The sequence below is a fragment of the Sciurus carolinensis genome, chromosome 14 (genome assembly GCF_902686445.1).
Source record: "Sciurus carolinensis chromosome 14, mSciCar1.2, whole genome shotgun sequence".
Classification (NCBI taxonomy): Eukaryota; Metazoa; Chordata; class Mammalia; order Rodentia; family Sciuridae; genus Sciurus; species Sciurus carolinensis.
Genome location: NC_062226.1, coordinates 75530391 through 75792958, shown reverse-complemented (window position 1 = coordinate 75792958; position 262568 = coordinate 75530391). Strand labels below are relative to the sequence as shown.

Here is a 262568-nt window from a genome sequence, read left to right as displayed (position 1 = left end):
CAACCACTGTCCAAATGCTATTCAATGGAATGAAGGTGCCTACAGGAACACAGGCCAAGAAATGTAATGTGTACATCAGATGCTATAGAATAGCTGCCAAGAGACAAAGGTGGGAGTACCTGGTAGCAGAGGCAACTGTCCATGGAGACAGTGAGCATTGGTGATGGGGAGGAAATTTGATTGTCATCACATCATTTTTCTCCATTGACTCTGTCCCCAGGAGGTTCAATGCCTGAGCACTCCTCCTACTTCCCTCCTTTCTATCTCCAGCATCCAATAAGTGTCCAGCACCAGGAACCCTTGATTTCTGTCCATGCACACATGGGTGATCTGCATTACAGTTTTCCAGCTTGGCCATCCTGGCCCCCAAAGCCTCATCATTACCAGCCGAGTTGGGCTATGGCAGGAGCCAGGCGTTTGGTTTTGAGTGGCCACCAAATTAAGTTCTGTCTTCAGATAACCGAGTGTTCTGTGTCAAATAGCAAAATACTCATTGCTGAAAGCATTGATTTCAGCTTAGGAACTCTCTGCTTCAGCAGCCACAGCCACACTATTATTCAGTTGGGGCCACCAAGCCTTGTTACTCTATCGTAAACATCCCATCATCTTCCTCCTTGGAAGAGAATGAACAACAATCAAGATAGTCATGCACTGCATAACAAATTTTCATTCTACAAAGGACTACATAGAGAATGATAGTGGTCTATAAGATCATGTCACCTAGTGACATTGTAGCTGTCTTTGTGTAAGTATTAAGGCAGTATGATGTTATTAGCATTACAAAACACCTAATGATGCATTTCTCATAACATCCCTGTCGTTAATTGATGGATGACTTTACTATTTCACATTTTAAACTCTAGCTGCTCAGCATCATTAACAGGAAGGAAGCAGGAACTCTTTCCCAGCCTCATGTATCAGTGAATACAAGAGTGTTCACTACTGAAATCCTAGGTAATCATTCTTGAACTGTTGTGCAGAGCTTGTCCTTCCTAATCCAGAAAGCCACATCCCGCAATCTGTTCTTGTCAATGAAATTGTTGTCTGACACTTGATTTTACCCTATTTACAAGCTAACTTTTTTGTTACTGGGGATTGAACCCAGGGACATTTAACCACTGAGCACATCCACAGCCCCTTTTTTGTTTTTCATTTTGAGATGGTCTAAGTTGCTGAGACTGGCTTTGAACTTGTAATCCTCCTGCCTCGGTCTCTGGAGTTCCTGGGATTACAGGCATGTGCCACGGTACTTGGCTACAAACTAACTTAGTAGCTTGTTTCACAGATGCTAGAGTCCCTGTGTACCCAACCCTACCTTCCCTGGAGACAGCATTTTAAAATAATTATATTAACTGAACTCAAAATTGACACTGGCACAGTACTATTACTAAACTATTTGGAGTTTACCAGTATTTGCATGTACTCTCCCCACATTCTTTTAGTTTTTGCATTTTGGGGAGTGGTTCTGGGGACTGAACCCAGGGCCTCGCACAAGCTAGGCATATGCTCTACCACTGAGCTACATCCACAGCACTTCCATTAAAATTTTACTTTGATACAGGGTCTCACTAAATTGCCATGGTGACCTCAAACTCATGATCCTCCTGCTTCGACCTCCTGAGTAGCTGGGGATTATGGGCATGCGTCACCTCACCCAGCTTCATTCTTTTACTTTTAACCTGTTTTCTTCAAAAAGTGGGGTTTTCTTGAGTGGTTTAGGCTCAACAGAATTTACTGTATATTTCCCATTTTATTTTTTTTTCAGAGGAACAGGTGTTTAATGACATACTGCTCTTCACCAAGGTGACTACAGAGACTTTTTAAAACTATAATTCAGGAATATACAACCATGCATCACAGATCTGAAATAAACCAGTTTTTTACCACAACTACCTTGTAAACACTGCAGCCTTTCTTCTCTCCAAATCAACCCTAGTATCACAAGAAAACAGTTTTCAATGGGGGAACTAGAAACCTAGCTTTATGGTCAAACTAGAAACCAAAGGAAAAATAATAATTCAGTGGTTTGGTAAAAGTAGAGAATTCAGCGCCCTTCACTATGCTGCTTTGCTCTTTGTACTCTTGCTCTTTTTGTCTGTCTGTCTTCAGCCCATCCATGTTACCTCTTAATAGGTTTGAATAAGCCATCTGACACTTTTTTGGAGCTCACCACTGTGCTGCTCTTCTTCCCATCTGTTGCTGTCAATAGACACTCCAGAGAACCCTTCTTTGGTGTGGGTTTGGTTCAACCATCATACTTCTTCAAGGTGATGTACATGCTGCCTACAATGATACTTCTGGAAGAGACTGGTCAGCTCCGTCAGGAACTGCTCTCTGTCCAGCAGCACCTTTGCAGTGCTGTGGAACCCTCCCCATCGGTACATATTTTCCATTTTATGTATTTGATTTGAAGGCATAGGATGGCCTGTATTGCCTTTCTACAATACTGTTTTACATTTATCCAGTAAAGATTCAGCCCAACTTCTAAACAGCTCCAGAAATGATAATATCTCCACAAGAGAAAGCAATTCAGCAGGTCCTGGTGTTAAAGCATTTTACTAGAGTAGTCAGATATTCAGTGGCATTAAAAGGTAGTTTTCAAATAAGTTACACAAAATTTCCTCACAAATACCTGCTTTACTCAAATGCAACCAATTCACTGCCAACGGGGCAGGGACTTTTTGTTAAGGTTTATGGTTTTACTTCATTAAAGTGTACCAAGCAGCAAAAGTTGCATGACTTCTCTGGTAGAGATGTCAATTATGAAATCACAAAAGGTTCAATTAAATGATAAATAATGAAGAAACAAATGGCCTAATTACAGATGGACAGAAACTGATCATGTTTGTAATTAATGGAAACTAATGTAAATATATTCAAAATAAAGTTGGAGATTATAATTGGTATTTAAAATCAAATTTGATGACTTTGTTGATGAAATGTAAGCTTGTTTTGAAACTGGAAGTAAACCAGGCATGGTGGAGCATCCCTGTAGTCCCAGTTGACTTGGGAAGCAAGAGGATCACAAGTTTGAGGCCAACCTGGACAAAACTTGGTAAGACCTTATCTCAAAAAAATTTACAAAGGGGTGGGGATGTAACCCAGTGGTCGAATAACCCTGGGTTCTATCCCCAGAACCAAAAAAGGAGTGGGGGTGGAGGGGAGAAGGAAGGAGAAAGGAAGAAATTCAAAATGAAACTATCAGATGATTGAAAACTAGGCATTTATTAATCTATTTCCCACAGACAAGGAGATAACTGACAGTCTCTTGTGCTGAAGTTACGTATTTTAACAGTCTTAAATGTAATATGTATAAAACTTAGGTGCTTCTTTCCAATTTAAAAATCTAAACCATTCAAAAATAAGGTTTACAATATTTAAAAGTATAGACTTACAGGTTACAAAATGATGTGTATACATGATCATGATACACCAGTATTATATACTTGGAAAAACTACAAACAGGATATATTATAAATTCATGCAGTAATTTACAAAACACAAGCAAACTAAAGGAATTTTTTTTCTCAGAATCCTTATAACCTGTAGCACTTAAAATTTGTTAGCCATTCTACAAAGATGCAATTATATACAACTATGATAAAAACATTAAAAGACCAGTTGTCTACCATGGTAGAGTCCAGCTTTATTAAACTATGGCTGAAACTTCTCATATTGTTTTCTTGATAAAGATGTGCTGCCTGGCTACTGACTGGGCTGTTTGGATTGATTCATCCAGAGACCAAATTGATATTAAGACAGGAGACACATCGTATGTTGGACTCCATCAATTCTGCAAGATGTCTAAACACATCAGCATACACAGTCGGATAAAATATTCTAGATAAAAACCAAATAGTGGTTTATTTGGATAGTCTTCAGAAAATTCTATTATTTTAAAAAGCATCTTCAAAGTCTGCCTCTTCCAGTCCAAATATAATATGCATTATGTTGCATAATGTCATCTTCAGATGTCCAGAGGGGGTCCTCTGCAGTGCTCTCAGAACACCTAGCAAAGATGAGAAAGTGGGAGCCCAAGCTAAGACTAATACTGATCTGTCCATCCTGCTGGGTCCACAGCTAGCCCTCTTAGGGTAATGAGAGGAAACAGCCCTGACGTTTTGTGGAGGAGCTGTCATCTGGGCAAAGGTGAAGGACTTCACCCCTTGAATTCCTACATGAGCCTATTCTAGGTTGGGGCTAATGTTTTCCCACACTGTCAAACGGTCATAAAGCAGTGTGGAGATTCCTCAGAAAGCTTGGAATGGAACCACCATTTGACCCAGCTATCCCACTCCTTGGCCTACACCCAAAGGACTTACAATCAGCATACTACAGAGATACAGCCACATCAATGTTCATAGCTGCTCAATTCACCATAGCCAGATTGTGGAACCAACCTAGATGCCCTTCAGTTGATGAATGGATAAAGAAACTGTGGCATATATACACAATGGAATATTACTCCACCATGAAGAATGGCATTTGCAGGCAAATGGATGAAATTGGAGAAAATCATGCTAAGTGAGATAAGCCAATCTCAAAAAACTAAAGGACGAATGATCTCACTGATTAGCCGATGAGGACATATAATGGGGGATGGGAGGGGTTAGTGTCAGGGTTAGGGTTAGGTTTAGGGTTAGGGATAAGGAGGGTGGTAAGAATGGAGGAAGGAAGGACTGTATAGAGGGAAAAGTGGGGTGGGAGGGGTGGGGGGAAGGGAAAAAAATAACAATGAATCAAACAACATTACCCTATGTAAATTTATGATTACACAAATGGTAAGCCTTGACTCCATGTACAAATAGAGAAACAACATGTATCCCATTTGTTTACAATAAAAAAAAATTATAAATAGCTTAAAAAAAAGTGGGTTTCTTATTAACAGTATATACCTGAGTCTTGCTTTTTTATCCAACTGGCTGTCTTTCAATTATATATTTAAACTACTTACATTTTCATGTAATTATTGATATGGTTAAATTCAAACCCACCATTTGCTCCTTTTCTGCTTGTCCCATTTTTTCTGGTACCTTTTGAATTCAGTATTTTCCTGATTTCATCTCCACTATAGCTTATTAGTTAGAGCAGTTAGAGATCTTTATACAAAACAACAAAATACAAGTATCACTGATTTAGGAAGGATTTACACATGTTTAACTTCTTAGTCTGCCCTCAAATAGTATTATACCACTTCATGTATAGTTATAGAAACCTCACAATATAATTCCCCTTCCATCTTTCATTTTACTTACATGCATAGAGTAAAACCCAGAACACATTGGTAATATTTCTGCTTCAGAATAAATTCTTTTAAAGTAATAAAAGTGACAAAAATGTCTCATGTTTATCATTTTTAATAATTTCTGGTATGGTGTTTTAAAAATATGTCCACAAATTCTGTTAATCTCCCCTTCCCTTGAGTGTGGGCTGTAGCACTTGACTTCTAGTAAATAGAATATGGTGGAAAAGATGTGATTTCTACATAAAGGACACTGTGGCCTCCACTTTCTCTAAGACCACCTGTACTGGGAGAAGCCCACATGGAGAACTTAGGCCTCTTCCAACGATCACATGAACTAAATGAAATTGGAGGTGGATCATTGGCCCATGTTTAGTTTACACATGACGACAGTCACACCAACATCTTGACTGTAACTACAGGGGCATCCCTGTGCCACTAAGCTGATGGTGAATTCCTAGCCCCTAGACTGAGAAAATGTTTTAAGTCACTATCAAGTTTGAGCATAATTTGTTACAAAACACTCATTTCCTTATGGGCATCCAAGTTTCTATCTGGCATCATACTGCCGCCTGAAGAACCTCCTTTGTATCACAGGTCTTCTAGCAATGAATTCTCTCAGCTTTTGCTTGTCTGAAGTGTCTAGGGGTATGTGGTTTTGTTTGTTTTCGATACTCTGGGGTTCTTTGAGCTTGCTGGATCTGTGGTTTGGTGTTGTGTCATTTCTCAAAAGTTTTTTATCCATTTAACTCTTCAAATATTCTTTCCCATTCTCTCTTCTGGGACTTTTTAATATGTATTTTAGATTATTTTTTATTGTCCCATGATCTTTATTGTTCTAGCCTGGCTCTGTCTTAGGCAGGCTGTGTGCCTTACTTGCAGAACTGGATTTTTCTCATCAGTCCTATTCTTCTTCCCCATGTATCTGTGGTTGGTCTTCAGCAGGAATTTCTTACTACACCAGCAGTACTATTAAATTATTTTCTACCTTTCTACACAAAATGAAGGTATTTGCTTCTGCTTTTTCCCAGAAATAAAGGATCCATTGCCTTTGTCCTAGAAAGGGACAGTTTTCACCCCTCACTCTGAGTTTTGCTTCTATTCCAAAAGCAGTGTCTGTGTCCTGGGAAAATGATTGTTGATCCTCCATCAGTGGCTTAAATCTTTTGCTTACAGCAGAGAATGGTCCAGGGAAACAGGTGGAGTTTTGTGCCTACCTCCAGCTCAGCAATAGCTATTCTATATATTCATGCCTTCCAGGGTGGAGATGGTTCTTCCTAGTCTTCAACAAAGACTGCTGTGCCCCCAAGTCTCTCCCTTGAGGACCCAATGGAAGGTCATGAAAAATGCTTATGAGTGAGTATAAACATAACTTATGATTGGGACTCCCAGTTACTATAAACTGAGATGCAAACCCCCAATCTACAGGAATATACAATTTTTGTAGATTCTTCTTCACAGCTTATAAGGCAGTACACCTCTCATGCTCTGCCAAACATGAAATAGCTCATATGTCCCATTCTCCTTGGAGATTTGTCCCTCTTCAGAGTTACTTAATTACCCTGCAATGTCAGTTCTGATAGATGTAAGAAAAATATTTATAGATTACAAAGAAGTAGCATAAGAGAACAGGGCAGGGCTGGGGAGATAGCTCAGTTGGTAAAGTGCTTGCCTTACAAGCACAGGGCCCTGGGTTCAATCCCCAGCGCGCGCGCGCGCACACACACACACACACACACACACACACACACACAAAGGAACAGAGCAAATACAAAACTATTTGTTAAAAGACAGCTTTGTAAAGAGACATAGTACTGATATATATGGGGACATCTCTGGAGAGGCTGGAAACACCCAAAGAACAGTCAATAGTCCAGCAGAAAAAGAATTTATCTACTAGGTACAGCTTGCTCACAAGGAGATAACTCCCCAGGCTTCAAAATTGTGCCCTCTGACCCACAGGCTGCTGATGAGACCAGATCTCATGCCCTTTCATGTGGCAATTTATCTGAGAATGAAGGTGTCAGTTAGAAAGGGTTCAAGATTTTACCCTACTTTCAAGTTAGGAAATTAGCCTGGGAAGCTTAATCTTATAATGAGCAAGCAGTTTGCATGTCTGACTTTCCCCAGTGGAAGACATTATTATAGTTTCATGAATGAAGACAGAAGACTCCTATGTCAAAGACAAAGGACTGTTTACTGCACACTGTAATAGCAGTAGCCAGAATATTATTAATTCTATACCAGTTCTTCAGTCCTAAATCTCACAGAACACCTCAAGAGTACCAGGTGATGCCTGCACATGCATTTGGGTTACATTACAGGAGAGAACCCCAAGCTTTGGGCATATTAATCATTTATAATGAGTTTTGGAAAGCTTAATCTTATAATGAGCAAGCAGTTTGCATGTCTGACTTTCCCCAGTGGAAGACATTATTATACTGAACAATAAACAAAGCTGCCCTGTGCTTCTGAAGAGTGTGTATTATCTCTCTCTTCCAATTCTGTACTGTACAAAACAACCCTAAAAACCTAATGTTGAATAAAGTCAGCCAGTGCCTCTGCTTGCAAAGTATGAAGAAATGCAAGAAACTCATGGAAAATTGTCTTCCCAAAGTAGAAGCCTGAAACAGAGTATTAACCTCTAATGAAAAAACTTGTAACCCACAGGACACCAGTGATACCAAGATAATTTGAGGTAGCCCAAACGTGTTCCATATGCCTTTCATCCTTGTCCCCCAATATCCCCCCACATAGGCAACTACTGATGATAGTATCCTCCTAGAAACATACTGCAATGCTTGTTTCCATACCCAGACTGGAAAATGTCACAATTTCTAGGGCACTGCATGTGATACAGAGAAAAGCCTTGCCTCATGCATGTTACAGTTTAGATAAGAGTCTTTCAAAGGCCCATGCTCTGGCTTAGTCCCCAGCATGTGGTGTTATTGGAAGGTGGTGAAACCTTTGGGAGGTGTAACCTAATAGGAGAAAGTGTTAATTGGGGATTTGCCCTAAAATGGAATATGGGACCCCCGCCCCTTCCCCTCTCTCCCTCTTTGATTCCCAGTCACCATGAGATGAATATTACCTCATCTGCCACACACTCCTGCCGTGATGGGCCATCACAGGCCCAAAGCAATAGGTAAGCAACTTACCTCCTGTGAGTTGTTTATCTCAATTATTTTGTCATAGTGACCAATACCTCAGAAGCAGGGGCTAGTTAGGCAGAGACTCAATAATGCTCAGGTCCCACCTGACAAAAAGCAAGATCCAAAAGGATCAAGCTGTTTGTATGTACCTTAACAGCATCCTAGAATAAAGCCCAGGAATATTTTTAGGAATATAAAAATATTTAGCACCCAACAAACAAAATTCATATCTGGTATTTAGTAAAAAATTATCATATGTGTTCAAAAATACAAACCATAAAGAGGAGAAAAATCAGACCACTAAAACCAATCTACAACTGACAATGATTTTAAGATTAGTAGAGAACATTATAACAGTCTACCTCTATTCCATATGTTCAAAAACATTATCTAGAGAAATGAAAGACAAGAGACCCAAACTGAAATTCTAGAGATGAAAAGTACATTGTGCAGGATGAAAAATACAGTGTATGATATCAAGAGCAGATTAGACATGAGAGAAGAAAAGATGAGTGAATTTTTTTAAATGCTATTCATTTTGGTTTTATTTGTTCTTTATACATGACGCAGAGTGTATTTTGACATAGACATACATGGAGTATAACTTACTCTAATTAGGATCCCAGTTTGTGGTTTTACACGATCTGGAGTTTCACTGGTTGTGTATTCATATATGAACATAGGAAAGTTATGTCCAATTCATTCTGTTGTCTTTCCTATTCCCAATCCCCTTCCCTTCCCTTCATTCCCCTTTGTCTAATCCAATGAATTTCTATTCTTCCCCAACCTTTATTGTGTTCAACATCTCTAGCGATTATAGAGAAATGCAAATCAAAACCACCCTGAGATTCCTGAGATTCCATCTCATTCCAGTCAGAATGGCAATTATCAAGAATACAAGTAACAATAAATGCTGGGCAAGGATGTGGGGAAAAAAATATGAATACACTCATACATTGCTGGTGGGAATGCAAAGTGTGCAACCACTCTGGAAAGCAGTATGAAGATTCCTCAGGAAACTTGGAATGGAACCACCATTTGACCTAGTTATCCCACTCCTCGGTTTATACCCAAAGTACTTAAAATCAGCATACTATGGTGACACAGCCACATCAGTGTTTAATAGCAGCTCAATTCACAAAGCTTAGCTGTGGAACCAACCTAGGTGCCCTTCGATAGATGAATGGATAAAGAAAATGTGGTATAAATACACAATAGAATATTAACCATAAAGAAGAATGAAATTATGGCATTTGCCAGTAAATAGATGGAACTGGAGATGATCATGCTAAGTGAAATAAGCCAATCCCCCAAAAAACCAAAGGCCAAACATTCTCTCTGATATGTGGATGCTGACACACAATAAGGTGGGTAGGGAAGAATAGGTGGTCACTGAATTAGACAAAGGGAAATGAAGGGAAGGGAGTGGGGTTGGAAAAAGAAAAGGCAGTATAATGAATTGGACATAACTTTCCTGTGTTCATATGTGAATACACCATCAATGAAACTCCATATCATGTATAATCACAAGAATGGGATTCTAATTAGAGTTTTATTCCATATATGAATAATATATCAAAATACACTCTAATGTCATGTATATCTAAAAAGAACAAATTTTAAAAAGTTAAAAAAAAAAATAATATAGGTGCTAGGGATGTAGGCGAGTGGCAGAGCACCTGCCTAGCATGCATAAGGCCCAGGACTCCATCTCCGGCAATTCCAAAAAAAAAAAAAAGTTCATGCAGATTGGAGGGGTAAGAAAGTAAATGTGCTTTATTCGACATGGAATGGTATAATGTTAACTTTAAGCAGACTGTGAAAAGTTAAAAATATATATCAAAATCTTTAGAGCAACCACTACAGATTAATTCATTGAAAAAACTGCATATTAATTCCTTGAATAAGCAGATCTGGTGCTATTTACAACTTAGGGTAAACTAACTTAAAATTCTACTTTCAGGGTCTTTTTAGAGCCCAGAGCAGCAACAATAACTTAGAAAATGTCACTGGGTGGGGGGAGGGGGAGTACTATCTAAAAAACTTATTAAAAAGTGCCTAGGAATAAAAAAATGTGTAAGCTTTTTATGGTGAGAATTATAAAACCCTGCTAAAGACACTTAGAAATCTACATGATTAGAGCTATGTAATGTTCCTGAATAGGGAATGGGCATGGTATTATAAAGAAAATACTCCCCAAATTTTTCTAAAATTTCAGTGCAATTATAATCAAAATTCTAAAAGGGAGTATTAATTCTAAAAGGGAATACAATTACAGAAAGTAAATGTGTTGTTACCAAGAGGGCAGAGGTTGGTGGGGGAAGGAGGAAGAGATTACAAAAAGGCAAGAGGAAGCTTTTTAGAGTGATATGTATATTATATTGATTGTTTATGGTTTCACAGGCATATGCATATGTCAAGTGGTACACTTTAAATATATGCAACTTGCTGTAAGACTTCAAAAAGCTGTTTTTTTTTAAAGTCAACAAAAACCAAAAAAGGGTTTTTAGAAACATATATACAGATGTATATCTGTATTATAAATTACAAATAAAAAGTAAAAGAATGATAACTCAAAATTAAAAATAGAATTACTTGGAGTGAGAGAAAGGGTACCAATGTGAGAGATGTACTACAAGCAGCTTGTCATGTTCTGGTATTGGTATAACTCTATTTCAGAAACTGGGTCCTGGGTGTTAGCACAAAAAGACCAAGCAGGATGCAAGCTTCATGCCTCAACTCAGCTCTTTAGTCAGGGGTATGAAACAGTGCCCGTGGACCCCTCTCCTGGTGGAAAATGAGCCACTAAACAAAGAGGGACTGGGTTTATATAGGTTATTTCATGAGACAGTCAGGAATGTGGGCCCTTTCGGTCAAGGTTTGTGGACAATGCCAAAAAGGATCTTGCTTTGGAGGAAATGACACCTCCTAGAAACTGTTTCTTTTGAAGATGATAAAACATTTCCTCTTTGCCTGCAACCAGCATCTGGAAAACATTCATCTTGGGAAATGAAAACTGTCAATGCATGGCCTTCACTTTTAATCCCTTTTCTTTTTCTTAGGCCTCATTATTTTGGGAATTTCTTATTCTCCATATCCATTACTGGGTATCTTACTATCATTCTTTAAATTACATGCACATTTTATACAAACTTTTGCATAATATAATAAATTTCACGATTTCAAAAAAGAGGGCCAGGGGATAGGAACACAAAAGAATAGATAATTAACTATATTCTGTTGTTCCTGGGGCTGAGTTCCTTTCAAAACTTTTAAACAAACTGCAGCTAGGATTAAGCTCTTTCATTTGATCTGGGCCATTAGTTTGAAAATGGTACACTCTTCATCTGTTAGAAACAAATGTGTTATCAATATCAAATAAGAGCCAAGAAAATCAAACAGAAAAGCTATCGTTTACTATCCTATTTCTGCTAATAAGTAAACAATTACTCTAACCACTCACAACCCCCTGGAGTGGTAGGCACAAAGAGCAATATTTAGTCCGTGTGTACCACCTGGCAAAGAATTATCTTTGCGCACATTCCCCCCCCCGCCCCCGCAAGATTACATCTTCTGGGAACAGTGGCCCATGCCGGTAATCCCTGCTACACTGGGAGAGTGAGGCAGGAGGATCTCACGTTCGAGGTCAGTATAGCAATTTAAGAAAAACCCTAAAGAAAAATGGTTGAGGATGAAGCTCACTGATAGAGAATCCCTGGGTTCAATTCCACTTATGGGGATTATAAATTTCTTCCTTCAAAGCACTGATAATAGCTTTATGTTTCTTCCATTTTTTTGCTTACTTGTACTGTCTTTATCAAACTATAGAAATTAAAGTACTAAGGCAAACATATTGAGGTTGTTTCCATGTCACCTCACCCGACTATACAAAATTTTGCTGCTAATGGTTTTGCAATCCCAGTCTGACCACCGGTTTCCAACAAAATAAGAAGACTTAGGTTTCGGCTGGAAGAGAGGAGCCGAGCTATGCTCCTGGCTTGGTTCTTGCCAATTACTCAGCTCTTATGGATGAATTGCACATCTTGTCTGCAACTTCAAGTTTTTAATCAAGAGATCTTTGAGGAATGGTTCCGACTTCACTTTCCACAGCAGGCATTTTAAAGCACTGTTGTTGATTCTTTGCACGTTGGTTTTTAATACTTCCCTGGACCCGGACGCCGTGTAAAACCTCTGTTTAACACTAGAATATTAGGCATCTGCATAACCTGTGTCCTAATCGGAGACACAGTCCGCGGTCACTGACGCGAGGAAGGGAATATTACTAACGCATACATTTAGAAGGTCTTAAATTTCCTGTAAAGGGTGCAGAATGTAAGGCGCAGCCCGGAATCTCACAACTGCTACCGGACTCCTGAGTAAAGGTCACGCCCCCTGCGGGAGACTGTACTGGGACTTTAATCCGCCCGCCACCGCCTTCCCGCCTCCCTCCGGGACGCGCACTTCCGGCCGCGAGGGCGTTCGGGAGCGCGCGCAGCGAGCCTCCACCAACCAGCGACCGCGTCTAGCCGGCGCGAGTGCGCGCGCGCACATTCGTGCGCAGGTTCGAATCTCCGCCGCTTCGCGGTTGCTGCTCAACGTCCGGGCCGCACCTCCGCGGCGGCTAAGGCCGAGTAAGAGGGCGACGCTCCACTCGACCCGGGCCGCCCCGCCCCCTTCCCCTCGCCACCTTCCAGACGCTGCCTTGCTCCATTCGGCCTCGCCCCGCCTCGCCCTCCCTCGCGCTCCACCCCACGGCTATCAGCGCTCGGTCCCCGCGCCCCGCCGTCTCCGCCCGAGCCCTTAGGCCCATGGCCAAGCGGCGTGCGGCCGAGCCGCTGACGTTCCACGTGCCTTGGAAGCGGCTCCTGCTCTGCGACTTCACGGAGGAGCCGCCGCCGCCGCCGCCGCCGCTCTGGATCCCGCCGTCGGGGGCCTCGCATCCCGGGCTACCGCGAAAGCGCAAAATCGACGCAGGGGCCATGTCAGAGCCTTCGGCTTCGCCCAGCAAGCGCCGCGACAGCGGGGACAGCAGCGCCCCGAGCGGCGGGGAGCATGAGGGCCGCGGCCTGGAAACGGGCGAACCCCCGCTGTCGCAGCTGCCCGGAGGATCCCGGGGGCCGGGGGAGGAGCCCCGGGATGCCCAGCCCCCAAGGGGCGGTGGCGACGACGGGGCGGGGCGCACAGGGCCCCCGCGGGAAGACTGGGGGGCCGCATCGCGCCAGGTAGGGGCTGGGGGCTGGTGGGCAGAGGGCGGAGGGCTCGCCTTTTGCACCTGGGAAGGAACGGATTATCCACCCTCGACTTGTGTCCGTTAAGACACCCCCCAAAAGGCGAAAAGCCGGGTTCCGGCTGTGGGAATGGACGCCGACCCCTACCCCGGGCAGCACGCGGCGCCCAAAACCCGCCCTTGGCAGTATTTGGAGCGAGTTTGAGGGAAAGCACAGGTAGACCAGGTGGAGGTGGAGGTGGCCCTGTAGCATCAGCCCGGGCGCTGTGTAGCGCGGGCCTTGCAGACTGTAGGACCTGGTCCAGATGTTGACTCTGAGGTGCAGCTCAACGACGAACGTCGGGGAAAGGGATAGCGTGGCCCTCCTAGGTTTAACGATGATTAGTCCAGAAATCGGGACAGAGTAAGGAGAGAGTTATCAATCTGGTAGCCATCAGTTAATTGGGCATACCGAAGGCCTGATACAACCTTTTTGGCAGAGAGGAAGCCCTTTTGCATCTTTGGAAAGCCCTTTTTTTAACTCTTCACTGTTAAATCCCATCATATGAAGACGGATTGTTGGCATTTGTGCACTTAAAGCCCTTATGAGAATCACGGGGCTCCTCTTTTTTTCATCCCTATGTTTCTTAAGAATCCTTAAAAGATCTGATTTGTCCAGATATCCCAGCCTCTAGTTGTGTGATCCTACTAAATACTAGAAATCTGATTAGTCCAAATCAAGATGTGCTGCTCTAAGTGCAACACACAAGATTTTGAAGATTGAGTAAGAAAAAAGGTAAACTATATGTTGATTACTCAAGCTGTATTAATTTGAACATAGCTTATTAAATAAAATATATTAATTTCATCAAATTTACTTTTTCAGTATAACTACTAGAAAATGTTTAGTTATTTTATTGCTTATATTATGTATTGGCACCTTTGGTCTAGATTTAGGAATTCAAGCTATTTTTCCCCCAGTCCTGGGTTGACTTACTAGGGAAGTTGTCCGGGTGGAAAAACCAAATGTAGAGGCTCAGAATTCACCAAACTTTTTGACCACTGTAGTATAGTATCCACTCAACATATTGTCTAAAGTATTTTGTGACAGAGGTGATTAACTACCTTGCAGGGGGGGGGGGAAAGACAGTTCCTTTGTTCATGAAAAAAAAATTGAGAATTTTATAGTTAGGAAAAAAAGATTTTTCCTGTGAGAGAAATTATCTTCTAGACTTAATCATTGTAATCACCATTTCTGGATGAAATTAGAAATTGTAAGTACTTCTACTTCCAGTTTTTTGAATTTAGAATAAACATCAGCCTTACTTGGGATTTTTTTCTTCAAATTGCTCTTAGATGTTCAAAATCAATAACAAAGATAGTCATCCATGTTAGTGATAGTCATCATCCATGTTGATTATGAAGATAGGTCCTTTGTAGTTAGAAACTATCCTCTTCAGACAGTTTTTGGGACTTCATCCATTGGTAGGTTTGTCTTTCCTACCACAATGTGGTATGTATCATATGCCATAGAACTGATAAGAGGGAAATAAGAAAATAACAGGCAAAGAGAGTGTGTGATAAATTTAGTCAAAGACACTTGGCTTAGAGTCTGTGAGAAACAACTATACCTTAAAAAGTGACTAAATCTGGCAGTGCTGTATTTCCATTAGTTGCTGCAAGCATATGGCAGGGAAGAAGTTTGACTCTTGAAGTTTCTTTACTGAGACTGGTCTCCTGTTCCTTTTTCTTTGGGGAAAACCTGGAACACTCAAAATTCCTTCTTTTTGTTAAGTCTCTTCCTCCAAATCAGAGATAGATATGCTTTCTTCTGCCTCCCTCTTGACTTTGCTTGCCAAGACACAGACTTGCTGTTTTAAGATTATTATAGCTAAATTACAAATGGAAAACAGGATATAACAAAACTGTGGCAATGGAAAAATCTTGTTTAGTTCAATGTAATATTTGTATGATTTTTGTTGTGCTGAGAATAGAGCTTAAATACCTGTCCTCACCCCTGAGATCTTATTTAGGAAATACTACTTCAAATACCTTCTTTCTAAATCAAAGATGCAATCTATGCAGAATATGGTACTTCTTTAAGGGGAGGAGGAGGGTACTGGGGATTGAACCCAGTGACACTTTGCCTCCAAACTATATCCTCAGAGCTTTTAAATTTTGAGACAGGGTCTCACTGATTTGCTTAGGTCCTAATTAAGTTTCTGGGGCTGGCCTCAAACCTATCCTCCTGCCTTGGCTTCACAAGTTGCTGGGATTACAGTCGTGGGCCACTGTGTACAGCAAGATCCTTCTTTTCTGTCCTGAAACCTCAGTATATTTCCTACGTTGGTTTCAGATTTTTTTTTTACTGAGAACTTAAAAAGTGAGATATTAAGTATATACATCTTTTTCGTGTTAGTGTCATTTTATGCATGTTCATTCCTCTACCAGTGTTCTCTTTTAGCTGCTTTTAACAGTAAGCAAATGTTTCACTAAGGAGAAGGTAATTGATGTTTCATATTCATTTTGGAATGTAATACCTTGCAATATTGAGCAATTACTGGGTTAACTCTAAATTCCCACAATAGTCCTACTCCATGATACCAGTGAGATCAAGATCAGAGTTATGCAAACCTAGGTCTGCCGGGTGGCAAAGTTTGTGCTTTTATCCATTAGGTTATACTGATATCAATAGCACACCCCATCTTTTTTTAATCTTTGCTTATAAGTAGATAATTTTAATAATGAACTTTCCAAAAGAAAACTAGGACTTTGTTTATTTATTAAAGGGAAATTTTTCTTTTATAAATTTTTGACTTATTACATTTTTATCCCAGTATTAAGACATCTCCAAAAGACTTGATTCTTTAAGTCTTAAATTTTAAGACACAGAATGAACTTCCTACTGAGACCTAATTATAGACTTGTGCTCTCCAGTACAATAACCCGTAAATACCTGTGGCAAACGAGCTTTGAAGTATGACTGGTCTGAATAATGTTAGAAGTATAAAATGCCAGGATTTGAAAACCTAGAAAGGATGTATTATATTAATTTTTAAAATATTGACTATGTTAATGTTTAGGATATATTAGGTCAAATAAGATGTTAAGGTAGCTGGGCATGGTAGTGTATGCCTGTAATCCCAGCAGTTTGGGAAGTTGAGTCAGAAGGATGGCAAGTTTGAGGCCAGCCTCAGCAACTTAGTTCTTTCTTGTCTCAAAAAATAAAAAGGACTGGGGATGTAGCTCAGTAGTAAAGCACCCTTGAGTTTAAGTCCCAGTACCAAAAAAATTATAAGAAGATATTTACATTATTTCACCTGGTTCTTTTTTGACTGTGATTACTAGAAAATTTTAAATTATATATGTAGTTCCCATGATATTTATATTAGACAGTGCTGCTGTAGCAAATATAAACTTAAAGTAAGGGCATAACAAAGTAGAATATATTTGGATATTGATCTGGGAATGGTGTTAATTTTCAGAATCATGACCTTATGAGCCTGCATGTAATTCCAGTACCACTTTTTTACACAGAGTATTTGGGGGATGCTTAAAATTCTGTGCCAATTTTTAACTTCATTACTTGAAATAATTTTTTTAGTCATTTTAGAGTAAGCTGCTAAATTTTTAAGGGACCAGCAGTCATTCGAATTGATAAATTTTGATATATTGATTTAAAAGTTAAGCCTTGTATCTTTAATTGAATGATCAATTTAACATTTTCTTTCTATGTTTATATCCTACACCTTTTTAAAACACCCAATGTCAAGTAAAAGACCAAAAATAAGTTATGAGGGTATGTGTATGTATGTAAATTCTTATTTTTCTCATTAAAAATAAAATTGAAAGTCATATTCAGACATTATCCTTTTTCCTTTTTTTTTTTTTAGTACCAGGGTTAGGGTTAGGGTTATTTTATTTAGCGACAGGTTTTCACTAGGTTGCTGAGGCTGGCTTTGAACTTGCTATCCTTCTGCCTCAGCCTCTTTGCCACTGGGATTACAGGGGTGAGCCACTGCACCTAGCCAGATGTTTTCTTTGGGTGAAAAATTAGAAAATTCTGGAAAGATGTTCATGGATAAAGTTCTTTTAAATGTACACTATAAGCAAATATTTTCAAGATTCCATAAATATTTAAATGTGCAGATTTAATTGAGTATGTGAAGTATTTTGATTAGACAAAATTAAAACTATATATTTAAAATGCTAAATAAGACTGCAAAGTCTATTGAGTTTGCTTTTTTAAAACAAGGAAATTTGTTTCCTGGTGGGGTAAATCTTCTGAGTTACTGGTGTATTTTTGTTTCTTTTTCTTAAAGCACAATGAAGAATTTTGGCAGTACAATACTTTCCAGTACTGGAGAAATCCTTTACCACATATTGATCTGTCAGACATTGAAGATGTGAGTGAAAATAACCAGACAGAAGCAACACTGGAGGGCAAGAATGAAGTGGTTGAGATTGACATGGAGTCCTGACATAAGGAGCTGAAGAAATGGGATTCCCTGAATTTGAAGAGACATCTTTAAGTGAATTCATGTATTTTTTAGGAAAAAGTTGTTTTCCATACTTGATGTGGTATCATTTCCAAACCTGAAAAATGAGGAAAGGTTGTATTGAAGATAAATGCCTGTAGTTACTACTGAACCTACCAATAGGGATTTGGCAACAACATAGCAGTTGTAGACGAAATATTTATGTATGTATTTTAAAAGAAAAGTTTTTGTTTGGGTTCTGACTTTTAAGAAACTGATCTTATGAGAAGGGATTCTAGAAGTTTTAGGAATGCATGGGAAGTACTCAAATCTTTCTCCCATCTACACCAAAAAGTTTGTTGGCACGTGAATATCATTTTATAATAACTTATTAATAAAATAAAATTTCTAATACATCTTACTGAGTCGTCTTAGTTGAACAAATAACTGACTTGAACATCTATGCAAACTTAAAATGTGGGGGATTCTTTCTGAAAGTTAGTATTGTTTTTAAAAGGCTTTGTAAAAATAAGTAGAGAAAATTTCAATTTGGATAGCATATTTAAATGTCTTCCAATATTTGATGTTTGTTAAACTGTACTATGGGTAATGAAAAATGGATAAAGAAAAGTGAGAAAAAGTCAGTGCCTGCCCACTCCCTCCCTTTCCAATATAAAAGGAAAGAAATTTATCATGACCAGTTTCTTGGTTTTGAATTGATTTGAGGGCATGTTTTTTATTGCTTATTAATTTACACCTATAGTTCTCAACACTGACAGCACTTTAAAAATCTTTGCCTGAGACCCATTTTAGAGATGCTGAAGTATTCTGAGGTGGGCCATAGATATTACTATTTTTTTAAACATCAGTCTTCCTTTCCTCCATTTCTTTAATGTGCAGACAGGGTTGAGAACCACTAGATCAATGGTAGTTTTCCTGTTTAAAGGAAATAACTAATTTGAATTGAAGCAATGCCTGTTAATTAGCTTTGTTTTATTTTGCTCCATTGATGACTTTGTCACAAATAAGTTATTGTGCTGCTGTTACTTTTCATTGTTAAAAAAAAAAAAAAAAATTGTGTTGGAGTTAAATATCAATGACTGAGTTAATTAACATTTGTACTGCATCCAGAATGTTGACTTTGTAATTTAGTAACTTGTCCCTACTTGTGTTATGGCAAGATTGCAATAAATCACCAAGTTGATCTTAAAGCAGGAAATAGAACCATTTTCATTCACCATCCAATGGGCCCCCAGCTAATGGGACAAGGCAGGCTGCAAGTCAGCACTCCTTGACCCTCTCCAGGGGTTAGAGCACACCTTTTAAAGCATGTCAGTACATTAATTATAAGTGACTGTTGCTGTGATTCAAAACCATAAACAAGTATCATGAGATCTAAAATAATAAGTGAAAGGGGAACCAGGTCAAAACGACCCTAGTTGAGTACAATTTAAAGAATGGTTACTAACGTCTAGACAAACATTAACATTCTACGTGGTAGGGTGCATTGCACAAGTACTGTGTAAAAGAATAGAAGGAACAGTTTTTGTCATTTTGCGTTGCCAATATGCTATGCTAAGCAATTGTTGGTAGGTACAGAGGTGGGGTGTTCCTATGGAGAAGCATTTCTTACATGGCCTGGAGTCTCAGGGTAAAATGTGATCTGTTTAGTCATTGCTCATGTAGCCTGGCCCTTAATGCTTGTTTATTTTTTTGTTGGTGATGACATTACATCCAAAGTTAGGAAAAGGTAGTAAATACTATGAGAGGGAAATTTTTGACATTTTGTGTGTAGTGCAAGATTTAAGTATGTGTTGACAATAAGGAGAACAGAAGACAGACTGCAGAGCATTGTGGTCAGATACAGTTCAAAGACTATACTGCCACTTTCTACCTATGTAACATTAAACAGGTTATTTTCCATCTCTAAACCGTAGATTTCTAACCTGTAAAATGAAATAATAAATAGTATCTACCTCAGACTGTCAAGCAATGTTCTAAGTACTTTATATGCATAATCTTGTTTGATTCTCAAACTTATCCTAAAGTAGGTTGAAAAGATCATTAGAGTAAACATACTTCTATAGTTTTTTCATTCCACTTTAACTGTTACTCAAAGTTTGGTAAGAAGTGAAGTTGTGAAAAAAATAAATGGTAAGCTTTTTTCCTTTCATTTAACTCTGAGGATAGGAAAATATATCTGTTTTGTCATCAGTTGTATTCCTAATGCCCCAAAGAGTGCCAGGCACATAGTAGACAATGTACTCTATTAGCAAATGGGCATTCTTATCTGTTGATATACAGTGTTGTCAATAATTTTGCTTCTTTGAATATATCTTACAAATCTTATTTGCCCAAAGATGTGTGTACAAAAGGTTGGTTGTCAAGAGAGATCAAATAGTAAAGTATTAAAAATAATCTAAATTTCTGTGTGATGGTAGGATTGACTGGAAAGAGCTTCAAGGAATATTTTGTAGATGATAAGAGCAAATTTCAGAGTATTGCATAATGAATCCATTAAAATATGTACACATACGGAAGGAATAAGACAAAAGAAGGAGCTTACCAAATTATGGATAGTCAACTCTAGAAAAAGCTGATATTTCTAAGAAAGATAATGGGATAAGGAGTACTTTCACATATTTCTATAAACTTGTGTACCATTTTAGCAGCTTTACTGATATATGATTAATATGCAGTTCACCCATTTGAAGTGATAACCCAATGACTTTTCGTATATTCACACGTATGTAACCATCACGGTCAATTCTAGAGCATTTTCATCACGTAAACTTCATAACCATTGGTACCCATTCCACATACCTCCCAGCTCCACCTGTTGGCCTGAGGCAATTACCTGTTTTCTATATTTGACCCTTCTGGACACATTTTTAAATTGTTTTTATGGCTAAATAGAATCCCATTACATTTATGTGATTGATTCTATATCTTCATTATTATAAATAGTGCTACAATAAACACAGGACTGTGGATATCATTAACATACTGATTTTATTTCCTTTGAATATATAACCAGTAGTGGAATTGCTGGAACATATGCTAGTTCAATTTTTTTCTATATTTTTTATTGGTGCATTATAGTTATACATAATGGTGGGATTTATTGTTGCATATTTGTACATCCACAATATAACAATATAATTTGGCCAATATCATTCCCCCAGTATTTCCTCTTTCCCTCCGATTCTCCCTCCCTCTGGTCTCTATTGTAATCTCCCTTTTTGGGGGAGCATACTGGGGATTGAATTTAGGGGCATGACACTGAGCCACATCTCCAGTCCTATTTTGTATTTTATTTAGAGACAGGGTCCCACTGAGTTGCTTAGTGCTTCACTATTGCTGAGCCTGGCTATGAACCTTGGATCCTCCTGCCTCTGCCTCCCAAATTGCTGGGATTATAGGCATGCACCACCGCTCCTGGTTTGTAATCTCCCATTTTTATGAAATTTCTACCACACCATACTTCTTTTTCCTCTCTATGAGAGAAAACAAACAACCCTTGACCTGAGTTTGGCCTATTTTGCCTACTGTTCTAAAGTTCATCCATTTTCCTGCAAAAGCCATAATTTCATTCATTACAGCTGAATAAAACTCCATTGCATATATATGCCACATTTTCTTCACCCATTCATCCATTTATGAACACCTAGGCAGGTTCAATAGTTTGTTATGAATTGTGCTACTGTAAATATAGGTGTGCATATATCACTGTAATATGATGATTTCATGTGATTGATACAGTTGGGTCATATGGTAGTTCCATTCCTAATCTTTTGAGGAACCTCCATACTGACTTCCAAAGTGCTTGTCCTAATTTACAGTCTCACCAGAAATGTAAAATGTCGCTTTATCTCCATATCCTCTTCAGCATTTACTATTGTTTGTATTCTTGATGACTGCCATTCTGAGTGGAGTGAGATGAAATCTCAGAGTAGATTTGATTTGCATTTCCATAATTACTAATGATGTTGAGTTTTTTTCATATATTTGTTGGTCATTTGTATTTCCTCTTTTGAGAAGTGTTTGTTTCATTCGTTTGCTCATTTATTATTTGGATTCCTTTTTTGGTGTAAAGTTTTTTGAGTTCTTTATAATACTCTGTCAGAAGAGTAGCTAGGAACAATTTTCTCCCATTTCGTAGGGTTTCTCTTCACATTAGTAATTGTTTCCTTTGCTCTGCAGAAGCTGTTGATACCTTCTCATTTATTAACGCTTAGCTAATTATTTCCTGGGTTTTAGGGGTCCTATTGAGAAAGTCATTGCCTTTACCTGTATGTTGGGATGTTAACCCAGTTCATCAGATATTATTGGTTTGTAGTTTTTTTATGTCTTCATATCTGGTTTTGATATGAGTGTGATACTGGCTTCATAGAATGAATTTGAAAGTATTACATCCCTTTCTATTTTAGGTAATAATTTGAGGAGCATTGGCTGCCGGGGTCCAGCCCTAGCAGGGGTCGGGGGTCCTTGGTGGATGGGAGGCATTGATGCGATGGAGAAACAACACAGAGAGACACCAAGTGTTCTGAGGCGGAATCTGTCTTTATTTTTCTGCCAGCCTTTTTATAGATATTTTTCTTTAGTAATGATTATATCATTTTATGGTTAGTTTAAAATAAGAAAAATCTTCAAAAGTACAATCTATGCTCCTTCTCAAAGCACACATTCTCTCTGTATGACAGCCCAGACCAAAACAACCTTATTTCCCAGGTAGATTAAAACAACCTTGTCTCCCAGTTAAATTAAAACAGCTGTGTCTCCCAGCTAAACTGAGGGCACCATGATCTGCCAGCCTTTAACCTTCAGAACAAACATGTCACTAGATTTTCTGAGAAACCACCCCCACCATGAACTCCAGTGTTTAACAGTGAAAAGTTTTTACTATTATTAAAGGGCAAAGAAATCAACTAATAGTTAATATTTATTCTATTTCATATAATGGCGGACTACAATCTTATTCTGATTCTCAAAGAATTAGACTAAACATAGGAAAATCACAATTATATTTATGACTAACCTAAATGTTTTTATTAAGTAAAGTATCTAGAATCAACTATTAAAACTAGGAAAGCAAGAAAGGCTAAACACCACATCCAAGCTCAGAGGAATGTCTCTTTATCCATCTATTATTATACTAAAGCAATCACAGGCTCCTTTTAACTGGAGCACAGCTACAATTGTTCATTTTCATATATTTATGTATTACTGCTAAATTTTGATTGTGCACTATTTTGTGTCCCAATACAGTAAAACCTTCCCAATGTTTTTCCAATAAGTTTCTAATGATATATTGATTATTAATATTAAAAGGCAACTACACATGGAGACATGCCATGCCCATGGCCCCCAAGAGGGAGGACAATCAACAGAACCGTGTCAAGTGTTCAGTCCTCTATTCCAACAGAACCGTGTCAAGTGTCAGATCTTCTACTCCACAGAACCTTGTCAAATGTCGGAGTGGCAGGAAATAGATGTGGCAATTGACATTCTTCTTTAAAGGTTTGATAGAATTCAACTGAAAATCCATCTGGGTTTTTCTTTGTTGGAATATTTTTTTAATACTACATTTATCTCATTGCTGATTATTAGTCTATTTAGGTTTCCTATGTCCTCTTGATTCAATTTTGGCAGGTTGTATGTGTCTTGAGATGTATTCATTTGTTCCAGATTTTCAAACTTATTGGAGTACAAGCAAACCTTTAAAATAGTCCCTAATGATTCTTTGGATTTTTATGATGTCTATCTGTGGTGATTTGTCCTCTTTTAATCTCTAAATTTATTAATTTGGGCCTTCTCCCTTTTTCTTTTGGATAGTTTGGCTAAGGGCTTATCAATCTTGTTTATCTTTTCAAAGATTATATTTTTTTATCCCCAGTTGCATTGATTTTAGCTATGATCTAATTATATCTTTTCTTCTCCTTGTTTGGGAAGGTTTGTTCATCTTTTTCAAGGGCTTTGAGATGCATAATTAGATTGATTATTTGGGATCTTTCTAGTATTCTTATGTGGGCCCTCATAATTACAAATGTTCCTTTTTTTTTTTTTTTTTTTTTTTTTTTTTGCAGTGCTGGAGATTGAACCCAGGGCCTGTGTTTGCGAGGCAAGCACTCTACCAACTGAGCTATCTTCCCAGCCCAGATGTTCCTCTTAGAACTGCCTTTATGGTGTCCCACAGGTTTTGGTATGTTGAATCACTATGCTTCTTTGATTCTTAGAATTTTAAAGTTTCTCCCCAATTTTTATTACCCATTCATCATTTAAAAGTATAATGTTTAATCTCCATATGTTTATATAATTTCTGTAGGGTTTTGGGTGTTGATCTCTAATTTTATTCCATTGTGATCTAATAAAACGCAAGGAATTACATAAATTTTTTTGTATTCGCTTTGAGTTGCTTTGGGGCCTAAAATTTGGTCTCTCTTGGAGAAGATTCTATAAACTACTGAGAAGAAAGTGCATTTGGCTGTGGTTGAATGAAATATTCTATAGGTGTCTGTTAAGTCCATTTAATTTGTAATTCCTTTTTTATATCCAAAAAATCTTTACTGAGTTTATGTTTGGATGACTTTTCTATTTGTGAGAGAGACATTGAAATCATTCTGTATTATCGTACTGGGGTCTATGCGAGTTTTTAATTCAAGTACTATCTCTTTCGTCTGCTTAGGTGTATTAACATTTGGGACATGACTATTTACTATTATTATATCTTCTTTTTGGATTGTTTCCTTTACCAGTATGAAGTAAGCTTTGTCTCTTCGATTAATTTTGGCTTGAATTCTGCTTTGTTGGATATGAGAGTATCTACTTCTCATTTTCAGACTCCACTTGCCTGGTATATCAATTTCCAGTTTTTTACTTTCAGCCTGTGACTCTCTTTGCCTGTAAGCTGAGTCTCTTGCAAACAACATGTAGTTAGATCTTATTTTTTAATCCATTCTTCTAGTCTGTGTTCTTCAATTGGAGAGTTGAAACCATTTACATTAAAAGTTATTATAGAGAGATGATTAATACCTGCCATTTTGATTTATTTCTAATTTTTAATTTAATCCTGTTCGTATTCTTCAAATGAGTTTTGTTTATTTGTGAGCTCTGGGGTTTTGTTTTGATTTCCTCTGTGTGAACTATTTAAGTAAATTCTGTAGTGCCAGATTAGTAGTAGTAAGAAATTCTTTCAGTTTCTGCTTATCTTGGAATGTATTTTTTTGTTTGTTTTTGTTTTGTTTTGTTTTGTAGCAGGAATAGAATCCAGGGGTACATAACCACTGAGTCATATCCCCATCCCTTTTCTATATTTTATTTAAGGACAGGGTCTCACTGAGTTACTCGCTAAGTTGCTGAGACTGGCTTTGAACTCACGACCCTCCCGCCTCAGCCTCCAGAGCTGCTGGGATTACAGGCATGTGCCAGAGGGTTTTGATTTTGATTTTTAAGGATAGTTTTGCTGGATATAGCAATCTCGATTGACAGTTATTTTCTTTCAGGACTTGGAACACATCATTCCAAGTCCTCCTGGATTTTAGAGTAGAGTTTGTGCTGAGAAATCAGACATAATTCTGGTTGACTTGCCTCTAAATGTGACCTGATGAATTTCTATAGTCCTTTAAGATTCAATCCTTGTTCTTTATATTAGTCATTTTAATTATGTGTTGTGGAGAGGCTACTTTTTATCTTGTCTACTTGGAGTTCTGAATACCTCCTGTATCTTGATGTTCATCTCATTCCCAAGGTTTGGAAATTTTTCTGTTATTATTTCCCTGAACAGATGATCCATTCCATCTCACAACTCTCTTCAATTCCAATGATTCTTAAATTTGGTCTCTTAATGTTGTTCCATAGCTCTTTCATATTCTGATCATGGTTATTTGTTTTCTTTACTATAATACTGTCTGAGTGCTCAATTCTGGCCAATTTGTCTTTCAGCTGAGGTTCTGTCTGTAGCACAGTATACTCCATTAGCAAGACTTTCAACTGAATATTTTATTTGATTTATTGTGTCTTCTATTTCCAGGATTTCTGTTTGGTTCTTTTCTACATTCATATCCTGTACTGTCTTCCTTAATTCATTCAGTTTTTCTGTATTTCTTGGAATTTATTGATCACTTTTACAATTATTCTTTTGAATTTTTTATCTGATATTTCACCCACTTTAATATCTTTGGAATCAATTGTTGATGAATTATGAACTTTAGAAAGCATCATGTTTTTTCATATTCTTGTATACCTGCATAGGATTTTATGTATCTATTCAGAAGGATTTCTCTTTGACTCTGTGTGTGTCTTTGACCCTCTTTTTAGTGCACTGTTTACTCTTGTCAAAGTATTGTAGAGAGCTCTACATTGTGACACTAGGGGTGGTATCTCCAACTTTTGTGTTAATACTGTTTTTTCTGTAGGGGTGGATGGATGTCTTTGTGTGGGATCTGAGGTCCTACCCTAGGTGTTTCTACTTTTGGCCTGGTCATTAGTTAGGTTTTTGTCTCTTCAATTCTTTGTATTAAAATGTAACAGAAGTTTTGAGTGTTTCTAATTTTTGTGTTGAGCCATGTGCACTGTCTTCTGGCTGAGTTTAGTTCAGCAGCAAAGTCTGTACCCTGTGAACTTGTAGTATTCTTGTAGATTCCCATCACCTCATGGGAAAGGGGGAAACAAATAATAGCACCTTAATCAAGCAATATATAGTCTTAAAATAAATACTCAATGCCCCATATGACATCTATATCACTAGTTGCCATAAAAACACGTATGGAGTGATCAGCAATAACATACAGCAAAACCAGTAAATAGCTATGAACTAGATCTGGTCTTACAGTAAATAGCAGGAGTCAACTGTGTCATTCACAGCAGTAATAATTTCACAAACATGAATGGTGGGAACTGGAGTTATACAAACTACATTGTTCTAAAAGATGATAAAAATACAGTTCATTAAGAGAATATGATAAGAAGGTAAAAGAAACAAGAAGGTTCAAAATGGGAACAGAGAATGCAGAAGAGATGTAGCAATGATAGTTATAATGGAGAAAAATAGGAAAAACAAAGTAAAGGGAGAGAGAGAACAAGAGAATTTGACTGTTAAGAAGAAAGGAGAAATAGAAACAAAACCAAAATAAATGAACTTAAAATCCTAACCTTCAAAAGACAACATAAGTGAACATAACTACACTTTTTTTAAAATGCTAAAAATGAGGGAACAAGAAAAGCAAGTCCACTCTCACCACTCCTTTTCAACATAGACCTTTAAACTCTAACCAAAACAATCAGGCAAGAGAGGGAAATTAAAGGGAAACAAAGAGCAAAAAGAGAACAGAGAAGTTATCTGTTTGCTGATGACATTAGAAGACCCAAAAAAACTTCACTAGAAGACTTCTAGAACTGATTTTAAAAAACTAACAAAGTAGCGGGATATAGGATCAACACATATAAGCCAATCACTTTTACTCACTCCAATAATGAATCTGTTGAGAAGGAAATGAGGAACACTCCCATTCACAATAATCTCAAAAAAGTCAGGAATAAATATAACCAAGGATGTGAAAGACCTTTACAGTGAAAGCTACAGAACACTGACATGTGTTTTTGTTTTACAAAGATATCCATTCCTCACCACTAAGGGGAAGAACAGGAAACTGCTGTCAGAGCAGCTGCAGGTGTGAGTCCTGTGGAGATGTCAGAGATGGAAGGTGTCCAAAAGCTGCCCCCTTTGACTAACCTGACAATTTCTTACTTTTTATTTGGGCACACTTTGCTTTATAAAACTGTGTTAATAGAATTCAAAGATAAGAGCAATTCTACGTTGGTGCACCCTGCTTTTGTGTAAATTGCATCCTTAAGATTGACATCTCTGCACCTGAAATCCTGTGTAGTCCTTCTCCTCTACCTTTACAAATAGTCATGAGATTATTGGGGTGCGGAGACTGCATGGTAGATGGTGAGGCACCCAACCACTGCTGCAGAAAAGCTCGCCCCTGCCCACTGGCCCATCTCTTCCTTCCCTGTACACACTATCATGAAGATGATGCCATAGAACAATCTGAGGTGTCCTATGCCTTCTCAGGGGTGATTTATCCAACAGTTGCCACCCATTCTATCTATATACCTCAGGGAGCTATTCCTTCTGGCTAAGGTCACCAGTTAAAAGTAAGTCATGTCTATACTGGCTCAAGGGGAGAATGTCCCTCCACACTGAATCAAGGGGAGTGAGTTTGTCTGCACTAGGCCAAAGCAAGTGAATGCTCTACACTGATTCATGGTGAGTGACCTTCTACCCTGGCTTAAGACTAGTGAATCCCCATCTATTCTAAAAAGTGAATGAGTCTCTATTTACACTGAAGAAGTATGCATAGTGGTCCAGGCCTTGGAATGGAGGGCTGGTGGGCTTCTGCTCTCACCCTGAGGCCCTTCCTTTTTACAGCTTATTTTTTAATCTTTGGAACAATGATTTTATTACGTAAATTGTGTAAAACAAATGTATTAAGAAACATCTCAGAAGAATGGGGAAAAGAACACAGGAGCATGGCACGGGGGCAGTGTCCCAGGGAGAACAGTCTCTGATGTCTTCTGAAGATGGGAACAGAGGATACTCCTGATGACCCAGTGGATCCAGAAGTGCTCCTGACTGGAACCTTTGCAGAGAAACCTGAGGTAGTTCACACATCTTGCTCCGCAGCTGTTCAGGGTCCACATGACCACACCAAGATGCCAGGATGCACCTAGCACAGTGTCCTCTGGCTGCCCACTGGTTTTTGTCTGTCTCAGCTCTCCACTTCATTGGAGTCACATGTTTATGAATCTAGCATGCTTCTGCCCTCTTTCATTGGAGCCAATTATTGCTGGCACATGGCATGCAATAGCCCAGTTGTCAGACACAGCTATCCTCCTAGTCACCCGCTTCCAGCTCTTTTTGTTGCCATGAAGTTGCCCTGTGGATGTATCGTGGGAGGATTGCTACTGTCTGCTGTTCTGGCCCACCTAATGAGAACGATCCAGGGTTTGGGCATATGGGACACAGTGTCAGGTTGGGAGGCTGTGCTGGGAGCAGGTGTCCTTACAGGCAGGAAGCAGAGATGAATTTTAGGCAGGCTGGTCCTTCAGATGCCCTTCTGCCATGACTATTTAGCCTCCTCACACAGTTGATGCTCACAGGGCAAGGGGAAGGTATGAAGGGCAGGCTTACTGGCACTCCTCCTTGGGAAGACAGGAAAATTGGACAGATCCATGGGACATGGGTGAGGCATAACCCTCCAGGGCAAAGGCTTCCCCTGGAACACATAGCCTGCCCCCTGGCTTATCTGGTGCTGGAGTAGGCAGGTACATGGCCACATTGAACTTTCTCTTGGCCAGATGTACCCAGGTCTTGTATAGATCAAAACCCATATCAAACAGCATGATTACTGCAGGGTCTGTGTGTTTGTGGAATGCCTCACCACAATGATAGAGTAAATACTGCTTAGCCTGCCTCAGCCATGGGTGCTGAAAGATTTGCTTGACAGTCACCACTTCCTGGGATTCAAGGTCAGTATTTTGTCTATAAGCCTTCATGTCTTGACAGGAACATAGCATTTTGGATAAGCCTGTGTGCCTTCACAGGAACATAGTGAAGGATGTGGTAACTTGCAAGCATGCTCTGCCTCAGCAGCTCCTTAGCAGTGGTCCCCATAAATGGGCGGTTCCCTGTCAATGTAAAATACAGAATGACACTCAGGTTCCAGATGTCCACTGGGGGACCCTCATATGCTTGCATCAGGACAATTTTGGGGTCAAGACATGAGAGAGTACACCAGAACCTGTTCAGCTTTTGCCCAGCTGTGAATCTGGTGCTGAGGTCAAAGTCCAGGGGTTTGATGTTGCCGCTTGCATTCACCATGATGTTCTGTGGCTTCAGGTCTCAGTGCATGATGCCCTTGTTATGTCAGTATCCCACAGCACACATTATTTGCCTGAAAATTCTCTAGGCTTCTTCCTTCTGTGTGCCACCCAGTGGGAAGTGGAGAAATAGATGTCCCCCACCTGCATACTCCTTCACAATGTAGATATTTCTGTGGGTCTCAATAACCTGAAATAGTTGAATTATATTGGTATATTCCAGGGTCCTCATCATATGTGGTTCAGAGAGGACAGGGAGGCTCGGCACTAACTTTGTCAGGACATGTACTGCTACCTCTGCCTCAGTGAGGCAATGGTGGGTTAGTTTCACCTAGTCAAATCTGCCCTGCCAAATGCCCCTCAGGTCCTCATAATGGTTCATGAAAACTGACTCATTCCAAGAACTGAGCCCCTGCAACACTACACTAGTCTGACTAGTCTGACCATACATCCTAAGAAGGAACACCAACTAAGGTTACCAGGGAAAACAAACAAACAAACAACAAGTCAAAAACAAGACCAAAACAACAACAACAAAAACCAAAACAAGACAAAACAAAAACCAAAAAACAGTATCCAGAGACCACAACAACCAACCACTAAATGTGCTATCTGTGAGTCTGACAGGTCACCACCAAGAAATTCCTGTACTTGTGGACAAAAATTCAGCAGTAGACAACCTTTAATATACTTGCTGTTTGAATTTTTCTTATCATGGCTACTTGTGAGATGAGAACAAGAAATCACCTAGTCATGCCTGGGCATGAACCTCGTGGTCAGCTTCCTATGGTCAGCTTCCTGTGGTCAACTTCCTTGTGGGCCTCCAGAACTTTTTCCATTTTAAGAATAGGAGGACTCCAGACATTTTTTTTTTTTTTGCTTAAGTGGGTTATGGAGACTGATATTTGCTTTTTAGAAATTAAAATTTGTCCAGTAATTCAATGAACTTGTCATTTCAAATCCTAAAATCTCTAATAACTTTGGACTTTGGAAGACCTTATCACATCTACCATTAAGGTATTCGGTTCCTTTTACTTCCAAGTAATTGGAATCAAAAGTATGGTAGCATCTCATTCAAATTATGATAGAACAAAATGCTGTGCTCCCTAAGACACTGTAGAGCACAGTCTTCACACCTATGGGGTTGAGAGGGAGGAAAGGTTCATCATTATTTTCCCATATGGTCCTCATTAGATTTCTCATTAGAAGCCCTGGAATGCAAAAGACAGTGGGTTGATAGATTTAAAGCAATAAAGAACAAATGGAAAAACATTTGAACAATGGAAACCAAGAATCCTAGAACCAGCAAAAGTGTCCTTCCCAAAGGGGGAAGAAACGGAGGCATTTCCAGATGACTGTGCTGCTGTAACAAAATACATTAGACTGGGTAATTTATTAGCAAAACATAACTTCTCCCAGTTTTGTAGACTGACAAGTTCAAGGTCAAAGCACTTTATTGCTGTATCCTCACATGATGGAAGAGGCAGGAGAGTAGAACTCATTCCCTCAAGCACCCCACTCTCCCTCTCCACCATCCCCTGCCCCAAGGTACTGGTGATTGAACCCAGTGCCTTGCCCAATTTAGGTAAATATTCTACCACTGAAGTACATCCACAGCCTTTTTAAGACAAGTTCTTGTGAAGTTGTTCAGCCTGGGCTTTGACCCCATGATCCTTGTGCCTCAGTGTCCTAAGTAGACAGGATTACAGCCTGTTATGGTTTGGATATGAGGTGCCCCACCTCAAGGCTCCTATGTTAATATAGGATATTCCTTAAAATGATTGGATTGTGAGAGCTGTAACCTGATCCAACCCTACTGGATTCTACCCACTAACTGGGTGGCAACTATAGGCAGGTAGGGCACAATTGGAAGAGGTCTTTAGGGTCATGACCTGGAAGTGCACTTCTTCCCTTCAACACCTTGCCCTCTCTGCTTCCTTGCTGCCATAAGGGGAGCAGCTTTCCTAAGCTGGGCCCTGTCCCATGATGTGCTGCCTCACCTTGGGCCAAGAGCAATGGAGTTGGTCATCTCTATGCAATGAGACCTCTCAAATCATGATCCCTGGAAAAACTTGTTACCCTCTAAGTTGTTCTTACAGGGGAGTGGTTGTTTATAGCAACAAAAAAGCTAACAGAAACAGAAATTTGTACTAAAAACTTGATTACATTTTGCCCATGTCCCACAACTCTGTGTGAGGCTGAATTTAAAAGCAATGAACTACTTACTCTGGTGGAGGAAAATTTTAAGATGGCACAGCATTCAGTCCCTGGCATGCATATTGCTGACAGCATTTAGCCTGATTTACTGTGAGAAGGTGGGGGAGGGCAGAATTTAGAGCTAAACACATTTTTAAAACTTGCAGTTGGGTCAGAAAAGCACATGTAAAACTGAGGATAAGGGAGATGTACTTGTTGAAGAGATTATAGCCACTAAAGAGATGCTAAGTGGTTTGCACAAACACAGTAAGTAAGAAGCATTGAGAACATCTCAGAAATTTGCAAGAACATACCCACTAAGGGCTCCAGGTTCAGAAAAGAATATTTCTTTTAAAAGAGATCGAGACACTCTGCTGACCCAGGTGATGTCTCAAAAGTTGTTTCACTTTGTTGAGGTACATAGGCCCTCAGATGCCACTTGAGCCTTTATTCCACATACAAGACATACACATGTAACAAGGGAATTGGGGGTGGAAATGAACAGGGGCAGCATTCTCTGTGTAACTGAAGTCACACTGCTCTAGGTTCATATCGGACTCGTTTCTGTTTTTCATATTAAATGGAATGACCATGGGAACCACAAAGAAATACCTGTAGCACATACCCAAAGTGAAAGGGATGGGAATTCAAATATCTCACTACAAAAAATCAACTAGATAGGAGAAAAGATAATCACATAAGGATGCAAGACACAGTGAATCAAGAGCTTGCCCTGCTCTCCCCGTAAGAAAGCAAGTCCTATTGAACCAGTAGCCCCCTGATTCCTCACTCTCCTTATGAGGTCACTCTGAATTAACAGCACACCCTACTCCCATATGAGCCCATTTAAGGTAATTTCCTCAGATAATACTATTTCTTTAAAAAAGGCCTTATCCTTAGGTATGTGGTTAGAACCTGAACATATGATTTAGGAAATACAAATTTAACCTGCAACACTCTCTATTCCTATTTTTTCATTTTTTTAATCCATAGGAGTTGAATTTTGTCATAGGATATTTCTATATTAATTAATCCAATCACATGACTTCAATGCATTATTTAGGGACTTCCACGTCTGTATTAATGATGGATGTTGGCCTGTCAATTTGGGGTTTCTTTCATTGTTTTATTTTGGTACCATCTTTTCCAGGTTAATGATCTGTTATTATTAACTTCATAAAATAAACAGAATTGTTCCCTGTTCTACTTCCTGGAAATAACTGCATAGAGGTAATATTATTTCTTCTTTAGATGTGTGGTAGAATTCTCCATGATGTTATCTATACCTGAAGACCCTGTTGGAGATTTTCAAATTAGAAATTTAATTTCCATAATGATCATTCCACCACCCAATATTATTCTTCTTGTGGTAGTTCATGCTTTTCCACAGATTGAACTATTTCATCTCAATTTTTGCGTGTTTTCAATTGTTTGGTTGTATTAATGCATATTTTTTTATTCTCATGAAACACCAGAGAGTAGATACTACGTAAAGAAAGAGGCTTATTTATCTTGCAGTAGTAGATGCTGGAAGTCCTAGATCCAGCAGTCCCATTTGCTTGCTCTCCAGTGAGGGCCAAATGGTAGATGGCATCACAATGGAGAGAGCATTTCCAACACACAAAGGAAAGATTCTAGGAGATGACAGGAAGGCAGAGAGCGTGTAGAAGCAAGGCTCATTCTTTTGTATTAACTAACTCTTAAGGAATTAGCTGGGTTCCCACAAAAATATCCTAATCCCCTTCGAAATATGATGCCCATTGGCCCAATATCCTTTTACTTGGTGTACTTCTGAAATGTTCCACACTATCTACCAATATCACCACACTGAGGACCACACTTCCAACACCTGAACCTTTGGGTGTCACACTGTGCCCACAGCATACCCACAAAGCAGTATTTCCTCATTACACTTTGATGTCTTCAGGGTCTATAGTAATTAATATTCCATTTAACACTTGATACTGAAAAATTGTCTATTATTTCCTTCACTATGTTATTATAATTTTGTGAATTTTATTAATTATTTTAAACAACCAGCTCTTTGTCTCATTGATTTCTTTGTTTTCATTTTTAATTTAATTAAGCTCTGCTTTTATCTTTATTAAATCCTTTCTTCTGCTTGTTTTTCATTTATTTTTCTCTCTAATCACCCCCCCACACACTGCCTATGATTTCTCATGCAGTAGCAATGATTATTGATTTGAGCCTATTCCTCAAGTCTAATGTTTTCAATGCTATAAATTTACTTCTATGTATGGCTTTAGCTCTATTCTACAAATTTTTGAAGGTTTTATTTTCACTTAGTTCAGTATCTATTTTATTTTTCTTCAAACTTTCTTGACCCATAGATTATTTAGCAGTGTGCTTATTTTACAAATTTTTGAAGATTTTCTTTTATCTTACTGTCTTCTAGAACACACGGAGTATAATTTCAGTCGTTTTAAACTTGATAACTTTTCTTTCTATCATGAGAGATGGCTTATAGTTATTTATATGGTTTGGGCACATTATAAGAATAGTATTCTATTACTGGGTTAAAGTATCTTTTATATCCTTTTTCTAGAAGGTGTTGAGTACTCATATCTTTGCTGATTTTTTGTCTAGTGTACTATCAATTGCTAACAAACTTGTTCATTCTCAAAATTTAACACTTTAATTCCTCTCTTCTTCCCTCTCATCTAATCCACCAAAAATAAACAAATAAATACATAAATTAAACACAACAATGACAAAATCATCCATAACCAATAGAAGATTAAAATAGGAGCAGAGTCAATAATGTGATATTAGCCTCATGTCCTACAATGTTTTGGAGCATCTCTTTTGATTGCCAGACACTTTGAAGAACTTATATGGATTCCCTCAGAGTTAATGTGTTGCTTTTTTCTTTGAATGATTTACTAGGATAGATTCTGACTTCTTAGTAGAACTTCCAGCATTCTCTTACTCCTCAGACTAGCTTTAGATAAGAGGACTTCTTTTATAAACATATACATACTATATGCCCCCTGCCGTGCTATTATATTATAGTGTCTAAGTAGGTATTATGTCTAAAATGAATCAGATCTAGGCATAAGACCAGAATCGATACAGCAGACTTTTCAAATTTATTTCCTCCGAGTAACTTGCCACTAGAGGGTGCTAGAAATTGCCCTAAGTAACTTAAACACTGACACTTTTTGGTGACAGGATGGGAAAAAACTTTTGCTGAGTTATGCAGAAGACTGTTTTAAATAGTATGATGACTCAGTGATCATTTGTCATTTTAGTCTTTGGTTTGGAAAGTATTCCTATTTTAAAAAATATGTTTAAAAGCATGTGTTCATTAAACTGTCAAAATTGTCATTCAGAAAATCTACAATTTCACATCTGTATATACCCACTCTACCTTGTGCTTCAACGTAGACCTATATGTTTATTAGTTAAATACATGTGGTGTTTATGCCATAATCAAAAAATGATTCCAGAGGGAGATCCAAGATGGTGGACTAGAGGGAGGCTGCATTCCTTGTCGCTCCATAACTCCGGTTTCAAGCAGAGGATATCTGTTTCTTGGTGAGGCAGTTTTTGCTGCTTATCGATCCCCTACTGTTTACCCCATTTGTCTACTACAATCACCTGCAATCTGCCAGCATATTGACGCCTTTTTGGGTGCAGATTGCTCACTGTCAGGTGCCTATCATCCACCATTTGCCTGCCTCTTGCCTGTCCATCGCCTGCCTTTCACCTATCAGGCATCCACCACCCTAGGTTCACCTCCCAATGGTCCAACAGCTGCCAGCAGACTGACCACAGACCGCCAGTGGAGCGCCAGCTGCCTACTTTTGCCTGGAAGTTCACTGTCACAGTACCTGCAGGTTTGGTTACATGTGGCTGCCGCCATTTTGAGACAACAGCCAGGCCCTGTAGGACCCCTGGCTGTACTGACTGAGCCCCGTCTCCAGTTTACCTCAGCCCGACTGATCACTCCCTGCCTCCGGGGCTCTCACATAGACTGCTCCCTGCCACCAGGACCCCCAGACTGATTGACTGCACCCTATCACCAGAACACCTCAGAATGACTGATTGCACCCTGCCTCGAGGATCCCACAACCAGACCAACCACACCCCATCTCCATGACCCCTGTCTGACCAACAGCACCCTGCATCCAGGACCTACAGCAGACCACGCCCACACCCCAAGCTCAGGCTCCCCATTTGCCAACACATTTAGAAGCCAGAGTGGCCATCTTGGATAATCCTGGAAGCCTTAGCTCCGATCTTTTGGTGGGGCAAATCTCATCTGGAAGATGCCTGCTGGAGACTTGAAGCTCATTGTCAGGTACCTCTCATGTATCAGGCTACTGAAGACTGGGAGGATTCATTACTATATGACTTTTATACTGTAGATTTTCTTTCTTCTCCTTATTGAAAAAATTTGTTTTTATTTCTTTACGTTTCTTGCTCTCTTTTCCTTTTGTTTACCTGTTTCCTCAGAGTCTCTTTCTCCCTTTTGGCATGCTAACAACCAACTTCTTTTGATTAAACTCTCACTCTTTCTATTATCTAGAACTTCTATATATTCTTTTCTTATCCCATTAACAGCTACATCTTACACCCCTCCGCATCCTATTTGTCCTCCATTAGAGACTGCAGACCTTATTGCAAATCTTTTTGTTATACTGAAGATAATAATTGAACTCATTCTGTTTATTATGACAATATTGTTAATGGCCTCATAGGGGTTATTTGGTCTAGGATTGCTTACTTTCTGAACTGGGCACTGCTAATATTGATCTCCCCCTTAATGAAAAGGTTTTGGAAACCTATAGGATCACTATAAGCCTGTAGGGGAGAAACTGCAATACCCCAGATCTGCAGTGCTAGAGGGGAAGATACATGAACAACATGAAAAAGCAAGGGAAGAAAATGATCCAAACAAATCTAGATTCTATATCAATAGAATCAAATGAGAGTATGGTAGAAGAAATGTCAGAAAAAGACATCAGATTATACATGATTAAGATGATTCCCAAAGCAAAGGATGAGATAAGAGAGCAAATGCAGGCAATAAATGATAATACCAATAAGTTGAAAGAGCAACTTCAGGAAGCAAAAGATCATTTCAATGAAGAGATAGAGATTCTCAGAAAAAACCAAATGGAAATCCTTGAAATGAAGGAAACCGTAAACCAAATGAAAAACTCAATGGAAAGCATCACCAAAAGACTAGACCACATGGAAGACAGAACCTCAGACAATGAAGACAAAATATTTAATCTTGAAAATAAAGTTGCCCAAACAGAGAAGATGGTAAGAAATCATGAACAGAATCTCCAAGAACTATGGGACATCATGAGAAGACCAAATTTAAGAATTATTGGGATTGAGGAAGGCACAGAGATACAAACCAAAGGAATGAACAGCCTATTCAATGAAATAATATCAGAAAATTTCCCAAACCTGAAGAATGAAATGGAAAATCAAATACAAGAGGCTTACAGAACACCAAATGCACAAAATCACAACAGATCCACACCAAGGCACATTATAATGAAAATGCCTAACATTCAAAATAAAGATAGGATTTTGAAGGCCACGAGAGAAAAGCATCAAATTACATATAGGAGGAGACCAATACGGATAGCAGCCGACTTCTCAACCCAGACTCTAAAAGCTAGAAGGGCCTGGAACAACGTATTTCAAGCTCTGAAGGAACATGGTTGCCAACCAAGAATCCTATACCCAGCAAAATTAACCTTCAGATTTGAAGATGAAATAAAATCCTTCCATGATAAACAAAAGTTAAAAGAATTTACAAATAGAAAACCTATGCTACAGAATGTTCTCAACAAAATATTCCATGAGGAGGAAATGAAAAGCAACAATGTAGGTCAGCAAAGGGAGAAACGACCTTAGAGAAAAACCACTCAAAGGAGAAACCAAGCCAATTTAATAACCAAAAATAAGCCAAATGACTGGGAGCACAAATAACATCTCAATAATAACCCTGAACGTTAATGGCCTAAACTCATCAATCAAAAGACATAGACTAGCAGAATGGATTAAAAAGAAAGACCCAACAATCTGCTGCCTTCAAGAGACTCATCTCATAGAAAAAGACATCCACACACTAAAGGTGAAAGGATGGGAAAAAACCTACCACGCACATGAACTCAGTAAAAAAGCAGGGGTTTCCATCCTTATAACAGATAAAGTGGACTTCAAGCCAAAGTTAGTCAGAAGGGATAAAGAAGGACAGTTCATACTGCTTAAGGGAACTATAAATCAGGAAGACATAACCATAGTAAATATTTATGCCCCAAACAATGGTGCATCCATGTATATCAAACAAATCCTTCTCAATTCCAGGAATCAAATAGAACACAGCACAATAATTCTGGGTGACTTTAACACACCACTGTCACCACTGGATAGGTCTTCCAAACAAAAACCAACCAAAGAAACCATAGAACTCAATAACACAATCAATAACCTAGACTTAACAGACATATATAGAATATTCCATCCATCAATGAGTGAATTCACTTTCTTCTCAGCAGCACATGGAACCTTCTCAAAAATAGACCATATGTTATGCCACAAAGTAGCCTTTAAGAAATGCAAAAAAATAGAGATACTACCTTGTGTTCTATCAGATCATAATGGAATGAAATTAGAAATCAATGACAAAATAAAAAAACAGGAATTACTCCAACACCTGGAGACTAAATAATATGCTATTGAATGAAACATGGATAACAGAAAACATCAGGCAGGAGGTAAAAAAATTCTTAGAGGTCAATAAGAACAATGATACAACATATCAAAATCTCTGGGACACTTTGAAAGTGGTACTAAGAGGAAAATTCATTGCATGGAGCACATTCAAGGAACGAACAAAAAGTCAACAACTAAATGACCTAACATTACAGCTCAAAGCCCTAGAAAAAGAAGAACAGAATAACAGCAAAAGTAGTAGAAGACAGGAAATAATTAAAATCAGAGCTGAAATCAATGAAATTGAAACAAAAGAAACAATTCAAAAAATTGACAAAACAAAAAGTTGGTTCTTTGGAAAAGTAAACAAAATAGACAAACCCTTAGCCACACTAACAAAGAGAAGGAGAGAGGAAACTCTAATTACTAAATTTCGTGATGAAAAAGGAAATATCATGACAGACACCACTGAGATACAGAACATAATGAGAAGTTACTTTGAAAATCTGTATTCCAACAAAATAGAAAATACCAAAAACATCGACAAATTTCTAGAGACATACGCTCCTCCCAAACTGAACCAGGAGGACATACACAATTTAAACAGATCAACATCAAGCAATGAAACAGAAGAAGACATCAAAAGCCTACCATCCAAGAAAAGCCCAGGACCAGATGGATTCTCAGCTGAGTTCTACAAGGCCTTCAAAGAAGAACTCATTCCAATACTTCTCAAAGTATTCCAGGAAATAAAAAAAAAAAAAGGAGGGTACCCTACCAAACTCATTCTATTAAGCTAATATCACCCTCATACCCAAACCAGGAAAAGACACATCAAGGAAAGAAAATTTTAGACCAATATCCTTGATGAATATAGATGCAAAGAACCTTGGCAAAACACTGGCAAACCATATCCAAAAACATATTAAGAAAATCATGTACCACGATCAAGTGGGGTTCATCCCTGGAATGCAAGGATGGTTTAACATCTGTAAATCAATAAACAATCCATTCCATCAATAGACTTAAGGATAAGAATCATATGGTTATTTCAATTGACACAGAAAAAGCATTTGATAAAATACAACATCCCTTCATGTTCAAAACACTAGAAAAAATAGGTATAGTAGGAACATACCTGAACATTGTAAAGGCTATTTATTCTAAGCCCATGGCCAATATCATTTTTTTTTTTTTTTGCAGCAAAGAATTGTTTTTTTTTTAAATTTTCATTTTAATTTATTTTATTGTAAACAAATGGGATATATGTTGTTTCTGTTTGTACAGGGAATAAAGGCATACCATTTGTGTAATCATACATTTACATAGGGTAATGATGTTTGATTCATTGTTATTTTTTCCACCCCCACCCCTCCCACCCCTCTTTTCCCTCTATACAGTCCCTCCTTCCGCCATTCTTGCTCCCCTCCAACCCCTCATTGTGTGTCATCATCCGCTTATCAGCAAGATCATTCGTCCTTTGGTTTTTTGAGATTGGCTCATCTCACTTAGCATGATAGTCTCCAATTTCATCCATTTGCCTGCAAATGACATAATTTTATTATTCTTTATAGCTGAGTAATATTCCATTGTGTGTGTGTATATATATATATATATATATATATATATATATATATATATCACAATTTCCTTATCCATTTATCAATTGAAGGACATCTAGGTTGGTCCACAGTCTGGCTATTGTGAATTGAGCAGCTATGAACATTGATGTGGCTGTATCTCTGTAGTATGCTGATTTTAAGTCCTTTGGGTATAGGCCGAGGAGTGGTATAGCTGGGTCAAATGGTGGGTCCATTCCAAGGTTTCTAAGGAATCTACACACCGCTTTTCAGAGTGGCTGCACTAATTTGCACCCCCCACCAGCAATGTATGAGTGTATCTTTTTCCCCACATCCTCTCCAACAGCTATTGTTGCTTGTATTCTTGATAATCGCCATTCTAATTGGGGTGAGATGGAATCTTAGGGTAGTTTTGATTTGCATTTCTCTTATTACTAAATATGGTGAACATTTTTTCATGTTTGTTGATTGCTTGTAGATCTTCTTCTGTGAAGCGTCTCTTCATATCCTTAGCCCATTTTTTGATTGGGTTATTTGTATTCTTTGTGTAGAGTTTTTTGAGTTCTTTATATATTCTGGAAATCAGTGCTCTATCTGAAGTATGAGTGGCAAGGATTTTCTCCCACTCTGTAGGCTCTCTCTTTGCATTGCTGATAGTTTCCTTTGCTGAGAGAAAGCTATTTAGTTTGAATGTATCCCATTTATTGATTCTTGCTTTTATTTCTTGTGCTATGGGAGTCCTGTTAAGGAAGTCTGATCCTAAACATGTTGAATATTTGGACCTACTTTTTCTTCTATAAGATGCAGGGTCTCTGTTCTGATTTCAAGGTTCTTGATCCATTGTGAGTTGATTTTTGTGCAGGGTGAGCGATAGGGGTTTAGTTTCATTCTGTTGCATATGGATTTCCAGTTTTCCCAGCACCATTTGTTGAAGAGGCTATCTTTTCTCCATTGCATATTTCTGGCACCTTTGTCTAGTATGATAAAATTGTATTTATTTGGGTTTGTGTCCGTGTCCTCTATTCTGTACCATTGATCTTCCTGTCTATTTTGGTGCCAATACCATATCGTTTTTGTTACTATTGCTTTGTAGTGTAGTTGAAGTTCTGGTATTGCGATACCCCCTGTTTCATTCTTCCTGCTAAGGATTGCTTTAGCTATTCTGGGTTTCTTATTCTTCCAGATGAATTTCATGACTGCTTGCTCTATTTATGTAAGGTACATCATTGGGATTTTAATTGGAATTGCATTGAATCTGTATAGTACTTTTTGTAGTATGGCCATTTTGACAATATTAATTCTTCCTATCCAAGAACATGGGAGATCTTCCCATCTTCTAAGGTCTTCCTCAATTTCTTTCTTCAATGTTTTGAAGTTTTCATTGTAGAGATCTTTTACCTCTCTGGTTAAATTGATTCCCAAGTATTTTATTTTTTTTTGAGGCTATTGCAAATGGAGTTGTTTTCCTCATTTCCCTTTCAGTTGTTTCGTCGCTTGTGTATAAAAATGCTTTAGATTTATATGTGTTGATTTTACAGCCTGCTATTTTGCTGAATTCATTGATGAGGTCTAGAAGTTTTCTGGAGGAGTTTTTTCATGATTCTAAATATAGGATCATGTCATCAGCAAACAGTGAGAGCTTATGTTCCTCTTTTCCTATTCATATCCCTTTAATTTCTTTAGTCTGCCTAAATGCTCTGGCTAGAGTTTCGAGGACAATGTTGAATAGAAGTGGTGAAAGAGGTCATCCCTGTCTTGTTCCTGTTTTTAAAGGGAATGCTTTCAGTTTTTCTCCATTAAGAATGATGTTGGCCCTGGGCTTAGCATAAATAACCTTTACAATGTTCAGGTATGTTCCTACTATCCCTATTTTTTCTAGTGTTTTGAGCATGAAGGGGTGTTGTATTTTGTCAAATGCTTTTTCTGCATCAATTAATATAACCATATGATTCTTATCCTTAAGTCTATTGACATGATGGATTATGTTTATTGATTTATGAATGTTAAACCATCCTTGCATTCCAGGGATGAACCCCACTTGATCGTGGTGCACGATTTTCTTAATATGTTTTTGGATATGGTTTGCCAGTGTTTTGCCAAGGTTCTTTGCATCTATATTCATCAAGGATATTGGTCTAAAATTTTCTTTCCTTGATGTGTCTTTTCCTGGTTTGGGTATGAGGGTGATATTAGCTTAATAGAATGAGTTTGGTAGGGTTCCCTCCTTTTGTATTTCCTGGAATACTTTGAGAAGTATTGGAATGAGTTCTTCTTTGAAGGCCTTGTAGAACTCAGCTGAGAATCTGTCTGGTCCTGGGTTTTTCTTGGATGGTAGGTTTTTAATGGCTTCTTCTGTTTCATTGCTTGATGTTGATCTGTTTAAATTGTGTATGTCCTCCTGGTTCAGTTTGGGAGGAGCATATGTCTCTAGAAATTTGTCAATGTCTTCGGTATTTTCTATTATGTTGGAATACAGATTTTCAAAGTAACTTCTCATTATGTTCTGTATCTCAGTGGTGTCTGTCATCATACTTCCTTTTTCATCACGAATTTTAGTAATTAGAGTTTCCTCTCTCCTTCTCTTTGTTAGTGTGGCTAAGGGTTTGTCTATTTTGTTTACTTTTCCAAAGAACCAACTTTTTGTTTTGTCAATTTTTTGAATTGTTTCTTTTGTTTCAATTTCATTGATTTCAGCTCTGATTTTAATTATTTCCTGTCTTCTACTACTTTTGCTGTTATTCTGTTCTTCTTTTTCTAGGGCTTTGAGCTGTAATGTTAGGTCATTTAGTTGTTGACTTTTTGTTCGTTCCTTGAATGTGCTCCATGCAATGAATTTTCCTCTTAGTACCACTTTCAAAGTGTCCCAGAGATTTTGATATGTTGTATCATTGTTCTTATTGACCTCTAAGAATTTTTTTACCTCCTGCCTGATGTTTTCTGTTATCCATGTTTCATTCAATAGCATATTATTTAGTCTCCAGGTGTTGGAGTAATTCCTGTTTTTTTATTTTGTCATTGATTTCTAATTTCATTCCATTATGATCTGATAGAACACAAGGTAGTATCTCTATTTTTTTGCATTTCCTAAAGGCTACTTTGTGGCATAACATATGGTCTATTTTTGAGAAGGTTCCATGTGCTGCTGAGAAGAAAGTGAATTCACTCATTGATGGATGGAATATTCTATATATGTCTGTTAAGTCTAGGTTATTGATTGTGTTATTGAGTTCTATGGTTTCTTTGGTTGGTTTTTGTTTGGAAGACCTATCCAGTGGTGACAGTGGTGTGTTAAAGTCACCCAGAATTATTGTGCTGTGTTCTATTTGATTCCTGGAATTGAGAAGGATTTGTTTGATATACATGGATGCACCATTGTTTGGGGCATAAATATTTACTATGGTTATGTCTTCCTGATTTATAGTTCCCTTAAGCAGTATGAACTGTCCTTCTTTATCCCTTCTGACTAACTTTGGCTTGAAGTCCACTTTATCTGTTATAAGGATGGAAACCCCTGCTTTTTTACTGAGTTCATGTGCGTGGTAGGTTTTTTCCCATCCTTTCACCTTTAGTGTGTGGATGTCTTTTTCTATGAGATGAGTCTCTTGAAGGCAGCAGATTGTTGGGTCTTTCTTTTTAATCCATTCTGCTAGTCTATGTCTTTTGATTGATGAGTTTAGGCCATTAACGTTCAGGGTTATTATTGAGATGTTATTTGTGCTCCCAGTCATTTGGCTTATTTTTGGTTATTAAATTGGCTTGGTTTCTCCTTTGAGTGGTTTTTCTCTAAGGTCGTTTCTCCCTTTGCTGACCTACATTGTTGCTTTTCATTTCCTCCTCATGGAATATTTTGTTGAGAACATTCTGTAGCATAGGTTTTCTATTTGTAAATTCTTTTAACTTTTGTTTATCATGGAAGGATTTTATTTCATCTTCAAATCTGAAGGTTAATTTTGCTGGGTATAGGATTCTTGGTTGGCAACCATGTTCCTTCAGAGCTTGAAATACGTTGTTCCAGGCCCTTCTAGCTTTTAGAGTCTGGGTTGAGAAGTCGGCTGCTATCCGTATTGGTCTCCTCCTATATGTAATTTGATGCTTTTCTCTCGTGGCCTTCAAAATCCTATCTTTATTTTGAATGTTAGGCATTTTCATTATAATGTGCCTTGGTGTGGATCTGTTGTGATTTTGTGCATTTGGTGTTCTGTAAGCCTCTTGTATTTGATTTTCCATTTCATTCTTCAGGTTTGGGAAATTTTCTGATATTATTTCATTGAATAGGCTGTTCATTCCTTTGGTTTGTATCTCTGTGCCTTCCTCAATCCCAATAATTCTTAAATTTGGTCTTCTCATGATGTCCCATAGTTCTTGGAGATTCTGTTCATGATTTCTTACCATCTTCTCTGTTTGGGCAACTTTATTTTCAAGATTAAATATTTTGTCTTCATTGTCTGAGGTTCTGTCTTCCATGTGGTCTAGTCTTTTGGTGATGCTTTCCATTGAGTTTTTCATTTGGTTTACGGTTTCCTTCATTTCAAGGATTTCCATTTGGTTTTTTCTGAGAATCTCTATCTCTTCATTGAAATGATCTTTTGCTTCCTGAAGTTGCTCTTTCAACTTATTGGTATTATCATTTATTGCCTGCATTTGCTCTCTTATCTCATCCTTTGCTTTGGGAATCATCTTAATCATGTATAATCTGATGTCCTTTTCTGACATTTCTTCTACCATACTCTCATTTGATTCTATTGATATAGAATCTAGATTTGTTTGGATCATTTTCTTCCCTTGCTTTTTCATGTTGTTCATGTATCTTCCCCTCTAGCAGTGCAGATGTTGGGTATTGCAGATTTCCCCTTATAGGCTTATAGTGGCCCTATAGGTTTCTAAAACGCTTTTCTTTAAGGGGAGATCAATATTAGCAGTGCCCAAATCAGACACTATGCAATCCTAAACCAAATAGCCCCTATGAGGACAAGAACAAAATTGTCATAATAAACAAAATGAGTTTAAATATTGTCTTCAGTAAAACAAACAGATTTGTAAGACCATCTGCAGTTTCAAATGGAGGACAAAGAGGATGCAGAGGGATGTAGAATGTGGCTGTTAATGGGTTAAGAAAAGAATATACAGAAGTTCTAGATAATAGAAAGGGTGAGAGTGTAATCAAAAGAAATTGGATGTTAGCATGCGAAAAGGGAGAGACTCTGAGGGAACAGATAAACAAAAGGAAAAGAGCTAGGAAAGTAAAGAAATAAAAACTTAAATTTTTTCAATAAGGAGAAAAAAGAATATATAGTATAACAGTCACTTAGTAATGAAACCTCCCAGTGTTCAGTAGCCTGATGCATGAGAGGTTCCTGACAATGAGCTTCAAGCCTCCAGCAGGCGTCTCAGGATGGGATTTGCCCCACCGAAAGATCGGAGCTAAGGCTTCCAGGATTATCCAAGATGGTCACTCTGGCTTTGAAATGTGTTGGCAAGTGGGGAGCTGCAGCTCAGGGTGTGGCTGTGGTTAGTTGGAGGTCCTGGAGGCAGGATGCAGTTGGTCAGGCAGGGGTCATGGAGGTCGGGTGTGTTTGGTGTGGTTGTGGGATCCTGGAGGCCGGTTGCAGTCAGTTGGTCTGGGGTCCCGTTGATAGAGCGCAGTTTGTCTGGGAGTCCTGGTGGCAGGGAGCAGTCAGTCCATGTGAGGGCCCCGGAGGCAGGGAGTGATCGGTCGGTCTGAGGAATCCTGGAGACGGGGCTCAGTTAGTCCAGTCAGGGGTCCTACAGGGCCTGGCTGTTGTCTCAAAATGGAGGCAGCCACGTGTAATCAAACCTGCAGGTACTTTGACAGTGAACTTCCAGGCAACAGCAGACAGCTGGTGCTCTACTGGCAATTGGCGATCAGTTTGCTGACTGTTGTAGGACAATCGAGAGGTGAACCTCGTGTGTTGGGTGACGGATAATTGAAAGGCAGACGATGGACAGCCGAGAGGCAGGCAAATGGCGGATGATAGGCACCTGACAGTGAACAATCTGCACTCAAAAAAGGCGTTGATATGCTGGCAGACTGAAGGTGATCACAGCAGACAAATGGGGTAAACAGCAGGAGATCGATAAGCAGCAAAAACTGCCTCACCAAGAAACAGATATCCTCTGCTTGAAACCGGAGTTATGGAGCGACAAGGAACGCAGCCTCCCTCTAGTCCGCCATCTTGGATCTCAACAACATCATTCTTAATGGAGAAAAACTGAAAGCATTCCCTTTAAAAATGGGAACAAAACAGGGATAACCTCTTTCACCACTTCTATTCAACATTGTCTTTGAAACTCTAGCCAGAGCAATTAGACAGACTAAAGAAATTAAAGGGATACAAATAGGAAAAGAGGAACTTAAGCTCTCACTATTTGCTGATGACATGATTCTCTATTTAGAAATTCCAAAAAACTCCTCCAGAAAACTTCTAGACCTCATAAATAAATTCAGCAAAAAAATATATATTTATAAAATCAACACGCACAAATCTAAAGCATTTTTATACATAACAGATGAAACAGTTGAAAGGGAAATGAGGAAAACAACTCCATTTGCAATAGCCTCAAAAAAAAAAAAAAAACAAAACTTGGGAAACAATCTAACCAAAGAGGTAAAAGATCTGTACAATGAAAACTACAAAACACTGAAGAAAGAAATTGAGAAAGACCTTAGAAGATGGAAAGATCTTCCATGTTCTTGGATAGGCAGAATTAATATTATCAAAATGGCCATACTTCCAAAGGCTCTATACAGATTGAACGCAATTCCAATTAAAATCCCTGTGACATTTCTCATAGAAACAGAAAAAGCAACCATGAAATTCATCTGGAAGAACAAATGATCCAGAACAGTCAAAGCAATCCTGGGAAGGAAGAGTGGTGCAGGAGGTATCACTATACTAGACCTTAAACTCTACCTTAGGTCAATAGTAACAAAAACAGCATGGTACTGGCACCAAAATAGACAAGTAGATAAATGGTGCAGAATAGAAGACACAGAGACATACCCACATAAGTACAGTAGCCTCATACTAGACAATGGAGAAAAGAAAGCCTCTTCAACAAATGGTGCTGGCAAAACTGGAAATCCATATGTAGTAAAATGAAATTAAGCCCCTATCTCTCACCCTGTACAAAGCTCAACTCAAAATGGATCAAGGATCTAGGAATTAGACCTGAGACCCTTCACCAAATAGAAGAAAAAGTAGGCCCAAATCTCCATCACGTTGACTTAGGACCAGACTTCCTTAACAAGACTCCCATAGCACAAGAAATAAAAGCAAGAATCAATAAATGGGATACATTCAAACTAAAAAGTTTTTCTCAGCATAGGAAACAAACAACAATGTAAAAAGAGCCTACAGAGTGGGAAAAAATCTTTTCCACGCACACTTCAGACAGAGCACTCATCTGCAAAGTTTATAAAGAACTTAAAAAACTTTACAACCAAAATACAAAGAACCCAATCAATAAATGGGCTAAGGAAATGGGCAAACACTTCACAGAAGAAGATTTGCAGGTGATCAACAAATATATGAAAAGGTGCTCATCATCCCTAGTAATTAGAGAAATGCAAATTAAAAACACCCTAAGATTTCATCTAACTCCAATTAGAATGGCTATTATCAAGAACACAAGCAATAATAAGTGTTGGCGTGGATGTGGGGAAAAAGGCACACTCATACATTGCTGGTGGAGTTGCAAATTGGTACAGCCACTCTGGAAAGCAGTATTGAGATTCCTTAGAAAGCTTAGAATGGACCCACCATTTGACCCAGCTATCCCACTCCTCGGTTTATACCCAAAGGACTTAAAATCAGCATACTACAGTGATGCAGCCACATCAATGTTCATAGCAGCTCAATTCATAATAGCTAGATTGTGGAACCAACCTAGATGCCCTTCAATTGACGAATGGACAAAGAAACTGTGGTATATATACACAGTGGAATATTACTCAGCCATAAAGAATAAAATTATGGCATTTGCTGGTAAATGGATGAAGTTGGAAAATATCATGTTAAGTGAAATAGCCCAAGCCCCAAAACCAAAGGCCAAATGTTTTCTCTGATAAGTGCATGACAATATATAACAATGAGGGGTGGCGGGGGTGGGGGGAAGAGAAGAATGAAGGAAGTTTGGATGGTGTAGAGAAAAAAGGGGTGGGGGGTGGGGATGGAAAAACAGTAGAATGAAACAGTATTACCCTATATATATGAATGGTGTGAATATACATTGTATACAACCACAGAAATGAAAAGTACCCCATTTGTGTACAATGAATCAAAATGTGTCTGTAAAAATAAAAAATATTTTAATTAAAAAACAAAAGAAAAATGTCAGGGACCAAGAAGAAGTTCTCATTCTGAGAACGTTCTGACCTTTACGATAAGCAGCAGCGCCCCTCCCCACTCCTGGCTGATAGTTCTGACAATATGGCGCCTATGGCGCCATCCCTGCTTCTCTTCCGGGATTTCACCTTCCCGCCGGCGCGAACTTGCACCCTATCAGGAGCCCAGTAGAAGAACACAGCCAACCAACCTGCACCTCGTCATACCCCTCATTCCCTCAGCATAAATACCCGTGAGAACAATAAAAATTTGCAGCTTGATCAGAATTCCTTTCTTGCTGTCACTCCCTGTGTCTCTTGTCCCTTTCATTCCTTCTCTCTTAGGTTCGTCGTCCTCGTTGATGTCCTGAGGGTCGGGACAGAAAAAGAAAAAGAAATCCAGTCCTGGCTAGGCGTCTGATAATCCCAGCTACTCAGGAGGCTGAGGCAGGAGGATTGTAAGTTGAAAGCCAGCCTCAGCAACTTAGCAAGGCCCTAAGTAACTTAGTAGAACTGCTCTCAAACTAAAAACACAAGGGCTGGGGATGTGGATCAGTGGTTAAGCATCCCTCACAGGGGAATGATTCCATATGAAGATATTGATATTGTCTCCCAAATACACATAAAATTTTTATGTTTTATTGTTGTATGAGGTCATGTTAGCTAGAAGCAGAGGCAGGGATTTGAGTACATGTAATTTATTGCAGGAGTGCTGCAGGAGAATGAGAGTGAGGGAAGCAGAGTAGGCAGGGGAAAGCCTAGGCGAGCACCTGGTCTGAGCTGGATCTAGGTTCAGCCTACCCATGCAAGTCTGGGGCAAGAGCAGGGCTTTTGTGTCCACGTTAGTCACTGGCTATGGGCTGCTTGAATGGAGGTGAGGTAGGGAACCGCAGCATCTAACCTCCCAGGGGAAGAGGCTCCTGTCTATGTGAGGCCTTTCTCCAGAGAAGGGAGCAGCCATAGGCCATTGGCCCCCTGGCTGCTGGGGTATAGGTGCACCAACCTGTAGAGAGGATCAGGCAAGGTACTTCCAGCATCCCCTACAGATGGTCATTGACTACTGCAGTTAAGACCTATTTGTTAGGCATATAATATGTTTGTTAGGATGAATACAGAGAATGATTTATGACTATGCTTTTTAGTCTTCCTTAATTCTTTGTTTTTCCTGTGTTTTTCTTTTAATAAGCTCCTCTGGTAATCAAATCCGTGGATAATTATCTTAGTCCTCACAGTAAGACATGATTTCTTCTTCTCAGCCGAATCAGAGTTGTTTGGTTTTCAAGTCACTTGGGACCAGGGGTAAGAAACAGCCTAAGAATCATACAGGTTATCCATGTGGAGGCAGTTAGGAGTTGGCCCCAGCAACCTACATACATGTAACCACAAGCTGGTTTCATATATGTAGTCTCAGTTTCCTTTGAAACTTAAAAAAATATTAGAAGAAAGATTATTGTACAATTTGTCTTTAATTATTCAAGCTAATGCAGTATGTATAAATGGAATCTATGGGGAGTCAGTTCCCTAACTGTTTTCGTTTTCATCTTCTTCCATGTTAAGTCTTTTTTTCAGAAACTGTCCCATCCATAAAAAAATGTACTCATTTGGGTTCCTGATTCTGCTTTATAATTGTTTTTGACCACTAAAATGGTTAAGCAAGTGAGTCAGTTGTTCTGGTTAATTTAAAAACCAAAATTGAATTAAATCTAGAATAATGGCACTTTTATTATACATCTCTTATCTAAAGAGGATATAAATGTCATGCCTAAAACAAATGGACTACCTCAGTCCCTTTCAGAAAACTTATCACCTGTAATTTCCTGTGCTTTTATTGCGTCTCTACTTTTGGCACCAGTGTATTTAACCAAATATCTTTTGGGTTCATGGTTTTTAATTTTTCTTGCTGTCTTTTTTTTTTTTGGTACCAGGGATTGAACCCAGAGGCACTTAACCACTGAGTCACATCCCTAGCCCTTTTCAATATTTTATTTAGAGACAGGGGCTTGCTGAGTTGCTTAGGCCCTCACTAAGTTGCTGAGATTGGCTTTGAGCTCACAATCCTCCTGCCTCAGCCTCCTGAACTGTTGAGATTGCAGGTATGCTCCTCCACAGATGGCTCGTAGTTTTTCTTGATGTTAGAAGAATTTATCTTTAATCACTTTTTTACTTATTTATCTTGTAATGTTTATATATTTATGTATCAATATATTTTATGTTGTCTATGTTTATCTAGAAACATACATTTATTTATATTTGCATGTATGCATTTATGTAAACTGTATTTGTTGCCTTATTTCCATGAGATATGATGAATCACTCTAGACTGACAGTGTGTGCGTACATATAATACATATATTTGTATGTGTGTATATGTATGTGTGTTTGAATAAATTACTGTACTATATGTGCACACACACACATTTGTTTACTTGTATTTAGAGATCATATAAATAGATATGTTTGTACATGTGTACTTAATATTAATATTTATCAAATAAGGCTCTTTCTTTTTAAGAGGCTGCAAAGGCCTTAGTTTATCAGTGATGAGCAAAAAGACATCTCCAAAGCTTGCAAGGATTGAGTATTCTTTTTTAAACTTAGAAATTTTGTTTTTATTTTACAAATCTGACAATTAACTTTAAAAATTATATTAAATTGTGTAAATTATTCATTTTTATTTTAAAATTATTGAAATAAGGTTGGAAATCGCTTTTTTCATAGTTACAGATTTTTAACATTTGAAATCTAGGGTGTAATTGAAGGATTTTTTTTTATTGTAAACAAATGGGATACATGTTGTTTCTCTGTTTGTACATGGTGTAAAGGCATACCATTTGTGTAATCATAAATTTACATAGGGTAATGCTGTTTGATTCATTCTGTTATTTTTTCCCTTCCCCCCCAACCCTCCCACCCCCCGGATTTTTATTTTTTGGTAGTGGTATAGGGATCAATCTAATCATGCAGGCTAGGCAAATGCTCTATCACTGAGCTATATCTCCAGCCCTAGGGTGTAAGTGGGATATCTATTTTATAAGGTATTTAGGAACCACTGCCTCTGGTTTATAAATATGTAAAACCAAGTGCATTTTATTTTTAATGTGTTTTGAAGTTGACATATTTCAAAAAGAGATTAAGGAAAATTTCAAAGACAGCAAAAAAAAAAAAAAGAGAGAGAGAGAATTGGAAGATAGGGATGGAGGGAAAGGAAAGGGAAAGAGGGAGAGAAAGAATGAAGGAAGGAAGAAACCCCGATCAAAGGGAGGTGAAATAGATCTTACAGACATCTGGGATGAGGTAGACATCGTAACTGAGTCTTAAATTTAACTCTAGGTTACTAAGAGTTTAAGCAAAAGAGAAAATTATTTGTGTAATATAATATAAAGCTGCTCCCCTGCCCTTTACGCTGCAGTCATTTCCCTGCCTCCCAACTTCTTGTCAGTCTGTGAACATCCTAGCTAGCTATTGGTTCATCAGTCAGCTTGCAAGTATCCTTCTCCATTATTTGCCCGCCAAATTTGACTGCTTAAGGATAGCTCCCCGCCATTCTCTTTCTCTCTTCTCCTCACTTTCTTTCTATCTCTCTCCTCCTCGATTTTCACACTTCTCTTGCGTGTGCTCTCTCTCTTTTCCTCTCATTTTCTCTCTTACCCTGCAGGGAGACCCTCTGTTTGCTTCATAAACCCTCTTATGTGAGTTCCCATGTCCGGAGTGGTTTCTGGGTTCTTACAATTTGGCCTGTATAATTTGTTGGGGTGGGGTATGTAATTTTATCTAGAACAGTGGCTTTCAAGCATTTTTGACTATTACCCATAGCAAGAATTAGGTTTTTATATCACAATTCAATATGTGTACATTCATACATTTATAAACACAAATACACACAATTTTTTAAAACTAATACTAAAGTAGTGTTTCTTATTGGCCAGTTCCTATTCTAGATGCCTGTGATAACTTACTTATTTCCCAGACCATATGGTGTAGAAACTATTATGATCCCAAATGAGAAAGTTTAGATGTAGATATAGTAAATATTTTGCCCAAGGTCACACAATTAGTAAATAACATACCTAGGATTTAAACCTATGCAATCTGACACCACGACCATCCTCCCTCCCTCCCTCCCTCCCTCCCTCCCTCCCTCCCTTCCTTCCTTCCTTCCTTCCTTCCTTTCCATAGTATTGGGGATTGGGCTCAGGACCTCATGTGTGCTAGGCAAAGCTCTACCACTGAGCTACACTCCCAGACCTCTGTTTTTCATCATTACCTGTACTGGCTCCCTTTCTTCTCTCTCATGTGCTGAGATATGTTCACACATTCACACACACACATACACGGATGTGTATAGAAAGAGGAAACAGAAGTTTCATGAAAACTTTTAGTATATTCAGTTCTATTTCGGCTTTTGAAAATGCTTGTTGGACTCACTAAAATGATATTATCATCTGCTAATGGACCTCGGTCAATAGTTAAAAAAAAACATGGGATATATAGACTTTTTTTTTATGTAGACTTTTAATAAGCATGGAAGTTATCAAATAGCTGCTGTGTCATGGCATTAAATAATATCATCAGGACAGTATCTTTAACCAAAACACACCATTTTCTTTTTTATGTACTTTCTTTAAATGACACACAAAAGATTAAACTTTACTAAAATCTTTCTGAGTACAGCTTTACTGCAATTGTCCAAGTGAGGTGTTTTCAGTTGATCTACCTTAAAAGAGGGTAAATTTAAGTGATCACATTTAAGTGTTCTTTTCGATTATGAGGTCTAATCAGATGCTTCACATGAGTCTTCAGATGTATAATATTATGGTGAGTTTCACATGGAATTCTGTGTGTTTGTTTCTTTGTACAGACTATGCTGCAGTAATGCTGAAATGAAGCAACTTCTCTAAAAATCCTTTTCAGTGGTGGTTTTACTGGGCATTTATATGTACAAATCTAGTATCACTTCCCATGTATGTGAGGCAGACACGAAGCGATCCAACAAGGATTCTGATTGCAATGGCATAGCAAGTGAAATGTAGAGTTCCCAGAATATATTTCTTGTTTGGTTCCATTTCTGGCATTTCCACTGTGGAGTTAATGAGGTTCTGTAGGGCAGACAGGTTGATTATCAGCTGGGAGTTAGGGCCCTTCACCTGTGGGGAAGATGGACATCTTTCCCCAAGTAAAATTATATGTGAGGAAGGGATGTGGCCAAGCATTGTAATTAATTCTTACACTTGTGGTAGATTGCAAAGAAGTGACTATATATTTATGTCACTATGTTAAGATATTTTCCTGTTCTAAAATGGTGGTAGCTAGGTTTCCTGAGTTTACTTTCACCAGGGAATACAGTCAGGATAGATTAAATACAAAAATTAGAAGGGATTTTTTTTTTTTTTCCATGCTAGTCCATCTTTCCTTCCTAAAAGGGAAAGAACCACCTTTGGCTCTGCACTGTGGATCTGAATTGCTAGATTCTTTTACTAAAGACCAGCTTTAGCCTTAGGTCAAAATTATCAACTGAAAGGAGGGGATTAGATAGCACTCCATACAGTTCTTTCTCTAATCTTTGCTTGTTTGTTTGCTTGCTTATTTTTTTTTTTTTTTGTCTTCAACGTTGAGTTTTTATGAAGCACCAGCTTTAAAGTTACTTGTTAATGATACCATGTGACTAAAATCAGACATAGTCCATGATTTTGTGAAATTCATAGCCTAGTGAAAGTTAGAAGATAAAGCAATCACATGAATAAACATAAAATTACATTCCTGATTATTTCTATGATAGAGGAGTACATGGGGTTATGAGAGCCTAACACAGGAAAAATTATCCTAGTTGGGAAGTCAGGAAAAGATGGATAGATGAACTCCATGAGTTCTCAGTACCATAGCACTCTGGACACTGGGAATCTGGGAGGACAGGGAGTTTTTGTGGTATCCTGTACCTATCCTATAGAGCACAAAAGCTCTGTAGCTGCTTAAAGAACTTTGCTTTTTCTCCAGATGATTTAATGGTTTCCTTTGTTGGAAGGTGTGTTATACTTCATTAGAGTATTTTCCAGCTTTCTTTCTTTGCTTGTGGACAGATACACCTTTTTTCACTTTCATTCTTTAGGTTGATTTGTTAGGTTCTGAAACTTCTCATTTCCCATTTTGTTCACGTCTGCCTTTCTGAAATCTCGGTTTACAATTATATATCTATATCTATATCTATATCTATATTTACAATGAGAAAAAACATAAACCTTTGTCAATTTTTCCCCAAATGTGTTCAGTATGTTAACAAATATGTATAGGTATATATGTCCATGAACCAATCAGCACATCAAGAACAACCACCACAAAGATTCTTACTGAAACATGAAAGTATTGTCTTGTCTGCACTAAGGTGGTCAAAACAGTCATTGAGAATTGATGGTCACTGCCTATGTCCTATTTTCCTTTCCATTTCTTCTTTGGCAGTGGAAAGGGGTAGGGGGCAGTGGATTGTTATGGGATCCTTAACTTCTTCCTCTTTTTGTGTTGCTCACTGAGTTGCCAGTTGGAGTAGCCTAAAGCTGAAACTGGTTGAAATACCTCTCAGCTTTCCCTCTCACCAATTTCTGGTAGGATAGAATGGGAAGTACTGTTGATTGGAATTTTGCCTACACAGATAAGATCAATGTACTTCCAGGGTGGGACTGCTGCAAGTTCTATGAAAGGAGTTCTGGCATTTGGGGCTTAGGTCTAATCAGTCCTTAGGGGCTTTGTTGGGTGGTGTCTTCTCTGTTGAAATGGAATCAACATACCCTTAGGGCTGGAAGATGCAGATCTTTACTGGGGAGTCTGAATCTCAGGAGCCTCCCAAGAATTCTACTCTTGCACAGCAGGGGAGCCAATCCTCCACCCACTCTTCTGCCCACAGACACAGTCTTCCCAAGCTCAGTACTTGAGTGTATTCACATTTACCTGTTCAGATTCCAGACCCTATTTAGCTGGTTACATGAGCTGCCAGCCTCAAAGGGAAAATGAGTTGTACTGGCCTCCGTGTTTCTGACTCGAACCCCCCTGGGTACAGGCTTCTTTGTGTTGGTTTCACTCACTTTCTGCTACGTACACAGTAGGCCACATACTGCTTGCTGGGGCATATAACAGTGTTTGCTGTGATCTCCTGCGACCTTCTCAAGATGGCTCCCACCTCAGCTCTCTGCCAGTTGAAAACTCCACAGCACTTTTCAAAAACCAGTTCACTGTGCAGCTTCTGGATTAATCAAATCCAGGCTGCTTTTCTCATCTTCAGGTTTTTCCACGTCAAATCTGCTTGTTGTGTTTTTCTCTGTGTTTGTCCTTTCTCTCTGTGGCTAACCAGTGCTGCTGCCACAACATGTTTGGCTTCAATGTACTTTTTATCGTTCTTTCTTCTGAGTCTCTTAGATACTCCGATTGTCCAGTATTAAAATTTTCATGAAATCCCTCTTTCACCCACTTTGCTGTGAACAATGCTCTTGTTTCTTGAATCCTGAGCACAGAGCAATTGAGAACGCAGTCTTCCTCTAATCTGCCATCTTCAGTCTCCTCAATTTTTAATACTCTGAGGATACTTCAGAGTACACATATACTATATATGTGTGAATTATGTCTGGGCTCTCTATTATCTTCTATTGGTCTGCGTAAGAGTTTTTATTCTAGTACCATACCATTTTGTTTACTATAGCTTCATAGTATATTCACATAGTGTAATTCTTCCAACTTTATTCTATTTTTCTCAAGATTACTTTGGAGAAGTCCAAAATGTTCCTTTCTTCTTTCTTTCTCTGCTGAGTTATTTGAGTACTTTGTAAATTTTGAATATTAGCTCTATCAGATGTATAGCCCTTTGCTTCTGTAAGCTGTTGTTAGATCAGATGCCATAGCCAAAAGAGAGTCAGACCAAAAGCGGCTGAACAAAGCTTTACTGGGATCAGTGGCCCGCCAGAGTGAAGGGACCAGAAAGCATTGGATCTGATGGGCCGGTCTTTTTGTAGTCCAGGATAGGTGGGGGAAGGCTTGAGGGTTTAGTGTCCCCCTGGGGTGGGCTGGGGACTCTGTTGATTGACAGGCAGTTTCAAAAGGCCACCAGGGTGTATCTGTCAGAGTTTGATTGGTTGTTCTTTGGCATGCGTGGGCTGCCTGATGTGCTGCCCCATCCAGTCACAGACCACCCTAACAGCTCTCACTTCACTTGGTCAACTGTTTCTTTTGTTTTACCTAAAATGTTTGACTTTGTTAATATTTGGTTTTGTTGCATTTTCGTTTGAGGTCAGATCCAAAATAATCATTGCTTAGACCCATGCTGGAAAAAATTTCTACTATGTTTTCTTCTAGTAGTTTTATAGTTTTAGATCTTAAATTTTAAGTATTTAATCAATTTTTTGAGTTGATGTTTGTATGAAAAACAAGCATCTAAAATTTTATGCTTCTACACAGGGATGTCCAATTTTTGCATTACCGTTCAGTGAAAAGATTGTGCTAGGCATATAGTTCAGTGATAAAGCATGTACCTAGCATGTATAAGGACTTGGGTTTCCTCCCCAGCACTACACACACACACACACACACACACATGCTCAATGCATATTAAATATGTGCTCTTGATAGGAATTTTTTAAAAACTCAATTGGCTATATATGTGTGAATTATGTCTGGGTTCTCTATTATCTTCTATTGGTCTGCGTAAGAGTTTTTATTCTAGTATCATACCATTTTGTTTACTATAGCTTCATAGTATATTCATATAGTGTAATTCCTCCAACTTTATTCTATTTTTCTCAAGATTACTTTGGCTATTTGCAATTTTCTAAGGTTCCATTCAAATTTTAGATTTTTTTAAAATTTAGTGAAAGAATGTCATGGATATTTTGATAGAGATTGCCTTGAATTTGTAGATCACTTTTGGTAGTATGGACACTAATAATTCTTCCAACCCTTAAACATGAAATTCTTTTCTTTCTTTCATTTTTTCTTGTGTGTGTCCTTTTTAATTTCTTTCATCAGTGTTGTGTAGAGATTTTCATTATAGAGATTTTCACTTCCTGGTTAAATTTATTCCTAGAAATTTTAATATTTTTCCTTCTTTGATGCTCTTGCAAAGGGAATTATTTTTTCTTTTTCAGATGTTTCACTATGAGTGTTAAGAAATGCTACTGATTTTTGTGTCCTGTAACTTTACTGAATTCCTTATTAGTTTTAACAGTTTTTTGATAGAGTCTTTAGGGTTTTATATATTTAAAATCAAATCATCTGCAAACAAGGACAATTTAACTTCCTCCTTTCCAGCTGGATGCCTTTTATTTCTTTCACTTAATTGCTCTGGCTTGGACTTCCAGTACTATGTTGAATAGAAGCAGTGGAAATGTGTATGATATTTTGTTCTGGAATGTAGAAGAAAATCTTTCAACTTTTCTCCATTCAGTTTGTTAGCTGTGGGTTTATAACATATGACCTTTATTGTGTTAAGATACGTTTATTTTAGATCCAATTTGTTGAGTTTTTATCATGAAGTGATGTTGAGTTTTGTCAAATGCCTTTTCTGCAATTATTGGAATAATGATATGGTTTTTGTCTCTCATTTTATTAATGCAGTGTATCATATTTATTGATTTGTGTATGTTGAACCATCCTTGCATCTCTGACATGAATCCCATTTGATCATATGAATGATCATTTTAATGTTGTTATGGTTTAGACATAAAGTGTCCCCCAAAGCTCATGTGTGAGACAATGCAAAAAAAGTTTAGGGGTGAAAGGATTGGATTATGAGGACCTTTACCTAATCAGTCCATTAATCTACTGATATGGATTAACTGGGTGGTAACTATAAGCAGATAGGATGTGACTAGAGGAAATAGGTCACTGGAGGCATGCGTGTGGGGTGCCTGGTGAGTGGAACTCTCTGTTCTTCCTGAGTCACTTTACCATTCCATGCCCTTCCACCATGATGGTCTGCCTCACCTTGGCCTAAAGCTATGAAGTTAGCCTTCTATTGACTGAGACCTCTGAAACTATGAGGCAAATAAACTTTTCCTCCTTTTATTGTTCTTCTCAGGTTTTTTTTTTTTATCACAGTGATAAAAAAATTGATTAAAACAGATATTGGTGCCAATAACTGAGATTGTTCCCGTGACTAACCTGACCATGTTGTTCAGAATCCTTTGGAACTGGTTTATAAGAAGAGGAGTTTTGAAAAGTTTAGCTATACAAGCTGGAAAAGTTTGACAATATTGTAAGTAGACCTTAATTAAAGATTCTGGTGAAAGCTCAGAAGACCCGAATGCTGATAGAATTGTGGACAGTAAAGATTGGCTTCTGAGGTTTCAGAGGAGGAAGACTATTGGAAATAAAATCCTCCCCTAAAGAAAATGCCAAGGACCTGATGGCTTCACTGCTGAATCCTACCAAATGTTTAAAAAAGAACTAATACCAGTTTTTCACAAACTATTGCAAAAAATGGAAAAGGAGGGAATTCTTCTAATCTCATTCTATGAATCCAGCATTTTCCTGACACCAAACCAGACAAAGAAACAACAATGACAGCAAAACTATATAATTTTATTTCTAAATCAATCTCATTGCTTGTTACTGGCCTTTTTGGATTTCTTGTTTTTTCATAACTCAATCCTGGAAGTTTGTATATATTCAGCAACTTATCAATGTCTTCTAAAATTTTGGTGTTCATAATAGTCTTTTATGATCCTGTGCATTTTTGTGATATTGGTTTTAATGTTGCCTTTTTCTCCTCTAATTTTATGTTTGTGTCTTCTTTCTGTTTTTTTCTTGTCTAGATAACAGTTTGACAATTTGGTTTATCTTTTCAAAAAAAAACAACCCTTCATTTCATTGACCTTTGGTAATTTTTTTGTGTGTGTATTTTGTTTATTTTTGCTCTTATCTGTATTGTTTCTTTCCTTCTACTAATTTTAGATCTAATTGTTTTTGTTTTCCTAGTTTCTTGAGATGAAATGTTGAATCGTTTGCTTGAGATCTTTCTTCTTTTTTAAGACTTTTATTGCTACAAGCCTGCCTTTGTGAACTACTTTTGCTGTGTCCCATAGATTTTGGTATGTTTTCATTTTCATGTTTCAAGACATTTCAAACTTTATTTATTGACCCATTGGTTCTTCTAGGGCATATTGTTTAATTTTCATGTATTGGACTGGGGATATAGCTCAGTTCCCACTACTGGGGAATGCTTGCGTAGTATGAGCAAGTCCTGGATTTAATTCCCAGTACAGAAAAAAAATTATGTATTTGTGAAGTTGGTCTTGTTACTGATTTCTTCTTTTATACCATCATGATCTGAAAGGATGCTTAATTTGATTTCAGTATTTTTAAACTTAAGACTTGGTTTGCAGCCTAACATATGATCTATATTGAAGAATGTCCCATGTGCAATTGAGAACATGTATGCTGTAGCCTTTGGATGGCATGTTCCATAAGGTATGTGAAATTAAACATACATAAAAGTTCTTATAAGATTTCCAGTTTCCAATCTGGCAGGTATGAAACTTGGAAATTATCATTCTGTCCTGAAACAAGTGAAACAACAAACAATCAACCTTCTTAGATCTGTCAAATAAGTAAGGTTATAGAGCAACGTGCTGTCCTCAAAACTGGAGATGACACAGGAGAATTCAGCAAATTGCAGTTTGCGAGAGGGAAACCCTCATGTAGGAATGCCACCATGGGAAAGAATACTGGGATAGGAAAACCTAAACTTCTTTGACAAAGTGCTGGAGGTTCAGTGTGGTAAAGGTTGAGAATTAAAAACTCTAGATAGATGAATGGAAGATGTGAAAAGTAGCTAGACAACTTTTTTTAAAGCATTTTCAAGCATTTAGTAAATAAACACATAGATTTCCAGAGGAAATATTAGCTTTCAAGATATTAAACATTTAATATTTTATATGTGTATATATATACATGTATTTTCTAAAATAAACATCTATACATATGTTAATATTATATCACATGTATAAATATAACATACATGTAGGGTGATTTTTTTTTTTTTTGTACTGAGGATTGAACCCACGGATACTTAACCACAAGCCACATCCCTGTTCCTTTTTTGTATTTTATTTAGAGACAGAGTCTCACTGAGTTGCTTAGGGCCTCATGCCCAACCACATGAAGGGATTTATGTATATGAAGATATAGGTCCATGGTGCTATAGATCCATCTATATCTATCTAACATACACACACAAAGGTTCAAAAAATATCTTTAAAGAAGTTATTAATTTACAAAGTAGGCTTTTTAAAAAAATGTAGCTGGGAACAATGGCATATGCCTGTAATCCCAGCAATTCAGGAGGCTAAGGAAGGAGGATGGCAAGTTTGAGGTTGGCCTCAGCAACTTAGTTTGACCCTGTCTCATAAAAATAAATTAGAAAAAAAGGAATAGCACCCCTGGGTTTAATCCCTAGTCCTGCCCCCCAATCCTAAAACAAGCTACAAAATTCATATACTTTATTTAACTTTCACCATTGTCCTACTAACATCCTTGTTTCTGGTCCAGGATCCAACCCAGGGTCACATGTTACATTTAGTTGTAGTGTCATCTTAGTCTCTAACCAAAAATGTTCCTTAGCATTTTTTGCCTTCCATGACCTTGAAACTTTTTTATTGGTATATTATAATTATACACAATAGTGGGATTCCTTATGCCATATTCACACATAATGTAATATGAGATCATTCTCATTCCCTAGTAACTTTCCTTTCCTTCTCACTCCCCAATCCAATTGTATACTGATCTCCCTTCTATTACTGTTATTTCAATTAGTGCATTATAATCATATGTAATTATGTTTCATTGTGATATATTTATACATAGACATAGCATAATTTGGTAGATTTCATTTCCCACCTTGCAACATTTTTGAAGAGTACTAGACAAGTGTTTCATAGGCAGTACCTCAGTTCTAGTTTGTCTATTTCTCATAATTATGTATTCTTGTTTGTCTATTTCTCATAATTATATACTCCACAGAATTGAAATTGGGTCTTCAATGGCTCATACCAATATGCATAAAATGTCTACCTTTCTCATTATTGGTAGTCATAACTTTGATTTACTTGGTTAGGGTGATTCTAATAAGTTTCTCAGTAATAAAATTACTATTACCCCAAATACATTTTTGTTCTTTTTGTGCTGGGAATCTAATGTAGGGCTTTCTGCATGCATGCTAAGTATTCACTCTACCAATAAGTTATATGGTCAGCTCCTATTTTTCTCCTTTACTACTAATAATTATCTTCTAGAAACACATCATGAGACTAAGTAAATCACCCATTTATTACCATAGTTTGCCCACAAATTTTAGGATCTAAAGCATGCCTAAAATACTATTGCTCTGGAATATGTCAAATTACAATTAATTTCTATCTTGCCTTCTACATTTATTTTTTCAAATTCTACTATAAAGGAAGAGTTTCCTTTCACCCCATTTATTCAATTATTATGTATATCCATATAGACATAAATATTATGGGCATCTGTTTTATTCTATGAGCAACCCACTACTGTTATTTTTGTATTACACAAATTATCCCACATTCAGCCATTGGAAGGCAATGTGAGTTGGCTTTTATGCCCCTTCTTTTCTAAATGCGTTTTACTATTTATTGTTATTTACCCTGTATTTTGTCATTTATTAACATTGGTGTGCACTTCAGGGTTCCCTTGGTTCATGAGTAGAAACGACTGCCAGCTGTGTGACACTGCAGTCTGAATCTACCCTAAGGGTCTGATTCTCGGCATCCTCCTCAGAAACGGAGAACACTCAGTCACCACAAAGGAGTAGAGTGGGGACACAGTGCCAGGATGGCTATGGGAAACTCAGAGTGGTTACTACATACATATGATCTCAAGTCCCTCTCTTCTCTTTACAGTACCTCAGTGTCTGTTTTCACCATTTTTTTTTGATAAATAAAAGTTGAATAGCTATTAGTATTCTCTGGCAATACCTGAAGTTCAGACAAACACTCTGATCAAAGTCACTTTTAAAGAATTCTAATTAATTGGATTCTCTGGAGTCCACAGACCTAAAGAATACTTTTCTAAACATTTATATGAATTGATTGTTGTGCCCTTTGGATAGGATGGCCCCCAAAATTCCTGATCCCTGATCTAGCATCCAATTACTTGTTCAAACATTCATTTAGGTACAGCTGTGATAAACTTTGCAGATGGAAAGTCTCAAACCAGTTGACCTAAAGATAGGGATACTGTCCAGGGGAATATGACCTAATCACATGAACCCTTCAAAGATGAGTGGAGAATCAAACATAGAGGAAGTCAGAGAGATAGAGAGTGAGGGAGGGATTCCATGTGAGAGTAACTCCCCTGAGGGCTTCATAGAGGGACGACTATGTGACAAAAACCTGAGAGCACCTTCTAGGAACTGAGAAATGAGTTCTGGAAGCAAACTGCAAGAAAAACTACAGCTTCTAGGATGTGGACTTGGCCAGCAACCTGAATGAACTTGGAAATGGATTCTTCCTAGAGTCTCCAGAAGGGAACACAGTCTGACAGATAGCTGGACTTCAACTTCATGATGCTCTGAGTAGGAGTGTGAATCATGCTGGACTTCTGACCTACAGAGCCAGGAGCTAGTAAATTGGCATGTTTCTTAAGCTTCTAAATTTGTGGTATTTGTTGTGTAGCAATAAAAAATGAATAGATCTTATCATTTTTATTCTTTCCCTACCTTCTCACACAAGACATTCCAGCACAACATCCAGCATAGATACTTCTCTTATAGTCTCTTCACCTAGGTCCTAGAATTATCTCTTCGAAAGCCCTGATTCTTTTCCTGGACAATGGTATTTAGAAATAAAGATCTGGCCAGGCATAGTGGTGCACAACAGCAATTCAGGAGGCAGGAGGATCACAGGTTGGAGACCAGCCTAGGCAACTTACCCTGTTTCAAAATAAAAAATAAAAAGGACTGGGGATGTAGCTCAGTGGTAAAGTGCCCCTTGGTTCAATCTCCAATACCACCAAAAACCTCCTAAAAACAAAAATAAAAAACAAGCAAAACTGATGAATGTCAAGACTATAGGTACTCTCAACTGACAAAACTGTAAAATGTATTTCACATGGTCTTATTAAAAAAACATGATTTTAGGTGGGTAATGGATAGGAATAAAAATTTTCAAAAGAAAAAATACATATGAACATGAAAAATGAAGCTTCTGTATTTTGAACCTGAAATTAAAATAAGATACTATATTCATTTATTAAATTGGCAAGTTTCAGGTGGTACTTGTTTTTTTCATTCAGTAAAGGTTTGATGGAAAGCAACTTGGCAACTTGTTTTAACTGACTTATAATCTTTGAAATTGTAATTTTGAGTCAAAAAAAATCTATCTTAAAGACATAATCAGAAAAACCTGTGGGAAAGTAGTAAAATGCATAACACCTGTGGCTTTGGAGACCCAGATATTACAACTTTATTCTTATAAGACTAAGAACTTAGATCAAATGTACGAATTTCTATTCAGATATAAAGTGCTAAGGCACATTCTAAAAAAAATAACCGGAACAATCCCATAGCTATTAAAGAAACTGAATTCATAGCATAAAATCTTCCAAGAATAAAACTCTAGCATAATAAAATTTCACTGAAGAATTCTATCAAACACTTAAAGAAGAAATAATTTCATTCAGGAAATGAAATAGGAAGAAACACTTTCTGATTAATTTTATTAGTCTAGAATCCTCTGTCACCAAAATAGATAAATATTATTACAAGAAAAAAGCCACATATGGTGGGCAGGACTGTAATCCCAGCTACTCAGAAGGCTGAAGCAGGAGGATCGAAAATCTGAGGCTAGCCTGAGCAATTTAGTGAGATCCTGTCAAAATAAAAAATAAAAATGTCTGGGTTCAATCTATAGATAAGACCGCTCATGAATATAAACCCAAAAATACTCTAGACATCTGTTGGCAAATATACAAAATGTAGTATATGATATTTTAATTTACAATATAAAAAGATTATCTATATTCTTCTCTGACTTACTAGAGTAAATTGAATAAACCTAATTCTTTTGTCAGTCCATCTCTTGTTTACCTATTTCATTTTTGGTTTTCAATGGAAGATAGAGTGACGTTGCAGTCATCATTACTCCTGAACATTTTATGTGACTATTTTTTATGGTTTAATGAATCCTTGGAACACTCGGAATTTTTAAAATAGTATTGCTCTTCATATGAATAGCTTAATATTTGTAATCAACTCTTTAAAATATGTTGGCTTGCCCTTTAGATGACAGGTGGTAGTTATCAGAATTACAGAGGTCATTGTTACATTATTCTGCAATGCTTATTAAAATTTAAAGACAATATGTTTACTTTTATTAAGCTGCAGGTGTGAAAGTGTGGGAGTGTTCAAAATCATCTGATAGCATTCCAACCCTAAGATTTACAAGCATCATTTGATTACTGTACTCCATTGTTAGACCAGCAACTGTAAAGTCTATCAAAGTTGTGAACCTAGTATGTAACTCTTTATGCATAACTAAATTATTAATTAATTTTAAAAATAACTTGTACTGCTTTTTTGAATATATATATACACACACACACACACACACACACACACACACATATTTTGGAATTTAAATCACAAAAAGAAAAAAATTAAACACCATTTCCCAGAGATAACCACAGTTAATACTCAGATTTTTGTTTTGTATCTATAATGACATACATATATACATAGACATATTTGACTCCATCATTGTTTCTTTATTTAGTGAAGGAACATATGATCATGGTAAACATATATTTCATTTTTTTCCAAATATATATTATTTTTAGGGAATACTCTTGTATTGTTTTAACATACTTGTGTGAACTTTCTGTGAGTTTGAAATCCACAAATAGTTTAGTATAGAATGGCTGAATTTATTAAAAAGAAGCATACTTAAAAATTTAAGCAATACAGTAAATACAAACAGATAATTAACATGAAACCACTATAGCTTTATAACAGTGTTTAACAACCCTAGATGAATAGCCCATCTTTCACCTCTTGGTGGGTAGGGAGATGTATGGATGGAAATATATATAGATGGACAGAGGAGAGGAAAGACTGAAATATAATAGTTTTATAAAATATCATTTTACAACTTTTTATTGCAACTTACAATAAAAAGTATTACACACAATTTTACTTGGATTTAGTTGAAGAAAAGAAATTGAAGTAAAATAGAAGAAATTGGGGCTGGAGTTGTGACTCAGTGGTAGAGCGCTTGCCTAGCATGTGTGAGGCACTGGGTTTGATTCTCAGCACCACATATAAATAAATTAATAAAATAAAGATCATCAACAATCCAAAAAAAAAAACAAAAACAAAAAAATTAGAAGAAATTGCTAACCCTCAGGTAAATATTTATTTAATTAAAAAGACTACTTTTTAGTGTACTTTTAGACTCAAAGCATAATTGAGGTTAAGAACATATACCCCTTAACCACCACCCACTGCACCTGTACACGCACAGCCTCCTCCATTATCGACATCTCCCATCAGAGACAGATGATTCTTCATCAGTAGAGATTTTGCTTAATGAAGGATTAGTTGAAAGTCAAAACAGAAGAATCATGAAGAATCCTACATGACCTAGCCGTTTTTTGTTTTTTTTTTTTTTTGTACTAGGGATTGAACCCAGAGGTTCTTAACCACTGAGCAACATCCCCAGTCCTATTTTGAATTTTATTTAGAGACAGGGTCTTACTGAGTCGCTTAGGGCCTGGCTGAGGCTGACTTTGAACTCAACAATCCTCTTACCTCAGCCTCTCCAGTCACTGGGATTACAGGCGTGTGCCACTGTGCCCGGCTTCCCTTTATCTTTTTTGTTACTTATATTATTTTACTTTGTCAACTTTAAAATGTTTACATTCCCTCTATAATCATAATTCTCATACTTATATAGTCTTAATGGATTAAATGCTTGTTAGCATATTTTTGCTATTTCTCATCTATTCTAGAGCATTTTTAAAAAATGAATTTCCTGGTTGACTGATTTCATTGTCAGTGTAGTTCTGTTAAAATTTACTTTTACATACCTTGCTTTGTGTATTTGGGAGGACCTATACCCTAATTTTATACTCATGTTAATCTTAGTATAAAATACTTCAGTTTCACTGTCTTTCCCTCAGAACATTGTAAACATTGCACTATGGTGTCATTTATTGCTGCCATTGTTCTTTACCACCAGTTTCTCCATTTTTTTTTTCTTTTGGTACTGGGGATTGAACTCAGGGGCACTCGACCACTGAGCCACATCTCCAGCCCTATTTTGTATTTTATTTAGAGACAGGATCTCACTGAGTTGCTTAGGGCCTCACTAAGTTGCTGAGGCTGGCTTTGAACTTGCACCCTCCTGCCTCAGCCTTCCCAGCTGCTGGGATTACAGGTGTGTGCCACTGTGTCCAGCTTCTCCATTTATTTTTGATGTTTTAAATTCATTATTGGTTAAATTTTTTTTCAAGAATAACTCCCAATTACCACATGCCTTCAGTTCTTGCATGGTGAAAATGGTGATCCAATTACCTTACATTTGAACAAAGCTTTACTGGGTGTAAAATTCTTAGGTCATACTCTTTTCATCTTAGAACACTTTAGATATTATTCTTAGTAAAATGTAAGGAAAAAGAAACTGTTTAAAAGCATGCTGTTTAAATATCACATCAAATTATAAATTATTAAACCTTATTTTCATAAAATCATGAACAATACAAAAAGGTACATTATTACCATTCTTATTCAACACTGTTTTGGCATTGCTACGTATATGATAAGAAAATGAAATAAAAATATTTGTTTAGTATTTAATGAATTTCTAATAAAATTAAAAGCAGTACAGAGATGTTCATTATCACTATTTTATTTCAAAAATTTCCTGGAACAGCCGGCATGGTGGTGCATGCCTGTAATCCCAGTGATTTAGAAGTTGAGGAAGGAGGATTGCAAGTTCAAGCACAGTCTCAGTAATTTATAGAGACCCTTACAATTTAGCAAGACCCTCTCTCTCTCTTTCTCTCTCTCTCTCTTGTACTGGGATTGAACCCAGAGGCACTTAATTACTGGGCCACATCCCCAGACTCTTTTATTTGGGGCCTCACTAAATTGTTGAGGTGGGCCTTGAACTTGTGATCCTCCTGCCTCAGTCTCCTGAACTGCTGAGGTAACAGGTGTGTGCCAGCACAACTGGTGTAAGACCCTGTCTTAATATTTAAAAAGTACTGGGAATGTAGCCCATGAGTTCAAACCCCAATCAAAAAAAAAAAAAATTCCTGAAAGAGGACTGCTCTTAAATATTAATCTCAGTTAGTTAGTTAACATCATCATGTTCATCTTGTGTAGTTGGGAAGTAGTCATCATGTAACCAAGACAAATGTCACATGTTAAATGGGGCAGAGCAGAGTGAAGGAGCACGGGGTTCCTTTATATGGTGCAAAGTTGTACTCGACTTGGAGTCCAATTATCACGTGTCTTCCTGTTTTCTTTCTTTCTTTCTTTCTTTCTTTTTTTTTTTTTGAGAGGGGGGTGGATCTCAAGCTGACCTTGAACTGAAGAGCTCACGCGACTCTCGCCTCACTGCCTCTGCTTCCTGAATAGTTGGAATGATAGGTGTGAACCACTGCACCTGGCCACACTTCTTTTTATATGGGTCATAAATTCTTTCCTTACTTAAGCTGCTATTAAATTTTCCATTACTTATAGTAAATCCAGTCCCATTAGACACAGACCTTTTCTATTCCATCCACCTGTATTTCCAGAGCCTGGAAGACTACCAACACAGACTACAGTTGATAAGTACATGCTAAGTAAATAAATATTTTTTTTTAGGAACTGGGGATTGATCCCAGGGGTGCTCTACCACTGAACTACATCCCCAGACCTTTTTATTTTTTATTTTGAGACAGTCTTATTAAGTTGCCCAGGCTGACCTTGAACTTATCATCCTCCTACCTTAGTCTGCGGAGTTGCTGGTATTACAGGTGTTCACCACCATGCCTGGGCAAATGAATTTCTTTTTAATGAACCTAAGACGGGACTAGTTAGACCTTGCTATCCACATTAAAGTTGTATACAATTTTATTTTATTATTTTTGTAGTGCTAGGAATTGAACCAAGGACCCAGTGCATGCTAGGTAAGCGCTCTACCACTGAATTACATCCCCAGCCCCATAAATGAACTTTTAAATTCATCTTGCCTGGGTGCAATCAAACTTTTCACTATCAGACTCAAGTTTTTCATCAACTCAAATGTGGAAACATATACATATTTTAAACATTTTTATTTGTTTAATTTTTTTATAACTTTATCTCCTCCATTTTCACCTCCTGGAAAAATTTTTGTTTCCAAGCAAGGGCTTGGATCTGTCTTCTAAATCACTTATCTTTATTTTATTTATTATTATTATTATTATTATTATTATTAGTAGTAGTAGTAGTAGTAGTAGTAATAGCAGTACTGGGGATTTAACCCAGGGTTGCTTAACCACTGGCCACATCCCTAGCCCTTTATTTTTTATTTAGAAATGGGTTCTCACTAAGTTGCTTAGGGCCTGGTTAAGTTGCTGGGACTGGCTTTGAATTTTGCAATCCTCCTGCCTCAGCCTCCTAAGCTGCTGGGATTATAGGCATGTGCCACTGTGCCTGGCTAAATCACTTATCTTTTCCTTCATGATTTCCATTTCTGTTTGTCTACATTGTGAGATATTTCTTCTAAATAATCTGTCAAATTCTAAATATTTGGCTCTCAATAACGACCAGGTTTAAAAAAAATTTATCTGTTGAATTTGTTTCTAAATTTGATTTCTATCAACACTTGCATTTAAAAAATAAAATACTTTTACAAGACTGATAACAATGTTGCCTTTCCAATTTTGCTCCTCTCAGAGCAACTACTTTCAACTGATTATTTAGTTCTATGGTTTCACTTCTATAAACAACATTTTTACTGTTATTTCTTGGTTAACCCTAGTTTGTATGTTTTGATGCATCACCATGGAAGCTAAGGATTTAGATTTCTTTGCCACCCCTATCACACATATCTATGTACTCCCAATTCATTCTTTCTTGTTCTCTCTCTCTGTCAGCACTGGGGATTAAGTCTAGGAGTGCTTTATCTCTGAGCTACATCCCCAAGTCCTTTCTGTTTGTTTTAATTTTTGAGACAGCATCTTGCTTAGTTGCTGAGTCTGGCCTTGAATTTGCAATTCTCCTGCTTTAGTTTCCCAAGTACCTGAAGTTACAGGTGTGCACCACCACACCCAACGAACTAATGAGTCAATTATCTATATACAATAGTCCCCCTAAACCTGTGGTAGTATGTTCTAAGACTCCCATAGATGACTGAAGCCACAGATAGTACCAAACGCTACATGTAATGTTTTTTCCTATATAATATACACATTAATGTCTTTTCTGTACTTATCACACACGGTTGTCAGAAAACTTTGCTGTTTGAGATATGACAATGAAATGAGCATGAATTATTTTTCTTTCCTATTTCATGAAGAGAAGATTGATTTTTTTAATCATGGATCTTAGCAACCTTCACATATGATTTTTTTCTTATTTGGTTGAACACTTGCACCCTTTCACTTAAAAGAAGCACGCTATGGCTTCTCTCTGGCATATTCAAATTGCCAGTATCACTACTTTTGTGTTTTAGGGTCATTACTAAATACAACAGTGTTACTTGAACACAGCGGTGTGATGCCACAGCAGTAGATCTGATGATTGAGAAGATTACTAAGTGATTAATTGGTATTCAGGACAAAGGGAAGATTCGATTCTCAGATGATATGACAGAGGATAGTGTCAAATTTCATGATGTTATTCAAAATAGTGTGCAATTTAAAACCTATTAATTGTTTCTGGAATTTTCAATTAATTGTTTTGAACTGCAGTTGACAAGGGATAATTGAAACTGGGGAAAGTGAAGCTTCAGAAAAGGGAGAACTACTGTAGAAGTCTTTAAAGCTTGCTTCATTCAATATTCAGAATTTTCAGTATTATGACTCTAAATGCTACTCACAGGTGAGTTACACAGAGGACAGTGATTACTTTTCCTTAGTTGCAGAGAAAAGAAAAATAGAACACCCTGTTATTATTCTCTTCCTGAAATTCATCATTGCTTTTCATCATGGGTAGTTTCAGTGTATTCACCAAACTCCCTCTGAATTGATACATTATTTTCAGTGTGTTCCAGAAATGTTATTATGTACTCCTGAGAAGGGCTGCTTCCCACACCCTGCAGGCCTGCTCGGTGCTGTCAGGTTGCTCACAGGCGTGCCTCACACCTCTCATTTAGGGCTTTCTTCTCAGTTTCCTCTTCATTTTTCCTCATCTCAGATCCTCTGCTTGCTGGACACCATTCTTAGTTTATTCTTTTGTTTTTGTGGAGCCCTACCTCCAGGAGCTTGTTAAGAAAGGGAGCCTGGGAGGCCAATGTGGGACCCTGAACACACGAAAATGTTTTTATTTAATCTTGAATTTTGTAGTCCAGCTGAAATTATTATTATTCTAGATTGGAAGCAATTTTGCTTCAAAAATTTGATGCCATTGGACCGTTTGTATTCTAGCTTCCATTGCTGTGACTGAGATATCCCATGCACTTCTGAGTCTTCAGTTTTCACGAACACTTTTCTCTTGCAAGCTTGTAGGGATGTTTATTGCCACTCTTCGAGAATCTCACAAAAGTTTGAATTTCTTTTCATCCCTTGTGATGTTATTCAATATGCTCATTTAGAAAAGAAAAATATACAATAAAAAACAAAAATGAAAACAAAAAACAAATATGCTCATTCAAACTGGAGTTAAGCTCTTGTATTCTGGAAAATTTTCTTGAATCAGTTTTGTGATCAGTATTTTTTTTTTTTTTTTTTTTTGGTACTGGGGATTGAACTCAGGGGCACTTAACCACTAAGTCACATCCGCAGCCCTTGTGATAATTGATTCTCATCTTTCTCTTCTCTCCATCTTAATACTCTTGAACTGGTCTACTAATTTTCTTAGATTTTGATCCTATTTATCACTTCATTGTCTTTCTATCCTACTTTCTAGAAGATTTTTTTTTCAACTTTATCTTCTAATTATTCTATTGCATTGAAAAACTTTTCTGCTATCTCACTTTAAAAAAGTTTTTTTTGTTTTTTGTTTTTTGTTTGGTACTGGTATTGAACTCAGGAGTGCTCTAACATTGAGCTACACTCCCAGTCCTTTTTATTTTTTATTTTGGGACAGGGTCTTTGCTGAGTTGCTGAGGCTGACTTTGAACTTAACAATCTTCCTGCCTCAATTTCCCAAGTCACTGGGATTACATGTGTTCCTCACTGTGACTTGTTTATTTTTAATTTTTAATAACTTTTGTCTGTTTTCAGAATATTTGCTTTTAAATGTGTGTGTGTGTGTGTGTGTGTGTGTGTGTGTGTGTTTGTGTTTACTTTTTTTTCAATGCTGGAGCTCAACCTCAGGGCCTCACATGTGCTGAACAAGTGTTCTATAACTGAGCTGTCTGCACATCCCAGAATATTTCTTTTTAAAATAACAATCTACTGGGTTTGGTAGTGCACACCTGTAATCCCAGTGAACTGGGAGGTTGAGGCACGAGGATTGAAAATTCAAGGCCAGCCTTAGCAATTTGGTGGGACCCTCAGCAACTTAGCAAGACCCTGTCTCAAAATAAAAAATAAAAAGATGGGGCTGTAGTTCAATGGAAAAATGCTCCTGGGTTTAATCCCCAGTGTCAAAAATAAATAACAAAATGATAAAATATCAACTCTGTTCTTGTTCAAGAATGTAATGTGTTCTTCATTCTCTAAGGATAGAAATTATATTTTTAAATTTTACATATTTAAGGTGCAAAACATGATATTCTGAAATACATAAATATAGTGAAGTGATTAATACAGTCAAGCAAATTAACAGAGCCATCATCTAACATAGTTAACTTTGTTAACAGTAGGTTAGAGGTGTCAGGGACCAAGAAGAAGTTCTCATTCTGAGAACGTTCTGACCTTTATGATAAGCAGCAGCGCCCCTCCCCACTCCTGGCTGATAGTTCTGACAATATGGCGCCTATGGCACCGTCCCTGCTTCTCTTCTGGGATTTCACCTTCCCGCCGGCGCAAACTTGCACCCTATCAGGAGCCCAATAGAAGAACACAGTCAACCAGCCTGCACCTCGTCATACCCCTCATTCCCTCAGCATAAATACCCGTGTGAACAATAAAAATATGCAGCTTGATCAGAATTCCTGTCTTGCTGTCACTCCCTGCGTCTCTTGTCCCTTTCATTCCTTCTCTCTTAGGTTCACCGTCCTGCGTTGATGTCCCGTGGGTCGGGACAGTTGGCGCCCAATGTGGTTGACTGAAGCCTTTGCCTGAGAAGCGAACGCTGCCCTCCGGGGAAGCCTTGGCCAAACGGGATTAGGGATCGCCTCGGTAAAGGCGACCAGGAGTCAGATCCAGGAGGAGAGTGAGGCCGGCGCAAGGTGAGTGACACACCATGGGACAAGCAGTTTCGTCACATGATTTGTTTCTGACGGGTCTCAAGGAGGCCCTCAAGACTCGGGGAGCGCGTGTTAAGAAAAAGGATTTAAGATCATTCTTTTCATACATAGAGGATTTGTGTCCTTGGTTTCCCCTCGAGGGGTCAATTGATGGTAAAAGGTGGCTCAGAGTAGGAGATTGCCTCAAAGATTATTATGAGACTTTTGGTCCTCAAAAGGTGCCTGTCACTGCCTTTTCTTATTGAAATTTAATTAATGAGATTCTTAAAAGTTCACCCTTTGACAGTGGTACTTTAAAACTTGTAAAAATTGGGGAGCAGGCAATGCAATCCACCTCTCATCCCCCTTCGGCATGCCCTTCGGTTAGTATTCAAATGCCCCCTACTCAGCCTTCTCAGGACCCTGGGACCCTCCCAGACCCTGGGAACCTCCCAGACCCCACCTTGCCAAAAGAGTCCCCTAAAAATTCCCCTAAGATTTATCCGGTTTTAAATCCCCATGATGAGTTGACCCCAGAGGATGAGGCTACCCTGGAGGAGGCAGCGGCTCGATACCATTCTCCAGACCTGCCACCTCTTAAAAATCCACCTCCCTCTTATATACCCTGCCTTTTGTGCTCCGGCCCTTCAGGGACCTACTGCCCCCCACCCCAAACATTTTTTCCCCGCTTCCCTTGCCTAATCTAACCCCTTTACGTGAGTCTCTCCAACATAGGTGGGAACAAATCCAACTTTTAAAAGAACTAAAAGCCCTTGATGCCAAACTTCGCTCACTGGCCTTGGGCACGGAGTTAACACAAACTGGCCCAAAACCCCTTAATACTCGTAGGGTGAAGCCACGTGGTCAGCCTGTTCTTGCCTTTCCAGTCACTCGCAGTCAAGCTGATCAGCCCGCACAAACTGAGGCAGAGAATTTAAAAGGAAGTCAGGAAGAGGAATCAGGTGAGGAACAAGAGGTAGAACCAGAGGGAGAACAAGAGGAGGACCAGGAATCAGGGGATGAGGAGGAGCCCACCTCTGGACAGAGTGGAGCCCTTCGTTCTTATAAAAGGCTGAGCCTCTGCTTTCTTTAAAGACTTAAAAAGGCTTGTGCTCAGTATGACCCCACTGCACCTTATACACTGGCCTTGCTAGAGAACCATACTACACAATGGCTCACCCCTAATGATTGGAAATTTTTGGCCCGAGCCACCCTCAGTGCGGGTGACTTCCTGTTATGGAATGCAGATTTTAAGGAATACTGTGGGGAAACTGCTCAAAAAAATTCAACCAAGGCTTCCTCTAAATCCTGGACCTATGTTAAGCTAGTGGGCAATGCGCCATTTGATACTAACCCTAAACAGGCGTGCTTCCCTACTGGGCTCCTAGCACAGATTCAAACTGCTGGTTTGCACGCTTGGAGACGGCTCCCTCAAAAGGGCTCGGCCACCACCTCCCTAGCAAAAATTCATCAGGGTCCTGACGAGCCTTACAGTGACTTTGTTGCCCGGCTTAATCTAGCTGCTTACTTGGACCAAGTGAAAGCGAGAGCTCCTTTGTAAAATATCTTGCTTTTGAAAATGCCAACCCAATATGTCAAGATGTTCTTCAGCCCCACAAAGATAAAGGGGATCTTTCTGACTTCATAGGCTGTGTGCCGGGGTAGGAACGGCCCATGCCATGGGTCTCGCCATTGGCGCCACCTTCACCAAGGCCCTTCACAACCCTGGCTCACATACTTGCTTTATTTGCAAACAACCTGGCCATTTTGCGTGAGAGTGCCCAACAGGGAGACTGGGTCAAGGACCCATATCTCCTCCAACAGGGGCTAAACCACCTCCACTCACCCTTTGCCCTAAATGTGGTAAAGGTCGCCACTGGGCCAAGGGGTGTAGATCCAAGACCAATGCCCTTGGACAGCCTATTCCTTCTAACTTCTCGGGAAACTCCTTTCGGGGCCAGCCCCTGGCCCCGATCGCCCCCAGAACAAACCCAGGGGCAATAAGGTTTGTTCCCTCTCAGACTCCCAACCCAACCCAGTCCCCCTGTCCTTCTCCACAATCACCTCCCTCCAACGCGCTACCCCAGGCAGCACAGGATTGGACCTCTGTGCCTCCACAATATTAGACTCTATGCAAGGACCCCAAATAATACCCACTGGGGTTGTAGGCCCCCCTCCACCTCATATGTGTGCTCTTATTCTTGGGAGAGCTTCTACCACCTTACAAGGTGTTCAGGTCTTCCCTGGCATCATTGATAATGATTACACTGGAGAAATTAAAATACTGGCCACAGCTATTAACGGAATAGTGGCCATCCCTGCAGGAACAAGAATTGCACAATTAATACTCCTTCCCCTCAATTCAGGAAACACTCCCGCCACCCAAAATTCACCACGAAACACGGCCTCCTTAGGTTCCTCTGATGTGTATTGGGTCCAACCTATCTCCCACAAAAGACCCACTCTTACCTTATTTATTGAAGGAAAGAAATTCCAAGGGATCCTAGATACTGGTGCAGACGCCACGGTTAATTCTCAAAAATATTGGCCATCAGAGTGGCCCCTCACCTCATCACTAACTGACCTTAAAGGAATAAGGCAATCAAAAAACCCCTTAGTTAGCTCCAGGGCGCTCAATTGAACTGACACAAAAGGTAACACAGGAAATAAAGGAACTGTTACCCCCTTCGTTGTTCCTGATCTCCCTGTCAACCTTTGGGGATGAGACATTCTAAGCCAAATGAAAGTTATTCTTGCTAGTCCCGACTCTTTAGTCACTCATCAAATGCTTCGTATGGGCTTTATCCCTGGTACAGGCCTTGGGAGGCTAGGACAAGGACAGGTTGAGCCTGTACAGCCCATACAAAAAACAGACAAATTTGGACTTGGGTATTTGGATTTTTAGTGTCGGTCCCTGACCCTCCTGTACCCCATGCAGACAAAATTATTTGGGAAACTCAAACTCCTGTGTGGGTGGATCAGTGGACTCCTTCCATATCTCCTTCCCTTCCTAGGTCCCCTCTTTTGCTTGCTGCTTATCATATCTATAGGTCCTTTGATATTCAACAAGATCATGGTTTTTCTTAGAGCTCAAATTGAGGCTATACAGGCGAAACCTATTCAGGTTCATTACCATTGACTGGAGATGATGGATCGCGATGGTGATCTTAATAGACCATCACCCCTGTGAGCTGGACTGGACAGCCAATGACGGGTAAGGTTCGTGAGAGCTCATACCAACCTAAGACAGGAAATGAGGGCTAGAGCCTCATTATCCAATGACGGGTAAGGATGTTGCTCTATCATGGACAACCTAAGACGGGCACAGTTCCCAAGGGATTGTCACTCCAGCTCTGTACCTGTTCAGGCAAGCTACGCCCCCTGCCTCACCACATAGCCTCTATCATGCCCTTAAAATATGGCTATCAAAATATGGTCAATAATTTTATATAAGAAAGAGGGAAATGTCAGGGACCAAGAAGAAGTTCTCATTCTGAGAACGTTCTGACCTTTATGATAAGCAGCAGCGCCCCTCCCCACTCCTGGCTGATAGTTCTGACAATATGGCGCCTATGGCACCGTCCCTGCTTCTCTTCCGGGATTTCACCTTCCTGCCGGCGCGAACTTGCACCCTATCAGGAGCCCAATAGAAGAACACAGCCAACCAGCCTGCACCTCGTCATACCCCTCATTCCCTCAGCATAAATACCCGTGTGAATAATAAAAATTTGCAGCTTGATCAGAACTCCTGTCTTGCTGTCACTCCCTACGTCTCTTGTCCCTTTCATTCCTTCTCTCTTAGGTTCGCCGTCCTGCGTTGATGTCCCACGGGTTGGGACATAGAGGATCTATAATCTACTCTTCCAACAAATTTACAGTAAATAATACAATATTATCAACTGTAGTTCTCATGCTGTACATTAAATATCTAGACTTCTTATTTATCCTACCTTACTGTAACTTTTTACTCATTGATCTACATCTCCTCATTTTCCTTCTACCTCATCTCCCCATCCCTGATAACTCCCTTCAACTATTTCTATGTAATCTACATATTTTGGATTCCACTAAGTGAGATCATACAGTATTTCTTTCTGTGTCTGAATTATTTCAGTTAGCATAATATTCTTCAGGTTATTTATACTGTTGCAAATGTCAGGATCTTCTTTTTTAAGGCTATATAATTGTTTGATATATATATATATATGTGTGTGTGTGTGTGTGTGTGTGTGTGTGTGTATCCCAGTTTCTTTATCCATTCATACATTGATGGGCACTTAGGCTGTTTCCATATCTTATTATAAATAATGCTGCAACCAACATAAAAGCACATATTGCTTCTATGAGGTGGTTGATTTCCTTTGAGTATATACCCAGAAGAAGAATTGCTGTCTTCAATTTTTAATTTTTGGAGAACTGCTAGAGTGATTTTATTTTATTTCATTTTGTTTTATTGGTACTAGGGATTGAAACCAAGGGCACTTAACCATTGAGCCACATCTCCAAACCTTTTTATTTTATTTTATTTTTTTAGAGACAGGGTCTCACTAGTTGCTGGTAAGAGGATAATAGGTCCACTGCTGGAAATAAAGAAGTGAGAATGGAAAGGTAATTTGGTGAGAACGAGGACAGGGACCTAGAATTGTTGAACTAGACTTGGTCATTGCAAATGTCCAGCAGATAGTCAGGAATCTGGCTGGAGAGGTCTCAGAGCTAAAGACTGGACTATTGGAGTCAGGTGCCTGGAGGTGGTGGTCAAAGCAATGGTAGTTATTAAGGATACTAAGGGAAAGAACAGAAAGAAGACTCTGACCACCTAGTGAGGACCACCGCCTTTTAAAGCTATGGAAAGGGCAAGAGGTGGAAAAAGGGCAGTCACAGGGGAAGAAGAAAGTGCAGCATCTCTAAAACTGGGAGATAGGATTTCCACTTGGCACATGCTATGGAGGACAAAAGAAATCAAAGAAGATGAGTCTTAGCAAAAGTCAAACCAAGCTATTCATATATTTTAAGAATGTTTAGGAAAAAAAAAAACAAAACTCAGAGGCTTCTAGAGAGAGTGGGTAGTCAGGAAACAGAATCTTCATGCTTAGATACATTCCAACTACCAGAAAGGTAGTCAAGGTAACCCCATTAAGTCATTACCTGAGGGTATGTTCTTGTGACAACTTGGTACTCGCATATATGTGTACATCTTATTAATTTTTGTTGTTAATTCATTGGCATACTATGTAGATATAGGCACAATTCTAGGATTCATAAATTTCTAGGTGAAAGTCAAACTTGAGATAAAATATATATATATATATATATATTTTTTTTTTTTTTTGCAACATTTAAGAAATTTATTTACTACATTTTCTTTGACCTGCGCACAGTTTTGCTCTGGATCTGGTTTTGTTGTTTTGATAGCTGGTCACCACTAACATTTTTAAAGCTTATCTTTCCTGCTTATCAAATGTTACTCTGAATATGGCTCCATTGCTACGAATGGTAAGAAACAACCAGTCCTGAGAAAAAGACCATCATGGGACTGGGAATTATGGTTGGAATGGGCCAAATGTTGGCCAGTCAACCCAGTGATGCCGGTTCGAAAGAATGCTTAAAGAGCAGTCTTTGCAGCAGGACATGATCCTTGGGTGTTACATTCTATCATAATCACCTTAGATTTTATTTACTTTAAGTAAATATTTGACAATGTTCTATTCAATGACTTCTCAAGATTAAATATGTTGAAACCCATCTTTTTAAAAAATCTGAAAACGTGACCATATTCTGTACTTTTTCCTTTTAATCCAGAGAGATGGTTCTAGTTATCTATTCCAGACCTTTGCAGCATATATGTATGAGGTCATGTAGGTATGTGTGTGTGTGTGCATTAATGACATCATGACAAATGAATTGGAATACACACTCTGGAGAATCAGAGACCAGGTAGGCTAGCCTAGTGGTTCAGAAATGAAGTGATCAAGGCTTATACCAAATGAGAAAAAAACGCAAGAAGTTATAGACAAGACGCTGTTACAACGACAGCTTCCTGGCATCCTTCTGTCCAAGTTGCATTACTTTGAGCCTGAGAAATTTGGGTCTGAATTCAATTTGGTTGAATGATAATAATGATAGTGCCTACCTTAGTGTAGTGTTGCTGTGAGGATTCATAAGAAGATGAGGGTCAAACAAGTGCTCTGTGTGTCAAAGTGTGATGGTGACCAGGCCCCTCACTCATTTGTTGAGCAGGGCCTTATCTGCCTTCCCTCCCATGGAAGGAATGTGGGGACTGTGTAGGTAGGTGGAAGTTGATAAAGCTGGAAGCTTCCTCAGAAAGGAGGGAGCAGAGAGGACAGATACACAACTGCACAACCATCTGCAGGTTCCCTGCTGCTGCAGGGGTAGGGTTGGGGTTAGTGTTAGCAGCATTTGTTCTTCCAGCTGGAAACCCTCCCCTGATTCACTATGCCAGCCCCAGGCCTTCACTCCCTCTCTGGGTTTTCTGTCCTTCCTGCCTCACTTGAACATGGATGGGGTTCCTTCTGCCTTTCCATATGCCTGGTAGGCAGAGCTCATTTCTTTGGGACTTCTCTGCCCTCCAGTACCAACTTTTCCTGAGGAAGCAAGGATGATATCATCTCAGGTAGGGTTGTTGGCATTAGGGTTACTGTAGCTATTTTTAAAAAATTAAAGCATGAAGAGAGAGATTTGAATTGATCATGTAAAAGTAATATGGATTTCAGGCAGTTATGTTTTCTTCTCATTTATATCTACATACCTTGTATGGCTGTTACCACACCCAAGTCTGACTGCTTGCAGCATATACAATAGGCCAATTATTTCAGAGACAAGGTGTTGAGGCAAGGAAGACAACTTTATTGAGAAGATGGACAACTCTTGTCCAAAGTTTGTCTGCTGGGAAGCTGCTTTAGGAATGGTTGGTGGGTGTTTCCAGACTGGAGGGTGACTTCCCACAGCAGGGCCAGAAAATGCACATCTGATCCTAATGACCTAATTTTGAGGTGTTTTTCAGTCCTGCAAAGCTCAAGAACAGAGATCATTATTTCCCTGGCTATTCTTGTCACTGATTAGTTTGTCACTGCAGTTCCCCATACATTACGTGTTGGGCAGCAGAGTGGGTAGCTGTCCTGGGGCCCTCTTGCTGATTGACAAAAAAACTAATGAAAGACAACATCCTTAGCGCTCAGCTTCACAACCATTTTTAACCAATCTGATTCTGTTGAATTCATGTTGTGATTGTCTACTTGTGTATGTTGACTCTGCTATAATGGGAGTCAACTCATAAAGTTTGTAATAAAAAAAACCAGGAGTACATACATTGTCACTCAAAATAGTTAATACTGAACTTTGTCATATTATGGGTATTATATAATCTTTCCCTGACAGTTTTAGTCCATCTCTAGAGTCTACATTCCAAGTTTACCCCAGGCCCCAGGAGACTACATATTTTTAATCCTTCTCTGTTCATCTATTTATGTATTTATTTATTTTATCTGAGATAGTATAGACTTTCCTAGACAAGACAAAGCAGAAGAGCCATAAGGGACTGACAATTTTGACATTCATCAAAATTTAGAACTTCTGTCTAACAGAGGCTATCCTTAAAGTTAACATAATGCCAATTTTTCCTTAAAATATATTCTAGAGTACACAGTCACAACATTTAAAACAAAGAACTAATATTCATAATGTATAACTATTTAAATCATTAAGGGAAAAGTTAAATAAACTATGGTACATATGTTTTATGAAATATGTTATCACAGTTTTGTTTTTAATATAAGATAGTTTTATGTGAAATAAGGAAAATGTCAAATAGAAAGGGGAAAAAAAGAAAAAAAAAAAAAGAACAGTTTAGTATGATGTAATTTAGATGGGCAAAGAAGAAGTCCTGATAAACATATGAAACTGAGGGGCGGGGAGTGTAACTCAGTGGTACAGCGCTTGCCTGGCATACACAAGACACTGGATTCAATACCCAGAACCATAAAAAGAAAAAAAAAAATTCTCAAATCAATAGGGAAATGAACTCTGGGAAGGGAAGTGAGCAGGAGGTGGGAAGGAATTTCAAGGGGGCATTTATTCATTTATTTATTATATATTTTTTGCCATTTTATTTATTTTTATTCTTTTTAGTTATACATGACAGTTAGACTGACTGTATTTGAACATATCATACATACATGGAGTATCACTTCCCATTCTTATGGTTGTACATGATGTGGAGTTACACTGGTCATTGTATTCATATATGAACATAGGAAAGTTATGTCCAATTCATTCTACTGTCTTTCCCATTCCTATCCCTCACTCCTTCTCCCCCATTCGTCCATGTCCGATTCAGTGAACCTCCACTCCCGCCGACCCCTCCCCTGCCTATTATGAGTCAGCACTCCATATCAGAGAGAATATTTGACCTTTGCTTTTTTGGGAATTGCCTTATTTCACTTAGCATGATAGTCTCCAGTTCCATCTGTATACTGGCAAATACCATAATTTCATTCTTCTTTGTGGCTGAGTAATATTCCATTGTGTATATATACCACATTTATTTATCCATTCAGGGGACTTTTATTTTATCTTTTTAGTATGAAAGTTTTCAAAATGAGATTAAGTAGCCAAATGAAATATGGGAAACTCTATCAAATCTATTTCTTTCTTTCTTTCTTTTTGAGATGGGTTCTCACTATGTTGCCCAGGATGGTCTTGAACACCTGGGCTCAAGTGATCCTCCTTTCTCAGCCTCCTGAATTAGCTGGGCCTATAGGCATATGCCACCACAACTGGCTAGGATCTTTTTGTTTTGTTTCAAAGCTAGACAAGTTATTTTGGGGATGACTGGGAAGTTTGAACATGAATTATATATTAGATAATATTATTGTGATTATGTATAATCAGGAAGTCTGCGATTTTAAAATGGGAAAGGAAGGAAGAAGGAAGGAAGAAAAGAGGAGCTAGAAAGAGGAGAGAGAATGGGAATGGGAAGGGAAGGAAAGAAGGGAGAGCAAAAACAAATATCAAGGAAAAATGAGAAAACAAAATGCTGATCAGTGGTGAATCTAGGTGAAAGGTGTGTGGGTGCTCAGTCTACTATTTTACCAACTTTTCCTTGGGTCTGATTTTTAAATCTCACAGTTGCACTGTGAGATTGCCACAGGCAACTTGGGCTTGTTGTTGGAACCTGTGGGAACATTCTCAATTTTTCATCATGACAAGTCCATCAATGATTTTTCCAAATGCTACATGCTTCCCATCCAGCCATTCACACTTAAAGCAGGTGATAAAGACCTGACAGCCATTTGTACAGGGACTGCTCTTTGCCGTGGAAAGAAGGCCTGGAGCTAAAAGTCTAGGTTTAAAATTTTCACCTGTGAATGGTGCCTGGTAAACACTGGTGACTCTGTTATCATTTCCATTAACAAAATCTCCACCCTGAATCATGAAATCCTTCAGGAAGGTGCTCCCTTTGAATCCTATTGGCACCCCATCTTTTCTATAATCAAAAAGAAAGAGACTTGGAATAATGACAAGTAATCATAGTTTTTTCCAGTTTAGGACACCCTGGAGACAAAGGGACTCTCCTAAATTCTCCAGTGCAAGATTGTCTAAAGTCCTTGACTGTCTAAGGTACAATGTGTGCAAACAGCTCAATCTTCATGGCTGCCAAGGCTAACACCAAAGAACACCCCAGGGTTGACGGGTTTGAATTTACCACTGCCATGGGTGATGGCTGTCCTTCTGTGCCTCTGACCTATTCAATTAAGGACCTTATAAACCCTAACAGCGGTTTCCCCAGAAAGATATGTAGTTATTTTACAAAGCAATTCCAGGATATTTAAATAACTTTTGTTCTGCTTAAAATCTAGGTTAAGAATTGAGCACAGTGGTGCACACATGTAATCTCAGGCTGAGGCAGGAGGATTACAAGCTTGAGAGCAGCCTCAACAAATTTGCAAGACCCCATCTCGAAATAAAAAGTAAGAAGGGCACGGGATATAGCTTAGTGGTACAGCATCCTGAGATCAACCCACAGTATCAAAAGAAAGAAGCAAATAAAGAGTATAGACTAAGAACTCTAGTTTTGGAAGATATTATTTTTTTGAGCTATTTTCATAAATTTGTGGGCATCAACTTTTTGGATAACAATAATAATGGCAAATGATTACTCATTGTGTATGATGTAGCAGGTACTATTATAAGCAAAAAGGGTGATTTCAAGCTTCTACATGCTTGTGTGCATGTGTTTCTAGTTAATTGTAATCCAGTAAAGGAACCGAGGCAGTGACAGTTCATCCTGTAGGGTACCTACCGGTTTAGGCACTGCATAAAAGCTCGTTCAGAGCACTTGTTATATTTCAGAGACAAAAGCAATATCTGAATGAAAAGAGAGGAAGTAAAGGAATTTGCTTAGAATAGGTTTTCAGCACTGAAGTAGATAAAATCTGCAGCACTGAAATAGTTAAATCTTGCATTCCTTGATGGGAAGGGGAGGTCCTGAGGGAGGAGGATGTCTCTGAATTCCTAGAACTAACTTGTCATTTTGGGAAAATATCTCAGGAAGGATGATAAGAACTCTGAGTCATCCATCTCCTCCTAAATCAGCAATCTAAAGGCTATCAGGAAAGTGAGTTTATAGCATAATAAACACAACTGAAAACTAGCTCTTAAACTCCTTATACAGCACTGTATTTGAGACCCAGTTTTGACTCTCATTGCACATTTGGCAGGAAATACAAAATCTACTTTGCTCTGTAGGTAGAGTAGAGTTCCATGGGATGGCCTAAGAGAAGCTGTGTGCTTGTAATGAATGTCATCTCAGGCCCCTCTTTACAACATCCTGCACAGATGGTGATCTAAACACATCTCTGCCATATCTCCTATCTGAGTGAGTATATTATTTCCTTTCTTCTAGTAGTATTTATGAAGAACTAATAACTGTAGTTTTGGTTTGATTGGTACCAGGGACTGAACCCAGGGGCACTTAGCCACTGAGCCACATCCAGTCCTTTTTTATATTTTATTTAGAGATACAGTCTCGCTAAGTTGCTGAGGCTGGCTTTGAACTTGCAATCCTGTCTCAGCCTCCTGAACTGATGGGATTAAAGGCATGCAAACCACGTAAAGAAAAACATAGCCAGGCACAGTGGTGCATGCCTGATATCCCAGATGCTCAGGGGGCTGAGCACGAGGATAGTTAGTTCAAAGTCAGTCTCAGCAACTTAGTGAAGCCCTAAACAACTTAGTGAGAACCTGTCTCTAAATAAAAAAATAATAAAAAGGGCTAGGAATGTGGCTCAGTGGTTAAGCACCCTTGAGTTCAATCCCGGTACCAAAAATAATAATAACAATAAAAAAAAATAATAATAATGATAATGATAATCTTTTGATGACTTTATAGGCCTTATAAAAGCAACTTGTATGTAACTTTATAGGCAACTTATATGGGCCTATTTATTAACTCTCTCACATTTTTTTTTTTCGTACCCCTGGTCTCCAAGGAGTAAGATCCAACAGTTCAAAAGGATACTCAAGTTTTGGAAATGAGCATAGTTGGGAAGACAAACAAAGTTGCAGGAACACAGAGAACCTACTGATGTTACTTATAAACCTTTGGAATTTTAAGAAAAAGGGTCAAAGTGATAATCTGTCTTTTAATGTGGAACATAGAAATGAAAAGCAAGAATAAAACCTTTTAGAATAATAGTTTAGAAAAAAATGACCACTAATGAAATTTGCAGAAGTCCTCAATACATTTTTATTTAGAATAACTTGACTCCAAAGTTGAATTCAGCCAGCTAAATGCAGCTGAGTGGGACAGGGAGTTTACAACATGCATTCCCAGAGTTGATAAGGCTCCTCAGCTGGTCTTGTTTTGCTGGAGAGCACACAGAGATGACAACAGGAGTGTTAATCATTTTCTCACCAGGTAACCTTAGTCACAAGTTCCTGCTAACAGCAATATCACCCCTCTGGTTTAAATGCAGTTAAAAACTTTTTACTTTAGTTCACATTTGAATTCCTCCCTTCTAGGTGAAGCAAATTTGTTGGATAGTTTTTTCTTCTGCACTGTTTCTTTGTCACTCCCACAAACTGAGGTTTATCTGATCATAGAGGCGGGTGGAAACTTCAAAATAAAATTCAGTGTCTGGGGACTGAAGTTTACAATGGCTGTGATGATGAAGATGGTGAGTGAGTGAACATTTTCTTTGCTCTTATGTTTATTTTCTCTTATGCAAGATTTTATACATCTCTAAATGAGCAAGGCATAATTTTGTAACTATAGTTATATCTAAGTCCATTTAGGTGGATGATTGTGTTTAAGTGTTCAGAGGTCAAAATGCACAGTGAAGCATGCACGACAAAATTACTTCTGTTTTTTGAAAAAAATATTGTTGTGTTTATTAATGAAACAGCTTTCTTAATTGAACACTTATTGAAAATGTTTTTCTGCATTGATGTAATAATGTTGGACTACTCAGTAATTACACTGGAGACAATTTTATTTGAATAAAAAGATGAATAATTTTGATTATTGGAAATAGCTAAGTTGGAAACTCTGTGATATACCTGTAGACAGATTTTGAATGTCAAATAATTCTGGTTCTAATAGAAAATTTTTTATAGCTATGTGTTTCTATTCAGCAAGATGATTTTTTTCTTGTTTCCTGAAATTTATTTGAAATAATCATGGCAATTTTATCAGTGAAACCTATCTTGATATTTCAATTATTTTCTTTCATGAAGACAAACATGATATTTGGGTACAGTAGAAACATTTTCATTAGAAAAGTACTGACTCTTTTCTTGCCCATCTCAACTGTGGTGATGCTTTATTTCAAGACAAATAGAGATTTCTCTCCTTTGAAGCCTAGAACAGTCCAGGCACACAGAAGTCTGTGGAAACAGTTATTGATCATCTTTTCTTTTGCTCTGCATTTATATTAATGGATTTAGGAAGATATTTCCTAGTTACTTGTAACAATTTTTTTTTTTTTTTTATAGTGTGTTTGAACCCAGGGGCACTCTACCATTGAGTTACATCTCCATTCCTTTTTATTTTTTTATTTTGAGACAGGGTTTTGTTAAGTTTCCCAGGGTCTTGGTAGTTGCTGACACTGGCCTCAAGCTTGCGATCCTCAGCCTCCCAAGTCTCTGGGATTATAGGTGTGCACCACCACACTCAGCTTGTATAATGTCTTATTAGGTACTCAGTAAGTCAGTGAAAAATTAAAAAAGGAAGTAGAAGGTAGAGTCTTTATCTGAAAGGAGATTAACTCACATCTTTTTCACTATGAATAAAACACTTCCATTTTGGAGAACATAATACCTCTTTTCTTGTAAGTATTTAAAAAAATTATAGGGTTGATACACATCTGTTTACAACACTGTTGCTCATTATTTTAAAAAAACTGGAAGAAAAATGTTAATGAACATGGTAATGTTGGTCATGTTGTTAATGAACAATGGAATGTTATATAATTCATAAAGAATGGAGTGAATCAGTATTTGTTAACATAAAACCAATCCAAGTTATATTGCTAAGAAAAGCAAACTTCAAAAAATTATAAGTATAACATATCCCATTTTATATAAAAACAAATAAATGTCTACATTTACAATGTTTGTAGGAATCATCATTAAATCATGTAAGTGGCCATTTTGGGGGTTCGATGAGAAACTTTTGACTTTGTAGGCAATAGAATGTCATTGGCAGGGATTTCATTTATTTCTGATGAAACCCCAGTGTATACAATAGTGTCTGGCTCATAACAGGCACACAATCTATAGTGTTATGAGTAAGTAAATGGATTTCTGAATTTATTCATTTATTAATATTTATTAATATTTAAATATTTTTAAACAACTGTGGTTAACTTGTCAGAAGACGAAGTTCACAAAAATCCCTTATTTTTTATTTTATTTTATTTTTTGCAGTGCTGGGGATTGAACTCAGGGTTTTGTGCTTGCAAGGCAAGCACACTACCAACTGAGCTATGTCCCCAGGTCTTCTTCCTTATTTTTTAATAAGGGATTTCAAGCCTCTAATTCCTCCTCTCTTCTTGTTGCCTCTTCTTTTCCACATTGAGATGACATGCTTCCTCCCTTTTATACCTCATTTTAATTCAATGGGAAACAAAAATCTTATGGTGCCTGTGCTTACTTAACATTTTCTATTGGGTGGGGTGCAGCTCAGTGGTGGAGCACTTGCCCAGCATGTGCAAGGCCCTGGGTTTGATCCCCAGCACTGACCAAAAAAAAAAAAAAAAAATTCTGCTTTGGCTTCTTACTTTGGGTTTGAGGTCAATCCACAGGAAACCGTGAATCTAAAATCCCAGATTGCTGCTTCTCTTAAGTGAATGCCATCTTTCAAAATTTTTTGACAAACCCTGTAGAATATAGATCCTATCCTATAACCTTTTGTGTCCCCAATACCTAGCATAGGACCTCCTACATAGGAGCATGATTTTGTAGCTGGGGATTCTTTCCACAAACGTTTGCACAATTCTTTTTTTTTGGGGGGGGGGGGGCGCTGGTGCCAGGGATTGAACTCAGGGGCACTCAACCACTGAGCTGTAACCCCAGCCCAATTTTGTATTTTATTTAAGGACAGGGTCTCACTGAGTTGCTTAGTACCTTGCCATTGCTAAGGCTGGCTTTGAATTCATGATTTTCCTGTCTCAGCCTCCCCCGAGCTGCTAGGATTACAGGTGTGCACCACTGCACCTGGCTTGCACAATCCTTGATGATGGTATACTGCTTACTGTAATCCTCCTTCCAGACCAAGCATTTTCTACAATAGGCACTCAACACATGTTTGTTGAAGGAGTGCTTAACTGTGGCAAATAATCTCTTTGTATCCAGGTGATTAGATTTGGTTCCAAGGAAGACAACAGGCTTTTGGTTTCAGATTCTTTTGGTGATCAATGACAGAACACACGAATAAAACTGGTTGTTAGTTGGCTTTTTTTTTTTTTTTTTTTTTTTTGCTGTGACCAAAATACTTGACAAGAGCCACTTAGAGGAGGAAAAATTTATTTTGGCTCTTGGTTTCAGAAGTTCAGTCCATGGTCAGCTGACTCTATTACTTTAGACCCAATATGAGGTAAATCATCCTGACAGAAGGGCATAGCAGAGGAGTGTTGCCCTGGTCATGACAGCCAGGAAGAGAGAGAGATAGGAAGGGATCATAGGGAAGATGCACCCTTCCAGGGTACACCTTGTCCAGCTATACCCCACCTGCCTATAGTTACCACCCAGTTACTCCATTCAAACTAGGATGGACTAATTAGGTTAGAGTACTTGCAGATATTTCACTTCCTGCATTAACACAGGAGCTTTTGGGGGACACTGAAACCATAGAAGTAGAAGCAGAAGAATCTTTGTAAGCCAGTAGAATGAACTGGACATAACTTTCCTTTGTTCATATATGAATATAGGACCAGTGTAACTCCACATCATGTACAGTCACAAGAATAGGAAGTTATACTCCATGTATGTATAATATATCAAAATACACTCTACTGTCATGTATATCTAAAAATAACAAAAAAGAATGCATCACAATATTTCAATAGAATAAACTATACAATAATTATTATAAAATAAAAAGAAGAGTCTGTTGGCTCACACAGTAGTGGAAGTAGTAGTACTTGACTTGAGAATTAGCTAGATCCTATGGCTCAAAATAATCTCTTTGTCTATCTGTATTCTGTTCTCAAACTTTCTCCTCCAGGTTGTAAAATAGCTACCAGAATCTCTAGGAACTATATTCTTTCACTTTCTGATCCAGCAGGAAAAATGTGAGTGAAAAATGAGGTCAGGTTATAAGACTGAAGAAGGTGAAGGAGAGGAGAAAGGGCTGGAAGTGGGTAGGCAAGCAAAAAGGATTGGGTTGTAGGAGTTCAGTGAACCTACCTGGCGCAAGGTGTACCCTGTGGCATGGAGGAAAAGAGGACTGATCCCCAGGAGTACTGACATGATTTGATGTGAGATCCAACACAGAAAATCTATTCTACTCCTCAGTCCACAGTCTCCAGAACTTCCTACTGCCTACAGGATAAAATCAAGACTCCTTGGAGAAAGCTTCACATCCCCTATCACTTGTTTCCTGCTGATTCAATTATCCTTCCTTAACCAGCTCCTATGGTCTGGTTTTATACTTCTTGATTGTGTTTTATTCAACCCAAACCTTTGAAACAGATGTGTATGATGTGGTCATAATGGCACACACCTGTAATTACAGCTACTGGGCAGGAGGATCACAAGTCTACAAATGAACAAACCCTGTTTCAAACTAAAAATAATTATTTTATTAAAAATAAAAAAGGGCTGGGGATGTAACTCTATCAGTGCTCCTGGGTTCAATCCCCAGTATCAAACCAAAAATCAAGAACCAAACCAACCCAACCCATAACAAGATGTGTCCTTTCCTTGGAATGCCCAATCCTCTCTCTAGTATACTTTGCTCATCATGTAAGATCCAATGCAACCGTGACCTTTCTGACAGACTTTTCCCATCTGCACCAACCCTTACTGTTGTCTCTCTTTAGATTCCTTCAGCTGTAACCATCATCTGCCTCTTGCTTTAAGATCCTGAATAAGTCCTATCTCAGACTACTTGAACGGTTCCACGATTAATGCTTTGTACCCACCATTATACCGTAGGTTCCGGGAATCATGAATCATAAGGTTCCTTCCTATCCTTAGTAATTCATTACACTTAATGTTTGAGTAAACACTTAAGTACTTCTTGAATAAATAAATGAATGGGTCAAGTGAATAAGAGAAATAGAAAATGCTGCTAAAAAAGGCAGTCATAGAATAGAAAATAAAGAAGATGCTAATTGGACTGGAAAAAATAGTACTTTGTGGTCGGAGGTATTCTCAAAAAGTTCAGGTACTGAGGAAAAATATTAAAATTTATTTTAAAAAATTTAGAGAAACTTTAAATAAACTTAAAGAAACTTTAAATAAATTTTAAGAAACTTTAAACTTTATAGAAACTCAGATGTTGAGAAGTAAGCTAATTTACCTCTCAGTTTAGGGAACTTTATCATCATTAATCTGTATAAATCCTACTGTTTTCATGTATGTAAAGGTCTGTTCATTTGTTGTATTTTCCTTTATCCTTGTTTCCTATTGTTATTCCTCTTTACTACCACAGCAACCATTCTAGTGTGGTTAACATGTATCTCGTGTGTGTGTGTGTGTGTGTGTGTGTGTGTGTGTTAAAACCTGTGTGTTAGTCAGCTTTCTGTCACTATAACAAAATACTTGAGATAATCTATGTATAAAGAGACAAGGTTTATTTTGGCTCATAGATTTGGTAGTTCCAGTCCATGACTGATAGGCCCTCTTGTATATCCTGGTGGAACACGTGGCAGGGCAAAAGAGCTCACCACGTTTCTAGGAAGCAAAAGAAAGGAAGATAAGGAAACTAGGGGTCCAAAATCTCTTCATGGCATGCTCCAGTGACCTAACAATCTCCCATTAAGCCCCATCTCCTAAAGGTTACAGCACCTCCCAATAGTACCATGTGGCCTGGGAAACAAGTCTCCAATTCATGGGTCTTTGGGGGGTATTCAACATCTCAACTATAGTATTTTAGTTTTTTTGCATATATTTAAAGATTTATAAACTTGGTAATGTGTTATGAACCTTAACCTTACTTTTTTCACTAAGCACTAAGGTTTTTAAGATCTGTCTATATTGCTGTGGTTCCCATTACTTCAAACTGTTAACAAAATATAAATGGTCCATGGGAGAAATCACCCATTTTACCTATTTACAATCCCCATGAAGAAAACTAATATTATTTCCAACTTATTCCACCACAAAATATGATGTTCCTCATACTGTTCTTTCATGGGCCTAGTGTGAGAATTTATTTGGGAAATGTCTTGGAGCACAGGGTATACATCTATCTAACTTGACTAAGGAGTGCTGTATTTCTCTGCCAAATGGTAGCTCCACGTTATCAGCACCATCCTTCCCTGCCAGCCCCATTCAATATACAAAGTGCCTGTAAACTACAGTCCTGTTAACACTGCTACCCTGCTTTCTAATCTTTGCTGGTCTAATAGAATTAAAATTGATATTTCATTGCTTTAATTGATGTTACTGTGCTTTCTAGTGAGTTTCAAAATTGCCTGCTGTTTCTTTCAGTTTCTTCTATAAATTGCCTGTAAATATTTTTTTGTTAGTTTACAATTAAATACTTATATTTTTCAAATTGGAAAAATTACTTTATAGCATGTACCTCTTACTTTACTGTTACTAAAAATTAGTTTTGAGGGACTGGGGATGTGAATCAGTGGTAGAGTAATAACATGCATGAATCCCTGAGTTGGATTCCCTGCAACATTAAAAAAAAAAAAAGAATTAGTTTTGAACTGGATGTGATGGTGCATCTGAGAGTCTGAGACAGGAGGATTGCAAGTTCAAGGACAATTTGGGCAATTTAGAGAGATCCTGTTTCAAATTAAAAAATAAAAATGGAATGGGGGTATCTCATTGGTAAAGTGCCTCTGGATTCAATCCCCGTAATACAGAAGTAAATAAATAAATATAAATATAAATGCCATTGGAAATGTAACTCAGTGGTACTATAGAACCTCTGGGTTCAATCCCCAGTACCAAACACACACACACAATTAGTTTTGATTTTTTTTTTTTTTCTTTTTTGGTACTTGGGATTGAACCCAGGGGCACTTAGGTACTTACCAATGAGCTACATCACCAGTCCCCTTTTCTTAAATTTTTTTTTTTTTTCAATTTGAGACAGGATCTCACTAAGTTGTTTAGGGTCTCACTAAATTACTGAGGCTAATTAAGCCTTGAACTTTCGATCCTCCTGCCTCAGCCTCCCAAGTCACTTGGATTACAGGCATGCACCACTGAGCCCAGTCTAGTTTTGATTTTGAGAAGGTGGCAATGAACACATTGCTTTTTGGTCCTTCCAAATCTCCACAAGTAAAATAGAAGGCAAAACAAACAAACAAACAAACAAACAAAAAACCCTGCTAATAATATTTGTAACGAAATAAATACGTACCCTGTTTCTGGTTTGGCATGTAAGGATATTGAAAGTCATTATTCCAAACATCACCAAAACTACAACCAAAAAGCTGAATGAACTGGAAGTCAATAACTCTTCTTTGAAAAAATATCCATAGAAAATTCCAAAACTGAAAAGCAAAGAGAAAAAGCATCAAGAAAATGGAACAGTATATAAAAAAATAAGGTGGAACTGTATGTCCAGAACCTGTGGGATGGTTACAAAATGTGTAAATATGTGTAATAGAAATACCAAAAGAAGAGGGGAAGGAATACAAAATACCTTAGAAGTAGTAATGACTAGAAATTTCTTAGAATTAATAAGTCACAAATCCAGGAAGCTCAGAGAGCACCCAACAGGGTAAATACCAAACTAAGTGACGTTAACTCTGGGAAACCCTCAATACAACCAGGTAGGGAGAAAGCTGACAATCACAACTATGTATGTCACTATCGTCTCCGTGGGAGGTAGCAGAAGAAAGCCATGGTATGTCAGGTTGACTGAGAACAGGAGAAACTCAAAGTGGCCAACAGGTGACCAGTTCCTCCAGAAGACCATGGTGGGATCCCTCCTTTTGCAAGGTAAGCATGGAGCAGAGCAGGGCCTATTAGGATGGAGTGTAGCAGACCTGAGACCTGAAGCCACCTGTAGGCCTGACCATGGGAGCTCATCTGAGCAGTGACCAGGGCTCCCTGGAACCAGTGCAGCCCCAAATCTTGATGCTGGAGGATCCTGAGAGGTCCCAGCCCCAGCCCCAGCCCAGCCCAGCTGGAGAGGTCCTCTGGATGAGGTGCATATCTTCATAGCCTACACCTGCAGGTACTGACACAGCTGTGCCCCAGGATATTTGGCAGCGTCCTGCAGAGCCACCTCCTGCCATTCTTAATGGCTTTGGTCTAAGTGGAGTCCTTATCTTCTCAAGTGGAGTCCTTATCTTCTCCTCTTACATCCCTGTGATACTACCCCACCCCCAAGTGCCCCAGAGGAAGCACAGAATAGGAAGAGGTCGTAGTGGACTGGCAGGGACACTTCCCCACCCTTGCTTTTTGGTGCTGTCCTGCCCCCAATCCTGAATTTGTTTGCCCCGCAGCCTGCACCCAAACCCCGATCACTCTCATTCCTTTTGCACTATTTGAGTCCTGGGAAAGCCCTTTTTGTCACTGGCTTCTAGAACCAGGCTGGGGTCCTGATAAGACCCCAGTGCTGCTGACCCTTTGACCTCAGGTCTCCCTTATTACTGAGAATTGGGCCCTTGCCTGTGCTCCAGGTCATGGCAATATGTGCCTTGACTTTGGAGAAGATGTTGCCACTGTGATCTTCCTCAAACTCCTTCTAAAGGGTTTGTTTCCCCATTCTGGATCCCAACCAGTAATATCAGACTGTGATCCCGGTAACATTATGCCTCTGGGTCTAGCCAATTGAGAGGAAAGATGTCTGATTGCAGGTCTGGCAGATGAGATGCATGGTACAGCTCCAAAATAGACGAAAGAACCATCTTCTTCTCCCAGAGGTGGCTTCTTCTTTAGGGATTGAACCCAGGGGTGCTTAACCGCTGAGCCACGTCCCTTGCCTTTTAAATATTTTATTTAGAGATAGGGTCTTACTGAGTTGCTTAGGGTCTTGCTAAATTGATGAGGCTGGCTTTGAACTTGCAATCCTCCTGCCTCAACTTCCTGAGCCTCTGGGATTACAGGCATGTGCCGCCATGCCTGGCTCCTGGAAGTTTCTTATGGCTCCTCTCCATACCTGATTTTGTTCCCACATGGCTAAAAAATGGCATGCTCTGTATTTCTTTTCTATCTAGAAATAATTTTAAAAACATTAAACGAAGGCAAATCAGCTGCTATGGTAAATGCCTGTAGTCCCAGGTACTCTGGAGGTTGAGGTGGGAGAATCACTTGAACCCAGAAGTTTAAACCAGCCTGGGTAACATAGCAAAATTCTGTGTCAACAAAACGAGCAAACAAACAACCCCTCACTTCCAAAATCCAAACCAAAAGCACTACAAAGGCAGGTCAGTTAAATGATAACCTACCCTGAAATGCCGCAATGTCACCCAGGCTAAGGTGAAGTTGTCTCTGGGACCTCAAATGCCCCTCCCCCATTTATCTGCCCTCTGTCCCTGGTGATGGACAATCAGATGACCACAGGCAAGACAGTCCAAGATTAGAAGACTGTAGTTGGAGCCCTCTGTGGGCCCCCCATCTGCAGCTCAGGCTGCCTGCTGCTATTTCTTGCACTTTCTCAGTTGGCCAAGGAGGTAACAGGAGCCAATAGGGAGCCTTGGCAGGGGTGGGTAGATCTTTCAAGAAGTGAAGCAGCACCCTGGGAGGTGGACAGGACTAGGAAGGGAGGAAAGAAGGCCAGGAAAAGATGAATAAAGGATATACTTCTGATCTTGGTTAGATCATAGAAGGTCCACAGATGGGGACACAAGACCCAGCCAGCCCACCAAATCACCTAGGCCAAAAGCAGAACCTCCCTGTGCTTCATCTAAGGACAAAGTAAGAGTTACTAGATACACTAAGGCCTACATGAGTTTCATGTAAGTGGACAGATGTTAGCCACCAAAGGACTGGAGAGGTAGCTAGGTCAGTGGTAGAGTGCTTGCCCAGCATGCATGAGGTCCTGGTTTCAATCCTCAGCACTGCAAAATAAGAATAAGTAAATAAAAAATATAGTGCTTTGCAAAATATAACAGTGTTAAGGAAAAAAAAAGGACAGGGGAGAGAACCAACAGATATTCACTGAAAAAATTGCTGGGAGTGAAATCAAAGTTGAGCAAGAGTGGAGATATAGAAAAAGAGGAAAGATGAAGTCTAGATAAAAGCGAGGGATGAAAAAAAAGTGAGGAATGACAGTGGACCCTGGGAGTCTAGAAAGAAATTGTCATGCTCCTGCAAACTTTGTGGAAACCATGAGAGAGGGAGCTCTCTGCAGACAAAAAGACTATCCTGAACTTCCCTAACTTTAAATTTTAGAAAATCAATTCTACATAAAACGAGTAACAGAAAAGTGTTACGATCAAATCCCAAACAAAATTATTATAAGAAAGAAAGAGACTAAGGATGAAATAACAATCTTTATAAATAATGAAAGCACACCAGAAAATTTTAAGAAAGATCCAAATGATAACAATTGCAAAACAAACTAATAGGCAAGGAGGAAATGATAGAAAACACGAGACAGCATTACAATCAGAAATTGAAGAGATCAGAAATGAGCCAACAGAACCTAAAAAATTACCAGAATGGAAAAAAAAAAAATTTCATGAAGACTGAACATTTAAAGGACAATTAGAAAAGACAGTTTAAAGCTTAAAGAAATTTAAAGAATAAGATATAAAAGTGTAAATGAACACAGAAAATAACACCTTACTAGAAATAGGCTAATAGGAGAAAAAAAATAGGAAAAGGAGAAATGATTTTTTTTTTTTTTCAGTGCTGGGGATCAAACCCAGGGCCTTGTGCTTGCAAGGCAAGCACTCTCCCCAGCCTGGAAAAGGAGAAATAAAAGGCAAAAAGTGTTTGAGAAGAAACACAACTACCAAAGATAGGCCAAGATGAGTTAACACATGGGTTACAGGAACACTAGAGAAGAAAACCCAAATAAGAGACCAGAATAAATACTGAATAACAATTCAAGAAGTTTTCTTGACATAACATTGATGTGACTCTTTTGAAAGAGCAGACTGTTTCTGAAGATACTGATCTAGAATAACTAAGACCAAGACATATTATGGCAAAATTGCTGAACTTTAAAGAAAAAGAAAAACATTCTAGGCACAATGGCACATGCCTGCAATCCCAGCAACTTGGGACACTGAGACAGGAGGATCTGAAGTTGGAGGCCAGACCCAGCAATTTAGTGAGGTCCTAAGCAACTTAATGAGAATCTGTCTCAAAATAAAAAATAAATGGGGTTAGGGACTCAGTTCAGTGGTAAAGTGACCCTGGATTCAATCCCCAGTATTAAAAAAGAAAGAAAGAGAGAGAGAGAGAAAGAAAGAAAGAAAGAAAGAAAGAAAGAAAGAAAGAAAGAAAGAAAGAAAGAAAAACATTGTTCATCTAGAAAAAAAAATAGCATTCATATATTAGAGAAAGAAAATCATGCTATGTTATTGTTTGGATGTGAGGTGTCCCCCAAAAATCTCACATGTGAGACAATGCAAGAAGATTCAGAGAAGAAATGACTGGGTTGCCAGAGCTTTAACACAATCAGTGAATTGATCCACTGATAGGGATTCACTGAGTGGTTACTGAAGTGGCAGGGTGTGGCTGGAGGAGGTGGGAATTGGGATCATGGCTTTGTGGTATATATTTGTATCTTGCAAGTGGACACTTCTTCCTCTGCTATCTAATCATTATGTGAGCAGCTTCCCTCTGCCACACTCTTCCACCATGATGGTCAGCCTCACCTTGAACCCTGAGGAATGGGGCCAACCTGCTATGGACTAAGATCTCTGAAACTGTGAGCCCCTAAATAAACCTTTCCTCCTTTACAGTTGTTCTGATCTGGTCCTTTAAGTCACATGACAAAATAAATTGACTAAAACATGCTATCACTAAATTTTTGTGTAGCAATGATCTATGCAGAAAAAAATAATGAAGTAACACGTTTCAGTTCCTCAATGGAAGAAAGTGTAAGCTGTGGATTTTATACCCAATAAAACTGACCTTCAAGTATGAAGGACAAAAAAAATATAAAGGTTCAGATAACATAGTCCCTATGAATTTTTCATGAGTAATCTACTAAAGAGCAACTTAACCAGAATAATGTTAGAGACATCCTCATTAAGTACTGGTAATGGGCATTAAATACAGTATATGGTTAACTATAGAACTAACACTAAAAAACATTAAAGAGGGAAAGCATATAATACATAAAAGGTTATGTGACCCATGATGGAATCATGGTTTTTTTAAAAGGGAGAAAATGCAGCAAGCATTTGCAATAATTATTTCAAACAATTTTTAGAAATAATAATTATTAGTAATAGTATACATTTTTATTGTGTGTTTACAGGGGCTAAAACAAGTGAATAAATAACAGATGTTTACTTTTATTATCTCTGTCCTTGAGAACCAAGATTCTTGATGTGATTGAAAAGAATACAGATTTAATATAAAAATCAAATCAAATTTTTAATTCTGAATTTGAATTAGAAATTTAAATATCTCACTAGGGATTTTATCTCTATATTGAAAAGATCTAGAAATAATGACCAAAGAAGTACCAGAAGCCCAGACCATAGTATTTTTAAGACTATCCCCAATAAGATGAACTGAGACTTCTTGTAGAAATAGCTGATTCTAGTTTTAAGAAATGTATAAGAAACCCCTAAGACTTTTTTCATATATTAGATAACCAAGGAACCAGCAATGACCTCTAGGAATATCTCAAAGGACTCAAGAGACAATATGAAAAGCCTCTCACTGACCAAAGATGGGACAAATTGCATTTCAATAATGACAAGAATTGCAACACATTCTAAATTACTTATCATCACTGTAAAACATTACTCCAAAGCTTTGCTTAAAGCCAGTCACATTACATCACAGGGTTTCTGAGGGTCTGGAATCCAGGAACCAAGTAACTGGTGGTTCTGTTTCAAATTCTCTAATGATATTGCAGTTAGGCTGTTAGCTGTGCGTGTATTTATCTGAATCAGAGTCTGGAGGATCTACTTCCATACTCTTGTATGTGGCTCTTGGGAGAAGCCTCAGTGGATACCTCATGGGCCTCTTCAATAAGCTACAGACAACATGGCTCCCCCAGAGTGCGCGTAGAGCATGAGCACTAAAGATGGAAGATGCATTTTATAAGCTAATCTCAGAAGTGACATGCCATTGTTTCTGCTGTAGTTTTTGGTCACACAGACCAAATCTTGTATGATAGAGGAGCATACCATACAAGGGATTTAATATTATAAGGATTGATCATTGGGGCCATCTTGGAGGCTGGCTCCCACAGTATGGAACCCATCAGATATGTGTTTACAATTAAAAAAAAAACTAGTTGTCATAGTACAACCTCTATAGATATCAGTGTGGAAGTTCCTCAAAAAGCTAGGCACCATATGACCTAGCTATACCACTCCTCAATATTTATCATGAACAATTCACACTGATACATGCATACCCATGTTTATAGCTGCACAATTCACAATAGCCAAACTACGGACCAACCTAGGTGTCCATCAATGGATGGATGGATAAAGAAAATGTGGTACATATACACAGTGGAATTTTATTTAGACATAAAGAGAAATGAAATAATGACACTTGCAGGAAAATGGATGGAACTAAAGATCATCATGTTAAGGAAAAAAGTCAAACTCAGCAGGTTAAGGGTCATATGTTTTCTCTCATATGTGGAAGTTAGAGAGAAAGAAGGAAAAGAAAGATGGGGTAGATTTCCTGAAAACCAAAGGGAGATCAGTAGAGGAAAGGGCCCAAAGGGTGGGAGGTGGAAAAGGAGGGAGAAAGAGCTGGGGAGTAATATTCACCAAATCATATTGTTACGTTGTGTAATGTGTGCATATATGAATATGTAACGACAGATACCATCACTATATACAATTATAAGCCACCAATAAAAAAAGTGGAGAAAAAATAGTTGTCAGTATGATATGGTGGTGCAGGCCTGTAATCCAGCTACTCAGGAAGCTGAGACAGGAAGATTGCAGGTTTGAGGTTAACTTGGGCAACTTAGCAAGACCTTATCTCAAAATAAAAAATGCAAATGACTGAGCATGTAACTCAGTGATGTAGCACTCTGGGTTCAATTCTCAGTACCACACCAAAAATAAATAAATAAATAATAAAAAAAGAACATACCATCATCTAGATCTTGCCAAAGGGACTACCTGAATCTGATCAAGCCTCAGGATTCAGTTGTTAATTTGCCGGGGGAGAAAAGGAGAGAGAGCATGTTGACATACCTCAAGTATGCAATAGTGAAAATCCAGGCTAGGGGAAATCCCTATAGGCTGAAAAAAAGTATAAGAAAAGAAAAAGATGGAGAGAATACACAAGAGATGCAAAAGACCATTTAAAAAAATATTAGGCAAGACTATATAGAAGTCAGGGATGTGCATGGTTGGTAAAATCATAAAGCAATGCAAAGGGAAAAAGCTAGGATAGTGGGAGGCAAAGATTGCTGTCAAAATAGAGATAGTGATTACTTTTGGAGGGAGGGACAGGACTGTGATTGAGATGGCATATAGTGAAGCTTTTGGAAGGCTGGCAAAGTTTTATTTCTTGGTCTGGAAGTGTTCTCCTGGAGTGTTCTCCTGGTAATACTTTACAAAGGCAATTTATTTCATGTGGTTTCTCTGTCTCTGTTTTAGTTCTTATAATAAAAAACAAAACCCAACATTTCTAAAGGTAATACACTATGTGGCAAATATTCAAAGAGTATGTGTATGTTTAAAATGTCCTGTCTCACTTTAAAAGCATAAATGGTAGAATTCTATGCACATCTTCTGATCATTGCTTACTTCACTATTTTATAGCTTCTTCTGTATCAATAGGGCCAGCCGGATAAAAATTACCCGGTTAATTAATCCTAAATTACAAGCAATACTCTCAAACCTACAAATAGTGGTTCAAGTAAGCAGTACTTGTTCTAAGAATACACTCTATAAAATCAGTAGATTTCCCAATGAGCAGACTCTGTTCATATTGATTTTGAAGGTACACATTCCTTACAAAGTTTAAAATTTATCTCTCTCTTTTTTTTCCTACCCAAGTTTTCAGTTTAGACCTGCTCACTTTCTGATTGAGACAAGGTTACCCAGAGGAAGGGTGGACTGTGTTGCCAGCAAGGTGCTTTTTCAGCATTTCTTTCCACGAGCTCTCAGAGATATTTTATGGCAAACATGAAAACAACACGCTGGTGACTAACCTTTGTGCTTCTTTGTTGATAACAGCCTATTTGTGGTGATAACTAGGATTAAAGAGACTTCTACAGCCTTTAAGCTATAAAGGGCTAATAAATGTTTTCTGGGTACAAAATTATATAATATTAGGGAAAAAAACCCAACTTGGTTAACTGTTCTCTCTCTTCTCACTTTTTCTGTCCCTTAAGTAGTATTTATTGAGCACCTTAAGAAAAATTATAGACATAGAACAGATAGTCTAGGAAGATTTAATTTTTATACATATAATACAGCTTGTGATCAGTATTATACATGTCTATGTTTTTCAGTCCCAGTGTATGCAAAACATATTTATATGTGTATATGCACATATATGTACATGTACGCTAAGTGACATGGCAGAGATAATTACAGAATAGGTAAGATGCAGAACAGGAATTATGTGAAAGGACATGAAGCCCAAATAGTTGGAAAATAGTGTGATTCTGGTTGTCAGGTGAGAATGTGCCATAGAAAGTTCTGGAGCTGAGTTTTTCCTTTTCTTTTGAAATAATTATAGACTCACAGTGAGTGAATAGCAAAAATAGTACAAAGAGGTCCTGTGTACCCTTCGCCCAGCTTTCACTGATGGTAACATCTTACATAGCCATAATGCAATATCAAAAATAGCAAATTGACATTTGGACAATCTACAGACTTTTTCCAGAAGTCACCAGTTTTACATGCACTCAGAGTCAAGTTTTGATATATGTGAGTTCAATAGATGAAGAAGAAGAATGAGGAAAAACTGGATATGGACAAGACCTCACAGAGAGTTACTTTGAAGAATTTTCCTCTTTTTTGTCCTCCTGTTAGTCCACATAATCCTATGTAAATTTACCACACTGCTTTGTTCACCTGGGATTAACTTGTTACCTCTTGTCATAAATGTTATTCAAACATTTATTCTTGTTCTCTTATTCCAATGATCTCAACCTGGGAAATCTTCCTCCTAGAAATAGTTTTTTTTTTTTTTTTCCTGTAAGCTAATTAAAAAAAAATTTTATTGTCAATGGACCTTTATTTGTAAATATGTGGTGCTGAATTATTAAATTCAGTGCCTCACACATTCTAGGCAAGTGCTTTACCATCTGAGTCACAACCCCAGACCCACTAATTTGTAAATAAGTTGTTTGGACTCTAGAACAGATTTTCCCATGAAAAGAGTGGTACGTTGGTTATGGTTTCCCTGGTCGACCTTCAGACTGATGGAACTTGTAATTTCTATGCAAAGCAGTATTTATACTTTCTGTACATGGTGGTAATGGTGGGTTTGGCAAAGAAAAAGTGGAGGTTTTGGAAGTTAGGAGAAGGACTTTGGCTAGGAGACTCTGTACTGTCAGACTTCTATCTGAATAGATAATATTCTTTATTCTTTATTTTTATTTATTTATTTAAAATTTTTTTTGGTACGAGGGATTGAACCCAAGGGTGCTTTAACCATTGAGTCACACCTCCAACCTTCTATTTTTTATTTTGAGACAAAGTCTCACTAAGTTTCTTGGGTCCTCGCTAAGTTGCTGAGGCCTCAGCCTCCTGAGCTGCTGTGATTGAAGGCGTATGCCACCATGCCTGAGAATAAATAATGTTCTTAATAGATACCATTCCACTGCTACTAACTGCCAACTGCAGTCAGCAAGGAATGTGAAAAGAAAACCCTTTTATCCATACTCTTAGTTCCACACAATAAATTTTTCCTAATTTAAGTATTTACCCACTTCACTATCTATAAAAGAGATGACAAAGGAAGTGTAGAGGAGCTGATGAGAATGCAACAAATACCAAAAAGAGAGGTTTGTAAAGGATTTGCCATAATGACCATGGTTGTTTCAAGAGGTGAAATTGCCAGTGATTCATTTCTCTCTCTCTCTCTCTCTCTCTCATTCTCCCTTTCCCGTCTACCCTTCTGAATTCTTCCAATTCTCTATAACTAGAGTGTACGGCTTTTATAATCAGAAAAATAAGGGTGCTTCTGGAAGAAGGAGGTGCATGCAACTTTTTGAAGCAGTTCTTGGTGCTGTTTAAGGAGTGGAGGTGCATCATGGAGTGATGTGCCCCTCTGAGGTGGAGTGGTGGTTTCCAGGTTCAGCAGCGTGTGTGAGGGTTTTGGAGTAGTGCAGCACACGACTCCAAACTTAACACAGAAGTCATATCTATGCAGGGCGGGGCCTGATGCCACTCTTCTCTGGATTTCCCCAATGGGATGTGAAGCTACCTTTGACAGGGTCTTGGGAGAGTCAAGAAAAGAACCCAATTCATGTTGGACCACACTCCTTTGAACCTTGGGCTGGCTTCACCAGACGGGAAGAAGTTATACTGAAAACCTTACACTGCTGTTAAAAATAATGTCAAACATTCATTTCCTCTACTTCTTGAACGAAATCTGGCATCAACAAGTGCTCAACCTCAATAGGAGGAGAAAGAAGGGCAAGTACCCAGTTTCCTCTGAGAAATTATTTCTTGAAAATTTTCCTGGGTGTCCTGGTCTTGAGTTTGTCCTACGATCATGGTTACATATTCTGTTTTGTTTCCACCTGCAGCATCAAAAAGCAGTGGGTGACCTCTCTGGATCTCACCCATGCTGTCCTGGATGGAACTTTAAGGCTATAGATAGTTATAAATCCTTACACTACCTCATTACAATATTGTGTACAGCTCATATAAGAGTGTGTGTCTTCTAACCTCTGCTTATCTTAAGAATGAGTCACATTATTTGCAATAATAATCTCCTTTGACTCCCTGGGAGGCTGAGGCAGAAGGATCACAAGTTAGAGGCCAGCCTCAGCAACTGGAGACTGTCTCAAAATAAAAAAAATAAAATAAAAAGAACTGGGTATGTTAGCTCAGTGATAGAGCACCACTGGGTCCAATCCCCAGTACTGACAAAAATAAATTTAGAAAACCCCACAACAAAACAAAATCCCCCTTTTTGTTGTTTTTGATTTCTACTCTATTACAGTTTTTAAAAATATTTGAGAGAAATGTGATAATAATACATGTGCAGTGTGTTCATTTCTCCCTGTACATATACTCATGCTGGACTGAGCATCCTAAAGCCATAAAAAACTAAAATACTTCAGCCTGCTTATTCTTCACACTTTTTTTTCAAAAGCAAAATTACTGAATACCATAAAATCTGAATGCTTAGCAAGTTGTACTTACTTCTTGATGGCTTTTAGAATGAGGGAAGAACCAGGTATGCTGGCCCATGTCTATAATCCTAGAGGCTCAGGAGGCTGAGGCAGGAGGATCACAAGTTCAAAGCTAGCCACAGCAACTTAGTGAGGCCCTAAGCAACTTAGTGAGACTCTGTCTCAAAATAAAAAATAAGATAAAGGGTTGGGGATGTGGCTCAATGGTTATGCACCCCTGCGTTAAAAAAAAATGAGGGAGGGTAATTTTGAGCAATTATGATACTTTAATAGAGAGTAAATATTGCCTGGGATGTAGCTCTGAGGTTGCACGTGTGCTTAGAGTGCAGGAAGCCCTGGGTTCAATTCCTGGTGCCAAAAATTCCCAAAATGAAGCAAAACAAGACAGACAACAACAAAACACCACAAAAAAAAAAAAAAAAAAGAGAGAGAGAGAGAGAAAAGAAAAAGATAAGGTTTGTACTTCAATTTAAATGTTGTTGAATCAACATTTTTTCATGCTGTATCATGTAAATGCTAAGTGAGGGACAAAACAGTTTCTGTCTTCATGGTACATACATTCTAGGCAAAACATGACAAAAATTGATGAAAGTTAGATTTTATTTAGTCATTTATGTATTTATGCTGGTGATTGACCCCAGGGCTTTGTGCACCTTAGGCACACACTCTACCACTGAGCTGTACCCCCAAGTTTAATGAGAGCCTTTTTTTTTGGTACCAGAGATTGAACCCAGAGGTGCTCTACCCCTGAGCTGCATCCCCACCCCTTTTAATTTTGTTTTGAGACAGGGTCTTGCTAAGTTGCTAAGGGTCTCTCTAGGTTGCTAAAGCTGGCCTCCAATCTGCAATCTGCCTGCCTCAGCCTCCTGAAATCCTGGGATTACAGTCATGTCATCATTACATTGTGTCCAACCCCTCCCACCATGAAAGCTTTTAAATGAATATCCTTTTTGTCATTGTACTGAGGGAAGTTTGTAGTATTCAGAGACACTAAAGCAATTGGGAAGAACTTCTTAGCTGAATGGAATTAGCTTTTAGGAGGGTTGTATGTGACTTGTAAGGTAGAGTGACCCTATAAACAGGGGCATTTTGATATTAAAAGATGCTATTAAGCTGGGCGTGGTGGCACACACCTGTAATCCCAATAGCTCAGAAGGCTGAGGGAGGAAAATTACAAATTCAAAGCCAGCTTCAGTAATGGAGGAGGCCCAAAGCAACTCAGGGAGACCAGGTCTCTAAATGAAAAATAAAATGGGCTGGGGATGTGGCTTAGTGGTGGCTTAGTGGTTAAACACCCCTGGGTCCCTGGTACAAAAAAAAAAAAAAAAAGTGCTATTAATAGTTATGCTTCTGTAAAAGGCATAAACTGAGAGTCTTTTAGATAAACAGGGAGTTATGCCTCTACCCACAAGATCGAATTTATTGATGGTTGCAGAGGCACAGGCCTATAATCCTGCTACTCCGGAGGCAGAGGATTGCAAGTTTGAGGCCAGTGTGGGTGACTACGTGAGACCATGCTGCAAAATAAAAAGGGCTAGGAATTTAGTTTGGAACTCAGAGGTATAATGCCACAGGGTTCCATCCCCAGTTACCCCCGTCTTCCATCCAAGCTACAGCATGTTGTACTCTTTTCTCTATTTATCTTGATCTGTAATAGTAACACAAACACAATTCCTTGGCAAAGAAATAGTTGGCATTATTATTGTGTGTTCAGTTAAATGACTATTGCCAAAACAAATAATCCTAACCTCCTAGCTAAGAAGCAGCAAGTGCTTCAATGTTGTACATGAGTCATAAAACATAATCACATTGGTACTAAACCTTTGCCTTAAAGGATCTGGAAAATTAGTGAATTGTATGTATGGCAGAATAATGAGAAAATGTATAGCATGGGAATTTCAGCCATTTCTGTGACTCATTCTAAGATATGTGTAATTTTCACTTTTAATTAATTCTAATTTTAATTAATTTATTTATTTTTAGTACTGGGGATTGAACTCAGAGGTGCTTAATCACTGAACCACATCCCAACCCTTTATTTTTTTTTTATTTTGAGACAGGTTCTTACTGAGTTGCTTAGGACTTCCTTAAGTAGTTGAGGCTGGCCTCAAAGTTGAAGCCTCAGCCTCCTGAGTCACTGGGATTACAGGTGTGTGCCCCTGCACCTGGCTTCACTTTTAATTAATTTTTAAAATTAAAAACTAGGATCACATTACAGAATACTTGGAAGAAATGAAATGAAGGAAACATTTCTTCTTCATTTTTTATACCAATTGTTGACGCAGTTGTATTCAGACAATATCCATTTTCAAGCATTCTTGTTTCACTTTGCATAATTGTCATTGTTAGCATTTCCTAAGGGGTACATATATTTTATTTGGAGATAGGGTCTTGACTGGTTGCTCAAGTTGACCTCGAACTTGAGATCCTTCTGACTCAGCCTCCAGAGTAGCTGTAATTTCAGGCGTGGGCCAACATGCCCAGTAGGATAGTCATGTATATTCTTTTCAGATGAAGCTTTAAGGAACTTACAACCCCAAATATGAAAGTAATTCCAAATGCTTAAGACATTTGATATGCTGGGTAACAAGCTACCTTTAGTTCCCAAGTTGTATATAAAACACCTAAGACATTTGTTGAACAGTGCTTTGGGGCCAGGTGCAGTGACGTATGCCTGTAATCCTGGTGGTTGGGGAGGCTAAGGCAGGAGAATTGCAAATTTGAAGCCAGCCTCAGCAACTTAGTGAGGACCTAAACAACTCAGCAAGACCCTGTGTCTAGATAAAATATGAAAATAGGGCTGGAGATGTAGCTCAGTGGTTAAGGACCATTGGGTTCAATTCCTGGTACCAAAGGGGGGAAAAAATAAGTGCTAGGAGACACAAGTCCTCCTGCTCCCTGTACCACAGGCCAGTTAACTAGAGGAGAGACAGGTGTTGAAGCTAGGAAGACTTCATTCAAAAAGCTGGCTCAACAAGAAGATGGAGGACTCTGTCACAAAGTTCACCTTGCTGGGAATCTGATTTAGGAGTGGTTAATTTAGGTGATTGATGGGTGTTCCCAGATTGGTGGGTGCCTTTTCAGGGTGAGTGGGCCAGATGATGCACATCTGATCCTAATCACCGAGTCATGAGATGCTTTTCAGTTCTGTGAATCTCAAGAACAAAGATCATTATTTCCTTTGGGCTATTCTTGCCACTGACTAGTTTGCCAGTGTGCAGTTATTACACAATAAACAGGCTAGAGGGTGTAGCTGCCCTGAGGCACTTTTGCTGATTATCAAGCTCTTGGTAATGAAAGAAAACAGACTTCACCTGATTATTGTGGAAAACAAGGGTCAGGTGAGGTTAACTAGAAAGTGAGGCACAAGATGCAGCCTCTGTGTCCAGTTTCAACTGCAGATTCCCAGGCCCCAAGCACTCATTCCCATCCAGAGCTCTCGAATCAGGATTTCTAGGGTGGGACCCTGGAGTCTGTGTGTTTCACAGACCTCTCAATAGGTTGAAAGGATTGTCTATGTCCAAATTCAGTGGTGCACACCTATAATCCCAGAGGCTCAGGAGGCTGAGGCAGGAGAATCCCAAATTCCATGCCAGCCTCAGCAACTTATTGAGACCCTGTCTCAAAATTAAAAAGAAGAATGAATAGGATGTGACTCAGTTGGTAGAGCATCACTGGGTTCAATGCCTAGTATTTAAAAAAAAATAAGAAAGGAAAAGTTGCTAAGGACTTCTTATCACAAATACACCTATGCCCATAGCTAGCTGTGAAATTTAAATTTTAGAAGATTAATTAACAGTCCAGAATGGACTGAATCAGGTCAACAAATATTTTCTGAATAGTTTTTCAGTCATTGTGCTGAGCACCACAAAAACAAAGGTGAATAAGACATTGTCCAATCTGCAAGAAGCTCAAGTTTGCAGGAGGATGAACAATCAAAACCGAAACGCTACCTGGTGCACCATTGGTAGCACTCATTAATAGAAACAGTGCTTTATTTTCTTCTCTCTTGCTACCCTCAACACTTTTCTTCCTCTTCCCATTCTTCTCTCCAGTTTTCTTTTTTTTTTATGTCCTCTCTTTTTACCCTTTTTAAGTGTTCCAGTCTTCTAGTCCATCCTGCAAACATTCTAAGTGTTTGATTCCTGATCTAAAATTGTCTTAAGATATTGCTTCAGGAATACTAAAATTGGGTGAGTGTCTCTTACAAAGTGCTAGGCAAGCTGATGGATGCCACTGTCTTTAGCTTCTTTAAAAGAGTTGACACTCTAGGTTGTGTAAGGATCACATACTCCTATCCCAGGAAAACCTCACTTTGCAATAGGACTTTACAATAGCCATCCCATGCAAAAGCAGAGTCTCTACTCCACTTCTGTAAGTCTGAGTTCAATTTGTGGCCAACAAAATATATGGCAGAATTGCCATGGTTACGTGTCTGAGTTGAGCCTCAACTCAGACATGGTCCTGAGAACATGGTCCTGGAAAGAAGTCCACTGGGGAAGATCAGCAACCCCCCAGAACTGCCCAGCCATCCCTCAGAATTATGGGAAATTGAAAAAAAGAAAAACATGTTATTTTAAGTCACTAAATTTTGCGGTTATTTGTTGTGAGACAGTTTATCTTCCCAGTACATTCTCCCTGGAAGGTCAGCCACAGTTGCTCATAGGACAAGTACTCCAGTAGCTTAAGGAATTAGGCTTTTCCATTTCTGGTATGAAAACTGAGAGGTAGGAAATAAATGAGTTAACCAGAAACTTTCACACCTGCTCACTTATCTAGCATTGTCTTGTTTTTGTTTTTAATTTTTTAATAAAATATTTGAAATGTATATATAATGTCACAAGAAGTGCTAAAATCATATATACAGTCTGTTGAACTAAAATGGGAATCTTAAAATATTTTAAGTTTCATTCAAGTTCAGTGCACTTGCCTATAATTCCAGTTACTCAGGAGGCTGAGGCAGGAGGATTGCAAGTTCCAGGCTACCGTCAATAATTTATTGAGACCCTATCTCAAAAAATTATAAGGGCTAGGAATGTGGCTCAGGAGTAGAGCATCCCTGCGTTCAATCCCCAATACTGTAAAAGCAAACAAATGAACAAATAAAATAAATTTCATACATTTTAATTCTTTTTCATTCTATATTGAACCCAGGGCCTTGTGCATGCTAAGCTTATGCTCTACCACTAGCAACACTCCCAGGCCCCTAAAGTGTATATATTTTCAATTTAAGTATTTTCAATACTCCTCCTGAAATACTCTCTACATTATCAACGTGTATCATGGATAAGTTAATCCTTATTAGGAACCCACCATGTGCTAGACACTTTGCTAAAGGCCTTTTTGTTCCCCCCTGATGTTTGTGGTACTGGGGGTTGAACCCAGGGGTGCTCTACCACTAGATACACCCCAGCCTTTTAAATTTTCTTTTGAGACAGGTTCTTGCTAAGTGTTTAAGGCTGACCTCAAACTTGTGATTGGATCTCAACCTCCTGAGTAGCTGTGGTTATAAGTATGTGCCACAAAGCTGGCCAATGCCTTATTTTTAGCACATTATTAGCTATTATTTTATAAGATAACTGAGTTTCAGAAAAGTCAAATATTTGGTTAAAGTCACAAACTGAATAAATGGCAGAACTGGAATTCCAAAGACATTTTGTCTATATCAAAGTTCCTATTCAAAAATTTTGACTTCCATTTACTAGTGAGTTTTATTTTGCTTTTATTTAATTCTTTAAAACTTCACTTCAGCAAGTATTTATAAACCTTGAGCAAACCAACTTTCAGTACAGCAACATGAGCACAGCAAAAAATGTGTACATTTTCAGTGCTGATGAAATCTTTAGATTACATCCTCCTCAAAAGAAATTGTATGTGATTTACTTGATGGTGAAGTTACCCAAGTATTTCTGTAACATCCCTGAAGGTATAATAATTGGAACTTTTTGAGATAAGGTCATGACGTGTAGATACTATGTTTGGAATTACTGTAATACAACCATCAACTTTATTTAACCATCTTAAACGCTAGGAAAATGGATACTATTTTGCTAACAAGAACAAAAGGCCATCATAAAGGACTTTGTGACAGAGGAAGATCGCATCTGTCTACCCACCCAAATAATAACCTATGATACAAATTTGCATAGTAGGATATGTATTTCAAAATTATATAGCATAATAAATTAACTTAAAGCCTATTATTAAGGAAGTAATAAGTAAATTATTAAATGGGGAAATACTAACACATATATTTATGTGTGTGTGTGTATATATATATATATGACCATATATATATGTGTGTGTGTATATATACATATATGTATATATATATATATATATATAAAACCATCTTAATATGTAAAATTCACCAAGAGATGAAACTAGAAGATGATAGTCACAGAACATCGAGATTTTTTTAGCATCTTGGGTTCCAAATGTGTAGTCTTCTTGGTGGGTCTGCAAATTTCTGAGAGCTTCCAGTCTCTAGGGCTGTTAGAAAACTAGCAGAGGAGATGAATGAAGGATACAAATCAAGGGATACTTGCTTTCCTTAGAAGAGCTTGTGCACATGTTAAATGTTTACAGATTATTCTTTGAAGGAGATGAGTTAAGGAGAGAAAAAGAGAATCAGTTTCAATAGAAAAACAACAATAAAATACCAACACATATTCTGATTTTCATTTTCTTTCTTTAGTTGGATGCTTAACCACTGAGTCACATCCTAGCCTTTTTTGGAGACAGGTTCTCACTATGTTGCTTAGGGCCTCGCTAAGTTGCTGAGGCTGGTTTTGAACTTGCAATCTTCTTGCCTTAGCCTCCCCAGCCACTGGGATTGCAGGTGTGTGCTACTGTGCCTGGTCAAATTCCAGTTTTCTAATAAACAAAGAAATGCTCTTTAAAATCATGTTGAGAAATGGGGGAACAACATAGGGGAGAAAAAATGGAGGAACACAGTTAATAACTCTGTCTGCATATGGACTCACTGAACAAAAATTCAGACTGGACTTAATAGGCAGGTGTTCCTAATTTTAAGACACGTGTATGACAGCCTAGTCCTGTTAATTACAACACTTGTCATAATGTCAGCCTCACTTTGCCCATGTACTTTGGTGCCACCTCTCCCAACATACTGGGATTCATTCAAAATCATTGACCACAGCCTTAGTCATGACTGCCTTGCTGGGCAGCTGGACTCCCAGCAACTCAGGTGGCTGAGGCAGAACGATGGAAAGTTTGAGCTCAGCCTTGGCAATTTAGTGAGACCCTGTCCTTAAAGAAATAGATACATAAACAGGGTTGGGGATGTAGTTCAGTGGTAAAGCACCACTGGTTTCAATCCCCAGTACAACAAAACAAAACAAACAAACATACATGTCTCACTGTGTGTAGTGACTGCAGGCCTGTCCTTTTAGCCATCTGGTAAGTTGAGGCGGCAGGATCACAAGTTCAAGGCCAGCCTGGGCAATTTAACAAGACCCTGTCACAAAATAAAACTTTTATTTTTGTGGCATCTGGGATTGAATCCCAGGGGGGTGCTTAACCATTGTGCCACATCCCCAGTTCTTTTATTTATTTATTTATTTATTTATTTATTTATTTATTTATTTATTTATTTATTTAACTTGAGACAGGGTCTTACTAAGTTGTATAGGGCCTTGCTGAATTTCTGAGGCTGATCTGGAATTTAATATCCTCCTACCTCAGTCTCCCAAGCAGCTGGGATTACAGGCATGGACCGCCATGCCCAGCAAAATAAAACCTCTTTTGGAAGGGCCGAGATGTAGATCAGTTGCAAAGGCAAGGTCCTGGGTTCCATCCCTAGTACTCTGAGGGGAGGGACACTGTTCCATCTAAAGAACCTACCAAAAATAACAGAAATAACAAAAGCATTTGTATGGTACTTCACACAAAAGCAAAAAAAGTGCTTTCCTTTGTTCATTACAACTTCCATGAGGGAGGTGGGTTTTTTTCTATTATTCTCACTGCATAGAGAAGTAAACTGAGGCACAGAATTGACCTTTCCAATACCTCACAGGTAGTAAAAGCAGTGCTGTTAGTTTAAATCTTGGGCGTCCTCACCCCACCACACTGACGCAACAAGAACAATACAGTACCATAAAAATTGTCAGAGATGGAAGTGAACAATCCCATTTGATCCTCACTATACTTTCTTGGATCAAAGTGAAGTTGGAGTCACCTTCCTTTCTACACAGGAGGTAACTGAGGCCAAAAGCTATCGGGACAAAACCACAGGGCTGTAAAAGGCAGCGTGTGGAGGTGGAGCCTGAGTCCAGATTTTCTGACTCCACAGTCGCAAGCTCAGACAAGGCTTTGGTAGCGGGGCCTGCAAATCAAGGATGGATGCGTCGACTGTCACCCAGCGTTTACAGGTACTCTCAAGATGCTTCTGCCAGGCGGGGCACAAGGGACTTAGGCAAGTCACTAGATCGGAGCCCAGGGCTGCGGGTGGAGCCAGGCTCACAAATAATCTAACTAGGATCTAGAATAGCTAGGATTTACGAAATACTGGCTTGCGAGTTCTCTAGTCTCCACCCAAAGATGATTATCACAGCTGAGGTGTGGGCAAATGTAGAGGATCCGAGCGAAGGACAGGACCCGCAGCCCCTGTTCCAGAGGCTGGAGTGAGGCCAGAGCGGAGGTGGTGTCAGAGCGGAAATCGAACCCGGAGCAGGGCTTCGGCTCCGGGCGGTGGGGAATACGCGAGAAGACTAATCCCCGGAGGGAGTTCTCTCTGTGGGTCCGCTCCCGGCCAGTGGGAGAGGTATCCAGAGGTGGCGGGAGCCGGAGCTGGGAGGCGAGAAGGCGCACCTCTCAGCGGCCAGACGCACGGATCGCGGGAGGGGACCCGGGCGAGCCAGGGATCGCCGCTCTCGGAGCGACAGAAGTGCCCAAGTCGCGGTCTGCGTCCTTGCGCGGGAGTCCTGGGGCGATGAGAGTGCGCGTCAAGGTAACCGCAGGTCGCGCGGCTTCTGGCTCTGGTGGCTAACTCGGCGCAGCCGGGAGCGGCAGCCACAACTCCCGCGCCCTGGCCGCGCTCCAAGGCTGGCACCCTGTGCAACCGGGAGTTTTGGGGGCTTGGAAAGGAGGGCGCCCCTGGCAGCTGGGAGAACTCTGGTGATACTTGGGGAAAGAGTGAGCTTGTGGAATTATGGAAAAGGTTGGTCTCTTTTAAGGCAGCCAAACCTTAAACTGGCTACCACTTACCTATTTTTCTGGACTTCCACACATTGTGTATGAAATGCGAAGTACCATTATTAAGCACGTTGTGTTCAGGATGCTTGCCAAAAGTTAGCTCATTTCAGCCAGGCCTGATTGATAAGAGCATTTTCTGTGGAGCTAGGTAGCCTGAGTTAGCATCCCAGCTGTACCACTCACTACCGGTGACCTTGGGCAAGTTAGCTAACCTCTGTGGCATGTTCCTTATCTGGAAAATGGAAGAATACTATTTGTAACTTGAAGATTTAGTGGGATACTGTATGTCGTATGCTCTTAGAATAATAACTAATATATTCCATAGGTTGTGATTTGTAACTATTTCAGGCTGAAATAATCCTTTAAAATCTGAGTATAATCTCCCCCTTAATTCTACTAGTTCACCGGTCAAAAACGAGGCTGTGCTAGAAAAGTAGAAATGAGATATGAACCCAGGTCAGAGCCCTAAAACCCTGAGAACATGACTGTGATCATTTGTTCTAGGGAGAAGGTGTGGATCACCCTTAACTGCCAAAGTAAGAAATGAAGAAATGGGGTTCTTCAGTTAGTTTCCACCAGTATACAGGTTTTGATATGTCATTTTGACATCTGCTTTGGATTTTTCCGTGACTAATAAAGTATTAGAATATTTTGACTAGACCCATCTGGGCTTGATTGTAAGAACCTGTCTGTAACCATTTGGGATGGAGTATCTATAACTTGATTTGCTTAGGAGTAGTTCTTGGAGATTTTTTCCATGTCAGTATATATTGTTTTTTGTTTGTTTGTTTGTTTGTTTGTTGCAGTACTGGGATTGAACCCAGGGCCTCATGCATACCAGACAAATGCTCTACCGCTGTGTCACACATCCCCAGCCCTATATTGGTGCTTTCTTGATTAGTATGCAGAGAAGAGCTGGAGTGATCAAGATCATACATACAGCACTTTCTCCCTGTGACCAATCATTGTTCTAGATTCATTTAGCCACCAAATATTTACAGAGTGCAAACTATGTGCCAAGTCCTGTTTCAGGACATGGAAATATACAGTGAACAAAACTGTTATTGTTGAGATAAAAGGGGTTGTGAGATGTGTCTTGATGAAATGGACCTCAGCTTCAGCTTAGTTGTTTCCTAGAGTACAAACATCATATAAGCAGTCTCTCTCTCCTGGTTTAAAATGATAACCTTAGCTTTTGCTCCACTAGACTAATGAAACTATAACTCTGAGATATAGAAATAGATCTTCTGAATGAACAAATAAAATGTGATATATGAGATATACATACCTACGACAGAATATTATTCAATCTTAAAAGGGAAGGAGACGGGTAGGCACCATGGTGCATGCCTGTCATCCCAGTGACTCTGGTGGTGGAGGAAGGAGGGTTGCAAGTTTGAGGCCAGCATCAGCAACTTAGTGAGACTTTCAAAATAAAAACAAGGGCTGAGGATGTAGCTCAGTGGTAGAGCATATTTGAATTCTATCTTGAGTAAAGTTCAATTAAAAAAAAAAAAGGGAAGGAAACTCTGACATATAAGATGGATGAAACTTGAGGACATCACACTAAGTTTAATTAGCCAGTTTCAAAAAGACAAATACTTCATGATTCCACTTATAAGCCATATAAAGATGTAAAATCTGTAGAAACAAAGTAGAATGGCAATTGCCAGGGTTTAAAAGAAGGGAAGGGGCAAGTTGTTAATAGGTACAGAATATAAGTATTTTAAAATTTATAATTATGAATGCAATTAACTGTACAAATTGATGTGTTTCACTGAGACATTTTCATTCATGCTATACAAGTGCACAAACACTGAGCCACACCCACAGCCCTGCATGCATTTAGTGTCCTGTGATCTTGTCCACTCTCCCTTCTACCATCTTCTCGTTTTTGCAGTGCTGAGGATCCAATCGAGGACCTTGCAACATATGCTCTACCATTGAGCTATGCCTCTGGATCCTGGAGTTTAAGTTTTTCAAGATGAAAAATTTCTGGAGATTGGTTGTACAACAATGTGCATATACTTAACACTATGGAACTGCACACTTAAAAATGATTGGGATATGAGGCCTGTTGGTGCATGCCTATAATCCCAGTGACTCGGAAGGATCACAGGTTCAAAGCCAGCCTTAGCAACTTAGCAAGACTGTAAGTAACCTAGCATGAACCTGTCTCAAAATAAAAAAATAATAAAGGGCTGGTGATGTGGCTCATCAAAAGGGTGTATGTGTTATTTATTTATATATTTAGGTTCTAGAAATTGAACTTGGATGCTAGCCACTGAGCTACATCCCAGACCATCTTATTTATTTATTTTTATTTTGAGAAAATGCTGAGGGTCTCTCTGAGGTTGCTGAGGTTGTCTTCAAACTTGTGACCCCTCTGCCTCCACCTCCCAAGTTGCTAGGATTACAGGTGTGTAACATGCCTGGCAAATTTATATATATTTCTACCTTAACTTAAAAGCAAAGGAAGATTCTCACACAAACTCCTTCATAATGGGATTTTTCTTCCACTTCTTTCAAAGTACTGCCTTTTTTCTTTCTTTTTTCTTTTCTTTTCTTTTCTTCTTTCTTTCTTTCCTTCCTTCCTTCCTTCCTTCCTTCCTTCCTTCCTTCTTTCTTTCTCTCTCTCTTTCTTTCTTTCTTTCTTTCTTTCTTTTCTTTCTTTCTTTCTTTCTTTCTTTCTTTTCTTTTTTCTTTCTTTCTTTCTTTCTTTCTTTCTTTCTTTCTTTCTTTCTTTCTTTCTTTCTTTCTTTCTTTCTTTCTTTCTTTCTTTCTTTCTTTCTTTCTTTCTTTCTTTCTTTCTTTCTTTCTTTCTTTCTTTCTTTCTTTCTTTCTTTCTTTCTTTCTTTCTTTCTTTCTTTCTTTCTTTTTTTGTGATGCTGGGGACTGAACCCAGAAATTACATGCTAGGCAAGAGTTCTACTGCTGAGCTGCATTTCCAGCCTTCTATATTTTGAGTTTGGTTGTTGAATTGACTTTCAGCTGGGTCTTAACTTTTGACTAGAACCCACAGGTTTTCCAGGGTGTCAGGAGGGCATGGCAATGGAGTACCCTTGGAAACTTTCTTCTGTTTGACTTGGCACCAGAGTATTTTTTTAGTTCCCCTTGTTTGGGACAACCCAGCGTCACTTCCCTTTAATCTCAATGAAAGTTGGTATTTACTTATCTCTCAAGAAGAGGTTCTTTGGTTATTTATAGTATGGGAAAACTGAGACTATTTGAGTGTCACAAGCAGTTTCAAGCAGTGAGAAGTAATAGAATTATATATCATATAATTTATTCATTTGAACAGTGTAATCAATGGCTTTTAGCATATTAACAGTTGAACATCCATCATCACAGTCAATTTCAGAGATATACCACTTCTTGTAGCTGTCACATTCTAGTCCTTCCATTCATACCACCCTGGCAACCACTCATCTTTTTGCTCTGTAGTTTGTCTATTCTGGGCATTTTGCATAAATGGATGCATCCTGCTATGGTTATTTGTGACTGACTTATTTCACTTGCCATTACTGTTTCAAGTTTCATATTGCAGCATATTGGGTACTTCTTTGTGTTGCTAAACACTATTCCATTGCATGGATGTATCATAATTTATTTGCCTGTTAGTCATTTGACAGATATTTTAGTTGTTTCTACTTTTTGGCTATTATGAATAATACTGCTATGAACATTTGTATGCATGTGTTTGTGTGAACTTATGTTTTCAATCCTTTTGGGTAGATCCTTAAGAGTGGAATTGCTGGACTATATGGAAAATCTATATTTAGATTTTGTTTGTTTGTTTGGTATTGGGAATTAACCCAGGGTTGCTTAGTCCCCGAAATACATCCACAGCCCTTTTTATTTTTTATTTTGAGTCAGGGTCTCAATAAGTTGCTTAGGGCTTTGTTAAATTGTTGAGACTGACTTTGAAGTTGTGATCTTCCTGCCTCAGCCTCCCAAATTGCTGGACCATTTTACATTTTCAATAGCAATCTAAGTTTCAATTTCTACCCATCTGTTAAATTTTCTGAATTTTTATTTTTAACAGACTAGTGGGTATAAAGAGGAAACTTATGGTTTTGATTCATATTTCCCTAGGGTCTAATGGATTTGAGCATCTTTTCATGTGCTTATTGACCATTTGTATATATTCTTTGGAAAACTTTAGATCTTTTGGGTAGCATTTATTTTTGATCCAGTTCTTAAAAATGACATCCACACCAAAGTCAGTATGTAATTTCTAAGGGTTCATGACCTGCCTGATATTTCTGTGAGTCTAAGGATTCCCAGAGGACATGGCAGGGTTTTTCCTGGGAATTTTGCCTGCCTGATTTCACTCATTACTATCTTTCATGGATCTCAGTGTATTTGTGTGATAATTATTCAGAAAGTAATTTGTGAACCGTAAGACACTACTTTTAAGCCAAATTTCTTGAGACTAAGAGTTCTCCGAAATAAGGGGTTTAGTGAACTTTTACAAGTGCTAGTCAAAAAAAGACCCAGTCTTAGGACAAATTCTGCAACTACCAGCAGTTGGAAATATGTCTACTGGAGCTAAGAGTCAAGAGCATTTTTATAACAAAAATGTGGAGAGAGAGTATAAAATGTGTACACTGAACCTACATTGGCTATAGATAACGGGCAAAATTTGGAGAGAGGACGACAGTTCATAAGAAGTACTCATTACTTCTGGACTGGTTGGGGTTAGTTATCCTGAAGTTCCTATGTAAGAATGGGTGGTGGCACCTGGAGTGGCCACTTGAGGTCTAAGTTATGGTTATATTATACATTAAGGAAGGCGAAACAGTTTTTATTGTTGATGACTTATTAACCTTATTGTCCTGCCCCCATTCTCTGGCTCTTGTAATTAAATTTAAGGCATTGTAGAATGAATTTTTCTTTCTTTCTTTTTCTTCCTTTCTTATTCTACTACTTCAAGGATTGGTATTAGCACATGCATTTTGCGGGGGGTGGTTACAGGGATTGAATTCAGGGGCACTCGACCACCGAGTCACATCCCAGCCCTATTTTGTATTTTATTTAGAGACACATTCTCACTGAGTTGCTTAGCACTTCGCTTTTTGCTAGGGCTGGCTTTGAACTCAAGATCCTCCTGCCTCAGTCTCCCGAGCTGCTGGGATTACTGGCGTGCACTGGTAAGCCCGGCTAGCACAAGTGTTTTTGTTTTGTTTTATTTCAAGTTGGAATCTTACTATGTTGCTCCAGCTGGCCCAGAACTCCTGGGCTCAAGTCATCCTCCTGCCTCAGCCTCCCAAGTAGCAGGGACTGCAAGCATGCACCACTCCGCCTGACTCGGATTTGGCACAAGTTCTCCAGATAACTGATGGTGCAGTGAAGTGACTGAGAGCATGGACATAAATCAAACTTCCTGCGATGAATCCTAGTATCATTTTTCCCCCCCAGTACTGGGGATTGAACCTAGGGCTGTTCTACCACTGAGCTACATCTCCAGCCCTTTTTATTTTTCTTGAGACAGGGTCTTACTAAGTTGTTCGGGCTGGCCTCAAACTTATGAGCCTCTTTAGTCACTGGGATTATTACAAGCATGTCACCATGCCCAGCCCCCAGTGTCACTTTAATAAACTGATATGCCTCTGGGGCAGCTTATTCATCCTCTCATAGACTCAGTGTTCTTTTTTATACATTGGAGATAATAATTGCACCCAGCATCTCTTGGGAAGATTGAGTGAGTTAATAAACAAAATGCTTGGTATTGTGCAGGTGGGCACATAGAGAGTGTGGAATATATGTAATAATTGTTCCTCTGCTGTTAGTATTGTCCTATGGACCAGGTTGGCCTTTTAATATGAAAACATCTTCCTTCTTCCTGGAGGAAGTAGATATCCTCTGTTGATCTTTTAAGGACCAAGAGGTTTTTGTCAATTGAAACTTGTATTGTCTCAGGAAAACCAGTTTTCTTCCCAGATGGATTTAGTCCACAGAGTACTTTGCAGATTCTTGGCCTGTATTAGTTAATCCTCTCCAACCTTTGTTAATGCTGTCAGTATCTGCTTCAGAGGGATTTCAAAGTAAAACAAACCAAACACCAATCTTCATCCTATCTGAACTAGAAAGACTCCGCCTTCAGAGCAGGCAGTTTTGCTGTTTGGACGAAGGTCGAGCACGTAGATAGTTTTGGATTAAATTAGAAAAGAGGGTCCAAAACACTGTTTTCTTTAAGTTTTTGATTTTGTTTTTTCACTGTGGTGAGCATTGAATTCAGAGTCTTGCCCATGTTACCTAAGCACTTTATCTTGAAGTTACTTCTCCAGCTACCTTGCTTTTTTTAAAAAAAAATTATTCATTTATTATTATTATTATTATTACTGGACTAAGGACTGAATGCAGAGGCACTTTTCAACTGAGCTACATCACCAGCCCTTTTTATTTTGAGACAGGGTTTCACTGGCCTCAAGTTTGTGATGTTCCTCTATTACCAAAAGCTCTGTCCTTGTCCCTGATGCCAATTCAATAATGAGGACATGGTTTTGAGAAAAAGGAAAAAGAAGTTTTATTACTTTGCTAGTAAAGGAGAAATACAGGGGACTCCTGTCCTAGAGACTGTGATTCTGTTCATCAGGGGAACAGGGAATTTTAAAAGAGGAGATTCAGAGGAATTCTTTTTCTTGAGATTAGGGAGATTAGGAAGAAGACCAGGGAGGAGAAGATCAGGGAGGAGAGAATCAGGGAAGAGAGAATTGAGGAGGAGAAAAAACATGCTGGTTTGAGAGCAGGAAGGGATATGTTCAAAGCATAAAGTGGATCACCATTACACTGCCTCAGTCTCCAGAAGGGCTGGGATTATAAGGTGTGGGTCACTTTTTAAAAAAGACAGTTTTCTCTAAACTATATACATCAAATGGAAAACTCTAGAAATAATAATAATAATAATGTAATATTTCTTAAATTAGTGAACTTTCTAATCATTTTTATTCTGGATTATAGCAGTTTATTGTATCAGTAATACATATTATATCAAATTTAATCAAATTAATATAATTCAAATATATTTCAATAAGTAATAGAGTTCAAATATACTCAAATATAAGTCAATTTAAACATTAAATCAATGTTCTGGCAATAGTGGAATTAAAAATAAAAATAAATCTCAGAAGCTTAAAAAAAACAGTTTTCTTTATGTGACCCATACTGGCCTCGACTGTGGGCTCAAGCAATCCTCCTGCCTTAGCCTCTCTAGTGGCTGGGACTACAGATGCCTTCTACTGCACTTGGCTCCAGGGATCCAAAATCTTAAAATTTAAAAGTTTTCCAGGTGAGGTAGTATACCTATAATTCCAGCTACTCAGGATACTGTGGCAGGAGGATCCCCAATTCAAGGCCAACTTCAGCCAACTGGATAAGATCCTGTCTCCAAAAAAAAAAAAAAAAAAAAAAAAAAAATTCTGAGAATGTAGGAATGTACCTCAGTGGCAGAATACCCCAGTTCATTTCTCAGTCCTTTAAACAAAAACGAAAACAAAACAAAATCTTTCTAAAAATAGCAAGTTTTTAGGATGGCTTTTGGAAAGGCAAAGAAGGACGGAGTTGTAAATTAGTGTAAGACTTTAGATTAGATCTTAATCCTTGCAGGAAACAAAGAGGCAAGCCACTTGGACCCATGTTTGTGTTTCTCAAGCTTCTTATAGTTACTTCCTGCAACTGGGAAAGCATTTTTGAGAAGCTCTTATTCCTGGAGACATTTTAGAAGAAATTTCATCTTGCTGGTGGGCACTTGGGTTTAACAGCCAGCTGAAGAGCAGGGTTGACAGGTGAACCAGGAGCTCTGAATCCTGAGGGAAACCTTCAAGATCTTTCTCCCGGAGGTCCTGTTGGTGTGAGGGTCTTTCAGTTTAGCTGAAGGGCAGAGCTGGGGTAAAGTCCAGGAGGAGCAGAGTTTCTCAGAGGTCATGGAATCCTGTGTTTAATCAACATTGTTCTCTGACCTACAGACAATGATGGTGGGTTCTTTTATTTTATTTTATTTTTTTATAGCCTGGGTTTGTACCTGGAGGTGGCTAAGGTAAAATATTCTTCCTTATAATACAATCACAATGTTATGAGCATTAAGTGGCACATTCTGAAAAAAGAGAAAGAAAGGAGGAAAGAAAAGCTGCTTTTCTATTGTTTAATCTCTCCTTTATAATTGTCCTTGTTATTTCAAGGTCCCTTCTGTATGGATAGTATGTATTTCTTCTCATTTTATAATATCAGAAGAAATTAAATATGGGAAAAATGTCTTAATCAAAACCCAGCGAAAAGAGAAAATGGTCCTACAGTTTGGCCCCTGGGTGACTTAAAGGCAGGTATTGTGTGGAGGGGATGCTCCCCTTTCAGTCCTGAATGGCATGCAAAGTACAGTCCGTCTCTAAACAGTAGCAGGGGGACTTTGACTATCAATGTAATAGCTAGAGACTGAGCTTGGGAAAGGTTAACCTAGCAGATAATATCTCATATCTGCCACGCTCTGTTAATCACAGGATTCTTGGTGTCCCACTGACAGATTTCTGACTCTCAACTTCCTGGACCACAAGCATCTTCTTACTGGGCATGGTGGCACATACCTATAATCCCAGAGTCTTGGGAAACTGAGGCAGGAGGATCACAAGTTCAAGGCCAGCCTCATGAGACCCTGTCTCAAAAAAATCACAGAGGTTGGGGGACTGAGGATGTGGCTCTGTGGTTAAGCAGCCTTGGGTTCCAATTCCCCATGTTATAAAAACATCTTCCTCTTAGAATTTTGGGGGAATTAATTATGCTGGATGTGGAATTTCTTTTTCCTGAGTAAAACAACTGATTTGGGCCCTACTCCAAATCATCTTTAATGTAGACTGGCAGGATAAAAATTTTAAATATTTTCAAGAACTTTTACATTAATTTCAGAACTGGGGTATAGCTCAACGGTAAAGCTCATGCTCAGCATGCCAGATACTTGAGTCCTCAACACTGAAGCAGAAAACAACAAAACAAAACAAATTAACATCTCATAGATTTTCTGTACATTAAAATATTTTAAAGACCAAGATAAGTGTTAATTTTTGTTTTTTAAGATAAAACTCTCAAAGATTAAGATTTTTAAAAATCTTAAATGTAATAGATAGGGAGCACTATTAATTGCAAATTGGTGGAAATCTTTTGGGAAAAGTTTCTCCCTCAGTTGTATGTTGTGGAAACAAGTCTGTGATGCCCTCTTAGAAAATTCTTGTACAAATAGATTCAGAGGAGTCACAGTTTATCCCCACTGGAGAGTTACAATACTTGACATATTTATATGGCCACAAAACATTTCATTTTTTTCCCTATGTACTTCTTTTGTTCAGGTTAGGCTTTGGAAGGTCCTGGTGAAATGCTTGTATATGTGCCTAGCTAGGCACAGGGTATACCACAGTGTTTTCAGGGGCACAGAGTGTAGTAAGTTAAAGAGATTATGTCAATGTAAAAAAAGAAGCAAATGAAGAAAATAAAAAGGATAAGCAGCTCAACAGTAACACAGGCTTATTCCAGACAAACCTGGGGAGCAAGGCCCAGCGGAGATTGAGACATGTCTTCTGTTTGGGGTAGATAGAAGGGAGTGAGGAGATTTTTGTAGTTAGGGGAGTTATTAAGAAAAAGTTCTTGTGGTGTTACCTTCAGGTGTTTTCAGGATTTCAGTCCCAGATAATAATTTCCTTTCTTGTGACGATGGAGTGTTTGGGGTTTCTTAACATGGTGATGGAGCATTGATGGGGTTTAGGCTGAGTCAGAGTGACCTTCAGGTGATTCTTATTCGAGGCAGAGTATGTTTCAAGTTCTTTCTAACAGTGAATGCATGGACTGGGCTCAGAATTCTCAGAAGATATATCGAAAGGGAACTTGATTCAGATCTGGGAGTTTCCAGAAAGATCTTCTAGAAGAAATGGTGTCTAAATTGATGGAGAGAGAAGGGAGTGGAGAGTGTATTTTTTAAAAAAGTACTTTGTTTTAGTTGTAGGTGGACATAACATTTTTATTATATTTTTATATGGTGCTAAAATGGAACCCAGGGCCTCACGCATACTAGGCGAGTACTCTACCTTTGAGCCAAAACCCCAGCCCATGGAGAATATCTTAGAGAGAATAGCATGTAGACAACACCTGGAGGTAAATTCAGAGACTTCAAAGTTGTTCAGTAGTTATAGAATGTAGAGACTGAAGTGGGGAGGAGGAAGGGATGAAGCCAGAGAGGCAGGCAGTGGACTGTGGAACTCCTGGAGTCTTTCAGGTTTTCTTGAAGACTGTGGGGAACCATTGCGAGGTTTTAGGTGAGAATGATTTATTCAGTTCTTTAGTACAAGAAGTTCATAGGTTTTATTGCAGAGAGTGGATTGAAAAAGAAAAAACTGGAAGCAGAAAGACCTGGGAGGCAATCTAGGCATGAGTTTGTGGTGACTAACTAGGGTAGTGATGAACTCAACTAGGGTAGTGGCAATAAAGAAGCAGAGTTGTGAGCAGATACAGGAGATATTTCAGAGGTATAAGCAGTAGCCCTTGATGGTCGATTGAATGGGAAAGGATGTGGAGGAATTAAGAGTGATGCCCTGGTTTCTAACTTGGACACCTGAGTATACTGAGGGGCCTTTAGGGAGTACAGGAGGGGTCGAAGGTTTTGGTGGGGGAAATGGCAGGTTAAATTTGCAATGAAATGCTTTCGTTCCTTTTTAAGGCTGGTGAGATAAGTGGGTAGGTTTCTTGGCACCTAATTGACTGAGTTGCCTACTGATGAGCAGACTGCCCATTGTCACAGGGCAGTAAGCAACCATGGACCCCTGCCTTCTAATTTCTCTCCACTTCTTTCTTTACTTCTCAATTAACACATGACTTATGAAGAAGTATAATCAGAAAATCAGGGCATTCTTTTCATTGAAATCTTCTGGTCTTCAGTTGTCTTTATTGCTGTTCAACATTCAAGTTTTCTTTATTTTATTATTTTGGTACTGGGGATTACACCCAGAGGCGCTTTGACACTGAGTCACATTCCAAGCCCTGCCCCGCCTTTTATGTTTTATTTAGAGGCTGGGTCTCTCTGAGTTGCCTAGGGTCTTGCTAAGTTGTTGAAGCTAGCTTTTAAATTGAAGTCCTCTTGCCTCAGCCTTCCCGAGCCACTGGGATTACAGGTGCGCACCACTGTGCCCCACTCCAATCCTTTCTTATTTTTTATTTTGAGACAAAATCTAATCAAGGGACGAGGTTGGCCTTGAACTTGATGAACCTCCTGTCTCAGCCTCCTGAATCCCTGGGATTACAAGCAAGTAATGCTATGCACAGAAATAACATGTTTTCAAAGGTGTACTCTAGTTATTTTTCAGCTTCTGAACATTAATGACATTGTGGGTAAGGAGGCTGATCTTTTGGCAATAAAGTTTTTATTTATTTTATTTGTTATTACCAATATTTTTACATGGAAGGAATTGTCACCTCAAAATCCTTCTGAAAGGAAGCTGGGGATAAATAGCACACTATTCATGTTCCTGAAGAAACTGAAGTGCATTTTACTCAGTATATTCATTAATGCTTAAAAGTTGCTAGTAAATCATATCTTTTGCTTATACATTGGTACAATCTCTTATAGAGGGTCATGTATTAATATTTAAGTTGATTTAGAAATTTTTCTTATACATTTGTATCATGTAGGTGTACAGGCACATGAAAGCTTGCTTTCATAGCCATTTGGTATAAAATGAAGTATAACATGGATATGCATGAGTAGATAATTGACTAAGTAAATTATAGGGCATCCATACAAAGGAATATTGGTCATCCCCCAAAAGAAACAACCCTATCTATTCAGATCTATAAGTTAATTGTTAGTGAAAAAAATAGCAGAGCAGTGTGCATAATTTACCTGTATTTATGTAAAAAATTATTTGATAACTGTTTATAAATTTATAGCATATCTTTTTAGAAGAATGAATGGCAAACTATAATGTAGGTTAGCTTTTGAGGAGGAAAACTGATTGTTGTGATGCAGGAGTTGGAGGGAGGTTTAACTTTTCCCAGTATCATCTATTATCTCTTGTGAATTTGTACCATTCATAACATTGCCTATTAAAAAAAAATTGCTAGGGCTGAGTGCAATGGTGCAGGTCTATATTCTCAGTGACTTGGAAGACTGAGACAGGAGGATCACAAGTTCAAGGTCAGCCTCAGCAACTTGGTTAGACCTTGTCTCGAAATAAAAAAACAAAAAATGCTGGGTGTCATGGTGCACACTTATAATCACAGTGGCTTTGGAAGCTGAGGGAGGAGGATCACAGGTTCAAAGCCAGCCTTAACAACATAGCAAAGCCCTGAGTAACTTAGCGAGATCCTTTCTCATAAAAAAAAAAAAAAAAAAAAAGTTGCAGGGGGACTGTGGTTGTAGCTCAGTGGTTAAGCATCACTTGGTTCAATCTCTGGTTGCAGTGAATAAATAAATTAGTAAAAAATAAAAAAAGCTGTAGCTCAGTGGTAGACTGCCTTGGGGTTCAAGTCTCAGTACTGCAAAGAATTAAGTGTGGCATTATAACAATTAAAAAATGATAATTATCTGTTTTGTTTTGTTCATGTAACACAGTTGTAGAGGGTTTACTCAAAGCGATTATGATTATTATTACTATTTTTAAAGGAACTGGAGTGCCTGTTCCTTGGTGCAGCTGAAGGAATTTCAAAAAAGATTATAGCTAAACTGCTGGAAATTAATCAGGGAGAACAAGATATCTCCATTTTTTTCTGATAGCGATTAACCACAGGCCAGAGAAGAAAACAAATGTATCTTGATTTTTTTTTTTTTCTCTATTAGGGATCGCACGCAGGGGCTCTTTGTCACTGAGCCACATCTCCAGTCATTTTTATTTTTTCGAGACAGGGTCTCCTTAAGTTTTAGGACCTTGCTAAATTGTAGAGGCTGGCTTTGAACTTGTGATCCTACAGGCTGACTGGGATTACAGGGATGCACCATACCCAGCTATATCCTGATCTTTCCGTCCTTTCATTACATCTAGATTTGATTTATCCAACGAACTACATCTACTTTTGTTAAGAGTGGTGGCACATGCCTGTAATCCCAGTGAGGTTAGCCTCAGCCTTTATTTTAAAAATAAAAAGCTCTGTGGTAAAGTATCCCTGGATTTAATTCTCAGTATATAAATAAATATACAAATAAAAATACAATCACATTTACTCTTATCCTTTACCCCCAATTCTTATTCCCCTAGTCTAGATGTCTGCAAACACACATATTGTGAGGAGCATATTTTTAGGTTTGTGTATCACGTAAATCCCTGGATGATTATAATCGTCCAGCACCCAGCCCTAGCACCCAGCAGAAGTATTGTATTCCCTAGGATGTCCAATGGGGTACTCTTAGTGTTCCCCATCTATGTTAGTCTTGGTGACTGCTTAATTGAGAGAGCATTTTGTACGTTTTGTGATCCACAGAACATACTTTGGAAAATGCATCATACTGTGTCATGGTACTGCTAGGAGCTGGTAATAAAAAGGGATTTGGAATGGGCATGTATGTGTATCTCCCACCTTCCTGTCTTGCTCTGGGGAAGAGGTAGGCAATACTGAGGTTTGCAAGCTTCAGAGCTAAATGGACTGCGGCTTTCTAAAGAATATAGTTCCTAAGGGTCTTGGGCAAAATTACCAAGGATAAATCTTGCCTCTATCAGAAGAGGAAGCACTTCCAAGTCTGAGCCCTTCTTGAGGGTCCATGTCATCTCTTCACACCCACTCACCCAATCCCACACCAAGATCTCTTAAGCCATTTCATTCTCTCTTGTATCTTCACCTCTTTCTTCCTTGACTTCTCCTTTGTCCATGAACAGGTCCTACTTTTTGAGTATTACTTTCACCACAGCACACAAGGCATTTAGCACCGTCCTTGGTGTAAATGAAAGGCTTTGTAAATGTTGACTTTTGCTTTATATTGTTGATTTAGTGGATATTGCTTTTAATATTGTTTCTCACAAGAGTGTCTTACACCATCTCCCTGTCTCCTCTCTTTTATAACCCAGTTCCTGAATCTCTGTCATTTAGTTTATTCATTATGGATAAAATTGCTATCCTCTTTACTTTGTAGTATTAATCACAGAGGAAGTATTTCTTTGAACTCTCCTACTTTTGTATGATACATACATTTTTCTTGGACAGAGAAGCTTCTCTTCCTATTTCGTCATTATGGCTAATGACTCTGTTCTTTAGTCCCTGGACTCTTCTGCACCTTAGGCTTAGATGTTTCCTGAAGTATCTGGCTCTTTCCTCTTCTCTATTCTCTGCTTCTCAGTTACCTCAAGGCTTTTATCATCACCTTAACAAGGATGCTTCTCAATTCTCCAGGCGGAAACCTTCCTGTTTCTAACCAATGTGGAATTCTATCACCCCTCTCTTGTCTTTCAAGGATTTTCCTATATTCATGTCTTCCATGAAGACTTCCAGTGTGTTTGCAGGCAGAGGGATTCTCTTTTTACAGATTTTTTCCCACATTTTTAATTGGGGAATTATAGTTGTCTTTCTACAGAGTCTTATGGCCTATGCTTATGCTGTCTATGACTTAAGCCCTCTCATGGTATCTAATGTAACTAATGTAAACATGGTAACTAATGTAAACATTAGTTCTTCTGTTTTGGTTTTAGTATTTAGGACATTATTTTATTTATTCATTTACTTGCAGTGCCTGGACATTGAACCCAGGACCTCACACTTGCAAGGCAATCACTCTACCACTGAGTTACGTCCCCAACCTTTATTTATTTATGACAATAATTTGAGTTGTCAAAATACACTTTTTATTGAATGACTGAAGCTAGTCTTCTTATAGGTATCAGTGTTTGATTTATTTATTTATTTATTTATTTTTTGTGATACTGGGGATTGAACCTAGGGACTCTACCACTGAGCTACATTCTAGCCCTTTTTAAAAATTATTTTAAAATTTTGAGATAGTGTCTGCTAAGTTGCAGAGGTTGGACTGCAACGTGCAACCCTCATGCCTCAGCCTCCCTGGTCACTGGGATTACAGGTGTATGCCACTATACCCGAATGAGGCATCAGTGTTTTAAAAGGAGAGTGGGTAAACTGGTAGAATACATCCTTCCAATGTGTTGTGAAGAGTTGATTCTACATGCCACATGCCTTTTCAAAGTCACTGGGATAACATTTTAATGACATCTTTAGGAGGGCAGGTGTGATATGCTCTGAAGTCAACTATAAGGTTCAAAATAAGTTGCATTCAAAATGATCCTTGAGGAATCCCCTACATTGCCCATAAAGTACAGTAAGAACATGATGATTTTTATTGGGAACTACTTTTCCTCTAGGTTGGAACTTTCTTCTGTTGAGTACCAGATTAAACAGGCGATTGTGAAGTACCAGAATCTATTCACTGCGCAAACTAAGATATGCTCTCCATGTGGGAACTGAGACCAACTGGGGAATGGGGGATTCTTTCTCACCCTCACCTTGCCTGGAGCATATATGTAGTCACGTGCTGGCAGTAGCTCTCCGGATGTGGTCCAAGGACTCTTGAAACTCCCCAAAACTCTTTCAAAGGGTCCTAAAAGTCAAAATGACTTTCATAATGGTACTGAGACATGATTTTCCCTTTTAATTCCTTCTCTCATGAATGTACTTTTTCCTAAGATGCTATGTTGAATCCACAATTTAACTAAAAAGTTCATATAAATACTCTTTGTCCAACTCCATGTCTATGTGAGGCCAATTTTCTTTATATATTTCAACCAAAACTACTCGATAGACTGAATATGGAAGCAAATATGAGGACCCAGTTGTCCTATTCCAAACATGAAAGAGATTTGCAAAAACACCAGACACTGCGCTCTTCCCCATCCTCCTGTCCCCCACTTTCCTTGCCTCCTTTCTTCCTCCATCTTCTTTACTGGGGATTAAATCCAGGGATGCTCTATCACTTAGCTAGTTTCCTAGTCCTTTTTATTTATTTATTTTTAGTTCTGAGACAGGGTCTTACTGAATTGCTGAGACTGGCCTTGAACTTGCAATCCTCCTGCCTCATCTTCACAAAGAGGATTACAGGAGTGCCACTGTTCCTTGCAAGAAAATACTCTTCTAAACTTAAATTTTTTTTTCTTAAAAATGTTATTTATAGCCAGGCACAGTGGCACACGCCTGTAATCCCAGCGGCTCCAGAGGCTGAGGCAGGGGGATGGTGAGTTCAACACCAGTCTCAGCAAAAGCGAGACTCTAAGCAACTCAGTGAAACCCTACCTCTAAATAAAATACAGAATAGGACTGGGGATGTGGTTCAGTGGTTGAGTTCAATCCCTGGTACCACCCCCCTCAAAAGTTATTTATGTTAACATGTATTAGGCTAATCATTTTTAAAAATGAACTAATTAATAACTATTTTTAAAGTCCCAATTTTAATTTCTAATACTGAAAATATTTCTAGGCTCAACTCATAAAGGTTTTGGGGAGTTGTTGGTGATTTTTACAAGTATGAAGTGATCCTAAGTCTAAAACACTTGAGAGCTGCTACTCTTGGGGATAAGAGACACTGGAATGTGGAATGGTCACTAAATTGCCCACACTTTGAAAATAGTTTCTGCCTCAGACTTTACCTTCTAGCTCTGTCTCACATTCTTTTAGCAAAAAATTTTGAAATTGTCTAAGTTAAACACGTGTCATGTATCTCCACCGATTTTTTTTCTCTCCACCAAAATTTAAGAAGTAAAATCCTATGGTGGTGCTCTTTCTGCTGTACTACGCTGAAAAAAATAAGACAATCTCCATTGAATATAGTTTTTAAACTATTTAGGCTTTACTGTCACAGATGATGATAAGTTTCTTAAAAGTCAATTGTTTAAAAGTACAGTTTCATTGGTAACTCCAAGAAAAAATTTTTTTTTTCTTTTTAAGACTACATTGATGGTTAAGATGTAGTCTTAGTCAAGTTCTGGATAAGTTAACAAGATACTTGGAGCATGACATAAATACTATCTGTGGGGGATGGGAGCATGTGTAGCTCAGTAGATCAGTTCAGTGGTAGGGCACATGCCTAGCATGTGGCCTGGTTTTGATGTCCAGCAAAATGCGCGCGCGTGCACACACACACACACACATACATACACACACATAAATAAAAAAATGAATAAACCAAAGCCATCTGTGTACATATATAATAAATTTGTGGGTATTTTGCTGCTTGGAAATCAGAGAGGATTGAGTTCATCTAATTGGGAAATCTTAGCAGATTAGAGTAGTTATATTACAACTAGGTTCAACATTTGGTTTAAGCTCTGCATTTTATTATTCAGGGACAGTTGTAAAGAACACTAATAAAAGAATCTTCCATTTCCTCTTTCTTCCTTATTGAAATGATTTAACATGACCTGAAATGAAAAATGTTTTATTTGTGTATTTTACTCCCCAGGAGACTGGGCAACCCTGACGCATGTATGACACTTGAGGAAAAGGAGATCTTTCACTGCTGTTTTGAAACTGGGTTGTTTGGACTGAAATAATGTGGGGTTTAATTCGTGGGGAGAGGAAGGAAGGGGTGTGACATCACTTTAGTTTGTACCTTTATGATCAACCCTTTGGGAGGGTCACTGTTGAGTTCCTCTAATTCCCCAGCTGACTCTGTGGAGAATTCATAAATGCTTTTTACTTATTTACTCAAGAGTTTATATGATCTAGAAACTCATTCTAAGGTGTGAAATACCTTTGTCCAAGAAGGCAGTATAGGAAAGTGTTAGTAAAATCTCTCACCTCTGTAGGAGTAATGACATTTTAGGGAATTGTGGGTTATTTAGTTGACATCATATTTTTAGAGATGTTGCCCTTTAAAAAAGAAAATTACTACCAGCAAAAGAATGTTCACCTTTTATTACCAAAAAGGAGAAAAAGATGTAAGATTATTCTGGGGTCTCTTTCTAAGTATACTGCTAAATGCTGCCTTCTAGAAAGAGCTGAGTGTGGTGGCACATGCTTATAATTCCAGCAATGAAGGAGGCTGAGGCAGGAGAATCACAAGTTGAAGGCCAGCCTCATCAACTTAGCAAGAGACTGTCTTAAAAAAAAAGTGGAGGTTGGAGCTGGGATTGTAGCTCAGTGGTAGAGCACCTCTGGGTTAAATCTCTGGAACTGCCAATATAAAATATAAAAAAATAAATTAAAAAAAAGTTTTTGAGGGAAAATCAACATAACTTATGGTAATGCTGGTGGAATAGACCTTTAATTTCTGGATATGTTGGGTTTGGATACTGTTTTTCTGAGTGTTCCTGTTGGATCCAGTGAATGAGATGAGGCATCCCTGCAGAGTTCAGACAAAACCCAGAATAAAGCCCTGAGCTGATTCTTCCGGTGAGTGGGCCAGCTTTGCGCTGATACTTTTCCTGAGCCAGTCCATTTGCCTGGCTCTCAGTTTGAAGGCGTCCTTGCTTCAAGGAAGGAGCTCTGTAGAGAACATAGAAAACATCACTCTGGAATCTGAAAGTCTTACTTCTTCATTTGACCCATTCTTGTGCTTCCCTCACACTGCAGATTCCAAGATAAATAAAATAAAGCCCTTTTCTGAGGTAGATTATAATAAGGTTAATACATAAAGACAGCAGACCAAGTACAGTCAAACTTTAATGCTGTGATATGTGATTAGAGCGAGTGGCATCAATATTGGAGCAAGTCATCAATTCACCCCCAAAGTGTTTGTTAGATGTTAGATACTCGAGGGTACAACCTTCTACCCTAACATTTGTCTTCTTAAAAGAGAAAACAAATGATCCGTTACTTGTCCCTCTTTATGCCCATTCATGAAGCCCTGTGGATATTAGAATAAATAAAATAAGTTTTGAAAACTAAGGAATCCCTCCAAGATTATGCTTACTTAGAGATTCTCTCCCTGAGAGAATGTGATCTGGAAACCCTCAAAAGTTATAGAATAGAAATACTGTCAGTCAGGGACTGGGGCTCGGGCTGGGACTGGAGCTCAGAGCCCTTGCCTAGAATGGGTAAGGCCCTGGATTTGATCTCACAACATCACAAAGCCAAAAAAATACTGTTGGTTAGGGAAAGTATTAGTTTATATACAGCTGCTGTTGGCGGACTGGTCTTTGGACAGTTCTTTCTAATTCCCTGCCCTTCCCCCGAGGCCTAAGAGTGAATGTAAAATCTGATTGTGTTTTAGGGTGAAGCAAACTGAAGTCAACACTATCTCTCTTCTTTCTCTTCTGTCTCTTCCTCCCCTAAGTAACAATAATTAGAAAATAAACAAAATACACCCTATCTACGAAGCCTGCCATAGTGGCCGCAGGAATGGCATAGACTGCACTGTCGGCTACTGCTGTACCAGCAGTTCATTGCTCCAATAGGAGACACTGGCCCATTTAGTGTTAGTCCCACAGAGATTTAGGCTACTGCATCAGAACCAGCAGAACTGACCATGGGGGTCTCTCCAGGGTGTGCTGGAGAGCCTATTGAAAATGATACCAGGCTGGGGTCGTGGCTCAGTGGTAGAGCACTTGCCTGGCATGTGTAAGGCCCTGAGTTCAATCCTCAGCACTGCATATAAATAAATAAAATAAAAAAGATCGGTTGACAACTAAAAAATATTTAGAAAAAAGAAAATGATACCATTATGAAGTAGGGGAAAAGAATAAAGTTTTGAAGTAAAAATTATTTGAAATACTTGTAAATTAAGACTGCTTTCTCTTGCCGTAATTTTGGGCTAAGATATGGTAGTTTAGGAAGATAAATTGTATGTTCTTGTTATGCACAACCTTCCTAGTTTACACCTGTGGAGGAAAATTCTACACAAGTGTACCTAAAGTTATATTTTAAGTGTGTTCATTTTGTTGCCCATTCAGCAATCACTGGGTTAAGCCCTGTCATTGGGCCTATGGGAGCTATAGTTTAAAAGTGGACACATAAGGGACACTAACTTGTATTATGAGAGGTCCTGTGAAGGAGATTTAGAGGTCAGGAGTATTTTTCTGTAGGAAAAAAAAAAAAAAAAACATCAAAATTAAGTTCTCAGGCCACCAACCAAAAGCTGATTTTTACTTTTGATATGGCTAAAAATATACCATAAAGAATTAAATATTTTCATAGAGGTGAAGGCCAAGTTTATTGGCTGGTTGGGTTCTGTGGTGAATCCAATGTTGTCTGCCTCTAGATTTCGAATCTAGCTAATGGAGGAGGTTGCCTGTGACTTGCATTTTGTGGAATGGGAAAGATTTTATTAGAAAGGAGGTCTGAGTCCCAGTGAACCACTTGGATTTTGGGACTGTTATGAGCTGTGCAATATGCAGTAACACTGCCAAGGGTAAACTAGGTTTATAGACTATGTACAGAATCTTGCCAAGATGGTGTCTCTCCACTGGCAGGCTTTCCTGCTCCCTGTGAAATCTTAGGCAAAGGTGGGACTTTATGAGTGAGAATTTTGAAGTTTTGAGTGCTAGATATTCATGCCTAGGAGTATGGTGCAAGATATAAAAGTGATTTTTAGTTGACTTTAGAGAACCCATCAGTTATATATTTATTTGGATATTGTTACTCAATGAAATTATGGATGAATTTTGAGTATTTCTGTGTTCACATTTGGCTTATTTGTGTGTGTTATCTGTAATCAGCTTTGAGTTGATCTTAGCATTTTAATGAGTAGCCATGATAACCAAATATTATCTTGCCTAACTGAACTATTGTGGTTATGTTTCTTTCTCACATAGAGTATAAAATAATGACACTTTCTGTTAAGTCCCAGAAATCCTGGATCGAAGGAGTGTTTGAAAAGAGAGAATGTAACAAAGTCATACCCAGTTCAAAAGACCCTCACAGGTATAGTTTTTAATTAAATTTTTTCTTTTTAAAACAACTTGACTAAGAAGACTGTGGGCAGACATTTAGAAATACCACTTGTTTAGAAGATTTGGTAATATCTGTAAAATTAGTATTAATTAATTTTAATGAATGTTTGTTTCCTTTCACTTTAGAAAAGCACTACATGCTTCTTGTAGAAAGTCTGCTAAGAAAAGGGATCTGATCAATTTTGTAGCTCACTTCAGCTTCATTGCCTATGACAGTCCCTGTCCCAAATGAAGCTCTGGATAAATACTTGATCATTGAATTAATGAAGTGTAAAGAAGAAAAGTTAAACAGTGATAGCACTGTTACTGTTGTGATGGATTTCTTTCTTTCTCTCTCTTTTTTGTTTGGTAATGGAGACTGAGCCCAAGGACGCTTAACCACTGAGCCACATTTCCAGTCTTTTTTTATTTTTAATTTTGAGACAGAGTCTTGCTAAACTGCTGAAGCTGGCCTTGAACCTACAATCCTCCTGCCTCAACCTCCTGAGCTGCTGGAATTATAGGTGTGCCCCACCATGTCCAGCTGTGATGGATTTCATTCTACTTGCTATTGTTCCTCTTAATGGGGGAGATAGATATTATAGGAAAATAATACATCCATTCCATCAAGTTTGGATAAATAATTTATAATATTTGGATGCTGAATATCCAAAATATTGTGAATGTTCCTCATCCCCAACTAAAGTATTTGTGACTATTTGGAATCTATCAGGACACTGCTTAGATTATATGAACAGGTAATTTCAGGTCTGTTTTCCTCCCATAGGTTTTTTGTTTGAACAAATAAAGGGCAGTCGAACAGAGTGGTTTGAGTTTCACTACTCTGTGTTCTTGACGGCCCTCTGGAAACTCACTTGTAGAACAAAGTTCAACAAGGCAGCCTGCGAAAGATAGGGGAAGAAGTAGGTATGGAAAATTCCCCAGGGCAATCAGATCCATGAAATTAAGATTGGATATCTTTGCCCTTGAGGGAAGAACTAAAAGGAAAATAGAAGAATCACATTTTCATTAGGGGAACCACTCTATACTTAGATTCTTTGAGCCATTGGCCTTAAATTCATTGGAGTGTAGAAATCATAACTGTGTGTTTAGGAACATGTTGAGGTTCTTGAAATTCTTGTTCTTTGGGGATGACTAAAATAGTGCTCCTTGCCTTTGTTAAACATTGACCAGTCCCACCCTCATTGAATTACCTGCTGTTTATAAGCCCCGTGATTGGAAATTCTCATTTTACTTGTTTACAAAATGTTTATAGATGCCAAGGCAACCTTGTTTCTCCCCTTCATCTTTTATGACTTCTCGTAATGTTATGGTGTCTGCAGTGGAAAGCAGAATAAGTTCCAAGTGGGTCATTTTGCTTCTGAAAATGGAAATCATCTTCATTGTCACCTTGAACTTCATAAAAAGTGATAAAATTGCTAAATCTATTTCTAACCCAGTTAGACTCAAGAACATCAGTAGGAGCTGAAGGTATAGCTTAGTAGTAGGGCATAAGTGTGGCCTGCTTTGAGGCCCTGGATTCAATCCCTAACATGAAAAAAAAAAAAAAAAGAATAACAATGATCATAATTCCATGAATGAGCCAAGACCTGCAATGTTTTATGCAGAAGAGAGCAATCTCTATTTTTGTGGGATTATGAAAAGTTACTGGATGGCAATGGGCCATTTCTCCTGTGCAGAATTTTTTCTTACATCCTAGTAAGATTCCCCAAATTGGAGCTTTAATGTGGTATTTTTCATTATAATGGGAAGAAAAATGGTGGTATTTCATTATTATGAATTTCAATAAAATTTATCTTTGATTTTTTCTTATTTTTAGTTCCTAATGAGACACAGACCTGACTTACTCAATAGAGCAGCTTTTTCCTCTTTCTTTTCAACATGCTGTAGATGTAAAGCTTCTAAGCAAAGACATTGCCTGAAGGCTAGGATAGGAAGATGTGAAAGGCCTGAATCTGAGTTTCTGAATTACTGAATGACCCTTATTCTATGAACACTGCCTTTGTTTCCATTATTTTAACTTGAGTTTTCTATTAAAACTTCTTTACACTGAAATATGATCTTTGATGACCACAGTGCTATCTATCCCCCAAATCCAGAAGGTTCTTCTGAATCATAAAAGGAAAGATTAACTAGGATAAAGATCATAATCATGCCAACTCCCTTCCAAATTGTTTTATAAATTTAATAAAATACTTATCAAAATCCTAAAAAGGCTGGGTGTGGTAGCATATGCCTGTGATCCCATGACCCAAGAGTCTGAGGCAGGAGGATGGCAAGTTCCAGGTCAACCTCAGCAGCTTACAAGACTGTGTCTCAAAATAAAAAAAATAAAAAGGGCTAAGGATGTATTTCAGTGGTAAAACATTCCTAGGTTTAATCTGCAGTACCCTCCTCCCTAAAATAGTCTAAACTTTTTTTTCAGGAAACTTGACAATTCAAAATTTATATGAATGTATAAAATTGTCCAGAAAAGTAAAATAACTTTTAACCTTTTGTTTTTGGAACCTAGCATTGAATTGGGGCTTTCACATGCTAAACATGTACTGTAGTCCAGGAAAGTAAAATAACTTTTAAAAAGAAGTCGATAGCATTGAAGGCTTTCCATATCTGGTGTCAAGATACCGAAAAGCATAACAGTGAAACAGAGTAGCATTTGACAGGAGTAGAAGTGAATCAATGATTATCCCACTTCTTGGTTTATACCCAAAGGATTTAAAATAAGCATACTATAGTAACACAGTCACATCAATGTTTATAGCAGCTCAGTTCACAATAGCTAGATTGTAGAACCAACCTAGATGCCCTTCAACAGATGAATGGATAAAGAAATTGTGGTATATATACACAATGGAATATTATTCAGCCATAAAGAAGAATAATATTATGGCATTTGCAAATAAATGGATGGAATTGGAGAATATCATGCTAAGTGAAATAAGCCAATCCCGAAAAACCAAAGGCTGAATGTTTTCCCTGATAAGTGGAGAATGATATATAATGGAGGTGAGGAGTGTGGGGAGTGAGAGAACAATGGAGGAACTTTAGATTATGTAGAAGGAAATGAGAGGGAGGGGGGTGTGAAAAATGGTGGAATGAGACAGTCGTCATTACCCTATGTACATGTATGATTACATGAATGATATGAATCTACATCATGTACAACCATAGAAACGAAATGATGTACCCCATTTGTGTATGATGAATCAAAATGCTGTCTGTAAAAAATGAAAAGATAAATAAATAATTAAATTTAAAAAAAACTGTTGTTAAAGGCTTACTTACATTGATTCTCAAGAATATCGTTCTTTTCGTAGTTTAAAAATAATAACAGGTACAATTATTATTATATACTGTCATGTATCAGGTATTGTAAGAGACTTGACATATATGCATCTTGCATATGCAGTGATGTATTTGATTCATGCCTGGCAAGTAATGTGTGTGCTTGCCAAGCTCAAATAATTCTTTTAATTAACTTATGGGGCAGATGCTATTTCCAGCCATGAAAACTGGGACTTAGAGGAATCACTAAATCAATGAGATTTAAGTCTAGCATATTGGTTTCAAACTCCAAAATGTTTTATTAATTATAACATTGTTGTTACGGTAAATGTAGTAAATGACATATGGAAAATACATGGTATAAGAATATTCAGCAAATCTTGATTACCAGAAGATGGAAAATAGTAGATACTGACTATATAATCATTAGGTATGTTTTCAAATATAACTACTAGATGTTTTATTTCTTTCATTTAGATGTACTCCAGGCTGCCAAGTTTGCCAGAATTTAATCAGGTAAGATTTCAATAAATAAGCTTCTTTTTAACTTTAAGGCATGTGTTTATGACTTACTAGGACAGTTTCCTTGCATCTTGAATGGACTCAGCACAAATTTAAGTTCCCTTTCCAAGGGAAGTTTTAAAAATGAGATTTTTTTTTGGTGGTGAGTGATGGAATGCAATTGATTATTTGAATTACTCGAGGGATATAAATAACTGGAGGTCTTTGACAAGAGCTTCTGCCAATAGAAACATGTAAAATTTTAAAATTTTATCTTAATATCTTTTTGTGCTTGGATAAAATAACTGCATCATGTTACTTAATCCATGGTTTGTAAGTAAGGTTTATGCATAACAAGCTTTATGGGAAAAATATTTGTACTTATCTATAAACTGAAATTCATAGTATAGTACAAATTTTAACAGTGATATATACTTCAAACTATATATTAGTAACTGATCTTACCTTGTTTAAAAAAGCATTTCAGGTAATTTTAATTTTCAAAACATTTTTGTTCTTTTAGTTATACATGACAGTAGAATCTATTTTGATATATTTATACAAACATGGAATATATCTTATTCTAATTAGGATCCCAGTCTTGTGGGTGTACACAATGTTGAGATTCACTGTGGTGCATTTGTATATGTACATAGAGTTATGTCAGATCCATCCTACTGTACCTTTCTTTTTTTCTCAGAAGAGAGAAATAAAATTACCTTAATCTGATCATATCCTTAAGTTTACATTATGAATTGAGCCAATGATAAATGAATTTTTGTAAATAAATGTAGAGTCTTCAGTTTAGCAAATCAGATGAAAAGGAAAACAACATGCACAGATTTTTAGAGTGTTTGAGGAACAATTAGTAAACTCTACAACACCATGTAAGTATTGGTTATTGTAATATTGTACTTAGGACTGGTTGATTTGACTGAATTTGGGAAATACTCTGGCACGTTTTTTGCATCCAGGAAGGACTTTGATGTCTTCAGCCACATATGAAGTACCTTCCAGGTGGATTAGTATCTGTAATTATATGTTAATTCCATCTATCTGCATTGGTTTTAGTTGCTCATTAGAATCTTTGCACATGCTACACACAACATCTTAAAATCATACAGCAATATGTTATCTTGTCTCACACCTCCTCCCTCACTTTTTTTTTTTTTAACTCCCAGTACTGGGTATTGAACCTCAGCACCTTACATGTGTCAGGAAAGTGCTTTACCACTGAGCAACATACCCAGCCCTTTTTATTTTATTTTGAGGCAGGATCTCTCTGCCCAGGCTGACCTGAAACTTGTGATCCTCCTGCCTCAGTCTCCTGAGTTGCTGGGATTACAGGTGTGCACCAGCATACCAGGATCTTGCAATATGATGACCGATATAGAAAGAACATTGCTCATCAAATTGGCATACATAAACTCCACAGCATTAAAAAAAAATTGAGGAATCCTGAAGAGAGATTGGAATTTGTGTTTGTTTTTAAATCTAAAAAAATAATTAAAATCACTAATATATATTTCAGTTTCACATGGTTCAAAACTAAAGTATAAAAAGATGTACAGTGAAAAAAATGTCCATTCTATTCTTCATCCTGAGGATGGAGACAGCTCAGTTCCACTTCCCCTACTCTTGGTTCCCGTGATTGTTAGTTTCTTGTGATTTCTTTAGGGGTTTTTAATCTGCACATAAGCAATAATAAATGTGTGTTTTTATTTTTCTTCAGTTCTCTGTTTTCCATAGACAGTAAGACATAGTAGATGATACTCCCTGTGTGTTTTGTTGAACTCTAGCTTTTTCCATACACCTTAAAATGCTTTGTGTAACAGGACAGAGAAAGCTGCTTCTTTTACAGAATATGAATGCTCCATGAATTACATATTTGGTTTTCTCTTGATGAATGTTTGGGTTATTTCATTATTTGCATTCTTTTGCAATTGTGACCAGAATAAGATTGAATAACTTGGGGCATTTGCAATTTCACTTATGTCTTGACTAATTTCTTATGTGGATTGACATTAATATATACCATAGTTTATACATACATATACAGTTTTGGGGTGTATGCTCAAATGATTTTTGCTTTTGATGAAGTGGTCTTCACACATTTTAGTGGGTTAATATCATTAAATTTGGGGGGGGTATATATCCCAGCATATGTAGTATATGTATGTTTATAAGTTATATAAATATATTATGGTACTAATATGTTATAGAAACAAAATAAAAAGCTATAAAGGAGATATAACTGAACAATATTAAAGTATTTTGTTTAATAATAGAAAAAGTTCTTTATTTCCCCCCAAATCCAGTTATTTAAAAGGAGACAGAATCAGGTGAGGTGATGTGTGCCTGTAGTTCCAGCTATTTGGTAGGCTGAGGCATAAGGTGATGTGTGCCTGTGGTTCCAGCTATTTGGTAGGCTGAGGCATAAGGATCTCCTGAGCCCAGAAATTCTAGCTGGAACATACCCAGTCAGAGTTGGGTATGGTGGTGCATGCCTGTAATCCCAACGACTCCGGAGGCTGAGACAGGAGGATCTTGAATTCAAAGCCAGCCTCTGCAATGTAGCAAGGTCCTGAATGACTCAATGAGACCCTGTCTCTAATATAAAGGCTGGGGATGTGGCTCAGTGGTTAAGTGCCCCTGGGTTCAATCTCCAGTACCAAAAATAAAATAAAATAAAATAAAATTTTAGGTCAGCCTGGGAAACATAGTGAGACCTCCATCTAAAAAAAACAAAAACACAGCAAAACAAAACAAAACTGGAGATATGAAATCTAATTATGTATTTATTGTTTCTTCTCATATATGTGGCTTAAAGATTGCTTATATGAAGAATACGGGTAATTGGTACCATTGCTTTCTTATTTTCTTTTTTTTTTGATAATGTGATAGTTATTGTATTTTAAAGTGTTTATGCAATTTTTGTTTTAGAAAGGTTTAATCTTAATTTTAGTTAATTTTGTTGTACAGTATAAATTATGACTATATAAAATATTTGTCAAAATAACTAATTATTTGCAGGAATACTTATTTTGATATTCCCTCCTTTAAAATTATATTACATATGAGGGATGGGAAGTGAGGAGGGAGTGATATTGGCCAAATTATATTGTTATATTGTGCGCATGTATGAATATGTAACAACAAATCTCATTGTTATGTACAGCAGTAAAGAAATGTGGAAAGAAAAAAATATTGTATCATATGCATGACATGATGGAACACAGCTGTGAACCCAGTGAGTCGGGAGGCTGAGGCAGGAGGATCCAAAGTTCCAGGCCAGCCTCAGCAACTTAGTGAGAGAGTCTGACTCAAAATAAAATACCAAAAGGGCTGTAGATGTAGCTCAGTGGTTAAGTATTCCTGGGGCTCAAGTCCCAGTATCAAAACATATAAATAATAAAAATATATTATTTATATGTAGTATAAAAATGTATTATATATATAAATATTATTTATTTATTATAAAACATTTTTAAGTACTGGGGTTTCAGAGGTGTTTTTAGGTACGTTAAGTGTTATACCCAGAGTCTAAGTTGCAGGACTGATCTCGAATTTGAGATCCTCTTGCCTCAGTCTCCTGAGTCACTGGGATTAGAAGCATGTGCCTGTGCTTCTAAAGCACTGTGCGCAGCTATTTTTTGTTTATAGGCAATCCTGTTTGGTGACTCTTTTCTTGTGACAGTTCTGTGTTTTCATATGACTTTAATGTTGCATCTTTTTTTTTGCCTCATTAGCATTTCTTCATTTTGATGTGCATATTGGGTTTTATATGAGGGCATTTTCTTGCTTCCTTTATTGCCTAATTCAATATTTTTCAGTTTCTACTTTATTGTGGCATATTTGACCTAGAATAAACTTAAAGTATATAGTTTGAATTTTTGCCATCTTAGCTATTTTATTGATTGATTGATCACAGTGCTGGGGATCTAACCCAGGCCTTGTGCATGCTAGACAAGCACTACACAACCTGCTCTTTCTTAAAAAATTTGAAGTGTAGAGTTCAGTGGTGTTTAGTACATTCCTGTTGTTGTGTAATGGATCTCCAGGACTTTCTCATCTTGCAACATCGATATTCTATCCATGACACATCTCCCCATGGCCCTTTCCTGCAACCCCTGTGACCACCATTGTACTTCCAGTCTCTATGAATTTAACTCCTTTAGATAGCTCACAGAAGTGGAATCGTATTATATTTGTCTTTTCTGGCTGATTTAATTACCATAATGGCTTCAAGTTTCATTCATGATGTAGCATATGTCAGAATTTCCTTCTTTTTAAAGATTAAATCAAAGGGTTGGGGATATAGCTCAGTTGGTAGAGGGTTTGCCTCACAAGCAAAAGCAAAGGTTAAATCATATCCCATTGTATGTATACACATTTATACTCCTTTTTTGCGGTGCTGGGGATTGAACCTAGGGCCTTCTGCTTGTGTGGCAAGCACTCTACCAACTGATCTATCTCCCCAGCCCTGTATATACATTTTGTTTATCCAGTCATCCAAGATGGATATTTATATTATATCCACTTCTTGGCTATTATGAATAATACTTGTATGAACACGAGTGTGCAAAAGATTTGTAGCATTTTAGAAAAAGCATTCTCTAAGTGATACTTATGTCTAATCAAGGGAGAGAACCAAAGGGGGTGTTTCTAAATTTAGAAGATAATCCAATGTAAAAAATCTAATATAAATATTAATGTAAACTTTTAAGACTTACTAACATATGGCATCTGTATATTACTCTGGGAAAATGTAGAAACATTGCATTGATTTTCTATGCTAAAGTCATTTGTTTTCTGAAATGTAGGTGTTGCTGTGGCCGATTGATCCAAGACCATCATGGGATAGATTATGCCTGGACTTTCTCGGCTGTCAAGAGTAATGAAAGTGAACAGTGGTCTGTTGAAAAGCATACAATGAAAAGCCCTACAGATACCTTTGGCACTATTAATTTCCAAGATGGAGAGCATACCTACCACTCCAAGGTTTGCTAATAATTCAAACTGTCTTCCTGGTTTTGAATATAAGATAACCTACAAATGTGTCTCCAAGTATAGATAATCAGATGACCTGGCTTTATTATAAAAGGAGTTGTGCTATTGATCCCCTTGTTATAACTAGCCTGATCTGACTTCCTTAATATTGGAGGGGCATCATACCTTTCCCAGGTTTGATGTGTCCTGTTCTTTATTTGACTGATCTTTTCAGTTCAGGAAGCTTGTACCCTCTGCAAATGAGAATGGCTCATTACCCTTGAGACAATGAACTTTTTTTTAAAATTAAGAAATGTAGTAAAGTTACTATACCAGAGCAGGCTTTGTTAGTCAGTTTTCTGTTACTATAACAAATGCCTGAGATAATCAGCTTATAAAGAGAAGAGGTCTATTTAGCTCATGGTTTTAGAAATTTGAGACCAGGATTGGCTGGCCCTGTTGCTTTGGGCTTATGGGAAGGCAGGACATCAGGGAAGGAAGCTTATTTTAGACCAAGCCAATTGCCTCGTGGTTGGGTGCAGAAAAGAGAAGAAGAGACCAGCATTTCACCATCCTCTTTGAGGGCATACCCGCAATGTCCTAAAACCTCTCATTAGGCACCACCTCTTAAAGGCTCTACCACCTCCTAAGAGTGGGGATCAAGTGGGATGGGGACCAAACCTTTATCACACAGGCCTTTGGGGGATATTTAGGATCCATATTATGGCACAGTGTTTAACTGAAGCATGACCATAGTAATTACCAGTAACTTGTCATTTTTCACATCCCCCAGGTTCTTGTGAAGACTTCTCAGGAAGGATATGGGGAGGATTTCTCCCTGTGTCCACTGATAACTTTGGGCTCTAGTGGCTAGTTTTCCTCCTGTCTATAACATGATAATTTTGCATGTGATTTACCTGGTATGTTAGTTTTTTGTTACTGTGACAAAATATCTGAGACAATAACTTAAAAGGAGTAAAGATTTATTTTGATTCATGGTTTTCAGTCCATGGTCACTTAACCTTGTTGCTTTTGGTACAGTCCATCATGGTAGGAACACATGATAGAAGAGGCCTGTTCACCTCATGGAGGCTGGGAAGGAAAGATAGAGATGGGAAGGGCCTGGGGTCCCAACATTACCCTCAAGGACATGCTCCCAATGACCACTCAGCCCCACCTCTGAGAAGTTCCACTGCCCCCAAATGGCACCATAGGGTGGTAGCCAAATGTTTAACACATGGGACTCTGAGGACACATCAAAACACGTAGTATTGATAGGTCAGCCATTCCTCAGTTGCTTTCTCTTGAGCATGTGAACTCCCTGTTGTTTTATTCAGGCAGTTTTCCCAGATAGAATCCTCTTCAGGAGCTCTGCATCAGCTGTACCCTGGAGTATGACCAGCAGTTGATTGGATTTGAAACAAAAATTCATCCTAGTGACTACAGTTTTTTTCTTCATGGTTTTTGTTTGTTTGTTTTGTTTTTTGCAGTCCTAAAGATTGAACTCATGTCTGCTCTACCACTGAGCTACACCCCAACCTCTTAACTTTATTTTGAGACAAGATCTTCTTTCCCAGGCTGACCTTGAACTTGCGATGCTCCTGCCTCAGCTTACAGTTTCTGGGATTACAGGCATGTGCTACCATGCCCAACCTCCTACTATCCTATTTTTTTCCATAATTTTAATTGGTGCATTATAGTTGTCCGTAACGGTGGGATTTGTTGTTACATTTCTGTACATGCACATAATATAGCAATGTAACTTGGCTAATTCCTATTATTTTCATATGGAAGCTATGTCCTAACTTGTAAATTAATTCATGATTATTCTTGGATTCTTTCTTTTGCATATTTGGTGATAGCTGCCCCATCCCAACATTCAGAAATTCTAATATTTTAGTAATGAAATAAGGGATAGTGTATTATGAAATTCAAAGATGAATAGAATATTGTTTTACATTGCTACCATTTGCTGGGTACAGTGGCATACACCTATAATCCCAGCAGTTTGGGAGGCTGAGGCAGAAGGATGGCAAGTTCAAAGTCAGCCTCAGCAACTTAGAGAGGCCCCAAGCAACTTAATGACTCCCTGTCTCAAAATAAAAAAATAAAAATGACTGGGGAAGTCACTGGGAATCAATCCCCAGTACCACCCCATCTCTCAAATTGCTACCATTCTGAAGGATAGTGTGATGATCCCTGCCTGCATGTATGATCTCTACGTGTGGTTCTTCTGGGTTTCTTGTTGCCCTAATTTCTTTCTATAAATCTGGCCTGTTCTGGTTGCTGTTTGGACATAAGCTTGAGGAAGGCAAGCTCATCTCAATATTACAGTATTTGAATGCTACGCATGTGGCTGCATTTTCCAGTTGCACTATGTAAATCCTATGCAAAATGCAAAATAATCCGGGAAACTACTTGCTGGTTTGGATTTCCCTCATCTTTTCTTTTGCTTGCATTGCCTATTCAGAGATGACTATTCTGTGAAAAGAATTTGTTTGGAAAAGAAAATGTTTTTAGAGGGACACACTGTATAAAGGAAATGATAAGTTCTAGAAAGTGCTTCTGAATCTTTTGTTACGTGAATATGTGAAGGGGACTAGTGAATTGAAAAGTTACAGCATTTATGAAGTCACATTTCACCTACTTCTCACAGTTTTTTATTACTGGGTTTGCTGAGGTGGTGATTTTGGTCAGTTGTTTGAAGTATCTCTCCTTCCTTCAGGCCTTCTGGAGGACGTTGGGGGCCAAGCCTCCAGCCGGAGGAAACTTTCCTACAGGGACTTAGAATTCCCAGAAGGAACTAAAAAGGGGTGTGGGATCTTTCAAAAGTAAATATTTCCCAATATGTGAGGATGAACTTTAAGAGAGATTGTAGACACTTCCCTGCAGGTTTTCTCCCTGCTGTGTGCTCATTGTTTCCATGCCCGGAGTATATTTTTCACTATTTTCTGTTCATGGATATGTGCTTGTCTTGCAGTATATTAGAACTTCTTATGATACCAAATCGGATCATCTATTAAATTTAATGTTGAAAGAGTGGAAGATGGAATTGCCCAAGCTTGTCATCTCTGTCCATGGGGGTCTCCAGAACTTTAAGATGTCCTCTAAGCTTAAAGACATCGTCAGCCAGGGTTTGGTCAAAGCTGCAGAGACAACAGGAGCATGGATAATAACGGAAGGCATCAACATGGGTAAAGCACATGTCTGTCTGTCCCCCTTCTCTCCATTCCCCTCTCTCCCTTCTTTCCTTCCTTCCTTTTCTTCCTCCTTCCCTCCTCCCTTTCCCTTTCTCACTGTACAGCAGGCATTATGGCATCTAATCTCTGCTCTGCAGTGCTCCCAGGAGCTGTGGTGATGTGAAAGAGAAAAACAAAAAGCTGGTGACTGGGAAATAAGCCCAGAAGAATGGTAGACTTTTCCTGGAATGTTTTGATCATTGTCAAAATACGCTATGTTGATGCAACTTTGAGTAAACTTCTGGCAAAAAAAAAAGTAGTCTTTCCTGAATTTCAGTCTCTTAAGCCACAACTCCTGAGACCAAGGGTTCTCTGCCATCTAAGGGTTCATTGAGCTATTCCAGATGTTAACCAGAAGAAGAGCTGGTCCTGAGACAAGTTCTGCAACTACCAGCAGCAGGACCAGCACAGTTAGAAATGTGTCCATGGGATGCAACAGTCAAGAGCATTTTCATAATGAAAATTCTGGGAAGGAAAGCATAAATTGCCCATGGTGAATTCACATTGGTGATATATAAGAGGGGTGGGAAAACATGAAGTAGGGAGAGGAGAACAGTTTATGGAATACCATTGCTTCCGGCTTGGTTGGGGTTAATAGTCTGGAAATTTCATTTGTTAGCATCATGCAGTGACCCCTGGGGTTTTGAGTCAAAGTTTCAACATACATTCAGGAACGTGAAACAACTTTTGTTGCTTTCACCCTGTAGCTGTTAACAGATCAATTTCTCTTATCTCTTTGCATTTCCATCCTCTGGCCCTTAGAATTAAATGTAGGACATCTCTTATTTGGGTGTGGTGGTGCATGCCTGTAATGGCAGTGACTCAGAAGGTTGGGGCAGGAGAATTGCAAGTTCGAGGCTTAGGCAACTTAGCAAGACCCTCAGTAACTTAGCAAGAGCCTGTCTGAGAATAGAAAATAAAAAGGACCGAGAGTGTAGCTCAGTGGTCAGTTGCCCCTGGGTTCAATCTCCAGTACTCCACCATCAAAAAAAACAAAAAAAAATTTAAGGCATCTCATGATTTTTCTTTTATCAAGGCAATTGTGAGATTAATAGGAACATCGAACCTGTGCAAATGAGTAGTGTGTGGGCCTGGATAGTAGCTAAACTCATAAGGTCATTGTCAAGTTTTCAGATATTGGAAACAGATGACATGCATAAACATTGCATCGATTATTTTGTGAATGAGTAGACAATTACTTCTTTTTAATGATGTGATTGTCTATATCATTGACTTTTATGTTTAATTTCATATTATTCTTGTTATTGTTATTATTTGCAATACTGGGAATTGAACCCAGTGATACTCTTCCACTGAGCTATAACTCTAACCCTTTTCAGTTTTTACTTTGAGACAGTCTTGCTAAGTTACCCAGACTAGTCTCAAACTTTCTATCTTCCTGCCTTAGCCTCTAAAGTTGTAGGGATTATAGCTGTGCCCTACCACACCTGACTCATTGACTCTTTTTATTTTTCATACCAGGGATAGAACCTAGGGGTGCTTAACCACTGAGCCACATCCACAACCCTTTATTTAATTTAATTAATTAATTTATTTATTTTTGCAGTGCTGGGGATTGAATCCAGGGTCTTGTGCTTGTGAGGCAAACACTCTACCAACTGAGCTATCTCCCCAGACCAGCCCTTTATTTTTAATTTTGAGACAGGGTCTCTCTACATTGCTGAGACTGGCTTTGAGCTTGGCTTTGAACTTGCCATTCTTCTGCCTCAGCCCCCTGAGCCTCATTGAAATCTGACATTCAGGAACCTCATATGGTGGCTTCTGAACCTTATTCCTTTGCCTCAGAGTTTATGAGCAGCATGCACATAAGAATCCATTGGGGGAACTTTAAAGAAAACAAAAACAAACAAATAAAAAAACAACCAGAGGCACCTGATCTTCCTCAGATGAATTTGAGGCTTCCAGGATATAACTTCTGAAGTGAATCTAATGTGCAGTCAGGCTTGAGAACATGTGACTCTACCAACACTCAACTCTTACTAATCTGTTACTAACAGATGGCTTTCCATCTCTCTTTACTCTTCTCTCTTTTGAATCCAAAGTCTCTGATTAAATCATGCCCATCTTTTAGGACTGACACAAGATGTCAACACTCACAAAACAGCATCTGATAATCTCAACTAGAGCTATTCATTTTTATCTTTTAATTTCTATAGCAGTGACTACCTGCAGCCCTGTGTCTATGTTCACATCACCCATTAGCACAAGTCTGTGTATCAGCTGTCTTACCTGGTGATGCACCAGCGACCAGGCCTACACCTTTGCCCAAGTATTCAGTAGCACGTACTGTTTAATCATTTCTTTTGACTGAAGAGGAATGAAGGAAGCAAATGATAAACAAATGAGCAACAAACAACAACAAAAACCCACAAAAAAGCAAAATAAAATAAGCAATTTGGTCTCTCACTAATAGGAAACCTGGTAGTTTGTCTTGTGCATTTTATAGATAATTAATTTTTCATATTCTGGAACAAACTGAAGCTGGCAGAGTTCTAAGTCCATTGTACAGTACTTATTTTATTTCTCATAAAAAAGAGGGTGGGGTAGGGGACTTTTAGAGAGCTTAGACAAATGTCGACTTGGAAAAGACATTTTTTGTTAAATAACTGCATTACATGTTTCATTTTACTTAATTGTTTTTTCGAAAAGAAAATTTAGGTGAGGGTCACCAAACCTAAAGAAAGACCTAGAGGGTAGTGTGAAGCTGGTTGAGGTAGATTATATGAACAATAGACATGATGGGAAACGAGGAAGGTCATCAATCTGATTCCTGACCACAGCTCCTATACTATTTGAGGAGTGGTCCCTGATCGGAAGCATCAGCATCAGATCTCAGGCCCCAACCCAGACCTGCAGAAACAGAATCTGCATTTGAACAACAGCTTGGATGATTCTTGCACATTCAAATTTGAGAAGCTCTGCTTATGAATGCCTGCCTATCTTGAGATGCTTCTGAACTATAACTGAACATTTTTTTGGCACAGATATTTGACAGTTGCTGAGTTGATTGCCATCAGCCTTCAAGATCTACCAGGTCTAGAGCATTTGGATTGGTGTTGTGGATGAAAGACAAGTAGTGTGGCCCTGGGTGAGGGGCACAGGTGGGCTGTGACAGAAGACAAAAAGCAATTTGACTAGAATTTGATGCTGACAGGGTTAAAAGGAAAGTGTTTTGAAGAGCACAAGGAAAGGGGAGAGGGAATACAATTTGAACTGAGGGCAGCTTTAAGGCTTGAATGAGAATACAGCACTTGGCATTGGTCTTCAGCAAGGTAGAGGTGGCAGTTCATGATGAGAAGCACAGATGGAGACCAAGGCAAGTGTAGAAAGAAATGATAAAGTTACTGACTGCAGTGTGTGCCATGTGGCAGGGTTCAGGGACAGCAAGGGAGGCTGGAGCCAGATTGGGTGCCATGCTAATGGGCTGGCATTATTCTCTGCATGGCAGAGAGCTCTCAAAAGGATTTGAACCAGAGAATGAATAGGGGTCAGACTGAATTTTGCAGAGATTCTCAGAAGAGTATTTGTATTAGGATTGCAGGTGGGTTTCTTAAAACAACACCACCAACAACAAAAATAATACAGTAATGCTTTTATAAACCAGGCCAAATCTCTGGAATAAAAATCTCTATTGGGATGGAGAGCTTCACAGTTGATATACAAGTGTTCCTGAAGTCCAGAACTTAGATCCTAGAGATGAATCTGACACAGTTTTAATGGACTTGGGGAGAAGATGCCAGAGATAAGAAAGTGATTTAGGGGCTGTGCATCAGATACATGCAATCTGAAGGTGTCCTTCTTAGTCCATCTGTGCTGTTATAACAAAATAGTGAGACTGGTAATTTATGAAGAACAGCTTATTCCCTCACGTTTCTGGATGCTGTTCAAAATCAAGGGACCAGCATTTGGTATGAGGTTTCTGGCTGTTTCCTCACATGGTGGGAGGTAGAAGGGCAAGAGGGAGCAAACCCATACTCAGAAACCTGTTTTACATAGCACCAATCCATTTATGAGAATGGAACCCTCATGACCTAAACAGGTCCCCAGAGTCCCCATTTCAGACACTGCTGCATTGGGGACTAAAATTTCCAATGCATGAATTTTGAAAGGGACACATTCAAACTTAAGCAGAAGTTTTTTGTTTTTTTTTCTCCCTGTGCTCATGATACATGTGGAGTCAGTACTATACATAAGGAAGAATGTCTTAAGATGCAGTGTTGTAACTGAAGATCAAAGTCAAAGTCAAAGGACTACTTATTGTATGATTCCAACCATGTGACCATCTGGAAAAGGCAATTATGGAAACAGGAAGATCAGTGATGTCTAGGGCTTAGTAGAGAGGGAGGGACGAATATTCAATGCACACAGGAATTTCAGGCCCGGAATATATTTTGTATGATACTACAGTGGTGAATAGGTGACATTATACATTTGTCAAAACTCATAGACTATATGACTCCAAGAATGAACCCCTACGTAAACTATGCTTCTGGTTGATAATTGATTATAACAAAATGTACTACTCTGGTGGGGGTTGTTAATGGGGGAGGTTGTGTTTGTGTGGTGGCAGGGGGGTATAGGGGAATTTTCTCTACTTTCTGTTCAAATTAAAACTACTCTAAAAATGAAGACTATTTTTTTAAAAAGTCAGATTATCTAAACTGGAATCTTAGCTCTACAAATTGCCAGCTCTATAACCTTGGGCAAGTTATCTGACCCTCTGTGCCACCATTTTTGTCTATAAAATGGATTTTAAAAAAAGCCTGAAGTATAAATACTTGTAAAGTAGTCAACATTTGCTGAAATCTTAGCATGTTCCAGAACATAGTGGCTTCTATAATTATTAATTTCAGGAGATCAAACATTAATGTACTATTCCTTAATGTATTCTCTCTGGAATAGTTGTGCATATGAAGCTGTTAATTTTTTTTTCAAACAATTTGTTTTCCTTGTTTTGTACAAAATGGGCGTGGGAGGCAGTGTGCAGGGATGATTGGCATCCATGTACCTAGAAGTGGGTGGTGGCATGGTCCATCTCCAGCAGGTCATCGAGCAGTTAAATTAGTTTGCCTTAATGACGTAAGGGATACATCTGTTGAGACACTGGAGAAGATTAGAGACAAAAAAATATAGAACATTCATGATATCAGGGCTGGACTTGCTGAGAGAGGACTACACACGGAACATTCCAGTCATTCAACAGGGTCAGGACCGAGATTGTAGGCAGAAATTGCCCAAAAGGAGAGGGAAATTCTTCAGGTCCAGAGGTCAGTGATAAGAGAAAAAGGTGTCAGGAGAGAATAGAGGAAAAAAAGATACCAGAAGCCAATTCCACTGTGCCAGCAACTTTCCTTAAGAATAACCTTTTGCATCATTATCCTACATAATGGTGGTGGGGGGCAGGGGTGAGAGAAGAATGGAGGAACTTTAGATTACGTGGAGGGAAATGAGAGGGAGGAGGGGGCAGGGGTATGAAAGATGGTGGAATGAGACAGACATCATTACCCTATGTACATGTATGATGATTACACGAATGGTGTGAATCTACATGTACAACCATAGAAATGAAATGATATACCCCATTTGTGTACAATGAATCAAAATACAGTTTGTAAAAATAAAAATAATAATAACCTTTTGCATATCTTTGTTTCTTTGGCTCTGTTTTACGTGATTTGTGAGTTAAAATTTGACTTCTGAACTGGTTGTTTATAGGTGTGTCCAAACATGTTGGAGATGCCCTAAAAGCCCATTCCTCTAAGTCCTTGAGGAAAATCTGGACAGTTGGAATCCCTCCTTGGGGTGTCATTGAGAACCAGAGAGATCTCATTGGAAAAGATGTAAGTAGACAATCCTTTCTTAACAACAACAAAACATGGATACAAATTCAAATAGTTCACTTAACACTGTACCTAGGTGTCTAATAAACCCCTCAAATGTAATACATACCCAACTACTTCCTGCTGTTTTTCTACATCCCTTATCCTATTTTATATTTTCACTTTTTTATATTTTGGTACTGAAAATTAAATGCAGGGGCTCTCTATTACTGAGTTATATCTCCAGCTCTTTATATTTCTTATTTTGAGAGAGTCTCCCTAAGGAGCCTACGTTGGCCTTGATCTTATGATCCTCCTGCCTCAGCCTCCCAAGTGACTGGGATTACAGGAGTGCACCCCCACATTCAGTTCTCATCCTGTTTTAGAAAATGACAATTCCATCCTTGTTGTTACTCAAGCCAAAAACCCCAGTTTAATCCCACAATGATCTCTTTGTCTCATACCTCAAAACTGATCCATCAGTAAACTACCTGAGTTCCACTTTTGAAATATGCTGAAAATCTGACCTCTTCTCATTATCTCCACTATTAGTGAGCAGGTCTAAGTGACCATTCCGATGCTAAATGATTGTAATAGTCTTACTTCCTCTTACTCTTGTCTCCTAAGTCTCAACATGGTAGCCAGAATGTTCCTTGTAAAATAGAAATCAGATCATGCTATTCTTTGCAAAACTCCTCAATGGCTCTTGTCCTGCAAATAGCCAATATATTTGGAATGGCTCATATGTAGTAAAACATGACAGATTCTTAATTTGGCTCATGCTAGTTCTTTTCTCTCATTTCATATTATTCTCTGCTTCATTTGTTCTTATGTATTGATTCATAGATCCTATCTATGTGTTTGTCTGAAGGGAATGGATGTGTCCATTTATAAGGTTTTTTTTAATTAAAATTATTGGTATTAGAAAAGATATAAAGAAGAAAGAAACTACTGCTAATATTTTGGTGTGTTATGATTCCAGAATTTTTTCTGTGTATGCCTGTGTGATTTTAAAAAACACATTTAAAAATTACAAAAGAAACTGCTTTTGTCTCTTCTATTTTCTTATCTATTTTCAACTAACTCTCCCTGTTATTTCTAAGCAAATTCCAGACATCAGATAATTTCATCTGTAAACATTTCAGTGTGCATTTCTTTCTTCCCCTTCTCTTCCCTCTTCCCCTTCTCTTTCTCCTTCTTCTTCAGCACTGGTCATTGAACCTAGAGGTACTTTATCTCTGAGCTAAATCCCCAGCACTTTTTATTTTTTATTTTGAGATAGAGTCTCACTAAGTTGCTGAGGGCCTCGCTAAGTTCCTGAGACTGACCTGAAACTTGTGATCTTCCTATCTCAGCCTCCCAAGTCATTGGGATTACAGGCATGTACCACCACCTCTGACTCAGTAGGCATTTTTAAAGTATATGAACAATTTAAAAATAATTACTATGCTATTATCATGACTAAAAACTTAACAATAATTCCTGAGTGTCATCAACTATTCTGTCTTGTCAGATTTTTCTTTGCCTCATAGTTCATTGTTTAATTTCATTATCCAAAAATGTTCTATATATTGTGATCAATTAATAGGTTTCTGGCTTCACATTTTTTGTCTTTCTTTTTTGGGTGCTGGTCATTGAACCCAACCCAGGGGTGCTCTACCACTCAGCTACATCCCTACATCTCCCTTTTTATTTTTCATTTTGAGACAGGGTCTCACTAAGTTGCCCAGGGTGGCCTTGGACTTGGGATCCTCCTGCCTCAGTCTACTGAGTCATTGGGATTATAGATGTGTGCCACCATGCCTGGTTTGATTCACTTTTCCCCCTTCTTCTAATTCATCTCCTTTTTTTCCCTTTAATTTGTTTGTTGAAGAACTTGGGTCATTTGTCCTGAAAAGTGTCTCACATTTTGGCTTTCCCAGATTTAACCTTTTGTAGCAGGTTTAGCATGTTTTCTTCTCTCTTGTCCTCCTTGTAAATTGAGAGTTTGGTCAAGAATAATGATCGGACTTGGATTCTTTTTGTTTAGGTTCATGTTATGGGAGGTGTGTTCATCCCTTGTAACCTTGGATCATCTGTCTTCTCTTGGCTTTAGCAGTTACACCTAGATTCGTTATTTCAATAAGGTTATAAATGCTGATATTTAATTATAGCATTCTTCCTTCATTTTTTGCTTAGTTTTTCTTCAAAGAAAACAGTTTCTCATCAAACACTTGCCTTACCTTGTATAGTTCTATAGGAAAGGTAGGAAAAAAGCGTCTGATACTTTATTTGCCAGTTTTCAAAATGATGGGATGGTTATTTACCATCTTCCAAAGATGAAACTTACTTTTTCTTTAAACTCATGAGTTTAAACCTATTTAGTATGTTTCGGTACCCTAGTCATTATTGTTAGAATTTTTGTTTTCTTCATTGTACAAGGGGTGGAACCCAGGGGCATTCAACCACTGAATTTTTTATTTTTTATTTTGAGACAGGGTCTTGCTAAGTTGCCCAACCTGGCCTTGGACTTGTGAGCCTCCTGCCTCAGCCTCCTGAGTTGTTGGGATTATAAACATATGCTGCCACCACACCTGGCTGTATGATATTTTTATCATGTTGAAATTGCCCTGTTTTGTTTAGTAGAGACTTTTAGTCTCCTGAGTCTTTTTGCCCAATTCTATCATCTCTCATAACTTCCTTGCTTTTTAAGATGAAAAAATATTCTGGGCTTATTGTGTATAATTTTTGCTCCCTAGAGAGGCTGCTGTTTGCTTTCAGTGGGACATAGTATTATGGGGCCACAGTCTGGGGCCACAGGTGCATTTTAATTTGTCTTACCTGATAGTGTTCTACTTTACCATAGTCAAATATTCCTCTACGATTGCCCTTTTAGAAGGTTTCCTGTTTTCACTTTTACAGACATTATTAATATTGTGATAAAATATACAAATCTTTGGTACTGCATTGCTTATTTCCTTAGAAATGGTTCTCAAAGAGCAATGCTTGATCCAGTTGCTATTGAACATTGAAATATTTTTTTAAAATTTTAGATGGAAACAATATCTTTATTTAATTAATTTATTTTTAATGTGGTGCTGAGGATCAAACTCAGTGCCTCACACATGTTAGGCAAGCGCTTTACCTTTGAGCTACAACCCCACACCATGGTTGTACGTTTAAAAACATGAAATGTTGTCTTGCACAAAGATGGTAATGGTTTATTCACAGTGTACCAATGGAATCCCAAGTGCCTTGTGCCTTAGCCAATTAGGAGTCTTCTGTGTTTAAAACTTTTTTTTACCCTTCGAATGGGTACAAAGTCATACCCAACTGTTCTTATTTTCATTTGTCTGGTTGCTAATGAGGTTCAGATCTCTTCACATGGTTTTTTAATTTATAACCTACTAATACTTTTGTTATATATACTGCCTTTCTCTCAAATTTTATTTTATATTATTTATATTTTTTCATAAATGCAAGTAGTAATTCTGTCAATCATTTCTTTTGGTTTTTGACCTCAGTGTCATGTTTCAGAATTATAATGGTAACTTTTTTTTTTTTTAATTGTTGGTTCTTTTTAGTTTTACATGAAAGTAGAATCCAGTGTGATATAAATAAAGTCTAATGTTAGCAAAATTCACAGTGCTTTTTACATCCATTATTTCTTTGAAGGCTCATGGCAATCCTCCAAAATAGAAATTATCCTTGTTCTCATCCATGAGGAAAATAAGCCTGAGAAAGGAAGCAGGAGTAACCCAGTTAAGGTTAGCAGGCACTTAAACTTGGTCTGACTAAATACCATGTTCATGCATCTAAAAGCAAATAAGAATTGGAGTTGCTTAAAGGGAAGTTCATAAATGTTAAAAAGACTTTAATTTTCTTTTTTTTTTTTTTGTACCAATGATTAAACCCAGGGGTGCTGAAGCACTGAGCAATATCCCCAGACATTTTTATCTTTTATTTTGATACAGGGTCTCTCTAGGTTGCTTAGGTCCTTGCTAAGTTTCTGAGGCTGGCTTTGAACTTGTGAACCTCCTATCTCAGCCTCCCCAGCTCCTGGGATTACAGGCATGTGCCACCACACCTGGCTGACCTTGATGCTTTTTATCAAATGAAATGTCACTTGGCTGGTTGGCTATTACCTTTCATTTCATTTGGAATAATAGCAAAAAATCAGTGGCAAAATATTATTCTGTAATAGATCTACTAAGAGGCAGCATGTTTTACATAATGGTGCCAGTTCTTGAACTGCTTTTTAATAGTCTGAAACAAGGAGAGTATGGAAGTGGAAAATAAACATTTAGAACCATTTTAGCAATGTGACTGTGCTGTGGTATCTATGCCCTTGGTTGGTGTGCTTATCCTGCTGACAATGGTGTGTAGGTGTTGTTGAACTTGTATTATGAGACTCACGTATCATGGGCTGCATACTAGTCGTGCCTAGTAAGAGCACATATTGGCCCATAAGTAAGGGAAAATTTTAAAAAATTGGTCCCTCTCCATAGATAGTTTGAGAAGCACTGTGCTAAGTTGCAGGTGATACTTTTTAAACTTGACAGGTGTTCTGTTAGTGCATAGAGCAGCTGAATCTGGGGAAGCTGAGCTCTGACCCTTTCTTGTCTTTGCTGTCCCTCAGGTGGTGTGCATGTACCAGACTCTGGGTAACCCCCTCAGCAAGCTCACCACACTCAACTGCATGCACTCGCATTTCATCCTGTCTGATGATGGGACTGTAGGCAAGTATGGAAATGAAATGAAGCTCAGGAGGAACCTGGAGAAGCACCTCTCTCTGCAGAAGATACACAGCCGTGAGTTCTGTCAGGGCTCAGCTGACAGGTCTGCCTGGGGGGGGGGTGGGCGCTGCTGATAAGCACAGTCCAAGCCAGCCTCTGCCTCAGAGCAGTCAGAGAGCCAGAAAAAGGGTATAAGATGGTGCAGAATTGTGGGTGACAGTGGGAGAGAGGAAGTGTTTAGGAGATAGCATAGCCAGGGGAAGTTTCATGGAACAACGGAGACACTAACTAGCAAGGCCTCTAAGAGTCCATAGAGTTGGGTTGTTGGAGTGCAGGGAGAGGGAAGGTTTCCATAGGGAAGGCAATAAGGAGACAAGCCCGAGAGGAGCAGGGGCCAAGGAAGATGATATTTCGTGTGTGTGTGTGTGTGTGTGTGTGTGTGTGTGTGTGTGGTGATGGGGGCGGGGTAGGCCTCAGGCATGGATGTGGTTCAGACCTGACAGGGCTTTTAAAACAAGGATGTGGAAGGTGTCAGGTTTGTGTTGTGCTCACAGAGGTGCTTCAGATGACCATTTTGGGCTGCTGTGTTCAAGTAGCCCAGAACTTGTGCAGAGCACCAGTAGTGCAGTGACTGAGCACTTCCCTAGCATGCATGGGGCCCTGGGCATGATCCATTTGGTGGCATCTGTAGAGTGAGAGTCCGTGGGCAGAGAGGAGACACTTCTTTACAGAGAAGAGGAGAGCTGGGTGCTAGCTGGAGAGATGAAGACTTTTGGTTCCCGCAAGAGCAGCAGAAGGTGACCCTCGCTTCTTGTGCTGAATTAAATCTTTCACACGATATTCCCACCCTCCGGGACAGGTCAGGGTGTGGGAAAGCTCTCAGGAGGCACATACTGTTCAACCTTTGAGTGTTGACTGAAAATACTGACAGTTCTTTCAGTTTTTGGCCTTGACACCCTGAGGCAGTAGGAAGTAGTGAGGTTAGTCGAGTCACAGCTGTCTTTCACTGCCTGTGACCTTGGGGAATTGAGTTCATGTCTATCAAACTACTTTCTTCTATAAAATGGAAGGACCCTTCTACCTCTGTTTTTGCAAGAATTAATTGAGAAAAGGTATGTTAGATGTGATTAGAATAGTGTTAGGTGCATAGTATCACCTCATTAAATGTTTGTTTCTTTCCTTTTGTTGCTCTGAGTACATCTTGTGGTTGTGAGGTAGGGAGGGGAGGGGAGGACTGTGGGAATTGCTGTCAGTCACTTATGGCTTATGGTGAATGAAGGTCTTGAGTCTCATTTAGGTAGGGAAAGGAGTGGATTTGGTGTGTGTTCCTCTGTGGGACTGAGGTGCCTAGGGGAAAAGGAGAACAGTGGAACAGAGGGAAGGAGGAAAGGTAGGAGAAGAGCCCTGAAGAAGAATCACACTGGGAAAGATCTGTTAAGGGTCTGAAATGCTAGCTACCTGAAGCATCCTGTTGCCTCTGTGACCTATGCTCACAACCTGAATTGCTTAGGTTTTGTGCAGCATGGTAATGCATGCCTCCTGAGAGCCGAGTCTTTGTCTTTCTTGTTTCCTATTGATTTTGTTTTTTTCTCCCCCCAGTATTGGGAATTGAATCCAGGGGTGAATTACACTGAGCTATATATCTAGTCCTTTTTCATTTTGAGACAGGATCTTACTAAGTTGCCTAGGCTTGTATCAAACTTGGGATCCTCCAGCTTCAACCTCCTGAGTGTTGGGATTATAGGTGTTTGCCGCTGTGCTCAGCTGATTTTCCATTTTTGTGTGAATTCAATCAAGCCCAAGCTTGCACAAAGCAGAAACAGATGACATTTGTACTTTCAAAGACTTTGCAATTTAGGACAGGCTGGGCTCAGTGGTGCAGGCCTGTAATCTCAGCAATTCAGAAGGCAGGAGGATCACAAATTTGAAGCCAGCCTCAATAATTTAGCAGTATCCTAAGCAACATACAGAGACCCTGTCTCAAAATAAGAAATACAAAAGGGCTGGAAATGTGGCTCTGTGGTAAATCATCACTGAGTTAAATCCCCACTACAAAACAAAACAAAAACCAAAAAATCCTTGGATGTATCTGGAGAATTTCCCTGAATGTGGAGAAAGAATGTGGGATCCATTATAGTGGATTGGTAACATCTATTATTCTAAGGAGGACTCATATGAAAACAGCAAAAAAAGTAATCACTCCCCATACGGAGCAACGTTTTAAAATTGAAAACTGGAATGATAAGATATCTATGCTTCTTTTGTAGTCTCTTCCTTCCCACCAAACATGGATGCATTTCCATGTCAATAAGCACATTAATATATTTCCAATGACTATGTAATATTCTATTATATGAGATGTAAGAAATTCTCTTATAAATTTTTTTTTGGTCATAAGATTAGTGACTATTCATCTAAGTTTTCTTTCTTACTTTTGTGCCTCAATAAAACATTTCCCACATTTACTTTAGTTTTGATAAGATGATATTATTGGAAGACCCTGTGTCTATCGGTTGATAAATCCTAGGTTTGCTTTTAGTGATATGCAGACAATAATAAGAAGGTGGAGTTTTCTGGAAAAGGAAACAGAAGAATACCACAGCAGTTAAATGAACTGAATGAAATATTTGGATGCTGGCTAACAGGTCCACCCCTAATGTTTGTGGAGTCTGGGACAAAGATTCCCATGGAAGTCCACATACCGTCTAAATATTTAAAAGTTTGAAATCAAGCTAACACACTAGATAGAATATGCTCTACCCTTTTACTTGACGCCTAGCTCTGGAAGACCAAGTTTAAGTTTAGAGTTCTTGGCTTTGGGGAGTACAGAGTTAGAGAGGCAGGGGCAGCACCCTGACCTGCTCTCACCTTGACCAGACTCAGTCCTGTAGTGCCAGGTCCCCTCCACACACACGATCCCCAGGACACTCCAGCTGTATGTCAAAGTTGCCTGTCTCTCTTCTGCCTTTCTAAGTGGCCTCTTGCTTTGGCAAATTTGTCCTAGGGAAGGACATTCCTGGGGCAGAGGCTGAAGTGGCTCCTAGAAGCAGGGATTCTGGAGTCCTGTGAACTCTAGGAAGTAGGGGAGCAGGCTTCCCTCAACCCTTAGCCCTGTAGACTCTTGTCTGCATGGGGAGGGGCGTGGCCAGAGGAGGGTCACAGCAGGATCCTGAAAACAGTCGACCCAAAGTAAAGTTCTTATGGAGAGCATCATGTTAAGCAAAATCAGCCAAACTCAGTCAAGGGTTATGTGTTTTCTCTCATATGTGGAAAACAGGAGGGAATTTTAAAAACACAGTGAGGAGAAATCATCAATGTAAAAGGGAGACTCTGAGTGTAGAGAAAGGGGAGGTAACTGGAATGAATTTGACCCAACTGTTATCAGCACGTCTGAATATGCCACAATGAAACCCACCAATCTGTGTAATTAATATGAACTAAGGCAAAACAAACAAACAAAAACAAAATAAAGGTATTTCTTGCTCAGGTGCAAGTATATTACCTGCCAAGTTTTCTTCTTTTGAAAAATAAAAGTATTGATTTAAAAGTAATTTATCAGCTGGGTGTTGGTGGCACACACCTGTAATCCCAGTAACTCAGAAGGCTGAAGCAGAAGTATTACAAGTTTGAGGCTAGCCTGGGCAACTTGGTGAGATCCTGTCTCAAAAACAAAAACAAGACAAAACAAAACAAAAACGTAGAGCACCCCTGGGTTCAATCTCTAGTATTGCAATAGTATAATCAGTAAAAGTAATATATCAGTCTGGGGCATATTTCAGTGGTAAAGCGTTTGCCTAGCATGCTGAAGGATTGGGCTCAATGGCAGCACTACACAAAAAAGTGATATATCCATGCGTGTATGGTGCTAAAATGTATTAAGAAATCTATAAGATAAAAAAAAAAAGAAATCTGTAAGATGAACAGATTCTTTTTCAAAATTTCTCCAAACCCTTCCCTACCTTCTCCACTGCTAATAGTTTAATGGATATTCTTCCAGATTTTTCTGATCATTTCTATAACATGCTAAAGATATAGGTATATCAGGGGTACATACATATAAAGTATATAGGCAATTATAAGGTTTTGAAAATAAAATTGGATATATTATTCATCTCATTCTGTATCTCTCTCTCTCTCTCTCTCTCTCTCTCTTTCTATATATATATTCTTTTCTTTTATTTTTTTTTTTGCTTAATGTCTTTTTTAAAGGAGTGACTCTGGTTGATCCTTATTTTTTTCTTCCTTGTTGTGATAAAATAATTTATGCTGACAATAAGAATTCAAACAGTTGAAAATGAAATATATTGAAATGTAAAAGTCTCTGAGGGTTGCCCAACTCATCTTGTTCCTAGAAATAATGACTATTAAAAATTTATTGAGCGGGGTACCCCACTTTAATCCTAGGGACTTGGGAGTCTGGGTAGGAGGGTCACAAGTCCAAGGCTAGTCTCAGCAACTTACCAAAACCCAGTCTCAAAATAAATAAATAAATAAATAAGGCCTGGGGATCTAGCTCAATGGTAGGGTGCCCCTGGGTTTGTTTCCCAGTATTACAAGAAAAGAAAAAAAGATTTTAAAAAATCGATCAGATTTGGAGATGAGTGATGGATAAATTTGAATCCATTATATAGTTCTCTTTACTTTTAGATGTTGGGGATTTCCCAAAATAAAAAGTTTAATTTTCTTAAAGACAACTTCTTTCTTTTTTTAAATCACTGAAAGACTTGGCAAAAACCTGGCAAAAACTCAAGGAGGCTCTTGCCATATTTATGCTACATTTTATTTGAAGTCCAAGTTTCTGACTTGACTTCATCTAAGCCAACGGGGTAAATTAAGAGAGAGGGGCTGGTGCAAGCAATGAAAGTATGTGGTAGCAGAAAGACTCATGCCTTGAAACCAAGGTGGATGACTGTCCGATAAGGACGCTTTGTGGCAGTTTGATGATGTTTGTGATCTGAAACAGGCTCAAGACAAGGCACACCTGTGGTGCGGCTGGTGGTGGAAGGAGGTCCGAACGTCATCCTCATGGTATGGGAGACTGTCAGGGACAAAGATCCAGTGGTGGTGTGTGAAGGTACAGGTAGAGCTGCCGACCTCCTGGCCTTTACCCACAAGCACTTAGCCGATGAAGGGTGAGTCCTGGACTCTTCCTTTTTGAAATGATAGTGACTATTTACTTACTCTTCCATTTTAGGTCTTTAAACCATACATTATGTGGGCCAGATACCCTTGGAGTACAGAGGGTGATAGTGGAAATCATTTTTGTTCATTAGCATACAACCATGAAGGCTATATTTTCTTAGCTGAGGAATGGTTTGCCTTTATCAGGGAATCTTGAGACTTGTTTGAGCTTCCAGAAAAGGCATTTCTAGGGGAATCTATGAAAAGAGATGTTCCTGCAATTGGCCCTTATATCTGAAAGAGCTCTGCAGGGAGGGAAGCAACCAGTGTTTGTCCCAGATCACTTTCAAACTCATTTTTCATTAGAAAAAAACAGCAGGAATTAGGAAAAATTAACATGCCAGCATTTACATAGCATATGTTGTGCTTATTTCAGGCTTTTTGTCCCCTTTTCAAACAAGACAGTTTTTCTCTAGCCAGTCCTATGGGCGGCATGAGTCTTCCAGTTTTGAAAGCAGGTTTATGCTGTGTAAATAAATACACAGGGCCTAAAACTAAAATGTCAACCCTGTTAATTTATTTAGTAATTGTATTTCATGCTTATGTTCTTCTATCTTCTCTCTGGGATCTCTTTCCTTCTGATTTCTCTTCCCATTCAGACCTCAGTCACCTACTTCTACCCTGTACCCCTCTTTATCCTTTCATACCTCTTCTTTTCCTAAAGTCGCCTGGCTGAGTGGCTTTTAAACTTTTTAACATTTCTCATCTTTTAAAGAATATGATGCCTTATGCATATTTCTGGAGATGTGTAACCTTCCAGAAACCATCAGCTCAAGAGCTCTATCTCAGATTGTATTCTTTACAGAGTGGGCAGTCAACCTAGTTTCATGTTCCAGTTCAGCCTTCTGCTGGAGCCCCTGCTTGCATTTTCTTCCTGCTCAGTTGCTGTCTGGCAGAACTATCCATAGAAACCTTCTCAGTTGGGTGGGCAGGTGGGTTTTCTTGAATTGATGTTTCTGGCTTGGTGCCTTCTCTGGCTTGCATGCAGACATGGCCATTTATTTCTCTCCTAGGATGCTGCGTCCTCAGGTGAAAGAGGAAATCATCTGCATGATTCAGAACACTTTCAACTTTAGTCTTAAACAGTCCAAGCACCTTTTTCACATTTTAATGGAGTGTATGATGCACAGGGATTTTGTGAGTATGAGTTGATGATTCAAACTGACTTTAAAAAAATGCCATTTGCAGAAATTGCAATGCTTTATTTTTCACAGTTTTTCCATTTTGAACTTGAGTAGATGTAACTCAACAGAATTCAACCTTTCATTGAGTCAACTTAGATTTTTCTGGCTTTACCTCCACCTCCGTCCCGACCCTTCTTTCTTTGAATTTCAGACTCTACCTGGGAATAGACCCCTAGATAGGATAAACTGTATTACAGAAACATCATAAAACTTAGTGAAAATTACACATAAATGTTTTCAGAGAGTAAGGGAACAGCTTTTGTCTTCAGTGAATTCATGTCTGCTGAGTTCAGATGACAGCCTCATACACTGTCCTGAAGGAGGTCCTTGGGAATATAGTAGACAACAGGAAATATGAAAATACACTTTAGAATAGAAAACAGAGTCCACAGACTATGCACTGTGACCATGTACACATTCAGGAAAAGTGTTCAGTGTTTTAGGGACTGTGATGAAAATTTTTTATCAATTTGGATGATATAAAACTGAAAATAATAGTACCCATGCAGATATGTCATGATTCAAAGTGAACTTTCCAGAATTGGAAGAATTTTGGTGATATGATAGTACCTAGCCTCAAAAAAACCTATTGAATACAAGTAGGTTAAAGAAATTGTGGCAAAACGTGTGATACTTACCTAATAACTACCGTGCTTATTATTAGCAGTGTGCTTTTGAATATATTTTTTTCCCTGAAATAGCCCCATGAGTGAGTTCAGCAAAACAGTGGTAGATTATTTCACTTTCAAAGATGAAACTGAAAGCTAAAGAATCTCAGTGATTTGCGCAGTCTTGCAGTTACAAAACGTTAGAACTGAAACTTGAGCTCCAAGGTGATTGAAATCTTGTTCTTAGTTTACTAGGCTTTGTATTTCCACAATAATCAGTAAGAAAAGGACATGTTAAAGAGATTGCCATTGTGCTCACCCCTTCCTGTCATCAATGAGTGAAATGAGCAGTGTAATGACTGAGAGAGTAAGAAAGGTAGCTAAAGAGTTTGCACTTCACAGCAATTGGGTTTTCAGCTCCTGTGCAATGGAGGGTTGATTTTATTCCTGTACATTGTGAAGGGATCTAATGTGTGAAGTTGTAGAAACATAATATTTATATTTTAATAGGAACTGTGCTAGCTTTTCATCACTGTGACAAAATACCTGATAAAATCAACCTAGAGAAGGAGGGATTTATTTTTGTTCATAGCTTTAGAGGTTTCAGTTCATGGTCAGCAGGCCCTATTCATTCTGGGCCAGTGGTGAGGCAGAACATAGCGGAAGGGCTTGGCAGAGCAAAACCTGTCGGTCCTGGATTTTTTCTGTTAAACCAGTTTCCTCTGCTAAATGGAATATAATTTCATCTGGAAAGGCTAAAATGAATTCATTAATTCTTATTTGTCTTAAAAAAAAGAGACAGTCACAATCCAGGATGCTCTGGGCACTTTGATATTGTAAGGAATGTCACTGGGTCCATTGTAAAATTGCCTTTCTTATTTTAGGACAAATGCTTGAGAATTCATTTCTCATTAAAAATCAAAAGTCTTAGTTTCTAAGTTTAGGTGAGTGGAAGGGTCTTATTTGGTATCCCTTCAAAAGGAGGAATGATCTTACTTTCAGTAGGAATTAACACTGAGGTTCTTTTTTTTTTTTTGTAGCATGCACATGGCAAATTAATATAGTTCTTTCATAGATGTTTCTTCTAATATACATGGGGTTTGTAAAGTTTTTTTTTTATAACAAATGTCTACGACTTTTGTCACCCTATCTAAATAGATTTATCTTTTATAAGTAAAAAAAAAATTGCAAAATGAGGAATGATTTCATCAATTCATTAGCTTAAAGGTGAATCCTTGGATATTGATTGAGAGCATTTTCTTTGGTAGTTACTGAACATACTGCTTTTTGTTTTTCAATTGTTACAGATTACCATATTTGATGCTGATTCTGAAGAACAGCAAGACCTTGATTTAGCAATCCTAACAGCTTTGTTCAAGGGTGAGTAACTGAACAGATTTGTAATTGTTCCCTACTTCCTGTTCTTACATTCCAGGGCACCTTGTGCTTGTTGCCTGGATATTTTGAATAGAATATATGATTGTTCCTTTCTTTTACTGCAGGCACCAATTTATCAACATTAGAACAATTAAATCTAGCAATGACTTGGGACAGAATGGACATTGCTAAGAAACATATCCTAATTTATGGACAACATTGGAAGGTATGATGAAAACGAAGTCGTATGGAAAAAGTAGTTTGCACATTGTTTTGTTAGGGAGGTGCAGAGAGAAAATTGAAGGAGAAATAGATAATTGAGAGGGATATAGGATTAGCATCTTGATGTTTGGGCACCCAAGGGTGGCTAAGATATTTCTCTCATCTACTTTGCCTTCCTGAAAATAATTTTTTCCTAGTTCTTTAGCCTAATTGAAGCTGGAAAAGAAAGTTGGAGAAAAAATAGAACAGAAGGATTTTTAATTTATTTTTTGAAAGAATGGATTTTTGTTATTTAAAACTTAAAAGGTATCTCAGTTCCTATTAAAATGTAATAAGTATTCACAGCAAAAATTAGTGAAAATAGGAAAAATGATTACCTATAATTGTAATCATAATCACTATTAACATTCCATTAAAAAAGTTGTGACTATACCTCAGGTAAATTATATTTGGGTCATATAATACATGCACATTGTTTAAAACATCAAATAATACTAAAAGGTTATTTAAAAAAATAATTCCCTTCCATAAGGAGCCTACTACTTTTGACATTTTTGGACTGTTCAGTTATAAATTTCCACATTTCTCTCTCTTTCTCTTTTTGTTACTGGGGATTGAACCCAGGGATTCTTTACCACTGAGCTATAATTCCAGGACAGGATCATTAAATGGCCCATGGTGGCCTTGAGCTTGCAATCCTCCTGCCTCAGTCTCCTGAGTTTCTAGGATTACAAATGTGTGGGGGTGCCACTATGCCTGGCTAAATTTTCCTTTCTAAATAGCATTATATGGCTATCTTCTGATTCATCAATTTTAGAAGCCTCTCACACCTTTGCCCTTTGGGGACCTCATGACTGCAACGTGGGCAGATTGCCTTTATTCCTGGTGCTTGGCTGTGCTCCTAGAATCTACCTTGATCATGTTGAGAATCCCTTTACTCTCTTTCCTCTGGAAGAGTGTTTGTTTTCCGTACAAAGGATTTCCTCTTTTCTGACTTACTCCTTTATTTTGATGGCATCCATCCTTTGGTAACTTCCTGAGAAGGGAGTATGAGGGATAAATGTTTTGAGGATCTATATATTTGACTATATTTTAATTTACACTTAACTAAGTTTTTCTACAGAACACTCAGCATTGCTGTTGAGAAATAGAAATCTGTTTTCAGATCCTTTATGGCCATTTTTCCCTCACATTTTTAAAGTTTTAAAAATCTCCTGTGTTCTGAGATTTCACAATGATGTGTATTTTTGTGAGTCTGTATATCCAATATACATTATTGGCACATGATATCAGCTTGGTGTTTATGTTTCCTTTCCTTTCTATTCCATTCTGTTTGTTTTTTGTGTTCTCTTTCTGAATTCCTGTATTCTGAATGTTGAAACTTATGGATTGCCGTTCTAATCTTTTTATCTTTTTCCTCCTGTGTTCCCTATCTTTTCTTGATTTCCTAAACTTTAAGTTTTCTATGAAGCTTTTCCCTTCTGAGAGCATATAGTTAATCTAGTAATTCCCAAGAGCAAATATGTTCTGTGATAGTACTTTCCTACCCTTTGTCCTTAATGGTACCCATAATATCTTGTTTTAGCTCTCTGAGAGCATTAATGATAACTCTTTTGAAGGTTTCCCCCTGCATTATCTGATTTCTCATAGTGGATGTTTTCTTATCTGTTGGCTTTGGTCTTTCTGTTTAAGGGTGGAGGATGGAAAGCTCATGAGCAATTCTGAGCCTCTGGTTGGAACTTTCCTGTAGATATGATCTTCCCAGTAGGTGATCTGCCATTTGTTATGGGACTCCTCCAGATGTCAGCAGATTCCTGCCTTGTCTTTTGCATTGGTGATATTAACCAGAAGAGAATCTTTTGATCCCCTGTCTGGAAATCCAATTCGGAAGATGACAGGGAAGGTCCCAAGGCATTTATTTCATCTTGGTGCTACTGGAATTTGGTGGCACAGATCTGTTTGGTTCTCGACATTTCCCGATTGAATTATTTGGCTTTCTGGAAACTGCTAAGTCAGTTATCACTTTACCAACTGATTTCCAACTTCCAAAATGTTGCACTCTTGTCTTCACTCTGGTCCTCCTTATGCTTTTGGATTTCTTTCCTTTTTTAAAAATATTCTTTTGCTGTAGTCTTAAAGGTGGGACCAAATTTAGAGGAATATGTTCAACTTGCCATTTATAGTCAGAAACCAGGTAAATCTTAAAAGTAAACATCATATTACCAACAATTAAAAAAATCTTTTTCTTTTTCTTTTCTTTTCTTTCCTTCCTTCCTTCCTTCCTTCCTTCCTTTCTTCCTCCCTTCCTCCCTTTCTCTCTCTCTCTCTCTCTCTCTCTCTTTCTTTCTTTTTTTCTGGGCACAGTGGCACACACCTGTAATCCCAGAGGCTCTGGAGGCTGAGTCAGGAAGATGGTGAGTTCAAAGCCAGCCTCAGCAACAGTGAAGCACTAAGCTACTCAGTGAGACCCTGTCTCTAAATAATAGGACAGGGGATGTGACTCAGTGGCCAAGTGCCCGAGTTCAATCCCCAGTACCTCCCCCACCCCCAATTTTTTTTTAAACCCCAAACCAAAAAACTCTTGGATATTTATTAGAATTGATTTAAGCCTACACATTATTTTTGAAGTTCTGAAATCTTTATCACAGTCACTTTTCCTATGAGATGTTTCTGGATTTAGTCAAGTTGCCTTCACTTAGGTCCTGCACATTCTTGTTAAAGTTGTATTTTGTTATCGTGTGTGTATAGTTTGAGTGCAAATATGTAAAATTCCTTAGTTATTTCTACGTTATCTTTTAATTTCTACCTTTGAAGCCTGGCACACTAGAACAAGCGATGTTAGATGCCTTAGTGATGGATCGGGTGGATTTTGTGAAGCTTTTGATAGAAAATGGAGTGAACCTCCATCGCTTTCTTACAATCCCCCGACTGGAAGAGCTCTACAATACGGTGAGTACAGAGCATTTCATCAGCCATCCCCTTGAAGGTTTGTTTACTAATTAGCTTAGGAATTACCTGTCTCCTTGAATGGTCAGTTACAAGATAGTTTATAGAGATACAAGCTTTTCAACCGAAGGAGAAACCTCATTCACTAAGATGTGAATAAGAACGAATTGTTTTTTTATTGAGTTGTTTGAAGTATCTTAACCCAAGGCCACTATTAAAATTTGTTCCTGAACCTTTCCTATGCAAACCCTTTGTTGAAACTATTTTGGTTTACTCATTGTGAAAACACCAGTTGCTCAAGCAGTGGTAATATCCGTCCCTGATCTTTGAATATTATTCCCTTTTCAATGACCTCTTCCAGTCCTGTCTTCTTGATTACTCCAGTTAGTTCACAGCAATCTGTTCCTAGGGTATGAATTAGTTACAACCCTTTTTGAGCACCCACATGTTCATTTTTAGCATAAGTACTCACTGTTTTCTGTTATTATAAATATGCCATTGAATTCCTTAGAAACTTGAACATACTGTTTCAATAAATAGCTACATGTTGGAATGTACTTGTGTCATAGGATTTGCAATAGTGTGAACATTTATATATGATAAAGAATAGTTACAAATAACTTAAAATTTATTTCTGCCTCTTAGCAAATGAAGCCAAAGCTGACATCTTTAGTGTGTGTGTGTGTGTACCTTGCTTTGAAAAATTTTTCTTCCAAAGACAAATGAAAAAGAAAAAATATTTCATCTAAACACAACTTCTCTTGGGAGAATTCTTCCCTAAAACCAACTAGCTTAAGTTTCATTACTAAAGATGTTGAACAAAATGTTCCATATTGTGCATTACTTAACACACTTGGAAATAAACATCCCCCCCACATTTCACCGCATAGTAATTAAAGGAAATAATTCTTTTTCTTGTTCTTTATCACAGAAACAAGGACCAACTAATATGCTGTTGCATCATCTTGTCCAAGATGTGAAACAGGTAACCTAATTTCAAAGGTGTGAAAATATCTTTGTATATTGCCTTCACTTTGTGATTAGAGGAATGGCCTGATTTTGCTTCTTTTGATTTTCTAGTGAGTTGTCTACCCCTTTTTACATATATATGATTCTAAGCAATTTTTTTAAATCAAATCACACTCTTAACATTTTTTCCCTTTAATTCACTTTATATTTTTAGTTTGGATCCACCAAGTAAGTAACATTAGCTAATTAAAAACAAAATGTGTCATATATACACCATGGAGTATAACTCAGTCATGAGGAAGAATGAATTATGTCCTTCATTGGTATAGGGATGGAAATGGAGAACATCATGTTAAGTGAAATAAGTCAGACTCAGAAAGCCAAAAGTCAGTGTTTTTTCTGGAAGCTAGTCCAAAATAATGAGGAGAGAGAGAGAGAGAGAGAGAGAGAGAGAGAGAGAGAGAGAGGAAATGGAAAAGGGGGATGGGAGATTCCATCAAAAAACAAGGAAGAATGGTGGGCAAAATGAAGAGGAGGAAGAAGAAATGGGATAAGGAAAGAACAGAAAAATGAATCTGACCTAATTTTCCTGTGTGTACATACATGAATACATCACAGTGAATCTCACCATCTTGTATATCCACAGACACTAACTTAAAAGAAAAATATCTAAAATTAAATAGCAGAAAGATCAGTAAAATAGAGGGAAGGGAAGAGGGAAAAGGAGGAGGGGATGGAAAGAGGAAATACTGTGGACCAAAGTAGAGCAGATTATATGCCATGCTTTTTAAATCATGTCAAAATGAATCCTAATGTTATGTATAACCAAAAAGAAACAATAAAATATGTGAAAAATTGTAAAAAAGACAAAAAAATAACTAAAATATGGAACGGAGTCATATACTACTTCCAATCAGAATTTCAGCTCAACATGACAGAGCCGTGGGGTCCATGGTGACAACTGCCAGCAGAAATAGAGAACTCTGTGGTTCTGTTGTCTTCATTGGAGGACTAACATGATTCTACTGCTTTTGTTGATACGGTTTTGAATATTTGTGACAGCTCAGGGACACTGGCATATCTGTTCTAGGGAGTCTTGAGGGGTCCCACTGCTCAACACCCTTGTTCATACTTTGCTCTTGCTCTTCTCATGGAACTTTGAGTTAGGTCAGACTTGAGAACTGGGACTGCCTTTTTGGGGGGAGGTCTTGTCACTGTGGTTTAATTCCACTGAAGGTGCATTTTAAAAGTTCCCTCATGTTTTTGAAGCCTAATACCTTGTAGGCTAGAGTGTGGACTTTCCCATTATGTTGACTTGGGGAACCAGAGAGAAAGAATTTACTAGGCAAATTTATAATATTGTGCATTACTTACACACTTGGAAATAACTGCCCCCCATTTCACTACATAGTAAAGGAAATTTTAAAAAAAGTGTCATAGTAATTAAAGGGAATAAAAAAGTGTCTATGTTGATGTAAATTTAATTTATGTTGGTTTAGGCTATATCAAGATTGTTTCTTAAGTTATTTCTTTAAACTCTATCATAGTAAACTGAAGAAAAAGGAATAAAATAGGTTAAAGATGCTTTTATTAATTTATTTATTGTTGAGTATTGGAGATTGAACCCAGGAGTGCTTTACCATTGATGCACATCCCCAGTACTTTTTATCTTTTCCTTTGAGACAGGAACTCGCTGAGTTTCCCAGACTGATTTGAACTTATTATTCTCCTGTTTGAGCCTCCAGAGTCCCTGGGATTATAGGCAGGCACCACCATGCCCAACAAATATGCTTTTAACTAGCAGCAAATAGGAATGTTATTTATTTATTTATTTATTTATTTATTTATTTATTTATTTATTAGGGATTGAACCTAGTACTTAAGCACTGAGCAACATCACTAACCTTTTTATTTATTTATTTTTGCAACAGTCTAAGTTGCTTAGAGCCCCACTAATTTGCTGAGGTTGACTTTGAACTTTCAATCCTCCTGTCTCCACATCTCAAGCCACTGGGATTACAGTCCTATGCTACCATGCCTGGTTGTCAGGAATGTTATTTGGAAAAAAAAATGATGAATGTGAAAAAATAAAATGACATATGTATACACACACACATATAAAACCTAATTTTTTGTTCATAGCTCTGTGAATGTCATTCACAATTTGTCCATTTTAGAGACCTGTTAAACAATCCACCTTAAAAAATTTACTATGAATGGAAGTTTAGAAGTCAGCAGCTTTGTGAAGGGGTAGCAATATGAGGTTTAGGGGGTCAAAATAATTTTCATTTAGAATAAGAGCCATGGAAATTTGCTGCTCAACCTTGCTATCAGCTATAACATTTCTCTTGGCACAGCCTCATGTTTTGAGATATCATTTGGTTCTGTAATTCTATGCTCCTTATTTATATTTGTCCTACTTCCTTCCATGTTCTTGTTTTACATATGATGTATTTAACACACTGCAAGGTGTAACAGCCATTCCAACAGAGTGAGACTGAAAAGTTAACCCAGTGTAAGCCAAGCATGGAGGAGCATGCCTGTAATTCCAGCTAGTCAGGAGACTGAGGCAGGAGGATCTCAAGTTCAAGGCCAGCCCCCATAATTTAGTGAGACCGTAAGCAACTTAGAAAGGCTCTGTTTCAAAATAAAATTAAAAAGGGCTGAGGATGTTGCTCAGTGGTTAAGCATCCTTGAATTCAATCGTTGGTACCAAAAGAAAAACAAAGTTAACCCAATGTTAATTTTGAATTGCCTACATTTACTATATACTTCATGATTTTACTTTTGCTGTTTTAGTTATATAAAATACAAAACAATCTATAAATTGTAAACAACAATCTATAAAACTAGATTTAATTGTATCTTATTCAAATATATGTGTGCATATGTTTGCATTCATGATAGGGAAAGGGAAAGAGAAGATAGATGTAGGCTTACATTTGCTATCTATGAAACTAAAAAGACATTAAGGCTAAGATTTTTTTTTCCTTTGAATAAGAAGATTGTATCGATAGCTGGTGATATTAATTGATTAGCTTGTAAAGATGATTAAAGTCTATCTCATTGATATTAATTTGGTTATTGTCTGATAACATGGCAAAAGAGGCAGAAAGAAAGAATTGAAAGTCACCGTTCCTTGCATGATTTTGTTGCAGCACACCCTTCTTTCAGGCTACAGAATAACTCTGATTGACATTGGATTGGTGATAGAATACCTCATTGGTGGAGCATATCGCAGCAGCTATACTAGAAAAAGTTTCAGAGCCCTCTACAACAACCTCTACAGGAAACACAAGGTAGCATAATTAAAGTGTCCCTAATGAAATTAAAAGTAATTAGAAATTGTAGTTTTAGAAAAATGGCTTGTCACATTCAGATGGTAATAGCTTCTAAAATGGATGTTGCATTTGTGGACCTTTGTTACCTTCTGTATGTACATACTGTGCACGGTACTGGCATGCTGGGGTGGGATGAACATAAAGATCAGGAGTTTAGAAACTTCTAGATGATACAGATTTATGAATAACTAGCTCTACTACAAAACAGAATGTAGTAAGTTCTACATTGAAATAGAAGTAATGTGATGAGATGGGACTGGTTAGAAAGAGAGAAATGGCCAGTTCTTTTCTTTCTGTTTTCTTTTCAAAAGATGGAAGTTAAAAGCCCAATAGGATTAGATCTATAAACTCTTTAGCCCACAGTCTGATGATGATAACCTTGGGATAAACACAGGGATTTTATTGGAAGATGCAACAAAATCTTTTTTAAAAATAGAAATAAACATTTTTATTTCTATCATAGTTTTGAAAATCTAAGAATAAAGATTTAGAGTTGTTATTTAGTGTAGATTAGCACAAAAAATATTGCTTGTTTCTTGAAATTTCCATTACAGACTGGAGGAACCCAACTCCTCTGAGAAGATAAGGGCAGCATTACAAGAGAGAGTTTGGCGACATTTATCTTGAGAGAAGAGCAGGAGCAGTGAGGGACTCAGCACCCAGAAATCAGGACTTGTTTCTGCAGTGACAAGGAGACCTTTGTCACTGGAGAACATGCGCCAGAAGGCTGCATGGGATGAGAGCGAAAAGGTGGTTGGGGTAGGATCACATAAAGAGCCTGGATTATCCAGCCACTTTGGCCCTTTATAGTAATGAGAAGTGAAAACTCAACTTGGCTTTAGGAATTGGAAAAAACATTACCACACAAAACAAATAGAACCCCCAAACTTACCCAGAAAATTCTGTTAAGATTTCAGAGGCATAGGGATATATTTAGGAGGTACCAGCTATTTCATAGAAAAAAATACATGTTGGTTGCCATGACGTTACCAATGGCAGATAAGAGGGCTGATTGTGGCCTGTAGTTTGTGTGTGTGTATGTGTGTTTATATATGTGTGTGTGTATATATGTATATATATATATTTTTTTTTAAAGAGGCACAGACAGAGATGCATTTAGGAAAGCAGAGACACACTCAAGGGAGAATGTGGGTGCTCTTAAGAGTGAGAAGCATGGGGATAAAGCAAGGAATACACATTCAGGGGAGAATGTAGGCCATCTCAAGAGCTAGAAGTAGCCTGTGTCCTGTATTTTTATGTCAGTCCTTTTAAATACACATCTTTGTGTTTTTGTTTCTTATTGACGAAAACTTGATGCTGATAGCAATGACCTATACGTTTTTTGGGGGCCCAGTCACTGAAATTGCAGTGGAGATACTGTATAACACTGGGAGGGATTTCATAACTTTCTAACTTCACCTTATCCTTGGAGCTGTTTGTGAATGGGAACTTTTTCTTATCAGAACTATAAATCTTTATTGCCTACTTTGAACTTGTTCCAAGGGTAGAACATCCATTGATTCTAATGGAATTTCCACATAGAGAAAGAATGCAGGTATACAGTGGGGAGCAAAAGAGTGTGTTCTCTAAGATGTTAGGAAGTAGCAGTGTGCTTGGTAAAAGGGAGATCATTAGAGTCTTTTGAGTAATTAAACTTAAGGGAGATGAATTGCTAATCATGGATGAGAAACACAACCATTAGATATTTGGTAGAACATTATATTTAGTTTTCATTATTGTCTATGTACAAAATATTGTTACCACTATAACCTTCTTTTTCCATTTTTGTTTTCTTAAAAAAAAAATAACAACATATGCCAGAGAACCACCAGTTTTGCTCAAAGCTTCTCCCAGCACCCTCTTCACCGAAGACGTTCCTTGGCAAATAGAAGCGAGTCTGCAGAAAACACCTTGCATTCGCAGTTCTTCAGAACTGCCCAGCCTTATAAATTCAAGGTATCACTCACTTGTTTTTAGAGTAGAAAATAAAATTATTCTCTCAGACTGAGACTGTTCTTCATTGAATGTTGGAGAAAGCAAGGTGCAAATAGAGGAACCATTTACAAGTGCCATAAACAGATGGTGAACTCATAAAGCATAACACAGCTGTCCTCTGACAATCATGAGCAAAGGCCTAGGTCACAGCACTGGCAACCAAGTGAATGTCTGGGCTTGCACTTCGGTTTCTCTTCCTTGTTCCTACCTCTGCCATGCCCAGACGGTGACTCAGGCTGGCAGTCTATGCCATAGTATTAAAAATTTATAATCATTGCCCAACACCACATCCTTGTCTTTTTTACCCCAGGGCTAGCTGGATGAGGACTGCTTCCTTCTCCTTCAGTGCTCTCAAACTGCCTTTTCGTATCTTCCTTTTTCCCTTCTGAGGCTTTCTTGAAATTAATTTTAGCCTGATGTTACACTATAACCATGATAATTGCATGTGTGTGTGTGTGTGTGTGTGTGTGTGTGTGTGTGTGCCCACACGTACACAACAGCCTTAATATTTCCCTTTGCTTCTTACTTCCTTAATCCCGTTTTCCTCTGGGGATAATGATTTTGCTTAGGCATTTGCATGGAAATATTTGCCATGTTGGGAGAAAGATTTGCTTTCCAAGACTCCTGGGATGAAAAGATATTTGGTTATCCTTGACCATCGTTAATGAATACAGATTCCCTTTACTGTATTTAAGTAATTTAAGAGATTATAATTCTTTGCTATGGTCCCTAATAATGTTTCCCTTTACTTATGGAAAGAGAAAAGAGATTATAATTCTTTGCTATGGTCCCTAATAATGTTTCCCTTTACTTATGGAAAGAGAAAAGAGATTATAATTCTTTGCTATGGTCCCTAATAATGTTTAAAATAGTGCTGAGCACTATTTTAAATTTGGGAGGCAGATGGCTAGGGACATATATGAAGATGACTCAGAAATGGTCCCATCTTTTTCCAAGTAATACGGTAGTACAGTATGAGGGACAATGAAATAAAGACATACAAAGTGACATCTGAGTGGCATCTGAGATGAGCTATGAAGAGTGACCTCACCAGGGAGAGAATACTATTTCATTATTATCTATTATTATCTATAGAGAAATATAATTAGAATAGAGGGAATAAAAAAACCAATCTCTTTTGTTGCATGTTTGGAACACTAGTGGCAGCCATCTAAGGGGAAAATAATTAATCTATTTGACAAAGCGAGGTTAGAGATTTAAAATAATATTCATATTTACAATATGTTATTTCAACACACTTACTTGAGAAATCAAAAGTTGTCATATAGTTACTGGGTATAGCCCAAAGTAGTTATACCATGTGAATTTAAAGTATCTCAACTTAGTTATTCTGGATACCTTAAATACAATGAGAATAGATCACCATAGAATGTTTAAATTTTTCTTGCTGGTTTATAAAATCCTATCAATATTCCATGACTTTTTATAAGTGATTTAAAAAATATCTCTAAGATACTTTCTGTATTATATTAGGTAAAACATCGTCCTAGTATTTGGAAATGCAATCCTGTTTTGCTTTCCAACAGGAAAAGTCTGGAGTCCCTCATAAATCAAGGAAGAAGTCAAAAGAAAGACAAAACCTATCAGATGACCCTGAGTCTACTGGCTTTACTTATCCCTACAATGACCTGCTGGTTTGGGCTGTGCTCATGAAAAGGCAGAAGATGGCCATGTTTTTCTGGCAGCACGGAGAGGAAGCCACAGTTAAGGCAGTGATTGCTTGTATACTCTACCGAGCAATGGCCCATGAAGCTAAGGAGAGCAACATGGTGGACGATGCCTCAGAAGAGTTGAAAAATTACTCAAAGTAGGAGTTATCTCTTCACTTCATACTAAACACGGACAGTTCTTAGAATGGTTAGACACTTTCATCTCCCTCACCTTAGAACTCGTAAGACAAACAGATTTAGTGTCATGTGTATTAGTCAGGGTACTACAGAGAGGCAGAACCAGCAGGATATGTAGGTAGATACATGAGAGGGGATTTATTAGAGAATTGTTTCATGTGATTATGGTGGCTGAGAAGTTCCAGAACAGGTTATCCATAGGCTGGAGACCCATGGATGCAGGTAGCATAACTCAGTTCAAGTTCAAAGCCTTCAGAACCAGGGAAGCCACTGGCAGTACTCTGAGTTCCAGGTTGAAAGTCTGTGAAACTGGGGAGGGTTCCCCATCCCATGTAAGTCCTGGATCTCAAAGGCTGGAAGGCCTGGACTTCTGTTGTCCAAGGCAGGAGACAGGCTTGTCCCAGGCCTCAGGGAAAGAGACCTACTTGCTTTCTGTATTTGTCCTCCCGGGCAGATTGGGTAGTGCCCACCAACAATGAGGATGGATCTCCCTCATCCATTCAGACTAATATATTGAGCTCCTCTGGAAACACTCTCACAGACACACTAAATACTGCTTTATCGGTTTTCTATGGAGGATGGATCTCCCTCATCCATTCAGACTAACATATTGAGCTCCTCTGGAAACTCTCACAGACACCCTAAATACTGCTTTATCGGTTTTCTAGGTATTCCTTAATCCTGATATGTTGACACCTAACATTAACCATCATATGGTACATTTCATGGATTCGCCTGTTTAAGGGTCTGCAGGGATTTTAAGGATCTTTGTGGGATATAGGAAAGAGAAGAGAACTTCAGATCAGGAGAGCTAGGTCCTAAGTCCAGCTGTATACTAACTGGACAAGTCACTTGACCATATTTCTAGGCTTTAGCTTTCCATCTATAGTTAATGATTTTGAAATGAATGATGTTGAAAATCCCTCCCAAATCTCAAACCCTTTGATGTTAAGTTAAATTAAGACTTGTTTGTAACCTTAAGTATCTCTCAGGTTGGGAAAACAAATAAATGCATTGTGTTAAAAAAACAACAACAGAGAGTAATGGTAGAAGATAGCAAAGTTAGGAATGTTTTTGATGTTTTGATTACTGAAGTGTTGTGGTATTAAGAAGGGAAGCCTAAAGATAATGGGAACTAATTTATAATTATGATTTAAAATTCCAGAGGATGACAGTCTTTTTCAGAGAAAACATCTTCCTGGAGAATTTTTTGATGATGTCTATAGGTCTAGCTTTTAAAGTCATCTAGGTATTTTTTAAAATATAAAAAAGAAAGAAAGAAGAAAAGTGGTTCCACAACATTCCTTAGATGCTATTTCAGTTTTGAAGAGTATTTTCTGTCAAGCAGTTCCCTATTAGGTCTTATCAGGAGTCCCAAACCAAGCAGTCTGTAGCTGTTGCATGGTATGTACTGGTTCCTCCCTGCAAATAATTCAGGTGTAAACTAAATTCCATTTTGCTACTGTGTGAACTCCTGAGTTTTGTTCCTTCATGAAAAGGAGAACAATCTCTTTCCTTCCTAAGCAGCCATCCCTTTAATTTTTGTAGACTGAGATTTTTAATGTTTCTTAAAAAAAGCCTAATTGACCGGTGCTTTTCGAGTCTCATATTCAATCTTTCAGAACATTTCTGGAGCTCTCACCTGTCTTTGTGTTCTCTCTTCACCACCGTGTCCTTACAGGCAGTTTGGCCAACTGGCCCTGGATGTGCTGGAGAAGGCCTTCAAGCAGAACGAGCGAATGGCCATGAAGCTGCTGACCTATGAACTCAAGAACTGGAGCAATTCTACCTGCCTGAAACTGGCCGTGTCTGGAGGGCTGTGTCCCTTTGTTTCACATTCCTGTACCCAAATGCTGCTGACAGACATGTGGATGGGGCGCCTGAAAATGAGGAAAAACTCTTGGCTGAAGGTACATTGACTTGCCAGAGTTCAGTGTTGGTTCAGTGTGAAGGTCCCTATTCTCCAGCTCCATTATTTCACTTGTTCCTGAAAGATACCCAGAGGAGAATCAGTTAATATCTTCTCACAGAAAGGCATCTTTTCCCAGGGGCATCTCCAAAAACTACTTTGTTTGCCATTGCCACAGTTATTTTTCAAAAATGGGGGGATTGTACCTCTCCGGTACAAAGACAAACCATGTGAAGGAGGGGAGAAGTTAAGCAGATAGAAACCTGCAAGATGTTCTTATTACATGGCACTGCCTGAGAGAATCCTGACAGAAGTAAAGGAGACTTTTCAGGGAAATTTTTCTTAGTTTAAGAATATTAACAGAGGCTGGGGGTGTAGCTCATTGGTGGAGTATACACTCAGCATGCATGAGACCCCGAGTTTAATCCCAATGCCAAAACAACAACAAAACAATACAAAACAAGAAGCAAAACAAAACACTCATAGTAAGCTAAATAAAACTAGCAGTATCTGTGGTAATTCTCATCCGATGTGCTGTTTTAGGGCACATTGGCTGTTTCGTAAAGCTGCCCTCAAACTTGTTTCTCACCACTAACCATCTCCAAATTCTTTGCTCCTCCCTCATCTTAAATTACCAAGAGTAGAGTTAATTAACTGATAAGGACATTTAACCTTTGACATGGAACCTAAGCTTACAGTTTTAGGTTGTGGTTAACCTCAAGAATGTGCTTCTAAAACTGAATAGAAGGAGATAAAACATGAATATTAAGAGCTACATAAGACTGCACATACACACACACACACACACACACACACACACATAAAGAATTTGACCTGTATTTATTTATTTTCTATGTGGTGCTGAGGATCAAACTTAGTGCTGCACCCGTGCTAGGCACCATGGAACTCTTCCCCTAATACCAGAGAGTCTTACAGTAAATCATACTAATACAAAACAATGAAAGTTCATTTCAGCAGGGGCTGGGAATGTAGCTCAGTGATAGAGTACTTGTTTAGCATGTGTGAGGCCCTGGATTCCATCCCAGCACTGCAAAAGAAAAAAAATCATTTCAGCATGATAAAAAAATGAATGTTGGCAAGAATATGACTTCAGTTTATTTAATCATGGACAGGTTTAATTTTATTTTTGGTCACTAAATCCTAGGCTTAATTTCACTGAGTCTTAATTTTAGCTTAAAACAGGGAGTAGGATTTAGCGAGTTGATTTTTAGAGCATTTAGTAAGTCTCTTAAATGCTTTACCTGGAAGGCCATATAAGTTGGACATAAAAATTCTTGTTCTTTTTTTTTTTTTTTTTTTTTGTGGTGCTGGGGATGGAACCCAGGACCTTGTGCATGCTAGGTAAGTGTTCTACTACTGACCCACATCCTCAGCCCTTTCCGTTTTGTTTTGAGACAATGTCTCATTAAGTTGCCTAGGCTGACCTTGAATTTGAAATCCTTCTGTCTCAGTCTCCTAAGTAGTTGAGATTACAGGCATGCACAGGCACACAGTTTAAAAATAATTGGGAAATAATTTTAAAAAATTGAAATAATTAAAAAAATGAAAAAACTATTAATTAATAAATGATAGCAATATAATGAAAGAATTGAGGATGTCAGTTTCTGTACCTTCCTTGGGTCTTACTGGCAGACAAAGTATTTGTGTAGGATGGGAGATAGATCTGACCTGGTATTTTTATATTCTTAATTTTTATAATATGAATAAATTTTAATGTTTTGTATGGTAATACATACTTAACAGATTAAAAAAATTATTAAAGCAATGTACTCATTGAAAAATAATACTTCTCACTGCCCTGCCCAGCTTCTCCTGGCATAGTATACTATTTAGTATGGTATACTACATATTTCTAAACTTTAGAATGCATATATGTCTATGAATGTACATTTAAAGTTAAATTTTTTTTTTTTTTTACAAAAATTGGATCAGTGCATTCACTGTTCTACGATTTGGGTTGTTTTGTCACTTAACAATATTGCCTGGATAACTTTTCAACATTGCATTTGTCTTTCAGTGATTGTGTATTATTTCACTTTTAGGTTGTTCCACACTGGCTGTAAATGTACAGATGAACATTTAGCTTGTCATAAGTTTCGTGCTTTTGCAAATAACCCTACAGTGAACATCCTTATCAACATATGCTTGTACTCTTGAGTATTTCCAAGGGAGACACTTGTAGAAATGAAATTGCTGAGTCAAAAAATATGAATAGAATAGAGATATAAATTGAATTGGGAATGAACCTGATATTTTATAGGCAATTAAATTCTTAGTTTTGTTATCTGAATACTACATGCATCTTGTGTATCCCTTCCTACTTATTTTATTTGTTTTCTTTGGCAGATCATCATAAGCATTCTTTTACCACCCACCATTTTGACGCTGGAATTTAAAAGCAAAGCTGAGATGTCGCATGTTCCCCAGTCCCAGGACTTCCAGTTTACGTGGTATTATGGTGAACAGAACCCCATCAGTAGCAAAGAAAGTGCTTGTATGGTTAGTGCGATATAGTAAATTTAGCTTTTATGGTGTTGACTGTACATAAATATATATACCCACAATGTTTATTTATATAGTAATTTGGTAAACAAAATTTCTGTTGCCAGTGATGTGCCCTAGGGTTATACATTATTCCAAAATGTCACTGACTCATTAGTCAAGCATGTGTTTCTCTTCTGCCTAATCTTAATTTATTATATTATGGTCAAGTATAACATGTATGGGGGTTGGGGAGATAGCTCAGTCGGTAGAGTGCTTGCCTTGCATACACGAGGCCCTGGGTTCGATCCCCAACACCGCAAAAAACAAAACAAAACAAAACAAAAAAACAAAAAAAAAGCATAACCTGTATGAAAAGCCTAATTAACAATGGAGTATTTAGCAAAATACTCCTTTTATAATTTGAAGTCAAAAATCAAGGAATTTATATACTTAACACGTGTCTAAATTTTCATTTTCCTTTGTAGCTAATATAATAAATTTATTCAGTATGCTGGGCATGGTGGCACACGCCTGTGATCCAGTTGCTCAGGAGTCTGAGACAGAAGGATTGAGAGTTCAAAGTCAACCTCAGCAAAAGGGAGGTGCTAAACAACTCAGTGAGACCCTGTATCTAAATAGGGCTGGGGATGTGGCTCAGTGGTGGAGTGCCCCTGAGTTCAATCCTCGGTACCAAAAAAAAAAAAAAAAAAAAAAAGAAAACCACGATTCTAAAGCAACAATGAGGAATGCCTCATGTCCCTAAAATCCTTGTTTCTAAAGATGTGTATTTAGAACTTGTGCCAATCTTCACAGTTCCATTCCACATATCTTTCCATATGTTACATCCAGGAACTGAGGAGAGTTGTGAGTTCCACATGTGTAGTCTGTCTGGGGAACTGGAACTTCTTTGGCCACAACCCCTCTTAACTGCAGATTTTCCAGCATGCTCTGATATGTTCTTTACTTACAATGCTTCCACTTGAGTCATTTCTTATAAAATTGTCATTTACTGTGAGGTGGAGTAAACCTCTTCTTAGGTACTTAAACTTGAAGGAAGTATCTTTAGAATCCTATCTGGTGTACTTTTGCATTTATGATGTATTTATTAGAATATTTAAAAGTTCATTCAGTAAATGCTACCTGAAAATTAATTGTAATTAGTGTTTATGATCAGCATCTTCTGTGTTTGGTTGAGTATCCATTCTGATTGGTTAATGCCTCTGCCAGATTGGTTGTTAACTATTTTAACCATTGCTATCATTTGTGTGTTCCTCTCACTTCCTTCCCACTTCCCTTCTTCTCTCTCTTCCTCTTCCCCTATTTCCTCCCTCCCTCCTTTCCTTCCTTCCCATTAATTCTATCCAGAGTTCTTAGAATCTAAGAGACCAGGTACATTTCAACCTCTGAAGAATATGTGAGAAGTCATCTCTCACAACCCTGAGCTAGTCAAAGTCATCACATTTGTGATTGTACCAGCCAGATGATACCTTTATTAAGTTTGGAATATTTCAAAAAAAATTTAACATGAGAATAAATGCGGTTTTGACTTCACTACTTTAGAAACAGAATACTGCCAAGCACACCTGTAATCCCAGTGGCTCAGGAGCCTGAGCAGGAGGATAGCAAGTTCAAAGCCAGCCTCAGCAACTTAGCAAGGACCTAAGCAACTTGGGGAGATCCTGTCTCAAGATAAAAAATAGAAAGAGCTGGGGATGTGTCTCGGTGGTAATGCACCCCTGGGTTCAATCCCCAGTACCAATAAATAAATAAATAAATAAATAAATAAATAAATAAAAATACCATCCTCATACAGAAGTATTCAGTTTGGCTTTATGCCTATTTAATTGTTTACATTAAGTTTAATTCAGTTATTGAAGCCAACAATGAAGAGAGCAATTTTTCTTTCATCTATATATCTACAAAGCAATATGGAATTCTGTTGGCAGTTACTTACAGGTTGTAGCAAATAGTACTTTGCAAGTGGATATAACTTCACTTTTGACTCTCAGATTTCATAGGATGAACTTGAAAACACTTAAGGCATCATAGGTAGCTAGAGCATTCCACTAAACAGTCATCATTAAAGGGAAGACTTAGAATTACTCTGTTGAATAGGAATTAAGTGTACTCTCAACATTAAAAAATACTGTTAATTTCACAATTTCCTGAAAAATTGCATTTTGGTAATATAGTAGTCCTCTTTTGGCAATTGCTTACCAAGTTGGTTTGAATTTGACCACATCAATTTATTGTCAATGAATATTTAATGGCCACCTTCCAAATGCCAGACAAGATAGAAGGTTCTGATGGACATTGCCATTAATTGAAGCAGATGTGGCCTCTGCCCCTTTGGATTTATCATAAGACAGAAAGTCCATGATGCCTCACCATTATTAAATTTAAATAATTTATTTAAAATGTGTTTCATACATGTGTATTATAAATGACTTACAGGAACAAGTTTTCTTTAATCTTTTGAATTTTACTTATGCAACAATTATTGATTAACTGACTAGGTTTTAGAATTTTGCTGTGTAAGGGTGAGAGCAACACTTTTTTGGGATATATAAGATTTCATAACCCTAATCAGTCAATATGATGGATTAATTGAGGAATATAATTTGCATTATGTATTGTGGGAGAAAACTGGAGGCAGGCAAAATATAGAAGCTCTTTTAGAGTGCCTTTATAGTAATAAATATAATTATAATGAGAATATGCTGGTAATAGAAGAAGGAAAGCCATTATTCTTGTGCTGAAACTGTATAGAATCAAATACCGCATTTGCTTTGTGAGGCTTTATTAATCTCCTCATTGAAATTTGAATGGGCAAAATGACTGCCCAGAGAAATATAAGTTTTCCTAGTTGCCAGTCTCTAAAAAGCAGGAATTTGGTTGGCATGGACTGCCTTAGGAATGAATTACAGGAAGAGGTAGAGTGGTTTTACCAGTGGAAGATGATTCTTCTCAAGTAGGGGCCAGTTGGTGAGGGTTAGAGGTTGGTGATAGCTTTGTGATGGATGTGGTGTTTGAGTTGAGACTGGAGGATGTGGAAAGGGAAAAGAGCATTTCAGTGGAAAGGAAGACAACAGGAAGGGACACGGAGGCAGGAAATAATCAGGCACTGACAAAGTTTACAAATGTCATTGTTTGTTATGGAGGATATGGGTCAACAGGGAAGATCTGTAGGCATGGCTAGAACAGTAGGTTGAGATTAGATTGTGGAGACTCTTGTATGCCCTGTGAAGTAAAGAGTTGTATCTTTGTTATACATGTTGTAATTATGCATGATAGTGGCATTCATTGTGCATATTCATACATGCACATAAAATGATTTGGTCACTCTGATTCCCCAGTACTTTCCCTTTCCCTCTGCTCTATCCTCCTCCCTGATCTCCTTGCTCTACTCTGTGAATTCCATTTTAATCATTGGAGAACCAGTGAATGTGTATGACCAGTAGGAAAATTATGCTGCCTCCAGTGCATAGGATGCTTTAGCATGAAGATAGGCTGAAGGCAAGGAGGGCCTGGGTCAGGAGAACACTCTGGTGAGAAGTAATAAGAGCAGGCTGGGGAGATAGCTCAGTTGGTAGAGTGTTTGCCTTGCAAGCACAAGGCCCTGGGTTCAAATCACCAGCAACGCAAAAAAAAAAAAAAGAAGTAATAAGAGCATTAGCCAGGGTCAATAGCAATAGACTTGGAGAGGAAATGACAGATTTTAATGAAGAGTCAGTTGAACATGGGGAATGGGTGAAAGGGAGATGGCAAAAGTGATTGAGAGTTGGTGGGTACACAAGACCATCTTAAAAGGGACACGGAATGAATGAAATGGAGCAGGTTTGGAAGGGGAGAGATGAACTCAATCTTAGGTTGACAAGCAACAATTGAAAAAAATTAAACAAGTTAAATAATCTACCAGCCTCAGAGTTGATTGTTATGGCTGTAATTTTATGTTGTTGCTGGTATCAGAAAGAAAGAGAGTGAAGGAGAGGAACAGAGGGAAGGAGGGCAGCAGAGAGACAGAGAGAGAGAGAGAGAGAGAGAAAGAGAGAGAGAGAGACAGAGAGACAGAGAGATTTGAATGGAATGAAAGTTAACTAAGCAAAATACTTTTGTCTTTGCCTTCTTCTAAAGAAAAAACAAAAGTCATGAACCTGAATTTATATTCCCAGATTGTCTTTATGATGACATTTGTTTTTGACAATTCAGAGATAGGCTCAATGGACTATATACTTTATAGTCCATTCCAAATTGTCAACAGTAATTCAGGCCTAATGAAACACTTGTAGAAAAAATAAGAAAAGTCATTGGATAGAAAGGTCATTACTTAAACTGATTTCTGGGGTCTTTCTGAGGTGGTATTGCTGTCATTAAAATCTCAGTCAATGATGACTTTACTAATTGGTTTTCAGCCATTTTAACTCGAGGCTTGTTCTAGCCTGTTAGTAACTGGGTCAGTTCCCACATCTCTGAGTCACAACCTCAATTCCACTACACAAAGTAAAGGAAGTGGAACAATCAAACAGGCACTAAAGATAACCCATCTGGATGCCCAAGGCCTTGAAAATTGCATTTCTGCTGTTATATAAACAATTCAAACAAAATTTGATTCATTTCTGGGCTTGAAAAATCTTGCTAACCTTGCGGGTTAGACCTACAGAAGGAACTTCTGTGACTAGGTTGAAGGAATGGGTTTGGGTGAGAAGTAGCGGAGAATATTCCTTTCTTTTTAATATTACTTTAAAATCATGAAATGAATGCACTTTCAAGTGAAAATTAAAGTCCTATAGAAATAAAGTAGGGTACAGCTCTCTGGCTTCTCTTACTACCTCTGTGTTCTCCTTCATAAATCACAGGTGTTTGTTTTCATTTCATTTATCATGTTTCCTTTTTCAAAAGCCTGATCTCTGTGGGCATGGGTGTGGTCTCACTCAGGTGACCCTGTTCTGCCACACAGGATCTCATGCTCATCACCTGCAAGGGTTACTGCCTTTGGACTGACATATAACTTTTAAGAAGCTGATAAGGTTTAATTCTTTTCCTAAAATATATGCACATACAACACCAATACCTGCATATAGTTGCAGAGTGTCCCAGGAACTCCTGAGCAGGCAGTAATCGTGAACTCCAGGCTAAGAACTCCTCAACTATAAACACATGAAAAGCTGGCAGAGGTCAGAATCCTAAATGAACACTGTGGCTGACTTCCCATGACCTGGAGAGGAGGCGTTATTGATTCATGTCCATTTTGTCCTTTTGTATTAAGGAAGTAAATGTAACATGTTATTGCTTTCACAGGGATCTTATGAATATAATTAAGTTCCAAAATTACTGCTAAAGGAGATTAATCAGAACAGGAACAGGGACCACTTTTAAATTCTTAGAATTATTCTTACTTTGGGTTTGATTACTAGATATTCAGCTTGCATTTTAGAAATATTCTATGTCCCTTACCTGGTCAAAGATTTATGCAATATATGCGGTTTTCTCTCCCTTTAAGGCTAAGACTATAATTTGGAGGGTGGGTGCCCCATTCATTTGCAATATATCATTTGTGATGTTGTGGATGTCCATACCTGTCAATATTTGAGTTAAGCTGCTTATAAAAATGATTTATTATTATTATTATTATTATTATTAATTTTCAGAGGGAGTGAGAGAAGAATGGAGGAACTTTAGATTATGTAGAAGGAAATGAGAGGGAGGGGGTTATGAAAGATGGTGGAATGAGACAGACATCATTACCCTATGTATACGTATGATTGCGCGAATGGTATGAATCTACATTGTGTACAACCATAGAAATGAAATAATGTACCCCATTTGTGTACAATGAATCAAAATACAGTCTGTAAAAAATAAAAAAAAATAATAAAAAATAATAATAACTTTTGGTGGAAGTGCTGAGGGTTGAACTCAAGGTCTCATAGAAGCAAAGACTGAGCTCTGCCACTGAACTACACCCTGAAAATTGTTTATTTATTTTACAGAAAGACTGTGATTTGGAGAGGGGCCCTGATGAGAAAGTGGATGAAAATCAGCACTTCGATTTAACAAATGGGCCCAGAAGCCTTCCTTGGACTAGGAAAGTCTATGAGTTCTACAGCGCTCCCATTGTGAAATTTTGGTTTTACACGGTTGGTCTCGCTACAGCAATATAAGTAGTATTAATGACATTAGGAGTTCATGAAATTAACGCTGACATTTCTGATTTTCTGACTTGGGATTTAAAAAAAGGTAGAAATGCAGGGAAAGAAGGGAGAGGCTGGACAAAGGAGATAGCAAAGAGGACTGGAGCAGGGTCAGGGAAGCCGGAGTGGAGTTTGGGAATTTGAGAACCCACATATTCTTCTCTCTTAGAAAACTGAGAGCATAAGACAGAACTCAGCATTTGGAGTTTTGGGAAACAATAAGATTAACAGCAGTCTGTAGAATTAAGTGGATTCTTTTCCCATGTGGGACAAGAAAAATCAGCAGTTGAATCAAGTTTTTCTTTGAAGGAATGCTATCAATATTAGTAATAATTCTTTGTCTGAAATAGACAAAAATGCTAGTGTTTGTTTTTGTCGTCAGTAGCATGGGATGATAAATGTAGGAAGGATAATAAAAAGTTTAGAATCTGAATTGTGTCTTCAAATATTGACTTTATGTTGGGTAGTAGAGATTCAGAGCAAGTATGAACTGTACTTTAAATGCACTCAATGCTTTTCACACTTTTAGTAGCATTTACTTTTTTAATGCTTAGTTATACTTAAAATGTTCATGGCCAATGTTTTGTATTCCTAAAACATTTGAAGTATAATTATTAAAGGATATTTATCTAAATGTGTCATATTTCACAATACGTACTTGGCCAACCACACATTTCATATACTTATTGAATAAATGTGTAACTCTGATGTTTATCTGTTTCTACAAAATCAAATCTCACTTCAAAGGATATGGTTTCACCAATTTTATTAATATGCAACAAACTATTTGAGAAACTGAGTTCTTTTTGTTTTTGTTTTTGTTTTTTTTTGTACCAGAGAGTGAACCAAGGGGCACTTTACCACCAAACCACATCCCCATCCCCTTTTAGGTTTAGAGTTAGGCTAAGGAGAGCGGTAAGAATGAAGGAAAGAAGGACTGTATAAAGGGAAAAGGGTGGGAGGGGTGGGGGGAAGGGAAAAAAAAGAAACATCATTACCCTATGTAAACGTAAAAAAATAAATAAAAAAAATAAATAAATAAAATACAGTGTTAAAAAAAATATATATATATATATTTTATTTTGATACAGGGTCTTGCTTAGGGTCTTGCTAAATTGCTTAGGCTGGTTTTGAACTTGATTCTCTTGTCTTGGCCTCCCGAGCCACTGGGATTACAGGCATGGGCCGCCTCGACAGGCACTTGAGAGTATTTTAACCATAATCACATTATTGAGAAAGGAGTTAATCCCCAAAGACTCTAAATATTTGCGTGTTTCTTTCCTTAGAAATTTCCAGCCTTGGGAGCTTTTAGAGAGTGGAGGAAAGCTGAGCAGATCACAGCCTTCCAGAACTGCCCACCATAACAGATGGTGCCAGCAGTGTGCTCCATTGTTGTAGTCTTGGCTCCACATTGCTGGACTCTGCTGTGTGTGCTGTACTGAAGCAGCATCTTGCAAAATGTAAAAGCAAAAATGTAAACATTTTTTGGATCACATTTTTCATATTGGAAAGAAACAAAAAAGAGTCAAAAGCAAGACCATCAATGCCTAGAGAGTTTTAGTGCAGCCTTGTTTCGTCTAGAGGTAAATACTTCAGTTGCTTGCATGTCGGGGTGCCGCGGACCCCCAGCCCTTCGGCGTGGCCAAGATGGCGCCTGGCAAGGTGCCAAGGAAGTGCTGAGAACAAAACCAGGTACCTCCAGCAGACTAATACTCTCTGCCAACAAGTGGCGTATTTTGAGGAAGTTAATGTGATTGGTCATGGGTCCTCGTGGACACTGCATGATTGCTATATCCACACTATTGTGCTCCATTACTGTCCATGCTTTCCCCTCGTGATCTATAAGCTGATTGGTTGTTGTATGTAATGTAAGGCGCTTGCAAGAGCGGCCCGCGGCTGCTGGCCAGCCAGAAGAAGCAGACTGCGGAAAATAAAGAACTTGCCCTGATCCGGTTTCGTGTTTCTCTGCGGGCAGGGGACGCGATACTTGCAGTCTTGTAAATTGTTGCTCTAGGCTAATGAGCAAATGTACTTAAAATAGCTGATAGGAACCTCACCTGTTCTCAATTAGAGGAACTTGTGCTCAATATATTGAGTTCAAGCTCAGTATCTATTTGTTGGATACATTTGTTGTCTTTTTGTTTGTAAATCTGTCACATTTATATAGTCATACCTACATGTTAGAAAAAACGCGTTATGGCTGAAGGTGACTTATGTAAGGTCCAGGCCATTCAATTACAGTTAACTGAAAGCTTCCTGCTCTTTCTAAAACTCAGTACTAGCTGGAAAACAGACTGTCGAACATAGTCACTGCCCTCCAAAAGCTTGCAGGTTGAGTGGAGGATACTATTTCTGTATATTAATGATAAATGACATATATTAAATTATATATAATAATATTAATTATATTAAATCATATAAAATGATAAAGTATGAATGATAAAAAAGTGTAGGCGAATGGATGAAAATATTAAGGTATATCTTAGAGTAAAAATTAAGGAATTAATTTTCTGGTTACCATGAAACCAATGATAAAAATGTCAAAAATGACTGCTTTAGTAGAATAAATTCATTCCACTTATGTCCCCAAAGAGTCATCTGAGTAGACGTTGAGACATAGACAAGAGAAGTATAGAATTAATTAACTTTACCCTAACTTTCTTACATGCTTCTCTCCTATAGCTCCTTAACTCACAGGCAACTAAACCTATTGTGGCTACTCCCAAATGCCACCTCCTATAAATAATATCATTTTAGTGTAGTCAGAAATGTTTTAAGCCATTTCCTGTGTTACCCATGCAGAACTAGACTTAAAAAACCAGATTTACCAACTTAGAGTTCAAAAAGGCATGAGAAATAAGGATCAAGTTAAAATAATGTTTCTTGTGAGAATGAACACAGACATTTTTCTCTCTGTGGATTTAGGATTTTTAAAAGTAAGTATTGGTCAGCAAGTGCTGTGTCTTCTCTCCAAAGCTGTTTAAATAGCTGCATGATTCATCTCTTGTTGGGGGACAGTGTAAATTGGTTAAGCCTTTCTGGTAGATAATTTATTAATATTTGTCTCAGTCTCAACGTGTGTGCACAGCTAATCTGCTTCTGGGAATAAATCTTAAGAAGATAAGAATACTAGATACAATTACAAAGGTATTACTCACTATGTATATTTATGCGTGTGTTTATTATGTTTTAATTCATTGAAGAGATTAGAAATCTAGGTTGATTTAATGTCTACCATGTTCAGGCACAGTTCTGAATGCTGACAAGCCACAGTCTGTAGTTACCAGGGATCACAGTGAGCAAAACTTTTCTATCTACCACAATATTTTAATCAACATAAATTAATACTCCCAGTGGTAGTAAATGTCACAATCCATTGTATCTGAAGACACACATCCACTGACATTGCTCATTGGGCATGCTTGGCAGACATGCCCTCAATGTTTAAATCGAAGGAGAGGCATGAAGATTCTTCTCTGGCTTGCATTTAGCCTGCTAGTATCCACATTGGAATGTGTGGGGTCCGGGAAATTATAGTGCAGAATCAACAGAAGGAGACAGTATCTCCTTCCATGCATCCGAGAGCAGGGATTTTCACTTCTGCCACCAAATCCTAGACTAGAAAACCACAGATTCTTGTGATTTCCTTGATATTAGTTCATCAATAGTCAGAAGGTGCCCCTCTCCCAGTTTTTGCAGTTTTGTGTTATCATGTTGAAATTCATGGCTGTGTGTCTTCTGGGCTCTCTGTGTGTCTGATTGGCATCCTCCATGATTGCTGGCGCTCATACCCAGGGAATGTGTGTCCCCTTACAGATGGCATATCTGGCATTCCTCATGCTGTTCACTTACACTGTGTTGGTGGAGATGCAGCCCCAACCCAGCGTGCAAGAGTGGCTTGTTATCATTTACATCTTCACCAATGCTATTGAGAAAGTCAGGGAGGTGAGTTCTTCTTCTGCATTTGTCCTCTTGCCTACCTCTGGGAGAGGCGTTCTCAGGTCTGGTGATGCAAATGGACGTGTGGAGGGTGGGAGAGAGAAAATTTTGATATTGATGTGCATGCTCCAAGAAGTTCATTGGGGGAAAATTCCTGATTTCAACCCTTCATCCTTGTCAAATACTTTCTGCTGGTTGCTGGACTTTGGAAGCAGTTATCTCTGAAGCAGACGGCTTAGTGAGTTTACAAGTCCTAGAACGATAGGTGATGCATCTAGGTGTTATTAACCCTCCAACTATTTGATTTCCTCGAAGTGCATATTTTTTGTGGGATTGATTTTTTTATAGCCTAGCATTATCTACATGTTATCAGTTTTACGTGACAGCGGCACGTAAATGCTGAAGTTGCAGAATATATAAGGAATTCATTTATGGCATTTGAAAGTTCCTACTAAACACCTTTGAAAACTGAAGTTGAAAATCCCTCTGGAGCAAGTAGTCTAAGAAACAAACAAAAAAAATTCAAATTTTCATTTCTAGTTTTCATTGAGTCACTTAAAAATGAATATTTTTTAGTGCAGTTATAGCTACAATCACAAATAGTTATAACTTAAGACTGTTTTAGATGTCAAGGTATATGTATTTCCATGTCTGGGCACTTACATACATTTATTTTGTCCTATTACCATTTGAGCAACATTAAATACTAAGTAATAATAATGCTTTAATATGTATAATTATACTATAATATATAATAATATATTATTGATTATAATATTAATAATTATAATACCATAATTTGTATAATAATACTATGTATTCTTAGTAATTATACCTACAATGCCAACTAGTTACTTATGTGGTGTTCGAAGATTACAGAAAATAATTCAGTATAGAAACATTTGAATTTTTTATGCTTCAGGGAGAACATGTTTGCTATTTTACATTTCAGTTTGTCTGTGAAGTATTTCAAGGGTGATTGCTTACAATAGTGAGCTCCAACATCACATTCCTACTAGTTTGTTATCAACTCACTAAATAGCAGGGTAGGACTAGATTTCTTGGTTTAAATCCAGTATTCTCTGCATTCTGTTGATCTCATGGAATGGAATCATAGTGATATGGATTCATTGCAAAATTGAGTTTTAAATTGTCTTGGTGCTTCTCATCTTAGTTTTGGATTAATGAAATCTAGAAAAAGTACTTTTTTTCCTCTTTAAAAAAATTTCTAGGGGAGTTTCAAATAACTATCTAGTGCTAGTGCTACACATTAATGTTAATTTAATTTTTAATTAATTTTAATTAATAGGCATTAAAATATATTTATAGAATTTTTTTTTGTGGTGCTGGAGATTTGAACCCAGGGCCTTGTTTAAATAATTTATTGCCTAGAATAATGTTAGTCTCGAATTCCTGCGTGATGTGAGGTGGAGCGGTACAAAAAAAGATTGAACCCAGGACTTTGTGCACACTAGTTGAGCACTCTGCTAATGAGCTGCATCCCCACCCCTGTGCTCCATTTTAAAAAATTTCCCTCTCTTTCTTCTTCAGATCTGTATTTCAGAACCTGGGAAGATTACTCAAAAGGTGAAGGTATGGATTAATGAGTACTGGAACTTAATGGAAACTGTGGCCATTGGCCTGTTTTCAGTTGGCTTTGGCCTTCGGTGGGGTAGCCCTCCTTTTCACACAGCGGGAAGACTAATCTACTGCATAGACATCATATTCTGGTTCTCACGGCTCATGGACTTCTTTGCTGTGAATCAACATGCAGGTCCATATGTGACCATGATTGCAAAAATGGTGGGTACAGTCTGGTTTTTATATGTAAGTGTTCGTTATGAATGGTTCTACCTAATTTCATGGTTCATATAGAATAGTTTAACTTTTGGAATTATTCCTAGAAGTACAGACAGATAATTTTATCACTGTTTTCTTGATAACCCCAAACTCATATTTATAGCAAATGTCCTTGGGTGACATACTGAGTCATTCATTGATCCAGATAGTCCTTTGGTTTAGCAGATAATATGGAATTGAGTCAACTTAGTCTCTGGGCACAGTAATTCCATGGTGTAAGTCTACCACCAAAAATATTTTCTGCTAAAGTGTTAATTTAGTCTTTTATCACTCACCCTTACTACACTCAAATATAGGGCTTACTATGGCCACACACTATACTCAGTACCTTGTGTATATGAAGTTTTTAGTCTTCATAACAACTTTATGAGACAAGTAGCATTATTAGTCACATTTTACATAGAGGGAAATGGAGGTTAAGTAAACTCAAGGGCATGTGTAGGGGAGCCAGGATCCTAAAGTGGTCCACCTGGCTCCCGTCTGCCATCTGAGCTTGCTGTATAGTTGTGTCAGCCTGCTCCATTTGACTTTTGGCAAGTACCTAAGACCATCATTATTGTTTTTTCCTTCTAGAACACTCACTGATGGGGAAGGGGCATGTTCTGGAGAGTGGGAGTAGTGCTGAAGCACAGGAAGGTGATATAAAAGGGAGAACCTGCAGGACTCTAGAGACAGATTTTTCTTACGTTACATTTTTTTCTCTAGTCTTGGTGACATTGGTATTTAATGGACTGTATGAAGGAACTAGTGTATCTCAGTGACTTAGCACAAAGTTATGGGTCTCTGTGCAGTGAGTGACTCGGGAGGTACAGAACCCCTTCATTTTGTGCCCTAGTCATTTGTGGCTCCTAAGTTTTCCATGGCAGAGAATGATGGGGCTAGAGAGTCTAATGACTTTATGGACCTGGACAGGAAGGGAACCAGGTCTCACTCCAAAACCCATTGGCTAGAATGGGTCGCATGGCCCTAGCTTAATAGTAATGAGATAAAAATATTGGGGACTATTTATGTATGATGTGTCAAAATGTCACGTGTAACTACTGTCATGCATAACTAATTAGGACAACAACAACAAAAGCAGACAGAGACAGCAGTGCATGCCTGTAATGCCAGTTACTGAGTCTAGAGGCAGGAGTGTTACAAGTTTGAGTCCAGCCTGGGCAGCTTAGTAAGGTCCTGTTTCAAAATAAAAAAAATAAAAAGGGCTGGGAATGTAGTTCAGTGGTAAAGTCCCCCTAGGTTAAATCTCCAGCACCACAAAACGAAATAAAACAAAACAAAACAAAAACCCCAAAGGTTGGATATTAATTAAAAGCTGCTCACATTTTATTAGTTTAAAAAAAGAAGCATGTGTTCTCTAATCACATTTGTGTGGGTCCATAGATCACTTTGACCTGAAACACATACTGTGCAGAAAAAAGAAAATAATATGCCAAAGAAAATCCAGCAGTTTATGGAGTAGGGCATTTTAGTTTATGACTAGACAATGTTATTGCTAACTGTAGTTATGATGGCTGCTAGTGTTTGATTTGTTTTTAATTTTCAATCCATGGTCAAATTCCGGTTGAGCTGTGCTATTTTGCAGGCAGCAAACATGTTTTACATTGTCATCATGATGGCCATCGTCTTGCTGAGCTTTGGAGTGGCGCGCAAAGCCATCCTTTCACCAAAGGAGCCTCCGTCTTGGAGCCTTGCACGGGACGTTGTATTTGAGCCATACTGGATGATGTACGGAGAAGTCTACGCTTCAGAGATAGATGGTACATATGGGATTTGGCCAACATGCAGAAACTGAACCTTCATAGATAACTCAGTTAAAAAAATAATCTGGAGACTACTCATCTGAATCTTAGATGTACATAAAGTTTGTAGCATTCTGCTCAGTGTCTGGGGAGGGTCTGGGGACTGTGATTGATTATCTTTCTCTTGCTCATTCACATTCTCTTTGTAGTTTGTTCAAGTCAGCCATCCTGCCCTCCCGGTGCTTTTCTTACTCCGTTCCTGCAAGCTGTCTACCTCTTCGTGCAATACATCATCATGGTGAACCTGTTGATTGCCTTCTTCAAGTAGGTGATTTTAATTAGATATAGTTGTTTTATTTAGGTATAAGCTGGGAGCTGGCATGTTAAGTAGGTTTACATGTATGTTGAGAATGTAACCTCTGTTTTTGTGTTTCATGTTTTATTTACTATGATTTTAAAGCATGGGCATGAAACTCCTGTTAGGAAGGAAGCAGAGCATGGGAGGCAATGAATAATGAGTAGAGAGAAAGTTTGATGAAAGAGCCTGGGAAGAGACCTCGAGTTGTCATTGAACAGAGTCAGGTTCATGCAAGAACAACAATTTATGGAGTTGAGCATGGACTAAGGAGTTCTTGATGCACTTTCTACACGTGGTTCTCAGAATATCTCATTCTCTCTTTCCATTTCATCTACATCTCCATTTTTATGGATTACCTTTGTGTCTTGGGCTAGACTATGCTTATCCTTTATATTTATTTTATTTATTTATGATCTTGTTTGGTTCCTGTTTATCTTTTTTTTAAGAAATATGCTTTAGATGTTGATAGACCTTTATTTTATTCATTTATTTATATGTGGTGCTGAGAATTGAACCCAGTGCCTCACACATGCTAGGCAAGCACTCTACCACTGAGCCACAACCACAGACCCCTGTGTATTTTGACACATTTCACTTTGTATCTCAAGTCCAGTTCTCCTTACACTCCAGTCAGGTAGATCCAACCATCCACTTCCATCATTGGTCAGAAGTGTAGTAGTTTTATTTTAAGTTTAAAAGGTTCGAACTCTTGATTTTTCCTCTTTCTCCATGTATACTTACTCTACTTCTAGTCTATTGCAAATATGGGGGGAAGAACACGAGTTTCTTTTGAAACACCATCTTTTCAACTGTTCAGAAACCTGTGGGAGTCATTCTTAATGTATTTGTATCTGGAAACTGTTAGAAACTCATGTTGAGTCAGCCTCTGCCTGTCTGACCACCTCTTGCTACCCTGCTCTTACCATAGTGCCTCCTCATTTAATTTTCTGCTTCTGTCTACAGCCCTTCTTCTCTTCTGTTCTCAATATAGTAGCCCAGTTAAAACCCCTTAAAAACATATGTCAGATGAAGTCACTCCTCTGCTCCAGAACCTTGAGTGGCTTCCAATTTCCCTCTGAGCAAAAATCAAAATTCCTACAATGACCCATATAACCCCGTGTGATTTGGCTTCCCTGTCTTTTCAAATCATCCTTTACCCTACTTTCCTTTAACTTATTTCTATTTTTAGTCAGGTTTTTTTTTTTTTCTTTTTTTTTTTTTTGCCCCTGGGACTAGAACAACTTAAAGGAAGGAAAGTTTATTTCGGCTTATCCAGAGGTTCAGTCCATGGTGGGCTGACTGCATAGCTCTGGGCCCATGGTGAGGCAGGACATGATGGCGGAAGGGTGTGGAGGAAGAAAGTTGTTCTGTCCATGATGGCCAGGAGGCAGAGAGATAAAGGAAAAGGGGCCACAGGGAGAGCACCTCATACCCAAACCATTACACTCTCCAACCATACGGGCTGGTCTCAGTTTTTCGAACAACACAGATGAATTTACACTCATGTTCCCTTTGGAGTGCTCCTCCATCAGATATCCACGTGGCTCCTTCCCTCATGTCCTTCTAGGCCTAATTTAAGCATCACAGTTTGGAGTTCAGCTCTCTCTACTTTTCCATATCCTTGGCATTTCTTGTGCCCCTTCTTCTTTTTTTAATGCTCACATACAGTATAGATATAATATGGTCTATGTTTTATTTATTCATCATGTTATTCTGTTATTCAGTTCCTCTACTCCACAAGAAGAAGAATTTTTGCTCATGAATTTATCCCAAACACAGAAAAGAGTGTCTGCTTGCATCATAGATGTTTAACCAATGAAAGCAAACTAGTAAAGCATTGGAAAGAGGCTGGTGTTTTCTAAATGCCTTTTATAGGCCAGGCATTGTGCTGAGTATTTTATTCACTGGTTATCTTACTGAAGAAAGAAAAAAAGAAAATTGGTTCATGGAATCTAAGTAAAAAAGTAGAGAAATTAGAGGCTCAAGGTAGGCAAAATAAATCGTATCTCCCCAAAATGCCTGTTGTGTTTTTGCACCTGTGTACAGAGGACATATCTTCCTACTTGTTATAAGACTAGATGTTAACTGTCATCTCTCTTAGCCTGGCTGTTTTAGGACTATATAATGTTTATTGATATTTAGGCATATTATGGATTTTTAAAAAAATTTTATTAAAATTTTTTTAATTTTTACAGACACATTGTTGATTCATTGTACACAAATGGGGTACAACTTTTCATATCTATGGTTGTACACAATGTATATTCATGCCATTCATGTAATAATACATATATATAGGGTAATACTGTTTCATTCTACTGTTTTTCCATCCCCCATCCCTCCCACTCCTTTTTCCTCTACACCATCCAAAGTTCCTTCATTCTTCTCTTCCCCCTGCCACCCACCATCACTATATACTGTCATGCACTTATCAGAGAAAACATTCAGCCTTTGGTTTTTTGGGCTTGGCCTATTTCACGTAGCATGATATTTTCCAACTTCATCCATTTACCAGCAAATACCATAATTTTATTCTTCTTTATGGCTGAATAATATTCCTTTGTGTATATATATATATATATATATATATCCCACAGTTTCTTTATCCATTTGTCAATTGAAGGGCATGTAAGTTGGTTCCACAACCTAGCTATTGTGAATTGAGCAGGTATGAACATTGATGTGGCTGCATCACTGTAGTATGCTGATTTTAAGTCCTTTGGGTATAAACCAAGGAGTGCGCCGATAGCTAGGTCAAATGGTGGGTTATGGCTATTTTTGATATCTCAAGTAATATTAAAAAAGGATGTGAGATTTTTGTTTCTCAAACATGTTGCGTGTCAAAAGGGAAGCTGAGAAATCCTCACGTGGTCCCATCTTCTAATTTTAGAGATGAACATGCTGAGGACCAAACAAGCTGAGTGATCCCAGATCTGACTACTTGTCCAGGGGCCCTTTAAGACAATAATAAGACAATAATAGCAATAATTAAAAAGTACCTGAAGAGATTTCTTCAGGCGGCTCTGCCCACTCCGGCCGCAGGCTCTTTCCACGGGGCGATCCAAGATGGCGGACTAGAGGGGGACTGCATCCCAAGTCGCTCCAGAATCCAGGAGTTAAGAAGGGGAGGCATTGAGAGACTCGGACTAAAATAGAGCCACGGGTGAGTCTGCCCACTGGGTAAAGCTCGGCCCGGGTGGCAGGCCAGATAGAGGTGGCTTATCGGAGCCGGGCAGGGCAGCTAGAGTCATCCACAGGCAGCCCTGCGCACTCCGGCGGTGGGCCCCGCCCACACAGCCAGCTTATCCAGGTTCTCGGAGCAGGCCCCCTAGTGAGAGCCTTTCTGATCAGAACAAGCTCCAAGTCCTGGAGCCAGCGTGGCGTACTCCTGCCTGCAAGCGGCTTCAGGGACCAGGACAGGGCAGCCAGAGACTTACCCAAGCAGCCCGGCCCCCTGCGGTGGGAGGCGCTTTTCAAGGGTAGCTTCTCTGAACAGACCGCCCAGTGAGAGCCTTTCTACATAGAGCCAGCCACAAGTCCCCGAGCCAACGGAGAGCTTCGATCCGCAAGCAGCCTCTGGGATCAGGCAGGGCAGCCAGAGACTTCTCCAGGAGGCTCTGCCCACTCCGGCTGCAGGCTCTTTCCACGGGGTGATCCAAGATGGCGGCCTAGAGGGTGACTGCATCTCCAGTCGCTCCAGAACCCAGGACTCAAGAAGGGGAGGCATTGAGAGACTTGGACAAAAATAGAGTCATGGAGTGAGTCTCCCCCACTGGGCGAAACTTGGCCTGGGCGGCAGGCACAGATAGGGGTGGCTTATCAGAGCAGGGCAGGGCAGCTAGAGTCTTCCCCAGGTAGCCTTCCACACTCTGGCGGTGGGCTCCCCCCACACGGCCAGCTGCATGGTGCAGGCCCCCAGTGAGAGCCTTTCCGCACAGAGCCAGCTCCAAGCCCTGGAACCAGTAGGGGGCTAGGGGCAGCTTTCTTTGGAAGCACTGCATTATCAAGTTCCTCCAAGACTTCAGGCTACTGAAGGCTGGGAGGTGATACACTGGAAATCTACTGGGACACTATAAGCCAATAGAGGAAATCTGCAATATCTCAGGGTCCCACTGACAGCTGACCAATATGAGAAAACAAGGGAAGAAAATGTCCCAAACAAACCTAGATACTACATCAATAAAACCCAATGACAGCACAGCAGAAGAAATGTCAGAAAGGGAGTTCAGAATGTACATAATTAAAACGATCAGGGAAGCAAATGAGGAGATGAAAGAGCAAATGCAGGCATTGAAGGAGGAGATGAAAGAGCAAATGCAGGCATTAAATGATCACACCAATCAACAGTTAAAAGACCAAATATGGGAAGCAAGAGATCATTTCAATAAAGAGTTAGAGATACTGAAAAAAAAAAAAAAACTGAAATACTTGAAATGAAGGAAACAATAAATCAAGTTAAAAACTCCATAGAAAGCATAACCAATAGGATAGAACACCTGGAAGACAGAACCTCAGACATTGAAGACAAATTAGTTAATCTTGAAAACAAAGTTGGCCAAACAGAGAAGATGGTAAGAAATCATGAACAGAATCTACAAGAATTACGGGATATTGTGAAAAGGCCAAATTTGAGAATTATTCGGATTGAGGAAGACTTAGAGAAACAAACCAAAGGAATGAACAATCTATTCAATGAAATAATATCAGAAAATTTCCCAAATCTGAAGAATGAAATGGAAAACCAAGTACAAGAGGCTTATAGAACTCCAAATACACAAAATTACAACAGACCCACATCAAGGCACATTATAATGAAAATACCTAACATACAAAATAAAGACAGAATTTTAAAGGCTGCGAGAGAAAAGAATCAAATTACATTCAGGGGGAAACCAATACGAATATCAGCAGATTTGTCAATCCAGACCCTAAAAGCTAGAAGGGCCTGGAACAACATTTACCAAGCCCTGAAAGAAAATGGATGCCAACCAAGAATCTTATACCTAGCAAAACTTACCTTCAAATTTGATGATGAAATAAGATCCTTCCATGATAAACAAAAGCTAAAGGAATTTACAAAAAGAAAGCCAGCATTACAGAACATTCTCAGCAAAATATTCCATGAGGAAGAGATGAAAAACAACGATGCAAATCAGCAACAGGAGGCGCTAGCCTAAAGGAATAGCCAAATAAAGGAGAAACCAAATCATGTCAAAAAACAAATATGAGTCAAATGACTGGGAATACAAATCATATCACAATAATAACCCTGAATGTTAATGGCCTGAACTCATCAATCAAAAGACATAGACTGGCAGAATGGATTAAAAAGAAAAATCCAACAACATGCTGCCTGCAAGAGACTCATCTCATAGAAAGAGACACCCATAGACTAAAGGTGAAAGAATGGGGAAAAACATACCATGCACACAGACACAGCAAAAAAGCTGGAGTATCCACCCTCATTTCAGATAATGTGGACTTCAAGCCAAAACTAGTCAGAAGGGATAAAGAAGGACATTACATGCTGCTTAAGGGAAGCATAAATCAGCAAGACATAACAATCATAAACATCTATGCCCCGAACATTGGCTCATCCACATACGTCAAACAAATCCTTCTCAATTCCAGAAATCAAATAGATCACAACACAATAATACTAGGCGATTTTAACACACCTCTCTCACCACTGGATAGATCGTCCAAACAAAAATTGAATAAAGAAACCATAGATCTCAATAACACAATCAACAACTTAGACCTAACGGACATATATAGAATATACCATCCAACAAAGAACGAATACACTTTCTTCTCAGCAGCACATGGATCCTTGTCTAAAATAGACCATATTTTATGCCACAAAACTACTGTTAGCAAATATAAGAAGATAGAGATACTACCTTGTATTCTATCAGATCATAATGGATTGAAATTAGAAATAAATGACAGAATAAAAAACAGAAATTTCTCCAATACCTGGAGATTAAATAATACACTATTATATGATGAATGGATAACAGAAGACATCAGGAGGGAAATAAAAAAATTCTTAGAAGTAAATGAGAACAAAGACACATCATATCAAAATCTCTGGGACACTATGAAAGCAGTACTTAGGGGAAAATTTATTTCATGGAGCACATTCAAAAAAAGAAGTAGAAATCAACAAATAAACGACTTTCTAGCTCAAAGCCCTAGAAAAAGAAGAGCAGACCAATACCAAAAGTAGTAGAAGACAGGAAATAGTTAAAATGAGAGCCGAAATCAATGAAATTGAAACAAAAGAAACAATTGGAAAAATTAACAAAATAAACAGTTGGTTCTTTGAAAAAATAAACAAAATTGATAAACCCTTAGCCACACTAACAAAGAGAAAGAGGGAGAAAACTCAAATTACTAAAATTCGGAATGAACAAGGAAACATCACAACAGACACGAGTGAAATACAAAACATAATTAGAAGATATTTTGAAAATCTATACTCCAACAAAACAGAAAACCTCGAAGACATCAACAAATTTCTAGAGACATATGAATTACCTAAACTGAACGAGGAGGACATACACAACTTAAATAAACCAATTTCAAGCAATGAAATAGAAGAGGTCATCAAAAGCCTACCAACAAAGCCTACCAGATGGGTTCTCAGCCGAGTTCTACAAAACCTTTAAAGAAGAGCTCATTCCAATACTCCTCAAAGTATTCCATGAAATAGAAGAGGAGGGAACCCTCCCAAACTCGTTCTATGAAGCCAATATCACCCTGATACCTAAACCAGACAGAGACACATCGAGGAAAGAAAATTTCAGACCAATATCCTTAATGAACATCGACGCAAAAATTCTCAACAAAATTTTAGCAAATCTCATACAAATGTATATTAAAAAGATAGTGCACCACGATCAAGTGGGTTTTATCCCAGGGATGCAAGGTTGGTTCAACATTTGGAAATCAATAAATGTCATTCACCATATCAACAGACTTAAAGTTAAGAATCACATGATTATTTCAATAGATGCAGAAAAAGCATTCGATAAAATACAGCACCCCTTCATGCTCAAAACACTAGAAAAAATTGGGGTAGTGGGAACATTCCTTAACATTATAAAGGCCATCTATGCTAAGCCCATGGCCAATATCATTCTAAATGGTGAAAAACTGAAAGCGTTCCCCCTAAAAACTGGAACAAGGCAGGGATGTCCTCTTTCACCACTTCTATTCAATATCGTCCGTGAGACTCTAGCCAGAGCAATTAGACAGACCAAAGAAATTAAAGGGATATGAATTGGAAAAGAAGAACTCAAACTATCCCTGTTCATTGATGACATGATTATATATTTAGAGGAACCTGGAAATTCCACCAGAAAACTTTTAGAACTCATAAGTGAATTCAGTAAAGTAGCAGGTTACAAGATCAATGCTCATAAATCCAATGCATTTTTATACATAAGTGATGAATCTTCAGAAAGAGAAATTAGGAAAACTACCCCATTCACAATAGCATCGAAAAAAATAAAATACTTGGGAATCAATCTCACAAAAGAGGTGAAAGACCTCTACAATGAGAACTACAGAACACTAAAGAAAGAAATTAAAGAAAACCTTAGAAGATGGAAAGATCTCCCATGTTCCTAGATAGGCAGAATTAATATTGTCAAAATGGCCATACTACCTAAAGTGCTATACAGATTCAATGCAATTCCAATTAAAATCCCAATGATGTACCTTACAGAAATAGAGCAAGCAATTATGAAATTCATCTGGAAGAATAAAAAACCCAGAATAGCTAAAGCAATCCTCAGTAGCAAGAATGAAGCAGGGGGTATTGCAATACCAGATCTTCAACTCTACTGCAAAGCAATAATAACAAAAACAGCATGGTATTGGTACCAAAATAGACAGGTAGATCAATGGTACAGAATAGAGGACATAGACACAAACCCAAATAAATACAATTTTCTCATACTAGACAAAGGGTCCAAAAATATGCAATGGAGAAAAGATAGCCTCTTCAACAAATGGTGCTGGGAAAACTGGAAAACCATATGCAACAGAATGAAATTAAACCCCTATCTCTCACCCTACACAAAACTCAACTCAAAATGGATCAAGGACCTCGGAATCAGACCAGAGACCCTGCATCTTATAGAAGAAAAAGTAGTTCCAAATCTTCACCTTGTTGGCTTAGCATCAGACTTCCTTAACAGGACTCCCATAGTACAAGAAATAAAAGCAAGAATCAACAACTGGGATAGATTCAAACTAAAAAGCTTTCTCTCACCAAAGGAAACTATCAGAAATGTGAAGAGAGAGCCTACAGAGTGGGAGAATATCTTTGCTAACCATACTTCAGATAGAGCGCTAATTTCCAGAATCTATAAAGAACTCAAAAAACTCTACACCAAGAATACAAATAATCCAATCAACAAATGGGCTAAGGAAATGAACAGACACTTCACAGAAGAAGATGTACAAGCAATCAATAGATATATGAAAAAATGTTCAACATCCCTAGTAATAAGGGAAATGCAAATCAAAACTACCCTAAGATTTCATCTCACTCCAATCAGAATGGCGATTATCAAGAACACAAGCAACAATAGGTGTTGGCGAGGATGTGGTGAAAAAGGAACACTCATACATTGCTGGTGGGCTTGCAAATTAGTGCAGCCACTCTGGAAAGCAGTATGGAGATTCCTCAGAAAGTTTGGAATGGAAACACCATTTGACCCAGCTATCCCATTCCTTGGCCTGAACCCAAAGGACTTAAAATCAGCATACTACAGAGATACAACCACATCAATGTTCATTGCTGCTCAATTCATAGCCAGATTGTGGAACCAACCTAGATGCCCTTCAGTTGATGAATGGATAAAGAAACTGTGGCATATATATACAATGGAATATTACTCCGCAATGAAGAATGATAAAATTATGGCATTTGTAGGCAAATGGATGAAACTGGAGAATATCATGCTAAGTGAGATAAGCCAATGTCAAAAAACTAAAGGACGAATGATCTCGCTGATAAGCGGATGAGGACATATAATGGGGGGTGGGAGGGGTTAGCATTAGGTTTAGGGTTAGGTTTAGGGTTAGGGATAAGGAGTGTGGTAAAAAGAAGGAAAGAAGGACTGTCTAGAGGGAAAAGAGGGGTGGGAGGGGTGGGGGGAAGGGAAAAAAATAATGAATCAAACATCATTGCCCTATGTAAATGTATGATTACACAAATGGTATGCCTTGAGTCCATGTACAAATAGAGAAACAACATGTATCCCATTTGTATACAATAAAAAAAAAAGTACCTGAAATACACTATGAACGTTGCCACCTGCTGGTGAACATGCTGCAGTCATGTTTGAACTGACAATTTGTCATGGAGTGATTCTCACCACTTAATTGAGATTCTAATTCAGTAGTTCTGGGATTGGGCCTGAGGATTTGCAACTCTGGCATGTTCTCAGGTGATGCAGATGCTGCTGGTTCAGTGGCTGCACTTTGAGATCTATTGTTCCAACCCCACCACCTATGTGTGAGCTGTCCACTGGATGCATCCTATGAAACATTTCCTATTATCCGAAGCTGGCTTTTTCTAGGACAGTTCCCGTTCTTTCTCCTTGTCATTGCTCAAGTTTAGTTTGCCTGTGTTTTTATTTGCTAAATTTGGCTACCCTACTCAAATTCCACTCTGCTCTCTTTCTCTGAAGAAACTAAATTTTGTTAGTCTGAGCAAAATCCTAAGATGGATATTCCATCATGCTCTCCTCTCATGTCATAGACTTAAGTAGTCAAAGATCAGATGTTCTTTTGAATAACTACCATTCACCCTTATTTCCATCTTGAGTTTTATAATGTCAGCATTTACTGTCTTCCTATTATAACTGATGTAATTTAAGGGAAAATCCAAAGTGACCTACCCAAAAAGAGATAGAATAGAGGGATCAGAAAAGTTGTAGCCTAAAGAAAGAATCTAACTGCGATATTTTGGAATAGCATATTAAAACATTGTCTCTCTCTTTCTACAACTCACAGCAATGTATACGTAGATATGAAATCCATCTCAAATAAGCTGTGGAAATACAATCGCTATCGCTACATCATGACCTACCACGAGAAGCCCTGGCTGCCCCCTCCGTTCATCCTGCTCAGCCACCTGGGCCTCCTCCTCCGCGGTCTGTGCTGTCATCGAGCTCCACATGACCAAGACGAGGGTGATGTTGGATTAAGTAAGTGTTTACTGGTGGGGCAGGCGGAAGGAAAAGAGTAAAGGGTGGAGGTACATCGTGAAGACACAATGGAGTACTGAGAATTAAATCAAGGGCCCAGGATGAAAGACAGCGTTAACTAGCAATAGACTATCAGCTGGTGCACCAGGTCTAGGTAAATACATTGACCTCATTTTTGGTCTTTTGCCAAGAGGAAGTGATACTTTGAAAGAAAGGAACAGGTAGGGACAGGATCTCTGCTTGAATGTGGAAGGGCATTCTGTCATCTGGAACCTGTATTTTTTTCCCTGCTGACCTGATAACTCAATGGAAGAATTCCTAGGGAGCCATCACCCGATCCTCACTCATTTCCTTGTTGTGGAAGGTGGAACTCAAATAGAAAGCCATTCCAGAAGGCCTCTGGGTCTAAGGGAAATAGAGAAGCAAGGCTTTGCTTAACTAATGAACCAGTCATGGGTGTCTGGTTGTCTCATCAATGGAGGATGGAGGGAGTTCTGAAAGGGATATTTTTAATTTTTAAGAACTTCAATTCAGGGGGCAGAAATATGGAAGTATGGGTTCTCGCTTTTTGTTTTTTTAAAATGCAAGTCTACATATTTTGACATTCTCCTAGTTCATCTTGTTGAGCCTAATAATTTCTTGATTTTTTTTTTTTTCTCTTCATGGTGCTGGGATTGAACCCAGGCTTCCCAGCAAGCGTAGGAGGCCCTCTACACTTAACCACACCCCATACCCCTCTTATTCAAATCTTCACTATGATATGACTGCCATATGCACTGTCCTCAAAGAACAAGTTGCTCGCTCTGCTTCTGCTTCTACAGACCCCCTGTGGTTCTGTCAAGCAATCCCACAGCTGGTTGGTACCAGATCCATTTCTAGATAATTCCTACACATAGAAGCCAGAGGCATAAAGTCACAAAACTTTATTCTAACTCTTTAATCTAAAATACCTCTGAAAATGGAAAGTCTTTAAATAAAAAAAATTTTTTTTTCATAAACAGGAAAAATTCATTTGGCCAGAAGAGGCCCAGAAGAGGGAACTGATATAAAGTCATGTATTCTTTTTATCCCTTGCAGTATTATTATTCAGGGATTTTATTGCATAAATAGTAATGTTTTGGTTTTGGAGACTGTTATAGCCTCAACTAAGGAGTTCATGTTATTTATGTTGTATGCATTGTATGACTTTTCTAAAACTAAAAAAGAAAAAAAATTGAATTATATTGCAGATAAGGGATAGTGGACAATTTATATGAATAGGGGGTCACATTGCCCCCTGAAGTCTTACTATGGGGTTGATAGGTCATATGCTTTTGCTAGTGGTAGTTGGTTCTGTGAAATACTGTTTTTCCTCTTGAGTCACTTTGAAGATGTTTCTTTTTAAAAATTCTTCCCAATAGATGTAGCTCTTAGAAGGAAACCAGGCACAACCAAAGTTAATTTGGAGACTTATAATTGTAGTGTAAATTTTAGGCTTCTGATAGAGAAGAGTCTCAGGCATTGGTTGCAGAACCACTACAACCTCATGGAGTGTGAACCAGTGAAGAGATCGTGGAAGCTTTGCCCAGACTTCCTGGTATCCTATGAAACAGGCTTTCCTGGGCTTACTGTTATCATGGCTTATAGGACAATTCCATTAAAAAACTCAAGTAAACTTTTCAATTCTCCAATTGACTTCCACCCTGAGCTTTGGAACATTTTCATGGCCTTGCTTCCAATCCTTTGCGTTGAGGATAGAGATATTTACACGCGGGGCAGCAGTGCCACCTGGCGGATAGTGATAGGAATGCTCCACATCTGCGAGGCGCACTCATCTCTGAAATTACAGTTTGGATAGTTCGCCCTCAGGGATCCACCGCGAAGACTCACATCAGGACAGTTTTTTTTTTTTTTTTTTTTTTTTTAAATTTTCTATAGCCTGTATATTTATTATATAAGACTACATAACACAAAGATAAACTGAAAGGTAAAAAGGATATACTCTCAAATATTAACATGGCTATTTCTGAGTGGTGCAGTTAGGAATATTTTCATATTTCCAAATTTATTTATATAGATTTCCTAAAGGCTCTACAATCAGCATGTATTACCTCATACGAGAAATTAAAAAAATGAAAGTAAACTGTTCTTTCAAACCTCCTTCCCTTTGCTTCTACTATATTCCTCTGCCAGACAAGAAAGCCCTATGAGGGAATCATCCTCTTCTGAAATATTTACCTTCTTTCCAAGTTTTGGCATAGTTCGTGGTATTTCATAAATGATTCTTTCTAAAAATTTGTTCTTTTTAGTTTTACAGGATGGTAGAATGTATTTTGACAAATTATACATACACAGAGTATAACTTATTCTATCCCTTTGTGGTTGTACATGATGCCAAGTTACCCTGGTGGTGTATTCAAACACAAGGCTAGGAAAATTATATCCAATTAATTTCACTGTCTTTTCTATTCCCCTCCCCTCCCTTCCTTTTGTTTTCCTTTGTCTAATCCAATGGATTTCTATTATTCCCCTCCCCACACTCCTTTGTTTTCAGTTAGCATTTATGCATTCGAGAGAACATTAGGTCTTTGGTTTTTTTAGGACTGGCTTATTTCACTTACCATTATACTCTCCAGTTCCATCCAATTATCAGCAAATGCCATTATTTCATTCTTCTTTATGGCTGAGTAATATTCCATTGTGTATATATACCACATTTTCTTTATCCATTCATCTTGAAGGGCACTTAGGTTGGTTCCATAGTTTGGATATTGTGAGTTTAGCTGCTATAAACATTAATGTGGCTGTATCGATATAGTATGCTGTCTTTAAGTCCTTTGGGTATATACCAGGGAGTGGGATAACTGGATCAAATGGTGGCTCCATTCCAAGTTTTCTTGGGAATCTCCATACTGCTTTCCAGAGTGGTTGCACCAATTTGCAGTCCTCCCCACATCCTGGTCAACATTTCTTGTAACTTGTATTCTTTATAATTGCCATTCTGACTGGAATGAGATGAAATCTCAGTGTAGTTTTAATTTGTACCTCTCTAATTACTAGAGATGTTGAAGTTTTTAAAAAATATTTTTTGACCATTGTATTTCTTCTTCTGTGAAGTGTTGTTCAATTCCTTTGCCCATTTATCAATTGGGTTATTTGTATTTCTGATGTTAAGTTTTTTGAGTTCTTTGTATATCCTGGAAATTAATACCTTGAACACTGATGCAAAAATTCTCAATAAAATACTGGCAAAACACATACAAAAACATATCAAAAAGATAGTGTAACATGATCAAGTGGGGTTCATTCCAGGGATGCAAGGTTGGTTCAACATATGGAAATTAATAAACGTAATTCACTACATCAATTGACTTAAAGACAAGAATTGCATGGTTATCTCAATAGATGTAGAAAAATCATTTGAAAAGATATAGCACCCCTTCATACTCAAAATACTAGAAAAAGTAGGGATAGTAGGAACATACCTCAACATTTAAAAAACTATTTATGCTAAACCCAAAGCCAATATCATTCTAAATGGAGAAAAATTGAAAACATTCCCTCTAAAAACTGGAATAAGACAGGGATGTCCTCTTTCACCACTCCTATTCAACATAGTCCTTGAAACCCTAGCCAGAGCAATTAGACAAAAAAAATTGAAAGGATATGAATAGGAAAAGAAAAGCTCAAACTATCCCTGTGTTCTGATGACATGATTCTTTATTTAGGAAACCCAGAAAACTACTTCAAAGTTTCTAGAACATATAAATGAATTTAGCAAAGTAGCAGGGTATGAAATCAACACCAATAAATCAATTGCATTTCTATACACCAATGATATATCAACTGAAAGAGAAATCAGAAAAACTATCCCCTTTACAATAGTCTCAAAAAAATAAAATTTTTGGGAATCAATCTAACAAAAGAGGTGAAAGACCTCTGTAATGAAAACTACAGAACACTAAAGAAAGAAATTGAAGAAGATCTCAGAAAATGGAAAGATCTCCCATGTTCCTGGATTGGCAGAATTAATATTATTAAAATGACCATACTACCAAAGTGCTATACAGATTTAAAGCAATTCCTGTTAAGATCCCAATAATCTTCTTCATAGAAATAGAAAAGGCAATCATGAAATTCATTTGAAAAATAAGAGGCCCAGAATAGCCAAAGCAATCCTTAGTGAGAAAAGTGAAGCAGGAGGCATCACAATACCAGACCTTAAATTATACTACAGAGCTATAGTAACAAAACAGCATGGTATTGGCACCAAAATAGACATGAAGACCAATGGAACAGAACAGAAGACATGGAAACACACCCACATAAATACAGTTATCTCATCCTAGACAAAGGTGCCATAATCATACATTGGAGAAAAGATAGTCTCTTCAATGAGTGGTGCTGGGAAAACTGGAAATCCATATGTAATAGAATGAAGTTGAGTTCTATCTCTCACAGTGCACAAAACTCAACTCTAAGTGGATCAAGGACCTAAGCATTAGACCAGAGACCCTGAATGTACTAGAAGAAAAAGTAGGCCCAACTCTCCATCATGTCGCTTAGGAACCGACTTCCTCAATAAGACTCCTAAAAGCAAGAAGTAAAATAAAATCAGGAATCAATAAATGGGATGGTATCAAACTACAAAGCTTCTTCCCAGCAAAAGACAGTTGTAAAGTTTCCTGTTCACAGGAGATTCTTTAATGCAAACAGACATTAGAGTTGGGTGGAAGTGGGAGAGACTAGGTTTTTTTTTTTTTTTATGTTTGAAAAATTATTTCATACCAAGTATCAGAAAATATTGTGTGCTTCAGTTATGAACAAATTTTACAACTGAACATTACTCTTTTTAGCTATATTTTTCAATTTAAAATTAGTATTTTTTTGTCCTTTATTATACTGCAAAATTATAGAATATTTGCATTTTTAAAAAATCCCAGAGAAATGTAATAGTTATTTCCCCCCTAATTTCAGTGAAACCATTCAAGAAAGAGAACTTTAAAATTTTACCCTTTTAGTAACATCGTTTCATTCTGGTATGTTCCAAGTATTAGAAACTTGCTTAAAAGATGATATATTTGTCCATTAGTTTAATTTTTTTTTCCAGTGCTGGGGATTGAACCCAGGACCTTGTGCTTGCAAGATAAGCACCCTACCAACTGAGCTGTCTCCCCAGCCCATATTTGTGCATTAGGTAGGAGTGGGGGCCAAGGTAGTAGATGGAGTATGAACACTGAATTTTGATGAGAAAGTGTACTATCCTCATAGTATCACAAATTGACGTATCTTTTAATGAGTTAATTGTAATTATGTCAGGGAAGGTTACAACTTTGTCTGATCATTGGTATTAGTAATGTCTCCTTTTTCAACACAAAGACATATACAAACAGTGTAACATGTAAAGCATCCTTACACTTACACTTACTGGATTAATTTCAACAGATTCGACCTTATTCTAACCTTGATTTTAATCTTAGGTTGCTTATTGTCATTTCAATCACTAAAGTAGTTGGCAGAGGCAGAGAAAAAGATAAATCTCTCCCCATTTGCATATAAATAGAGTGAATTTTTGTTAATGTGTGAAAACATTCTAACCTATGAAAATATTGAAGAGAAAGTATGTTCTCTGAATAAATCATTTTCAAAGAATAAGTGGGAGAGACTTGGCCTGGTATTTCCAGCTGTTTCTTTCTTTCTTTTCTTTTTTTTTTTTAATTATTCTTTTTAGTTGTACATGACAGGAGAATATATTTTGACACACCATACATACATGAACTACAGCTTCCCATTCTTATGGTTGTACATGATGTGAAGTTCACACTGGTCATGTATCCAGCCGTTTCTACGTAGTACATCTCCATTAATATTAGGAACACAATGTGGCAATCTTTTATCATACAAACTACATTTCTTTCAATTTTATTTTATTTTATTTTATTTTTTATTTTATTTTATTTATTTTTTTGCGGTACTGGGGATCGAACTCAGGGCCTTGTGCTTGTGAGGCAAGCACTCTACCAGCTGAGCTATCTCCCCAGCCCTCAATTTTATTTTTAAAAAAGTATTTGTTTGTGGATTTTTGTGGTACTGGGGATTGAACCCAGAGCTTTGCTTATGCTAGGCATGTGCTTTACCCCTGAGCTACACTCCCAGCCCAGTTCTATCATTTTTAATACAAGTGAAGGAAAAAACCTCATATCCTTAGTCCATTTTGTGTTGCTATAGCAAAAACCTGAGACTAAGTATTTCTAAAGAAGTTTATACTTGACTTCAAACTACAGGAGTTTGTACTCTAAGGCTCCCCTTTTAGGTAGATTTTGTACTTGAAGATTTGCAACACTTTGAAAAACTCAAAGACCAACTGCATAGAAACGTCAACAAAATAAAGAAAAAGTTATATCATGAATACATCAAAATTGTATAGATAGTAGTCTATTTTATCACTACATTAAAATATGCACAAAGTATTACTACTGCAAATTATGCACAAAATTATATGAAAACTAAAATTTATTAAAATGAATGCAGACAGACAGACCATTTAGGTGCCATTTGCAATCAAGAGAAATGTAAACAAATGTAAGATGTGGTGTTAAATAACAACTACGTAACAGTAACTGTGCTACACACCATACTACTGTGATTATCTTGTAGCCACCTATCACTTTTGTGGTGAGCTAAAGTGTTGTAACTATCTACTTAAAATTAATGAAACACTGATCATCACATCAGCAGTTCATCTTTCTGGTAAGTTGCTTATCACAGTAAAAAGTGATCTCTCACAATTCTTCCAAAATTTTCACAATATATTATACATATATCAGATAGAACATGTATTAATCATGTTTTTGGTAAGACTGCTCATCAACTGCAGATTGCTAACAGCCTTTTGCAAAGTCAAATGTTATATGTAGATTTTTGAACGCACGGACTTCAGTGTCTCTAACCCTCACACTGTGTGAGGGTCAGCTCTATTTAGCTGGCAGCTTTGGAGGCTGAAAATTCAAGATCAGGTGGTTCCATCTGGTGGGCCTCTGGTAAGGGCCTTGGTAACATGGCGGATGGCATCATGTGGTGGGGATGCATGGGAGTGGTTAGGTACATGGAGAGACAGGAGGCAAGAAGTGGGAGTCCAGGCTTATTCTAAATGATCTTCTGAAAGCCACACTAATCCCTTCTAAGGATGGTGCCCCATGGTCTGATCATCTTGCAATGGTTCTACCACCTCAGCATCACCACACGGGGGACCAAGCTCCCAGCACATGGTCCTTTGGGGGGTACACTAAAGCTGTATCCAAACCACAGCATATCCTGTATCAGCTTCTATTAAAGGAAAGAATGGTCTTTTATATCTACAAAACTTACTTCCACAGAACTCTACCTGAGTAAGGAGGATCTGAAAAAACTTCATGATTTTGAAGAGCAGTGTGTGGAGAAATATTTCCATGAGAAGATGGAAGGACTGAACTGTAGCTTTGAGGAACGAATCCGAGTGACATCAGAAAGGTAAAAATGTTTCCCTTTTTTAAAATTCCCAAAGCCTGATTCTATTAGAATATCTGAAGGAGTAGAAAGATCCACTTTCAAATCCCAGAAGTTTGATACAATTTGAATCATTTATTAGTGTATGTAATTCATGTAATCAGTTTGTATTTGTTGAGCATCTACTATATCTCAGCTACTCTTCTTGTTTCTAAGATTAAGTGGAGAATAAGAAACTCTACCCTTAGAGGACTTACATTCTAGTGTATGCTGTAACGGGGGAGGGATAAAGGAAATGGAAGATGTAGACAATAAAAAATAAGCGAGGAAACACATCATTTAATATTAGGAAAGAGCTATGAAGAAATATGAAGTTTAAGGATATGGGAAAGGATGATGGCGTGGGATCTTGCATAGCTGGGAGGTGGGTTGGACTGTGCTAAATAGCCTGCTTCAGGAGGGTTACTGTGAGACATTTGAGGAAGGGAGGCCCAAAGGAAATAAGAGGAGTGGACCAGGCAGGGCCACCAGGTGGAATAGCATACCCTGCAAAAGGAACGCAGATGCAGCCACCTAGGTCCCTGGGGTGGAGTGCAGAATGGTTATGGGGAGGCACGGAGTCTCAGGTTATGGGGAGGCACGGAGTCTCAGGTTATGGGGAGGCATGGAGTCTCAGGATAGGCAGCAGCTGCCTGACCAACAGTTGGGCGGTGGAGCTGGTGGCAGCCTGAGGAGTCCTGGAGACAGTGATGACAGACAACTTTTGTTACAAAGTTTCACTGTGAAGGGAATCAAGATGGAATGTAAGGACATGGTGAGCTCCTTGTGTTTCGTTTCATGAGGAGAAAACAAAATAAATAAATGTGGTCCTGGAAGTGCACCTTCAAGGGAGAAACTGCAGAAGCAAGGGGGAGGCAGTTTGCTGAAGGGAAGTCCTTGAGAAGCTGGGTGGATGGAGGAGCTGGGCTTTTCCCCCAAGAAAGGAAACAGGAGAGAATAGGGACAGGACCTAAGGAAGCAAGCAGGGTGTGGGCACACAGCTCTCGAGGCAAAACCATCAGCTGAGAGTACTTGTGGGTATGTACGTTTTGGGGACAAGACAAGGTTACAGGGACACCATTCAAAGGTTTGAGGAGAAAGAGAAAGATGCATTGGAGAAAGTGAATACAGTGGACTCAGAGGCATTGTGAATGTGGTACCAATTGTAGATGCATGACTTTGTGTTAAAATGTGGAAGACCGAATGTGACTATATGCATTTTTTAAAACAGAATTGTTTTTGTGTTCTTTCATTAAAAATATATATAAGAAACTCATCAGGCGTGGTGAGGCATGACTTTAATTCCAGTGGCTCAGGAGGCTGAGGCAGGAGGTTCACAAGTTCAAAGTCAGCCTCAGCAAGTTGGTGAGGCTCTAAGCAACTTAGCAAGATCCTGATTCAAAATAAAAAATAAACAAGACTGGGGATGAGGCTCAGTGATAAAGAACCCCTGGGTTCCATCCCTGGTAGCAAAAAAAATAACTCAAAACGACAAGAACAATAAAACAAAATAAAATATACAAGAAACGGACTACGAAATGTTAAATGTAATTCTGCAAGTATTTTTTCCAAATATTAGATAGATGTGAATACTTAAATATGACTTCATTTAAAGCTGAATCATACTACGAACTTTTAAATGTCTCACCACAGGCAAAAATCCTATTTATATAATTCTGTACTTTTCTATTGATACCGAATTTATGTAAATATGTTTATGGAACTGATTGAATTTCAGGTCTTCAGAAGAAGATGAGTCCCTCAGCCTAGCCCAGGGTAGTGGTGCTGGGACTAAGTGAAGACATAATTAGAAAGGATGATTCTTGAGGCAGGGTGGGGACTGGATGGAGCCAAGGGAAAGGATGGAGTCCAGGACCACTCTGGGGTCTCTAGTAGGCGCAGTCAGGTGAAAGGTGACATCACCAAGAGAGCAAGAAGAGAAAAGCAGCATAGATTTGTGGGGCGTGAGATTCTTGGGGCACATCCAGCTGGAGATGTCCAGGAGGTTTTGGGTGGATGAATCTGAAGCCTGGGGCAAGTTGGAATTGGATGAGGAGATCATCTGCCTCTTGAGAGAGTTAGCTGTAAGAGTGACCTGGCTGTTGTTGCAAACAAAAGAAATGGCAGGAAGAAAGGAGAAGGAGGAAGCTCAGGTTGCGGGTTGAACCTGGGAGATGCTGACAGCTGCGAGAGGGACAGAGAAAGAGGAAGTCATGGAGAAGACCAGCAAGGTTTGGTCAGAGAAAGAAGTACAAGGAGGACGAGGAGAAGGTAGCATCATAAGCCAAATGAATATAGAGTGAAAACCTGAGAACCAGGCAATCACAAAGAATTCTTTGCTGACGATAATAAAATCCTGAAAATATTTTTTTTTTCTTTTTATTGTAAACAAATGGGATACATGTTTTTTCTCTGTCTGTACATGGCGTAAAGGCATACCATTTGTGTAATCATAAATTTACATAGGGTAATGTTGTTTGATTCATTCTGCCATTTTTTCCCTTCCCCCCCTCCCCTCCCACCCTTCCCCTCCATCTATACAGTCCTTCCTTCCTCCATTCCTGCCCCCCTCCCTAAACCCAACTCCAACCCCAACACTAACCCTTCCCACCCCCCATTATGTGTCGTCATCCACTTATTAGCGATATCATTCTTCCTTTGGTTTTTTGAGATTGGCTTATCTCACTTAGCATGATATTCTCCAGTTTCATCCATTTGCCTGCAAATGCCATAATTTTATCATTCTTTATGGCTGAGTAATATTCCATTGTATATATATACCACATTTTCTTTATCCATTCATCAATTGAAGGACATCTAGGTTGGTTCCACAATCTGGCTATTGTGAACTGAGCAGCTATGAACATTGATGTGGCTGTATCTCTGTAATATGCTGATTTTAAGTCCTTTGGGTATAGGCCAAGGAGTGGGATAGCTGGGTCAAATGGTGTTTCCATTCCAAGTTTTCTAAGGAATCTCCACACTGCTTTCCAGAGTGGCTGCACTAATTTGCAGCCCCACCAGCAATGTAAGAGTGTACCTTTCTCCCCACATCCTCGCCAACACCTGTTGTTGGTTGTATTCTTGATAATTGCCATTCTAATTGGGGTGAGATGGAATCTTAGGGTGGTTTTGATTTGCATTTCTCTTATTACTAGAGATGTTGAACATTTTTCCATATGTTTGTTGATTGCTTGTACATCTTCTTCTGTGAAGTGTCTATTCATTTCCTTAGCCCATTTGTCAATTGGATTATTTACATTCTTGGTGTAGAGTTTTTTGAGTTCTTTATAGATTCTGGAGATTAGCGCTCTATCTGAAGTATGATTGGCAAAGATTTTCTCCCACTCTGTAGGCTCTTTCTTTGCATTGCTGATAGTTTCCTTTGCTGAGAGAAAGCTTTTTAGTTTGAATCTATCCCAGTTATTAATTCTTGCTTTTATTTCTTGTGCTATGGGAGTCCTGTTGAGGAAGTCTGGTCCTAAGCCGACATGTTGAAGCTCTGGACCTACTTTTTCTTCTATAAGATGCAAGGTCTCTGGTCTGATTCCGAGATCCTTAATCCATTTTGAGTTTAGTTTTGTGCATGGTGAGAGATATGGGTTTAGTTTCATTCTGTTGCATATGGATTTCCAATTCTCCCAGCACCATTTGTTGAAGAGGCTATCTTTTCTCCATTGCATATTTTTTGCCCCTTTGTCTAGTATGAGAAAATTGTATTTATTTGGGTTTGTGTCCGTGTCCTCTATTCTGTACCATTGATCCACGTTTCTATTTTGGTACCAATACCATGCCGTTTTTGTTACTATTGCTTTGTAGTAGAGTTGAAGATCTGGTATTGCGATACCCCCTGCTTCACTCTTTCTGCCAAGGATTGCTTTAGCTATTCTGGGTTTTTTATTCTTCCAGATGAATTTCATAATTGGTTGCTCTATTTCTGTAAGGTACATCATTGGGATTTTAATTGGAATTGCATTGAATCTGTATAGCACTTTTGGTAGTATGGCCATTTTGACAATATTAATTCTTCCTATCCAAGAACATGGGAGATCTTTCCATCTACTAAGGTTTTCTTGAATTTCTTTCTTTAGTGTTCTGTAGTTCTCATTGTAGAGGTCTTTCACCTCTTTTGTGAGATTGATTCCCAAATACTTTATTTTTTTCGAAGCTATTGTGAATGGGGTAGTTTTCCTAATTTCTCTTTCTGAAGATTCATCGCTTATATATAAAAATGCCTTAGATTTATGTGCATTGATCTTATATCCCGCTACTTTACTGAATTCACTTATGAGATCTAAAAGTTTTCTGGTGGAATTTCCTGGTTCCTCTAAGTATACAATCATATCATCAGCAAATAGGGATAGTTTGAGTTCTTCTTTTCCTATTCATATCCCTTTAATTTCTTTGGTCTGTCTAATTGCTCTGGCTAGAGTTTCAAGGACGATATTGAATAGAAGTGGTGAAAGAGGGCATCCCTGCCTTGTTCCAGTTTTTAGAGGGAATGCTTTCAGTTTTTCACCATTAAGAATGATATTAGTCATGGGTTTAGCATAGATGGCCTTTACAATGTTAAGGAATGTTCCCACTATCCCTATTTTTTCTAGTGTTTTGAGCATGAAGGGGTGCTGTATTTTATCAAATGCTTTTTCTGCATCTATCGAAATAATCATGTGATTCTTGACTTTAAGTCTATTGATATGGTGAATGACATTTATTGATTTCTTGATGTTGAACCAACCTTGCATCCCTGGGATGAAACCCACTTGATCATGGTGCACTATCTTTTTAATATGTTTTTGTATGCGATTTGCTAAAATTTTGTTGAGAATTTTTGCGTCGATGTTCATTAAGGATATTGGTCTGAAATTTTCTTTCCTCGATGTGTCTCTGTCTGGTTTAGGAATCAGGGTAATATTGGCTTCATAGAATGAGTTTGGGAGAGTTCCCTCCTCTTCTATTTTCTGGAATACTTTGAGAAGTATTGGAATGAGTTCTTCTTTAAAAGTTTTGTAGAACTTGGCTGAGAACCCATCTGGTCCTGGACTTTTCTTTGTTGGAAGGCTTTTGATGACTTCTTCTATTTCATTACTTGAAATTGGTCTATTTAAAGTGTGTATGTCCTCCTCGTTCAGTTTAGGCAATTCATATGTCTCTAGAAACCTGTTGATATCTTCGAAATTTTCTATTTTGTTGGAGTATAGATTTTCAAAATAGCTTCTAATTATGTTTTGTATTTCATTCGTGTCTGTTGTGATATTTCCTTGTTCATTCCGAATTTTAGTGATTTGGGTTTTCTCTCGTCTTCTCTTTGTTAGTGTGGCTAAAGGTTTATCAATTTTGTTTATTTTTTCGAAGAACCAACTATTTATTTTGTCAATTTTTTGTATTGTTTCTTTCATTTCAATTTCGTTGATTTCAGCTCTCAGTTTAACTATTTCCTGTCTTCTACTACTTTTGGTGTTGGTCTGTTCTTTTTCTAGGGCTTTGAGCTGTAGTGTTAGGTCATTTATTTTTTGAGTTTTACTTCTTTTATTAAATGCGCTCCATGAAATAAATCTTCCTCTAAGTACCGCTTTCATAGTGTCCCAGAGATTTTGATATGTTGTTTCTTTGTTCTCGTTTACCTCTAAGAATTTTTTAATTTCCTTCCTAATATCTTCTGTTATCCATTCATCATATAGTAGCATATTGTTTAATCTCCAGGTGTTGGAGTAGTTTCTGTTTTTTACTCTTTCATTAATTTGTAACTTCAATCCATTATGATCTGATAGAATACAAGGTAGTGTCTCTATCTTCTTGTATTTGCTGACATTAGCTTTGTGGCATAATATATGGTCTATTTTAGAGAAGGATCCATGTGCTGCTGAGAAGAAAGTGTATTCGCTCTTGGTTGGATGGTATATTCTATAAATGTCTGTTAAGTCTAAATTATTGATTGTGTTATTGAGATCTATGGTTTCTTTGTTCAATTTTTGTTTGGAAGATCTGTCCAGTGGTGAGAGAGGCGTGTTAAAATCACCTAGTATTATTGTGTTATGGTCTATTTGGTTTCTAAAATTGAGAAGGATTTGTTTAACATATATGGATGAGCCACTATTTGGGGCATAGATGTTTATGATTGTTATATCTTGCTGATTTATGCTTCCCTTAAGCAGTATGAAATGTCCTTCTTTATCCCTTCTAACTAACATTGGCTTGAAGTCCACTTTATCTGAAATGAGGATGGATACTCCAGCTTTTTTGCTGAGCCCATGTGCATGGTATGTTTTTCCCCATCCTTTCACCTTTAGTCTATGGGTATCTCTTTCTATGAGGTGAGTCTCTTGCAGGCAACATATTGTTGGATCTTTCTTTTTAATCCAATCTGCCAGTCTATGTCTTTTGATTGATGAATTCAGGCCATTAACATTCAGGGTTATTATTGAGATATGATTTGTATTCCCAGTCATTTGGTTCATATTTAAAATTTTTGACACATCTTGGTTCCTCCTTTATTTGACAGTTCCTTTAGGATAATTCCTCCCTTTGCTGATTTGCTTCTTTGTTTTTTATCTCTTCCTCATGGAATATTTTGCTGAGAATGTTCTGTAATGCTGGCTTTCTTTTTGTAAATTCTTTTAGCTTTTGTTTATCATGGAATGATCTTATTTCATCGTCAAATTTGAAGGTAAGTTTTGCTGGGTATAAGATTCTTGGTTGGCATCCATTTTCTTTCAGAGCTTGAAAAATGTTGTTCCAGGCCCTTCTAGCTTTTAGGGTCTGGATTGAAAAATCTGCTGATATCCGTATTGGCTTCCCCCTGAATGTAATTTGGTTCTTTTCTCTCACAGCCTTTAAAATTCTGTCTTTATTTTGTATGTTAGGTATTTTCATTATAATGTGCCTTGGTGTGGGTCTGTTGTAATTTTGTGTATTTGGAGTCCTATAAGCCTCTTGGACTTGATTTTCCATTTCATTCTTCAGATTTGGGAAATTTTCTGATATTATTTCTTCAAATAGATTGTTCATTCCTTTGGTTTGTTTCTCTAAGCCTTCCTCAATCCCAATAATTCTCAAATTTGGCCTTTTCGTGATATCCCATAGTTCTTGGAGATTCTGTTCATGATTTCTCACCATCTTCTCTGTTTGTTCAACTTTGTTTTCGAGGTTAAATATTTTGTCTTCAATATCTGAAGTTCTGTCTTCCAGCTGTTCTATCCTATTGGTTATGCTTTCTATGGAGTTCTTAATTTGGTTTATTGTTTCCTTCATTTCAAGGATTTCTGTTTGGTTTTTTTTCAATATCTCTAACTCTTTATTGAAATGATCTTTTGCTTCCTGAATTTGCTCTGTTAACTGTCGATTGGTGCGATCGTTCAATGCCTGCATTTGCTCTTTCATCTCATCGTTTGCTTCCCTAATCATTTTAATTATGTACATTCTGAACTCCCTTTCTGTCATTTCTTCTGCCATGCTATCGTTGGATTTTATTGATGTAACATCTAGATTTGTTTGGGGCATTTTCTTCCCTTGTTTTCTCATATTGTTCAGGGATCAGTGGGTCATTAAGATATTGCAGATTTCCTCTATCAACTTATAATGTCCCTGAAGATTGCTAGTAATCCCCTCTTATCCTTCAGTAGCCTGAAGTCTTGGAGGAGGTTGATAATGCAGAGCTCCACGAAGAAGCTGCCTCTCTAGGGTGGTGACCCTCAGGTGGCGTATATTCCCTGCTAGTGGGCAGAGGTGTCTCCACTTGTTGACCAATGGTCATCCAACGGGGAAGTAGGCTGCGGGCTGAGGCAAGGCCTGTTTGTGCCTATGTCTCTGACTTTACCGTCCCTGTGGGACAACCTCCCCCGGCCGGGAAGAGTCACTCGGTGGGGACGTCTCGCTAGTCAGTTGCCCTCCTAGAGGTTCCCCTCAATCTACAACTACCCCCTGGGCTGGGCTGTCTTCTTCTGCAACGATCCCAGGGGCCCCGACCTACGTCCTGGGCCTGGGAGCCTCACCCTTCGCAGGCGAGTCTCCTTAGGCTGCCTCTCCCAGAGAGTCTGCCCGCCGCCCTGGAAACTTCGCTCCGCCCCTAGGCGTGTCTCTGTGCGGCTCTTCCAGCAAGAAGCCGCCTAGCTCCTGGGACCCTGCTCTGCACCAATCACCTGGCTATGCAGCCCCTCCCCTGAGCCACCACCTGGAGCCCCGTACAATAGCTCCGAGACACAGAGACCCGCCACACACCTCCTCCTCCGGACAGCCGCCCGGTTTCCGACGCAGTCACTAGGAATCCAAACAACTCACTTCGGGTCTCCTCCTCCCACCAACCACCCGTAGCCCTAGGCAGTCACTCCAAGTCCAAGTGACCCGCCCTGTTCCTCCTCCTCCTCCTTGGGGTAGCCCCCCGGGTGTTCAGGAGCGGTGGCTCCGAGACCAGGTGACTCACCACGCTCCTTCTCCAGGCAGGCCACCGGTGTTCCGGAGCGGTTGCTTTTAGTCCAATCAACTCACCACTCGCCTCCTCCTCTGGCAACCGCCTGTGGTTCTGATGCAGTCACTCCCAGGCTAAGCGTCCCACCACTCTCCTCCTCCAGGCAGGCCACCAGTGTTCCGGAGCAGCTGCTCCGAGTTCAAACAGCTCGACACGCAGCTCCTCCTTCGGCAACCGCCCGCAGCTCTGATGCAGTCACTCCCAGGTCAAACAACAAGCCACGCTCCTCCTCCTCCTCCGGGCAACCTCCCGGCACTCAGGAGCGCTCGCTCTGGGTTCAAACAGTTCACCACGCAGCTCCTCCTCTGGCAACCGCCTGTGGTTCTGATGCAGTCATTCCCAGACCAAGCGTCCCGCCGTGCTCCTCCTCTTCCTCCGGGCAGTCCCCCGGCGCTCAGGAGCGCCCACTCTGAGTTCAAACAGCTCACCACGCAGCTCCTCCTCTGGCAACCGCCCGTGGCTCTGATGCAGTCACTCCTAGACCCAAGCGACCCGTCGGGCCTCTCCTCCTCCTCCGGGCAACCCCCCGGTGTTCGGAAGCGGTCACTCTAGGTCCAAACAGCTCACCACGCAGCTCCTCCCCAGGCAGCCGCCCGGGGCCCCAGCGGCTGCTTGAGTCCAAGCGCTGTGCTGAGCCGCCTCCTCTACGATGATCCCAGTTGTCCGTGTTTACCGCTCCAGCGGGGGGAGGGGCGTCTCGCCGAGCAACTCCACTTCACAAATTCCCTGCGTTCCGGGGCTACCGCCCCATACGGGACGCCTCCCCAACAGGAGAGACTCACCCGGCGGCTTTGAGTTGGTCCCAAGTCTCTCACTATCTCCTCTTTTGAATCTTGCGTCCTGGAGCAGCGTGAAATGCAGCCGCCCTCTAGTCCGCCATCTTGGCCCCCCCAAAATCCTGAAAATATTAATCATTACATGCCATTATGTTTCTCTTGGATTTCTATCTTGGGAGTTAAGAAGAGGATTAAGAGTTAGATGGGTATATGGTTTCCAAAGAAAATAGGGATACTTGCAAGTGGTTTTGAAATTTTTTATGAAGTTCTAACTTCAAAGCGTCATCCATTTTCCCTCTTGATGGAGTTGTCTTAACGACACGGATTTTACACTATTGTCCTTGCTGAGGTCATTTTTGGGGAACTCATAAATGAGGTGTGGGAGAGAGGGAAGAACATTTTCTGAGGTAACTACTGAGTCATAGATTGAAGAGTGAGGGAAAAGAGATTAGGAAGACAATCACATTTGCCTACCTCTAAAGCAGATATCACCGACAACCTTCCAGAATAAAATGCTATGAAAGTGTAAGAAAAGAGTGCACTAGGACTCTGCACTGCATTACGACCTCAGTTGTGCAAACTAGCTTTCCTCTCTCTCTTTGCTCTGTGGAGTAACATTTTTCATATTAAGCATGTTCACGTGCATTATATTTAGAAATGCTTGGGTTCCTAAAAAATTTAAAAACCGACATACTGTACATTGTGACTTAACTGTAGACTTGTAACTGGAACACTTACCATCATTACTTGACCACTAAATGTTTTGAGGAACATCTGTGAACAACCCTGCCAGCATAGAAACTATTGGGGGCTCTAGGACCTCCAAAGAAACTTGCCCTGATCCCAAATGAGTTTCTGAGCAGTTCTAGACTGAATACCATGGTGAATGCCACTGGCAATGGAGTTGGACTGTCTGGATTTGATGTCCAAATCTGCGACTCTGGATATGTGATCCAGCCTCTTTTCTGTGAAAGGGATAATAGTCCCACCCACCTCATAGAATTTTTACGAGGGTGAAATGAAATACTAAGTGCAGAACCTTACAAAATGCTTGGCACCTGGTGAGCACTTGGTAGATATTATGATTATTATGATTATAATTATGCTTGATATTATCTCATTTTAAAATACCCCGTCCAAAGGCCCACAATAAAAGTTACCTTCCTCGTCTTTCCTCCATGCTCAGGCCTTGCAAAGAGGAATCTAAAATGATAAGAATTTATTTTATGTGTCAGAATGACTGAAAGGCAAGATTAAATTAATGTAGTTGGTGGTCCAGGAGTATAATTAAAATACGTTTCATAGGACATTGTGCTTTAGGAAATAAGTACCTGTAAAAGCAGGAAGACCTGATTCGAGGTGACCAGGTTATTTGTCTAACAGGTTTCTATTGTAGCGTGCTACCTGTTGCTGTGAATAGTTGCTGGTTTCTATTGTATCCATTTGATGTAACTGTGGCTAATGGAACTTAATGAGCCTCCATTACCGCTATTCAGACTGTACTGTTTTTGAATTAGATGAAACAGTGCACTGGGTGGAGAGGCGCCAATTAAGCATATTTGGAAGGGAATATACATACACTCTGTGATCTTTTCCACATCATCCTTGCCAATTCTAACTTTGCAGGTTCCAGAAGGTCAGGAAGCATTTATTTAGCCACTATTGAGTTATAGAAGTTGAATTCTATAGCAAAAGCAAGAAAGAGCGGGTTCTAACCATATAGAATACAATAAAAATGGGAGAGACTACCTGCTTGATTCTCTAATTCTTTTCTTCGAAGCTCCCGGGAAGAAGAGGGTCTTTCAATCCCTGTGCCTTGAGATGTGTTCTAGAGGCAGGGAGTCTAATGCTATTTTGGGATGTTCTTGCTACAACTGAGTGTTTCAACTCCCCATGGAGTGATCTCTGCTTCTCCCTGCCCCACATAAGACTGGGGATCATTCTTTTTATAACTGCAGATAGTCATATGAGCTGTGAAACTTATTGGATGTATTTCCTTCCTTGCTATTTTTTTACTTTAATTTTGTTTATCACAGATTTTCATTATTGAGAAATTGGAATTATATCCCCTGTCTCCACCCCAAATAAAAGAACAAATTGAGGGAAGAAGATAAAGAAGAAACACTGTCATAAGCCAGAGCTCTCTGAAAACTTTGGCCCCTTTCCCTTTAGTGTTCTAATATATTTTCAGTTAAAAGTATACCATATTATTTTCTAAATATTTCCCTCCTCCATATCAAAAATATGTTCTGCAAATATTCCTTGTAAATATAATTTAACTTTTATTGTTTCTTTACTTACAATATTTCATGCCAAATTTAAAACCACACAACGTAGAATATAACAGACATCTACAGCCCTGCCCTGCCATTAGAAATAACCAAACGTGTCAGCAGTGTTGTGTGATTTTTAATGGCAGCACAATATGTTATCTCATAATGTAATGAGTATTTGTGGACTTTAGCATCGTGAAATGGTAGCTTCTTCACAGATATTGTGTCTCAGTATTTTAAACTTGTCACTTTTGAGTTGTTTTAATTTTTTTAACTTACTTAGTTAAAACAAACGTTGTCACAATGTAGATGAATTCATTGCCATCTTAATTTTCATCTCTGATTTCCTAATGAGGTTGAATATTTTACCGAGTTTCCTTTTATATTTTATATTTGGTGAATTACCTATTCATATTATTTGGAGTCTTTTTTTTCCTTCAACAATTTGCAAACACTTTTGACTTACTAGAAGATATGAATATCAATTCGTATCATATTTGTTAGAATATCAATTTTCCAATTTATTTTTGCTTTAAAATTGTGTATTTTATTTTCACATTCAAGTTTCTTTTATGCAATCAGATCAGATATATTTTTAAGTTTGTTTTATTGATTGTTAAGCTTTGATAACTGTATTAGTTTCCTAGGGATACTGTAAGAAAGTACCAAAAACTGGGTGTTTTACATCAGGAGAAATTTATCGTTTGACATTTCTGGAAGCTAGAAGTCCAAAATCGAGGTGGGGCAGGACCATGTTCTCTCTGATGTCTCTAGGAGAGAGTCCCTCCTTGACTCAGGCTCTGGTGTTTCTGCACAGAGCCTGATGTTCCTCGGCCTGTTGTGCATCACTCTGGCCATCATGGCCATCTTCTCCTGGTGTTCTTCCACCTCCTCTTCCTTCTGTGTGTGTCTCTGCCACGATTTCCCCTTTTTATATGGACATCAGCTATATTGCATGAGGGTGCAGCTCAATGTCCTCCTTTTAACTTGGTCACTTTCCAAGGATCCTGTGTTGAAATAATGGTTACAGATTGGGGTTTGGGGTTAAGACTTCAACATACCTTTTTTGCAGGGGTTCACATAACAACACTCCATAAGAGATATTTACAGAGACACATACAGATAAATACTGATCAATAGTGTCTTCTTTCTTTCTCTCCCTTTGAATGAAATTGTTATACCTAACTCAATGTTCTTTAGTAACTGAGGATAGGTTGTGCTGCTTTTACATGAATCAATGGCTAGACACTATAATCTTGGGTTAAACTATTCAAAATAATCTAAAAAAAATTGCCTCATACTTTTTCTCGGTATAGGTGTCCTAAAATGAATTTTGCTTGGTACTTGAAAAGCCCGTCTGAACCATAGGGTTGGAGTTTTTCTCCCCCCGCAAGGTCTCTAGGTTTCTAGTTGTTTTTCTTTCTCCCTAATTATACATCTGATTGATTCTGTTACCATCATTTTGGTTTCTTTCTGCATATTTCTCATCAAAATTGTACAGTGCTTGCCCATGGATGATATGCGTTTATCATATAAATTAATGAATATGTTAGTGAATAAAAATGAATGATCAATCAGCTAATCGCAGAGATCACTAGTAGGAACCTAGAAATGTGGTTCTGAAATATTAGAAATAGAGTGATAGAAATGCAAATTTGTAATTTTTTCTTATTGGAGCCACAGTGGGAATCCTAGGAGTGGTGAAATCATATGGGATGAGAGGGAAGACAGCGGAAGTCATACTTAACCTAGGGAAGCAGCTAAGGTTTGGCAGTCACCTAAAGATGGGAGGAAGAGAGGAAGAAAAATTCCCACTGGCTTAATGTGTTTATTGGTTTTTCTCTCCACCTCCATTAGGGTTACAGAGATGTACTTCCAACTGAAAGAAATGAATGAAAAGGTGTCTTTTATAAAGGACTCCTTACTGTCTTTGGACAGCCAGGTGGGACACCTGCAGGACCTCTCTGCCCTGACTGTGGATACTCTAAAGGTCCTTTCTGCCGTTGACACTTTGCAAGAGGATGAGGCTCTCTTGACCAGCAGAAAGCATGCCACTCGCAGAAAACTTCCCCACAGCTGGAACAATGTCATCTGTGCAGAGGTTTTGGGCAGCATGGAGATCTCTGGAGAGAAGAAGTACCAGTATTATAGCATGCCCCCTTCCTTGCTGCGGAGCCTAGCTAGAAGTCAGCAACCCCCAAGAGGGCAGAGGGGGACCCTTTTTGAAATTACAAACAGTCAGAGAGAGACCTCCAATGTAAGGGATGACCAGCAAGAGCAAGAAACAGAAAAAAGTAGAGCTGCTTCTGGGGTATCCCCTAATAGGCAAGCATACTCCAAGTATGGCCAATTTCTCCTGGTCCCTTCTTATCTAAAGCAACTTCCTTTTTCTGCAGAAGCTGTCTTGCCTCTGTCCAAACCAGCTGTGGAAACAGATGCAGATATGCTGGCAACCGAACAGGTCCCTCAGAATGAGGTCCCTGTTCATCTGACTTGGCAGACCCCAGTTGTCTCAAACCAGGCAGCAGAGGCTGAACCCCAAGGACAGTTTGAGCCAGTTGCTCAGATACCAGCCAGAGAAGACAAGGCCCAGCAAGTTCCAGCCACTCTGAGTTGCACATCTGTACCCATGGCAATGGCCTCTCTCCCTTCCCAAGCCAAGAGCATGCAAACGGGAGGTGGATATGTGAATTGGGCATTTTCAGAAGGTGATGAAACGGGTGTGTTTAGCCTCAGGAAAAAATGGCAAACCTACTTGCCTCCTGCTTGTACTAGTGACTCTGCTCAGAGTGAACAGCATAGGATCCAGATTCGAGGCAGATCCCTGTCTGAAAATTCAACAAGATGGGCCCAGAGCTCTGACTGCTCAGAGGTGGTGGGATCATGGTTGCAACCAAACACATCCTTTTGGATCAATCCACTCCGCAGAGATAGACCCTTCAGGAGTCATAGTTTTAGATTCCATAAGGAGGAGAAACTGATGAAGATCTATAAGATTAAAAGTAAGTTAACATGAAAAAAATAGTCTTAAGTCCTTTGCATTACTGCCAGCTTTCTAAAAAAATCTATGACTCTTGAATGCATTATCAGCTTTTTGTGTAAAACCAACAGTCCCCACCCCATGCTCTGTTAACTTTCTCATGAAAACCAATTTCCTTGCAGGTCATTCACGAGCCTCAGAGATAGGGTCAGCATGGGCCAAAGCAAAGATGTTAACCAAGGACAGGAGATTGTCAAAGAAAAAGAAGAAAACTCAAGGACTGCAGGTGCCAGTAAGTGTATTCTGTAATTTAGGTTGTGAACAATTGAAGCAATGTCCCATCTTCCCTTGGTTTCTCTTTATTGTAAAGTGTCATGTACACAGAATAATATTGTACTGAAAAGAGTGAAAATATAAATTCTTGAGTTGTCAGAGTGAGTATATCATGATTTCTGTATCTGCTCATGGGTTGAAAAACACTGAGTTGTTTTCATTTTTTGGTTATTCCAAAAAAGGCCGACTTGAACATTTGTGTACAAATCTTTTTAAAATTCTTTTATTTTTTACAGATTGCATTTTGATTCATTGTACACAAAGGGTTGTACATGATGTAGATTCATACCATTTGTGTAATCATACATGTGCATAGGGTAATGATGACTGTCTCATTCACCATTTTTTATACCCCCGCCCCTTCTTACCCTCTCATTTCCCTCTACATAATCTAAACTTGCTCCATTCTTCTCTCACCCCTCACACCCCCACCCCCATTATATATCATCTTCCACTTATCAGGGAAAACATTTGACCTTTGGTCTTTTGGGGATCGACTTATTTCACTTAGCATGATATTCTCTAAAAGTTTTGCAGATAAATGCGTACAAACCTTTTGGCCGACATATATATTTTCACTTTCCATTGGCAAATATTTAGGAATGTTAGAGTCATGGAGTTTAATTTTTTTCTGATACTGGGGATGGAGCTAAGGGGCATTCCACCACTGAGTCATATGCTTAGCCCCTTTTATTTTATTTTGAGACAGTGTCTTGATAAGTTGCCCAACCTAGCCTCAAACTTGTGATTTTCCTGCCTCAGTCTCTGAAGTTGCTAGGATTATAGGCCTGTACCACATACCTGGCATGGTGTTTTAATTTTTAAAGAAATTTCCAAACTTATTGTAACAATTTATATGCCTACTTGTAGTTTTTGAGCATTACAGTTGTTTTTCATCCTTACAGTCTTTAGTATGCACAATCTTTATTTTAGCCATGTTAGTGGATGTAGAGTGATATCTCACAGTTGTTTCCTTTTTATTTCTGTAGTGGATAATGCAGTTAGGAATCATTTCATGTGTTTATTTGTCATGTCTATATATTTTTGGATGTCACATCTGTTCACATCTTTTGCACACTTTTGAAGTTGGGTTGTTGTCTTATTATAAAATTGCAAGATTTTTTGGCACTGAGCACAGTGGCATGCACCTGTAATCCCAATTATTTGGGAGGCTGAGATAGGAGGATTGTGAGTTCAAAACTAGCCTCAACAACTTATCAAGACCCTGTCTCAAAACAAAACATAAAAAGTACTGGGATGTGGCTCAGTAGTAAAGAGCCTATGGGTTCAATGCCTAGGTTAAAAAAAAAAGAAGTAGCTTGTTTTCGTTTTTTCTTTGGAGGCCACCAGGGAATGGACTCAGGGGCACTTGACCACGGAGCCACATCCCTAGTCCTATTTTGTATTTTATTTAGAGACAGACTCTCACTGATTTGCTTAGTGCTGTGCTTTTGCTGAGACTGGTTTTGAACTCTCGATCCTCAAGCCTCAGCCTCCCCAGCTTCTGGGATTATAGGAGTGCGCCATCATGCCCAGATGCTTGGCTGTTGTATGTTCTTGGAATTTCCATATAAATTTACAAGGAGTTCATCTATTATTACAGGGAAACCTCCTGGGATAGTGAATGGATTTGCTGTGAATCTATATGTCAGTTTGAGGAAGCCTGATTTTTTTAAAATTCATTTTTATTGTAAACAAATGGGATACATCTTGTTTCTCTGTTTTTACATGAAGTAGGGGCATACCATTTGTGTAATCATACATTTACCTAGGGTAATAGTTTTTGATTCATTCTGTTATTTTTTTCTCCCCCCCACCTCTCCCACCCCTCTTATCCCTCTATAGAGTCCCTCCTTCCTCCATTCTTGCCCCCTTCCCACCTCCTATATGTGTTATCATCTGCTTATCAGCAAGATCATTCGTCCTTTGGTTTTTTGAGATTGGCTTATCTCATTAGCATGATATTCTCCAACTGCATCCATTTTCCTGCAAATGCCATAGTTTTATTATTCTTTATGGCTGAGTAATATTCCATGGTATATATATACCACAGTTTCTTTATCCATTCATCAATTGAGAGGCATCCAGGTTGGTTCCACAATCTGGCTATTGTGAATTGACCTGATGTTTTAATAATAATCTGATCCATGAACATCATTTATCTGTACATTTAGATTTTTCATTTCTGTGATATTTTGTAGTTTTTAGTGTACAGGTCTTGCACATCTTTTGATAAATGTATCTCTAAATATTTCATATGTTTAAATTTTATTATAACAATTATTTAAATTTTTAAATTTATGATTTTTTGTTTTCATCATATAGAAATAAATGTTTATATCTTAGTCTTTTATTTCACAATCTTGCTAAACTCACTTATTTGAGTAAGTTTTTTTTAAATAGATTCTTGAGAATTTCTTTTTAAAATATAAATGACCATATCATCTGCAGATTTAGTTTTACTTCTTCCTTTGAAATCTGGATGTGTTTTCTTTCTTTTTCTTGTTTGATTATGCTGGCCAAAACCTCCAGTGCCATATCAAATAGAAGTAGTGAAAAATTATGTTTTTTTCCTTATTTCTGCTCACAGAGGAAAAGCATTTAATCTTTTACCATTAAATATGGTATTAACTGTGAGTTTTTATATAGATGCCCTTTATTAGGTTGAAGATCTTCCCTTCTATTCCTATTTTTCTGAGAATCTTTGTCATTAATAAATGTTGGCATTTGTCAAATATTTTTCTTGCATATACTAGATGATTGGATGGTTTTCCTTTGCACTATGAATGAATGAATTAATTTTATCATGTTAGAATAAATTTTTAGGATATTAAATTAACCTTGCTTGGATGAACCCCACTTAAGTATCTATTTTTACATAGTGTATTCATTTTGCTAAAAAAATTTTTTTTGTATCTGTCTTCTTGAGGGATGTTTGTCTTGGTTCTCTTGTAATATCTTGTAATGTCTGACTTTGGCATCAGTGATATGGCTGGTGATGAAAATCAATTAGGGCCGAGTTCCCATTCCCCAGATGTGAGGATTGAACGCCCGAGAAATGCCAAGGCAAGCATAGAAAGCAAGTTTTATTTAAAGGATAGAAGAGAGACAGACTTCTCCACAGAGAAGGGGACCCAGAGCCGGATATCCAAAGAAGTGGGGGTGTCCTTCCCCTGTTATACATTTTAGAATTTGTTCTCATGGCCTCTCCATCTCCTCTTTCTTGCCTCTCTCCTCTCCCCATCTGGCACACCTGACAAGTGACACTAAAGGTGGGTCAAAAGGTTGAATTATCCAGGCAGGAAGGTAGTAGCCTAGGAGGCATTAATTAACAATTCCTACACCTCCTTGCAGGGAGGAACAATCACTGGGGCAGGTTACCTGTTGCTAAGGTTACCCCCTTGCATTTGATTCCTTTTCTTTCCTTTCCAACCAGCCCCATCTTCCCTACCAGACCCAATTATTTATTATCTACATTGCCTTTTGTCCCCTGCCTTCATCAGGGTGATGCTGAGTTTATTGACTGAGTGGGGAAATGTGTCTTTGGTTTTTTGGGGTGAGTTTACAAAAAAAATTAATATTCTTTCAACCTTAAGTATTTAGTAGAATTAACCCGTACAACCATCTTTGTGGAAAAGTTTTTAGCTAAAAATTCTTTTTTATTCCTTTCTGTTTGTGATACTGGGGATGAAACCGCCGAGTGCTTTACCCCTGAGCAACATCTCCAACCCTTTTTATTTTCATTTTGAGAGACAAGGACCTTACCAAGTTGTTGAGGGTCCCACAAAATTGCTGAGGCTGGTGTCTAACTTGCAATCCTCTGTCTTAGCTATAACTTGCAATCCTCCTGCCTGAGCTACCTGAGTTGCTGGGATTTCAGGTGTGAATGAACACCACCCCTAGATTAACTACAGATTCAATTTCTGTAGTAGGTATCGGTCTATTCATACTCTCAAAGTCTGCTTGAGTGAGTTTTTCTTTGTGCATTTCAAGGAGTTTGTCCATTTCCTTTAAGTCATTAATTGGCATAATGTTGTTTATTACATTCTCTTACTGCTCTTCTATAGCCTGTGGGCCTGCTGTGACATTGCTTCTTTCATTCCTAACATTTAAAATAAGTTTTCTCCCTTTGTTTCATATCAACCTGACTGCTTTTTCTGTTTTATTGATCTTCCTGAAATAATAATAAAAAAGCTCTTAGTTTTATTGATTTTTCTCTGATTTCTATTCCACTGATTTCTCTCTTTAGTACTCCCTTTGCTCCATTTACTTTGAGTTTAACTTGCTCTTCTCTTTCTAGGATTTAAGGTAGAAACTTTCATCACTGATTGGGACATTCTTCTTTTCTAATATAGGCATTCAATGCTATAAAATTCTATCTAAGTAGCGATTTAGCTCTATCTTACAAATTCTGATATATTGTTTTCATTTTTTTATTCAGTGAATCTGAATTACCAATTCCATAAGCATTTGTCTTGAACGGTCTCAGTATCTTACTTCATTTTTCTATTTTACACTTATTTTTTTCAGATAATAATCCATGTTCTAATACAAAGCTGATCTCCCGTCCCTTCCGTTGCACTACAACCTAACTTGCCAGTCTGAAAGCTGCTCTGCCCGCCCTTACGTTGCAGGAATTTCCGGCCTACACTATAGCCATTTCCTGCTTCCCACGTTACATCCTAGCTTGTCAGTCTGAACATGCTAGCTAGCTATTGGTTCATCAGTCAACTTGCAAGTATTCTCCTCTGCTATTGGTTCCTTCTAGCCCAGGAGATTCCAATATCTGGGAGAAGCATCCACGCCATCTTTCTCTTTCCCTTCTTTCCAACCCCGGAGCGGATGGACACTCTAGTCACCCGCATAATAAAGTCTCTTGCGTGAGGTCCTGTGTCCATTGTGGATTTCTGGTTGCTATTGTTGGACTGCAACTCAGACCGGGCATGCGGAGTGCCAGCTCCATCGGATTTAAGAGCCAGAGTCACTGTGGGTCCTGAGCTGAGCTGCATTTTTCCTTACACATGTGCACTTGAAAAAACACCTCAGCCCCCTTTTCTGAATGAGGCGTAGAAGTAAAGGGATAGGTATTGAGATAGTTATGTAAGGCCACCTTTTAGGGCAGAGATTAGCTTGAGGAGAAAGATTACTTTTTCAGGGAAAATGCCTTGAGTTGCTGGTACCCTGCGAAATATGTATTTAAGTAGATTTATCTTTAAAATAGTTCAAATGGCCAGCATTCAATGAGGAATTGCAACTGAGCTCAAGTACACTAGCTTACATTAATTTATTGCTTTGTAGTTTACCATTGTACCCCATTTGTTCTTAACCCTAGGAAGTACACAGGACAGCCTTATTATTAGCTTTATTTATTTATTTATATATTTATTGTGGTACTGAGGGTTGAATCCAGGGGCACTTTACAAACTGAGCTTCATCCCTAGCCCTCTTTTATTTTTTATTTTGAGACAGGGTCTTGTTGAGTTGCCCAGGCTGCCCTCAAACTTGTGATCCTCCAGCCTCAACCTCCAGAATTGCTGGGATTACAGATGTGCATCTGGCACCTATTATCTTAATGATTGCAAGAGTGAGGCACAGAGACTTTAAATGATTTACCCAAATTCACATAGCTTCTGACAGGGCTAACTCAAGTTGTTTGGATCCTTATTCTAGGCCCCCACGCATTTGTTTTGTTGTTCTGTATCAACTGGTTGGCAAACTATCATCTCCTTCCAGCAGCATGAGCTTCCTTTGAGAACCTCTTAGAAATTCAAATTCTCCTTCTCCCAAAACCTATTGAATATAGATCTTGTGGGTAGGATCCAGTGATCTGAAGTTTAACCCACCCTGCCAGCTCTGGGTGATTCTGATGCAGACTCAAGTGAGAGAAAGCCTGCTTCACACCTTGTTCTTTTTTTGATACTGGGGATTAATGCAGAGGCATTTTATCACTGAATCACATCCCCAGCCATTTTTATGTTTTATTTTGAGACAAGGTCTTGCTAAGTTGCATAGGGCCTCGATAAATTGCTGAGGACTGGCTTTGAACTCAAGATCCTCCTGCCTCAGCCTCTGGAGTCACTGGGATTACAGGTGTGTGCCACTGTGCCTGGCACACACTTTGTTCTTAATCATGACTACAAAGAAAAATCTTATGAATGCTTATTTCTTGCCAGTCTGAGTTATGGGTTTTGTTAGAATGTCCCAGCCGACTTGAACGTGCAACCTCTTCTTTCTACCACGGTGCCTCTATTAATATGATTCAAAATGTTTTCAGATTAATAGCACTGTGTTCCAATAAGTGACTTTCTTTCCAGGTCATAACAGTCAATGCCTGCTGTCAAAGTGATCAAATGGATTCAGAACCAGGAGAAAATAACATCTCAGAAGAGGGGTGCAGCAAGAACTGGCTCACAGTGTCCAAGTTTAGCCAGATAAGTATGTACCAGTGTGTGGTCTTGGATCCCCAAAACCTTGACAGAGTTTTCTTGGAGTATGGTCTTTAGACTATTGGTGGTTTCTATTTTTAATTTAACTGCAGATATGGGAAAGAAGGTGGCAGCACTCTTGAAGAAAACAGCCCTTTTCTATTTTTAATTTTTGAAGGGGAAAATTTTTCATTTGTTTAAAGGAATAGTTATCAGAATCTGGAAAAGAAATATTAAGATTGGGGCCAGTACATGCCTATAATCCCAGTGGCTTGGGAGGCTGAGACAAGAGAATCTCAAATTCAAAGCCAGCCTCAGCAAGACCTTAAGCAACTTACAAGACCTTGTTTCATAATAAAAAATCCTGGGGATGTGGCTCAGTGGTGAAGTGCCCCTGGGTCCAATTCTTGGCACTAAAAAATATAAAATGAAAGATTTTGGTAGTTTCACATATTCAAAGAGTGTTTTCCTTGGAGAGTGTTCATTTAGTTGTATGTATGGGGTGGGAACTTTTTCTGCTTTTATAAATGCTCAAGGTTCACATGACCCTAATATGGATCCCTACTCAGTGGATTGGGTTGTTGTTGGTTTTTTACTATAACCCACATGGAGTACTTATTCTGTGAACAAGTTTTCCTTAGTCTTGATGATTGTAGTGTTTGTGGAGGAGGAAAGACATCCAGCTAGGAGCGAAAGCCAAGAGCCAGGCGTGGAATGTGAAGTCCGTCTGGATGGGAAGGGAGAGGGCAGATCGTGAACAGAAATGATCAGAGAGCAATGATCAGAATGTCGAACTTTGTTTTACTATTCTTAAAAAAGAAAGGACTATGTGATTGGGGGACCATAAGGAGATAAAATTATTTAAAATAATAAATGTAAGGGTACAAGTAGATATTATATTAAAAGGTTATGCTTTTATACTTCTTTATGAGTCTCGCTTATTCTTAGTTCAGTGGTTCTCAATCAAGTGGCGATTTTACCTGTCCTCACCCCTTCCCAAGGGACATTTGGCAAGGTCTGGAGACATATTGAGTGGCCAGGGCTAAAGCAGAGGGTCTTGGCACCTTGTGGTCCTGGCCAGGGAAGTTGCCAAACATCTTGCAATGTATGGACTAGCCCTCACTCTAAGGAACTGTTCAGCCCCGATGTTAAGGCCAAGACAGAGAATCCCCAATTTATATTTAAAAAATACTCAACTTTCTTTTGAACCACTGAGAATCAAGTGGACTCTAACTTGGAGAATTTAGAAATTAAATTATTCTAAACCCTCTCAATTTATAGATAAGACTCAAAAGCTTAATTGTTTTGCCTTCAGTTACAGTTTGCTACAGACCATACATTTAAAAAAATGAAATCCCACACCTGAGAACACGATTCTAGGACCAGTTATAAATTATCCATTTTATTTATAATTGCCATACATTTATATTACATATTATGTATTTTGTTTTTATAAATAGTATAACCCATGTTTAGGTTCTTATATATCATTTTTACTTAAGTTATTTAAACTCTTTTCAGTGAATTTCAAGCAAAGACTAAGATGCAGGTATCAGGAGGGTTCTGGGAAAGACTTTTATAAACTTAGATGGCCAGGTGGGGAGGCAAGGCCAGAGAAACAGGTGGATCCCTTGGCTCAGCTAATCTGCATGGCTGATGAGGTCCAGTGTCTTTCTAGAACTACATCTCACTTGAGAAGCTTCCTTTTTTAAAGAACATGTCTGAGTTAAAACTCAATTGAAAAGAGAATTAAAAAGTTTTAAAAAAAAGTTTGGGAGTTGGGAGATAGCCTATCAGGTAGTTTTCTTTAAACAAAAAAGCTCTGAGAAAATTAACTATGAAAAGGAAAAGTAGAGGGTATGAAAAAGGGTGGAATAAGACAGACTTCATTACCCTATGTACATGTATAATTACACAAATGGTATGAATCTACATCGTGCACAACCATAGAAATGAAAAATGTACCCCATTTGTGTACAAGGAATCAAAATGCAGTCTGTAAAAATAAAAAAATAAAATAAAAAAAGAAAAGGAAAAGTATCTTTTTAGTTTTTCCTGTAGGTATTTTATTTTAATTAATACTATGCTATTATTGAAATCAATTTTATCATGATTTTATGGTATTCCAATAGGCTATTGTGTTTTACACTTCCTGTATATATATGTAATTATATATATATATATATATATATATATATATAAAATACAGAACAAAATTAGAACAAAAAATACAACTATGGTCTTCTATACTTAGCATTCTTAATAAGTAGTATTCTCAGAATTGATTTCATCAAGAATTCATTAAATAATTATTATGAATTCTTTAAATAATTCTAATGCACCTAGTAGGTACCAGCTATAGAAATATAATGATTTTCATCATGCTTTTTAAGAAAAAGCTAAAAATTAAACCTTTTTGATAGCATTCCTATTTTTCTTCTATTGTTGCTTAGCCTACTTTGATGCTTGATTCAGTTAATCAGGAAGGATTCCTTGCAATTTATAACAAAAATTTCACATATTCTATTTGCTTATTATCTTTTATTGACAAATTTTGTTTTGTGGTACTAAGGACTGAAACCAGGGATGCTCCACCACTGAGCTAGATCCTCAGTCGTTGAGACAGGGTATCCTTAAGTTTCTGAGGCTGGTCTCAGACTTACTATCCTCCTGCCTCAGCCTCCAAATCACTGGAATTACAGGCATGTGCCATTGTGCTTGGCACATAAAACAGGCTGTAAGGTGTAGGAGAGGACAAATGTAAAACAAAACAAATCAAAAAACCAAATAATCAAAAACAATCTACTTAACGTTGTTTTGTAGAAGGACAGGTCATGGATCATTTAATTCTTGACTGTAACAGAGAAGTATAAGTTGTTAATAAATGTAAAGTTACTACAGAAGAATAGAAAGAGAATATGTAGTTTTCAATCACTGAGAAAAAAGGATGGAGGAAACTTGATAAAACTTGCTAAAACAGAAAACTACATTCAAATTTAAATGAATGTACTGTGTTCAGATTTTTCTATATGGGAACTGTGATTTGAATGTAACACATTTTCAAGTATTTTCTAATTTTTTTTCTTTTTTTAAAAACAAGGTCTAGAACCTTATATATATCAGAAAATGAAAACTAAAGGAATTGAGCAACGTGCTGTACAAGTCAGTGATTACCTAAAGCAGTCTCAAGAGGTAAAAATATTTCGATAGTTTTTATAAAAATCATCAGTGCAGGCCATACTTCACTGGACCATATTAATTTTACCTTTATACCATTTAATTGGCTTCTACTTTTTATTGGCACTGAATTTGAATCTTTGTTCGAAACTATGCTCGGGTGAATCCCTGTGTGATTTTTATTTTCCCCAACCCCTTTAGATTGTTCTTTCCTTGCTGTTCCTCTTTATGCAATTTACCTATCCACCTAGTTTTCTGGGAATGTTTAGCATGAAAGAAAGAATCCAGGAATTTGTAGGACTGTTTTCAGATATATGAAAGTTTTCATGTGGAGGAAAAATAGGACATTTTAATAGATTTTTAAGAGGTGGATCTAGAATCAGCATGAAGTTACTGGAAGACAGATTTCAGCCCAAGCTGAGAAGAAATTTTTAGCAATTGGAGCTTTCCAAGGATGGAATGGTTTATTTCTGGAAGTAGTAACTTCCTGCCTCATGTGGTGAGTCCAGCAGAGGCTGAAGGAACCTCTTTGCAGACATGGTGGAGGGGATCTCAAGTATTGCAGGGTGAAGTCCCTTTGGTGTTTCTCTGAAGCTAAGATTCTCCAATTCTATGGTCTGTTTTCCTTACCATCTACAGATCTATGCCTTGTTTTGGTGCCACCTGCCATGTGGGATGTGTGATTTAGTTAGAGTAATCCAAGAAACCTAATTTTGGTGTTAGTTTGAATATTTTCTGTTTGAACTTGGGAACTATGTAAACATTACCTGTATGTTCTGTAGGAATGGGATCTGTGAAAGGTTTTTCAAATAAATAGTACAACTGCATGAGGGCAATTGAGTCAGGAACCTGTGTTCACATCCTGACTCTACTATGTGTCAAAGCTATGTGTATCAGTTAACCTAAGAGTTTCATTAGTGGTATTACTAAAATGCTATCCTTATGATATTATTAATAGTGGTCAACAAAGATAATACCATGAATAACACTTGGAATATGCTGGGTTAAAGAAATATTAGTTTGATAAATAAGAGATAGAATGAGATAAATTAGAGGTTAATGTAATTTTTTTTTTTTTTTTCAGTACTGGAGATTGAACCCAGGGCCTTATACATGCTAGGCAAACATCCTACACCTGAGCTATAATCTCAGGCCTAATGTTATTTTAGATAATCATCATCACTTGGCACATCATCTGCAGATGCTAGGACACAAGTCAACTTGGGCCTTTGTTCCTTTTTCAAGTCATTGACTGATTTTTTACAGTCAGTCATATTTCTGTAGAAGTTTTCATATATTATGATTTCCCCTCCATGTCTCCATAGAAGTAATTCCATTGTGTTAAAGGCCATCTGCACATTGAGTTACTCTGATACATTTGCATCTTTCCAGCATGGGCTTAGTTTGTTTATTAAGAGAGAAATATTGAACTTAGAGGAAGGAGGAAGAACTGTCCTCCAAGGAGTGTGTTTTGCAAGCATGTTACTGGAAGCTAGGAATTGTGTTGGATGCACATGTAATGGCCTTTCTTTTCTGCTCAGGATCTGAACAAAAATTCTTTGTGGACTTCCAGGAGCATCAGCCTCACTCGGAGGCCCTTGTGAGTATTTCTAAATGTCTCTCCTTAAGTCTCTTTGGATTCTATTTTTTAACCTGATTGGGAACAAAGGATTTTTTTTACAACATTTTTCTTTTATTAGCAAGAATGAAAACAATTTATTCTCAAAGTGTTCTTATGTCTGGCACCAGCATCTCACCTGAGTCCCTTTTAAGAATACTGCAATGAAATACATACTCCTACAGCAAAATAAACATGTCTTTTCAGTGTCAAAAAATACTTGGAATAATGATTATGTATCTTTTCACATAGGTTAGATTGTAAATGTGCTTTGAAGAGTAGAAATAAACGTGTCTTGCCTAAAGAAAAAGACTGACGTCCTGATTATATTTATTGTTTGTTTTAAAAATTGTTCTTTATCCGCCCATGTTTTCCTTTTAGTTTATGCCGTTGACCTTTTTTATTTGGGTTCCCCCCCTTTTTTTTTAAGTAACATCCTAATTGTCAAAGCAGTAGTCTGCAAAGGATTGAGACTGGAAGGGAAAGAAGATGGGATGGAAAGTGTGTAGAAAATGCAAATGGGTATCCTCATGGAATTTTATTTATTCAGAAATAATATTCGAAAGCAGCCAAGAAAACATGATGCTATTTTATTTTTATTTGTATTTTTTTCAAGTGATGGAGCCTTGCTATGTTGCCCAGGTAGCCCTAAATTCCTGAGCCCTGAAATACAGGTGTATACCACTGTGCCAGACTGACAATTCCATTTTGTTTGTAGTGTTGTCTGGACTTTTCTAGTATTGATATCAAATTAAGTGTGCATATAGCCATAGGGGGCAGAATTCAAAACTATCTACAGAAGGGCCAGTTGCTGCCAAGCAGGTAGAAGGTGACTTTTGTTTGTAGTCAGTACTCTTGGAGATGACCTTTCTCTGGGGCTGCCCTTGTGCTCTCTGTGCAAGCCTGCCTCTAGACGTAAAGGACACATGACTCTCTTCTCCCAAAGGTTCAGTAGTTTGTGCTCATGCAGAGTAGTGGATTATTGCAGCATGAAATTAAACAATAATTGTAATTGTACTTTCCTCCCTAAGGACCTTAAATACTGGAGATATTCTTTGAATGCACTTATTCAGACTTGCCCATGGCCACTTGTGCATTTGAGCAGGGCAAGTAACAATTTAAAGAGAGCTAATTTCAGCCTGTGAACATTTAGGGGCCACGTGGGCTAATGAAACTGATTTGTAGACTTGTCCAGCGACATTCACAGACTCATTTGTAGGCATCTCCTTTGCATAGTTCAGGAACCCTTTAGTTTAATTGATTCAGAATAACACAAACACAGTTAAATCTTATATTTGTTGTGTGATCACACAGCTAATTAAAAAAACAACCTCTTTTCATTTAGCTTTAGGCATATACAGTGAATGACTTACATGCATATCTTTATGTTTATTTCTCAAGGGAAATAATTAGGGCAGATAAATTCCTGTATTGGTCAAAGTAGGGATCAGATATAACTGATATTTTCAAATATATGTCCATACATATATTTTATATTTACATATTCATACTTTTTTGCTTGTTTCACATATTTTTTCCTTTCTTTGATCATTAAAAAATTTAAAGCAGCATTATCTATATAATTTTTTTCCTCCAAACAGGTTGAGAAGTTCAAATGGAACTGACAGTAAGTTTACATATCTAAACATTTTATCTTTATTTGTGTCTTATTAATGGTCAGATTCATTGTCCTGCAGAGACTCTTATAGTTCTTTAATTAGTATTTATGATTTTTGTCTACTATACAAAATAGACCATTCAGTATAAATGTAGCAAGTTGAGTATCTTTCTCCAGCTAAGTCAGGACTGCTGTGTGATCTTTTTTTCAATTACCTCTTTTGACTGTGATTTTCCTATTTTCTCTATGAGTGTGGGGATAAACCCTGAGTTCATTTTGACTGATTGACAACTATGTCACTTTTCTGCATGTTGCTCAAGAGCAACCTATTCGGAAGATTGTATGTGAATGCCTTTTCCTGTGTGGTTTCAATAGCATTTTATGCCCCAAATGACTAAATAGCATTAAGTCATACAAGAGGCCTTATCTATTTGTTTCTTCTCTTGAGATAGGCTAGTACCTGGCATACAGTAGGTGCTTAATAAATGTGTTGAATAAACATGTATAAGGTCTCATAGCTTCTTAAGTGGTGAGATCCTGCTTGACTCAGCTTTATCACATTCAGATGCCCTTCAGATATTTAACACTGTCCATAAAGGTCCTCCCTCCAGGTAGAATTAGGGTGGGCCATAGACCTTGCTATACACCTCTGTTATATTACTCGGAAAACCATATTGCGATTCTAGTTATGTGACTTTTTCTCTAGTATGTTGCATGTACTTTTCTCTAGGGTAAGAACATTACCTTATTCACATCTCTCGGGCCTCGCATGACCCAGAGTGGGTGCTGAATATACGTATTTGATTATTAAAAGGAAGAGTCTTTTCTGCTGATCTTATTATTCTTTTTTTTTTTAACCATATACCCCCAAGGAAGTGATGCTTGCTCCTTTTCTTCTCCAGCAAGCAACAAGAAGTCAGCGAGATCTGTGAAACTGGGCTCATTATGCTACTTACTCTACTAGGTATAAAGCAGTTGCCACCATGAGACTAAAGTTTCTCCACTTTAATTTCAATTTTATGAAACGGCAAAACTGTTGCAAAGTCTTACTCTGGAGCCTTGTAATTTAGCCTGGAGCAGATAGAGGAGAATGAGTTAAACTTGGAGGGGTGTTCCCAGCACACAGTCCTTGAATCTCCAAGCGAATCCCTTGGTGCTGTTATCCACCCACTCCTTTGTTTCTGGTATATACCCCTTAATATGTTTTCATCATTTTGCTGTTATTTTAGGTCAGTGAAGTAGTCTGCTAATAACTTGGCATTAATAATGTCTTTCTGTGGATCCTGCGTCTTGGTAGGGAGCTCAGAGAATCATGCTTCTGGGACGTTGTGAAGTGTGATGGGCAGCTGAGTGCCTTTTGCAACCCTGAGGTGTAATTGGTTCAGAGGAAATACATCTTTGAGGCTAATATTACCTGTCTTTCTCCAATTCCCTATATAAATATGTTTGGAGATATTACATTGATGATTGGAAGCTGTCAGGGTACCATGTGCAATAATGTGGCTAAAGGATATTAGGCAAGCTTTTTCAAATCCGGAGAAGCCATTCTGATTAACCTGTTCAATAATAACTTTGAAGGCAATATATTCATAAGCATGTATTTATCTCCAGCCAAGTAATTAAAATGCCAATCTTCTCTATAATTTCAGAGATCTCAACCTCCTTAAAAAGCCCTCAAGAGCCTCACCATCATTATTCAGGTAGGATGTGTTTGTGCATAGACAGGTCAACCAAACTCAATGTCTATGACTTTGCACTTGGAAACAGAAACATCAGGGAATTCCATATTATTGGTATGGCTCCCAACTTGGAAAATTGCTCACTTTGATAGGGAACAAGATTTAAGTTTTTATCTGGGCATCGAATTGGAAAGGCAAGTTGTGAGAAATTAAGAGGATTTAGATTCAAAGTTTTTCTTGGCAAGTTCCAAACCGTGAAGGAACAAGATGTCCTGGAGGTCTACAGATTCCTTGCATGCTCCAAGGCAGCCCGGAGCCAGAGATCTTTGTGTTTTGTATTGGGAGAAAGACAGACCTGAAAGTAGTTCTTTGAGGGAGAGTTTTGTACCCTCCCTTAACCCTCAGTGAACATACCCACAGAATAAATGCCAACCTCACATACAAAGTTCAACAAAGATGCCTTACAAATATGTTATTAAACAAAGATGTCAAGGGTCTCAACTCTCTTGAGCAACCTCCCATCACAGTGCTTCAGCTGTCTTTCTTTCAAAGGGGGAATAACTGTACTTGCTTTTCTTGAGGAATAGTCTGCCAAAGGGCTGGTGGAGAACTAAGAGGAAAACACTTTGAAATGCAAAGCAATAGAACAACCAACTGGACTTGTGCCATTGAATGGTTTCTTGGAGGTCACTGCTCTCAGTCCTGGATGAGATAATACATGGGCCAGTCTTTTATACGATCTAAAGCTCAGTACGTGAGCAAGACCTTGTGCTAGAGTTACCATTGTTATTGTAATCAAGGTCATTTTTTAGAGTCCAGTAATAGACTGCCTCATCCTGAATTCTCCTCTGTAGTGAATAATGTGTTAGTGAATTCCTCATCCCAGGCTCTTATAACCAGGTCTCTCAGCTCAGCAGTCATCTATTATTTTGACTCTGGCTGTCAACTGAAGAAAGTCTCTGGTGAGGAACACTGTAACTCATACTGACTCAGATCTGCTAGGATATGGCTTTTCACAGGAAAATGCAGATCAGTTGCTTCTAATTAAAATTAGTCTTCACATCTCTCTGGGAAAAGGAATGAATTGCACAAAATCACCAGTAGGTGTCCCCACAGTCCACCAAGCATTGGATTTGCTTTGGAAAAGGAAAACCAGAGAATGAAGACCACAAATTAAAATGCTATTTAAAAGACAGTTCCACATATGTATGGGTTAGTGTGTGGTTTGCCTTCAGGAGAGTAGGGGACATAGCCCTTCCTCGAACCATGTCATATAATCTCAGTTAAAATGTTCCTAAGACTGGAATTATAACTGACATTTAAGATATAGTATATATTTAAGATGATGATTTATAATAATTTGGTAATGGAAATAATAAAGGGACTTTGAAATGAAATATTCTGGCATTATATGAATATATTGATATGGGGAGATTTTTTTGTAGATTTAATTCACCGATGCATACTTAAAATAGTAAAACTGTTTTTGTTTACAGCCATTGAAAGGAATAATTTAATGAGGCTGTCTCAGACCATACCGTTTACACCCATCCAACTGTTTGGTGAGTAGTATTTCTACCTCCTTGAGGTCACACCAGGGCACAGGCATAGAACATCTGAGTGAATCAAAGGACAAACCATGACATAGCATTTTACTTGAAAATTTTACTTTGACTATAATTATAGATTAAGAAGCATTTCCTAAAAGGGAAACTTGTTAACTGTTGTGGCCAACATTTAGGGTCAAAATCTGATACTATGGGACTAGACCTATAATGAGCAGCAGCTGGGAAGAAAGCAATACTGTTGCACCTGGCATTCATTGACTGAGGCTGGAAGCACACAGTAAAGAAAAGAATAAACCAACCACATATAATAAGCACAGACGAGAGCACGAAATGTCACTATGGTGAAAGGCGACAGGCATCTAAAGAGAGACACTTTATATGTTGTTTTTTTATTTGTTTGATGTTTTTAAATACACTGATCGATCTTACCTCAGACCGTAAATGTCATTTTTAAAAGCTGGAGTAGTAAAGAACAAGTTTGCTAGAGTTTCTCAGTCCAGAGGATAAAGCAGGAACCAGTTGATAATATAACAAGGTTCCCTGCACTGCCCTTGATCTCCATTCTCTTTACACTGTTCACATGGGACAGATAGACCAGGTTGGCTTCTGATTGTTCATGCAGATGCCTCCTTCCCCTTGGTTCCATTGCTGATTTTACAAATCAATAGCTCTGTTCTAAATCCTCTAGGGATTAGGACTCCAAAGAGATCTCTAGTGGCATCTGTCTGGGCACCAAGAATGAATTTTTGAAAACGAGTTACTAAGCATTCCCTAGATGTGTTTACTGGTAAGGAATTGGATATGAAAGTGAGGGAATGGATTCCTTTCTAGGTAAACCAGTGCAGTGCTCACAAGAAACAAAGAATAGAAAACAAAGTTACAAACATTTAAAGCAAAGATCTAAGAAGAAAAATGATACAACCTTATTGGAAAGTCTATCAGGATTCTGTTACATCTGTTATGAAGCATTAACACTGTGTTGAGGAGTCCAGGTTCAGTAAGAATTGCTCCCTGTTCAATAGCTGAAAAATGGAAACTGTGCAGCTGTTAAATACCATTTTATGTCTAAAATTCTTTGAGGTTGAATTTGTATCCAACTTCAACCATGTCAATGTTTAAAAAATTTTTTTTTTTTTGTAGATGGACACAATACCTTTATTTTATTAATTAATTAATTAATTAATTAATTTAATGTGGTGCTGAGGATCAAACCCAGGGTCTCATACATGCTAGGCAAGCTCTCTACCACTAAGCCCCAGCCCCGGCCCTCAATGTTTTTAATCTTGGCAACAACCCCAAACATTATTTTCATTCCCATTTTACTGATGAGAAAAATCAAGGCTTTAAATAACTTGTTTAAAAGCACTAAGGAAAGAGGAATAAGCTGTGGGTATGACCCTGGAACTATCTGACTCCAACTTCATTCTCAGTGATTTAATAACATCTCCAAGGGAGAAAACCAGAAGGGCCATCCCTTATTCTTCTTGTAAAAATCACATTATGTATATGATATATAATTAATATTTATGTGTGTGTATATATATGTATGTATATATATATATATATAGAGAGAGAGAGAGAGAGAGAGTGCATAAACATACATTTTTAATATTAATAAATCATGGGGAGGGTAATTAGAGAAACAGGCCTAATAAAGCTCTTTTAGGGATGATAATGAATAACTCTAAGTTAAACTATCTCTTTAAAAATATTTGAGTTTAATAAAGAAAGCATTTCCATACTATTTTGATATTGTTTTTTTTTTTTTTTTTGGTGGTGGTGCTGGGGATTGAACCCAGGGCCCTGTGCTTGCAAGGCAAGCACTTTACCAACTGAGCTATCTCCCCAGCCCTTGATATTGTTTTGTCCAGTTATAGTCTACAATAAGAATAACTTAATTCTTAGGTGTCATCTGATACTCTTTCCCTTCTTCCCTCTCCACCTTTACTGGACACTAGCATGATCCATGTCCTTATTCTGCTCTAGTCCCAGCTAGTCCCGTTCTCCTCTGATCATGGGAACAGCTGAATTGATTTGGAGCTGATATCAAGGATGCACCCTGTCCCAGACCTGATGACTTCACTGAACCCCTGGCCTTCACTTCTCTTTGCAGCGGGAGAAGAAGTCACCATCTACAGGCTGGAGGAGAGCTCCCCTCTGAACCTTGATAAGAGCATGTCCTCTTGGTCCCAGCATGGGAGAGCTGCCATGATCCAGGTGTTGTCCCAGGAGGAGCTGGACGGGGGTCTCCGCAAGGCCATGCGAGTCATCAGCACATGGTCAGAGGATGACGTTCTCAAACCGGGGCACGTTTTTGTTGTGAAGTCTTTTCTCCCTGAGGTGGTGCAGACGTGGCATAAGATCTTCCAGGAGAGTACAGTGCTTCATCTTTGCCTCAGGGTAAGTCTGAAGTTCAGAGACTCAGAGCCCAGAGGGACAGGGCAAAGAAAGGAGGCCCGGTTACACCACCATCTTTAATCTGAAGGAAATCTAGTGTTATTTTGAAGGCGGTGAGTTTTGTTACTTTTGTTTTGTAGGACTTTCACTTTTGAGGGAGTGTTGGGAGCTAAATAAGTTTAAAAATCACATTTGGGGAACCTCTAGTAATTTTGTGATCATCAATTCATAGGTGTCAGTAAATATATGTGATATATATACACACACAGTATCAATGCTTCTTATTTTGTAGGAAATTCAACAACAAAGAGCTGCTCAGAAACTAATCTATACCTTCAACCAAGTGAAACCACAAACCATTCCCTACACACCAAGGTAAGGATATCTTGGCAAAATGGCCCTTCATTTTCAGTAGGAACTCCAATTAATCTTTTCTCAGCCCATTAGTTATGAGAAATATCAGACCCATGGGAAAGTCTCCCATGGCCTTATTTTTTGGGTTCTTCCATAGTTATATAGACTGGAAAAAGATAATTAGATGTCCCAGAGATACCTTAGCTTAAATCACTGAATTTATGGGAATGGAAAAAAAGAAGTTCAGGTAGATGCCATCGCCACCATTTCAATTATGCAAAAGAGGCAGATCCTGGGTGTGTTACTAATGTACAGGATCAGTATGGCAGAAAAACATCTCTATTTTAAGCACAATTTCTCCCTGGGTATCTTAAAGAAATTAGGAACTTTGTAGGTTGAACTCTGGTTACTTTTACTTGAGTGTTTTCAGAGAATTGCATTAATTCATCAAGACACTTCATAACTTGGTGCTGAGGACTTAGGGTAAAACTTTATTGTTTTACTTAACAACGAATGTCATAGAGTGTGACAAGATAAGTTGGGTCTAGCCAGTACAGTGGCACACGCCTGTAATCCCAGTAACTTGGGAGGCTGAGGCAGGAGGATTGCAAAGTTCAAAGCCAGCCTCAGCAACTTAGTAAGGCCCTAAGCAACTTAGTGAGACCCTGTCTTAAAATAAAAAATTAAAAGGGCTGTGGATGTGGCTCAGTGATTGAGTGCCCCTGGGTTCAATCCCAGGTACCAAAAAAAAAAAAAAAAAAAAAAAAAAAAAATTGGGTCGGGGGCTTATAAAAGGGTTGGAAAGTTTTCTCAAATAGAAGGAAGGCAAGTAAAGGGGAAAAATTCTCCTTGTCTTTGTGTTCCATTCCTTCCCTTCCTAGGAAGGGCAAGGACAAGTTCCCATAGGCTGCATTGGTCAGTCTTAGGTGAGCTCTCCTGCTTTTGCTATCTTCTAGGGGATCATGGCCTCTTTTTCCCTTCATAGGTTCCTAGAAGTTTTCTTAATCTACTGCCACTCAGCCAACCAATGGTTGACCATCGAGAAGTACATGACAGGGGAGTTCCGGAAGTACAACAACAACAATGGAGATGAAATCGCCCCCAGCAACACCCTGGAGGAGCTCATGTTGGCCTTCTCTCACTGGACGTATGAGTATACTCGGGGAGAGCTGCTGGTTTTAGATCTGCAAGGTGATTGATGACACAGGACTTGATACAATAAGCATGAGGCAAAGTTCAAAGAGATCTTGCAAAGAACCAGGTTGGGCAATGTCTGGGGTTGCTCTAACCTGCTTTGAAGGGAGGTGGAGACATTGGCTGGTGGTGATCATGAATACTTTGTTGTTTCCTACTTAGAGGGGGAAATGTAGGCAGATAATTAGCTGCTTAAAATTTAAAGACATCTGAAATTTTGAACTAAATGTGGAATGATTTTTGTATGAATTTTTCCAGTTTTATGTCCTTGTCTTGGTCTTATGTTCATCATAAAACTTAGGCATGCATTTGCACACATAGGGAAGTTTAAATTCTGGGCATTTTGAGTTTATTGCCTTAGCAATTTGTGGTTTAGCTTGCTCTTTTTGCTCTGTCGCTTGATATGACAGTTCACGAAAGAACACACTCAGCCTGAGAGAGGCAACGCACTGCACTCTTATTTAATGGAAACCTTTGATCAGCACATCTCCTCACTATCAACACCTCACATGTGACTTCTAATCCTGAAGCACAAACAGAGTATCTCCAGCAGACTTTCCTTGCAGGGACAGAACAAAATATGTATTAAGGTCAAAGTTTAGTCCTTGGGCTCACTGACTAGGGCTTTGGTTTTAAATAAGGGATTTAGCCCCGAAACTGTCATAGAAGTTATATCATTTAATCCTAGAAGCAGCACCTCGAGGTAGATATTATGGGGAATTTAGGCCCAGAAAGTTTAAATAACTTGCCCAAGGTTGCACAGCTACTTACAAAGAAGCCAGGATGCAGATTAAGCTGGGTTGACCATTCGTGTTCTTTTCTTTTCACCGTTCTTTTTATTTCTTTAAGAGCTTCTTACCTAGAGGACGTAACCATCTTATGGCTCACTTAAACCACTTGCACCTTTTTTTTTTTTTTTTGTCCTCTTTGACTTTTCTAGCTTTCCAGTTTTGGCATTCTATGCTGAAAGCCAGGCTTGAAGTCTGGGGAATGTTGAGATGAGTAGTCCTGGGGAATCTTGAGTAATGTCCAGTAAGACCTCAAAGTCACTTTGAAATTGGTGTCTCATGCTTAAGGATGTATATGCACTTTTTAAATTACAAATATGTACTTCTGACCTTTGAGATTTCTGCTGTTCACAAGGTTGGATTATGTTTCTAACACTCAAACACAATATTTTAGGAACCAATCTAAACAAATTAAAATGACCAACATGATTCAGCTTTTTAAACCAGCAAGAATTGGATCCGTATAAACTCAGAGTGTGGCTGCCCAAGGCAACTGTTTTTGTGACTCAAGTTTGGGAAAGGTTGATTATTTTCATCTGTACTTGACTGTTTGTGCTTTGAGTTTTGGGTGGAGTTGATTCTGAAACAAAAACAGAAACAAACAAGCAAACAAAAACAACCAAAGAAAAACTTTAAGGAATTAATGATGACTCTTTAGTGCATTTTGTATTCCACTTGAGTAGGTTTTTGTTTAATGATGTTTATGTTTGGGGATTTTTATGTCTCTTAGTAATTCAAAGTGACATTAAACAGAACAAATGCTTTGCTGATAGTCTTGGGGGGAAAAGGGAATTAAGTTTATTCTTTTACTGAGCAATTATGTCAGTTGCAAAAATAAACCACTCCAAATAAACTATGTCAAAACATTGACCTTCAAAGAAGGGAAGAGTGGACATCACAGAATGAGCACAATGAAATTTGAGATGCTTATCAGAGAGTTCTGGTTAATTGGTTAGTTCTGAATTTAGGAAGAACACAAGTCCTATACCAGTAATTATAAGCAGTTTTACTACTACTACTGCTTGCTAACTTTTACTAAGTACTTATTTTGTGCCAGGTATTTGGCTAAGAGCTCATGTGCTTTATCATATTTAATCCAAACCTGGTTGGAAAGGCAAAACAGAATGTGTTTTTAAAATCTCATAATGGTTTGTTCTTTTGGTTTTGTATTGTATCTAATTTTTTTGTGTTTCTGGTCTTTGGAGAGATGAGCTACATTGCCTGGGAGGTGGGAGTGGAAGATACAAAGCTGGGTGGCAGTCATTGGGAGGAGGAGCTTTGAAGTTGCAATGCCAGAGTCTAACTTCTGACTCTACCACGAATTTGTTGCAAGATTCCAGGAGTGGCCTCGAGTTCAACCTGCCGCTTTTCTAAATGGGAAATATAATATTATGAACTTAAGTTATTAGGCTGCTGAGGAGTTCAGTTGAGTCTAGTTCTTTGCATGAAGTAAGCCCTCAATAGATGTAAGTTATTGCTGTTATCTCAGTTTCTGCAAGGGTCTTTAAAATGGAGGTTAATCATCAGTGGTGGGGTCCTGGTGCTACTTCAGGGAGACCCCAACTTAGGTCTCTGCTCCCTACTGCATTAAGGAGAAGAAAGCATGGGAAACAGGCAGTTAATTCTCTCAGTCCCTTCTTTGTTCTCTTAACTTTCTTCCAAGGGGGTCCCAGTCATTAACCCAGAAATTGCCACACCAGGCCAAGAAGCTGAGCTCTAAGAAGAGGTGTGACCAATTTCACATCACTTGTAATTATACTGAAGTTTTCCGGTCTTTTTCCACTTAAAAACCCTGCATGTGAGGTTCTGAATCATCATCATTATACTTGAAATCCGATGTTTAATTCCCAGCAGTGGAAATTAAAAACAATTGTATTTCGAATTACAGTGGTGCACAGCATTGTTTTTTTGTGGTGCATAGCTCATTACATTTCTCAAAGGACTTTTGGAGATACAGTATTAATTTCTTATTCAACAAAGTTGTTTCCAGAATAAGTCAACATCCACATCATCATCATAAATTGTGGGGCAACGAAGAAAGTAACTTCTTTGTACAGATGTAGAAGATAAGCGATGGATCCAAAGTTGGTTGAGATCAGAATGCAAATTTCTGAGTTTTCTTATATTACCTGAATATGGTCATTTATTCTGTTAAAGTCAGCAGAGAGATGCCTTTGGGACTTTTAGGTGTTAAAATACCTCATTTTCACATGTCTTGCACATGTTCAGAGAATATATGTGCTGGGGGGTCATGATGGCAGTTTTGCATGTGAATTCTTCTTGTGGAGCTGGGAGAGACAGAGTGGTGGCTGGTGTGACTGTGTGCATGCAGGTGGCTCTGCGTCATTGGTGCTTTGGATGGTCTCTCTCTTTCACATATCAGAAGGCCCATCTTCCATTGGTGGGCCCCCGAATATGTATTCAGTAGTTAAGCTTTGAACTGTCAGATTGGTTTTGTGGATACTCTTTATCCTCATTCTTCTAAGGTGTTGTGTTTATTAGGAAATGTAGTACTTTATGGAACTAGGATTATCAGTGCTCATAGCCCCAGAACACATCTCAAAGCATTTTCTTAAGTGGCAGAAATATAAAATTTAATTTTACAAGAGATCCTTGATAGAATAAATATGCTAAAAATAACAGCTAATATATGTTAGCTTCGTATGAGTCAGATAATTTGCTAAACAGTGTGTGTACTATTGTGAATTTAATACTCTCATTAAGATAAGGCCCATTATGTCCCACTTTCAGATGACAAAACTGAGCTTCAGAGAAATTAAGGAAGGTCCCCAGGTCCCCCCTACTGGAAAGTGTTAGAGCTATGAGTTCTTTGACTTCTGTGTCTCTGATAAGCAACAAGATTTAAACAGGGGCTGAAGTGATTTTGATGGACTGTTTTTTTTTTTTTTTTTCTTTTTCCTACAGAACTCCGTTTTTTTCCAAATTGCTGTTAACCTCTTCAGCTATGGTGTGTCTTCCTAGCTTAAATTCACACTTTACTTAGATATCAGCCTAAGTTTTCATCATTGCTGTAAACTTCAGGCTGGATGTTAAGTCTGCAATCAAACGAGTAAAAGATTAGTAGTGGTTAGCCTTTCTACTGGTGGTACTTGGCATATCTTCTGCCTGTCATGCTGGTTACTTAATTCATGGTTAGAAAAGCAGCGTCTCTCTAGGCGGTTCCTTCTTATAGAAGTGGTGAGAAGACCACGAAGAAGAGACCAGACTCTTTCTGTGACTTTCTTTAGAAAGGATAAGGGATGAGTAGAGCCAAGTTTTGCATATTTCCTTTGAGCTTGTGTTTCAACCTTACTTTCTCTTTCCCAATTAAAAATCAGTGTGAAATTTCTAGGCCAGTAGTTCCTCGCGCTCCTGGGTGGAATTCAGAGGGTGTGAGGATTGTGATGAGAAAACAAATTATACTTCATTTGCACTAACCTGTAACTGAAACTTGTCATTTTCTTCAATTATAATAGACCACATACCACAGTGATATTAGCAGTACTTGTGTTTACAATAGAAATTACAGATATTAAGATAGTGTGTTACAAAGTTGCCAGATTATCTAAAAAATATTGTTAGTATTTGTCACATGTGGGATGTTATAGTAGTTAATAGATACAGGATAATCCTGTTTAATGTACTCATAAAGAAGCACATGTATTGCAGTATAGCAATTTAAAAAGATTTTGATAACTGCATTTCATTATCTTTGGTTTCCTTTATAATCCTACATATTTAAATCATGTGAAACATTATTCTGAGAATGGGGTCCCTTACCTTCACCAGACTGACAGAGAGGGGCATGGCACAGAAAAATTTGAACACTGCTATTCCAAGGTTTAACTTGTTCTGTCATTTTCTTGGGGAAGTCAGATTTTAGGAGAAAAGGCTATAAGGATTATATTTTATTGTGGAAGGTTTAACATATTGTAAGGTATACAGAACACAGAAAAAAATTTTTTTAAATAGTGGTTAGAAAACATGAGTTTCTTCCACGAAGTGCAAATACATACCAATGTTGTAAAGTTCACATAAGTTTTAAATAGTCTTCCCACAAAGTTAATCTCTTTCGAACGGAGAACTGGAGTTGGTTGGAGAATGATCTCAGACACTGGTGGGTGGTGCCCATTTATCTGTCCAGTTGCCTGCATTGTCACCACCATTGGAAATCAGCCTCCTCACCACTTGAGTTTTATGAGATTCACTTTGGGCATTCATTCCTGTTTTTTTTTTTTTTTAACACATTTTTGCTTTAAATTATACCTATGTTATCTGTTCAGGCTTTGGTGTCACCTTGTAACAAGTAAATTGTATTGAAGACTCATACATTCAGAAAAGTGCTCATAGCCTAAGAACACACCTCAAAGCATTTTCTTAAGTGAACACAGAGATAGAACCAGTACCGATCAACAACTTCTTGTTGTTTCATTCTCCTGTCTGTAAATGGTGTGTGTGTGTGTGTGGGGTGTACATGTATACATTAGATTACAGCTGAGGCAAACCTGTGTTCCTCCCACTGAATAACAGTCCCCTTAGATGGACTCCATCAGTGCTCAGCAAGGTGCAAGGTACTATGAGGTTTTGCAAGTACAGCCTCTGCTCCATCAAAGGGCTAAAGTCAGCTTTAATCTTGTTATGACCACGAATGGACCAAGAGACCTTTGACAAATTGCTTAATCTCTTTGAACATCAATGTACTCATTGATGAAATGAGGTTCAAATGTAAAATGCTCTTTCTAATATCTTTCTCTTATGATTGCTGAGAATTAGAGAAAATAAAACTAGAATGTCTAGTGTGCACAAGTGGTAAATTAATGGCAGATGCCACTATCAGTAACTGTAAACACACCACTAAAACATTCATTCGTGGTCTACCCATTTATTGTAACAGAGGGGATTGTGGGAAAAAGTGCCTTCACTAAAATTTCCAAACATTCCTGAATACATTTTAGAAATGTATTCATTTTTATAATACATTTAATTCATATGATGTTTAATTTACTACACAGTGATTGTAAGATTATAAAAAAGAAGTTAGGACTTGATTATTATTTTCTCGAACTTATAAGAAAGTGAAATCTCCATTTGCTAAGTGAATTTTGTTTCTTCTTTTGAGGTGTTGGAGAAAATTTGACAGATCCATCTGTTATAAAACCTGAAGACAAACAGTAAGTTAATTTATGTGTTATCATTTAGAAAATTGCTTTAACTTGTACATTTAAAAAAAATTTTTTTCTTTAACCCTTACATAAAAATGTAAAAGTTGTACATATTAATAGGGACTACGCAATGTTTTGATACATGTGTGTACACTGCATACTGTTTAAATGGTAAATGGCTTTTAAAATAATTTATAAACTTACATGCTTGTTGCCTAGATCCTAGAAAGATTTTGAAGCAGCTTTCTAAAACAGTAAGAATTTAGATTAGAAAATGTGGGCAAAAAGAAAATATGGAGGATTGGAGTTGTGGCTTAGTGGTAAAGCACTTGCCTAATATGCATGAGGCACTGGGTTTGATTCTCAGCACCACATATAAATAAATAAATAAAGGTTCATTGACAACTTAAAGAAAAAAAGAAAATACGGAAATAAAATTATTAAATCTGGAGTTGGGTTAGTATATATAAATGGAAATTATATAGTAGTCAGAATTTTGTTGCAAATGAGTTTCCTAGTGTCCCAAACACAAGAGAAATGTGCGTAAGTTTAGCTTGTTCTGGCTTTGATGTGAAACAGTGTCCTATGAGAAGCACAATTGCCTTTGTTGTCTTCACAGTGAAATCGTTGCGTCTTATCATGGGAGCATCTTCCATCACATGCTTATAAAATGAGGACATAAGTGTGCTATTCAGTAACAGCAAAGCTATGAGAGGTCAAAACAATGGGGTGTAAATAACAAGCATGAGATTGTCTGGCTTAATTTAGAGCCAAAGTTATATAGAGGGAGGAGTTATCTGCCTGTCCTTTGAATTCGCAAGGGCATTTTGACCCATCAGCAGGTTTTTTTGGAAGACTTGACACTAAAGGATCTGAGGTTGTGTTCTTCTGTTAAAGGTGGAGTTAAAAGAAGTGATGGTGCCGATTGAGGACTGATCAATATGGCAGACAACAATGGTTCTCAAACGTGAGTTTGCATCATGATCACCAGGAAAACTTGTTAAAGCGCAGATTGCTGGGCTCCACCTCCAGAGTTTCTGATTCAGTAGGTTGGGGGTGGGGCCAAATAATCTGCACATCTAACAAGTTCCCAGGTGACTCTGATGCTGCTGGTCCATAGACCACACTTTGAGAACTGCTGGCATTTAACATTTTTACTTCTTAGTCATCTTAAGTATCTATATGTGGTTCCAGGATGGTAGAAAAAAAACTATAAAACTACACATGTGGGCAGTCTTTATACAATAACATCTGACGTTTTTACTTTCCCTCCCCTAGAACTCATATTATAGGTATGCACTGCTTTAATGCTCTGTTATTTTACTGAACAATTTGACTGAATCTATATATGATCCCATTAATAGGCTTTTATTCAAAGGCCTAAATGTATGCTAGATATTTAATTGGATTAGGTGAGCTAGAGAGGGTAAGGTGATCATATTGCTCATATGCATCATCTAATTCCCATGATATTTATTTGACTATGGAAAGTCAATTTATTTGACTATGGAACTAAAGTGATTTTAGCTAAGAATATTATTTCTTCAGTAGCCCTATGAGCCCTGGGTTTATAGTAGGAACTTTGTTCTATGCAGTCTTCATAATTTTGCAATGAGGAGTTTTTGCATGTGTGATGAACCTAGTATATATATTCTCTATCATTCATTAAATTCTGACCTTGGCATATATCACTTAATATGACCTGAATATTCCATATTTTTAGTATTCCAAGATTCTATTATCCCACTCAAGAGTTAAGTATTTAGTTGTGCACTATGGACAATGGGTTTCAGTTTTTATTAAGGTCTCTTGGGGAATTAAAAAGAAAAAAAGATGCCCATGATTGCCATCTAATTAGAATCTCTGAAGATAGGGCCCTTATGTCCATATTTTTTTAAAGTTCCCCATGTGATTCTGTGGGCAACCAGAGTTGAGAATTTGAAAATTTTCTGTCTTATGACAACCTTACCTTTTATGACTTGATGATGAGAACTCTGGAAACTGATGGGATGTCATCACCATAACCTGCCTGTTTTTGTGGGATCACCCAATATTGAGTGCAGTTAGTCTTCCTGGTGACAGTAACAAAGAGTCCTATTTTCTCATGACTCATTAGTTCAATGAGAATGACATCTAATTAGTTCAACAAAGCACTTCTGTGTCAGAAACCCTTGCTACACAAAGCATGGACCTAGGACCAATAAGAGCAGCTTCATGGGAGATTATTACAAGTGCAATGTGGCAGGAATCTCCTAGACCTATTGAATCAGAATCTGCATTTTGACAAGCTCTTCCAGTGATTTGATGTGAATTAAAGTTTGAGAAGCTCCAATTTAAGCCAACACTTTCACATATGTTATTTATTTTAGCCTTTGCAACAACATTGGAAGTAAAGCATTTTCAGTCCCAGTTTGCAAATGATAAAACTGAGTCTCAGGGAAGATACAACAATAACTTGCCTATAAGGAAAAGGAGTCAATTTAAGGAAATAACCCGCTATCCAAAGAGAAGGTGTTTTGTGGTATACATTCTAATAATGTTTCTCATGCCTATTGTCTCAACTTTCTCTAATCTTCTGCCTGTTTTATTGGTAGTTTGGGTTTATATCTTTTTAGATTATAGCCTTGATGGTTTTGGGCATTTGACAAGCATGAAATGATGAGATGTTCTTTAGTAAATCTATGTATAGATGGCACTAATTAGCGTTTCCTCGCGTGTGGAACCAAGCGACCACCTGCTTTTCCTATGTTGTGAAAAATCTGGAAAACAGCTACTTGCATCCCCCCCCCCCCCCCCACTTAACCTGATTATCTGGACTGCAAGGTCCTGGGCTTGCTGTAGGGTGTAGATGCAAATGAATGTGCCCACAGTCCTTTACCCTCTGCTGCATGGGGGGAGTGGTCAAATCCCTGATGTATTCATTTTGGAGTAATTTTGATTCTTTTGTCTTGGCTTTCACATAGCTCATAGGGGAAACTGATTTAGTTTGGAGCTTTATCTGAGAATCAATCTTATTTCTCAGTTGGAGGTTTTCATTCTTTTCTGGGAGGGAAGAAATGGCAGGTATGGAAGGCAAACAAGTGACATGCCGGAGAGACTATGGAAAGGGATTCTTTGTTGTTAATGACAAACTAATGCCTTTATTTTTCACTATATTGGGATTGTGGAGTTCTGGTCTAAATACTGAGCTATTCGACCTTTTCTTTTTTGCCATCTTCAGTTCTATCTTATTGAAGTGGTGCCTTACCAGATGGGCTGAAAGGGAGCCATAGCTAACAAGAGGCAGCTTATGCAGCCCGGTGAACACCACCAGAGCTGTACTTTGTAAGAGCAATTGAGTGACCAGGAAAGTTAATCCTGAGTGTCTTTCCACTCTGTCTTCCCAAGAGATTTCCTCCACCTACTCACCACAGAGCAAAGAGGCAATCTGAGATCAAACTGACATCAGCCCTCGTTCTGAGCTTGGCACATCTTCAGAGCAGCTACTGTTCTTCTGCCAAAAGGAAGTGGAAATTGAGATAAATGTTTCAATACTTGGATGGAAAAAAGTCCATTTTTACACCATGTCCCTTTTGAAAAACCACATTCCTTAGAAGCGAAGTTTATTGTTTCCTTTTGTGATAGTTTGCTTTGCTTTTTTCTTAAGACGTGGTATTTAAGAGCGGTAATTGAGTTCAGATTTTTAAATGTGCTGTTTCCACTCTGCATGTCATTAAAATAAAATATTAGCTTTCATAAAGTTTCTTTGGAAGTGTTTCTGGTGTGCTGTGTTCCATGGTGTGTGGAATGCCACGATCTGAAGAATAATGGTTATAGGTGATATGATAATGGATGAACACAGTCCTAGAATCTGTCAGGGATCTATTACAATGTTAGAATATTAAAAATGTGCCTTACATATACCGATTCTATTTGTTGAGCGTACCTGGTTTACTTCCATATGCACATTGTCTAATAGTAGTTTTTTTGTCCTATAAAGAGCCCAGTTACAGCAGTTCGCAGCTTAAAAAGTGACTTTTGAAAAAGCCATAAATACTGTCTCTAGGGTTCAGTCAGGTATTTATTTTTAAGGAAGGTTATTTTGAGAAAAGTATTTGGGTTTGCGATGATATATATGCATCATTTTAGAAGGTGTGTTCTAATAGCAAATTTACTTTATACCTTACCTTTCGATATTTTACTGGAACATTTGGTAATGAATGTCATTCTCTCACCCCATATGCATTAAAAAGGGTTTCACTGTATTTTGTTTTAATGTGGTACATAGAAAATTCACTCTTCTATCAGATTAGCGTGGAAATGAGTTTCACAGTAGGTCTTGGAGTTGGGTACAAAGATTTAAGTGCATTTGAATTTTAAATTTGCAAACCTAACATTGTTGCTTCCCCAAAGTGCTCTGTTCTTTGTTGGCTCCTTCAAGTTACTGGGTTACTATGGGATACTGTTCGGTATCTTAGAGAATCCTAGTTGTGCTCCTTTTTCTTAGCCATGATCTAATTGATATTCTGATATTTCCTCTAGATCAAGAGGAATGGTGTTTGGACCAGCCAATTTAGGGGAAGATGCAATTAGAAGCTTCATTGCAAAACATCGTTGCAACTCCTGTTGCCGGAAGCTCAAACTCCCGGGTATGCCACAAACAATTCTATTTTTCTCTAAGTAAATCTCTCATAGAACAACATCCATTGTAACCTGGGATCGAGTAGAAAATCTTAATCACATTTTTATCTCATTCACAGTCATTCGCAGAGCCTGACTTTCTGACTGCAAAATTTTCAAGACTCCAAAGGGATTAAAAGGACAGGGATTTACTTTAGGTTCTGCCAAAATGTGATAAAACAACATGGGGCCCAGTGCTTGTCACAGTCACTCCCAGGGAAAAGTTCCATTGACTTAAAATGGGCCCTGCCCTGCCCTTCTGATTCCAGCTTGCTCCCACCCTGGTGCCTATAGCATTTCGATTCTATTCTATTTTGCCATTGGACTTTGGGGAGGGTGGGATCTAGAGGGAAACAACAACTGTCAATTAAATTGTGCTTCTCACAATAAAAACTTGTCACTTTATTTAGTTTTTGCAGTGCTGGGGATCAAACCATGGCCTTGCATTTGCAAGGCAAATGCATTAGCACTGATCTATAACCCCAGCTCAAAATCCCACCACATGAAACACATATTGTGATTTTTAAAAAAAAAAAAATCCAGTTAGGTAATATGGCATAGCTTCTCTGAAACCAAAACAGTCACCATGGAAAATATGCCTGATATAAAAGCAAACAGCTGGAGGTCTCTGCCCTCCAAACTGGCATCCCAGCTCCATTGTATTCTTTAATTTTGTCTCGGGAGGGGAGCTTCATATCTGCCTCAGCTGGCTCACCCTTTTTCTTAGGTCACATCAAACTTGTTCTGACACTGGACTTTCACATATTTTAAGCTAAGTAACCCTTCCTGCCGTATCAAAAATCAGACCCTTAGCTGCCTGTGGTGGCATAAGCCTGTAGTACCAGTTACTTGGGAGACGAAAGCAGGAGGTTTATTGGAGCCCAAGAACAGCCTGGGCAAGGTAGTCAGATCCCATCTATTAAAAATATATATCGTACCCTGAATTGGAAATCAGTAAGAGTATTATCCATTGTAACCAGGAATGAAGCAGGTATAAATTTTCAGTGTAATGGGAGGGGGAAGTTTTGTGGGTAAGACTTAGCAAAAAACTGGGATTTGGAGCTGATCTCAAGTTCCAGTAGAAATGTAGTGTCAGCCAGGGTTGGGGGTCATGGTGCATATGTTGGTTGTGAAGGTCAAAATGGAGCAGTCAACAAGGGGAGAGCCCAAATTCTCATAGCTGCCCAGGACTCTGTCTCACAAGTCACACACCAGACTGGCAGAGAGATCAGTGCCCAGCCCTTTAGCCTCCTCTCTGGTCACAAGCAGTCCAGGCTGAGAGTTATCAGAGTCTCCCACGAAGGGCCCTATGGGAGGCAGGAGCTGAAAAACACTTGAGTCATCCCATGATTGCAAGCTGGAGTCGGACTCTTTAGCTGCATGTCCTCAGGCCCTGGCCCATCCCCAGCCTGATTCATTGCACCCTGGACAGGGCAGTCTCCATTCTTGAAGACACAAGCACTACATCTAATCAGCCAGGAGCCAGAGAGACTCAAGTCATTGTGTACTACTTCCAGTTCCTGAACCCAGTTAGCTGCTCTGAACCATTAAGGTTGAGATCATTGTTTAAATACACTGGTGGTTTTTAAGTAAGTGATTCAATAATTTCTCCATCTTTAGATGTAATCTATGTTTCCCTTCTAAACCTTAGTTTTAAACCAATATTTAAGTGGACATAAGAAATATCTTTACTCAGAAGTTTGGTGATATGGTTTTTTAAAAAGTTTAATCTGGAAAACAAGATTAGAATTGACTTTTCTGTTTTACTTTTCACACTTATTTATTTGTAGAGAGGCCGTTTAGGACAGTGTTAAAGAGTCTGGGATCTAAAGCCTGGAAGTTTGGGCTTACGTGCCAGTTCTGCTTTTTAACTAGCTATATGAACTTTGGGTTCAGTATCCTCTCCAGAGACGTGGGTTAACAGTACCTGTTTCAAAGTTGGTGTTAGGATTGAATTAATATATGTATATGTTCAATAGATGTTGATGATTATTAAAATCTATATTAGTTATAACCAGAGAACCCCCATTTAACATTAAAAAATGCAAAAGAATCATTTTTCCCCTTTGGTGCTAAGGCTGGAACTCGGGGACTCATACACACTAAACCTATGCTCTACCACTGAGTGACATGCCTAACTCCCTGGAAGTACACATTTAAGGCTACCAAATTTAGTTAGCACACCACAAAAAGTTACACACACATTTAAAGTTCATTTTCCTCCATATCCTTTCCCAAAGATGACCCCTATGAGTGTTTTTTTTTTTTTTTTTCAATTTCCTTTTTCAAATGGAAGAGGGAGGACTCAGGAAACATAGCATCTGATAATTGGATAAAACTTCTGTAGGTAGTGCTGAACCTGAGGTACAATTTTGCTGCAGAAAGCTGACCCCTGAAATCTGGAGTTCACCATTTTGGCTGACCTCCCTTACCCTGCCCAGGATTCAACAGTGACAGTGCTGTTTCTCTTTCTTAACTCTGGCCAGGTTATACCTTATGGGGCACTGTAGATGAAATCCAACAACCAAATCTCTCCTTCACTACCACTGTGTCCGGTGCTTCCCACAGCAAGGGAGTTAAAGTTACACATGGGCATTCGGGTGGGGGTGGGGACTTGGTTGGAGGAGGACTGGGGTTTGGTGGGTTGGATCATGACCTGGGGAAGTAGAACCCTCCCTGAACACTTGGCAGAGCCTTAGGTCGAGTCTATCTGCAGGATCAGCGTGTTCTTGGGATCTCCTAGAACTGTCTTGTCTTCCTTGCAGATTTGAAAAGAAACGACTATTCCCCTGGAACAATAAATTCCAACTTTGGATTTGAAAGGAAAATAGAACCAGCTGAGGGGACTCCAGCAAGAGAAAGGAATAGAAATTCCCCAGAAGATCATACACGACTCTAAAAGGGAGAGAAGCGAGAAGATGATGGCCCTCAACCTTGCTGCCATGAACTCTTTGGTGACAAAGATTCATGATGCAACACTGATTACATCAGAACCTTGGTCAGGATGGCTTCACACTGTGGGCCTCCCTGGGACTTGCCTGCCCCTGCACCAAGGCCTCACTGGTATATGATGAATGGATTCTCCAGGAAGTTGACCCGTCCCGATCGATGTTTTGCATTCTCCATCCTCAGGTTCCACATGAAGACACTTGGACAAGTTAGCTGGAAATACTGTTTCTTGATACCTCACAGCTTTAGCTGCTCACTAGGAACCCTTGGAGCAGAGTATGGTGCACTAAAGAACCAGGGGGATGAATTTAATTTATTTTCACTATGTGTGCAGACTCTGCCCCCCACTGCTATTCATCTCCTCACCCACAGATTGTTCTTGTGTGTGTGTGTGTGTGTGTGTGTGTGTGTGTGTTTGTGTATATATATATGCATTAAGACATCTATAATTATTTGACTTCCTCCTCTATCCTATTCAGCAGCACAGCGCTTTGACTAGTAACAACAGGGAAACAATGGAATAAGGGAGTATTTGCACAGATCAGAACACACTTCTGCACCAACTAACCAGTAAAAAGTTAGTATCCTGGTGAAATCTAGTTGCAATTGAGGATTGACAGTAATATATGTGATGTCTGGGCATTTTGGGTTCCTCCAAAATGAAAAGAAAGAAGGGAAATCTAAAACAAATGCCTGTCTTTTTTTTTTTTTTCAAGGATATATAAAACTGGAAATTATTAAAAAAGGGTTCCCCTTCCCTTGAACTCCGGGGTGCTGTCAGTCATAGAGTTGATTAGGTCAACCTCTTTTATGCCACTTCCTTTTCCAGAGCTCTCTGTGTAATATTACAGGCTGAACCACTACTCTGCATTGGATCTTATGAGGAAATACCTGCTTTCAGACTGAAAACCTGTTTTGCAGGTATTTGCTTCCTTCCAGTATGCAGTTCTGATGGCTTTAATCTGGCTTGAAAACACATCATCAGTTTCTGATACCCGAAGTGAAGGATCTCTGGAAGGTGCTCTGTATGGCATTCTGGAGGGCTCAGTTGTGCCTCTTGCACACTAGGTGGGGTTGCCCTACCTTAAAACAAGTATGAGCTTGGCACACAAGCAGATGAAGGGTTGGGAATCCTTTCCCCTCTCCCCCTGCCTTTCCTTTCTTATTATAACATGTTCCAATCTGCCAGCAGCAAACCTCCTGGGTTTGAAAATTTTCAGCTTATCTTTAGTTTTTACATTAGATATCTTGCTTCTGAGCCCGCTTTTCAAATATATACTCCTTCATTCTTAGGTTATACTTCAGGGAGACTATTGCACAGTGGGTAGAAAATCAAGGGTTTTGTTTGCAGTGATTTTGTCTGATTTTTTTTTAAACTTTGAGTTGCTACAAGGGTTCATCTATATTCCTTTTACTTGGGTCTGGAATGGTGGAAGGTGGGAAATTTGGGTGATTTCTTGATTGGCAATGAGGGAAGATAAAATGTTAATACTTCTATCCTATTTTATGAATCCATAAAATTGGTACTTACTTCAGTGCTGTATTATTCAACTGTAGAAAAAGGCAGTTTGCCTGTCCAAGGGTCAAATCACAGGCATCAGTTTATTGACCAACTACTTATTACCTAGGATGGAACCTGAAGGCAAATACATTCTGATTTCAAATTTCTGTGGTGTGCTTTTTTTTTTTTTCTTTCTTTCTTTAACTTAGATTTTTTAGAAAAATCTAGAGAATAACATTTTCAGAAGATGAACTGCTGGGCAGGGTCACCAGGATTGCTTGAATACAATGTGACAATTAACTTTGATTTATGATTGGAAGAGTGAGGTGTTCATTTTTCAATTTTATTCAGCAGATATTTATTAAGTGCTTTTTCTACACTGCATGAATGAAGAGATGCAGAAGTGAACAGAGCATATCTTTGCCCTCAAAGAGCTTTATGTCTCATGTTTCTTTTTGTTTGTTTCAAGTTTGAACATCTGAGTGCTCAAGTTTTTTATTTCTGGGCAAATGTTGAACTCAGAGATGTGTCCCATACCCTACCTGCCAGGGCAGGAGGTTCACACTGAGACAAGAGAATTAGGACAAATAAGAAGACATAGCTAGGCTGGTTTTAGGAACTTGCGAAGGAAAACAGACTGCATAGT

The 262568-nt window shown here is 38.4% G+C and overlaps 2 protein-coding genes and 1 pseudogene across 8 annotated transcripts; 2 read left to right on the top strand and 1 right to left on the bottom strand.

Annotated features, from left to right (window-relative positions):
- Positions 1-12919: 12919 nt before the first annotated feature.
- Positions 12920-19200, top strand: C14H9orf40 (chromosome 14 C9orf40 homolog). The gene is made up of 2 exons (XM_047524466.1): positions 12920-13616; positions 17923-19200. The coding sequence occupies exons 1-2, from the start codon at positions 13203-13205 to the stop codon at positions 18079-18081; spliced, it is 573 nt and encodes a 190-aa protein (XP_047380422.1). The 5' UTR covers positions 12920-13202; the 3' UTR covers positions 18082-19200.
- A 63235-nt stretch (positions 19201-82435) lies between these two features.
- Positions 82436-102871, bottom strand: LOC124964146 (peptidyl-prolyl cis-trans isomerase H-like; annotated as a pseudogene).
- Positions 102872-111791: 8920 nt separating this feature from the next.
- On the top strand, positions 111792-262089 carry Trpm6 (transient receptor potential cation channel subfamily M member 6). 7 transcript variants are annotated; one of them, XR_007105008.1, is made up of 40 exons: positions 111792-111836; positions 133403-133482; positions 137274-137312; positions 142121-142298; positions 145267-145480; positions 151262-151386; positions 155984-156155; positions 161044-161212; positions 162275-162398; positions 164361-164433; positions 164556-164656; positions 167467-167601; positions 168530-168583; positions 171726-171866; positions 173730-173864; positions 175451-175731; positions 177453-177681; positions 180048-180200; positions 186176-186322; positions 190193-190321; positions 191867-192118; positions 193761-193935; positions 194127-194241; positions 204311-204504; positions 211860-211992; positions 225378-226522; positions 226683-226792; positions 233148-233268; positions 236359-236450; positions 237977-238035; positions 239655-239680; positions 241321-241371; positions 242847-242912; positions 245032-245318; positions 245608-245690; positions 246655-246816; positions 252771-252822; positions 253711-253780; positions 257335-257441; positions 260238-260262. XR_007105008.1 is itself a non-coding variant. In XM_047525123.1 (39 exons), exons 1-39 carry the CDS (start codon positions 111804-111806, stop codon positions 260369-260371), a joined length of 6120 nt encoding a protein of 2039 aa, XP_047381079.1. In that variant the 5' UTR covers positions 111792-111803; the 3' UTR covers positions 260372-262089. The 7 variants fall into 7 exon arrangements, 4 of the variants coding, with proteins under 4 accessions (XP_047381079.1, XP_047381081.1, XP_047381082.1 ...); XR_007105006.1 differs by having other exon boundaries at positions 246655-246860; XR_007105007.1 differs by lacking the exons at positions 257335-257441; positions 260238-260262 and adding an exon at positions 255183-255310 and having other exon boundaries at positions 246655-246860.
- The last annotated feature ends 479 nt before the right edge of the window (positions 262090-262568 follow it).

Coding starts and splice junctions, on each gene's coding strand:
- C14H9orf40 (XM_047524466.1), top strand. CDS start 13,203: ATGGCCAAGCGGCGTGCGGCCGAGCCGCTGACGTTCCACGTGCCTTGG. Junction 13,617..17,922: donor GGGGGGCCGCATCGCGCCAG/GTAGGGGCTGGG, acceptor TTTTTCTTAAAG/CACAATGAAGAATTTTGGCA.
- Trpm6 (XM_047525123.1), top strand. CDS start 111,804: ATGGATGCGTCGACTGTCACCCAGCGTTTACAG. Junction 161,213..162,274: donor AAGCACTTAGCCGATGAAGG/GTGAGTCCTGGA, acceptor TTTCTCTCCTAG/GATGCTGCGTCCTCAGGTGA. Junction 171,867..173,729: donor ACCTCTACAGGAAACACAAG/GTAGCATAATTA, acceptor AACATATGCCAG/AGAACCACCAGTTTTGCTCA.